Source organism: Schistocerca nitens, chromosome 1 (assembly GCF_023898315.1).
Source record: "Schistocerca nitens isolate TAMUIC-IGC-003100 chromosome 1, iqSchNite1.1, whole genome shotgun sequence".
NCBI lineage: Eukaryota > Metazoa > Arthropoda > Insecta > Orthoptera > Acrididae > Schistocerca > Schistocerca nitens.
The window spans coordinates 1,082,535,956-1,082,808,802 of record NC_064614.1 but is presented as its reverse complement, the minus strand read 5'-3'; the positions used below and the strand labels follow the sequence as shown (position 1 = coordinate 1,082,808,802).

At 41.0% G+C, this 272,847-nt stretch overlaps 1 protein-coding gene across 1 annotated transcript; it reads right to left on the bottom strand.

The window, feature by feature from the left end:
- Window positions 1–41,312: 41,312 nt before the first annotated feature.
- On the bottom strand, window positions 41,313–154,474 carry LOC126198461 (exocyst complex component 5). The gene is made up of 17 exons (XM_049934809.1): window positions 154,273–154,474; window positions 153,992–154,116; window positions 153,635–153,752; window positions 144,916–145,113; window positions 144,583–144,647; window positions 124,682–124,865; window positions 114,376–114,516; window positions 101,297–101,373; window positions 98,872–98,982; window positions 85,116–85,211; window positions 83,118–83,277; window positions 77,673–77,905; window positions 66,424–66,510; window positions 66,223–66,328; window positions 50,672–50,828; window positions 41,749–41,909; window positions 41,313–41,666 (listed from the first exon to the last, which is right to left on the bottom strand). The coding sequence occupies exons 1-17, from the start codon at window positions 154,303–154,305 to the stop codon at window positions 41,568–41,570; spliced, it is 2,151 nt and encodes a 716-aa protein (XP_049790766.1). The 5' UTR covers window positions 154,306–154,474; the 3' UTR covers window positions 41,313–41,567.
- Window positions 154,475–272,847: the final 118,373 nt, after the last annotated feature.

Sequence of the window (272,847 nt, the reverse complement as noted above, 5' to 3'; positions counted from 1 at the left end):
ATTGAACATCTGTTGATGTGATGCAGGTTTTTTCCTGTGCTGCATATCATGTACAGACTTGAAGTTTCTGTGTGCTATATGCCATTAATAATTGTGTTTAGGACCCTAGAACAAAGTCTTATCACTAAATTGTATCTCTAGTTTCCATTTCTGAAGAAAAAACATACATGTACCATTTAAATGAAAACAATGTACTGGGTGAAGATGTTAACCTAAGTCTCTGGCTTACACAGAAAGTATTCTCCAGTTAACTATTAGAACAATAATTCAAAAGTTTATCCAGTATACTTGACACTTTTCTACATGTTTGGACTTGACGATATCACTGTTTTGCAGCAGATGTAACGTGGATCACAGCAGCTAAGAGTCAAATTTTACGTGATTTGGTCTATGTTCTGTTCTGTTGATCTTATGTGGACCACAGAACATTCTGCCAGCTAAAATTAAAATTTAGAACAGTCTTGATCGCATTTTGTAATTGGAGTGAGTGACCGGTTTCGACTCTACACGAGGGTCGACAAAACTCGTCTGGCCAGTGTCCATCCACCACTTTGGAGTCTGAAGATGACTCTATGAAAGAGTCGAAACCGGTCACTCACTCCAATAAATAAAATAAAAATTGCAATCAAGACTGTTTTAAATTTTAATTTTAACAAATTTTAGATCACTGAGTATGTTTTCAAAAATTCTGCCAGCTTTCATAAATGAATTACAGGCAAATGCAATTATTAGTATTATAAAAAGAATAGTTTGTTACAGTTACAGATAGGCAAAGCAAAAAGACCATTACACTGTAAGCTTTCTGCCAGAGTCTTATTCAGTAAAGAAAATACATATATTCACACAATTGGGCACATCTCATGCACACGGCTGCTGTCTCTAGCTGCTGAAGCCAGAATGCAACTCTTGAATGAAAGCAGCAGTCCAGAGTGGGGCTGGGAAGGGCGAGGATAGAACAATACTGTCTGGCGGAGTGTGCGAGGACTAGATGGCAGCAGGATTTTAATGTATTGGTAATATTGTTGATATTCCAATCTGGACTTACCATTGTTCAAGTAATACATTTAAGGCAGTGTTTGCTATGATCTCTAGTATGAAAAAAGAGTCACTGAAAATTTCAGCACCAAGTTCTTTGTCATACCCTCTCTTACCGTTAGAAATTGTCAGTTGTCACCAAAGGCTTGAAACAACAGAAATATGTTCACTAAAGACGTAGACTGAACTAACATTTCTATGTTAACACACATTTACACTCTTGCAAGTGCTTAATCATTAAATTAAGATGAACAGTTCCTGGATTCCCTCTTAATAAAAGATTTCTTATTTGCCTTGCAACTGGTTTGTTATGGCTAGTTTCCTTCCTCGTCTCTTGGAAATCTTTTTTCTCTCTGCAAATGGTAGTCATCATAATATGTTCTCGAATATTTCTTTCGCTACAGTTTTTTCCTGTGTTCTTTCTTATGTTACTGAAGTTGTAAGACGTGGGTGTCTTCTCTCCTCAGCAAAACAGATGTAAGTATGATTAAAGAGAAATATTAAACCCTCACAGGATTTCAGCACATCTTACTCAATAATTTTAATAATTAGGTGACATTATATTATTAAATCTCATTGAGCACTTTAATTCCTTCGACCAGTGGGACACTCATATCTATCAAAGGGCATTTAGATTGCACAGTTGTCTAGCCAGAATTAATGATTTTGTAGTGAAAGTTTCCTAACTGAATCTGTATGATACAGCCCTCTAATGAACAGCTGTCATCTTGTTGTGAAAAGCATGACCACTTGCCTAGCCAAAATGCTCTGCCTTCTAAGTAACATTGATCAAGGAATTTGACACAAAAGATGTCGAAGTATTCACTGTTCCTGGTGTGGATGTTTGTTACCTGCAAGTGAATTTCAGTTCATAGCTTACAAATTTATGCAAAGAAATTTGCTAGTTTTATTCTTTTATGACTATATGTTGTGCCTCTTTAAATTATTCAAAATGAAAGTTAATCTGAAAATATAGTCTGTTTACTACATGATATTGGTGTGGATGGATACTGATATAGCGTAAAATTGCAATGAGAGGAAAAGGCCATTCTGTTCACCCAGGCTGGGGTCTAATAAATAGGGTATTGTGACAGAATTTCTGGCCATTAATTACCTTCAGGAGTGATACATCTGTACTGTTGAGAGGCGTATATCAGGGTATCCAACACTATTCTAGGTTTTGGAACTAGTAGTTACTTTCCCGGGTGGTGGAAAGGCGTAATTTGTGAAAGATTAAAAAGGAATGGTGGGTCACTCAGACCATCTTTTACTGTGGAGACAGTTATGATGGGGAACATGAAATGGTTGTAAACATTGTATTGCTATTGACTTTTCTTCACTGTTTCTTTTCATGTCACCAAAGGTGACTGAATGGCTTACCAGAATATGGACTAGATGATTTATTGGAAGGATAGAAATGGATAAGTTATAAAAAAAAAAATCAGATTTTTGGAAATCCTGATGTTAATAATTATACCCTCATGCTATACATATGAGTAACAGTTCAATATTTATACTTTAGGAGTAAATAAGACTACTCACTGAATAGCTGAAGTTTGATATGAGTGCTTTTTTGTGTGTGTTTGTACTCTAGTTTGTCAAAGGATTGCTTCTACAAGCTAGCTGTTTCCATCCTTTCTGTGTGATGACAACTCAATGCTTCTGCTATTTTGTAAGTGGTCCCCTTCCTCCTTTACTATTTATGTTCTACGTGAACTTTACTCTCAGATCAATATTTTGAAGAAGCCAGTAGAGCAAGGCATCACAGTGGAAAGATTAGCCTGAGTGCTATGAGAAAATTGGCTGCTTTAGCTTAGCTCTGTCATATCAGTTTCTGTTTCTCTTTTGTCTAAGTGTTAGGCTTTGTTTTTCATATTTTCTGTTGTCGGACTAGAGTTTATTATAAGTGACTGTATTTCCTACCTCATTACAATAATTTTTATTTAGTTGACATTCCAAGTAAATGTTTTAGAAAGTCAAAGATATTTCTGTGTTACCACCAAAATGTGGTTTTCACGTGGCCAGAAGACTAACCAGCCATTTGTTCTTTAGCTTGTTACCTCCACTGATTATCGTTGGTTACATCTATTTCAGACATATATGCTTCTCTCTTCAAACCATATGTAACATGTTTTCTCAGGATTGAAAACACTTTTTTCTCATTTTTACTTCCTTTTCCACAAAAAAAAGATATTCGCAAACTATTTTTACCTTTTCTTTTGACACTACTTTTAATGATAAGCAGAAGATGGCTTTTGTTCTTTTCTAGTGTCCCCCACCTAATGTTCCCCCACCTAATGTTTTCCTTTCAAGGAACTGTTCTGAGTGATGAACTGTTCTCCGGTCACCAACACAGTTGTTCACAACTTCAAGCATAGCTTTTCTGCCGGAGCCTTAGACACAGTATTCATGCAACCCATATATGCTGCCATGTGTAGAGTTGTCCAGTAGTATTGCAGAGTTTGTGAATCTTAATCTTGTGACTCTCACCCAGCATTACTTACAGAACAACAATAAAACTGTAGAGGCATATGTCAGGGAGGATCAGCTTGTGTTCTGTAGAAATGTAATATGTGAGGCAATACTACTGACTCAGCAGTTTATTTTAGAAGGCAGGCAAATCTAGGTTAATTGCATTTGTATATTTAGATAAATCTTTCAGAAGTGTTGCCTGAAGTACAGTCTCTGAAATTTTAAAAGTAGCTGTGATATAATACATGCAGTGAAAGGTTATTCATAACTTGAACAGAAACTAGGTGCAGGAGAGGACATGAAAGGGAAGCTTTAGTTAAGAATGAAGTGTGACAGTGTTGTAGCATAAGGCTGATGTTTTCCCATCTGTACATTGAGCAAGTCGTGAAGGAAAACAAGGAGAAATGTTTGAAGGGAGTTGGTGTTCAAAGAGAATAATTTAAAACAGATGTGTCAGTGAGATTTTAATTCTATCAAATGGTAAATGACTGGAAGAGCAATTGAACATAATGGATAGTGTCTCGGAAATATACGATGAATATTAACAAAAGTAAACATGGGTAATGAAATGTAGTTGAATTAAATCGTGTGATAAATTGAAAGTAGTAGATAAGCTTTATTTTTTGAGTAACAAAGTAATTAAGACCAAAGTAGAGAGAATGCAAACTGGCAATAGCAAGAAAAGTGTTTCTGAAAAATAGAACTTTGTTAACATGGGAAGATCTGACAGATCAAATAACTGATGAGAAAGTACATAATTGAACTGAGAAGAAAAAAATTATGGTGTAGCTTGGCTAAAAGAAGGAATCAGTTGATGGGACATATTCTCAGACATCACGGAATCATCAGTTTGGTAGTGGAGTTAAGTGTATGGGGTAAAAATTGTAAGAGGGAGACCAGGACTTGAATAAAGTAAGCTGGTTTAAATGGGTAGTTGCACAGAGATGAAGAGATGCACAGTATGGACCGATGTGGATAGTGGCATCAAACCAGCCTTTGAACTGAAGATCACAACCAGGTACTACTTCAGAAGAGTGATGCATATCCCTGTATCTTATTATTGAATAGTGATACAACTAAACGTAATAAATGTTTATAGATGTACAGGCATTGTGCTGGGCATTAAATTTATTTTATGTAAAGGGGCAATGCGCGTCTTCAACATGGGAGGACAACAGCAGCAGCTTTCTGAGAAAAAGATACCTACTTGGATGTGGAAATACATACTCCAGCGATCATTAGCCTTCCTTGGAAATGTGCGGAATTTCAAATATAGATGTGTGAACAATGGAAGTTGCTCATCAAAAATGTAAAAGGAACTTTGGTATTGATTCAGATTCTGGGTATTAAACCAAGAAAGTGTTAATGTAATTCTAATGTGTGTACTGGTGGACATAACCTGTTAACGGACCTCCAGCATGCTGCAGGTGCAACTTGTTCACTCAGCATGAGGCCAGCAAGTTATTACATAGAAATTATTCTGAATTTTTAAGCAATTAAAGTAGTAGTATGAGAGAAATTAAAGGGCACAATGGTCACACATCTAGGTAAAAATAAAAAATAAAACTCTTTATTACATTTGAAAGGTGAAATTATTTATGGCAATCCAGTGCAGGACACAGTTGAAGTGGCAACTGTTATTTCTGGAGCATTATAGAAAATTGAAAAGTAACAGTACTGGAAGAAAGTAAGAAAGAAAATCCTATTTTTCAATGAATTATATTAATTAGTACAGTACCAGTGTTGCCCAGTACGTATTTATGCCAGTTCTATTAATCCATCTCCTCCTTCCCCCATGTGTGTGCATCTACTCCTTCCTTTTTGTCTGTCCATCCATCCCCCTCCTGCCTGCTCTATCCATGTTGTGACCCCCAGTTCAATAGGAGGTTGCTATATGTGTACCAAGTTTGGTTGAAATAGATCCACGGGTGTAGAAGCAGCTTTTTACTCATGGCTTTGCCCACATAAATGAGTGACACATATTTAAAATATTTGTATACATATTTCTCTTATATGTAGGGTGAATTTTTCCTGCAGTTTCATTTTTCGTAGCTTAATGTTGGACAATAAATCTCCTTACATGTCGGGCAATGTTATAATTTTGCAGGTTCATCTAGTGGTATATGTGGACACTATCTGTGATGTGTTGTGAATAGGGTTAGTAGTAAAGAAGTAATATTTCTAAAAGCTCGGTGTGATGCAGCAGTTAGCAGTTCAACAGCGAAAATCTAGTAAGTGGTAAACTCTTTTCTTTTCATCATTTTTCGTGGTGGGGATACCAAAAAGTCTCTTAATGGTTCGAAATTTTGTGGTGAAGTTTGCTGAGCTATGCTTCTGTTTCACCCATACCCCTTTGGGAAGTAAGCGATTCTTACCCGCACAGTGGTTCCTTGCTGACATTAAGTGTTACATATACCAACTTTGGTTGAAATCCATCCAATGTTTAGATGATGTGGAACGTGTGTATATCCACTTTTATAATGTGTATGAATGTTATGATGCTGATGCAACTAAATAAAAAAGAGCAAAAATGGAAATTGCTCAGGTAAACCTAAGTGCTAGAGACAGTTATTGTGATGAAATTAGATGCCGACAATTTACAATTAAAGATCACAACATTGTGTCCAACAAACGTGTTCTTTGAAAATGCTATGGCCTGGAAGAAAGACCTCACATTGTTTTGGTGGAGGGCAACTGGTTGCAGTGAATGACCAGTGTTTCCAACTCGAGAGAAAGCTGCGCAACCATTTCACAGCTTCAACAAGAGTTACAGCAAGGCATTGCTATCTACATTAGATATGGGTAGAAAAAAGAACTTACAGAAATTCTGAGATATTCTAATTTTCATTAAGCCCCACCTTCACATTGGAATGAATGTTAGTGAACAAACATCAGCAGACAATTCATAATTGTTCACAGCCACTCAGGAGAGAATTGGTGAAGTGTGTCAATCCTACTAACACTGTTGATTTATGTTGCTAGTACTTCCAAAAATAGATTTTACTTGATACAACACTAATTTTAACTAACGTAGGATTAGTTTGCATGGGGAGCAAGTTGATTTTGATGAAGCAAGTAAAACTGTACAGTAAAAGAAGAATGTTAGCCTAGGTGGCTGAATTTGTACACAAGTATGAAGTGCTTAACTTGCACTTAACACTGAACTGCAGCTCCAGCCTTCCTTAGCATTATTCTAAAGCTTTGCACGTATCTCAGTTGACGCTTGAAGCTGGCTTCTCATTACAAATTTGAAAGCAGAACACTAATAACCAATGAGTAACATAATCTGAGGAAAGGCTAGCATTTACATTCAGATTATTAGCAGCTGAAGACATTTAGGTTAAAATTGTTTTGCATTTGAACAGCTGTTATATTGTGGAGAATTGACATGTGCAAGCACTACTAGCATTTTATTGAAGTACATATTATTAATACAGCATGATAAATGGAAAGGTGAATATATGTACAACCTGATGGGTAAGCTACATAATATCTGCTATAAAATTTGTTAGAGGCCAGATAGTGTGACCATGATACGATTTTTATTGCTCAAAAGAATTATGGAAACATGACTTTGGATGTGTGCCATATTCCATTGGGCAGTAATTGATGACTGTGTAAGTTACCAAATTAAACCATTATCTATCACTAATTTAGTATACAACGAAACATTATATTATGAATCATTTACATAACAAGAACTGAAATGTCTGACTTGTCAGAAACAAAGTAGAAACAACCATTCACCCCTCACCGTGGGTATTTCCCATTGGACTTTGAGAATTTAAGTAATGTGTGTGCCCTCCGTGAAAGTTTATCATCATGTAATGCCTGCATGGAATACTCTGAGTCTAAAAATGTCAGAGCAGTGTAACAGGATGGCTATGAACACGTCTGTCAAGAATGTCCCACAATTGCTCACTGGGTTTTAGGTAGGGCCTCACCATCGGCCTCACGGGCTTCCAACAGAGCAAGTCATGGGACCAATATTAAACTTCACCAAAGCAGCACGGAACATCAGGACACGACATATGACAGGGATAGCAGGCAGAAGGCAACTGACCAAGCACATTATGGAGTTGGCAAGACCCGAACTCTTGGAAGCACTCAATTGTTTCTTTCATTAACTTCTCAGTACAAAAAATACAGACTAAGTCTCTCTGTTACATACGGCGTGCTCATTTCGGAGCTGTCTGGAAGTCCTATCTAGTAGAGTGCTCAGTGTAGGTGTAGGGCACCAGGCACAACAGTCACACTGCAAAGACATCATTACGTAGCACAGGGAAGTGCAACTGAAGTGCTGCTTTCAGATGAATGATCATTATTAGATTTAGCATAGCCTTAGACATAAATATATACTGATTAGTGAGAACATTATGACCTCCAACCTACTACTGATATAAATTCGTCCAGACAATAACAGCATTGCCTGGTGAGGAATGACGGCTAGTCACTCATAGCCACAGTGCATGCTGTATCAGTGAGGGTGATGTCTGTGTGTAGAATGGGAAAGGCACGCAATCTATCTCATTTTGACAGAGAGCGGATTATGATGGCCTGGAGCTCAGAACAAGCATTTTGGAAACTGCACGACTTGTCAGATGTTTGAGGAGTGCTGTTGAAAGGCTAGGCAGATTGCTGAAACAGGACAGGCAGTGGACTGTGGTGGAACGTCTGACCTTAATGCTGGGCAGAGTACAAGTGTGTGTCAATACACAGTGCACCAAACGCTTCTAACGATGCAGCCAACGATCCATGCATGTGCCAGTGTCAACACCATGACATTGACAACTATGACTGAAATGGGCATGTGGCCATTGTCATTAGACATTGGCACAGTGGCGGAGAGTTGCATGGTCTGATGAGTCCTGATACCTTCATCATCATGCCGATGGGAGGGTGTGAATCTGTCAACTTCCAGAGGAACAGCTCCTTGACACCTGTACTGCGGGATGGAGACAAGCTGGTAGTGCCTCCATTATGCCCTAGGGAACACTATGTGGGCATCCATGGTTCCAGTGGGGCTCATGCAAAGCACCAAGATGGCCAATAAGTAGCATACACTGATTGCAGACCATGTACACTCCTTCGTGATGATCAAATTTCCCAATGGCTGGGGCATTTTTTCAACAAGATATTGTGCAAGGTTACAAGGCCAGAAATGGTTCAAGGAACACAGTGGCGAGTTCCAATTGATGTGCTGGGCCTCAACTCATCAGATCTGAACCTAATCGAACACATTTGGGGTGCGATTGAACGTAGTGTCAGAACTATCACCCTCTTTCCTGGAATTTATGGGAATTGAGTGACTTTTGTGTGCAGATGTGGTACTAAGTCCCTCCAGCGACCTACCGAGGTCTCATTGCTTCCATCCCATGCCAAAGGTGGCCATACCAGTTATTAGATAGGTGGCCATAATCTTCTGGCTGATCAATGTATATGCTTACGGTGCAGTGTATAAAGCGGAGAGTAGATCTTTTTAAATAAATATAAAGTAGTATTACAGCTATATTAGGAACTTCACAGTGAAGGTCACACACACCAACTTCAGTTTACAACACAACAGTACATCACCTGCATGTGTGTATTGTATGCCATGGTGTCTTGATTTGATAGGTGTGCTTCAGAATTGAAGACAATGGGAAAAAAATCAGTTGACAATGACATTACAATACCTCACATTCAAAGGATTATGGGTGCGTGGAAGGTGAAGAGCGAGAAGTGGAGGTGCAAAAATTAATGAAGCAATGTGACCAAATAAATAATTTATCATATGGAGCAGATAAATAAATGCTGAACAATTTTCTCAAACATTTTCACTATGAAAATATATTTTTGTTTTCAGGAGGAACACTCGACACATGAGTCTACAGTTAGAGCAAGGTACAATACAGCTTTTCAATTTGCAGAGCTTTGTACAGTTCACTGATTTTCAATTGGGGCTGATAGTGTGGAAACTGATCTACAGTTAGAAGTTCGACCTACAGTGTGACAGGCAGCCTGCAGTTAAGATTATGTCGATGTTTTCACCTACACATTTGGGCAAGCAACTTTTTTCTGCAATGAAGACAACAAAATCCACCCACAGTAGGTCACAGGGAGACTGCAAGCATACATTGTAATTAGCAGTTTTCATAAAACTGTACCAAAGACTGGTGGTTCAGTGAGAAGCAAAATACCTAATATTCATTGCCATTCTGTTTTTCCATGGTTAATATTCAAATAAAATGGTAAAGAAACATAAGTTTGTCAATTTAAATTTCGTCCTAATACGGCATTTGTCATACAGCTGCTTCCGTCGTAATCGTAAAAAATATGTTTTGTAATTAGCTCCCTCATGTTATTAACATCATCAAAATATATAAAAAGAGATGTTCCATTTCATTGTCATTTCGCATTAACACAATAGTCTTAGAAAATAAATTTGCCACGAAACACATTAACGTGTCACTGTGAAGTGATACATCTTCATATAACATGACATTATCGACTGTAGAATTAAAACACATTGGTAAGCTGTCTTGCTCAGATTCCTCGTTCACTTCCCTACCTTCCCTTCACACCTCCTATCCCTTACACATGTCCTCGTGACCTTGCTGGTTGCTCACTGCTGTGGCCTGACCACAGACCAGTTCACATGAGCAGACAGGTGAACTGGCCTCCTCCTAATATGCTATTTCAGTTTTCTGATGGAGATAAAATGTCAAGGGACATTTGGGGTGCAGTTATAGTGGTGCGGCACGGCACTGGCGAAACAAACCAGCGCTGCTCAGTGCACCGATTATAGTGGTGCTGCAAGCAAATCGGCACTGAGTGAATCAAACATGTTTGTAAGAGTGGCGAACAGAAGGGTCGAGTGACTCCAGCTGCGTTCGGGCAATGTCGGCAGCATTCGGCTGTTGCTGGCGCTCGTTTCTTTTGTTGTACTGCTGAGAAATGGCATCATCAGAGCCTTGATAGCAGTTGCTTTTACTCATCACAACTGATGAGATGGCAGCAATATTATTACATGTGCAGAATACACTTCCTTAATCTCATTTCTTTCATTGTCTTAAAGTGATAGGTGATAGTAAATTCGTAGTAGTATGGCTGACAAACACATGAAAGTTGTGATTTATTATGTGAGAAAAAGCTTTCAAAAATGTCTCATTTGGACAGCTTTAATTGAAGCTCTGTTAAAGTTTCGTCCTGACTGATAAGTGTCTTGTACAGAATGCTCGATTTATACTGTATGTTGCTCATCGACACTCAGGGATCCTTCTAGGCCAGTGGTTCCCTACCTGGTGGTTACTACCCCCTGAGGGGTAAAATGAAAATTTCTAAGAGGTGAAAAGAGGGTTCAGCAGCGTTTGGGTCTCTAAACTGAACTATTTTCAAAAGATCATCATTATTATCATCACTATTTCATAATACTGATTATATACATAACCAATAATTACATTTTTACTTCAAATGTTAGCATTAACACATGAGATAATGTGGTGAGGTTACAGCTTGTAAAATGAATGTATGAACTGCATCTTCCTTGTTCTGTATATAGTCCACCTACTGCACATATATTCTGTATCATCCATCTGTGACTTACATTGGCACAGCCGGCCAGTGTGACCGTGCGGTTCTAGGCGCTTCAGTCTGGAACCGCGTGACCACTACGGTCGCAGGTTTGATCCTGCCTCGGGTATGGATGTGTGTGATGTCCTTAGGTTAGTTAGGTTTAAGTAGTTCTAAGTTCTAGGGGACTGATGACCACAGATGTTAAGCCCCATAGTGCTCAGAGCCATTTGAACCATTTTTGAACATTGACACATATATACTGAGTTTGTATCTCGCAGCAAGCGAGGTGACGTTGGCCATTCGCCTGGAGGCTCTTGTCTTGGCGGCATCGTGCGTTGATTGGACATGTCACAAAGTCGTTGGTCATGGCGCAACATGCAGCAAACGATCAAGCAACGTTACGCCATCACGTTTTGTGTGAAACTAGGAAAATCGGGTACTGAATCGTTGGATATGTATTGGCAAGCCTACAGCAATCATTGCCTCTCAAAAACCCAGGTTTTCAGGTGCGTGAAGAGCTTTAAAGAGGGCTGGGATAGCGTTGAGAGCGAGAACCGCTCCGGACGCCCATCAACCAGCAAAACTGACGAAAACATCGACGTGTTCGTGTTTTATTAAACAATGACTGTGGGATGAGTGTCAGGTTGATAGCAGACGACCTTGTACTTGATAAAACTACAGTGCACATCATCACCATCAAAGAACTGTCGATAAGGAAGATCTGCGCCAAGATGCTCCTGAAGATTTTGTCAGACGTTCAAAAGCAAGCACTTGTGGATGCCTACCAAGACAATCTCCAGCCTTGAAGCTGATCCAGAATTGTTAGTTAACATTGTCACCAGAGACGGAACCTGGGTGTTTCAGTAAGACCCGGAGACAAAGCTCACAAGTGCCGAATGGCACACTGCAGTATCCCCATGTCCAAAATGGCTCGAATGAGCAAATCAAAGGTGAAAGCCATGCTGATTGTGTTTTTCAATGTCAGGGGCGTGGTTCTTCATGAGTTTGTGCCCCAAGGTCAAACTGTCAATGGTGCTTTTTATTGCGAAGTGCTCAAGAGACTGAAAGCCAGGGTCCCTCATGTGAGGCCAGGCATCGCCTATGATTGGAAGCTGCATTGTGACAATGCGCCAACTCACACCTGCTTCTTGGTGGCCAGCTTCCTGGCCAAGAAAGGGATTCCAACAACTCCACAGCCCCCCAACAGTTCCGATGTGGTTCCGCCAGACCCCTGAAAGGACACCGTCATGGGACTGTGGAGGAGGTCCAAGCTGCCCCGACGAGGGCGTTGAAGGCTATCACAGACTCAGCATTTGTGGCAGAGTTTGAAGTGTGGAAATCTCACATGCAGTTGGTTGTTGATTCTAAAGGGTCATACATTGAAGAGTACTAAGTGGTTTTAGCGATATCTGCAATACATTTTGATTCACAACCTCAGTCTTATTACTTTTTTTTACAAACCATGTATCTCATGAAAATTTCTTCTCTGAGTTGTATGTTGTTCCCACAATGCACCAGAAACTGCTTCATTATTCACTTCGCTACAATAAACAATCTAATGGAGAACATAGTTGTAATTATGTTACGGCTACTACACTACTGTGCAACAGTGGTCACACACAAAGCATTGGCAAACTGAAGTCTTCCAATTTCTATCATTTCAGGGTTAAGGATTCCAGGAATCTAGTGGTACACAAGCAGTAGGTATAGTGTACACCCTTTGACTTGCTTGATTTTAAAATGTGGATGCAGGGTGTGAATAAAGCAATGTCGCTAGGGAGAGGAGTGGTGCAGACGAAGCATGTTTTGTAATAAGTATCTACCATCAATGTGGATAATCAGCTTTCTTTTCTGAGGAAGAGTTGTAGGCAGCACTCGCAATGCACTGAGAATTACTTCATCTTTCCATAAAAATAAATAGAATGCACCAGTATCAATTGTCTCATTGGCTCATATTTCGTGATTTACAAAGACATCTACAAAAACTAAAAATCATTTATCTTGCGCAATTTAAAAAATAAGAGTTCAAAGAAAATTCTTTTTCATTCTAATGTTTAGTTAGGTGCTAATGTTATTGATGATGGGGGGAGGGGGTAGGCACTAGTCAATATTGATTGCATTCAGGGGTAATAGTCTCAGAAAGGTTGGCAACCTCTGTTCTAGGTCAATGACAGTGTTGTGGAGAACATGTATGTTTCACAATATCGTCAGAAAACCCTGGTGATATTTGTACTGACTTCCAAAATATGCTCCAACTAACGCTCATTATTCTAAAAGCACATTCAATTTAACACTGTGGTCTGGAAAAGCGTTTGTTGAAATATTCTTTCCCTGGATCTGAAACCTATCAACTGTAAGAGTTAGTCAAATGTCTCAGCAAAAGGCAATATACCTCATGTCTTTGAGAGTCTGATGGTATATCAAGTTCCCCTTCTTGCATCAAGCGAAAACACTAGAAGAATGAAATCTACCCCGTTCCCTTTCCTTCCCATGTCACCCAACATTGATTATGACGAATTTGTTGTGAGGATCTGCAACTGCTTGTAGGATAATTGAATGAAAATGGCTGTCAGCATCATCGACTGCATTTCGAAAGTTCTATATGTCGTATAAATCATTTACAGTATTTAGAAAATCATCTTCAAAAGGCACTTCTCTTGTGACTGGAGACAATCCCTCAACACTTTGGTAGCTGACTCCACAGCTGTTACAACGGTTATCAATCCTATGGAGAATGTCAGAACCATGTCTCCAAAACTTCTTGTGGTTTCTAAGAACCTGTAACAATTCTCGTTTCACCGTCTGTCAATGAGCCTCAGAAATTATATTATTCCATTGAAGTAGTGGAATATCACAGCATCAGTAGTGTCCTGCTTGACACGGTCACCCCATTTAAATATCTGTGCTTGACACTGCAAAGCGATACGAAATGAAAAGAGCATGTGACGATTGTGGTATGAAAGCCGAATGGTCAGCTTTGGCTCATTGGGAGACTTTTAGGAAAGTGTGGTTCATCCGTAAATGAGACCGCATATGGGACGCTAGTGCGACCTATTCTTGAGTATTTGGGATCCATGAAGTCAGATTAAAGGAAGACACTGATGCAATTCAGAGGCGAGCTGCTAGATCTGTTGAGCAACATGAAAGTGTTACAGGGATGCTTCAGGGACCTAATGGGGAATCCCTGGAGAGAAGGTGATGTTTTTTTCAAAGAACACTTGAAATAATTTAAAGAACCGGCATTTGATTCTGACTGCAAAATGATTCCGTTGCCTCCAACATTGATTGCGTGTAAGGACCTCGAAGATAAGATACGAGAAGTTAGGGCTTACACGGAGGCATATAGATAGGTCTTTTTCCCTCATTCTATTTGTGAGTGGAATGGGAAACGAAATGGCTGTACAGCGGATTGCGGAGTACCGACGTAGAACCAGACGTAGAAAAAAATCTGTAGTAACTTGTATATTGTGGTAGATAAGGAAGTAATGTACAGTAACCATATGGCAACACAGTCTCCCCTTTGTATGCTACCATTTGCCATCATCTTGTTTTAAGATCTCAAACCATTCTTGAGATACAAGGGCGTTATGAATATTTCATTCTCACTTCATCGTCAGGGCATGGTAGCGGAACGGTGTGCGCTATATAGGATCCATTTTCTCGAGAACGGAGTGACTTATAGACCCCATCTCAAATTTAAATAATATTTGAATATACACTACTGGCCATTAAAATTGCTACACCACGAAGATGACGTGCTACAGACGCGAAATTTAACCGACGGGAAGAAGATGCTGTGATGTGCAAACGATTAGCTTTTCAGAGCATTCACACAAGGTTGGCGCCGGTGGCGACACCTACAATGTGCTGACATGAGGAAAGTTTCCAACCGATTTCTCATACACAAACAGCTGTTGACCGGCGTTGCCTGGTGTAACGTTGTCGTGATGCCTCATGTAAGGAGGAGAAATGCGTACCATCACGTTTCCGACTTTGATAAAGGTCAGATTGTAGCCTATTGCGATTGCGGTTTATCGTACGCGACATTGCTGCTCGTGTTGGTCGAGATCCAATGACTGTTAGCAGAATATGGAATCGGTAGGTTCAGGAGGGTAATACGGAACGCCGTACTGGATCCCAACGGCCTCGTATCACTAGCAGTCGAGATGACAGGCATCTTATCTGCATGGCTGTAACGGATCGTGCAGCCACGTCTCGATCCCTGAGTCAACAGACGGGGACGTTTGCAAGACAACAACCATCAACACGAATAGTTCGACAGGATGGACTATCAGCTCGGAGACCATGGCTGCAGTTACCCTTGACGCTGCATCACAGACAGGAGCGCCTGCGATGGTGTACTCAATGACGAACCTGGGTGCACGAAAGGCAAAACGTCATTTTTTCGGATGAATCCAGGTTCAGTTTACAGCATCATGATAGTAGCATCCGTGTTTGGCGACATCGCGCTGAACGCACATTGGAAGCGTGTATTCGTGATCGCCATACTGGCATATCACCCGGCCTGATGGTATGGGGTGCCATTGGTTACACGTCTCAGTCACCTCTTGCTCGCATTGACGGCACTTTGAACAATAGGCATTACATTTCAGATGTGTTACGACCCGTGGCTCTACCCTTCATTCGATCCCTGCGGTCCGCTACATTTCAGCAGGATAATGTAAGACCGCATGTTGCAGATCCTGTACGGGCCTTTCTGGATACAGAAAATGTTCGACTGCTGCCCTGGCCAGCACATTCTCCAGATCTCTCACAAATTGAAAACGCCTGGTCAATGGTGGCCGAGCAACTGGCTCGTCACAATACGCCAGTCATTACTCTTGATGAACTGCGGTATCGTGTTGAAGCTGCGTGGGCAGCTGTACCTGTACACGCCATCCAAGCTCTGTTTGACTCAATGCCCAGGCGTATCAAGGCCGTTATTACGGCGAGAGGTGGTTGTTCTGGGTACTGATTTCTCAGGATCTATGCAACCAAAATGCGTGAAAATGTAATCACATGTCAGTTCTAGTGTAATATACAGGGCTATTACAAATGATTGAAGCGATTTCATAAATTCACTGTAGCTCCATTCATTGACATATGGTCACGACACACTACAGATACGTAGAAAAACTCATAAAGTTTTATTCGGCTGAAGCCGCACTTCAGGTTTCTGCCGCCAGAGCGCAGTGAGACAAAATGGCGACAGGAGCCGAGAAAGCGTATGTCGTGCTTGAAATGCACTCACATCAGTCAGTCATAACAGTGCAACGACACTTCAGGACGAAGTTCAACAAAGATCCACCAACTGCTAACTCCATTCGGCGATGGTATGCGCAGTTTAAAGCTTCTGGATGCCTCTGTAAGGGGAAATCAACGGGTTGGCCTACAGTGAGCGAAGAAATGGTTGAACGCGTGCGGGCAAGTTTCACGCGTAGCCCGCGGAAGTCGACGAATAAAGCAAGCAGGGAGCTAAACGTACCACAGCCGACGGTTTGGAAAATCTTACGGAAAAGGCTAAAGCAGAAGCCTTACCGTTTAGAATTGCTACAAGCCCTGACACCCGACGACAAAGTCAAACGCTTTGAATTTTCGGCGCGGTTGCAACAGCTCATGGAAGAGGATGCGTTCAGTGCGAAACTTGTTTTCAGTGATGAAGCAACATTCTTTCTCAATGGTGAAGTGAACAGACACAATGTGCGAATCTGGGCAGTAGAGAATCCTCACGCGTTCGTGCAGCAATTTCGCAATTCACCAAAAGTTAACGTGTTTTGTGCAATCTCACGGTTTAAAGTTTACGGCCCCTTTTTCTTCTGCGAAAAAAACGTTACAGGACACGTGTATCTGGACATGCTGGATAATTAGCTCATGCCACAACTGGAGACCGACAGCGCCGACTTCATCTTTCAACAGGATGGTGCTCCACTGCACTTCCATCATGATGTTCGGCATTTCTTAAACAGGAGATCGCAAAACCGATGGATCGGTCGTGGTGGAGATCATGATCAGCAATTGATGTCATGGTCTCCACGCTCTCCCGACTTAACCCCGTGCGATTTCTTTCTGTGGGGTTATGTGAAAGATTCAGTGTTTAAACCTCCTCTACCAAGAAACGTGCCAGAACTGCGAGCTGGCATCAACGATGCTTTGGAACTCATTGATGGGGACATGCTGCGCCGAGTGTGGGAGGAACTTGATTATCGGCTTGATGTCTGCCGAATCACTAAAGGGGCACATATCGAACATTTGTGAATGCCTAAAAAAACTTTTTGAGTTTTTGTATGTGTGTGCAAAGCATTGTGAAAATATCTCAAATAATAAAGTTATTGTAGAGATGCGAAATCGCTTCAATCATTTGTAATAACCCTGTATTTGTCCAATGAATACCCGTATATCATCTGCATTTCTTCTTGGTGTAGCAATTTTAATGGCCAGTAGTGTAATTACATTTGATACGCGTCAACATATGACCTAATGTGCTTTAAACGCAAATTCATAGCTACCTCTATTTTCCATTGCAGACTATTCGATTTTCTTTCAGTAACTTTCTTAATTTGAGCATGTCTGCTGCTGCGCCGCAGAGCTGCGGCAGCCGCCTGACGAGCAGCTCCGCTTTGTTCCGTAGCGCCTCTCCCCTATAATGCGGAACCTACAGAGGAGAAGGCATAATCCACACTCGCTCCCAATAGAAGTGTGTCGAGAGCAACTTTCGAGACCTGTGGGGATGAAGGTGGCAGTGTTCATTCTGTAGGATTGACGAACACCTCTATCCTGTGGTCACCAGCGAAGTGTTCTCCACGGAGGCATCCTGGGATGACCACCTCATCCGGTGGCCGAGAACAGAGAAAGATAACAGGCATTCAAGGCTAGTGTTAAGACAAGAGTGAGCCGTACATCAATTTTTGAAACAGCTGATTCACAAAATTCGCGCAGATAGTATTTCATGCCCTGGTTATATACTCTCTGTAGAATGATTACTTCTTTGGCTTTGAATTATGTTGTAATGATTTCCTGTAGATCAAACTATTTCAAAAATTCTAAAAGGCCCAAAATATCACTGACTAAGCCACTGTCACCTGTGATGAAAAGTATCCGGACACTCCCAAAAGCAATAGTTTTTCATATTAGGTTCATTGTACTGCCATCTGCTGCCAGGTATTCCATATCCGCGATCTCAGTAGTCATTAGACATAGTGAGAGAGCAGAATAGGGCGCTCGGCGGAACTCACGGACTTCGAACTTGGTCAGGTGATTAGGTGTCACTGTCATAAGTTTGTATGCGAGATTTCCACACTCCTAAACATCCCTAGGTCCACTGTTTCCGATGTGATAGTGAAGTGGAAACGTGAAGGGACACTTGCGGCACAAAAGTATACAGGCCGACCCCGTCTGTTGACTGATAGAGACCGCCGACAGTTGAAGAGCGTTGTAATGTTCAATAGGAAGACAACTATCAAGACCATCACACATGAATTCCAAACTGCATTGAAAGTACTATGACAGTTAGGCGCGAGGTGGGAAAACTCGGTATTTTATGCTCATAAGCCACACATCACCCCAGTAAATGCCAAACGATGCCTCGCTTGGTGTAAGGAACGTAAACACTGGACGATATAATAACTGAAAAACGTTGTGTGGCGTGAAGAATCACGATACACAATGTGGCGATCCGATGGCAGGATGTGAGTACGGTGAATGCCCGGTGAACGCCATCTGCCAACGTGTGTAGTGCCAACAGTAAAATTCGGAGGCAATGGTGTTATGGTGTGGTGTGGTGTGTTTTTCATGGAGGGGGCTTGCACCCCTTGTTGTTTTGCGTGGCACTATCACAGCACGGGCCTACATCGATGATTTAAGCACCTTCTTTCTTCCCACTGTTAAAGAGCAGTTTGGGGATGGCGATTGCATCTTTCAACACGATCGAGCACCTGTTCATAATGCACGGCCTGTGACGGAGTGGTTACACGACAATAACATCCCTGTAATGGACTGGCCTGCACAGGGTCCTGACCTGAATCCTATAGAACACCTTTGGGATGTTTTGGAACGCTGACTTCATGCCAGGTTTCACTGACCGACATCGATACCTCTACTCAGTGCAGTGCTCCGTGAAGAATGGGCTGCCATTCCGCAAGAAACATTCCAGCACCTGATTGAACGTATGCTAGCGAGAGTGGAAGCGGTCATCAAGGCTAATAGTGGGCCAACATCATACTGAATTCCAGCTTTACCGATGGAGGGCACCACGAACTTCTAAGTCATTTCAGCCTGGTGTCCGGATACTTTTGATCACATAGTGTATAAATCTCTTTCGCCAATAAAAAAATCAGTCTATTGTGTGGTGCATACCCTGGTCCAATACTGCTCTTTTCTTTGAGTGTTTCGGTCTGTTTAGCGCATTTTCTAATTTGCACCTTTCACAGCATGACGTTATGTGATTGGTGCTACTTTCATGTTTACTCAAATGTTGATTTTAGCTTTTCCCAGCCTCTTGATAATACCCAGCCGTTGTTCTTAGAGGCAAATCAGACTTACAAGGACACCACCCGGCAATCGCATTTTTTTACATTTATGGTACGTGAATTTCAGTACTCAAATATCGATTTCCCAAGACAGTTCAACGCAACTCTTAAAAAATTCTCGAGGAAATCGACTTTGACGTTTACTGAGGAACTTAATTGTACTAAAGTTGAGGAGCTTCGCAACAGCCCACTTGGCTCACTCTGTGGCATTGGATTTTTGCAATTGGGTAATCAGTGGAAATCTGGTTTGAATATAGTTATGGTGTTCATTTTTTCGTTCAGTTCGAATACCTACATCATAAAAATCACCACGTATGTTCTCATTAATATCTAATCATCGTTTCTATGAAAAATGTATGGCTTCTTGTTTCCAATTACACATCACAGGCAAAATTCCTGTTTTCACTGCAAATATAAATTCTTAATTACAGATATTTATAGAAGTTTGTTTAAATTAAACAGAAAACATTGCAATTTATTAACAATTCTTAAAAATATCAATAATTAAGAATTTATACTTGCAATGAAAACTGTAATTGTGTGTGTGATATGTAATTAGAAATGGGACGTATATTTTTTTATGAAAATTGATGATTAGATGTGCTAAATAGCATATAGTTGATGAATTTTATATTTAAATGTTGTAGGTATTTGAAATGAACAAAAAAAACCACTAGCGCGATTCAAACCAGCTTTACATCGATTACCCTTTTACCATCGTCCGATAGTACCAAATAATTCCTGTGGCCCATCATGCAAATCGTCTCAATTTTATTGGATGAAATTCCTTGGACTAACTTACTTCAAAGTCGATTTTCTCGAGAATTGTTGAGAGTTGCATTGAAGTACTTTGGGAAATTGATACCTGAGTTCTGAACTTTATGGACCATAAATACAAGAAATTTAAAAAAATCCGGTTGCTGGTTGGTCTCCTTTAGAGAGACAATCTTTTACATACAACCGTGCGTTGCAAAAGCAGTTAGCAAGCAAATCGGTACTATGCTCATTTTTCTCCGCTGCAAACAAAACAGTCTCTTTTGAAATTTCTCCTTTCTGTAAGATGCGCTCAAATACAATTGAAAGTAAAGGTTGAATACTTTTTTGGTCTTGTAGCAGTCTTTTCGGTGTTTGCTCAGGTCCACTCCTAACAACATTTTTTACCTCTAAACTGCAGAAACATTTTTTTTCGCTCCACAGACAAATATCGAAATTTAGAAGCATCTCGTTCCTTGTCGATCTAGCTGTTAAAACATGTTCAGTATCTGGAACGATTTCGTAGCTGTCAGTGTTACTTGCTCTGATACTATCACCTTTTTGTGTGTAGTCAGATGCCACCCTTATTGCCGTCTCTCTTGACCGACCTGATCCCATCTCTGCGCCGCTTATGCTACGCCTGCTTCTAAATAACGTCTTTCTAGCATATCAATATCTGAAAAATTTTCAAAACTGGCACTTATTTTTGTACGTTAGGATTGTTCTTAAATGCCTACACGACAACCACCTTAATCAGTTACAAGTAGAACTGTCTAACTAACAATGTACTTTATCTCTGAGAATCCTGATCCTGCTCACTACCGTTATTACCTTCTGACTCCCCCAACACAAAGGAAACAGTGTCTGTCCTCCTTTCGCAATACTGTAGTTTTCAGCTTTATGCTTTTGTTTTTGACGAATTGACGAAGCACTGCAGCATTTCTTCCATTAATGTAATTCGTTTCCATTATAACAAAACTTACTGTTGGTGCAGTGAAACAAAAACGTAACTTGCTACGCAACCACAAAATAACAAGAGAGCGTGCAACAGACCTTTCAGCTCGGCTGACTTCTGAACAGTACTTGCAAGTAATGACAATACACAATACAAAACAAAACAAACTTTTGTATGTTACACTCGTACGAATTTAGTGCTATAATTTCACTTGTGTCTAGGGACAGCAAATCTTAGTACCGATCGGGTGCTCTCGACTGGCCTCGGCTCTGCAGCTTGTACTGATTTCTGGTGATAGTCAGCGAAAGCTTACGGTACCCAACCTTGAGCAGTCTTATGGGTACTATTCATATGTTTTGGTTATAATGCGTTTGTTTACATTAAAACAGCTCTCATTTGAAAAATGTAAAAATATAACTGCAATTTGTGCTCCGCAACATGTGGCACTAATAAAAGCTTGCACCGCTAACTTTTGTTCAGGATACAGCCACCACAATCAAAATTTCCGTTAAAACTAACCTTTCAAGCAGAATGCGGTGCCGGATCTGACACGTCTTGTTTGTTTTCGTTTTCAGAAGAAACAGCACTAATGTGTGTTACATAAAGTATGTATTTCCGATTTATAAGGTGGAAGCACTTTTTTAGCTGAGCGTCGTATACAACACAGCCTTGTGACATGTTTCCTGATATTTCACCTTGTGGCAAGAAAACTACTTACAAATGGGCATTACTTTTTTCTTTACTACAGGAGAGTGAAAATCAGCTGAGGAGCAAAGAAAGACAGCTTGCTATTTAACCCGCAAATCCTAACTAAGATTACATTTCAACATCATTCTCCCTGACTTTTAATCTCGAACGCCTCAGACCTGCCTATCCCAGAAATTTATGGGAAGAACGATGTTGTAACAACGTTCTTCTTCTGTCATAGCATATATTAGGCTTCTCCTAAGTGGAATTTACACCAGCTCCGTACATACGATACGTCCAAACCGAGAACCGAGGCAAAAACTTGATAGTGGCGTTTGATACATAAAACATATATATTCGAGGAAATGTAAGACATATTTGGTTCAAATGGTTGAAATGGCTCTGAGCACTATGGGACTTAACTTCTAAGGTCATCAGTCCCCTAGAACTTCGAACTACTTAAACCTAACTAACCTAAGGACATCACACACCCCCATGCCCGAGGCAGGATTCGAACCTGCGACCGTAGCGGTCACGCGGTTCCAGACTGTAGCGCCTAGAACCGCACGGCTACCCCGGCCGACAGTTATTTGGTGTAAAGTGTGTCAAAGTGCAGTGCAACGAATCTTCCTTCACACAGAATTCTTCTGTCGCGTCACTGTACTTCGCACTGTGGAATTCGATTTTGTAATGAAAGCCATCAAACCTACATTCAGTGCAGTGGAAATTAAAATGTTCTGTGGTGCGTCTCCTGCCCCCAGTCGGCTGGTTTGACATCCTAGCCCCCCTTAAAAAAACTCAGTAGGTGGGATTATTTGTGACAACTCTTCAAAAAATTTACAATCTATGTTGCCTATTACGTAATAACGTTCTCCTTTGTGTGACATAAAATGAAATGTAGGAAACATAAAAGCAGTAAAGACAAGAGACAAACAAGACAGTACACATTTCTTCAATCCTTAGCTCCCAGCATTTTTTTCCTCTCTAATCTTGCTGCAGCTTTACACGGAGTGCTTTCCTTTCTGCGAAAGAAACTATCATCTCATCAAAGTTCTTCAAAGTTTTCGCTACATGAAAACTGAATATGTCCTTGTCTAATACTGAAAAACCTATTAATACGGAAGTACCCAAAAGTGGTGTGGTATCTCGATTTGACTACGTCTATTTTGTCATTGTCCGATAGATAAAACGAAATAGGCCTTTCTAATATTGCAGCAATTGTAACACACGCCAAACAAGCGAGACTGTTTCGGCACAAATGGTCATTTTTGTCTACCTCGTTTACATAAATAACACCACAGAATATAATTCACTAACTACCAATATTAAATGCCTATTGGGCTTACTACAAGCAAAAACTTTTATGTTAGGAAATAGTTCCACTTTTCATTCATACGCTCCAGTTTCTCAAGCATGAGATCGAAAAGTAGTCGTACTAAATTTTTATATGATGTCCCCGTTTCTTCTCCTTCCTCGTTCCAACAAACAATGTTGTCGTCACTAAACCTTAATTGCTTCTGCTGGTGTCAAAGTTTGTTCTCTGGTTAACTTCACTAATCTGCCAGAGTCACCAGTTTAGTTAACCCGCGTTTATTCTCCAGGTAGGCGTTATTACTCGTTCGTACAATGCGTTTTCCGCGCTATTCCGATAATTGAACTTAAGCGGCTGCTAACAGGGGACTTTACACCTGGTCGTTAATAGTGTAGTAATCTAGCAAAAATTTTCTGTTAAAATTTCATTTTCTGGGATACACCGAGAAGATAATATGTAATCTACCTTGCCAGTTAGTCGTTTATTTCCATTCTGGTAGTCTGAACCTATGGATTCCGCTAATAATTATAACAACGCTGATCATTCACCCCCCCCCCCCTCCCCCAACCCTCACACATAGATCCGGGCCTGATGTACGCCCAATTTTTATCAAAATCGAAACTGACGAAATAATAAATTTATTTATTTCAACAACCTGATGTAAAATGTGTCATTTGATGTCTGTGCAATTTACATATCTCATTTCTGAGACATAGTCTACATAAGTTAACAAATCGTATCAAAGAAACATAATGTCATTTACTTTATTATGGTTCTCACCATAAAAAAATGTGCTTTGAAAATATGCTTTATTTTTTAACTAATTTTGATTAGCAGTGACAATTTTCGTTTACTTTTTATTTGTCAGCAAAAGAACTAATGGCAACCAGACGGCACAGGGAGCTTTTATTCTAAACTCTTACTGTTGTGCGGTGCTAAAGTAGTCTTAAAATCAGTAATTTTGAATTCGTCAGCACATTTCGCACTTTAATAACAATTTCTTCATTCGACACACATTTAGCAAGAACATTTTCTAGGTCAATACTACCGAAACTTTGCACTATAAAACAGTTTGCCCAGTTTTCAAAATATTTCATTCACAAACAAAAACTACATAAACTCTGGTATAGCATAGATGCTTTTAATCTAACTAGCTTGTATCACAAAGCGAGTCAGCTGTTTCTGATTCTCCACTCAAGTGCAGTACATCAATAAATACTTCTGCACCTCCAGGATTGTAAGATATAGTTATAAGAATCTTTGCATTATTGGCAGATTTAATCCGCTGAAAGGAACTTTACGCAAAAATAGGAGGGACATTTCATAAATAATGCACAGGTTGGTATTACTGTGGACTATTTCATGCAACAACAATGAAAACTACGTCAGATGTATTTGCCAGCTTGAGGAAGCAACACGTGTTCTCCTTTTTTCGCTGTGTAATTTAACATAAAATAGGCGAGAAACAGAAACGGACCTTGCAGGGGTCTAGGGTACTGTGAGTGTTGAAGACTAGAGGTTGTACATCAAGATCGAAACTTTACGAAGCAAAAACCTGACAGAAGTCCACAGTGCATTAAGTGATGCTTGTGGTGAGTTTACAGTGGACCGTAGTACAGCACAGTTTCACGTTGGGTTAATTGTTTTTATGGTGGTCATATGAGCATAGATGATAAGCCAAGAGCCAGAAGGCCAAAAACATCAACAGATGAAGAAACTGTGAAACTCGTGGCAGATGCTTCTGGAGAAGATCGCAGCGTGGCTGGTGAAGAACTCTCTGAAGCCATATTCCACGTAAGACTCTCTCATGATGAATCCTTGGTGGTCATAAGCAAAACTCATTTGATTGAGCTTTGATTGAGAGCTTCAAAAATTTTTTGGACATGGAGAATCTGAAGCTCTGTAATTTCAACTCCGGTTCAAAGTCTCTAATCCACGTTTTATCAGTAGCGACAATTCGATACAAGAATCCTTGACCTTCACGTCGATTCGTTGTTTCAGCAAGGTTGGAAATGTCCAGGCGTTTATGGTTCTCTTCAGCAGTCAAAAAACAGTGAGGGACCCATCTTGCAGAAATTTTCCTCTTCCTCAAATCATTTGTCAGAACACAGAATACTGATGGTGGTGGAATTTCGTGTATTTTAGAAAACTCATAAATGCAATAAATAAACAAAATAATCTTAAAAATATATTTTATGCAACAGGATGATAAGATAAAAAGCAACAAACATGAAGGGGTTCACTACATTTTAGGCACATAGTCGTAGTCTTTATATGGGAATTTCGACATGTCAGCTGCTGCTTCTTTTTTTCTCGCCTGTTGGAAATTCAACAACGTAATGTTCTCTTCTATCAAATCGAGACTCTTGTTTTGCCCTCTCATTAGGATGCCCTCAGTTGGTAACCACTATTTTGTTACTATCAAGTATGGCCCAAGCTCCAAGCGTGTCACAAGCTTGCTGCAGGCAAAGTCTTACTATATGTACACCTAACAATTCTCTAGGTTTTCGGAGTGTTGGCAGTGTATAGAGTGTATAGCAGGGGTCGGAGTACAGACTCCTGTGGTACCCTCACTATCATTTTTCATACTGTCGATATGCCTCCATTGGTTCTGACATGTAGTGTTCTGTTACTTGGGTACGATTTGAGTAGGGACACTTGTGACACTGTCCGCCGCGGTAGCTGAGTGGTCAGCGTGACAGACTGTCAATCCTAAGGGCCCGGGTTCGATTCCCGGCTGGGTCGGAAATTTTCTCCGCTCAGGGACTGGGTGTTGTGTTGTCCTAATCATCATCATTTCATTCCCATCGACGCGCAGGTCGCCGAAGTGGCGTCAAATCGAAAGACCTGCACCAGGCGAACGGTCTACCCGACGGGAGGCCCTAGCCACACGACTTGTGACACTGGCACCCCTGGTCGAGAAGCTTGAACAAGAGGCTGTTATGCCACACGCCATTGAAGGCCTTCGACACTTCTTATAGTACTCCTCCAAGGTACTCACAATGGTCTAGTGTCCCCATGCCCTGCTCACCTAGCCTGAGTAATTATTGTCTCATGGAGTGTCCCCTCCAGAAACCAAACAACTCATCTGGTAAGAGGCACTCATTCACAATTTGTCTTCACAGCCGTTTGGCATATAAACTTTTGAACATTTTTGAAAGTGATGGCAGAAGTCTTATTAGCCTATAATTGCTCGATCTGGGATCTTTACCAGGTCTTGAGATGGCTACCACCTCCGCATGTTTCCACATGGAGGGGAATGTACCAGTCCTCAAGATGATGTTAAAAACTGCAGTTAAGGTGTGGACTGCTTCTGGTGACAATTGTTTGACGTTCTCATTTTATGTCTTATCTACTCCCCCCCCCCCCCCCCCCCATCATATGAGAGTTGAGATGTGATAGATGATTCACGGCCTCATCTTGTGATATTCCCGGCTGTGTCCGCCAGTATTTTATTTTGCTAGAAGCACGCCCTGATGCAGCTTGATACACATGAAGTAGCATATGGTACAAAAGTGGAGTCAGGTACAACTGGCAGATGGTACAGTGTGTACCAGTCCCATTGGAGCGTCTGCCAATTGTACTGAACTTGTTTCTGATTGGCTAAGCGCCAACTGTGTGCGCGGTCCACTGCTACGAAAAGCAACACTTCAGGGAGCAGTTAGCAGAGCAGCTTACAGCAGGTGAGGTGGATGACATGGAAGATTCAGTGGTAGATGAGGAAAGTGTACAAAATCAAATGGATGATAGCTATTTACCAGAATCATGTGATGTATAAACTGAAGTTTTCCAAGAAAACATAATTTCAGATAGTAGCAACAGTGAAATTGGAGTGAATGTTAATGATAAGATAAATAAGGTGAATGGTGACATCAGAGGTGATGACTCTGACGCCGCCATTGCTAATGAATCAACAAGCAGAACAAGTAGATTAAGCCACAGAACAACATCAGCTGATACAGTGCCTACACAAGGTAATAATAAAAGTATGCTGGAAATATTAATGGAGTTAGTATCTGGACAAAACAAATTTAAAAAATGCTAGACGAAAAGATAGAATAGGGCAAAAAGAATTGACAATAGAATAGGGCAAAAAGAATTGACAAAGGAATCAAATTAATTTTAAAAAAATGTTCAAATGTGTGTGAAATCTTATGGGACTTAACTACTGAGGTCATCAGTCCCTAAGCTTACACACTACTTAATCTAAATTATCCTAAGAACAAACACACACACCCATGCCTGAGGGAGGACTCGAACCTCCGCCGGGACCAGCCGCACAGTCCATGACTGCAGAGCCTTAGATCGCAAATTAATTAAAGAACGGGCAAAAATTACTTGCTAATAAAATAGAAGTAACAAATGATCGTAAGTTTAAACATTTAGAGATCATGGTTGATTCTCATGAAACTAGAATAGGGGCTTGTCAGAAAAGAATTGAACATGACAGAGTAAAAAATGGGGTCAAAAATTAGGTAAGTGCAAGCAAGAGGTTAACCGTAAGGTGGTGATGAAGTAGTGAAAATAAATCATCTCTTGCAAACTCAAGATACTTTTGTATTGCCAGTTACAGATGAAGTCATTAAAATAAGTAATGATCAGAGTAAAATAAACAAAACTTGCAGACACCCATGAAAAGCAAAATGAACAAGTCGTAGACTTAAATGACGAAAATGCAGTGCTTAGCCGTAAAGTATCACGAATAGAAGCTGTTTGTAATGGTAATACAAATAAAATTCAGGGTCGTTTGAGGAAAATAGAACAGAAGGTAGAGAACATACCTCAACTTAGTGATGTGAGTAAAAATATAGATATGGATATAGATAATATGGAAGTTGCGTTAAAACAGGAACTCGAAATGTGAGTTTAACATGGGAGTTATATTTACAACACAGTCTCTGTTCTCAAAATTATTCCAGTGTCAGTCTACAGCAACCAACTGTCCCCACACCCTTCACGTAACAAGTTCTACTCCCACTGTCTTATCACTTCCTTCATATTCTTGTCTCCCAGCCTCCCTGTTTTCTGCCACAATGCACCCTCTTATCTTTCCCCTTGCCCAGTCCTTTCCTTTATCCATGCAGACATATGACAAAACCATTCAGTACTAGAGGCAGGTAACAAAATATAGAAGAATAACTAAAAGAACTAAACAAGGATAAGAAGAGCATACCGGTTAATATATGGATAACACAGACCGTGTAAAAATAGGGATGCATTAGTAGTACATGGCCTGCTAGTCATGTGGAACTGAGGTACAACCACATTAGTACACAGAATAGCACACAATGGAGAAAAGGCATCTGCTGTGTGACTGGTGTCATTTAACAAAGGCAAGATGTCCACAATGGGTATGTTATTGTCCATAGGAGCAATCCAGTGGGGGAGCAGCTCTGTCCAGGCTGTAGTAATATCAAACTTACATGCTTAAAAACCTATAACGCACAGAGACAATGTCACAAGAATGGCACAAATGGAATACTTAAGCAGACTATTCTAGCTAATCAAGGCCTGATCGAGGCAAAAATACACAACAGGATCATCAGTATGGCTAAAAAGTAGAGTGACACAGACAATACAGACTGACTTCCCATGTACTACTTCATACAAAATTTGTTCTTAATCCCTAGATCATAAACTGTATGGAGGGGAGGAACATAAATTATAGCACTGGAAAAATGCTGTGTAAAAATGCACATTCACTTTTGTGTGAATGCTTCTTTCTGAGTTTTGCGGATCCACTACAAGAGGTGGTATACATCACTGCCTTAATATTTGGTTAAGTGATCAAAATGAACAACAATCTTACAATCTCAGAGCTTTTAATTTGGGGTCCACAGGTGATGTGATACACAGTATCCGAAATGGTCCATTCCAGGCATGTAAATTTCTTAGTTCTACCTGGTTTTCTTAGTTCTATCTGGTTTCACAGCAGTTTGTCATAACACTACATAATCTTCTACTTTGTATAGCGGCACCCCAGTGCTCTTTCGACTACAGAGCTGTTGCTTCCATGTTGTGGTTGCACTGTTCTGCTCAACTCTCTTCCAAACAGAATTTAACCTTTTATCTACTGGAATTTATTCCTGGCAGTAACTTCTAACTATTGAATGGGGAGTGCTGTGGTTCATCACTAACAGCCTCAAAGGGACTCAACCGTGTTGTCTCATGTATCCTGGCATTTTTTGGTGAAATTAAACTTATCAGCCAGAACATTATGACAACCAATCTACTATCGATGTAAAACCATCCAGGCCATAGAAACGTCACCTGGTGAGGAATTAATGCTAGTCAGACACATGCACAGTGCCCATAGTGTCACTGAGCGTGCTGTCGGTGTGTAGAATGGGGAAGGTGCACAATCTGTTTTTGGCCAAAGGCAGATTGTGATGGCCCGGAGGCTTGGCACAAGCATTTTGGAAAATGCACGTCAGGTGTTCAAGAAACGCAGTGGTGATTCAACACATAGCGAAACCAAGGTGAAACTATGTCCAGATGTTGTGGGGTTGAGCGGCCACCCCTCATTACAGATGACAGATGTCATAGGTTGGGCAGACTGGTAAAAAAGGACAGGGGGCGAACTATGGCAGAGCTTATATCAGACGTTAATGCTGGGCAGGGTACAAGTGTGTGTCAACAAGCAGTACACTGAACACTCCTATTGATGGGTCAATCAATGTTAACACCACAATGTAGGCAACTACGACTGATATGTGCACGTGACCATTGGCACTGGCCACTGGCATAGTGTTGCATAGTCTGATGTATCCCAATACCTTTTTCATCATGCTGATGGAAGGGTGTAAATCCATCGACTTTCAGGGGAGCTGTTCCTTCACACCTGTATTGCGGGACAGAGACAAGATGGTGGTGGCTTCATTATGCTCTGGGAAACATTCACATCAGTACCTGTGGGTCCAGTGGAGTTCATACGAGGCACCATGATGACCAATGAGTATCATACACTGGTTGCAGACCACATACACCCCTTCATGATGATCACATTTCCTGCTGCCAGTGACATTTTTCATCAAGACAATGTGCAACATCACAAGGTGAGGAGTGTGATGGGGTGGTTCAAGGAACCGAGAGGTGAGTTCCAACTGATGTGCTGGTCCAACAACTTGCCAGTTCTGAACCCAATCGAACACATCTGGGATGTGATTGAACGTGGCGTCAGAGCTCAGAGCTCATTGCCCCCCCCCCCCCTTCCCGGAATTTATGAGAATTGGGTGAAGTGACTGTGTGTAAATGTGGAGCCAACTCCCTCCAGCGACCTACCAAGGCCTCAATGCTTCCCTGCTATGACGTGCCACCGGTGTTATCTGTGCCAAAGGTGGACATATTGGCTACCAGGTAGGTGGTCATAACATTCTGGCTGATCAGTGTATAAGTGGCAACAGTCGATACCGGTCTGAGTGTGAGCTGTTCATATAATTAGACAATGTTTCAGCTGTTATGCGAACATGATCAACTATCTCGTTACTCTTAGGGTGAAATGAAGTAGTTCTCCAATCTTTTATTTCATGTAGCCAACATACCTATACCATAAGAATGGATATAAAAGACTTTTCTTTGATCTGTTGTTATAGCCTCCGGACATCCAAATGGTTTACTAAATGAGTGACGAATGTGTTCATAACTGAGTGGTCATGTCTTCAATAGGCGAGAGAAATAGTCAATGATAGATAAAACATATCTGTTATTGTGGACCAAAAATATAGAGTGCTACAATTTCAAAAGGACCTGCCTCAAACAAATTTTGAAGTGGTATATTTAGTCTCTGTCTTTGCATTCTCTTAGCAGATGGTAGGTAATTTTGAATGTATTCTTTGACATCTGGGTTTCATTTTGACCATCAGTAACGGCCGGTGATACACGCTTGTGAAGCTAATCTCCCATTATGACGTACCTTACAGTACCACAAAATTGTTGCAGTATGTGCTTACGGAGAGCCTTTGCACTACTATCTGTTAACAAAGAGGCGTTTTCTCAAATAAAATGTTGTCTCTTGCAATAAAATCTGCTAAGGTAACTCATTTCTTGCACTCAGCATGGATTCTTGTACCTTTTTTTAATTACTCAATAAGCACATTGTCTATTTGCAGGAACTTAATTTTCCTGTTCAATACATCTGCATTCCAGTTTAACTTCACAGGCTTGTGTTTGACTATGTAGTCATATTCACTAATTTTAAGGCCTGTTTAATAAAATTGCTGCTGGAATCTTTTAAACTCAAAAGCCATTGTAAAGCCACATGATCTGTAATTACTGCAAACCATCATCTGTATATGTAGCATTGAAAGTAATGAGTGCCAAAAACAAATGCCAGAAGTATCCTTTTATATGAGGGCGGTTCAGAAAGTAACCTCCGATTGGTCACAGTGCGGGTTGTGGGGGGAGTAGCGACGCCATCTGTGCGTTCACGCACTCAACAGGTCAGTCGGCATCAAGCCGTGGTCGAGTGAACGTCGTACCTGCGCTAGTTTAGTTTTGTGGCAGTTTGAAATGTGTGCTGCAATAGAAAACCCCGCCAAATGTGAAGTGCGTGCTGTCATAAGGTTTTTTACAGCCAAAGGATATTCTGCAGCAGCTATACATCGTGAGCTTTGTGCCGTGTACGGACCAAGAGTTATGAGTGAAGGAGTTGTCCGTGAATGGGTACGTTTATTTAAAAGTGGACGAGAAAACGTTCATGATGAAGAGAGGAGTGGTAGACCATCATTGGTGACTGACGAACTCGTTCAGACAGTTGATGCAAAAGTTCGTGAAAATCGACGTTTCTCAATGTCGGAGTTGTCTACTGGTTTTCCACAGATTTCTAAGACTCTCTTGTACGAGATAGTGACAGCAAGATTGGGTTACCGTAAGTTCTGTGCACGATGAGTGCCCAAAATTCTTACCGACCACCACAAAACTCAAAGAATGGCCTCTGCATTAGACTTTCTGTCACGTTATGAGGACGAAGGAGAACCATTGTTAAACAGAATCGTGACCGGTGACGAAACCTGGATTAAATACGTGAACCCTGAGACAAAAGAACAATCAAAGATGTGGGCACATTCAAATTCGCCTACCAAACCAAGAAAAGCCTCGCAAGATTTTTCTGCCAGAAAACTGATGGCAACGGTGTTTTGGGATGCCAAAGGGGTGTTGTTGGTTGAATTCATGGAACGTGGTACGACCATTAATCAAGACGTGTACTGTGAAACAATAAAAAAGTTACGACGGGCTATACAGAACAAACGCCGTGGTATGCTGACTTCCGGTATCGTTTTTTTGCACGATAACGCCCGTCCTCACTCTGCTCGCAGAACAACGGCCCTTCTTGAGTCCTTCAAGTGGGACGTTATCAACCACCTTACAGCCCAGACCTGGCGCCAAGTGATTATCACCTCTTCATGCATTTGAAGAAATGGCTCGGGTCACAGCGGTTTGATGACGATGAAGAGCTCAAAGATGCGGTCACAGGCTGGCTCCAGGCACAAGCGGGTGATTTTTATGCAGAAGGAATTTCAAAGCTTGTGAAGAGATACGATAAGTGCCTCAATCGCTATGGAGACTATGTAGAAAAATAGTGCAAAGATGTAGTTGTAAGATGTATATATTAAAATATTTTTATTTAACTTGGTGTATTTTTTTAAATCAACCGGAGGTTACTTTCTGAACGGCCCTCGTATGATGCTTTAGTTTTGCTCAGCTTGATTCAGCTGATATGATGTGTACCATATTTTACGAATCATAAGACATTACAGAGTATATGACACACATCAATTTTTAAGTGATTTAAGAAAAAACATTATCACCATTTTTATTATTACATTGCAAAGGCAGATGAAAAAACGTTCTTAGTTTATAAAAGTGGACTGGCTTTTAAAATCCCTGAAAATTGTCATCTGAACGTTCTTCTACTTCCTCTTCATCGTCATCATTGTCCTTTTCATATATAAGATGGACTTCACTTCCACCGGGAGCATTACTTATGCCGCACTTCTTGAAAGGTTTTTGAATGTCTTCTCTCACTCTAGATCACGACTGTTTCATCCACTGACACAAATTTGATAGTGGATCATTTTAAAGCTCTCTTCTGTGTAAATTTATGTTGGGTTTCACCCATCATCCATTTGTTCCATTCCTGTCTGATATACACTTTAAGTAATTTATTTATTGAGACATCAAAAGGTTGCAATTGTGAAGGAAGTCCTCCCAGAATAACAGCAAACTCTTTATTTCCCTGTCTCAGTTTCTGTTTCACAGAATTTTTCAAATGACTACTAAACTAATCTAGCACAACAAGAGAACTCTTCTTCAGTAAAGCACCTTTCCTTTTCTCCCACACTCTGTTAATCCATAATTTCGCATGAACCTCATCCATCCAACACTTGTCATATACATGAAAAATGACAGTTGGTGGTATTTCAAGTTTTGGCACCGTTTTTCACTTGAAAATGATCATTGGATTAAGTTTAGTACCTTCAGCATAACATGGAAGTTCAACAGTGTAGTGCATTTTTTCATGTCCACTTATTTTTATAGTTACAGTTTTAGCACCTTTCATGGCAACATTTCTGTTACTAGACACATCAAATGTCAGAGGAGTTTTGTCCATATTCTCTGTTTGGCTTAGTTCCATACTGGTTTTCTTTCAATGTTGCATAAGAAAGTGAGGGAAATGTAATATTTTCTCTTCATACTCTTGCAGCATTTTCTGAGTATTTTGGTTTTGGTTTGCATGCTAAGTCCATGATGCTTCATAAACCTGTAGCACCAACTCCACCCTTAAAATCTGTTAAGTTCTACTGTAGAGCTAGCTTATGAGTGTGTATTTGAATCATTTTTGTATTAATTCCAATGCCATTTTGATAGTGTCCTTCAATCCACTTCAATACATCATCATCTAGTTTTGGCCTTTTGCACATTCAGTCTTCTTCGCTTTTTTTTTCCAGTTCTCCTTTACTAGACCACCAATCACGAATGTTTTTTTTTCTGTTTCCATGTTCTTATGTATATGCTATTATTTTCAATTTGTAGCCCGTATCAAATGAATACCTTGTATTTTTTCCATTACAAAACTAGCTACTAACAAAAATATTGTACTGTTACTGTTAACACAGATTTTTCAGTTTAAGATCACTGGCACTGTAGACTGCACCAACTCATCATAGGCTAGAAGTGTTCTGAGTTTGTGATGGTGCATTAGGAGAGAGACAATGTGAGCAAAATTATGAATCCCCGCAGCTCATGTTTGTTGCATCGATGCACTGCTGCTGCCAGCTACAACCAATGTTGTCAGATAGAGAGAAGTTTTCCACTGCATCAAATATATGGTCATTTTTAACATGACATTTTTATATTAATTTCGAGTATCAGAGGCACATGAATTTTGGAGGCAATTTTTTCAAGAAAAAAGGGTGTCTTATAGCCTGTAGAATACAGTAGTCAGTTGGTCTTCCTTCACAGTCTTGTATTTGACCAAAAGTGCAGTAAATAGCTACATACCTAGCATCACATGAGAAGATAAAAGATGCACAAAATCTGGTTAAGCCAAGACAAGCAGACTTGCAAGAATTTCTTTTAGTTTTAACATGGCATTCTAGTCCACTGTCCGGACAAAAGAGTTGTTCTCTTTAGTAATATTTTGAGCAGCTTTTTGGTGGCTGCACGGTTCTCCACGAGATGATGACAGTAAGTTGTTAATCTTAGAAATTATTGCAAATCTTTAATGTTCCTCAGCACTAGAAAATCATTCACTGCATCTCAGGGGTGATTCTAGGATTCGGTCAAGGGGGGGTGGGGGTGGTTTGGGGGAATGGAATATCGTTTAACAAAAGGAAAGTTGGGGTCCTCCATAGACAAATTAGTAAAATTTGATGTTGCTTAAAGCAGTTTTTGGTAACTGTTTTGGAGTTAAGCATAAAAACGTGTCTACAGAATGCGTGTGCCCAGGAAAATAATACGATTTGACCCAGGTGTCCAGCGATTTCGAAGTATTTGTCTGGAGTCAGCAATTTAAGTGTTGGTAGGCATACCCGGCATATTTAACTTTCTTGATTATTGTAAGTGGTACTCCGACATTAATATACATACAATGTATATTAATTTTAAGTTAAATAATATTTATTGGTTTAGACAGTAAGCTATTTGCCACTCTTATTCTTTTGTTAAAATGTGTTTGAAATACATTGCAATCTATATTGCTGCATAATTATTAAGAAAATGAATGAAACTGTTGAAGTAATATATCCGCTGATTTCTGAAGTTATTTTATCCACTGTAATATGACACACCATTGGGTGGTGGTGGTGGGGGGGGGGGAGGGGAGGGGGGCTATAGTAGCCCCATAGCCCTCCCCCTTTTCACCGCCCCTGCTGCATCTGTTAGCTGCAGATCTTACACCATCTGCCATAACTACGTGGCCTAGATAGAGCACTTGCGATTGCACTAAACTGCACTTTTCTAATTTCAAATCTGGATTAGAATCATTAACATGAGATAGCATGTTTCTTAGCCATTCTGCATGTTCTTTCATCATACTTGAAAAGATAATTATGCAATCTAGACACAGGATCAGCTTTAAACCTCATAAAAGTAAATTAGGAAAATCTTAAAATATAGTAGGGACATTTTGGAGACCAAAAGGCATCCTTAGGTGTACATAGTGCCGAGAAGGTATTAAAAAAAAACTGTCTTTTCCTGAACTATTGTAGCTATAACAGTTTTGTAGTATCTAGAGTAAAATCTCCAGATGATATATATTTACTCTGAAGAGGTTTGAATTTCACAAATGCTACCACAAAATATGTGGTACCATGCAGTGTTTCATTTGCACACGCAATATGTTTATCACTCAGTGGATTATTTGGTAGTCCAGTAGTTACATTTTGCTCCCTCCGAAATTTATCCATGCCTCCACATTCTATATTTTCACATCCCTCTATCTAATATCAACTGAATCTTTCACTTTAAAATGTGTGCCAAAACTCTTATACCAGTACAGTAACTTTTGGTATTTTATGGTACACTGTTTCAGTGCTAATAAAAAAGCGTGAACATTGGTGCTTACACTTAAGAGGGACCAGTAACGCACTATTTTTACTTCACATTTTATAAGTGAAATCTCTCTTGAGAATAACTACAACAGTTGCACAAATCTTGCTCTTGTGATACTGATTGTGAGCATATTTCTACTTTGAAGTTCTTGTGACTGTCTGTTTACTGCTATTGTCCCCTTTATCACAGGCTTTTGCCTTTGTCTGCCATGTTTGAATCTACTGTGAAAGAAAAGAAAACAACTGTAAAATATGAAAATGCTTCTACTCATGTGAACTGAGAACCACACTAGTTTTGTTGAAGGAGACAACATACTTTAATGATTAAAAATTGATACCATGAGGAAATTTATGTTGATGTGATCTTTCTGTACACTGAAATGGATTAATTCCTTTGAAGAGCTGAGCTGCTGTAAAAAAATTATGCAACGAGTACAGCAATGATTTAAAGTCAGAAAAACAGAACAAGAATTTAAAAAAATAAAATGTCTACAGGCATAGGTGAAGTACCAGTTTGTGTACCGAAGGAATGCAGAGAGGACATACATGCTTCCTTAACCGATATAATAAATGAGTTCTTCAGATCTGGCAACTTTTCAAAGTGTCTAAAAAGTCGCCCTCTAATAAATAGTAATATAGAAAGCCTGTCTCTCTACTGTCATCAATCTCAAAAATTTTAATACCAGTTGTGAAAAACAGACTAATTTATTTATTTATTGAACACACACAACATGTGTGAAGCACAGTTGTTTCAAAAGTAGCAGAAATACAGAATCAGCTATAGTGTTTAAAAAAATTACATGTCATGCACTGAACAACAAAGATTGCAAATTTTTAAAGCTTGAACATAAAATTAAGTGGCTGGAGTAATTAAGAATAAGCGGAGTAGCAAATGAATAGTTTCAGTAACAAGTGGAAAAAATGAAGCAAAATTTCTAATAAAATATAAATCAGATCCAGAATACATTAATACAGAAGTTGTTCCCACTAGTGTCTTAGGACTGTTATTGTTCTTGATGGCAATGACCTACCAAACAGTATTAGGCACATGGAAAAATTCTTTTTACATATGACAACAATATTTTAACTTCAATAAAACACCAGAACTTATGGTACATTGCAAATAAAAAGTTTGGAGATATGTACAACTGATCTACAAGCTATAATGCTATAAAGAAAATGAACAGTACAAATTTCACTATCAGGAGGGAAAATAATTTTGTTACATCGAATGTGGGTGATAATTTCACACACTATGTAATAAACTAAATTTTTAAGGGTAGTTATTGTCTGCCAGTTGAATGAGGGTGAGCACACAAAGGTATGAGAAAATCTTGGGCCTGAGATTGTTTTGTGGATGTTCTAGAAAATAAAGTGCATTGTCATATTTGTTGCTGGTATATTAACAACAGGATTTTACTTATTTTCTGGGGGTGATTTTTTTTCATTTAGGCTAGGTTAAAAATCTTTTGATTATGTTATCTCAATTTTCTTTGTAGTAGCTTTATGTAATTACTCTCTTTCTTAGCTACCAGGCTCTATCTTCAGAAAAGATAAGTGTAAAATATATACAGATATTTCAGATTTCACGCTTGTTCTGGAGACAAATTATTGAGTTAACAAGAAAGTGTTCTTCAGACTGTACATGCCGTAATATTCATTTTACTAGCAAACTTTGGAAAATAATGAAAAATAGAATATTGTGTCAAATAAACTAAATCTTTAAAAAGGTGGCTATTTTAGATGCACAACAAGTATTTAGACATGGAGGATTTCCTTGTAATATAGTTCCTATGGTTAATTTCTTATGTTAACATAGAATGAATATATCTGGAAAGGAAAGCAATTTGATATTTAAGGACATATAGGGATAAATTACTACAGAGAAAATTAAAAATTCAAAATTGTGACATAAACTGAAAAATATAGCACACATTGTATAAAACTACACATCATAGCAAACAGGTGTCCTGTTCCTTCTGTGAAAGTACTCTTTGAAAGGATTTATTAATTGATTTTAATAATTATGATATTTCGGTCTGGACTTAAGAAATTAGCTTCATCAGATTGATTTGCATTGCAGTATGGTTTCTTTCACTGCAGGATTCTAGAATATTCTACAAATTTTCAACATGTGCAACTCAGAAGACTGGAATGGCTTCAGTTGTTTTGGAATTTTGTTCACTTATAAGGAAAAAACTGTTTTAATCTACACTTATACACTACAAGTCACTGTATGGTGTGTAATGGTGGTTACTTTATGTACCATTGTTTGCAACCAAAAACCTAATTTTTACTTCTTGTGTTCTCTGCATGTGTTAAGTGTAAAGCTAAAAATGAAACGGAGATCAGAAAATTAATTAATATCTTTGATATAGGAAACACTATATCATCTTCATTAAGAGCTGAAAAAAATATGTCCTTACATTATGTGTTTCATTTTATATTGTTCACTTCACCTCTGTTTTTATTATTGTTTATAATGTTGAATACAAAGTTTAGAATATAGGCAATTCATAAGTGAATTCAGTGAAAGAGTAAATATAACTTTATTCCGTTAAAAACAATCAAATTTGTTTGTTTCCAACTACAATCCAAGATGGGTTAAGTTCTGCCAACTGAACATGCGATCATTTAAAGCTGCTTATCAATACAAGTGACTGCTGAGTGTGAGTGTTCAATTTCAAAACCAAGTTTGAAACTGCAACAGCCATGGACAGTGTAACCCAATACACATTCTCCTAGGGAGCAGTTGTTGATTTGCACAGCTAGCAGAGAGAGGGCAACACAGTACATAATAAGATGTTAAAGAATATGGCTGGCTATTTTTAATGGAAATTTCAAGCAAGACAAATTCCTATCTCTAACAGTGAATGTGTCCCCATTACATACTATTCCTATGCACACTGAGTCACCTTTAGGTGTACAAGTGTACAAAATATCTTCACAGTTTTAAAAAAATGGCAATAAGAATAATAACTTAAGACAAAAATCAGGCTGATTGTAAAAATTGTTTTGAAAAGCTGGGGATTCTACGTGCCCCATCTTAGTACATCTGTCACACTATTACAGAGATTGAGAAAAGCTGTAGTAACTACTACAGTAAAAGCTCTATTTATGATCACAGAACAAGAGCTAGACTTAATTTACTCACCTGAGAAAACTGAAACAAATATTAAAATTAATATTTCCTACTACATAAATCAAACTGTATAACAAATTAATAGAGATAACTGAAGACTGTGAGTCAAGAATGAATTTTCATTCTGCTCTGGAGTGTGCACTAATCTGAAACTGTGTACCATCCAGTAGTCGAACATGGGACCTTGTCTTTTGTTCCACCAATTAAGGTTTTCAAGCATGACTCATGACTCACCAACCTAGCTTTTTTAAGGGGTACTGACAGAAGTAAAGCTGTGATGGCGAGTTGTGAGTTAGGTTCAGTAAAGCACTTTGGACACAAAGGACATTGGCCCCAACTTCAACTCCCCATCCAGCACACAGTTTTAACTTGCCAAGAAATTTGAAATTAGTGCACACTTTGCTGGAGTGTGAAAATTCAATCTGGAGACAATCCCCTAAGCCATTTGTCAGTAATATATTTTCTTCCACGAATGCTAGCCTTGCAAGGCATGCAGGAGAACTTGCTTGAAGTCTGAACAGCAGGAGAAGAGGTAATGCAGTAAGTAAAGCTGTGAGGGCAAGTCAAGAGTTGTGCTTGCATAGTTAAGCCAGGAAATCTACCAGGTTCGAGTTCTGGATCTGCACACAGTCTTACTCTGCTAGGGAGTTTAAAAACTGAGATGTTTAAAAAGGTAATTAAAGCATACCCCGAAAATCATGCACAATGTGAGGTAACAGAATTACTTAAAAAGGGTTTGGTAAAAATTAAAAAGTGAAGACTCTATTATTCTACAATTTAACTTCAAAGTAGTATGCATGTTACCAAAAAATTGTGTGCCCAATATCTGTAAGGACAAATGCTAAATTCATTCATCTTCTTGAGCTCAGCATCTCCTTCAGTATGGGGGAATACTGATAGTTTTTCAGACAGACAAATGGGAACACACAGAGAACTGATTGGAGATCAAAATGGTTCAAATGGCTCTGAGCACTATGGGACTTAACATGTGTGGTCATCAGTCACCTAGAACTTAGAACTACTTAAACCTAACTAACCTAAGGACATCACGCACATCCACGCCCGAGGCAGGATTCGAACCTGCGACCGTAGCGGTCACGCGGTTCCAGACTGAAGCACCTAGAACCGCACGGGCACACCGGCCGGCAACTGATTGGAGAATCATTATCATCAGTTCAGTTCTGGTGTCAGCCAAAAGGATGAGTGTGCAAAACATAAAATGTTTGCAGTGATTTGAAACTTGAATAAATAGGGTAACATTAAAGGTAAGCACAGGCCACTCTGTCACTGTCAGTAAAATTCTCCAGGGTATGTGACCACATTGTCAATTTATAAAATTCTCCGATATTTCAGCCAATGTTGCAAATGGTCTTCCTCGGCAAAACACCCCCAGGAAGGTCATTTGCTATAGAACTTTATATATGGCAATGTGGTCACATACCCTGAAGATTTTTATTGACAGTATAACATTAGTTTTGAGTTAACCAGATTTCTAAATATTTATATGTATACATGTTTTTTAACATTTAATAATGTTTTATTGTTGTATCAAGATGACATGTCTAACATTATTTTATATTTACCTGTGGAATAATAAAGAATTAACTAACTACATTCCCCCCCCCCCCCAATGCTATTTGCAGGTAACAAACTTATTGACATTCAAATGTGCAATTAAGCATAAGGTGCATAGAACTCCTGTGGCCTTATTAAATAGGTTGACAAGTTTGTCGTGAAGAAATTCTTCCTGGATGACTGTCAGAAATTTAGTATTTCATATCTTTAATTTTCTATACTTCTCAGTGATGAAAGGAACACCACAACATAGTCCCATTATGACATGTTTTATTATTGTAAATGATACAATATAAATGAAAGCATATTAATTCTTTGGGTTCATAGTTCTGGTAATAAAATACACACACACACACACACACACACACACACTCTCTCTCTCTCTCTCTCTCTCTCTCTCTCTCTCTCTCTCTCTCTCTCTCCCCATTAGAATACAAATTTTGTACTAATATTTTACAGCCTATGGGTACACAATAATTTAGTAAAGCACAAAATACATTCCATTCCACTATGCTGCCAGGCCCCTCAGGTTGTTTGCCAACTTTTGTGTCTTATAATCACTGCGCAGTTGTATAAAATTTAGAAGTACTGAACGGTCCAGTCCAGCCTGAAAAGGGAAATCAGAACCATAAATTTGAGTCTGATATCATCTGTGATACACAAAAAAATTCCGGACGTTATGTACTCACCAACTGATCACCATTACACACTTGCTTCAGATTCTCAGGTTTGACGAGCAACAGATTACAAAGTGCATGTAATGTGTCAAAGAGTGTATTTACCAAAGGTATTTTAAATTCTTTCACACATTTACGATACTCATTTACATCGCAAATTGCACACATAGCACCTACAACAAAGTAAAATTAGTCATAATTTTTGTATCCTTGGCTTTTAATATTTTGTTTCTTCACACACCTACAACTGACAAATTAAGCACGTACATATCTGACATCATCAATATAAACAAAATACGCAAAAACAGTATAGAATGTGTCAGTATTATGAAAAGGATAGTTGCTACTCATCATATAGTTGAGATGCTGAGTCACAGATAGGCACAACAACAGATCCTTCGGGAAAGCATGAAAAGTCACAGCAAAAAGATTGTCAGGAAAAGAGCTTTCAGCCAATAAGGCCTTCGTCGGAGATAGAAAACACACACACACACACACACACACACACACACACACACACACACACACACACACAGGGCCGCAGTCTTTGGCAGTTGAGGCCACACTTTAGGCAGTGTGTATGTTCTATCTCCAATGAAGGCGTTGTTGGCCGAAAGCTCATTTTCTGACAGTCTTTTTGTCGTGCCTATCCATGACTTAGCATCTCTGCTATATGGTGAGTAGTGATTATCCTTTTCATAAATTGTTACAGTCCATCCTCGATTTTTCATTGTTGAGCATAGTATATGTAGCAAACACTAACAAACAAAAACATTTATCGTATCTGCAACCACAATAACATGAATATGGAATGGCTGTGTGTAAAACATTATTAAATGTAAGTTAGAATTTAACAAAACAAAAAGTTCTAGCATATGCACATCAATTATTATAAGTAATGAAACAAAAAAGTATTATATCTTTCAATGTTTTAATGGGCTAAACTGAGACAAAAGTTAATTTGATAATAATTGTTCTGTTCTTATGAAGGGTGGGTTTGTCAGGTGGGGATAAATTGCAGGAAATGATTCCTCAGAAAATAAGGAGCAAAAAGGTCCCCTATGTACATATGCCAACTGCATGGTGCATATACTACATGGTGCTTATTAATTCATCACACCTGTAGAGTGCATGACACGCTGATATGAGACCACCATTATAGACAAGGTGTTAGAGGGACTCATCATGAGCCCCTAATCATGTGTGAACATGTTGCAGCAGTGACTGACCCTCACATACAAATGTGTCCTCCTGCAACCAAATGGCATCATACCAGCATGAATGAATGTTCCAGTGTCTGCAGTCCAGAATGGGCTCAGCATATACAACTTCTTTCACATGCCCCAATAGATTGAGGTCCAGTGACCGGGTGGGCCTTGTGAGCGGATCAGCTAGGACTGTTGCATCAGATGGTTGGACTACAGGATGTCGAGATGCCTCCACATTACCCTTTGTACCACCAAAGGCACATTCTCCAGCATGCGAGGCAGGGTCAAGTGCAGATATGCCTCCTCTGTTAGGCGCTGTGTAAGGATGACTGAGGCAGTTTCCTATAAGCCCCGCCCACACAATGAGGCTGAACCAGTGCTGAAGGTTTACTGCAGCCATACCACAGGGGTTCCCCATAGAACACAGGTGAGTGTTGTGAAGGTTGACAATGCTGCTCCTCGTAAAGGTAGTCTCTTCTGTGGGCAGAATCGATGACAGAACTCGCAGCGCCATGCTGCCTGTGTAGGGTTTCCATTCATCCCGTTTTTCCCGGGACAGTCCTGTTTTTTACCAAAATGTCCCGCTGGCCCGAAAGTTTTTTTGGGGACGCTCAAATGTCCCATTTTTTTACGATTCTGCTTGGCTAGAGTATTTTACGCTACTGGTTGTTTGACTTGCTATTAACTGCGCAATTATTTACGCTAGGAAGCGTGTGATACCCCAAACATGTACCAAACTGTCAAAAATCGCAAGTAATTTTAAACACACTATAGGTTACGAATAACAACGAAGATTCTTCTGAAACTTCCTGGCAGATTAAAACTGTGTGCCCGAACTCGGGACCTTTGCATTTCGGGCAAGTGCTCTACCACCTGAGCTACCGAAGCACGACTCACGCCCGGTCCTCACAGCTTTACTTCTGCCAGTACCTCGTCTCCTACCTTCCAAACTTTACAGAAGCTCCAGCGTGAGTTGTGCTTCGGTAGCTCAGATGGTAGAGCACTTGCCCGCGAAAGACAAAGGTCCCGAGTTCGAGTCTCGGTCGGGCACACAGTTTTAATCTGCCAGGAAGTTTCATATCAGCACACACTCTGCTGCAGAGTGAAAATCTCATTCTGGAAACATCCCCCAGGCTGTGGCTAAGCCAAGTCTCCGCAGTATCCTTTCTTTCAGAAGTGCTAGTTCTGCAAGGTTCGCAGGAGAGCTTCTGTAAAGTTTGGAAGGTAGGAGACGAGATACTGGCAGAAGTAAAGCTGTGAGGACCGGGCGTGAGTCGTGCTTCGGTAGCTCAGATGGTAAAGCACTTGCCCGCGAAAGGCAAAGGTCCCGAGTTCGAGTCTCGGTCGGGCACACAGTTTTAATCTGCCAGGAAGTTTCATATCAGCACACACTCCGCTGCAGAGTGAAAATCTCATTCTGAAGATTCTTCTCTTCTAAATCGATCCATTGAATCCGTCCTTTCGGTCCAGAGATACTCTACACCAATGATACTTGCTCTCTGGCTTTCCTCACCACACTGTTAATGTTTTGCACTGTGCAATCACTGTTTCATTATGCCAAAACGAAAGTGTAATTTTACAGCAATATAAAAAGCGAGTTTCCTTTTATCACTGGTAGTGGAGAAACTGCAGAATGTACATTGTGCAGATCAAAATTTGCTATTGGTCATGGTGGAAGGTCTGACATTGTGAATCACATTAAGACGAAGAAACATCGCATGAATGATTAAACGAAAAGAGCAAATAAATGCGTGAGTGACTACAATGTAAACTTAAAATCAGTAACAGAAATGGATAGGCAGTTGGCAGCACAAGAAGCTACGTTTGCATACCACAGTGCAATGCATAACCATAGCTTTTAGTCAATGGATTGTACTACAGCAGTTGTTAAAAAACTTTTCAATCCTAAATTCATATGTGGACACAAAATGTAATGCAATCATTTCAAATGTTATTGCACTGTATGCGGCTCAGCAGGTTTTAAATGAAAAGTGCTCGATTCATTTCTGTAATGACTGATACATCGAATCATCATGATTTGGTTCCTCTCTTCATCAGGTATTTTCACTCTGAAAATGGCATCACGGTGAAAGTGCTCGAATTGCTTAATTTAGCTGGAGAAACTTCAGATTTACTTCAGAATTATGTGCTGGAGGTTTTAAAGAAATATGATCTTGAGGGAAAGGTGATTGCAGAGGAAAGGAAAAAACAATTTGATCTATAAACTGCAACAGAACACAGTGAATAATAGAGTAGGTGTTGGCTGTCCAGCACATGTGGTGCACAATTTCTTACAAACTGGCTCAGATTGCCTACCTACATCGAAAGAAGAAGAAGAAGAAGTAATTGGAAATGTAGAAGTAAACAAAATGAAACTTTATGGGTTGAGACGAATGTTTTGTTACTACAGTGATTACAAAACTACGTCAAATTTACAGAGAACTTGGGTAGTATGAGCCCATATCAGTATAATCTTGCTCCTCCTCTGGCCTGGATTCATAAACTAATTTGGTTGGGAAGAGAGTCATAAAGCCACTGTATCTCTGATGTCCGAGCTGGTCCCACACGTGCTCTATTGGAGACAGATCTGGGGATCTTGCATCTTGCTGGCCACTGGAGTACCTAATCATTATCATTATCATCATCATTATCATCATCATCATCATCATCATGAATCCATAGTAACACATACCGTGTGTGGTTGAGCATTGTCCTGTAGAAAAATGGTACAATGATACAGTAGCATACGAGGTAACATATGAGTACACTGGATGTCTATGACATTCTGCTGTGACATCAGAGTTTCCCCAATCACTGCCAGCCATGGCTTTGAAGTCATACCCAATGGCTCCCACAACCTTGATGCGGAGAATGGAACCCCACCCCAGGTCAATGTCATACTTGCTGACAGTGGTTATTGAGGGTAGTGCTGAATCACATTTAATCACTGAATACAATGTAATGCTATTCATCAGCAGTCCATGCTTCCTAGTCTGTGTAGTGTTAAGAGCAGCCTATGCATATGGATGGTAATTCCCTCACCTGGCTGCTGCTATTCTCCTAGCAATGGTGTGGAATGACAAAGAATGTTGTAGATAGGCCATTACTTTTTCTTGGATGGCAGGTGTAGACGTGAAGGTGTTACACTGTGCTTGGTGCACAATACAGTGACCTCTTTTGTTGTCATCAGTCGTGGTTGACTGGAACTTTGACAAGTATGCTGGTCCTCATGTTCTCCTGCAGTCCAACATTAGACCACTCACACCTGAATGCCCCACAAATATAAGTACTGCATGATTCAACCAGCCAGCCAAATGCACACACATAATGAGGCTTTTTTCAAACTCTGTCAGCTGCTGGTAACGCTGCCTCACATGAGTATGAGGCGTCTTGAATAGTGGTGGGGGGACTAGAAATGTGATTAATAAAAATTTGCTACTTAAATAATTAAAAGGAAATTTTTGAAAGAATGATTGAAAAGGGACTGAAAAATACTCATATTCTGGGTGAACTTTAACTGGCACTAATATAAACAGACCTTCAATATTGAATACATATATTCAATAGCTAACATTTGTAAATTTACGCACACCAATTTTTGTTACTGCTACTGTACATGGAGATTGGTATGACAATACTGGTTACAGATTGCCACTCCTCAGCTCATGGGGAATTCTTCTTTATTATCTTCGATCCTCTTGATGCAGGATTCTCGGTGCATTGTGGAATAATGAATAGGTAATAACTTTGTGAATAAACTTTGCTATCTTGATAACACTTTTACTGTACAATTGGAATATACATGTTTTACAATATTAAAACGACGGAACTCGCAATACGTCTGCTTGCTATCATGTATAGACACAGATAGATGAATCTCAAGAAATTAAAAAATGAAGAGCATCTTTCACCTTGCTTTGTTTCTGACCCTATAGTATTGCTGGTATATATGTATAAAAAGAAAAGAATGAGATGAAAAGAAAACAATAATAATAATAATAATAATAATAATAATAATATGGTACTTCACAGTTTCTGGGTTCTTCACAGTGGTCAATCAACATCTGACACTGTTCAGGCTCCTTACTAGAGTCCTGCATGACCGAGTAAGCGAGCACAAAATACGAGATGGCGCAAGCACAGCCTAACTGGATAGGCTGCCCGCACTACTTCTTGTGTCCGAGCATAGAAGCCGTGACCGAGTACGTAGCACGTAACTTCAAACACATTACAGGTGTCATTAGCCATGTGAGACTGCAGCCAGTACAGGCTTCTCATTTGTGGTGTCTCTCTCTTTGTAATCATGTAGCGCGAGGAAGCCAGTGCAGTTAAGACATAAGATTGAAACCAATGTTTACACATTGAAGAAATGGGAAGGTCTAAAAAGCCAAGTATGGAGTACATTTCTGTTGGTTGTAGACGAAAACAGTGGGTCTACTGGCTACATATCGTGCATAAACTGCTCCACAATATTGTGTTTCCAGTCGGGAACCACTCATTTAAAGAAACACAGTTGCAAGAAACCTCACAAAGATACAGCTCCTTCAGGGAGCAAAGTGTGTTGCAATGTGTGCTAAAGATATGAGACCTTTTAATGCTATTTCCGGTGAAGGTTTCAGAGAACTAGGCCAAGAATTAATACATCTAGGTGCGCATTACGGAGAAGTTAACGTGGCAGACGTCACGCCACATTCCTCTACTATAAGCAGACACGTCAAAGACCAAGCTGATGCAATATGAAACAGCATAATGCCTTCTGTTATTGTGGAAGTTATTAATAAAACATGTCCGGCGACAGTTGATATGTGGACTGATTCGCATAGTCAGGTGCACTATTTGACACTTACAACACATTACACTAACACAGATTGGTCTCTTGTAAACAATGTTTTATTTACAACAAAGTTCCCGGATGTTAAGAAGATAGGAGTAAATATTATGAAGGAAATTGAAGAGAGGATGGCTGATTGGGACATTTTACTTGACATGTTGCACACTTTTGTTTTTGTCTCCGACCAGGGTGTCAGTGTAATAAAGACTTTGGAAAATCACGAAAGGGTTCCTTGTGCTGCTCGTTGTATAAACACAGCACTTAGCCATACTTTCGATGAAGATAACTTCTTGTTAAATCATGCCCCGAACATCACATCAACAATAAATACTGCAAAATGCATTGTAAGGTACATTAAGAAAATAGGCCTCTGCTCTTATTTGAAATCATCGTTGAAACAAGAGGTCTGCACACACTGGAACAGCTTGTACATTATGCTGGAATCCTTACACACTCAGTATAACGAAGTTTCTGTTTCTACTTTGCTGACGGAAAAGGACTCTGCTTACAGATTGCAAGGATATGATAATGAGCTTGCAGGAAAAATTGCGCGTTTTCTGAGACCATTTAAAGAGGCCACGGATGAATTAGAAGGCGAAAAAGAACCGACAGTCCAGTTAGTTGTTCTTTGGTTTCACAAACTGCAACAAATTTGCAGTGTCAATGACACTGACCATCAGGTGAGTAATTACTGCAGTTCAAAGCACTGTTTCATTATGATACGCGATAGATTTATAATTAACTAGCGTAAATAATGTGTACTAACAGATATGTATTTTTTAACAGGAGGTACAAAGGATTAAAAATCGAGCTTTGACTTTCGTTTATGAGAAGATTGTGATCACTTCCAGACATAAAATTGCTGCGTTTCTTTGGCCGTCTTTCCGTGATCTTAATATGCTTGAAATAAATGAAAAGCACGAAATTCTTAGCAATGTGCAACAAATGTGTGCTGCTTACGCAGGTACAACATGCAATCATTAACATAATCGCTTTTGCATAGTTAGTGGATAGTGTATTATAGAGGAACGGGAATGTTATAATTCGTATAATATTTCATTAACATAAAACACCTCATTTTTATGGGAACATTTCGATGATTTCCACATCAGTTCTGCATTACTTGTCTCTTTTGTTTATTATCATAGATCCTTCAAGTACTGTGTCATCACCACCCAGAAAGAGAGATCATGTCAAGGAATGGAGGAACAACAGATCATCCGCAGCAGATGAAGTAGATCTCTACATTTTAATGCACCCCGGAGATGATGATGACATCTTAAAGTGGTGGAGCAGACATGAAACAGATCTGCCAGGCCTGGCTGCAGTTGTAAGACGTATTTTATGTATCCTAGCAACAAGCGCACCTAGTGAAAGATGCTTTAGTAAAGCCGGCATGTTACTAACAAATCGCCGCAGCCAATTAAATCCGGAAAGCGTTAGTGATTTACTGCTGATGAACAATAACTATAATTTTGTTTCTTTTGCAAACAAGTGAAAAGTATGACAAGTTACGTCTGTAAATGTTTAATGTTCTTTGTGTGCTTTTTTTATGAAAATGGTTGTCTTCTAGACTACAGGGACAGCACTTATTTAATGTTTCCTATTAATGAAAGGAAAAATATATCTTGCACTGTCCTGTGTAAATCCAATGCCTCTCTCTCTCTCTCTCTCTCTCTCTCTATCTCTCTCTCTCACACACACACACACACACACACACACACACACACACACACACAATGTATCTGTCTCTGTCTCTCTCTCTTTTAATACAAAAGTAACGTTCCCAAAAACGGGTACATGACACAGCTAAATTCAAAAAGCACTTGGAAACTAAAATGATATTTCAATACAATCGCGGATAGAAGACGAGTCTCATTTGCATACAGGACATCGAATGATTTATGAAAAGATGGAAGTTTTATCCCCGGCATCATCTTTCTGGGATTGCGTCATTAAGGAAGCAATACATACCCATACAACCGATAATCTCACCAATAAGGATACGGGATTTCAACTGAGCACAGCCTGGAACCCTGCATTGGCTGCTATTAAATCACGATGTGAAAATCAAGATCCTCTGATAACAGGTCCATCATAACTTTGGTCTAGTGTGGCCGTTGGTGAGTAATGTCTGGCTGCACTGTTGGTAAACGCAACGTACAGTGCATGCACATCAGAGTCGCTCTGCGATTTTTGGCAGTTTGAGTTTGAATATGGCACCATCCAGCTGCAAATCATTGCACATGCGCGATTTGCGTGCCTGCACATTCTTCACGTGCGTGTTCTAGAAATGGGCGGTCAATGTGTTCTAGAAATGGGGGGGTCAACGTGCAGATACCATCAGTTATACCTAGCCACCAGCAGGGTAGAACCACCTGAAAATGTCACACAGTTTCTCCGAGGAAATATGTGGAATTTGCACAACGTGACCCGGCGGCAAACCCTTGAAGACTATTTACAACACTAAACATGTTCAAGGCTAATGTACTCTGGTGGCCATTCTATATATTACAGAGAACTGCATTTCTTATCATTTATGTACCACTGATATATCCGATCATGTCTTCGGGGTGCCTTAATTTTTACTTTTCTTTTACATTTTTTTGTCATTATCATCAATGTACTGCTATGCATTACATAATTATAGCCATATGTATTGCTATAATCATTTTAATTGACTAGTATTTGCTCAAAATTCTGGCTCTCTCTTTAACGGTTGCCTAGTTCCATTTAATATCCATTTTTTCATGCCTACAACATCTTTTACGATTTGTTTGAGTATCAATGTTACATTAACAGACCCTTTCATCTATGTAGGTATAATCTTTGTTTTCTAAGATTCAGAACTTTTGGAATACCAGCTGTGAAATGAAGATGACCCTGAGACACTTACCTGCAGTGTTGAACTGAAACTGTTGTAAATGTTCATATATAACCCGATGGAAACGCGTACCCAGTTCAAACATCAATGATTCAACATTTTTTCCATCTAGGCTGTCACGAATGCGCTCTACCATTGCACCCATGTATTGCACAACGGCTAAACAGGCCTGCCAATGAAACCATATGAAATCATTAACAGTGAGGTGTATTAGAAAAAGTTAATTCTACACAAGCAGATGAATGAGTACAGATAACCAGTCACCATATAGTAGAAACACTGGGCAATAAATAAGCAAGAACTGGAGCAGAGTAGCATAGCTTATGACTTGCAATGATGTTTCCAGAATCCCCCTCCCAACACCCCCCCCCCCCTTCCACAACGTATTATCAGTTATATCATAAATAGAGGGTAAGTGAACTGGTGGTTTCAGGGAAGGGAGGGAAAAGGACTACCAGATGGAGACAGGGATAACAAGTGAAAGAGATAAGATATATATAGTACCAAAGAGTGTTCACTTCCATAGTGGCAGAGATGATGGTGTATGCCATGATGCATCAGGATGGTGTGAGGTATGTAAGGGAGGGACAGAGCATAATAAGAGTGGAGAAAGATAGTTAAAGTACTGTGATAAGGACAAAGTGAGGTTGTGTGGACTAAGAAGCCGAAATATGGGAAAAGGATTGAAACAGAAGATAAATGTGCAGGACAGAATTAGAATAAGCTGGGTGAGTGCATGGGCTAGGTATTGACAAGGAGATTTGGTAGGTTCAATGGGAGGCAGAAAATTGCCTTGTGAGTGATGGAAATGATTTTGGGGAGGATATGCCTAATTTCAGAGAATAATAAAAATATAGTTTCAGCTCTGACAGATGGTGTGGTTCAGACGCAAGAGGTCCAACATACTGGGTGACAAGCTGCTGCCATCTGCAGATACTGCCAACCTTTGTGTAGCTACATTTTACAATAGAGACATTTTGGTAAGGAAAGAAAGATTTGCTGGTGGTTTAGGGTTCGATATAAACCTAATTTTTATGAAGCCATCATACCTGAAGAGGGTCAGGTGAAATACTATGATAGAAGGTTTTAAGACAGTGGAGAAATGGGGACAGTGTCTTAATTTTGGGTCCAGACTATGAAGATGATGACACTGAAACTCAACCAGATAAGGTGTTTAGCATTTTGAATTGCTAGGAAGGATAAGTCAAACAAGTTGGCAAATGAGGTTGACATGATGCTGCTGCTGCTGCTGTTGTTGTTGTTGTTGTTGTTGTTGCTGCTGCTGCTTTAGAGCACAAAACAGCTGTCATAAGTGGCCTTTTTTAAATTTAAAATGGTCAATTACCAGATGAAGTTGAAGTCAATAATACTCAGAGCCTGGAGTAGAGGGGTAGCTAAAAACAATCAGTTCCCATTTGAGGTGGATGTTCAAATGGTTGAAAATTAAATTTCCTTTGCCATATTATTACAATGAATAAAAAGCAAAATGCGATCTGCAACTGTATTTGCTAAAATATCTGATAATTCAGATGGCAAACATACATTAAAACATAAAAAGTTATAAAATCGACATTGTGTGAGAAAATGTCACACTATCAGTGGTTGGTTGCAGTAAACACAGAGGTGTGTGAGGCCTCCTCTTAACAAATGATGGTGACTAAAATGAAGCTGCCCAGTACACAGCTGAGCTAAAAGTATCTTCCTGAAACAAGAGGGGCAAGAGGAAGTTGTCCAAGCTGTTGGAGTTGTTTAATTTCCCAGGGACACACTGTGCCGCAACAAAGAGATTATCTGAAGGGACCAAAGAGCTAAAAGGCCTAGGTAGTTGGACTGCAGCCTTGGTAGTTTCCTTCCCCGACACTCCGACATGACCAGAGACCCACATGAACATCACATTGGCTCCATCATCTGTGAGTGAGGAGGCATTCGTGCATTTGTTGCACTAAGGGGTGGTATGTGTTTAGTACACAGAGGCTCTGGAGATCACTAAGTGAATCGGAACATAATACACAATTGAGAAGCCTGTGTCCTCAGACGCACTGGTGGCATGATAGAGGGCAGAAAACTCTGCAGTAAAAATCAAGCACTGGTATAGAGGCTGGTATATAAAATGTTTGTTGCCAATGACAAAGGTGCATCCAACACCACGGGTGGTCTTAGAGCTATCAATGTAGATGACGGTGCTGCCTCGAAGTTGTGTGCAAAGTTCGAGAAACTTACAGCTATAGGTCAAACATAGACAATGTCCATGAGAAGTAAACTAAGTCTAAGATTAACACAGACCTCTGCATGAAGCCAAGGTGGGGAACAGCTCTCACCCATCAGGAATGTAGCAGGCAACATGGGGTTCAGCTTCTGAAGCAGTATATGACAGCGAACTCCAGGAGGCAACAAAGAAGTTGCACTTACCCCGTATTAGCAGTCAAGGGAGTTTTCAAAAAGGGCTCACAGAACGGATGGTTGGGCACTGAGGGCAGACAACGTGTATCTGCTGAGGAGAACATCGTGCCAGTATGACAGTGGTAGTTCGGCAGTTTTTGATAGAGCCTCATTACTAGGCTAGTGCAAAAAGCTCCAGTGGCCAAACATATGCCTTGATGATCAATTGTGTTGAGATGGCATCAAACAGACAGTGTGAAGATGACTAAACGAGACACACATAGTCCATTTTTGATAGGACAAGGGATTGGTATAAGTGGACGAAGATTTCCCGATCTGCTCCATATGAAGTACAATTTACAACATGTATGATATTTATAGATTGGGTACAGAGTGCTGACAGATAAGATATGTAGGAGGATCAACAGAATTTCCTATCTAGTGTGAGCCCCAAGAACTGACAAATGGAAGAGCAACAGGACCGAGATGTGAGGACGACTGAAGAAACACTTTATGCCCCCAGATGTTCAGACAGACAGTGGAAAAGTGGAAGCCATTGTCGATGCTCCATGAGTAAAGATGGTTGAGACACTGCTGTGCTCAAGTAAACAGGTCTGTTGAGAGCTGCAGTATATTACAAAGTCATCGACGAAAAGAGAGCCTGAGATGCCTTGTTAGAGACAGTCTATGACAGGGTTAACTGCTGTGGCAGATAGAGCTATGCCTAGCACAGAGCCCTGTGCCACCCTGTTCTCCTGAATAAAAATGCTCGACAAAGCTGAACCCACATGTGCCTTGAAAACATGGTCTTTTAAAAACTCCCGAATGAGACGGGGCATGTGGCCTCGGCAGCCACATATGTAAATTGTATGGAGTATGTCCATCCTCCAGCAGGTGTCATAAGCCTTCTCCAGATCAAAAAACACAGCTACAGTTTGCAATTTCCACAGAAAATTGTTCATAGTGTGGGTTGACAGTGACTAGACCAACTGCAGAGTGGTGCTTACAAAATAAACATCATGCATTTGTTAGCAAATTCCGAGACTCAAGCTACCATACCAGCTGACCATTGATCATGTCTTCCATTACCTCGCAGACACTGCTGGTGAGGGAAATTGGGCAGTAGTTGGATGGAAGATGTTTGTCCTTACCATGCTTGGGTATGAGGTTTACAGTGGCTTCACATCAATGACTGGGAAACGCGCTGTCTGTGCAGATGCGATTGTACGTACGAATAAGAAATTGCTTGCCGGCAAGAGAGAGGTGCTGCAATATCTGAATGTGAATATTGTCCAGTCCTGGAGCAGAAGATTGTGAAGAAGTGAGAGTATGTTTGAGTTCCATCATGATAAAAAGGGTATTGTAGCATTTGTGATTCTGTGAGGGCAAAGATATCTCCTGTGCCTCCTCCGCTTGCTTCTTGCAGAGCTCAAGATCTCTTCAAAGTATTATGTTGGGCCACAATGACATCGTTCTCTACAGTCAGGCCAGGAATCAGGAGATATACCTCGTTTCCAAAACTCTGATGAAGGTTACCCCCAAACAACAGAAGAGGGAATAAAACGGTTAAAATAATTAGTAAAAGAGATCCAACTAGTTTTTTTGCTATTTCTGATAATGCGAAGACTCACTGTGTGTAACTGTTTATAGTGAATACAGCTGTCCTTTGTGGGATGGTGTTCAAAGACACATGTCTCTTCATATGAACCATGTTGCAGCATTCGTCAGTATACCAGGGGACTGGGACACAACGGGGTAGGGAAGAGGTTCAGGGGACAAAACATTATTTGGCGGTAAGAATAACATTCGTAAGTTACTGTGACTGATCATCATTGCTGTGGAAGTGTTGTTTGTCGAACGTTACCAGTGAAGAGTACAGTTGTCAGTCAGTTTTAGAAAGCTGCCAGTTGGTCTTGTGCACAATGGGACATGAGTTTGCAGATGAAATATGCTTGGGAAATGGTTGCACGAGTATGTGTCTGAGAGGTGGTGGGCAAGCTGTGCAGTGCAGAGTGAGAGATCCAGGTAAGAGAAAATGTGTGTAGAATCGGAAAGGAATGTGGGTTGACCAGTGTTGAGAGAAGTGAGAGTAAGCTGGTTAAGAATATCTGCCAGGAGAGAGCCTCTTGGGCAGGTTCTCAAAGAGCCCCAAATGGGACGGTGGGCACTGTATCAGAATGGGTTGAGGGAGCTGAGCAGTAAGCTGCAGTATATCTGCACTGATGAGATCAAAGGATGGGGATAAGTAGATATTACAAAAGAGGAAACGTATAACTGGAGAGAGAAAGACAGACACCAACAGCTTGTAGCTGGGTGTTCAATGAAATGGTTTGGCTATGGATGTCGTCCCAAACGAGTGTCACAACTCCCCCATGAGCTGGAGTTACTATCTTGGAAGGAGGGCCGAAACACAGAGTGTGAAGGGTAAGAGATCAAAATAGTCTTGAGGGTGTAATTTTTTTTTTTTTTTTGAGGCATAAACCAGCTGGGAATTGTGATAGAATTAGCAACAATAAGTCTGCCTTGTGTGAACTGATGATGGAAACATTCTATTGAAGATAGCCATATCAGATGATAAGAGATACACTGATGAGCCAGAATGTTATGACCACCGACCTACTATCGATATAAAAATGCCCATGTGGTGGCAGCGTCACCTGGTGAGGAATTAATGCTAGTCAGACACACGCACAGTGCATGTAGTATCAGTGAGCATGTTGTCCGTTTGTAGCATGGGGAAGGCATGCAATATATCTGAGTTTGACCAGGGCCAGATTGCAATGGCGCAGAGGCTCAGAACGAGCATTTGGAAACTGCATGACTTGTCGGGTGTTCGAGGAGTGGCGAAAACCAAAGTGAAACAACGTTCAGATGTCGTGGGGTTTGGCAGCCATCCCTCAATACATGGCGGACATCACAGGCTGGGCAGACTAGTAAAATAGGACACGCAGTGAACTGAGGTGCAATAACATCGGACTTTAATGCTGGGCAGAGTACAAATGTGTCTGAACACTCCTTAACAATGGGCTTCTGCAGCCGACAACTCATGCATGTGCCATTGTTAACACAATCACACTGGCAATTATGACTGAAATGGTCACATGAGCATTGGCACTGGATGTTGGCACAGTGGCAGAGCATTATACGGTTGGCGATGGGAGGGCACGAATCCATCATGTTTATCGATAGCAGTGGCATTTTTCCACAAGATAATGCATCATGTCCCAAGGCCATAAGTGTGATGGAGTGGTTCAAGGAACACAGCGATGAGTTCCAATTCGTGTGCTAGCCTCCAGCTCCCAGATCTGAGCCCGATCGAACACATCTGGGATATGACTGAACATAGAGCTCATCACCCCCCCCCCTCGGAATTTATGGAAATTAGGTGACTTGTGTATGCAGATGTGGTGCCAACTCCCTCCAGCAACATACCAAGGCCTCATAGCTTCAATGCCTTGACATGTTGCACTGTTATCTGCCCCAAAGGTGGGCACAGAGGCTATAAGGTAGGTGGTCGTAATGGTCTTACTGATCAGTGTTTTTCTCTTATAAGAGGCAATTACTTTGTCTGCCGCCAGTGCCAGATTTCGGCTGTGAACTATTTAAGGTTCTGAAGCTGGAGGATCCCATTCCAATATTTCTTCAGAAGTACCAAGAACCTCACTGGGTCAGTCAGCTGACTTCAGGGTGCAGAAACGGTTGGTGATTTGCACTGGTGAAATGGAGGACAACCAAACAAAGGTGCTGCGCAGTGTCGCTGTTGTAGAGTTGGAGAAGGGGTAGAATGTTTGTCTTTGTTTGACTTTTTAGTGCCTTTGCATTTGTCAAACATGGACCCAGATGTTTGATGACTTAAGAGGTATTCCTTTTTAAATTTCTGTTCTTCTGGCTGTGTCACAAGTGACTTCACTAGTATGAGTGAAGGTTTTTTGGTGGGATGAGAACTGTAGTGGGCAGAGGTGAGGACATCAACTTAGCACTAGGTGATTTCACAACTGTAGCACTGAACTGGAGATTGCAGGTCTGCATGGCCATAGTTTTTGTGGGTCATGCGGTAGCAAGAACAGTACTATAACTGCTGGACAAAGATATGCAAGGCTTTCGGCTAGCTAAAATTTTGCAACCAACATTGATGGGTATGATTTCCATCACCAGGATCTCTTGGATGGCTCACTCACTGAGGTGCACATGGCATTCACAGGATGAAGTGGCATAGTTGCCATTGCAATTGATGCAGTGTGGAGGAGGTGAGGAATCTCCCTCATGAACGTTCTTGCCATACGTTACACATCTGACTGCGTTTTTACACTGATGATGATGATTTCATAGCCTGCCACAATCTTTAATGAGAGTTCCACTTGATCAAATATTAAGAAAAGGATGTGGGTATGCATGAATTCTGCATCAATACTCTTCATAACCCGATGGACTGTGGTTACACCCTGATTAGAGAGATAATTTTGTATATCTCTCTGTCATTCAATCAAGGAGCTGAGTGTATAAAATGCCACATGAAGAAGTCAGTGTTCAACGAGCCTCTACACGAACAGGTTATCTGTGGAGGAGTGTAGCTTTAAGCAGTTTTGTGCTTGAAAGGCAGTGTGTGTTCTAGAAGCAAAGTTCCACTGTGAAGGCGAGTGCAGGAGTTTAGTGGGCCGTCACTGTGTCACAACTTTCTGAATAATGAACAGGTACCTGTAGAAAAATTCTGACCTCCTCCTGTGATGACACTGTGAGGTAGCAAGTTCAGCTGGACGGTTTGTCGTGTCCATGGGCCTCATTCCATTTCCGTTTCTTAGACAGAGGCTATATTGATGGAGTTGATATACTCATCGCAAGTGAATCCCCCATGATTGCCAACATCTGTGATTGTGTGTTCCTTCCTTCTGAGGGCCCCACAGAAAGGAGCAAAAGTGCCTTAGGTGATTGTTCGCACCTCAGGTCACACCTCCCAAACTCCAGACAGAAGGGTACCAATTGGCAATGGGGGGGCATTGGCTCAGGCAATCACCCCTCCCTGAGCCTAGCCTTTTCCAGGGGGAACGCATGAGCCCCAATTGTTGACCTGGGTGCTGGGAATTATGCATTATGCAGTCACCCTTTATGCATAAAATTTGTGAGCTGGCCTTCAAGCATAGGAAGGAAGAAAGACGAAAATGGAGACCTTAAACATTGAAGTGGAGGAAGGGCAGGAGAAGTGAGATCAAGAAAGGAGAGAAAGATGAAAGTGATACATTCGTAAGTTTTGGTTACCCAATTTTACACAAGACTCTTCTCTTCAAAGAAGAAACAGATGTGGACAAAGATATAGTTGTTCATCTGTATTAAGAGTGAAGTGATAAATCTGAAGTCTGAAGGATATTGCGAGAATTAGTGTTGCGTAGTAAAAAGGCAAGGGAGATTGTGTCAACAGTAATAAATAGGAAGTTGTGTGGTAAAAGGGTAGAAATTATGTTGAGACAGTGTAGGAATGGCTTGGTATCCTTGATGTAGGACCAATAAGTTCGAGGTGTTTGTTGGCTAGAATGGCAATCCTTTCCAAAGGAGCACAATAACCTGTTACAATTGAGGATCAAGTGTGCCTCTGCTTGTGGATTTCAGGAAATATACAGTGAGTGAGCTGCTGGGTGTGCTGGGTATGAGAACAGAGATGACTTTTGGTAAGAAGATCTGGGATGGTCCCTAGGATTTGCGTGAGCTTTGGAAGTGATGCTGGACTTATCAAATTGGATCTCTTCAGCAGGGCACGTTTGGGGATGTGACAGATGGTTGAGACTTTTTGCCAAGTAATCTCTGCAGTTCATCATAACAGTGTGGCGCCTCTTTGTCGGTAGGAGGGGGGGGGGGGGCAGAGAGGAGGGGATTGGATCTTGGGGTTTTTCGCAGATTGCGGATCACCATTCTTACTCTGTCTTGAGATAAAGTATGTGTTATTGGTAATAAACATTAGGAAGGAAGTTGATGTGAGACTGCAAATGCCTGAAAGCTAACCAGGAGCGGAATAAGTCAGAGTGGTGGTGGACCACATTTGGATAGAGATGTGAACTGCGGAAGGAAAAGTTTGATGTGGAGTTGTGTCAGCTTTGGTCAGAAGGATAAGGTGGAGGAGACTAGGTCTGTAGTCAGTCCAGAATGGTTTAACTTTTGTGTGCAAGGGGATATTTTATATTCTACTGACATTTCTAAGGGATTAAGTTTTTTGGAGAATGGATTTCAATGGCATTCTGGGTGTCATGCTGAGGGGGTCGTTGTGGGGATACCTTATCATATATCTCAGCAAGCCATGGACTGTACACTATCATGGACTCATGGTGGGGTTCTCTGGGGGCATATTAGTTTTGAAAAGTAGCGTTATTCCAAAGTGAGAGTAGAAGAACAGTTGACTGCTTGTAACTACAGAATATAAAGCAGCAAGCATGTATTTCTGTTTAGCATTTCCTACCAAATCCCTGGATTGACTTCAACCAAATTTAGCAGACAGGCAGCAGTTTTCACGAGTATTAGCACTATGAGAGTTAGAACCTCCTGGCCCCCACAGGAGTGAAGATACAGGTGAAAAACTGTTTTCCACCCTCACTTAAGTAGGCATCCCTGCACAACAGGCATGTTGTAGTGTAGCAGTATTGGCCTGCTTTGCCAATCTGTTTTGCAGGGTCTACATGTGTGAATGTGCATGGTTGGGGAAGGTTGACAGGTATAGAGGGGAGGGTGGGCATAGAGAGATGGGGTGAAGTGGATGGACAGAGGATGGAGAAGGAGATGGACAGAGAGAAAGGGTGGAGAATGTGATGGCAGAGACAGAGCAGGAGCATGTGGACAGAGACAGAGCAGGAGGTGGATAGATCTGGGAGGAGGAGGATAAGAACAGAGAGAGAGAGGGGGGGAGGGGGAAAAGATGTGCTGTGCAGGGAGTATCGGCATGCCTTCCAAGCAGACTGGTATGGCTTAATGGGGGGATGGAGCGCAGAGGGAGGAGGTGGACAGATAGGTGGAAAGAAGGTGATGGACAGGGAGAGTGGGTAGTTTGAAAGTGAAGAGGGGAGACGGGAAGATGGATAAAGAGAGGGGCAGGAGGATATGGGCAGAGGGAAGGGGGGAGGAAGGAATGGGCAGAGAGAGGAGGCGGAGAGGATAGACAAAGAAGAGGGAGTGGGAGGAGGTAGAGAGAGGAGGAGATAGAGAAACAGAGAGATAGATAGAGAGAGAGAGAGAGAGAGAGAGAGAGAGAGAAAGGAGGAGATGCACACAACATATGTGTTGAATGCATGTGGGATTTGGGAGCGTAGCTCCTGGGAAATTCACAGAAGCTCACGTGTGTGTGTGTGTGTGTGTGTGTGTGTGTGTGTGTGGGCACGTGCGTGCACACACGCATGTGAGCGCGCGCACACACACACACACACACACACACACACACACACACACACACACACACACACACACACTTTTAAGCTTCTTTGAATGGAACTGTCAAATTGGTTGAGTTGATTTACATAGAAGTAAACATGTTCATAGCAAATTATCATTAATAAACATTACAATTAATTGTAATGGAAAAATTCTGTATTCTGTGTATCATAAAGTAATTAAACTACGTCAAGTGATTTAAACCTGCAACAAAATTAGATATGACTCGTATATATCAGTTGCTACGTTTATTAAGTACTCTTGAAAATGACTGATTCAAATTGGCTAACAGCGGTGTCGTATTCAAATAATATACAAGGTGAACAGAAATTGTCTTTTATATCAATATTTGGTGGTTGTACCTGAAACTCTAGGTCAAAATTTAAAAATTTCCTGAATTCTTTTTTGTGGCATGTTAAAATAAGTTTTGCTTTATTGGTGCTCTAAAATTGTTTTAAGCTGTCACATCACTTATCACTGACAATCTGAAATTCAGTTAGAACTAAAAACAAGATAAATTTGAAAGGGAAGGTATCTTTATTCTTGAAGAAATAAATTTTAGTTTCAAGAGTTTGTATTACTCTGTGATCCTGGAGACTGTTTCTTTACCGAGACTCATATTTTGTATTATTTAATGTGTCTTTTAATTCCTACAGAAGATATTTCTGGTCTCTATAAGTCTTTATGCTCGATCAATTTTTCTTTAGAACAGGTTTCTGCTACCTACTCTTCTGCTCTTGTGGAAAAATATCTCATCCCACAGCATCAGCTATTTAATAGCTATTATTTCCTTGTAACTTCCATGAACATGAAAATCTGTACTCTTCATGTGATAGGAAATTTGTGGCAAAATGTAACTAATTTGGGAGTAAGGGAGACTACTCGCCAAATAACAGATGCTGAAAATATAATGCCAGGACTGGAAATTATGCTGGACTTCTAGGTTGATATCACAATGGTAGAGCTTGTAAGTGGAGGAGTAAGAGTGTTGCCCAATTCACCCACCCAGTACATCCTACTCTAGGCCTTCAAAAGCTGATCCTATTCCATCAGAGGCAGGGCAAATATGAAAGCAATTGTGCCATATACCAGATCCACTGAAATTTCTCCATAACATTTTATATGGGCATGACAACCAACTGTCCACCAGAATGAACAGCCACCACCAAATTGTGGCTAAGGGCAGAGCTGACTATCCATTGATGGAACATGCTGCTGCTGAGTACAACATGGTAGAGTTAAATAGCTGCTTCACAGCCTGTGCCATCTAGATCCTTCCCTTGAATACCAGCTATTCTGAACTACACACATGGCACTTCTCCTCCACTCTCAGCTATCCTTCCTCAACCCCTCCACCTACTTCCCACCTCTTCCTCCCTCTACCCATCCCACACATCACAACCTCTCGTCCCAGCCCACCTGCTCAGCTGCAGTCTGTGTTCATCAGCCCCAATGTAGCTGCACAGAAGTGTGTGTGTGTGTGTGTGTGTGTGTGTGTGTGTGTGTGTGTGTGTGTGCGTGCGTGCGTGGGAGGGGCGGGGGGGGGGGGGAAGCATATACATGTACATGTACTCTAGCTCATTAAAGAATTTGTCTGAACATTAGCAAAGCTTTCATTCTTTTTTGTATGCCTACTGAGAACTCAAAGAATCTGCCCTCTGGCTATAGCCTCTTTACACTACATTTGGTTGTTAGACAAAGGGAGTAGTGTTCAGACCCAATCTAGTTACCGTGACTTAACTTTTCAGTGATTTCTGTAAATAACATGGTGTGTGAGAGACGGTTCTCTCAAAAAAGTGACAGTTAATTTCCTTCAGCATATTTTTTCCAATATGAGCTAATATTTTGTCTCTAATGAAACAAACAGGTGTCATGCTAACATACCCTACAGTCAGTTGCACTGTGTTCCGATTTCCGTTGTCAGATATCTTTATTTGAGTTTATTAATTTTTCATGATTTTTCTCATTACTACTTCATTGTGTCTTCTTTCCTTAATGAGACATAAGAGAATTGCCACTTCTCAAGGGTATTCATACATATATATGGAACCATATATAGCAGGCCTGGCAAAGTGTGGCTTATAAGCCATCCCCCCCCCCCCCCCCCCCCTCCATGGAGTGCAGCTCCCTCCAATTCAATATCAGAGCAATGTCCGCACTGCTCCTGGATTTCTGTAACTGTCTCTGCTGAGATCTTATTGTTCACTTGTTTGCATACACTATATGAAGATTTACTTGCTTTAATTCCTTTGTTCAGAACAAGAAATTTGGATATATTTAATGCTGTTAAAAAGTGTGTTGACAAAACTGATGGTTTTCAAAAAAGGTCAGCAATTTATACTGAATCTGCACCTGCTATGTTTGGTAGGGAAAATGACTGTTTGCCAATTAAGAAAAATGGAATAAATGGCTTTATCTCTTATGAAACATTGTGTAGGAAAGTGTCAGAATTCTGTCTGCTATGACAGATGTAAGGAAAATTATGAATATAGTACGTGGAACTCTATCACTGTCTCAATGAAAATTTAACAATTTTTGAAAAATGTTGATATGGAGTATGGAGATACACTTCTTCATTCTGAAATTCATTGCCTGACAGCACAAAAACATTTAGCTACTTTGTTTTTAATTTATTTTGTTAAAGGAACTAAAAATGGATTTTACAGAAGTTGAAAATAAACTTAGGGCTCTTTTTTCAGAATTAGCATTTCTCACAGAATTTAAGGAGATGGGACTTGGATACACTGAAAGAACCAGAGGCTGTAGAGAGTTTCAGAGAGAGAGAGAAATAGGGAACAACAGACATGAACAGGGGAAGTGATGCATTAGAAGAAGGATGGGTAGCTTTGAGAGGTAAAAAGAGAGAGAGAAATAGGGAACAACAGACATGAACAAGGGAAAGTGATGCAGTAGAAGAAGGATGGGTAGCTTTGAGGGGTAAAATAGTGAAGGCAGCAAAGGTTCAAGTAAGTAAACAGGTGAGGGCTAGTAGAAATTCTTAGGAAACAGAAGATATATTGAAATTAATTGATGAAAGTAGAAAATATAAAAATGAAGCAAGTGGAAAGGAACACAAATGTCTCAAAAACGAGATCGACAGGAAGTGCAAAATGGCTAAGCAGGGATGGCTAGAAGACAGACGGAAGTATGTAGAGGCATAAATCAGTATGAGTAAGATAGATACTGCCTATAGGAAAATTAGACACCTTTTGGAGAAAATAGAACCACTTGTACGAATATCAAGAGCTCAGATGGAAAACCAGTTCTAAGCAAAGAAGGAAAAGCGGAAAGGTGGAAGGAATATATAGAGGGTCTATACAAGGGCCATGTACTTGACGGCAATATTATGGAAATGCAAGAGGACAGAGATGGGAGATATGATACTGCGTGAAGAATTTGACAGAGCACTGAAAGACCTAAGTTGAGACAAGGCCCTGGGAGTAGACAACATTACATTAGAGCTACTGACAGCCCTAGGAGAGCCAGCCTGATAAAACTCTACCATCTGGCGAGCAAGATGTGCGAGAGAGGTGAAACACCCTCAGACTTCAAGAAGAATATAATAATTCCAATCCCAAAGAAAGCAGGTGTTGACAGGTGTGAAAATTACCGGGAACTATGAGTTTAATAAGTCATGGTTGCAAAATACTAAAACAAATTCTTTAAAGGTGTATGGAAAAGACTGATAGAAGTCAACCACAGGGAAGATCAGTTTGGATTCTGTAGAAATGTTGGAACACGCAAGGCAAAACTGACCCTACGACTTATCTTAGAAGATAGGTTCAGGAAAGGCAAACCTACTTTTCTAGCATTCGTAGCCTTAGAGAAAGCTTTTGACAATGTTGACTGGAATACTCTCTTTCAATTTCTGAAGGTGGCAGGGGTAAAATACAGGGAGTGAAAGAGTGAAAGGCTATTTACAATTTGTACAGAAACCAGATGGCTGTCATAAGAGTCGAGGAGCTCAAAAGGGAAGCAGTGGTTGAGAAGGGAGTGAGACAGGGTTGTAGCCTATCTCCAATGTTATTCAATCTGTATATTGAGCAAGCAGTAAAGGAAACAAAAAGAAAAATGTGGAGTAAGAATTAAAATCCATGGAAAAGAAATAAAAACTTTGAGGTTTGCCGAAGACATTGTAATTCTGTCAGAGACAGCAAAGGACCTGGAGGAGCAGCTGAACAGAATGGACAGTGCTTCAAAGAGGGATATAAGATGAATATCAACGAAAGCAAAATGAGGATAATGGAATGTAGTCAGATTGAATGAGGTGATGCTGAGGGAATTAGATTAGGAAATGAAACACTTAAAGTAGTAAAGGAGTTTTGCTATTTGGGGAGCAAAATAACTGATGATGGTCGAAGTAGAGAGGATATAAAATGTAGACTGGCAATGGCAAGGAAAGCGTTTCTGAAGAAGAGAAACTTGTTAACATCGAATATTGATTTAAGTGTCAGGAAGTCGTTTCTAAAAGTATTTGTATGGAGTGTAGCCATGTATGGAAGTGAAACATGGACGATAAATAGTTTAGACAAGAAGACAATAGAAGCTTTCGAAATGTGGTGCTACAGAAGAATGCTGAAGATTAGATGGGTAGATCACATAACTAATGAGGAGGTATTGAATAGAATTGGGGAGAAGAGGAGTTTGTGGCACAACTTGACTAGAAGAAGGGATCGGTTGGTAGGACACATTCTGAGGCATCAAGGGATCACTAATTTAGTACTGGAGGAGGAAGCGTGGAGCGTAAAAATACTAGAGGGAGACCAAGAGATGAATACACTAAGAAGGTTCAGAAGTATTGCAGTAGTTATTCGGGGATGAAGAGGCTTGCACAGGATAGAGTAGCATGGAGAGCTGCATCAAACCAGTCTGTGGACTGAAGACCACAACAACAACACAGATTTTACAGATCACTTGACCAATTTGAATTTATGTTTGCAAGGACAGGAATGCTCCATTTCTGATACGTTAATGGATGTTAATAGATTCCAGTATAAACTTAATAGTGTTTAAATTGCAACAAAATGATGAAAATGTTTCTCATTTACCACATTACTATGAACTGAAACAAGAATGCAAGAAATTAGACTTTCCAAGACTCGCTTCCATTATTGATGAAGTCTCCAATAGGTTCACAGCCATTTTAAAGATTTGAAATCTCTAAAACCAGATGCCAGTTTCTTTAATAATGCAATGAAAATTAGTCTTGGAAGTGTCAAAAGTGATCTTCAAGAAAAAGCATGCAATTTACAAAATGATCCATTCATGCTATCTAGAACTGAAAGAGATGCTACAAGATCATTACTCAAAAAATGCTAACTTCACTGTTAAAATAAAGCCATTTTTTTAGAGCAACATGCATTCGTGAAATTATATTAAATTTCCTCAGCTTAGTGCTGTGAGCAATGAGCCATTGGAACATTAACTTTGCTTTGCTACAATGTGAACTTATACTGATACTGAAGGACTTGTCACGACCAAATTACTGCTATGTATTTAAATATTTCATTAATATACACAATAGTTTGACACACACAATTAAATGAAAATAAAAGTTTAATAGTTTAAGTCTTGAGATGTTCACATATAGGAAGTATACAATGCATGACAACTGACAATCATCCCTGAAATTGGTCAGAGGGGCAGTGGCAGGGCTGTGTCATCATTGCACAAGTCTAGCTGGAGGGAAAAGGTTTGCAAGCCACACCTTGCCAGGTGTAATATATAGATATAGCATCCATTTATCATACATTTATGTAAAAGTAATAATTAATACTCACAGGAGACGCCAGTGTATCTAAGTCATCTGTTTCTGGTTTGAAATCTGTTTTCTTCTGTTCATTCTGGAGGTACAATTTTACTCCACCAACAATTGCATTAATTGATCTTTCAAAGATAAAAAGGAAATATGAATAAACAACTGATGATTACTTAAAACACTGCAGCATGTAAATAATCCTGTGCATAAAGCATTTACAAACCTGTCTAAACCCGTATCCAGTTTCAGTTCTGTCTGTTCCAAAATATACTTCTTTTTCTGCAAACATTCACCATGTTTAGGGGTAGACCTAGAGGAAATAAAACTCAATAGTTCTGTTAATTCAGTACATTTTACAAGAGATTATGTGAGAAAACTGACATACATAGAGCTAGCAGATTCCTATTCCACATTTAAAATGCAAAACTCCGGGGAATGAGGAAATCTATGTAAACTTTGGAACTGAAACAAATGAGAAATTTCCATCCAGATGAAGAGCTAGATGCTTTAGATTTTATCCAGAAACTGTGAATACAAAGAAAAAGAAAAAAACAATTATATTCATTTAAAATTAGTATGATTATATTACGTGTAGTTCAGGTTTTCACATCGCATATTTCTTTTGTGAACAACACTGGTTCTTAGAAATCTTAGACAGTTTAAAATCTCCAAAACGTGGAGATTTTTGCTACAAGAGGTTTACAGTGCGCATGACAAATTACCAGCAATGAAGATGTGAAATCTATTCATGAGATGAAAACCACACAACTAACTAGACTATTTACAAATCTGTAAGAACATACTGCATTATATGTTCAACACAACCACTTCACAAGAATCTCATAAAACATGCTGTTAAACACCACGTAGCTGTCAAGAAATTTTCAGTAGTAGAGGGAAAGGGAGAGGAACACTCTTAAGGATACAAATAAAAGCTGAGCTGCAATGCTTCAGTTCCTATGAGTATGTTCATGTATTGCTTAGGATCTCCGTTACAAGTAATTTAATTAATTCAGTTGTCTGCATTTGACTCTGTATGTTTCTCTTTTGTATTAATGAACCTGCAGCAGAAACATTCAGACTCTAAGGAGGAGACAGTGCTTCACTAAAAGTCATACTGTACCAGCCAGCAGACTATGGGCCAACCAACTGACATGAAGACACACATGATTCCCTACATATCAAGTTCACACTAAACATTATTCTCCAAAGATTAATTTCCTAGCTGTTCATCTTTCTTCAATAATGATTTTCATTACTGATACTAATTACCCTATAAACATTTAGTGCTTCAGTTCCATAGTAGAGAATCACACCTGCTGGTGTAGCGGTAAATCACATGCCTGGAAACCAAGGGGTTGTGGGATTGAAAACCAGTCAGACCACAGAAATTTTAAGTCTGCCTTTACTCTCATCCTTCGGCCATGGTGGGAGTCACCAGGAAGGCTGTGTGGTTCAGATTCCACATTCAACTGTAGCTTCTGCTTCCCAGGTTCGATAACTGGGTTTGGTTAGAGACACACAAGACTCTGAAGTGAAATCGAACAGAAAGTCTTTCACTCCACCATGGAATCACACAAAATGAAATTAAAATCAGGAAGAATACACAGATGGGCAACAACCATCACCTTGAGAGAGAGAGAGAGAGAGAGAGAGAGAGAGAGAGAGAGAGACAAGGAAATTATCCGAATGGGACGGAAATCTATAGATGTGATGTACATGGGTGGTTGGTTGGTTTGGGGTATAAATGGACCAAACTACAGGGTCATCAGTTCCTTTTTTATGACTTAAACAAGGCTCAAGGTAAGACAACACCCAAAGTATGTTTGGGAAGGTAAAAGGGGGGAAAAGCAATGCGGAACCACACCTAAAAAGAAAACGAATGGCACAAAAAAAAAAAAAAAAAAAAAAAAAAAAAAACCAGGGAAAACGTACACCACAATCAAAAGTAGAAGAAGGTATTAAAACCATAGAGCAGAAGGTCTGGGCTGGCTGATCACAAGAATAAAAGAGAATGAGCCAGCCACTCCACAGCACATTAAAATGTCCACCCCAAAAGATAAGGTGAGATGAAGACATGAAGGAACAAGAGGAACACCAAGCCAAACAAATGTAAAAAGAGGATGACAGAGTTAAAATGAAGGGAGGGTGGAGGCCCCGGAGAGAAGGCCAAACGCCCACCCTTAGATGGTAGGATAAAAACCCCCTTCACAAATAAAATGTAAAACTAAATCTGCTCTTGAGCTATTGTCGCCCATACTGTTATGCCATTCCATCTCCCAAAGCTGAAAAACCTTGCGGCGTAATACAGAACACAGATCAGGTTCAGAGATGCCCATCTCTAGAAGCGGTTTCCACATAGCCTGTTTCGCCAACCTGTCAGCAAATTCGTTGCCTGGGATTCCGACGTATCCCGGGTTTCAGACAAACACCACGGAATACCTGGACCGTTCCAGGGCATAGATGGACTCCTGGATGGTCGCTACCAAGAGACAGCGAGGGTAGCACTGGTCGATAGCTTGGAGACTGTTCAAGGAATCAGTACAGAGAAGAAACGATTCGCCAGGGCATGAGCGGATGTTCTCAAGAGTATGAAATAGGGCCACCAGCTCTGCAGTTAAAACACTGCAGCCATCTGTTAAGAAGTGCCGTTCAACATGCCCTCTGTGAACATAGGTGAAGCCAACATGACTATCATCCAGCGAGTCATTGGTGTAAACCACTTCAGACCCCTGGGACACTGCAAGAATCAAGAGGAAGTGACAGCGGAGAGCAGCGGGAGGAACTGAGTCGTTAGGGCCATGTGGAAGGTCCATACGAAGCTGCGGCCTAGGTGTATGCCATGGAGGTGCACGCAGATGGACCTGGAGGGGAGGTGGTGAAGGAAAGGACTCCAGTTTCACGCAGGAGGGATCGGGTACGAACTGTGATCGTAAGCCCTGAACTGTGCCGCCGATGAGGGAGATGAACCGCCATGGGTGGGAAAAGGAGACAGTAATTCGGATGCTCAGGAGAGAACTATGAATGTATGCAACATAACTGGCAAGCAGTTGCGCATGCCCAACCTTCAACGGAGGGACTCCGGCCTCCACCAGGACGCTGCTCATCGGACTTGTCCTAAAAGCACCCGTCGCTAGTCAAATGGCACAGTGGTGCACTGGGTAGAGTAAACAAAATGCTGAGGGCGCCGCCGAACCATAAACCACACTCCCATAGTCAAGGTGGGATTGAACAAGTGCTCTGTAGAGCTGCAGCAGTGCAGAGTGACCTGCATCCCAGTTGGTGTTGCTCAGGCAGCAGAGGGCATTCAGGTGCTGCCAGCACTTCCGCTTAAGCTGACAAAGGTGAGGAAGCCAAGTCAAATGGGCATTGAAAACCAGTTCTAAGAATTGATTTGTCTCCACTACAGTGAGTGGCTCATCATTAAAGTAAAGTTCTGGTTTCGGATGAACAGTACGATTCCGACAGAAGTGCATGACACACAACTTTGCGGCTGACAACTGGAAGCCTTGGGCCAGAGCCCATGACTGCACCGTGTGGATGGCTCTCTGTAGGTGCTGCTCAGCAACACCAGTATTGGAGGAGCAGTAAGAAATGCAGAAGTCGTCTGCATACAGAGAAGGTGAGACAGACGGCCCCACAGCTGCTGCTAGACAGTTAATGGCCATTAAAAATAGAGATACACTCAATACAGAGCCCTGCGGGACCCCATTCTCCTGGGTATGGGGGGAACATGGGAAGCACTAACTTGGACACAGAAAGTACGGAGCGACAGGAAATTTTGGATAAAAATTGGAAGCAGACCCTGGTGACCCCATTCATAAATGTGGCAAGGATATTATGTCGCCAGGTCATGTTGTAGGATTTTTGAAAATCAAAGAAGACGGCAACCAGGTGTTGGCATCTGGAAAAGGCTGTTCGGATGGCAGACTTGAGGGACACAAGATTATCAGTCGTAGAGCGACCCTGGCAGAAACTGCCCTGGCACAGACCCGGTACGCCATGTGACTCCAGGACCCAACCGAACTGCTGACACACCATACGTTCCAGCAGCTTACGAAGAATGGTGGCGAGGCTGATGGGCCGATAGCTGTTCACATCAAGCAGCTTTTTACCAGGTTTGAACACTGGAATGATGGTGCTCTCCCGCCACTGCGATGGAAAGATGGCATCGCACCAGATCCGGTTGAAGATGGCAAGGAGATATCGCTTGTAGTTGGTGAGAGATGTTAGATCATTTTACTGTGAATCCGATCCAGCCCAGGAGCTGTGTTGAGGAAATGTGCAAGGGTGCTGAGTAGCTCCCACTCTGTAAGTGGGGTGTTACAGGGTTCACTGTGGCGTGTAGTGAACTTTCCTTTTCATCCACCATTTGAGGGTGCAAAGACTGGGGATTAATTCTCTGATGCAGAGGCTCGAGCATAGTGCTCAGCAGAGTGCTCGGCAATGGTGTTTGCATCAATAGATAACAAGCCACTGATGTTAATGCCAGGGACACCTGTTGGGGTCTGGTACCCAAAAACACACCTGATCTTCTTTCAGACTTGGGAAGGTGATGTATGGCACCCAATGGTTGAGACATACCTCACCCAACACTCCTGTTTCTGTCCTTTTATAAGCTGGCAAACATGGGCACGGAGCCATTTAGAAGCTATTACATGCTCCAGGGAAGGGTGCCCCTTATGTTGTTGTAGAGCCCGCTACACACTTTAATGGCCTCAGCAATTTCTGGCGACCACCAAGGTACTGTCTTTTAACGGGAGGGGCACCATAAGGAACAAGGGATCGCGTTTTATGCTGCAGAAATGATCATTGTAGCGACCTGCTCAACCACCACATCAATTGACACCACGTGGGTGAGATTCAATCTGACAGCAGATGTGAAGGCTTCCCAGCCTGCCTTGTTTAAAGCCCATCAGGGTAGGCAGCCATAGGCATGACGCCGGGGCGGGAGTGACAGGAAGATGGGGAAGTGGTCACTACCACACAAGTCCTCATGGGCTCTCCAGTGGACAGATTGGAGAAGTCCTGAGCTGCAAAGTGATAAATCAATGGCCGAGTCCATGAGCCACACTGAAATGTGTGGGGGCCGCAGTATTTACGAGGCAGAAGTCGAGCTGAGACGGTAACTTTTCAACATCTATACCTCGGCCAGTAAGCACGGTGCCACCCCATTGGGTTATGGGTGCTAAAATCTTCCAAAAGTAGGAAAGATTTAGACAGTTGGTAAATCAGTGCAGCCAGTATGTTCAGAAGTACTGCAGCATGTGGAGGGAGATATACATTGCAGACAGTTATTTTCTGCATCGTCTGTATCCTGACAAACGCAGCTTCAAGAGGAGGACATAGATGCAAACTCCTCCTGACACTCTTTTATAGTCGCTACAGTTCTTGTAATATCCTCTATAGCCATGGAGGTCAGGGGTCCGCATTGCCGGGAGCCAAGTTTCCTGGCGGGGAATGTAGAAAACATGTAAAGCTTAACAATTGCTATAGCTCAGCCAGGTGGTGGAAAAAACCATAGCAATTCCACTGGAGGATAACGTTATCATGAGGCTACGAAGGAATGAAGCACTTGGGGAGGCAGTTTACCCTGCGGAGTCACCTGCTGCCACTGATTGAGTAGCTATTTGATCAACATCCATTGTGTCTGAGGGTCCAGCGAGATCTAGGTCCTCAGGGGATGCCAGAATCTCCACCTCATCCTCAGATGCAGAGCTTGTAGGTAGTGATGGTACTGGTGCCACCGCAATGTCTGGGTTCTTGGGGGTTGTCTTCTTTTTGGGTTTCTCTCACCGCTCCTTTGGTTGCTCTGGCTGGGAGGACTCAGGGACTGAGGAGGACCATGAAGCCCTATGACCAGCAACCTGTGGCTGCTTCAGCCACTGGTGGGTATCCTCTTTGCCACTGGCAGGAACCTGGGTAGGGAGTGACTCAAAGGACCCCTTCCTAGTGAGAGGAGCCAAAGGAGACTTAGGTTTCTTTGGCTGTGAAGTGGGGACTGATGTCCCGGTGATTGGGAGTTAGTACTCCCAAGGTAGGTGGTGTGGGAGCAACAGGTAGGAAAGTGCCCCCCACCATCAACATGACACGTGTAGTCTTATGGCTCTGAGAGTCGACTGATGGGGCTAGAACTGTTGTCGTAGCAGCGTAAGAGGATGTCATACGCACAGGATGTAAACATTCAGATTTCCTCTTAGCCTCAGTGTAGGTCAGTTGGTCCAGGGTCTTGTACTCCATTATTTTCCTTTCTTTCTGTAAAATCCTTCAGTCTGGCGAGCAAGGGGAATGATGCTCTCTGCAGATCACACAGATGGGAGGCGGTCCACGTAGAGTATTACGATGCGAAAGACATCCACAATCTTGAAGGGTGACACTGGAAGTACAGCAGGAAGACATATGGCCAAACTTCCAGCACTTAAAGCACTGCATCAGGGGAGGGATACATGGCTTGACATCACAGCGGTAGACCATCACGTTGACCTTCTTGGGTAATTTGTCACCCTTGATGGCCAAGATGAAGGCATCGGTGGCAACCTGATTATCCCTCGGACCCCGGTGAATGCGCTCGATGAAGTGAACACATCGCCACTCTAAATTGGCAGCTCGTAGTCCGATTGCAAAAGAAAGTCCCTGGGGAGCATAATACTCTGGACCATATTTAATCTGTTATGGGGTGTGATGGTAACAGAAACATCCCCACAGCTTGTCACAAGTGAGTAATGCCCGTGACTGGGCAGAGGATGTGTTTTTATCAAGACTGACCCTGACTGCATTTTGCACAATCCCTCCACCTCACCAAACATGTCCTCTAAATGCTCTACAAAAAAACTGAGCCTTCATCAGCATGAAGGATTCCCCATCAGCTCTTTTACATACTAGGTATCGGGGCGAGTAAGATTCGCTACCATCCATAGCCTGGCACTTCTCCCATGGTATGACCAGGGAGGGGAATGATTTACGGTCATACTTCCTTGCATTGAACTGAGATCTGGAATGCTTAGAGACTGCTGGTGTTTGACCACCAGCAAATGATGACGTGGTACACTTCATGGCGTGTCATCTACACCGATGCCATCCACTCCAACCAGGGGCCCTCCCCATGGGCATCACCCAGCCACAGCAAACGCCACCTGGCAGGATGGCCATTGCCGGGAGTCCCGATGCCCCAGGGTGACGGGCATCTATTCCCTGGCATACACGAGGAGTTAACAGCGCAGGCACCAGCAGAGTGATCCCTGTGTAGTCAGGGGGCTACAACCAACAGGGTACATGGCAGTCCCACCACAATGGACTGGTACCATGCTGGATATGAGGGCCAAAGAAGTCCATGATTATCGTCAGCACAGAAAACAACGCTACACAGTGGATGGAGGAACACACATCCAGGAAGATGTCCTTACCCAAGAGATGGAGAAGGAGCGGAACTGCAAAACCACGACATTAAAGTGGGCCAAAGATCTCGGTGCATGATGGACATGATGCACCATGTAAGGCGCCCTAGCCCAACTGCTTCTTTCTTCAGAAAAATTTGGAAGAATGGAGGTCAAACCCTACAGGGGACTATCATGTAAAGGCCAAAACATGAGAGACTCCTTTTAGTCGCCTCTTACGACAGGCAGGAATACCTCGTGCCTATTCTAACCCCCGGACCCGCCGGGGGGGTGAAGTACATGAACAGACAAACAAATGATCACAGTTTCAGCAGAACTGGATGATCTGTTCAACAGGAAGAGCTACTGAAACTGAGTAAGGCCGTAACGCATTGGTCCACCTCTGGCTCTTACACAAGCAGTTAGTCAGCTTGGCATTGACAGTCGTGAGGGACATTGTGGCAAATTCTGACCAACTGGTGCAATAGGCTGTAAAAATCCCTAGCTGGTTGGAGGGTCCTGCCCATAATGCTCCAAATCTTCTCAACTGGGGAGAGATCCAGCAACCTTGTTGGTAAAGATAGAGTTTGGAAAGCATGAAGACAGGCGGTAGAAACTCCCTCCACCTGCAAGAAGGCATTATCTTGCTGAAATGTAATCCCAGGATGGGAAACAAAACAGATGTACTGCTGTGTTGCAAGGATGCCATGGATGACAACCAAAGGTAGGATACACTTTGCATCCTTTCCCAAAAGGACTGAACTCTGGAAAGAATGACACTCTTAGAACTTTTTGTAGGTAATTATTTATGGCTGTCAAGTATTTGATGAAACGCATTTTGAGCCATCAGCTATACACCTTTATTCTCAACCAGTTTCAGTTTTAGCAACCATCATCTGATAGGGAAAGCTGTACATTGTGGCCCAAAAACACATTAAATTCAAACAGGACACAGCTGGATGTGCAACACAAACTTGTGGCATGATAATCTTCAAAACACTATGATCCATAAAGATATGATAGCGTATACTACATGACTCTTAGCTGTTAACAGCTACCAAACTGATACTCCAGTATTTCCATGCCTTTGTCAGGTGTGTCTAACATTACTGCAACTTTGCAGGTGGAGATTGCAACACAGCATGTCCAAAGGACGTGTTCATCTAGCTCATTGCCATCTTTTGGACTATGAGAAAGACCAAATCATTAACATGAGGGATGTGGGAGCATCGTGCCAACAGAGATAAGTGGCAGTATTGAAACAACTGCAGAATGAATGGGGAGGTGAGGGACTCTCAACATAAGAGTGGCAAGGAGAATGGGGACAGGTCTTCCTAGAAGAACCACACCACAAAAAAATCATGAAATTGTTTGACTGGCTCTGATGAACAGACACATGGCAATAGCTGAAATCCACAATAGCTGAAATCCAGTAAGAGGTTACAGGCAATGTTGCTAATAACTGTTGGGAACAGATTAATGGAAGTGGGGATGAATCCCTGTATCACTTACCACTAACACCATATCACACACAGTAGAATTGTGTGGTGTAGAGATAGAGTCAACTGGGACACGGAATGGCATTCTGTGGTATTCAGCAACGAATTTCTCATCTATTATTGATGTTCAGATCAACACCTACTATGGTAGACAACCTGGTGAAAGGTCACAGGAAGCAGCCATTCTCAAGATGCATTCCTCTCCAACTCCAGGAATTGTGAGATGGGGAGCCATTAGATATGTCAACCAGAATGATTTGGTAACTACTGAAGAAGGGCTGTACTGTTGTCATACTGTCACAACTAGGTTACCACAGTGCGTGTTCGAGCAGGATAACGCAAGACCCTACGCTGCAACTTGCACCCAAAATATCTTGAAGCATTATAAAAATTTAAATTACAGTACTAAATTAGAAATCTACCCACTACAATCTAGAGTCTCATAGCTGCAACAAATAGAGATGACTGAGGAATGCATATATATACATTTTATAAATTAACAGTATTCGGAAAAGGGTAGATTGCTATTCACTATAAACAAGACACACTGAGTTGCAGAGAGGCGAAAAGAGGCACACATCCGCAGTCTTTTCACTGTTCCTGTCTGCAACTCAATGTGTCATCTTTACAGTGAACAGCAGTCTATCCTTTTCCTAATACTGTTGATATTCAAAACCTGTAGTTTCCATTGTTTGACTTCATACATTTAAATATCCATCGATATAGTACACACAGTGACACCGTAAGTATATCAACAGAGGTGATCCTTCAGGCTTCCTCATTATAACTGATAATTCACAAACTTTTAGGTCTCCAGCAAAGTTGTCATTTCCTCTTTCACAATAGTTAAACAATTTCCCTAGTTATTTTTATCAGATGCCTAGTGCATTGTTCGCTGTTTGGATACCCAACAAACTCATGCACAGTATAACATTTCTGTTGGATGTGAACTGCTGTTATACTGTGCAATTGCTTATTACTACCAAGAAACAGTAACTAGGACAGCATACAGCACGTACCATTTACAATCTGATTGGAAGCCAAACAGCAAGCAATAAAAGTGCTTGACAACTGACAAAGACAGCTACTGAAGTTGTTGAAATAGTGTGAAATAGAAAATGATAGCTCAGCTGTAAAAACAAACAAAAAAATTGTAAACCATGTCAACAGATATTCTTCAAATGTTATTATCCAATTAATTTATTTGAGTATTCAAGAAGTCTGTTCTAAAAGTTAACTTATATGTGGATACTACCTTTCCGACACTAGGAAGTGTTTGTGAGGATCAAATGTAAGCATGTCTTTCATTACAAACATGAATACCACAGTTTTTTAGCCTTATCCATTACATCTATTTTAAATAGCACAATAGTATCCATCATGTTGACCAACTTCTTCATAGTAGGACTTTTGGACACTTTGTCAGTCAAATTTCAAACTTGATATGAATGCTGGAACAGACCTCATATAATGAATCCTTGACTTCTAGAAATAAAGGTCTTTTTCAGCAGTCATGAAAGGCTCCCGTGTTGCCCACAGGACAAAATGGTAGCAAGGGACAACTTTGGACTCCACAGGACTTGGAGCAATGTTGCCATTTGTTCTTCACAAGATCCTTGATGGCTCGTAGGCAGGTGTGGCTAAGCATATGAATGGATCCAGCTAATCATTTCTTTCAGTCTATTAAGTTTTTTCCACGCAAGAAGCTCTGCTGAAGGTCACATACAGTCTCATAATACGCCATCCCTTGCTGCTAGAGAACTTAAATGAGCAGAGCTGTTGCTTTTGTGTCAGACATGCTCCACCACCTCCTAACATTACCTCAACATCTTGTAGCATCCCAGGACACAATTTTGAGAAGCATTCATGCCTGAAGGCAGCCAATATTGTGGATGTCTCAGTTGTTTCTCTGCTGAATTATATACGAAATTAGATGGCACATCATTGTTCAATGGAATGCTACTTCTTGACCAAATGAGCTCAGAGGCAGCTGGTCATGGAATCATTTTGAAACTGAGATACATGCCACCAATAACACTTGTGAGTGGGTGCACTGCAGTGAATGGGGGTGCCATAAAAATTGTGTCCTTTTCCTTCTTGACAGACTTTACATAAAATCTCAGATTTTTGTAAGTAAATATATTCCTTAGAAGTTACAGACAATAGATAAAATCTCAGATTTTTGTACGTAAATATATTCCTTAGAAGTTACAGACAACAGTTAAGCTGCAGAGGTTGTGTTGTAAGGCATATAAAAGACTTTTTGTTCTATATCTGAACTATAACCTACCCATAACATTTAATTTTTGGGCACTTTATCTGATTTGATACAAGCTCTGGGGTAAAATAATGAAAAATCAATGCCAATACTTGATACTGCCACAAGAATAATTACACTATAACTTTTGGTGGATAGAAGCTTTCAGTACTGATTACATTCTGAATCAGTTATATCACTTGTTTGTTAAAAATAGAAAGTACAAACTACTCCAGTTTTTTTAGGATTACACCGACACTAATTGTTACACAACTAATACACTCAATTTTACCAAAGGATGACTTGGTCAAGTCTTTACAAAGAATACCTTGTGATAACTTACACAACAAGCGGTACCACACTGTCAACAAACTGCTTCTCCAGTAAGTGAACGATGGCATTACACTGCCTTACCACATCAAAGAAATATATCTGTGGTTGTGTTTTAGTCTCAGCCACAGGTATTCCTTGAAGTCCAAGTTCCAGAGCATAGTCCAGGTATTCTTCCATCAGGTAATGAAGCAGAATTTCCAATACATGGACTGTGTTGCCAGGCAGATCAGACTGTCTTGAGAGCTTTAACAAGAAAACTCTGATAAGTTATTACCAATATTTATCACAAAAAACAATCAGCAAAACATCTAGCCTGGTGGTCTAGTGGTGAAGTTTGTGCCAGGAATGTGAGAGGCCATGGTACCAGTTCCTGACAAGACCACAGTAAGTTTCAGTCATCTTTTAACCTAACCTTCACCTCTCAATGAAGAGAAGTTTCACCAGGAACAACACATGGTTTGGATTCCATGTTAAACTGGAGGTCCCCTTTTCATGATGTGATTACCAGGGTAGTTAGTGATATGCGAGTTGCCGAAATGGCATCCAATTGAAAGACTTACACCAGGTTGTTGAGCCACTTGGAATAATAATAATAATAATAATAATAATAATAATAATAATAATAGTAACCATTATCAAACACAATAAAAATTATTATATTGTTGTTGTTGTGGTCTTCAGTCCTGAGACTGGTTTGATGCAGCTCTCCATGCTATTCTATCCTGTGCAAGCTTTTTCATCTCCCAGTACCTACCGCAACCTACATCCTTCTGAATCTGCTTAGTGTATTGATCTCTTGGTCTCCCTCTACGATTTTTACCCTCCACGCTGCCCTCCAATGCTAAATTTGTGATCCCTTGATGCCTCAAAACATGTCCTAGCAACCGATCCCTTCTTCTAGTCAAGTTGTGCCACAAACTTCTCTTCTCCTCAATCCTATTCAATACCTCCTCATTAGTTACGTGATCTACCCACCTTATCTTCAGCATTCTTCTGTAGCACCACATTTCGAAAGCTTCTATTCTCTTCTTGTCCAAACTGGTTATCGTCCATGTTTCACTTCCATACATGGCTACACTCCATACAAATACTTTCAGAAACGACTTCCTGACGCTTAAATCTATACTCGATGTTAACAAATTTCTCTTCTTCAGAAAACGATTTCCTTGCCATTGCCAGTCTACATTTTATATCCTCTCTACTTCGACCATCATCAGTTATTTTACTCCCTAAATAGCTAAACTCCTTTACTACTTTAAGTGTCTCATTTCCTAATCTAATCCCCTCAGCATCACCCGATTTAATTTCACTACATTCCATTATCCTCGTTTTGCTTTTGTTGATGTTCATCTTATATCCTCCTTTCAAGACACTGTCCATTCCGTTCAACTGCTCTTCCAAGTCCTTTGCTGTCTCTGACAGAATTACAATGTCATCGGCGAACCTCAAAGTTTTTACTTCTTCTCCATGAATTTTAATACCTACTCCGAATTTTTCTTTTGTTTCCTTTACTGCTTGCTCAATATACAGATTGAATAACATCGGGGAGAGGCTACAACCCTGTCTCACTCCTTTCCCAACCACTGCTTCCCTTTCATGCCCCTCGACTCTTATAACTGCCATCTGGTTTCTGTACAAATTGTAAATAGCCTTTCGCTCCCTGTATTTTACCCCTGCCACCTTCAGAATTTGAAAGAGAGTATTCCAGTTAACATTGTCAAAAGCTTTCTCTAAGTCTACAAATGCTAGAAACGTAGGTTTGCCTTTTCTTAATCTTTCTTCTAAGATAAGTCGTAAGGTTAGTATTGCCTCACGTGTTCCAACATTTCTACGGAATCCAAACTGATCTTCCCCGAGGTCCGCTTCTACCAGTTTTTCCATTCGTCTGTAAAGAATTCGCGTTAGTATTTTGCAGCTGTGACTTATTAAACTGATAGTTCGGTAATTTTCACATCTGTCAACACCTGCTTTCTTTGGTATTGGAATTATTATATTCTTCTTGAAGTCTGTGGGTATTTCGCCTGTCTCATACATCTTGCTAACCAGATGGTAGAGTTTTGTCATGACTGGCTTTCCCAAGGCCATCAGTAGTTCTAATGGAATGTTGTCTACTCCCGGGGCCTTGTTTCGACTCAGGTCTTTCAGTGCTCTGTCAAACTCTTCACGCAGTATCTTATCTCCCATTTCATCTTCATCTACATCCTCTTCCATTTCCATAATATTGTCCTCAAGTACATCGCCCTTGTATAAACCCTCTATATACTCCTTCCACCTTTCTGCCTTCCCTTCTTTGCTTAGAACTGGGTTGCCATCTGAGCTCTTGATATTCATACAAGTGGTTCTCTTCTCTCCAAAGGTCTCTTTAATTTTCCTGTAGGCAGTATCTATCTTACCCCTAGTGAGATAAGCCTCTACATCCTTACATTTGTCCTCTACCCATCCCTGCTTAGCCATTTTTCACTTCCTGTCGATCTCATTTTTGATACGTTTGTATTCCTTTTTGCCTGCTTCATTTACTGCATTTTTATATTTTCTCCTTTCATCAATTAAATTCAATATTTCTTCTGTTACCCAAGGATTTCTATTAGACCTCGTCTTTTTACCTACTTGATCCTCTGCTGCCTTCACTACTTCATCCCTCAGAGCTACCCATTCTTCTTCTACTGTATTTCTTTCCCCCATTCCTGTCAATTGTTCCCTTATCCTCTCCCTGAAACACTCTACAACCTCTGGTTCTTTCAGTTTATCCAGGTCCCATCTCCTTAAATTCCCACCTTTTTGCAGTTTCTTCAGTTTCAATCTGCAGTTCATAACCAATAGATTGTGGTCAGAATCCACATCTGCCCCTGGAAATGTCTTATAATTTAAAACCTGGTTCCTAAATCTCTGTCTTACCATTATATAATCTATCTGATACCTATTAGTATCTCCAGGATTCTTCCAGGTATACAACCTTCTTTTATGATTCTTGAACCAAGTGTTAGCTATGATTAAGTTATGCTCTGTGCAAAATTCTACAAGGCGGCTTCCTCTTTCATTTCTCCCCCCCCCCCCCCCCAATCCATATTCACCCACTATGTTTCCTTCTCTCCCTTTTCCTACTGACGAATTCCAGTCACCCATGACTATTAAATTTTCGTCTCCCTTCACTACCTGAATAATTTCTTTTATCTCGTCATACATTTCATCAATTTCTTCATCATCTGCAGAGCTAGTTGGCATATAAACTTGTACTACTGTAGTAGGCATGGGCTTTGTGTCTATCTTGGCCACAATAATGCGTTCACTATGCTGTTTGTAGTAGCTAACCCGCACTCCTATTTTTTATTCATTATTAAACCTACTCCTGCATTACCCCTATTTGATTTTGTATTTATAACCCTGTAATCACCTGACCAAAAGTCTTGTTCCTCCTGCCACCGAACTTCACTAATTCCCACTATATCTAACTTTAACCTATCCATTTCCCTTTTTAAATTTTCTAACCTACCTGCCCGATTAAGGGATCTGACATTACCCCTATTTGATTTTGTATTTATAACCCTGTAATCACCTGACCAAAAGTCTTGTTCCTCCTGCCACCGAACTTCACTAATTCCCACTATATCTAACTTTAACCTATCCATTTCCCTTTTTAAACTTTCTAACCTACCTGCCCGATTAAGGGATCTGACATTCCACACTCCGATCCGTAGAATGCCAGTTTTCTTTCTCCTGATAACGACGTCCTCTTGAGTAGTCCCCGCCCGGAGATCCGAATGGGGGACTATTTTACCTCCGGAATATTTTACCCAAGAGGACGCCATCATCATTTAATGATACAGTAAAGCTGCATGTCCTCGGGAAAAATTACGGCTGTAGTTTCCCCTTGCTTTCAGCCGTTCGCAATACCAGCACAGCAAGGCCGTTTTGGTTAATGTTACAAGGTCCGATCAGTCAATCATCCAGACTGTTGCCCCTGCAACTACTGAAAAGGCTGCTGCCCCTCTTCAGGAACCACATGTTTGTCTGGCCTCTCAACAGATACCCCTCCGTTGTGGTTGCACCTACGGTACAGCCATCTGTATCGCTGAGGCACGCAAGCCTCCCCACCAACGGCAAGGTCCATGGTTCATGGGGGAAGATTATTATATTATGAATGAGTTTTATATCTTAAATGCTGGCTTAGGAATTTGATCAAAACTGGCTTTCAAGTAAATTTAAATGTTTAAAATGCAAACCACAGTACCGCACTGTGTACAACACAGGTACATAGTGCACCATAACAATTTTATCATCTTATTATTTCATTTATAAATAATAGTTCTATTATAATATTGTCATGTTCCTTACATAAGACAGAGGCTATTGGAAGTAATATTTTACTTAATTAGTTCGAATGTAGGCTCCTACAAAATAAAGCACTCTATGATGCACTATCCTTTCCTTTAACGTCTCCAGTTAATTTTATTGAATTTGTGTTACACTCTCACACTGACGAAAAACTTCAAGACGAATCACATGGCTCTTCTTTGTATCTTATTTCATTAATTCAACAATGTGAAGGTTACAATAATCAACAATTGGCTAAATGATTGGTTTGTAAGCATGTAAGAAGTACGAGGCCTTAGGATTAATCTGCTAAATTTCAGTCTGGTATTCGCCTTTCCCATACATAGATTTATGTGGTTGCTCCACTTTAAATCACCCTAGACTGGTATTGTTTCATATTTGACAGTTATCACTCGTGTAAGGTACAGTCGTTTGGACAAATTACATCAGATTTAGTCACCAATTTATGTACATTATATTATATTTATTAAAATTCGAAGTCAACTGCCAGTATTTAAGACAAGGACATATCACGTCAAGTAAAAGCTCCAACAAAAAGTGAGTAGCTTTACTTTTTTCATAGCTTTCTTTTTACTTTTACTGGTAGTAATGATTTTGGATAACAGGAATTGTTAAACATGTCATTTATACGTTTCTTGAAGTTTTACCTTGGATAGACTATTCTCAACTTTTGGGAGTGCATCTGTGATATATGCTGAGATACATCAGAATGTGATTACCCACAACCAGACATAATTTGCTCTTGTCATTCACTTGTTCCTGATTTCTACTAATTTCTCCTCCCTTTGTTTTACTATTGTCTTACACCGTTTCCCCCCCTCTAGTTTTCTTTTTACAATCTACATTTCTCTCTGCCTTTCTATTTGTATGTATGAATGTGGTGTTTTTACTGACAGGAATGTGGAGCAGCTTTTTTTTTCCTTTTTTTGAAGGGGTTGGGGTGGGGAGGGGGAGTAAGGAAACAAAGATAATGTTGGAGCTCTGTTATTTAATAATAACCTTAGCACTAGAAAATATTTTAATGACTATAAAGATAACATGTTTTAGTTATTGTTGAAACAAACAACTGTTGGTCTCTCTTCAAGAGAATTTCAGTTCCATAATTATTTTTTCACAGACTTACCATTTCACAGCGCTGAAAAGCTCTTTTACTCTCTTGTAATAAAGCTATAGCAACTTCCTCAGAAAGAAATGTTTCCCCACCATAATTCTCTACTTGTGCAATATTTAAATTGGCACGGGTGCCAATAACAGCTTGCAAATCACGTCGTAGATCCTGGAAACTGAAAAAAAAAAGGCGTAAAATTTTATTGTACTGGGAGGATTATTTTCTCGCTAGTATGCATAGATCAGTGAGTGCCTGATAATTATGATATGTGAAAAAGCAATTTACATTGCTGGTTGGAGGGTCATAAAAAATGTTTGAAAGAAAGTGTCACCTTAGACTGTTGGAATTAATTATTTATAAAATCTGTTATTGCAGTTTTGGTCTTTTAAGCATTTTTAAGTGTAACGTGAAAATTTTATGCTTTAGCATATGCCAAAATAGCAATAACAAATTTTATAAATAAATAATTTATGGCATGCTGAAACATATTATTATTGTTGGTTCGACTAGTAAATGGCTAAATGGCCAAAACTGTACAAGTGGATTTTATGAATAAATAATTTCAACTCTCCAAAGTAATGATGATGTATCTCAATGAAAGTCTTATTGTGCTACAGCCTCTTCAATTGTAGCATCACTTATGCAGACTATAAAAATAAATATGGTTACTGTCAGACATAAAAAGCGCAGAGCAGATTACGGCACGTTCATGAAATGAATGATTTCAAAATGCAGTGGATTCAAAGTATGCAATTTTGGAATACAAGACCTTGAAGCAGAAAAATATGAAATTTCCTAGAAAAACTGTGATTGGTTTGTGCAGATTCTAGTAGCAGATGTGAAATGTTTTACATGTCTAACTTTAAAACACGAAACAGTTAAAATACTGTAATGATCACTGAATTGAAAAAGAAACATATGTTTAACTTAAAGGAAAGGTACTTGGGTGAACAGCTGGATCATTCCATCAGATGAGCACAATATGACCACAACAGTATGAGTTGCTCAAATAACATGCACATCTGACATGACAACCTGTTCATTTTCTTTCATAATAAACACTGGGAAAGACATGAAGACATGTATATGCTTTACTTGACTGAACATATACCTTTTCAATCATTTTGACAGATTTGGAGAATACGTAGTATCTGATTCTTGGATATATATATAGTTTACAGGTTGTTGGTTGTTTACAGTTGAGTACAGTATCCTGTGGTGTCTACATATAATGTTGAGCAATCACATATAAATAAATAAGTGTTCATAGGGAATGTTGAAAGCTTTTGTCTGTCTCACCCTCAACCTCACCCCCTCCCTACCTCCCACCCTCCAACAAATTAAACAAGAGAGATATTGCAATTAAAAATATTGAAAAAGAAGCTAATACAAAGTGGTTTCCTGGGAAAGTTAAGAAGTGAAAGTGTGTTTTTACCAGAGAAGGTTATAAGGTATTTTATATTTGTACCAATGTAAAAGTCATTTGATAATTTGCCACTTTTTTAATTTGAGCAACTACTTTACAAGATCCTCCCCAAAATTCTGTGGAATACTTTAAAACATTTGCTGCTACATGAGATTACAGGTAAAATGGAAAATAGATGTAGATTATTTCTTTTCTCCCACTGTTTTGGTTTTGAGGGAGCACGATACATCTATCTTCCTTCACCAAGTCCTCCATGTCCTCACACCAAGGATGAAGGAATTATACCAATTAACTGCAGAGACATAATTAGTTTTTGGTTACTAAAGTGCACAAATATTTTTCAATATACACATCATGGCACTATTATTTTACTACTTTACTTTTCTTTCCTCTGCAAGAGAAGAGAAGTACCTGCACCGGAACATATTAAATGATATTTATTTTCACCTTTCATATTTAGGTATCTACATTATTTTCAAATCTGGCAAACATCCTCACTGGAATGAGGCTGAAATTTCTGTGTAACTTTGTAATTAGATGTGACTGCACTTTAACAACCATTGTGTTATGTTTACTGTATTACTTACCCGCCAGTCTGGATCTGTTTCTTCTGGTGATTCTTGCTTTCATAATATTTTTGCAGTATCAGGGCACACTTCTCCTTTAGAAACTTTACCTCAACACTGCAGATAGATAAACACAAGTAAATCACTAAGAAGTGTTTAAAAATCAATGTTCCTTTCTTGTTACATTCTAATTAAAATATTAAAGACAACATTTTCGAATATTTTAGTCCCTTGGTGCAAATTGTAGTCACATTCTGCATACATAATTATTCTGAAAACAACAAATACACTTTAGTCACACTGTCTCTCTATAAACCCTCCTCAGGGGACACTGTCTTAGCGTAGCACTGTCCGTGCGGGCGAGGAGGTTTGCACGCTCTGGATCTGGAGGGCTTTCCTGGTGGTCGCGTAGGTACCAGCAGGGCCACCCATGCCAGACAGGCCAATGGGGAGGAGCCAGATGAAGTGTGTCTCACAATGACCTATCTCCTGTCCCCTGTCCAATCCTATCCTAAGCCTATCCCTTTCCCTTATTATTCTTAACTTCCTACAACATAGGGCAAGGAGGACTCTAGAGGCATGGTGAAGCCAGTCTTCCTAAGGGAATAAACCCGATACAAATCACCTGCTGCCTTGCAGTATGTAGAGGGATCTACAAAGGCTAAGGATGCTACCCTGAACATGGAGCCAGCTAACCTGCGAGCTGTAAGGGGCAACCCCCCAAATGGTTGGCCAGAAGATTAACAATCTCCACCTGTAAAACATCAATTGTTGCGAATGCTAGCAAAGGAATAAGCCAGACAGATATTTCCATGACGATCCCAGCAAACAAAAAAAGGATAAGAGATATGCACATAGGAACATGGCATGTGCGAAGCCTATACCAAACTGGAGCCCTACGTCAGCTGCTAATGCAAGTAAACAATTACAGTATAAAAATATTGGCTCTCCAGGAAATTAGGTGGAAGGGGAGTGACATAATGGATGCAGGAAATTTCATTATCTTCTATAGTGGCGGGAAGATGAATAACTTTGGAACAGGCTTTGTGGTCGCTAAAGAACTAAAACATGCGGTGATGTGCTTCCAAACAATCAATGAACAGATGTCCATATTAAGATTAAGGGGAAAATTTTTCAACATTACAATAATAAATATACATGCACCCACAGAGGAGTCAGATGAACAACAGAAGGACGAGTTTTATAGCAAGGTAGAATAACTGTATGATCAGGCCCCCAAACATGATTTCAAGATATTAATAAGAGACCTGAATGCAAAAATAGGAAAAGAAGAGGCCTTTCAGCCAACCACAGGAGGACATAGCCTCCATGAAATAGAAAATGACAATGGACTTAGGGCTGTAGATTTTGCTATAAGCAAAAACATGACTGTCAGCAGTACATGTTTCCCATGCAAAAAAATACACAAAGAAACATGGATTTTACCAGATGGACAAACCAGAAATCAGATAGACCATATATTGATTGATCGGAGACACGGATCGGACATAGTGGATGTTAGGAGCCAATGTGGAGCTGACTGCAATTCAGACCACCATCTAGTGAGAATTAAATATAGACAAAGGATCTCACTATTGAGTAAACAAAAAAGCCACAAACAAAAGAGGTTCCACATTAAGAAACTGAAGTTAGAAGAAATACGGAGAGCATATCAGAAGAAAATAGAAGAGGATCAAGAACGATACCGACACATCAAATGAACATATAGAAGTAATGTGGAAATGATGTAAGACTGCAATCCTAAAGGCAGCTGGAGAGGTTTTAGGACACGAACGGGCTCAAAGGAAGGAAGATTGGTTTGACGAAGAATGTATGAGAAGAACTGAGGAACGTAATATAGCACGAATGAAATTACTGTAGAGAAGAACTTGAGCAAATCTGAATGAATATAATGAAAAGCGCCGTATAGCAAAGAGGGTCCGCAGACAGAACAAAAGAGAACTAGAAAAGAAAAAACTGGAAGAAATTGAACAGCTAGGAGAAGGGAAGCATAGTCATGAAATGTACCAAAAGATTAAAGAAGGAAAGACCAGGTTCCAAGCCAGAACAAATATGTGTAGGAACAAAGAAGGGGATTTGGTAGGGGAGAGTAATAAAATACTTGACAGGTGGGCAGAATACTTCCAAGAGTTCTTCCAGACCCTTGCCCCCTGGCGTACTTCTATTACCTTTCCATTGCCGTCCTTCACATTTAGTAATTTATCAAAGTACTCTTTCCATCTTTTCCTTATCTCCTCTGGTTGCCTTAATAGCTCTCTGCTTTCCCCTTTCGCTAGCTTTGTGTATGTTTTTTCCTTCCTCATACTCTTTGTAATTCCAAATATCACCCTCTTTCCACTAGTAACATCTTTTTCCAACTCTCGGGTGAATTTCTCCCAAGCTTTTCCTCTTTTCTTCTGCTACCATTTTCTTACACTTATTTTTACTATCCTGCTATTTTCGTTTTACTTTCAGCTGTTTGGTCTCTGTTCCATTCATACCAGCCTTTCTTCTTTTCTTTTACTGCCTCCTTGACCCTCTCATTCCACCATGGTGACCAGGAACCCACATAAACATCACAGTGGCACCATCAAGAGCGAACAAGCGAAAGCTTTCATGGACCTGTTGCATTAAGGGATGGAGAGTATACAGCATATTGAGGCTCTGAGGGGCACTAAGAGAGTGGCAGCAGATGATGCAGTTGAAAAGCCTGTGTCACTGTATATACCGTGTGGCCTGATATAGGGCGAAGAGCTCTGCTGTGAATACTGAGCAGTATTCCGGAAGCTGATACCAAAAAACATCAGTGCCAATGACGATGCCACACTCAAAGGGAATAGGTGTGAGTGGAGTCCGAAAGGAATGAGGGTGCTCCCATGTTAAGGCAGATGAGGTTAACGTGACTGAGAGGGTCAGCCAAGAGTGCACCTCTCTGACAGGTTCTGGGAGAACTCCAAAGGGGATGGTGCAGAATTAAAGTCAATGAGCACCAGAAAGGGGTGAGGGAGTCGCCCAGTAAGCTGGAGGAAGTCAACCCTGGTGAGACCAAATGATGAAGGAATATAAATGGTACAAAGGGAAAAGGTCAAGTGAGAAAGAAAATGCAAACTGCAACTTGAAGCCAGGGAAATGGGTCAACTATGGACATTATCCCAAATGAGCAGCCTAACATCCCCATGAGATGGAATGCTGTTATCGGGGGGAAGGGGGGGGGGGGGAGGTCAAAGCAGACCGGCAAGAAATGTGAGAGCTCAAAGCAGTCATCTACAGAGGCGGAGGTACACATTTGGCCGAGTGTTGACAGGACATTTGAGTATGGTTGTAACAATGACAATGGTAGCAGTACATCAGGTTCGGAATGTACGGTCAGACTGTGATAATTTTATAACCTGCTTCAATCTTTGATGGAAGCACCACTCTACGAAAGCAGAAAAGAGTGTGTGTGGACACTAAGGATGTAGCTACCTTTTTCATCACCCCGTGGACTGCAATAACCCCTGATCAGAGAGGTATGTCTGGATTTCTGCCTCGGTCAGATCATCTAGAAGCCTAGTGTAAATAACACCATCGGAAGAATTCAGTGTTCGATGGGCCTTGACATGAACAGGCTAGCCATGAAGGAGCGAAGCCACAAGTAGTAGTTGTGCTTGAGAATCAGAATTAGTTTCCAAAAGCAAAGTGCCATTTTGTAAACGAGAGCTGGATTTCACATGGCCAGCAATGGCATCACCACCTTTCTGAATAATAAACAGATTTACCATAGCAAGGAACTTCAGTGCACGAAACCATGAGGAATCATGGTGCAGCTGGGAGGGTCTTCGAATCATTAGCCTCGTTCTGTTTACATTTTGTAGACGTTGAATGAGATGATGATGACTGGCTCATTGCGAGAAAATCCCCCATGATTGCCAGCAGCTCCGATGGCATGCCCCTTCCAACTGGGAAACTCCCCTCAGAAAAGGACACATCTTCCTTATGTGATTGTTCACACCTCCTGAACACCTGACAGAGGGACCAATCGGCAATTTGGGAAGGTAGCAGTTCAGGTAGTCACCCATCCCTGGGCCTGGCCTGTACTAGGGGGTACATGCAAATCCTACCTGTCAAACTGGGATTGGCAATTATGCGTTACCCAGTCACCTGTTACGTGCCACACACATGGGCTGGCCTTCAGGAGTGCACAGGGAGGAAGAAGAAAAAGAGGAACCTCAAATGCCAAAGCTGAGAAAGGATAGGGGAAGGGGAACAAGGAAAGAGAAAAGGAATGAAAAACAGTGGAGAGAGTGTTCTGATATTGGCTACTGAATATGCAGAACACATTTCCAAGAACATCCCAGACATGTTTCCCAAGGGAGGGGAAAAAGAATAGCAAGAGGATACACATGCAGCATGGAAGGGAAAATATGCTGCAAAGGCTGTGGTCCCATGGTAGCCAAGCACGAACCCACCAAAAGTGGCGAGCCCCCTGTGGGTCAGTTGGGAAAGTGATGTTAACAATCTGACTGCCACGGACAGCTACTGCTGGATTTCATGCCACTAAGTGCAACCATCAATGCCAACAGTTACTGTTCCACACTGTTACATCTGCAGGCTGCTATCAGGGAGACGCACTGAGGAATTCTTGTTGTGGACAATGTGGTTATCCTTCACAACAATGCGAGGTCACATGTGACAAACTGTCAACAAGCTCCAGTCATTTCACTGGGAGAGCCTGGACCACCCACTTTACAGTCCATTCGCACTGTGCAACTGAAATTTAGGGTGGTGCACTTGCAGTCTATATGGATAAGATATTCAGGCTTTAGAGGAGACCATTTAGAGTAATTGCTAATACAAGGAACTGCCAGTCTTCTAGGGATTACTTCATCAAGTATAATTTACTGAGTGTGTACTCTTTTAATGTCCTTAAGACAATTAGTTCTGTAAATGCGAATGACGACATCGGCAAAACGGATGAAGACATTCATAATTGTAAAACATGAACCTGGTGTGATCATAGCAGGATACCCAGTAATAAAAATGTTGCAGACCACAGCCCACTTGTTCCTGAAAGAAAATTCTATAACAGGTTGCCAAATAATATAAAAAAAACTCTGCTGAGAACTTTTTAAGGACAAGTCAAAACAGTTGTTAGTTAAAAAAATGTTTATAAAGCTCAAAAAGTTCTGGGCTCCATTACCCTTAGTACTGTTTTTGTATATTGCAATTTATTAGTGGTGGTTAATATTTATACAATAGTATATTGTCCTATTTTTGTATATGTTCATTATATTTATGGTATGATATTATTGATGCGAATGTTTAAAAAACAAGGATGTCCAAGACTGTAAAGTTATTTTGGAGAAATAAAGATTACTATTATTAGGTTCTGAGCCATTTTATTCCAAACCGATCTCTAACGTCAGTTTTAGAGTAGAAAACAGTTTAGTTTCCCATTCTAGTATTAATATCAGCTTTGATGTATTATGTATATGAGGACAGATCACTATTCACCAAATAAAAAGAGCACTGCTTAGAAAGGAGACATGCAGAAAGAATAATTAATTACCTACATCTCCCTCATACTGTTTAACCTTTACATCAATCAGTTATGCATTTAAGTCACTATTGTTCAAAACAGAAGGTGGCATTTGAAATACCAGCACCACTGTCATACCAATATAGCCATTTCTTATGTAGTGAGGCAACTTTACTATGTTGAAGATGGATATTGTAACATCAGTCTTATGTGCTCACTACTTAGTCCTTCCACACTGTTTCTTTATTCACTGTAATGCGAATAACACGATCCCTTTTATAATTCTTATGCTCAAGACCCACCTCATGCAATGATGATGATGTGTGGTAGTGTTAATGGATGAACAAGTCTGTCACCTACCGAGAATAATTTGAGATAAGAAAGTGTGCCCATTCAGGAGGATGTCATCATCAGAAGAAACAAGGCTGGAATTCTATGGATCGCACTGCAGAATGTTAGTTCCATTAATTGGGCATGTGGGTTAGAAAATTTAAAAAAGAAATGGATTGGTTGAAGTTACATACAGATGGAATTAGTGAAGTTAGGTGGCAGGAGGAACAGGATGTCTCGTCAGGTAAATAAACAGTTATAAATACAAAATCAAATAGGCGTAATGCAGGAGTAGGTTTAATAATGAATAAGAAAATAGGAATGCGAGTAAGCTACTATGAACAGGATACCAAACACATTATCATAGCCAAGATAGGCATGAAGCCCACATCCATCACACCAGCTAGCTCTGCAGATGATGAAGACATTGAAGAAATGCACAGTAAGATAAAAGAAGTTATTTAGATATTTAAGAGAAATGAAAAGTTTATTGTGATGGGGATGAATTTGGTAGCAGGAAAAGGAAGAGAAAGAAAAATAGTAGGTGAATGTGGAATGAGGGAAAGGAATGAACGAGGAAGCCACCTAGTAGAATTTTGCACAGAGCATAATTTAATCATTGCTAACACTTGGTTTAAGCATCGCGAATATGTATATTGTACATGTGAAAGAGACATGGAGACATGGGAAGGTTTCAAACTGATTATATAGTAGTAAGACAGAGATTTCAGAACCAGATTTTAAATTTTAAGACATTTCCAGGAGCAGTTGTGGGCTCTGACCACAATTTATTGGATATGAAGTGTAGATTAAAACTGAAGAAATTTCAAAAAGGTGGGCAATTAAGGAGATGGAGTCTGGATAAGTTGAAAGAGCAAGAGGTTGTTAAGAGTTTCAGATAGAGGATTAGAAAACTGTTGACTACAGCAGGTGAATGGAGAAAACGGATGGGTAGCTTTGAGAAATGAAACAGTGAGAGTAGTAGAGGATCAAATAGGTAAAAAGAAAAGACCTAGCAGAAATCCTTGGATATCACAAGATGTGATTGAGGAAAGGAGAAAACATAAAAATGCAACAAATGAAGCAGGTGAAAGGGAGTACAAAACACTTAGAAAAAATGAGACAAGCAGGAATAGTTAGAGGACAAATGTATGGATTTTGAAGCACGCATAACTAGGGGAAAGATAGACACCACCTACAGGAACCTTAAAGAGGTCTTTGGAGAAAGAGAAGCATCTGCATGAATACCAAGAGCTCAGCTGAAAAACTACTCCTAAGCAAAGAAGGAAAGCTGAAAGGTGGAAGGAGTATACAGTGGGTCTATACAAGGGAGATGAACTTGATGACATTATAGAAATAGAGGAGAACAATGACGACGATGAGATAGGAGATACTATACTGCAAAAAGAATTTGACAGAACACTGAAAGGCCTAAGTTGAAACAAGGCCCTGGGAGTAGATACCATTCTGTCAGAACTACTGATAACACTGGGAGAGTCAGCCATGACAAAAACTCTTCCATCTGGTGTGCAAGATGTATGAGACAGGCAAAGTACCCTCAGACTTAAAAAAGAACATAGTAATTCCAATTCCAACAGAGGTGCTGACAGGAGTGAATACTACTTAATTATCAGTTTAATAAGTCATGGCCACAAAATACTAACCACAAACTCTTTACAGAAGAATAGAAAAACTGGTAGAAGCCAACCACAGGGAAGATCAGTCTGGATTCAGGAGAAATATAGGAACGCGAGAGGCAACACTGATGCTACGACTTAGGTTAGAAGAGAAGTAAGCAAGGGCAAACCTACATTTACCCACTTGTAGACTTGGAGAAACCTTCTGACATTGTTGACTGGAGTACTCTCTTTGAAATTCTGGAGATAGCAGGAGTAAACTACAGGGTGCAAAATGCTAATTACAACTTGTACTACAACTGCATATCAGGTATTAGAGGCAAGTGGCATGAAGGAGAAGCAGTGGCTGAGAAGGGGAGACAGGGTTGTAGACTATCCCCAACGTTATTCAATCTGTACACTGAGCATGCACTTTGAGGTTTGCCGATGACATTGTAATTCAGTCAAAGACAGCAAAGGACTTGGAAGAGCAGTTGAACAGAATTGACAGCATCTTGAAAGGAGGATATACGATGAACATCAACAGAAGTAAAACAAGGATAAGGGAACTTATCCACACTAAATCAGGTGATGCTGAGGGAATTAGTTTAGGAAACGAGACACTAAAAGTAGCAGATAAATTCCAGGAAAATAACTGACAATAGCCAAAGTAGAGAGGACAGAAAATGTAGACCAGCAATAGCAAGAAAAAGAGTTTCCGAGGAAAAGAAATATGTTAACATCAAATATAGATTTAAGTTTTAGGAAGTCTTTTCAGAAAGTATTTGTATGGATTGTAGCTATGTACGGAACTGAACTATGGATTATAAGCAGTTTAGATGAGAAGAGAACTGAAGCTTCTGAAACTGAAATTTTGATACTGAAATATGTTTATGAAGTTAAATGGGCAGAATGTTACATATTTACAGCCAATATCAATGACGAAACAATGTACATCTGGTAACTGTTACCAGAGTTATACAAATGCACGGCTGAGATGGTTTTTGGACACAATGATGGTCTAGTCCTAGACCAAAATTGATCATCTCTAATAAGATATACCATTACAGCTGTGTATTGCATAATGCACTTCTTAACATTCATTAAAGTTGTAATACACCATCTCCATAAAATATCACCAATTTAGTATTTGAGGAAAGTGTAGGGGGTAAAAATCGTAGACAGAGACCAAGAGATGAATGCAGTAAGCAGATTCAGAAGGATGTAGATTACAGTAGTTATTCGGAGGTGAACAGATTTGCACAGGGTAGAGTAGCACAGAGAGCTACATCAAACCAGTCTTTGGACTGAAGACCATAATGACGATGAGGAATGTAAGACAAAGGGTGATTTATAGTGAACACCTCGGTGATAGGATTATTCTCATCTGAGTCAAAAGCACACCAACACCAGCCATAGTAGTTCAGGTATAATTCCAAAATCACAAGCAGAAGAGGTAGTGTACATAAGGCCACTGAAGTGATAACTCAGTATGTAAAGTGAGATGACTATCATGTAACATGGGGCATTGAAATGCAAAGAAAGAGAAGGAATAGAGGACAGAATTACAGGAGAATAGGGGCTCAGAACTAGGAATAAGAGGAAGATTTCTTGAGTTAAACATAAATTTCAGCTAATAGTATTCAATACACACTCAATACACTGCTCACGGCCCACAAGAGAGGGAGGTATACTTGGAAAATATCTGGATACATGGGAAAATACCAGAAGGATTGCATCATGTTGAGACAGAGATTCCAAAAGAAATCAGATTTGAATTGTAAGGCATACCCCGGAGCAGATACAGACTTAGGTTTCAGTATAGTAATGAAAAAGAATAGGCTGAAGATTAAGAGAAGCAACGTGTAAAGAAATGTGATGTTGGTAGAAATAATGTACTGAGGAATGATTACTTGTGTTGTGTTTGAAATTATCTGGCACTGTAGATACTGTTATGCTGGACAACACAACAGCTATTTCAGTAGAAGAGAAATGGACATACCTAAAAATGGGCAATCACAGAAATTGGGCTGATAAATGCAGGGTGTTTGAAAAAGAACTCCCCAGTTTTAAGTATAAATTTAATGGGGAAATAAATGAAAAATTACATCAATGAGTACATATCATGAAAGAGAATTCCTTCAAGTTTTGTTTAAAGTTAGTAGACATCAATGTGGGATCCATTTGTTGCCCTGCACACGTCGAGACAATATTCCACTTCTCACCACGTATTCACTAACATTTCAGGTGTAACTGTCCCATTCGCTGCAGCAATTCTTTTCTGTAAATGATTGATGTCTCTGATCTTTTCACTGTACACAATATTTTTTATGTGGTTCCAAAAGAATAAGTCCGGTGGGGTTAAGCTGGGCTTCGTAGTGGCCAAGGTATTGGGCCAGCCCTCATGTAACAGTTGCAATTTTTAGGCGTGCAACTTAAGTCTTAAGCACATCATCACACACAGTACCTTTAGGCACTTCTAATTGTAGACTATGTCTGGCCAATGACTTCTTTGGGCTCCGAACACACGAAACACGCATCTGTTCAACATCATCTTCAGAAGTTCTCGGTCTACCTGGTGATTTTGCCTTTAAAACACTACTGGTTTCCTTGAAAGACTTTAGTCAATGATGGATAGTTTTTGCTGTAGGTGGTTCACCACCATACTGACATCTAAAATTATGTTGCACTGTTATAACTGACTCATTTTTCACAAGTCAAATGACACACTGCACTTTCTGTAGCGAAGTACATATTGTTGCTGAGTTGCTCTGCTCTGCACTGCACTGCACACATGCCTGGACTGAACTGAGGGAACAGAGGAAACAAACAGTACTTGTGCCGTCTCAAGGTCAAGCAGATCTACCAACTGCAGGGGAGCCTAGCTTGGAGAGTTGATGTATCAAACACCACAAACTGGAATAGAGTATGTCACTTTGTGCAGATTCCAGGACACATTTAAACTAGGGAGGTTTTTTTTCCCACACACACTGTATAGGTACAAGGAAGGTAACTATGAAGGAACCATGCATAACAGAAGAAATAACTGACTTGATTGATGAAAGGATTCACAAGAATATTCAAGAAATAAAGGTATACAACTATTTAGTCACTAATGACTTAATTCAATATGAAGAGCAGGGAATAAATCAAAATGGCTGCAGAAAGAATGTGAAGAAATCAAAAATGAAATGTTCATCAGAAGGATGGATTCAGTATATAGGAAGGTCACTGTATCTTTTGCTGAAATTAAAAACAATCCATCAAAATTAAGAGTATGGAAGGAATTCCACAGTTACATGCAGAAGATAGAGGGCCTCTACAAGGAAAAGAACCTGCCTACTGATGCAATAGAAGAAGGAATGAATGTATATTTGGAAGACACCGGGCATCTAGCATTAGAATCAGAGTTTGACAGCACTTCGGAAGCTTTGCAACCTAATAAGGCCAGAGGGATCGAAAACATGCCTTCAGACTATCTTACAGCATTGGAGGAGTGGTGATGGAATGATTACTCACGTTAGTTGTGTAGAATATGAGAGACTGGAGACAGACAGTGACTGTCAGACATTTGGTAGGAAAACATCCATACAATGCCAAAGATTACAAAGGCGGATAAAAATGAGAAGTAACAAATTATCAGCTTAACAGCACATATTCCCAGTTGGTGACAAGAATAATACACAGAAGATTGGAAAAGAGAATCAAGAAACTATTAAGTGACAATCAGTCTGGCTTTAGGACTAGTAAATGTAACCAGAGAGGCAGTTCTGAGGGTGCACTTGTTAATGGAGGCGAAACAAAGACAAATCAATTTCTCTTCATAGAATTTGTCAACTTAGAAAAAGCATTCAACTACATAAAATGGTCACCAAAAATAGGTAGGATTGAGTAAACAGAAGTGATTTCTGGCATTCCCCAATGTAGTGTTATAGACCCTCTGTTGTTACTTATGTATACAAACAATTTAGGGGATAATCTGAGCAGCCGTCTTAGGTTGTTTGCAAATGATGCTGTCGTTTATTGTCTAGTACAGTCATCAGAAGATCAAAAGTGATTGCAAAATGATTTAGATACAATATCTGTATGGTGCACAAATTGGCAATTGACCTTAAAAAATGAAGAGCATGAGGTCATTTATCTGAGTGCTGAAAGGAATCCAATAAAAATTCGGTTATATGATAACTAAATCAAATCTAAAGGCCATAAATTCAACTAAATACCTAGGAATTACAATTACAAACAATTTAAATTGGAAATAACACACAGAAAATGTTGTGGGGAAGGCAAATGAACCAAAGACTGCATTTTACTGTCAGAACACTAAAGACACTGCCTGTATTATGCTTGTCCATCCTCTTTTGGCCTACTGCTGCTTGGTGTGGGATGTTTACCAGACAGGATTAATGGAGTACATAGTGAAAGTTCAAAGAAGAGCAGCATATTTTGTATTATCATGAAATAGGGGAGAGAGTGTCACAGATATGATGTAGGAGTTGGGATGGACATCATTAAAACAAAAGTGTTTCTCGTTCTGGTGGGATCTCCTCAAAAAATTTCAATCTTCAACTTTCTTCTCTGTTTGCAAAAATCTTTTGCCGATGCCAACCTACATAAGGAGAAACGATCATCATAGTAAAATAAGCGAAATCAGAGATCACACAGAAAGTTGTGTGTTCATTTTCTCTGCGCACTGCTCAAGAATAGGATAACAGAGAATTACTGTGAACGGGGTTCCATGAACTGTCTGCCAGGCACCTAAGTTTGATTTGCAGAGTAGCCATGTAGATATAGATGTGGAAGTTATAGGGAGAGATATGTGATATACAATATGTACAAGAACCAAGAGGGAACAATAAGAATGATATACCAAGAGAAAAGTGCTGGTTAAAAGGAGTGCAAGACAGGGATACAGTCATTTTCTTCCCACTAATGATCACAATCTAGTTATGACTAAGTCTAGAACCATATTCATGAAAATGAGGGAAAAGAAGAAAAACATTGAGAATGGAGAAATCAAGCAAAACTGCAACTATTTAAAATACATAATTATAAAGGCATAGGGAGATAACAGAAACAAAAAACTGTCAAAGGGTATCTCTACTTCATGCAATTCATCTAGTGATATCAAATACTTGTATTTGTTCATCAACCCATCAATGTGTTCATCTATCCATATTCCTTCATCTGTAAATCATATTTTGTAAGTCTCTAAGAATCAAGGAATAAGTCAAGGTATACATTAATAAAGATGAGCAACTGTCAAAGTAGTTACATATGCTATATTATGGGTAACTTTTTACCACAGTCTATTAAACAGTGAAGATTATTGACAGATGAAGTGGTCTCTGCATGGCTACTTTGTATGCCTGTCATCAGCAATCATATAATGATAATTTGGCAATGTTTCCATGGAAACTCCTCAGTTTTGTTCCAGTTCTATGTGCCCAAATATGTTAGTCACAACTTCCGGCAGCCTTTTGCACTTTGCTACTGTAAGGTGTCAACTACACCACCAGCTGTCACAAATTCCTCTAGAATATAGTACAAATATTTTTCATGGAGTAAGGGCTTGTGACATTATGTCAAGTCACTTAGAAAGGTTTGCATTACACTGTGACCTACACAAGTGAATTAAAATACATTTACACTGGTTAAAGTTAACAAAATAAAAATTAAAGGAAAGCTTCTACTTTGGGAAGCAATAATATTGAAGAGGGTGTTTAAAATTAGAAAAGTAAAGTATGGCACTGCATTCTCAAAAACACTGTTTAAAAAAAATGTTCAGCACTAGTGTGTAAGAACAAAATCCTGGCTACAGTGAACATTACTACTCAAGCTATTAACAGGTCTTACAGATCTTTTTGATATTTGAATGTAGATAATCGTATATTCCTGACAGACATCCACAATTCCATCCAGTGAGTCATGCTGTGAGTGCACTGACTAACTCAGATTCAGAATGTCAGTTCACAAAATACAGATTTAGCTCACAGAATTTGAGCTCCCAGAACTATGTATCACCAACCACCAAACAGAAGGCATGTGTAACTTCAAAATCATAGATATAGGAGTATTATTTTCAATTAATGGATTTCTGTAATATTAAAACAATATCCAAATAAGGGAAGCAAAATGAGTATGAATAAAATATGTACTTACTGCGACAGTGTAGGTACATAAAAAAACCTTACAATGAATTATCATACAACTTTATAGTAAAATAGTCACAGGTCTAGTGACACACTAAAGATGAGGATTAGGACTCTAAGCCTAATCTGATTTAAAGATTAAATAAAATATTTGTTATTACCTTATATAAGATTCCAAATATTCTTGAAATATATTCCGAGTTAATTTACTCAGGTAAGTACTGTCACTGCCCATGTCGAAACGAGACAAGCTGTTTGAAAGCTTCACAGTCCTATTTAAAATAGAAGTCAAAATTAGTAGAGTGGCATAAACCAGAATACCATTATAATTCTACCTGCTTCAAGAATGAGCAGTGCCAATTAAACTTATGTCTGTAGGCACAGGAACTTGAATAATGCATAACTGAGAAACAATACTCCACCAGAATCTTACTATGATAATGAAGTAACTGGACAGAGGCCAGCGTGGGAGAAATGGGGGCATCACTGAAGACACGGAAGAGCTGTGTGGTGTGTGGGAGGGGGCAGAGGAGGGCCAGTGGGAGGGGGCAGAGGAGGGCCAGTGGGAGGGGACAGTGGGGGTAGGTGGGTGAGGGTTCTGAGGTGGCAGGAGGGAGGGGGCCATAGGTGAATGGAGGGTGGGGAGGGGGGGTGAGGGGACACATTGGTGGCAAGAGAGTGTGGAGGGGGACTTTGATGGCAGGATGGCGGGAGGGTGGCATTGGTGGCAGGAGGGTGAGGAGCAGCAGGAGAGCAGGGGCAGCAAACTAAGTCAAATATAACAGAAAATATTTAGACATGCGACTAAATGTAGAAATCATTACAGAACAGAGCCCAGCACTCTAAAAAGGAAGAAAGGTTATGATGTAACAATGAAAGAACCATCCTGGTAATTGTCTAACTCACACCACCGCACCAAAAGATTTATAAGGCATGTCTGAATCATTCAAATGAATATCACTCAATTTTAATGCATTAGTCCTTTATCTACACAGAACAACCACAGCAGCCTAAGGTGGTTGATTGAGATCTCAGATTGGAACTTAATTAATTTTCTTGGCCTTCATTTTATTTACAGTTGTTTCCGTAATCACAAAACAAGTCATAGTCCAAATAATAATTAATATAGAGATATTGAAGCAACTATTACTGAAATTGAGTGTACTGCTATGTCTTCATGGATGAGTTAGTTGCTGCAAAGTGACAGCAGATTATGAGTTTGCAGTTCAACAGAGATGGCACCTTTTTGTTTAAGTATGATTTTATGCTAGCGGTGCAAATAATTATTCCATCCTCGAACATAACAACCCTCAATCATGTAAAGATGCACCAAGCTGATAATATGTCTGGCGTGCCTTCTCTCAGTTTCACCTTTGATGCTGCCAACCCACAACACATTTATACTTAGTGGGTTATCATCAGTTCAACCCCGCATTCAAGCTGATTTCTGCACTATCCAGCTGTTCTCAGAGGGCCTCCCACTAGCCAACCAGAGGGCACAGAAGATAGCAACAGGCATCACTCTAGACATGCACCTCTTGCTGCATACATTGCAAATCCAACAGCCAATAGGAAACTGTAACTCTCTGTCACAGGAGTACTTCTGCCCACACCAGTTCTGTCTTTGACAGTCAGAGACTGATGTAGTATCACTGTTTGTACACCGCCTCATATTGTATGTTGCCTTTGCCGCCTAGAAGCCTGTGCTTCCACAACCTGTGCTGCGGGCCTTGGTGTCCTGTGCCGTGGACAAGTTGTGCCACTCATGAGATGGAACTCTGAATACATCCTTTGTTTTGAAGATAGACTTTTCATTGGTGAAGAGAATGTAATCTATGCTCTCAATACTCTATTTTCATTTCATTGAAGAAGAATTGTTTGTGATTAACTTTTCCTTCACATTACTGCAGTTAATTTCTCAAGAATGTTTATTTTCTTTTGTTGTACTGCATCTGAAACAGCAAACTGTTTGTGTTTGAAGTTTAGTTGTTCAAATAAACAAAGTTTAATTATATCTACTTGTGATCTTGTGTGACATGTGTGTGAGGAATACTTCATTGTCCTCTGTTACTACTGGCACACTTTTGGCTAGATCCTCATAAGAAGCCTTTCCTGAACACTGGCTAAGAACTCTGTGAAATAGGGTTGTTTCCGTACAATGCCATACTATTCACAATGTGATAATTTCCCCTCCATGAACTGTATTGCATTCAAGGTACTCCTGTTCAATAAACATCTTCATACTACAAACAGGCCGTGTCAACTCAATTTTCTAACTTGAATTACTAACCAGTCTCCACTCTTTTGTTAACTGCATGTAATATAGGGTTCAATTACCATTCTATTACCTATATTCTTATTGAATGGAAACAAAACTTTGTGGCTATGAGTACTAAATGTAGAAAGCTATCCAACAGAATGAGGTCATGGACATTTTCTCCTTAAGGGAATGCCTCTATGACATTCATATCTTTTGATTACTGTTTTTATTAAAGACATCCACACAAAAACTCAAGGCTATCCTCTGGAAATAAAAATATTGGGGAAAAAATTCTATTTTGCTTATGAAAATATTTAACCACTTGCCTTGCATACAGATCATATAAATTTCTGAGGTACTTTTCTGGATCACTCCTATCTGACAAGCTGGTCTCTATGTAGTCCTGTAACAAAAACACATGGTGAAATCAAGAGGCACATGTAGCTATTTAGAATCACATATTCAGGCAGAATAAAATTTTAACAACACTAGTTGACAGATTCCACACTTTATATGTAGGAGACATTGCACATCTGATGTTCGTTCGTTCATTCATTCATTCACACATGTTCCATAAATCCCATCATGAAGGAGAGCACACAGATGGGCCACTGGAATTCGGTAGGATGAGGAAGAAAAGGAAAAATAGCACAAGAGCATGACCGGAGTAAAGGATTGAAAAAACAGAAGCCACCTGGTAGAATTTTACACAGAGCATAATTGAATCATAATTAACACTTGTTTTCAGAACCATGACAGAAAGTTGTATACATGGAAGAGACCTGGAGATACTGGAAGGTTTCAGATTGATTATATAGTGGTAAGACAGATCTCAGAACCAGATTTTAAACTGTTAGACATTTCCAAGGGCAGATGTGGACTTTGAATTTAATTTACCCATTATGAACTGTAGATTAAAACTGAAGAATTTGCAAAAAAGGTGGGAAATTACAGACATGGGACCCATATAAGTTGAAAGAACAAAGGTTGTTGAGAATTTCAGAGGGAGCATTAGGTAAAAATTGACTAGAACAGGGAAAAGGCTTTGAGAGGTGAAATAGTGAAGACAGCAGAGGATCAAATAGGTAGAGAGACAAGACTAGTAGAAATCTTTGGATATCACAGGAGATACTGAATTTAACTGATGAAAGGAGAAAATATAAAAATACATCAATGCAGCAGGTGGAAGGGATACAAACATCTAAAAAATGAGATTGGTAGGAACTGCAAAATGTCTAAGCAGGAATGGCTACAGGACATACAAGGGTATTCTACAAGGGGAAAGATAGATATCATTTGCATAGAAATTAAAGGGGTCTTTGGAGATTAAATCCCACATCCTTCCGTCTTTCCCTTTCCTTCCCTCTTTCCTGATGAGGCAACAGTTTGTTGCGAAAGCTTGAATTTTGTGTGTATGTTTGTGTTTGTTTTTGTGTCTATCGACCTGCCAGCGCTTTCGTTTGGTAAGTCACATCATCTTTGTTTTTAGATAATATCAAGACTCAGATAGAAAACTAGTACTAAGCAAAATATGGAAAGCTGAAAGGTGGAACTAGTGTATAGAGCGTATATACAAAGGAGATGAAGATGAGCTGGGAGATATAATACTGTGAGGAGAATTTGACAGAGCACTGAACAACTTAAGCTGAAGCAAATACATTGGAATAGATGATATTTCATCAGAATTATTGAGATGATTGTGGCAGCCAGTCTGGTGAGCACAAAATACGAAACAGGGGAAGTACCTCAGACTGAAAGAAGACTGCAAAAATTCCAGTGAGCGGTGGTTGAGGAAGAGGCGAGACAAACTTGTAGCCTATCACCCATGTTATTCAATCTACACATTGAGCATGCAGTAAAGGACGCCAAAGAAAAATTTGAAGAAGGAATTAAAGTTCAGGAAGGAGAAAGAAAAATTTTGAGATTTGCTAATGAGTGATAACATAGTTATTCTGTCAGAGACTCCAAAGGACTTAGAAGTGCAGCTGAAAGGAAGTGATGGTGTCTTGAAAGAAGGATATAAGATGAACATTATCAAAAGCAAAACATGGGTAATGGAATGTAGCCAAATTAAATCTGGCAAGGCTGAATGAATTAAATTAGGAAATTAGGCAATAAAAGTAGTAGATGAGTTTTGCTATTTGGCCAGTAAAATAACTGATGATGACCAAAACAAAGATGATGTAAAATGGAGACAGGTAATGACAAGAGAAACATTTATGAAGAAGAGAACTTTATTAACAATGAGTATAAATTTAAGTGTTACGAGCAAATCGTTTATGAAGATTTTTGTGTGGATTGTACGTGAAACATCACAAGCTGGAAGCTCCTCCATCTATTATGTTTTCTATGCCATGAATAACTAAATGTTGTTTTGCCTTTTCAGTCTATAATTAATGCAGCTGTGCAAGTAATATGTATAACAAACATGAATGCATCAAACTGTTATTTATGCAACATTCCATTTAAATTTATGGTTCAGTTGGTTATATTTGTCTTTCTGATTCCAATGATACAATTAGATTCACTAGAAGCTCAGTTAATTAAATGGAAATTTCAACTCTAATAAGTAGGGAAATACTTTGAACTAACTGACAGAATGCAAAGTGCTATTATCATTTCATTTGAAGGTTTGGGACATCTATGGATTCACTGCAGCTGGTATGGACAGATGGTCTTGTGAAGTATTTTTAAACACGTTTACCAAAAACTGCCTTGAACAACTAGTTATACAACCCACACACAATGGAAATATTTTAGTCCTTGTAGTTACAAACAGGCCTCACCTTATCAACAATGTCACTATAGACACAGGGATTAGTGACCATAATATTATAGTGACATTAGTTACGAAAGCTAATAAACCCATCAAGAAGACTAAGAGAGTATTTACACCAGCAAAAACAGATAGGCAGTTGTTAGCTTTCTACTTAGCCAATGAATTGTCATTATTCAGCTCCAATATGATATATGTACAGGTATCATAGGCGAAGTTTAAACTGAATATAAATTGCACTCTGGAGGTGTGAGTGTCAAGTACGCGGTTTAAGAATGTGATGGACCATCCCCTGCATAATAATCAAATTCAGAAAATTATGAGGAAACAGAGATTACTGCACTTTCGATTCAAAAAAGAAGACCTGAATGTTGACAGGCAAAAGTTTGTAGACATTTGTGTGTGCATAGGAAGATTAATGTGCAAAGCATACAACTTCCATCATTCTATCTCAGCCAAAGGCCCTGCTGAAAACCCGACAAAATTGTAGTCATAAATAAAATCACTAAAGGTGTCAAAGGTTTCTATCCAGTCACTTGTTGACCAGCCTGAGGTACCAATAGAATACAGCAAAAGGAAATTTGAAGCTTTAAATTTCATTTTTTAAAAATCATTCACACAGAAGGATCATACAAATATATAATCATTTGAATATTGCACAGACTTCTGCGTGGAGCACACAGAAATAGGCACCTGTGAAGAAGAGAAGCAACTGCAAGAGCGGAACACAAATAAATCGCCAGGTCCAGATGGAAGCCCAATTTGGTTTTATAGGGAGTACTCTGCGGCACTGACCTCTTTACTTAGCTTGCATTTATGGTGAATCTCTTGCCCAGCACAAAGACTCAAGCGAGTGGAAAAACCACAGGTGACTTCTATATATAAGAAAGGTGAAAGAACATGTCCTTAACATTGGTTTGCTGCAGAATTCTAGAAGACAATCTGAGTTCGAATATAATAAATTTATTTGAAACAGAAAAGCTTCTGTCCACAGATCACCATGGATTTAGAAAGCATTGCTTGTGCAAAACTCAGCTTGGCCTTTCTCACATGATATCCACTGACCCACAGATGGAGAGCAACAGGCAGATTCCAATTCCTAGATGCAGAACGATTCTACTGCTGGCAACCTACATTTTGCATAAAACTCATGAAAATAAAAAGTGAGAAATTAGGGCTCATATGGAGGCTTTTAGTCAGTTGTGATTTTCTCATTCTATTTCATGTGGAACAGGAAAGGAAATGACTGGTGGTAATATGCGGTACCCTCTGCTATGCGCCGTATGGTGGCTTGAAGAGTATGTATATAGATGTGTGTGCAGATATTTCGCTCTTTCTGGGAAAAACTTTAAATTACTTGAAAATAATTAAATTCCAACATAACTGACATTGGGAGTTTTGGAACCTCATAATTTTGATTGCCTATTTTGCCCTAATGGTTACAAAATACTGAACTTCAACACTGAACTTCTGTTGCTATATTTTTTCTGAACAAGGTGACATCTCTCACTAATTAAGATTTTCAATAATTTATAGATATAAAAAATTATTTTAAAGATTGATGCCATACTTGTATGTAGAGGATTTCTATATAAGAAGCATAACAATGTCATGTATACTTTTATAATTTACCAACCTTCAATAACAGTGAAGTCTTCTTCTGTCCATACAAAATCTAACCTAAACAATTTTTGAAACTTTAAGTAGTTCAGAAATCACATCATATTCTTACACCTGTCTTTAAATACCACACCTGACCCCAAACAACACCTACTACATACCTAAACATCTAAAAGTCTGTGACCAGCACGCAATCATGTAATATCATAATATAGGTTCATGTTAGAGTCTGACTTTAGATACTAAATGAGTGAAACCTATGTTGAAAGAGGTCGTGGCCAGAAATTACAGGTGCAACAACTACATCAATCTGTATTGGAAGGTTTACTGTAGTCGGGCTGGTAGAGACTGTTAATTAGCACAAACACTTTTTCACTATGCAATCGTATTTAATTTTGTCATTTCTCATCCAACCTAGAAAACTGTGTTACTCTGATGAAATTATTATGCCACTCAACACTGTACTGTGCTTGAGATAATTAGATTGATTATCCTTTGCCACACCGAACTATTGTTAATGATTTAATCAAGAATATGTTTCGGCAAACAAATACTTGATAGCAAGAGCTGTAACAAAGTACGGTACATAGTTTTCCCTTACTTGCATACAAAAGAGAATTGTGAAACCTAACTGGCCATTGTTCATGAATGCGTCAAATGTGTCACTAGTGGCAGTAAAAGTGATGATTTCCAAAATTAAATACTGTGTGGATATGGTGAATTAAGACCTCTATAATATAGAATTTCAACTGAGATTTCATGCAAACCAGCAGATTTATTGGTTTTACATGTGAATGGCGTGCAGTGATATCACTTTTTTACCATCAACTTTTGCATTTTTGGCTAATTTTCAATGTCTTAAGCATAAAGTGTGTTGGGCTGGTTTAATGGTTCTTTGAAATACTCAATCCACTGGGCAGATTGTTCATCTTTTGTGATTGGAAGTTTGCAATTTTTATCCCTTAAGAAGCCGTTCGAAAAACTATTTGCTCCAATAAGTTCTCGAACGATATGGTATAATGTCCTGGTGTCATTTTGAGAGGCAGTATTTTGTGCCTCACTATCTTTCTGTTCAAGCCACTCTTTTTTTTTTACTCTGTTCTACAACTGCTTTTGAGTCATTGATCGAATGTGGCATATTTGTGTCTAGTTATTGAAAGCTCTTCTTGATCTTTAGCTTGTTCATTCTGTTGCTTTATCATCTTTCTTTCTTCTATTAGATGCTAAGTGTTCAGGTTTGAACCCATTGCTATTTCTGTGTTCCTTCCAGTCATCCTATTGTCTCTGCAGCACATATAATCACAGAATTTCTTACCTGAAAATGAATTAGCAGTGCCATAGTCAAAACTGTTATAGCATAAAACTTTGTATGCATGGTACGTATACAATATTCAGCAATGCCAGACTTTGTGGAATGCAAAAGGCAATTGCAGCATTGATGTTCTATGCAACATTGTTCCAGGGTGCACGTGGCCTGATCTGCATAAACCATACCATGTTGGCAACATATTTTATACACTACAACCTTCTGAAATAATAATACGTCATCCTTCACCAATTCAAGAAGGTCTCCAATCTTAAATGGTGGATGGAAAACTACTTTAACTTGAAATTTTGAAATTTCCAGATTATCCTGCCTATCTTTAACATGTTGTTACCACCATATGGAACGACAGCTCTAGATTTTGTCGTCATACTATACTCCTTGCCCGACTGCTGATTATTTGCTCTATCTAACAATGACTTGCTTATCTGCCACATGGAGCATCTATCTTCCACAAAGTCTGTTTTTTGATGAGAGAGCTTCTTAGGCAAACTCTCAGAATCACAAACTGTTTGTGCCCTGTGTGTCTCAAACACTATCACAATTTGTGACAGAGTAAGAACATACATCTGTGTGAATGGGCTACTCATCCTCCACTACATAGCTGCTGATTTTATCTAACTCTTCAAACATTCCATCCTGGATTTTCCATTGTTTGACTTCAAACAAATCATTAAAGGAACTTTAGACAAGCCACTATCAACACACCATGTTCTGGGAAAGTCAAGATCTATTTAATACAATCATTACATTTATGTGGAGTTAAGATCCCCAAGCCTGTATATAATGATAAATAGTTATTCTGTAATATCTGGGGCTTTTCAATTTTCTGCCTGAAATCTGCCAATAATCTGTAATAGATTTTGGAACCATAGTATAATACTTCATCTTGAACCCTAGACAAAGATATATACTCTAGTATTGCAGTAGTGAACTACACAAGTTAACCAAATTCACACTTAAATTCTCAAATACCTTTCATCACAGACTACAGAAGAAGCATGCTGCAAAATATGCTAGCAATCCCATCCACAAGTCACATCAACACCATGAATTTTTAAGTGCAAAGTAGGCAAAACTGAGCTAGTGGATTAACTTATCCATATGCTGGCGCCACTTGCTCAAATAGCTTCATTTTAACTATCTGTAGTAGCTTTAATGCTTGGAGACTGAGGACAAAAGCATTCACAAACCCAAGAAGTTCACAAATAGACTGCACGAGTCATAAAATGTTCGCCAAGTCCACAGCTACTCAACAGTATTCATCAGAAGGGAATGTTAAAAATGGCACAGAACTCTTCGGGGAGTGATTACCATATAACTAGTCCTTCTAAGTCAAGTGCAGGGCTCAGTCATGTCACCTATAATTTAGGTTCTTTAGGTCAGGATCTTGGAAAAGAAGATCATACATTAATAGTAGTGGCTGCATATAACAGTTTGGAACCTAACCATAATTATATAAATGATGATGACATCAAGCACATGCTGAGGATGTTCCCCATATTATTATGATGACTGTGTAACTCTGAGCAGTACAAGCCCTAAATGAAACTTTCTGTGGAACATGTTGGTGCAGAGCCTAAAAAATCACTTGTTGGGGAAGGATGGTCATGCAGCGATGTGATTTATGCATTGCCTGTCACTCAGTTGGATCATACATGGCATTGGTTTACATCAGAATTCTTCTGATAAGAGATTACTTGCATGGTTAATTGCCAGAAGTATACAGTCTGACCAAAGCAGTATCCACCTTATCACAGTGATTTACAATGTTTTCCCCTGGACTTTTTACAGTAAATTCAACTGAAAGATAGAGCTGCAGAAAACATACACTGGTAGTTGTGTTATTACAAGAAATTTCATCAAGTTTTTTTATTAGTACAACTGAATAGCATATTACTAATGAAAATATTCCAAACACACAGTTACTGTTGAAAGTGCCACTAACAACACATTATACAGCAGCTTGGATGAAGCCTCGTGTATTAAAGAGAACACACAGATACACTAATCAAGAACTCATTTCACATAGACTCTGCCTCTTTCTCAAGCATTCAGTGTGGAGTTATATACTCTGTTGCAAAGAGCCTATTTCACATAAGGCAAAAAATTTGGAATTTCAGCCAGTAAAAATAAATAAACAAACAAAAACATATTTCAGTGGTCATTCTTTCTACAAATTATCTAAATAAATAGCTCCAACAATTGAAAATTTTGTTAGCTACTTGGCAATTAACAGTGTTCAATGTAAAGCTGCATGACAAGTATTAGAATGTACAGTAACAGGACTCAACATTTACAGATGTACATAACTAACAGATGCGGCACTGAAACAGGTGATTCTGAAACCTTCACCAGAAATACAAATTTATTCCCAGCAATATAAAAGAAACTCAACATGAATTTACAATGCTTGCAGTTTAAAATGCCTATCACTTGAAAATGATGTCAGATAGGTGGCCACCATTTTCCTTCATACACATTTCAAATCTTTTATGGAAGTTAGACATAACATCTTAGAGGACTAGCACTGTAATTCGATTAACTTCCTCTTGAATTTGATCTTTTAATTTCTGGAGTGTGTATGGTGGGTCACACCAGAAGATCTGAGATTTCAAATGACCCCAAAGGAAGAAATTGCACCCTGCTCTGAAAGGTCATGAGATCTTGGAGCCCAGAAAATTTTCCCATTCTTGGATGTGAGATGACAAGGAAAGATGTTATGTGGTGTGTTAACAGAATGCCATCCGGTATGGCACGTGGTACCATGTTGTTGGAACGACGATGATCAGCAAGCTGTCATACTAGGAAATGGTTCAATATGTGAACATAATGATCTATATTCATAGTTACAGCGATGCTGTTATCATCTCCAAGAAAATACAGTATTACAATTCCAAACAATGGCATGCTGCACCACACTATCATTTTCTGACTGTGAAGTGGTGTTTCAGGAAGTATTTAAGGATTTTCATGAGATTAGTATCTAAAGTTTTGCTTGTTAACAAAGCCTGACACACATCAATTTGCCTAATTGCTCATAATCAGATTGTTCTAGAGGTCTGGATTGTTGTTCATGAGTTAGAACAATTCCTGACAAAAGTGTAGTCTCTTTGGGAGCTCGCCTGCATTCAGTTTTTACTCCATCTGAATTTTGTATGGGTGGTATTGCAGTTCCTTGTGCAATTTTCACCATACACTGTGATTCGATATGTCAAGCTGCAGCATACGCTTGCAAGTAGAACGCCTTGAACTCCCACTGAAGCCCTGTTCCACTTTTGCAATGTTCTCTGGTGTACACAAGCATTTTGCACTTCTACCCCTCTTTAATGCCAAACCACCTGTTTCCTCAAAGTTCTGTAAAGCAGCATAGGTGGCAATCTGTGGCATCTCTGCTGAAAGAGCACAATTCTGGAGCACACCATTCATCGTACATCGTCGAACATGGGGCTCCGCAGCAGATGACCCCTACATGTTCACAAGTTGGGCCAATGACATCATCAATTATGATTGCAGTTGCCATGTGATAATTGAAATTGGACCATGGATCAATGGAAATGTGTCAACTTATTGGAGGAATCATGTTTCCATTACACCAGGTCAATGGGCGTCTCCACAAACGCTGGCATCCACACGAACTGCAGTTCGAAATGTGCACTGCGCTAAGGACGATGGCTGGTGGGAACATTATTTGCTGTGGGAGACATTCTGCTCCACTCATATGAGAACTGTGATAGTAATTGAAGACATGCTGACAGCTGTGGACCACCTGCACCTCTTCATGCTCGATTCTTCCCCACCAGCGATGTCATCTTCCAGCAGGATAACTAACTGTGTGTCATAGCCAGAACTGTGCTACAGTTTAAGAGGACCATGATAGTATACTCTTGTTGATGTCTTCGCCATGAAATTCGCTTGATGTGAAACCAATGGAACCCATTTGGGTCGCTATCGGGCGCCATCATCGCATACACAAATCAAGCAGCCAGGTGTTTAAAGAAATTATATGACTTCTGCATAGACATCAGGTGTGACATACCTCCACAAACCTAGCAACAAACTGTCAAATCTACGATATGCAGAACTGGTGATATATTTTGTTCCAAAGATGGACCAACAAGTTATTAAGCAGGTGGTCATAATATTTTGCCTCGCCAGTCTATGTGGTATGAACAGCTATTGCAGAACTAACCAAAAGACAACTAGAGTGTCCAGTTGCAGAGCCTGATTCTCCAGATAAAGCAGTTGACGTTGATGGCTGCTTCACAATTCATGCTATCTGAGCTGCTGCACCCCCCTCCCCCCCCCTGCCCCCCACCCCCCAAGGAATAACAACAAATTTTTGAATTTCACACCTAAGCTCAACAACTTATCTTTCGTGCTTGCCACGCTTTCATTATTTCTAGTTTATTGATGGGCGATTATGAGTAAAAGTTGATTAATTGGTCTTTTTCATCATTTAAATGAGTCAATTAATCATACTGATTAATTGTATTCTAATAATTGATTGTTTAATTACTAGTCATGTTAAATCTTCAATTTTGTCTATAAATTTCTCCTAGACTGTCAATAATATTGTGCAGTATTACTGACCTATGGACAAGGCTGAAAGTTGTGCAATATGTTGCACAATATATTGATGGATCTACTGAAATCTGATTATAGTCCCCGGCTAATACTGTATATCTGTCAGTTAAATCCTGTACATGCCAGACTGCTTATTTTGCACTCTTTGTTGCATTATGAAAATCAAATTGTGGAAATGACTACTAACCTTTAGAATGCACATTTATTTTAGAAGTACTGGAAGACCAGCATTATGGTGTATAAACTCAAACAACTAAAATAACTGTCAGCAGAAAATACAGGGATGTGTCTGGACAAAGGTAAGCTACAATTGGTAAAAAATTAAACATTCATTTCAGACCAATTATGGAAAGCGCAATGGAGCTGATGGGCTAAAGGACCCTACAATTTGTTACTTTTGATGTCATTAACTTTTGTAAGAGCAAGAAATTCCTTCTAATTCAAATGTAACCACAAATTCAAGCATTAAATATACTATAGATAATGTTTTGGTCTTTCTATAATTCCTCTGCACATTTCCGCCATAATTAGGCTCATTGACTATGGTGATACTGCACTTGTGCATTTTAGGTCTTCAATTCAAACAATGGGGTTTGGAAGTAGGTCTTCAGTTGAGTTTCCTGCAACCAAATAACATGTAATAATGGACAGGTGCTGAGTTTCAGGAATAGCATCTCGCAATTGACTGGTCTTTTTCTGACAAGTGCAGCCAGTTGCAAGACTACATCAACTGAGCAAGTGTTCACCCTCAGAAAGTTCTGATAATCATTTGGTTAGCTTATTCTCAAGTTACTTCATATATTTTCATCTGTAAGTCTTCATCTCTTCCTCTGTCACACCTACATCCATCTACCTTATTGTTTGCTTTTTGAAGTGCAAGGCTAGCTCCAGGGCCAAATAACAGCTGGAGTCAACATCCACCATGTTTCCACCTTTGAGAGTTGACATGACGTCTGTGCAATATCACTTTGCTGTACGGAGCCAACCATCAATGTCATGCAATATTATCATATTATTGAGTCTAGAACCCACTTAAAGCATCCCCCTACTATCATTTTTTTATGACGAAAAGGCTTGTTCTACAAAAACTACAGCAATACTATCACATTTACATTTCTCTTTGTAACTAACGACAATTGATCAGTTTTACAAAATAACAGTCTTTCAGGAAAAAAAGGAAGCCATTAATCCCAGGTGTTTAGGAGACATGCTATGTAAAAAAGGATACACTGTCTTATTGTCTTTCTAGAACTGCAGAGGAGGTAGTTTTCAGTTGATTACAGGTTGATGTAAATAGAGTCGAAATTAAGAGACTGAATCGTGATTATCTGCTGTTACTGTGGTACAGCACTGCTGCTCCTGTACTGAAACTAATATATCATGAATGCTACACAAATCATCTTCTGCAGTAGCCAATAACTATATTTGTGGTTCTTCAACCTCAGTTACTTTCTATGTGTGCTTGTTCTGAACAATGGTATTTAAGTTATCAATGGCAGTAGTTACTCCCAAGGAATCTTGAAAATGGAGCTGCTTCAACTGAGAACTTGGAATTGTGCACAATGCCAACGTGCTGGACTTTTTAATGTTCTGAAAGTGTCTTTGATAGTGTTCTTGCAATTTCTCTCTGAGATATGAAGCTATGAACAGCAAGTCAACACTCAAGATCCATTACAACAAAAATGGAAAAACTGAAATAATTAATCATAAGAATAATCGAGTACATAAAATTAACTGATGTGAAAGAACTACCAGTATATCTATAATCAGTTACCAGAATAATTATGATTAACTGCAATTAATTGCTCATTCCTATTCTAGTTCCCTTTCCTTCACCTACCTGTCTCCCTTACTGTCGCCATGCCATATTGACATCCTTACCTCACTGTCACCTTGTTACTTTTCCACACCACTCTTTTCTTTTTCTCTCTCACTTTATCTTTGAAGTTGCATATCTGCCACTCAACAGCTCTAACATTAGTTGGCCAAGCAAGGTGACACAATGCAAAGACACTGGATTTGCATTTGAGAAGATGGCAGTTCAGATCCCATCTGGCTATGTAAGTTTACATTTACTGTGGATTCCCTAAATCACTTAAGGCAATTGCTATGACGCTTCCTTTGAAATGGACAGGGTCAATTTCTGTCCATACACTTTATCTATAAGAACTGGTTCCCTGGGACCTACAACCCTCACTGCCAATGGGACATTAAACCGTAATCTTCCTTCCTTCCATCTTGTATTACGCGAGAGCGATCTGGCCTCATAACAATAATGTTGTTTATTCTATTTATATAGATAAGCAACTGCTAAGTCAATGATACTTAAATTCAGTGTATTTTTATGTTTACTACAGACTACTGGTTCATTTATGATACAGTGAATGTAGCAAATTTACAAGTTATTGAGCAGATGCCATTAAGCACAGAAAAATCAATAGCAATCACTTCATATGTTTCTCTTGTTACTGAATTATTCTACACAGTACAATGAAGAGGAAGTTTTTTCAGTTTTTTGGACATTTGTTTTTACATCTTTTTCTGCGATTCAGAAACTTTTATTACTTTGAGTACATCTAATATACAACTGACTTGCAGTGTCTGGCAACATTTTGTTAATGTACAGTAAAATAAATTTACAAAATACATTTGCAATATAAAAATATGTCATTTGAATAGTTTTTTGGCTTGTCTTTCATGGAAACTTAAATACTTCAGTGAAAATTAAAGTGAAAGATTTCATCAGGACATACAAACAATGGAATAGAGAGATCAAGAATAACCAGTTACCCATATGATGGTAATGTTACTGGAAGTTTGAGCTTGCGTTTTATTTAATTTTGAATGTGTTTTCTATATACAGCTAGTTATTAATTTAAACATTGTATTACAATAACTGTTTTCATGAATGGACTGAAGGAACATGACATATGTACTATATTTTAAAAACTAACACTGATGAGTACAACTAGTGAAAATTTTTAAAGTAGCAGGAAGAATATACATATGAAGTAGTCTAACATTTGAGGTATCAAAATGTGAGCTGGCCAGTGAATACAAAGATGTACATAAAAAAAGTAAAACAATTACAAACTTACCTTCAACTTTGGACGATAAATGTTGAGAACAAATTTGGCCATAACTTGTTCAGGATTGCTGAAAACTTCTTTCATGATTGTAAAGTTTTTTTCACATAAAGGGATGACATCTCTAAAAACATCTTTGCCAAGAAATGCACCCTGCAACAATAATTATAAACTAACCAACTGGGACAGCAATTTTGTGATAATTGGTAACTACTCATTTATAGTACTCAAAGAAAAAATTACAATATTCAGTCATGTGAAGTGATCTAAGCACTTTCTTCATAACATTTCTGTAATTACAAGATATACTAAGGACACATTACTCATTGAAAATGGAAAATATAATTGGATGAAAGCTTGCACAAACTAGTCTGATTTTTTATTTTTAGTGCTGGTATGCGTACTTCTATTCAACTTTTTTCCCTCCATTTGTTGTTTTCCCAAGCACCAATTCTTAGTTCTTGGAATTATTTCCTTGAAAATACACACCATTCAGTAACTTCTGTTCCTTCCTTTCTCCGCTTTGCAATTTTATATACTACTCCTTTACACCCCTTTTAAAATCTTTCCATATTCCTCGCTTTGGCAGTTTATTTGTGTCAACTTGGAACACAAAGCTGCTAACAACATTAAGCGCACAATAGAGTACCCAATGGACACGAATTTGTACACACTTGTTTGCTGTTTCAATAGCTCTAGTAATCATAATTGTACACTCTCTTCCCCCCCCTCACTCCCCCCCCCCCCCTCTCTCTCTCTCATGTATCAAGTACTGTCATTTAGTAAGATGTAATGGACTGACACGCAAGTCAAGACACTGAATTGAAATTCAGTCCAATGCTTAATTCGTGTTCAAGAAATCATGAGATAATATAAAGTAAGAAGTAATCAATATTTGAAGAACCAGAAATTATTCAGAGGTGTTGATTCCACACACAGGGTGTCTATGAGCTAATTTTCGATCTCAGAGTGGAAGACATTATGAACCTGCAACGAAGAAACATGTAACTGTAAACAAACTAGAGGTAAAGTGCTTCAGAGGACATAACTGGTTTATGGATAAAAGCAGGAAACAGATAAAAATTAGTTTTTAATGAATGATTAAATGGAAGAGTTTCTTCAAGATAAAAATAATTTGTGCACAGTTGTTATACATATATTAGTGACTTACATCTAAACATATGGAGCATATACTGTGGATGATAAACTGTTTGTCAACACTTTGATTTGTGTCGTTTGTTTATGAAAGTAACATGGACTCAAGAGTTTTTAGCTAAAAAATGGAAGGTCCAGGTTGAAATTTCAACAATTATGAAAAGGACAGACTGCTACTCACTGTAAAGATGACATGTTGAATTGCAGACAGGAACAATGCAAAGACTGTTACACATTTCGTTTTTGGCCAAATCCTTCATCAGAAAAGATAAACACACACCTCACACACACAACTGCTATCTCTAGCAACTCAAGCTAGACAGCAATCTGGTCTAAGCAGCCAGGGACAGTAGCCGTGTGTGTGTGTGTGTGTGTGTGTGTGTGTGTGTGTGTGAGAGAGAGAGAGAGAGAGAGAGAGAGAGAGAGAGAGAGAAATATTGCAGTGGCATTTCCAAGTAATGACAACTTTTTACGCTTTCATTTATTAAAGTAAAAGTTATTTGTTTCCTGTGTTTGACTGGTAGAAGTATTTTGCTGAAATTTCATATTTTTAACAACTTTCATGAATGTAGTGCATGCTTTCGGCAATTTTTTTTTCTTTTTTTTGTTGTTGTAGTCCTCAATGATATATTGCAGGGGCAAGATACAATCACTTAGAAGCCGATAACCAAAATATAACACGCCAATGGTTACATTAGTCCTGAACTGAGAGAAAAACCTTTTCCAAGAATTTTATGCATCAGCTGTTCAGAGTTCTGAGATTGTATGTTTTCCTATCTATTTTTATCGTACTGTTTACATATGTGTTCTTAATTAGTCTTATGCTCTGGAGACTCAAGAGTCACACTCTTTATTACAACATTAGTATTAATGAAAAATAAAACATTATGTTTTCCACATTTGCGGAATCATTTGAAAAATATGGCAGATTTTTTTTTTTTTCAGCACAAGCCTTGTTTAACGCTAACTTAAAGATGATTTAAAATTTTCTTGTTACAAAGGAGACAATAATTTAATCTTGTAGTTAACGAAGGTGATATATATATATAAAAACAAAGATGATGTGACTTACCAAACGAAAGCGCTGGCAGGTCGATAGACACACAAACATACACACACAATTCAAGCTTTCGCAACAAACTGTTGCCTCATCAGGAAAGAGGGAAGGAGAGGGAAAGACGAAAGGATGTGGGTTTTAAGGGAGAGGGTAAGGAGTCATTCCAGTCCCGGGAGCGGAAAGACTTACCTTAGGGGGAAAAAAGGACGGGTATACACTCACACACACACATATCCATCCACACATATACAGACACAAGCAGACATATTTAAAGACAAAGAGTTTGGGCAGAGATGTCAGTCGAGGTGGTAGTGCAGAGGCAAAGATGTTGTTGAATGACAGGTGAGGTATGAGTGGCGGCAACTTGAAATTAGCGGAGATTGAGGCCTGGTGGGTAATGGGAAGAGAGGATATACTGAAGAGCAAGTTTCCATCTCCGGAGTTCGGATAGGTTGGTGTTGGTGGGAAGTATCCAGATAACCCGGACGGTGTAACACTGTGCCAAGATGTGCTGGCCGTGCACCAAGGCATGTTTAGCCACAGCGTGATCCTCATTACCAACAAACACTGCCTGCCTGTGTCCATTCATGCGAATGGACAGTTTGTTGCTGGTCATTCCCACATAGAATGCATCACAGTGTAGGCAGGTCAGTTGGTAAATCACGTGGGTGCTTTCACACGTGTGTCTGCCTTTGATCGTGTACACCTTCCGGGTTACAGGACTGGAGTATGTGGTGGTGGGAGGGTGCATGGGACAGGTTTTACACCGGGGGCGGTTACAAGGGTAGCAGCCAGAGGGTAGGGAAGGTGGTTTGGGGATTTCATAGGGATGAACTAACAGGTTACGAAGGTTAGGTGGACAGCGGAAAGACACTCTTGGTGGAGTGGGGAGGATTTCATGAAGGATGGATCTGATTTCAGGGCAGGATTTGAGGAAGTCGTATCCCTGCTGGAGAGCCACATTCAGAGTCTGGTCCAGTCCCGGAAAGTATCCTGTCACAAGTGGGGCACGTTTGTGGTTCTTTTGTGGAAGGTTCTGGGTTTGAGGGGATGAGGAAGTGGCTCTGGTTATTTGCTTCTGTACCAGGTCGGGAGGGTAGTTGCGGGATGCGAAAGCTATTGTCAGGTTGTTGGTGTAATGGTTCAAGGATTCCGGACTCGAGCAGATTCTTGTTCAAACAAATTTCGGGCTTGCAGCCGGTCGTCGTTCAATACTTCGCACGATATTTCAACTGGGCACCTGCCAGTCATCTTCAGGTGAGCCGTCGCAGACTGGCGATAAAGTTCTCCGCTCCGCAATATATAGCGTACTGTAACTATTCTGCGCATGCATCGAAAACTTGATAGTTGAACCAACACTGCCCGCCGGCAGCGCCCTCACTGGTGGAATAGCGGAACTCAGTCGCCCTCTGCGTTGCTGTTTGCCACGGCCGTCGACGCACTCTGTCGTCTTCGATTTGAGCAAATCGTGGAGATGATGGGATTCCATGCACTATCCAGCTGGTAGCCGCTGTCACGGTTTAACAGATTTTCCGCCAGTCGTATTTCTACGGATTCTTTAATAATGGAGTCCCAGAAAGACGTTGCTGTAGCCAAAATCATTATTTTCTCATACTCCATTGAATGTCCAGTAGAAATACAATGTTCAGCAATAGCGGACTTGCTTGGCTGCAAAAGGCGGGTGTAACGTTGATGTTCAGTGCAGCGTTCTTTCATGGTGCGTGTGGTTTGACCTATGTAAGCCATACCACATTGGCACAGTATCTTGTAAATTCCGGCCTTTCGTAGTAACAGATTGTCCTTAACTGATCCCACAAGGTCCGCAATCTTCGATGGTGGGCGGAAAACCACTTTTACCTGAAATTTTCGGAGGATTCTCGCTATTTTAAACGAAGTGTTGCCAACGAAAGGAAGAAGAGCTAAAGATTGTTCCGGCATGTTCTCCTCTTTATTCACTTCCTGCTTCTCAGTTTTAACTGTTAGTGCCCTGTTAATCTGCTGGATGTAATACCCATTTTCGCTGAATACTGTCTTTAGATGGGGGCGAGTTCTTGAGATAAGCTATCTAGATCTGAGACAGTATGAGCTCTATGAACAAGCGTTTTAAGCAAACTCATGGTTTGCGATGGGTGGTGGCAACTCGATGCTTGCAGGTACAAATCAGTATGAGTGGGTTTCCGGTAAACTGAATGCCCTAGAGAACCATCATTCTTCCTTCGAACCAGGACATCCAAGAAAGGCAAACAACCATCTTTCTCTATTTCCATGGTGAACAGGATGTTGCTATGAATGGAGTTGAGGTGATGTAGAAACTCCATTAATTTATCTTCTCCATGAGGCCACACTATGAAAGTGTCATCCACATACCGCCAAAAAACTGTTGGTTTCAGGGCAGCTGATTCAAGCGCTCTCTCTTCAAAGTCCTCCATAAAAAGGTTGGCGACCAAAGGAGAGAGGGGGCTACCCATGGTGACACCGTCAGTCTGTTCAAAATATTCTTGATTAAACATAAAATAAGTTGAGGAAAGTGCGTGCCTGAACAAAGCAGTGATATCAACAGGAAACATGTTACCAATCAGTGTCAAAGAATCTGCAAGAGGAACTTTTGTAAAAAGTGAGACCACATCAAAACTTACTAGAAGGTCTACACTGCTAAGATGAAGAGCCCCCAGTCTATTGATAAAAATCAGCTGAGTTTCGTATGTGATGTGAGCACTTGCCTACGAAAGGTCTCAGTAAGGAAGCGAGATGTTTAGCTAAATCATATGTAGGAGCTCCAATGTTGCTCACTATTGGACGCAGAGGAAGACCCTCTTTATGAATCTTTGGAAGGCCATACAGTCTTGGAGGTACACAACCATGTGGTTTTAACCTCTTGATGGTCTCTTGCGGTAAGGAGGAGGAATTTAATAGTGCTGAAGTTTTTCGTTGCACACGTCCTGTAGGATCGTAATCAATCCTCCTATAGGTAGAGTCACTTAGCAGACCATACATCTTATCTTTATACACGCCACGAGGTAACAAAACAGTTGCATTACCTTTGTCAGCTTTCAATACCACTACGTCAGGGTCCTCTCTCAGATTTCGTAATGCAGCCCTTTCTGCAGAGGTTAAATTACTGCGTTGAGTAGGAGCCTTCAACAGAGCACGGCAAGTTTCCCTTCTTATTTCATCTGCGGCATCCAAAGGAAGACGTCGTACAGCTTCTTCAACACCACTCAAAATACTTATTAATGGCGGTGCTGTAGGTGTACGTGCAAAATTGAGTCCCTTGCTTAATACAGACAGCGTAGCGTCGTCCAAATTTGTTTGAACAGTCAATTCGCCGGGAAAATTTTAAAATTCACATCAGACGCCTTTACGGGGAGGAGATGGCCTCACATATCCAAAGTTTCGAGAAGCTACATGGTAAAAGAGCAAAGCTTTTAAGTTCATTAACCTTTTTATTGAGATGTCGGGACCATGGCATAATACCAAAATTTGCTAGAGTGACTCATTTCATTAAGACCGCTACTGCACGGAAGATTACTGAGAAGGCTAGTCATGCTATTGTCAAGGAGAGGATTTGCTATACAAGACGAAGGTTAGATGCTATTTCAGCAGAACTTTACCAGTTACATCTGAAGGTTGCAAGGTATCTTTGTCCTGTATCATGGGACTGGGTTGATGGAGTGACTTCGGCCAAGTTCGAGTGGATCCACAATGATGCTAATTGTCGGCAGATATCAAAATTTGATCGACTGTTGCCACAGAAGCCGTAGCCAGAAGGGATCACGGAGAAGAACTTGGATGACGCTACGCTGTCTGCATTAAGCAAGGGACTCAATTTTGCACGTACACCTACAGCACCGCCATTAATAAGTATTTTGAGTGGTGTTGAAGAAGCTGTACGACGTCTTCCTTTGGATGCCGCAGATGAAATAAGAAGGGAAACTTGCCGTGCTCTGTTGAAGGCTCCTACTCAACGCAGTAATTTAACCTCTGCAGAAAGGGCTGCATTACGAAATCTGAGAGAGGACCCTGACGTAGTGGTATTGAAAGCTGACAAAGGTAATGCAACTGTTTTGTTACCTCGTGGCGTGTATAAAGATAAGATGTATGGTCTGCTAAGTGACTCTACCTATAGGAGGATTGATTACGATCCTACAGGACGTGTGCAACGAAAAACTTCAGCACTATTAAATTCCTCCTCCTTACCGCAAGAGACCATCAAGAGGTTAAAACCACATGGTTGTGTACCTCCAAGACTGTATGGCCTTCCAAAGATTCATAAAGAGGGTCTTCCTCTGCGTCCAATAGTGAGCAACATTGGAGCTCCTACATATGATTTAGCTAAACATCTCGCTTCCTTACTGAGACCTTTCGTAGGCAAGTGCTCACATCACATACGAAACTCAGCTGATTTTTATCAATAGACTGGGGGCTCTTCATCTTAGCAGTGTAGACCTTCTAGTAAGTTTTGATGTGGTCTCACTTTTTACAAAAGTTCCTCTTGCAGATTCTTTGACACTGATTGGTAACATGTTTCCTGTTGATATCACTGCTTTGTTCAGGCACGCACTTTCCTCAACTTATTTTATGTTTAATCAAGAATATTTTGAACAGACTGACGGTGTCACCATGGGTAGCCCCCTCTCTCCTTTGGTCGCCAACCTTTTTATGGAGGACTTTGAAGAGAGAGCGCTTGAATCAGCTGCCCTGAAACCAACAGTTTTTTGGCGGTATGTGGATGACACTTTCATAGTGTGGCCTCATGGAGAAGATAAATTAATGGAGTTTCTACATCACCTCAACTCCATTCATAGCAACATCCTGTTCACCATGGAAATAGAGAAAGATGGTTGTTTGCCTTTCTTGGATGTCCTGGTTCGAAGGAAGAATGATGGTTCTCTAGGGCATTCAGTTTACCGGAAACCCACTCATACTGATTTGTACCTGCAAGCATCGAGTTGCCATCACCCATCGCAAACCATGAGTTTGCTTAAAACGCTTGTTCATAGAGCTCATACTGTCTCAGATCTAGATAGCTTATCTCAAGAACTCGCCCCCATCTAAAGACAGTATTCAGCGAAAATGGGTATTACATCCAGCAGATTAACAGGGCACTAACAGTTAAAACTGAGAAGCAGGAAGTGAATAAAGAGGAGAACATGCCGGAACAATCTTTAGCTTTTCTTCCTTTCGTTGGCAACACTTCATTTAAAATAGCGAGAATCCTCCGAAAATTTCAGGTAAAAGTGGTTTTCCGCCCACCATCGAAGATTGCGGACCTTGTGGGATCAGTTAAGGACAATCTGTTACTACGAAAGGCCGGAATTTACAAGATACCATGCCAATGTGGTATGGCTTATATAGGTCAAACCACACGCACCATGAAAGAACACTGCACTGAACATCAACGTTACACCCGCCTTTTGCAGCCAAGCAAGTCCGCTATTGCTGAACATTGTATTTCTACTGGACATTCAATGGAGTATGAGAAAACAATGATTTTGTCTACAGCAACGTCTTTCTGGGACTCCATTATTAAAGAATCCGTAGAAATACGACTGGCAGAAAATCTGTTAAACCGTGACAGCGGCTACCAGCTGGATAGTGCATGGAATCCCATCATCTCCACGATTTGCTCAAATCGAAGACGACAGAGTGCGTCGACGGCCGTGGAAAACAGCAACGCAGAGGGCGACTGAGTTCCGCTATTCCACCAGCGAGGGCGCTGCCGGCGGGCAGTGTTGGTTCAACTATCAAGTTTTCGACGCATGCGCAGAATAGTTACAGTACGCTATATATTGCGGAGCGGAGAACTTTATCGCCAGTCTGCGACGGCTCACCTGAAGATGACTGGCAGGTGCCCAGTTGAAATATCGTGCGAAGTATTGAACGACGACCAGCTGCAAGCCCGAAATTTGTTTGAACAGTCAATTCGCCGGGAAAATTTTAAAATTCACATGGAGCAGATTCGTTTGCCACGAAGACCTAGGCTGTAGGGAAGGGACCGTTTGATGTGGAATGGGTGGCAGCTGTCATAATGGAGGTACTGTTGCTTGTTGGTGGGTTTGATGTGGACAGATGTGTGAAGCTGGCCATTGGACAGATGGAGGTCAACGTCAAGGAAAGTGGCGTGGGATTTGGAGTAGGACCAGGTGAATCTGATGGAACCAAAGGAGTTGAGGTTGGAGAGGAAATTCTGGAGTTCTTCTTCACTGTGAGTCCAGATCATGAAGATGTCATCAATAAATCTGTACCAAACTTTGGGTTGGCAGGCCTGGGTAACCAAGAAGGCTTCCTCTAAGCGACCCATCAATAGGTTGGCGTACGAGGGGGCCATCCTGGTACCCATGGCTGTTCCCTTTAATTGTTGGTATGTCTGGCCTTCAAAAGTGAAGAAGTTGTGGGTCAGGATGAAGCTGGCTAAGGTAATGAGGAAAGAGGTTTTAGGTAGGGTGGCAGGTGATCGGCGTGAAAGGAAGTGCTCCATCGCAGCGAGGCCCTGGATGTGCAGAATATTTGTGTATAAGGAAGTGGCATCAGTGGTTACAAGGATGGTTTCCGGGGGTAACAGATTGGGTAAGGATTCCAGGCGTTCGAGAAAGTGGTTGGTGTCTTTGATGAAGGATGGGAGACTGCATGTAATGGGTTGAAGGTGTTGATCTACGTAGGCAGAGATACGTTCTGTGGAGGCTTGGTAACCAGCTACAATGGGGCGGCTGGGATGATTGGGTTTGTGAATTTTAGGAAGAAGGTAGAAGGTAGGGGTGCGGGGTGTCGGTGAGGTCAGGAGGTTGATGGAGTCAGGTGAAAGGTTTTGCAGGGGGCCTAAGGTTCTGAGGATTCCTTGAAGCTCCGCCTGGACATCGGGAATGGGATTACCTTGGCAAACTTTGTATGTGGTGTTGTCTGAAAGCTGACGCAGTCCCTCAGCCACATACTCCCGACGATCAAGTACCACGGTCGTGGAACCCTTGTCCGCCGGAAGAATGACGTGGCAAAGCGATATTTCCAGCAGAGAGTACGAGTGTAGGACAGTAAATCTTTGACGAGGGCTGTTTGGTTGAATCTGGGAGTGGGGCTGAAGGTGAGGCCTTTGGATAGGACAGAGGTTTCGGATTGGGAGAGAGGTTTGGAGGAAAGGTTAACTACTGAATTAGGGTGTTGTGGTTCCAGATTGTGTTGATTGGAATTTTGAGGTTTTGGAGGGAGTGCAGCTGGAAGTGGGAGATTGAGTAGATGGGAGAGACTGGGTTTGTGTGCAATGAGAGGAGGTTGAGGTTTGCTGGAAAGGTTGTGAAGGGTGAGTGAGTTGCCTTTCCGGAGGTGGGAAACCAGGAGATTGGATAGTTTTTTGAGGTGGAGGGTGGCATGCTGTTCTGATTTGCAGTTGGCCTGTAGGAGGATGCTCTGAACAGCCGGTGTTGATGTGGGAGAGGAAAGATTGAGAACTTTTATTAAGGATAGGAGTTGACGGGTGTGTTCATTGGCTGGGTTGATGTGTAGGTGAAGGATTAGGTGGGTGAGGGCAATGGATTGTTCAGTTTGGAACTGGTATAGGGACTGATGGAAAGAAGGGTTGCAGCCAGAGATGGGAACTTTAAGTGTGAGGCCTTTGGGGGTAATGCCAAATGTCAGACAAGCCTGAGAAAATAGAATATGGGAGCGTAATCTGGCTAGGGCGAAGGCATGTTTGCAGAGGGAACATGGTCTGTGTATGTGCGGATGGATATGTGTGTGTGTGCGAGTGTATACCTGTCCTTTTTCCCCCCAAGGCAAGTCTTTCCGCTCCCGGGATTGGAATGACTCCTTACCCTCTCCCTTAAAACCCACATCCTTTCATCTTTCCCTCTCCTTCCCTCTTTCCTGACGAAGCAACCGTTGGTTGTGAAAGCTTGAATTTTCGTTTGGTAAGTCACATCATCTTTGTTTTTAGATATATAAAATTGTTCTGCAGTTCCAAATTTGTGTCGTATATTTGATGTTTATTGTCAGATATGTCTTGAGCTTTACAATTAATTTAAGATATACTGTGAGCTCTGAAAGAATAACAAACAGCATTTTCTGTTGTTTTGCAGATCGCTCATACATCACCTAAATATAGAACTAAATACACACCATCTGGCTCTGTTCTATGAAGGCATCTACACACTGTGAGTATCCCTTAAAGTGGGAAAGAGTTGACGCAATTTCTTTCATGCGAACTCTGTTATCAGAGCGATGTGCCCGGACAAATTCTTCTATTAAACTGCGCTCTATTTCATCATATTTGCTGGCAATCTTCTTCTTTGCCTTCTCAAATCTGTCAATAAGAACAAACAAGGATTTACAGTTTTACAGTAAATTGTCAACGTGGTAAGCATTAATTACAGATGCTATGAAGTTTTTTATGGTTGCAGCCAAACACTTAGCATGGCCATCACAATTAAAAACCCTGGTAATGAAAATAGGTGTAGAAAGGGTCTTTATAATTTGACCTTAAATAATGAATTATGTGACTTGTGCACACAAATTTTTGTGACAAATCATGTGTAGAAGCTAAAACCACTTTGAATTATTTATCTTCACAATGTATGAATTTTAAATGTTGACAGTTAAAAATTATAGAAAATAAGAGCACAGTACATGCATTAACTAGCACAAAAACAGATATTAATGGTTGCTAAAAGTTGCTACATCGAAGTCGGCAATGAAGTATTAAAAAAATACTTATGCATATAAACAAGAAATAAGCGCATATCATGTAAGAAATCGAGAGAAACATTACTAGGGCTTACGAATTCATACATTCACAGTAAACACTGGATTTTAAGGCAGGATACTACATCTTGGTGAGCATTTGTTAATTCATTCATTCATTCACATATTGTACTTGCAATTCTCACCTTGAAAGAGAACCTTCAAGGATATAGAATGAACAGATTTTCACATTGTTGTCAATAAATGACATCAAGTGGTTACAATCAGTCCATAATCATAATTGCACTAATTAATTACCTATGAAATGTAACTGACAGATTTTGATAACAGCTTAAGTTGAAGCACATTAAATTATATAACATATGAAATTTAAAAAAATGAAAATTATTTTAACAAGTATTATATTAACAGGACAGAAGTTGCCACTGCTGGGTTCTGTAAAGTATAATAACAACAAATGACAATTAGTGCTAATCTAGTCACAATGATAATTAAGGAAATTATTTCTTGATTACTTTCCACTGTATTTGTACATTATGAGAACAAGAACTACTTTGGAAAACAAAAGCTGCTTCTTATTTTATATGTCTCAACTGTTGTTTTATACAATACCTCATGAAGCACATGTTTATTACTAGATTCAGGTAGTATTTACATCAATGAATCCAGATATTTTAATAAATTGGAGAAGAACTGGCTAATGAGGTATTCTTTTTATTTATTCTAAATGTCTCTGGGTATTTTCAGTTTCCTACCTAATGTCTACAAGCAACCTATTAGACACCTTGTTCAGAGTGTAGAACTTAATCTTGAACCCTACATAATGATTCAGAGTCTGTGTGGAAATTAGTATACCAGTATTATAGTAGTGAATTATATAGGTCATCCTAAATCCACTCTTTTTATCAAATACAAATATCATTAGGGTGTATATGTATTACCATGTCAGTAAAGAACTGTTAGATCCCTGAAGAAGCTTCTCCATGTTCAGTTATCAATTCTACATAGCGCCTGACAAAAACAAGTGAATCACTCAGAATACATGATTGGATGTGAATGTAACTTTGTACACAAATGTAACATTGGCAGATATATAAATGATAAGAGTTGCATTTCTCAGTGACAGGCGTAATGGTCACCAGAGTGCATTACTGCTATTCATGTTTAGGCCTGGTACAGTTTATAATGGGCATGAACAGCATCAAATATTGAGTGGTCACTGTGAAGGACATGGAGGTGCTGCATACTCTTGTGGGGCAGCACTATCAGTACCTGGCAGAGCTTGGGAGGGGCTCATTGTGGATATCCATTTGGCTGACTGGTTGAATTACACAATCTACAGATTTGTGGGGATTTGGATGTGACAGTGGCTGTATGTTGGGCTTCATGGGAATGTGAAGGCGTACTCATGGTCAAGATTCCAGTCAACCATTTCCGATTACAGAAAGGGATGATCATTGTATTGTGCACCAAGCACAATGTAACCTCTTTACATCTGTGCCTGCATTTAGAGAACAAGCAACGGGTCACCCACAACACTGTGTCATTCGCACCATTGGCTGGAGATGAGCAGCAGCTGGACTACGGAATTAGAATCCCATATGTAGGCTGCTGTTAACATCACATCACAAACTGCTGCATCTGGAGTGATGCCATGACCAGGAAGCATGGACCACTGATGAATGGTGTTGCACTGAGCTCGGCAATTGTTCAGAGTACAGAACTTCGTCTTGAACCCTACATAATGATTCAGAGTCTGTGTGGAAATTAGTATACTATACTAGTATTATAGTAGTGAATTATATAGTTCATCCTAAATCTACCCTTGTTATTAAACTAACCTGAATGACCACTGTCAGTGAGTAGAGTGGTGAACTGGGGATAGTTTTGGAGAGGCAAAGTGATGTTAGTTCTGGTGTCCCAACACGGGGAGCCATTGGGTATGACTTATGGATGGTAGCAGCTGAGGAAATTGTAGTGGCACAACAGTACGTCACAGACATCCTGCATCCTCACGTATTGCCTCTTATGTATCATGTTGCCGTTTTTCAACAACACAATGCTAATCCACACTTGGCAAATGTCTGTATGAACTGTCTGCCTGATGTTGAGGCACTACCATGGCCAGCACAATCCCCAGATCTGTGCCCAATAGAACATGTGTGAGACCAGCTCACGTAAAATCCGTCCCAGAGCTAATATCCAGAATATCAATGACCAATTACAACAGTTGTGGGCCAGCTTCACTCAGTAGAGGGTTGTAAGCCGCTGTACGGCTTTATGACACCCTTCCCAACTGAATTAGTGCATGCATCATGGGCTGAAGGGGTGAATGTGATATTGATAAGTGGCTCAGCCAACTTCTCTGTAAATTTGACTTGATTTGGTGATCACTGAAACTGCACCATATATCCTCTCAACCAGTTAAGTTTCATTTTGTTACCTCCTCTCCTTCTGGGTGCTTCACTTTTTGTCAGGCAGTGTTACACATTTCGGAAGATTGTGTCATAGGACAGTATTGAGTCAAAGTAAACTAACAGTCCTGTCTGCATGGCAAGACAATGGGAAAGATTTCTAAGCACAGAGCATGCAGAACTTAGCATTTTGGTTAATTGATCTACAATCTGGTGATACCAAATAATTTATTTTTGTTTATTTATCTGTGAGATTCTTTGGGACTAAGCAAGCCAGAGCTACTTGGTGATGGATCAAGTCGGTCCAACAGTTTACAGAATGATGACTAAAAAGTTATAAGCAAAAGAATTAAAGAATTAATAAAACACAAAAAAATGTAAGAGTGTATGCATAAACAACACATTAAAAAAAAAAAAGTTCTCAACTACTGTGAGGAATTCCTGTACAGAACAGAAGGAGTGTACCATTAGGAAACCTTTCAACTTTGATTTTTTTTTCCAGTTCTGCTGGATGCATACTGAAAATGAAACCTTTTAAATAGTGTACTCCTCTCTGTACAATGCTTACAGAAGTGTTATCTAAATGCATTTTCTTTTCATTTCTAGTGTTCGCAGAATGAATGTTGCAGTTTCTTCTGAATGAGTCTGAAGTCTACACAAAGCTTGCCAACTGACACAACAGATCAGTTCAACTGGCTTTTTCTGAACTAAGAATATAATATTCTTGGCAAGTGCACAGAATTACCCCAAAATGTAACACGATGTGAGATAATAGGGTGAAAGTAAGCCTTTGTGTTTCAATCTCGGAGACCGTGGCGATCATTCTTGTAGGTAAGATAGCATCATTCAGTTTTTGTGCAGGATCTTGAACAGATATTACCAAGGAAAATACTATAGTATCTTCCAAGAAAGAGTTCTATCTATTCTAAGTCCTATGAATTTAAAATGGCCAACTTCATTAACTTTTTGACCCCATTGGATGAAAAAAAATTTCAGTTCCGTGTCTGAAACTGTAAGCACTGTGTTTTATAACAGTTAGGCATTAATCTGTTCTCTGAAAGCCTCGTGTTGATGCGCCTGACTACCATATGAGCTACATCTTTTATATTACATTACACGTCTTTCACACCAACACCGGCAAAGTGAAAAATTTTTTGGGTCATTTATCATGTTTGTAGTCTGCCTCATGCAGGGAAGCTGCCTAATTTTCAGTTGTTCTGTACATCCTATTCCATTAACCCTGGCAGTCACTAAAATTCTCTCTCTTTCTGAGTGGCTAGCCACAAGTTATAAGAATCTCTCCCCTACAGGCTGTGCTGTTGTCTTACTTCGTGATAATGCAATTTTAGCAACCGGTGACCAAATTGTTCACTCAGTTGTCAATATTATTTTTATGTGGCAGTATAGCTCTGAATATGGATCTGTAAATGTGTTAATGCAATACTCAAAAAATTAGGACAGCTTCACAAGGTGCTGAAGGGGATTATTTACCACATTTCTAGCTTTTTCTAACTTTAATCTGAAAGCGGAACTCCTACTGTTGACATTTTGATACAAGGACGGACTACAGAAGCATGAGGTGTCAGCAAGGGAAATGTACAATGAATTGTAAATGAATGTGTCAGAGCTGTAGAAATGTCAGGAAAAGTTGGTTTTCTGTTACCTGGAAAGCATTGAAATCATATGAAACCTACAACACAAAGGATGATTTTGACAAAGATGTTTTAAGGTACTCTGTCTTTAAAATGGTGAAAGCCTGACTTTACAAAAAAGTGTAACAATCATGTGTGATAAAATAGATTCAAAGGTAGTGTTTTGTCAGTGCAACAAAATTTAGAAGACATTAGTTTGAAATATGTTAAAGTAACAATGGTAGAAAGCTTTTAATGGAAAGAAGTGACATAGCTGCAGCATGAGCCACATTACTGAGAACGATGCGTGAAATAAGAAAAGAAGGTAGTCAAAGTTTTATTATATTGATGAAATATGGGTGAATCAAAGTCATTCCAGGAAAAGCTGCAGGAAAATAAGTGCTGGCACTGGCAATTTTGAAGTTCTGATAGAAAAAGGGTCTCAAATAATTATTGTGTATGCTGGCTCTTCTTCTGGTTTTCTTCCTGAGAGCACACTTACATTTAGATAAGAAAAACAGCAATAGCTACCACATTGAAATGAATTTTGTCACTTTCAACAAGTGGTTCACTGAACAATTTTTGGAATACCTTGCTCTGAAATCATTCATCGTAACAGACAATGCTGATTATCATTCAACTGCGAGAGAGGAAATACTGAGTTCAGACACCAGGAAAGCAGATATTGTGCTCTGGCTTAAAAATAAAAATATTCCACACAATTTATGCTGCACTCATGAATATTCCTGCCATTCGCTATGTCAAACAAATCAAGTGAGGAAACTTTCAAACTTTATTTACTTGTACGGTGAACATGATCACACGGTTTCGCGTTTAACACCATAGTACTGCCAGTATAATTTGATTCGATTAATCTGGGCACAACTCAAAGGGTATGTGGCAGAAAAGAACAAAACATACAAGGTTGTAGACACTGAACTGCTTTAATATGAAGCAATACATTATCCCCTTTAGTGTGGGAAGACTGTAAGTGGCATGCTGAAAGACTTTAGGCAGTGGTCTTTAATAGGGAGGTGAACATGGGTACAGGTCTCGAACCTGTCATCATAAATTTACAGTTAGATGATTTGGACACAGACTCAGACAGCAGTGATGATGGTATTACAATGAAGACTCTACAATATGTGTGGGCAACAGGTGGCCTGCACGCTGGATCTGGCCTGCAACTGGTTTTAATCCAGTCTGTGGAAGAAATTCGTGGGAAAGTAAGGTGCTCACATTTACTCTGACCGCGATGCATTTTTGGATATTCGCCATTCTATCACTCACATTTTTTCAGTTTGGCTTTTGTATAATGCAGCCAACATATGTTAAGTTCAAGCAATTTAAATTTCAAACTTTTTAAAATGAAAAAAGAAATTATGGTCTAATTTATTAGTGTTACAAAAACAGCACGTTATGAGATCACTCATCAAAAGTATTTTTCAACAAATACTTAAAAATGCTTGCTAATTGTGTTTGTGGATGTTTCAAAACACTGTGGCCGCAAATCACAAAGTTACTCCTAATTGTTTGTCAACAGGGACTGCCTGTCTCATTGCCTTATTTTATTCTTCTATTCTTCCTCTCATTAACAGTAAATAATTTTTGTCCATTGTGAAAGTATCAGAACATTGCAACTTGTAAAACTGAAGGTCATTTATAAGGAATTAGCTCCAATCAGCTCCTTTTATAGCTGTTCACTTTTTCATGACGACATTTCAAGATGATTGGCGCAGCATCTTCAGATGTTTACATTTATTTACATGTTGCGAACTTTGTTTCTTTACTAACAGCAATGGAAATTTTTAAGATAACTGCTGTAAAACATCATAAGTAATGTAAATAATGTTCACAACATGTAAATAAATGTAAACACCTGAAGATGGGGTGAACATGAATGTACTCTCAATAACATATTTTTGAGGCATAATTTGTTGGTGTAGTGTGTCATGAAAGAGATGCCATTCATATTGGTATGTTACCGCGAAAACATTAGCCATAAATACTAATGTCACGGGCCCTATAATTTTAACTTGATGCACTAGGAGTGATGCTGTTGTGCCATGTGACAAGCCAGCCCACAAGCTTAATTAAGTACTGTATGTGAATCAGGCCCATGGGGCACCAAAGGCTGCTCTATAACAAAATAAGGTGTTAACGTGCCTTTAAAATCAAGAACTGTAATTAAAAAAAAAAGTTTTCTTTGTCAAATTATCACAAATCCTTGTCTTTACTGATTAGGAATTTGCATTCTATTCTATGAAGTATACAGACAGTTGCTTTTAATGACTGACATAGCTATATATTTCTGATATACTGCACAAGGAGAAGCAGCTAGCTAGTTTGTTAGTTGTGAACTTTAAGCTTTTCCCAGTGTTTACTGTCCTCTTAAAACTCACTAGAGTGCAGCTGGATAAATTCATTAAAAAAAATCTAATACTTTGACAGGTAGCCCCATGTCATCTTCAAGGCACAAATTGGAAACTCTTAAAATAACAGGGAGGGTGACTTGTCGAGATATCAGCAGTTTTCTACGTACTTATCAAGCAGTATTTCCCCGAGTTCTTTGAAGAGGGTGGAAGTTGTTTGCTTGTTCCACAGACAATAAATGTGATCTCCCACTATAATGTGGAATGAGCTAGTTTGCACTCGCAACACTCTTTATCAGTGAAAGAAAGGACAACATACTGACCTTTTACACTGTAGTCTTTCATGTTTTCTTTGCTACCAGCAATTCTTTTTTTACACTGTGCTTTACATTTAAATACATTCAAACACACTGTCACACACACATTATAAAATCACATATTTGTAAAATATTATATGTAGTAGGAGCTGTCAAGCAAATGTAATGATTTCAGTTTGCGTTTGAAGTTAATTTTGATATCTATTAGATTCTTCACTTCAACAATTAAGTTGTCAAAGTTTTTTGTGGCTGAGTATTTCACTCATCTGTGCCCCATGATGGATGACTGATGATTGGTGTGGAGAATTCCGCTTTCTGTTATTGTAATGATGTATATTACAGTAATTTTTGAATTTCAATTAATTATCATCATTATCATCATCATCATCATCTAAGACTGATTATGCCTTTCAGTGTTCAGTCTGGAGCATTGTCCCCCTTATAAAATTCCTCCATGATCCCCTATTCAGTGCTAATATTGATGCCTCTTCTGTGGTTAAGCCTATTACTTCAAAATCATTCTTAACTGAATCCAGGTACCTTCTCCTTGGTCTACCCCGACTCCTCCTACCCTCTACTACTGAACCCATGAGTCTCTTGGGTAACCTTGCTTCTCCCATGCATGTAAAATGCCCCCACCATTTAAGCCTGTTCGCCCTGCCTGCTACATCTATAGTGTTCATTCTCAATTTTTCTTTGATTTCCTCATTGTGGACACCCTCCTGCCATTGTTCCCATCTACTAGTACCTGCAATCATCCTAGCTATTTTCATATCCGTAACCTCAACCTTATTGATAAGGTAACCTGAATCCACCCAGCTTTCGCTCCCATACAACAAAGTTGGTCGAAAGATTGAACGGTGCACAGATAACTTAGTCTTGGTACTGACTTCCTTCTTGCAGAAGATAGTAGATCGTAGCTGAGCGCTCACTGCTTTAGCTTTGCTACACCTTGCTTCCAGTTCTTTCACTATGTTGCCATCCTGTGAGAATATGCATCCTAAGTACTTGAAACCGTCCACCTGTTCTAACTTTGTTCCTCCTATTTGGCACTCAATCTGTTTAGATCTCTTTCCCACTGACATTACTTTCGTTTTGGAGATGCTTATCTTCATACCATAGTCCTTACATTTCTGATCTAACTCTGAAATATTACTTTGCAAACTTTCAATCAAATCTGCCATCACAACTAAGTCATCCGCATATGCGAAACTGCTTATTTTGTGTTCACATATCTTAATCTCACCCAGCCAATTTATTGTTTTCAACATATGATCCATAAATAATATGAACAACAGTGGAGACAGGTTGCAGCCTTGTCTTACCCCTGAAACTACTCTGAACCATGAACTCAATTTACCGTCAACTCTAACTGCTGCCTGACTATCTATGTAAAGACCTTTACTTGCTTGCAAAAGTTTGCCTCCTATTCCATAATCTCGTAGAACAGACAATAACTTCCTCCTAGGAACCTGGTCATATGCCTTTTCTAGATCTATAAAGCATAGATACAATTCCCTGTTCCACTCGTAACACTTCTCCATTATTTGCCGTAAGCTAAAGATCTGGTCCTGACAACCTCTAAGAGGCCTAAACCCACACTGATTTTCATCCAATTTGTCCTCAACTAATACTCGCACTTTCCTTTCAACAATACCTGAGAAGATTTTACCCACAACGCTGATTAAAGAGATACCTCTGTAGTTGTTACAATCTTTTGTTTCCATGTTTAAAGATTGGTGTGATTACTGCTTTCGTCCAGTCTGATGGAACCTGTCCCGACTCCCACGCCATTTCAATTATCCTGTGTAGCCATTTAAGACCTGACATTCCACTGTATTTGATGAGTTACGCCTTAATTTCATCCACCCCAGCCGCTTTATTGCACTGCAATATATTGACCATTTTCTCCACTTCCTCAAATGTGATCCGATTTCCATCATCATTCCTATCCCATTGTACATCGAAATCTGAAACATTACTCATCGTATTTTCACCTACATTGAGCAACTCTTCAAAATATTCCCTCCATCTGCCCAAGGCATCAACAGCATTCACCAGCAGTTTTCCTGACCCGTCCACAATACTTGTCATTTCCTTCTTACCTCCCTTTCGAAAACTGCTGATTACACTCCAGAATGGTTTTCCAGCAGCTTGACCCAAAGTCTCCAACCTGTTTCCAAAGTCTTCCCAAGATTTCTTCTTGGATGCTGCAATTATCTGTTTGGCTTTGTTTCTTTCTTCAACATAACTTTCTCTGTCTACCTGAGTTCTAGTATGTAGCCACTTTTGATACGCCATCTTTTTCCTTTTACAGGCTGCCTTGACTGTGTAATTCCACCAAGCTGTTTGCTTCATCCTACCTTTACACACTACTGTTCCAAGACATTCTTTAGCCACTTCTAGTACTGTGTCTCTGTACCTTGTCCATTCCTTTTCCAATGACTGTAATTGACTACTTTCAACTAACTGGTACCTTTCTGAGATTGCTGTTATGTACTTGTGCCTGATTTCCTTATCCTGAAGTTTCTCCACTCTTATCCTCCTACATATGGACCTGACCTCCTGCACTTTCGGCCTCACAATACCGATTTCACTGCAGATTAAATAGTGATCAGTGTCATCAAAGAATCCCTGAATACACGTGTGTCCCTCACAGCCTTCCTGAATTCCTGATCTGTTGTTATATAGTCAATGACAGATCTGGTTCCCCTGCCTTCCCAAGATATACCAGTGAATGTTCTTATGTTTAAAAAAGGAGTTTGTGATTACTAAGCCCATACTGGCACAGAAATCCAAGAGTTGTTTCCCATTCCTGTTGGCCTCCATATCCTCTCCAAATTTACCCATAACCTTTTCATACCCTTCTGTTTGATTTCCAATCCTGGCATTAAAATCACCCATGAGCAGAACACTGTCTTTGTCCTTTACTCTAACAACTAAGTCACTGAGTGCGTCATAAAAACTATCCATCTTCTCTTGATCTGTCCCTTCACAATGCGAATATACTGACACAATCCTAATTTTCTTGCTAGACACTGTCAAATCTATCCACATCAGTCATTCGTTTATGTACCTTATTGCAACTACGCTGGGTTCCATTTCTTTCCTGATGTAAAGCCCTACACCCCATTGAGCTATTCCTGCTTTGACTCCTGACAGGTAAACCTTGTATTCTCCCACTTCCTCTTCTTTCTCACTCCTTACCCGAATGTCACTAACCACTAACAGCTAAAATGTCCAACCCCATCTTACTTACAGCCTCTGCCAACTCTACCTTCTTCCCAGAGTAGCCCCCATCGATATTAATAGCTCCCCATCTCATTACCATTCATTTGCCGAGTCGTATCTTAGGAGTCCCTGGTTTGTCAATTAGAGGTGGGACTCCGTCACCTCGAAAGGTCCAAGGCATTTTGCTCTGATTGTTGCCAGCATCATATTTAAAGTACCAGGGAAGCAGGTTGCTAGCCTTACTTGCCCCTGGTCCCATTGGGATTTACCCCTAACGGTTGAGGGGCTAACCCGTGGATTTGATAGTCTTCGCCGTCTGAGCACAAAGGTGACCACGACTCGGAATATGTCCGAAATGCCCAGCCTTATTCCAAAGTAACTGGTATCCTGACTGTCAGGACCACTTACTTGGCCACTCATATGTTGCCCATGGTTCATGAACTAGGACATGACAACAGGAACCCACACCATGAACCATTTCAATTAATTATTGAAAACAAAATTCATACAGTAGTAAAAGTGCTGTGAGGCTGTTCTCATTACACCAAACTGTTTAATGATTTGCCTTCAAGCGGCTCTATAGTGGATGTCGCATATTATCCTTATTATATGCTATCATGTGACAAACACCTTTTCTTGGAAGGGTTATCAAAGAATATGATGCTGTAACATATTAGTGAATGAGAGTAGAAAATGTCAGTCAGTTTTTTTGACATTTTCATCTACAAAGTCAGCTATTATCTGTAACGGACAAGATGCAGAGCTTGGTCTCTTAAGATCTGGAACATATGAATTCCAATACAGGTTCTTATCAATTGGCAATTGTGTATTATATTTTTACTAATAATACAATCAAACAGTTTCAAAATGACAAATATTGTAACTGTTTTTGATGCCTTGTTGTTAGACAATCATCATCTTGAGAAAATTGTACCTGATATCTTCACAACGCTCTGTTCTTGAATTCCGACATGACATGGACTAAAGCTGTGGAGCAGCTGGCACAGTGTCATCAACAAATGAAGAAAGATTTCTCTAATACGGATGACTGATCGAAATTGGTTACAGTATGAAGTACCATTGGTAAATGAACTTTATAGTTGTCCACAACAGCACGATCTGGCAATGTGGACTTTATTTGGATTATCCAAACCTCATCCACTCCAACCTGCCCTATCACGCCCCCTCTATACGTGGAGCCACCTTACTGCATGACACAGACTGTTAGTGCCAGATCATTGATTTATGTCAAGAAAAGCAAGAAACACAGAACAGAACCAGGTAGCATCACCACTTTACATGACCCCATCCACATTCAAACACCTTCCCTGTTTGTTGTCAATGGAAGTCTGTCTTCTGCTCCTTACTTTCTACATATATAGTGAACCATTGTGCAGCTTTTTCCATAGTTCCTAATCCCATCAAACCTATTGTTACAGAACAAATTGTGTTTCCTGTGGATACTCCTTTCCTTAAACCAAACTGCAAATCTGGTAGCAAATTGTGTGTACTGAGATGTGCCACTGCTTCCTCAAAAACTTTTTAAAACACTGTCAGCAAAGAAATTTGCCAGTAATGGTCTAGATGATCTCCCTCACTTTAAAATGGTTTCACTAATGATAATCTGCCAGGAAACTGACCACACCTGAAAGACAAAGTGCACTGATGACTGAGTGTCTAGAACTAACATATAGTGCACTGATGTTCACTATCCTACTTGGAATCTCATCATGCCGATGGAAGTCTTAACTCTTCAATAATGTAATAATTGATTCAGATTCATCTTTGCTTGTTTCCTGCAGCTGGGTGTGATGGAGTTGTCTGAATATTAGCTTTCAAGAGTTCTGCATATTTACCTATGCCTATAAAATTTTGATTTATGTCCAACTTCTGACAAAAAGTGATTCTTTAACATTTTACACACCTACAGTGAATAACTAGCAGTTCCATATTCACACAAGAGGTGTAATATGCTGAGCACCAACTGACCATATAGTTTTAATTTTGTTCTGGGAACTTTCTAATCTCTCTCTGTATGCACTGTTTCATCCTGTCTGATGACAGCCAATGTCTATCTCAGGATTACCAGTAGTGGATATGAATGTACATAGTAAAAGTCAAAAAGAGACAGAGTGATGTAATATTCCTACCCCCACGTGCTTGTAACATTTCCCTACCAGCTGTTAGCCAGCCTTGTCACCAACCCCTCCTCCATTCTCTCCTCACAAGCTCCACACAGCACAATCTCTCAAACCAGTGAACCTGTAGTGTTGGCACAATTTAGTCAGCCAAGACAATGCAGCCATGCAGGAGTGTGTATGCATGTTCTCTGTTAACTCTGAAGGAATGCCTCAACCTATACTGTGGGTTGTTCCTTTACTCCTATTATTTATATTCCAGAAAGGAATTCCAGTACCAATACTAAAATGTGCTTTATATTCATATGTTGATATCTCATTCTGGTATCTGTTCATACCTCTGCATGTCATATTTGCCTCTTATTGGATCTGTCCACTATTACTGAACTCTAATTTTTGTGTTAGTGTTTAAACATTGGAACTCTTATTCTATTTACTACCATCATTCCTTCTTGATAAAATGTTAATGAACTTTCCAAATGCAGTAATAAATCTTTAAGTTATGAGATGTAAAAATATAATCAGGTTGGGAAGGAAGGAAGGAAGGAAGATTAGCGTGGAACAGCCCATCGACAATGAGGGCAATAGTCAGGGTTCAAAAACATGGGCTGAGGAAGAATGGGGAATGAGTTTGGCTATGTACTTTTCAAAGAATCCATTCTAGCATCAGCAATGACTGATTTAGTGGCACCCACAGGAAACCTACATTTGGATAGCAAGATGAAGATTTGAATCATCATCCTACCAAATGTGGGAACAGTGTCATATCACTGCATCAGCTCACTCAATATAATAAGGGTGGCAGAGAGGACAATAAAGAAATAAAGACTACACTGATTACAATGAAATGTAATGCAAATGCACACAGGTATTGCAGCTACAATAAAATATAAAGATCCTTACTAGCCTTTATACTCATCAAAATTTTTATCATCTAATGATATATTACACATATTCAGCACAAGAGTGCATCAGCAGCTACTATTACCAGTTTTGTTTCTCTTTCCGTATTTCACTTTTTTTTGTAATCCTATATTTGATCTTCATCCACAGCTGAGTGGTCAGCGGGGCTGACTGCGGGACCTGGGTTCGATTCCCAGTGCTGTCAGGGATTTTTCCTTGATGGGAGGCCTAGTACAGATTACACTCAGTCTCTTGAGGCCAACAGAGGAGTTACTCAACTGATTAGCAGTGGTCCCAATGTCAAGAAACCCGACAACGACCAGGACAATGGTGTGCCGACCAGATGCCCCTCCATACAGCATCCAATGATGCCACTGGTAGAGGATCTCATGGCAGTCGCTCAGGCCCAACTGTCCTGTCTAGGGCCAGAATGCAAAACTTTATTCTCTCAAACAATGGAAACTCCAGGCAGGAATATCAACAATGTAGGAAAAGACACATTGCTACTTATTGTAAAGAAGACACATCAATTTGCAGACAGGCACACTTAAAGGACACTCACATATAACTTTCAGCCACAGTCTTCGTCAGTCACACCTCACACGCACGACTGCCAACACCAGCATCTCGGGCATGTGTGTGTTTCTTTTACTGATGAAGGCTGTGGCCAAAAGGTATATGTGAGTGTCTTAATTATGCCTGTCTGCAACTTGACGTGTCTTCTTCACAGTAAGTAGTAATCTGTCTTTCCCTCCATTGTTAAACTTCACTCTCTCTTACTTTTATATTGGACATGAGAGCATGGATGGCTTTACACTGTTTCACTCTAACTGATTACTTGCATATATTTTTGTTGCATTCAGTTTTGATCAATGTGTACTGCATTTATCATGAGGCCTCTCCTTTTGGTCTTAACCTGACTTTAATGTTACAGCTCATATGTGATACTGAAATATTCATTACAATTTATCAGACTGAGACAAAGGTAGAAATGGGAATAATGTTCCAGTCCCTGTCAACTATGCACAGTCTTAAAGTGATGAAGAATGCATAAACAGTTCACTGATGGATGCAATGAGTAGCAAAAATTGAAATACAAAAGGATAAAAACACAAGAACCAGTCTGCAGTTTCAGTATTTCATATATTATAGCAATAATACCAAAAAAGTGTATTACTAGAATTACAAACAACTGGCAGACTGGCTGCTTAAAATACTTTCAAAATACATTAAAAATTTTTAGTGGGTTATTGCAATTTAGAAGAAAGTGCAAAGAGAGAAAGATAAATGGTAAATCACAACATTTGAAGATCATGAAAATCAGTTTCAATTGAAAAACAAAGCTTGTACATACCCAAGATAAATATAACAGCACTGTGTACCATCTACACAAGTAAAAACAGGTGCAAGAGCCATCCTAAATTTGATCATAATATTTATCACAGATATATCATGCATGAAATCTCTGACATGGAGCCTTTTTTATGTGAATTAGGATATTACTTCATTGTTAAACTCAAATTACAATTCTGACCATTTTCTGGTATCTTTCTCCCAAACAACTATAGTGTGCAGCAGAACCGACTAAGCAGTTTTACACAGCAATAAAAAGTAAATCTGGATGTATAGAGAAAAATGTTTTTATTTTCTAAATTAGTACAATGTACCATTTTACATTCATTTAGTTTTGAAAATAATGCCCTCAAGATGGCATCTATTGGCCTCAATACATTGTTGTAGACGATCCCTGAAATTTCAAACAGCTCTTGCACATATCGCGGGATATGGCAGCAAGAGAGGGGAAGAAAACCAATGTGCACTCCGTGTGCATACCGGGGGGAGTCATTCCAGATGTGGAAAGGGTCCTTCTGAATGCCATGAAGGGTACAGGGTGCACCCATCTGCAGGTGGTCACTCATGTCGGCACCAATTATGTGTGTTGCTATGGATCGGAGGAAATCCTCTCTGGCTTCCAGCAGCTATCTGATTTGGTGAAGACTGCCAGTCTCGCTAGCGGGATGAAAGCAGAGCTCATATCTGCAGCATCGTCGACAGGACTGACTGCGGACCTTTGGCACAGAGCCGAGTGGAGGGTCTGAATCAGAGGCTGAGACGGTTCTGCGACCGTGTGGGCTGCAGATTCCTCAACTTGCGCCATAGGGTGGTCGGGTTTCAGGTTCCGCCGGAGAGGTCAGGAGTCCACTACACGCAGCAAGCGGCTACACGGGTAGCAGGGGTTGTGTGTCGTGGACTGGGCGGATTTTAGATTAGATGGCCTCTGGCAAGTACAGAAAGGGCAACAGCCTCAAAGGGTGCGGAGCAAAGTCAGGACATGCGGGGACCAAGCAGCAATCGGTATTGTAATTGTAAACTGTCGAAGCTGCATTGGTAAAGTACCGGAACTTCAAGTGCTGATAGAAAGCACCGAAGCTGAAATCGTTATAGGTACAGAAAGCTGTCTGAAGCCAGAGATAAATTCAGCCGAAATTTTTACAAAGGCACAGACGGTGTTTAGAAAGGATAGATTGCATGTAACCGGTGGTGGCGTGTTTGTCGCTGTTAGTAGTAGTTTATCCTGTAGTGTAGTAGAAGTGGATAGTTCCTGTGAAATATTATGGGTGGAGGTTACACTCAACAACCAAGCTAGGTTAATAATTGGCTCCTTTTACCGACCTCCCGACTCAGCAGCATTAGTTGCAGAACAACTGAGAGAAAATTTGGAATACATTACACATAAATTTTCTCAGCATATTATAGTCTTAGGTGGAGATTTCAATTTACCAGATATAGACTGGGACACTCAGATGTTAGAATGGGTGGTAGGGACAGAGCATCGAGTGACATTATACTGAGTGCACTATCCGAAAATTACCTCTAGCAATTAAACAGAGAACCGACTCGTGGAGATAACATCTTGGACCTACTGTTAACAAACAGACCCGAACTTTTTGACTCTGTAAGTGCAGAACAGGGAATCAGTGATCATAAGGCCGTTGCAGCATCCCTGAATATGGAAGTTAATAGGAATATAAAAAAAGGGAGGAAGGTTTATCTGTTTAGCAAGAGTAATAGAAGGTAGATTTCAGACTACCTAACAGATCAAAACGAAAATTTCTGTTCCGACACTGACAATGTTGAGTGTTTATGGAAAACGTTCAAGGCAATTGTAAAATGCGTTTTAGACAGGTACGTGCCGAGTAAAACTGTGAGGGACGGGAAAAACCCACCGTGGTTCAACAACAAAGTTAGGAAGCTACTGCGAAAGCAAAGAGAGCTTCACTCCAAGTTTAAACGCAGCCAAAACCTCTCAGACAAACAGAACCTAAACGATGTCAAAGTTAGCGTAAGGAGGGCTATGCGTGAAGCGTTCAGTGAATTCGAAAGTAAAATTCTATGTACCGACTTAACAAAAAATCCTAGGAAGTTCTGGTCTTACGTTAAATCAGTAAGTGGCTCGAAACAGCATATCCAGGCACTCCGGGATTATGATGGCATTGAAACAGAGGATGACACGCGTAATGATGATGGCATTGAAACAGAGGATGACACGCGTAAAGCTGAAATACTAAACACCTTTTTCCAAAGCTGTTTCACAGAGGAAGACCGCACTGCAGTTCCTTCTCTAAATCCTCGCACAAACGAAAAAATGGCTGACATCGAAATAAGTGTCCAAGGAATAGAAAAGCAACTGGAATCGGAGGAAAGTCCACTGGACCTGACGGGATACCAATTCGTTTCTACACAGAGTACGCGAAAGAACTTGCCCCCCTTCTGACAGCCGTGTACCGCAAGTCTCTAGAGGAACGAAAGGTTCCAAATGATTGGAAAAGAGCACAGGTAGTCCCAGTCTTCAAGAAGGGTCGTCGAGCAGATGCGCAAAACAATAGACCTATATCTCTGACGTCGATCTGTTGTAGAATTTTAGAACATGTTTTTTGCTCGAGTATCATGTCGTTTTTGGAAACCCAGAATCTACTCTGTAGGAATCAACATGGATTCCGGAAACAGCGATCGTGTGAGACCCAACTTGCTTTATTTGTTCATGAGACCCAGAAAATATTAGATACAGGCTCCCAGGTAGATGCTATTTTCCTTGACTTCCGGAAGGCGTTCGATACAGTTCCGCACTGTCGCCTGATAAACAAAGTAAGAGCCTACGGAATATCAGACCAGCTGTGTGGCTGGATTGAAGAGTTTTTAGCAAACAGAACACAGCATGCTGTTATCAATGGAGAGACGTCTACAGACGTTAAAGTAACCTCTGGCGTGCCACGGGGGAGTGTTATGGGACAATTGCTTTTCACAATATATATAAATGACCTAGTAGATAGTGTCGGAAGTTCCATGCGGCTTTTCGCGGATGATGTTGTAGTATACAGAGAAGTTGCAGAATTAGAAAATTGTAGCGAAATACAGGAAGATCTGCAGCGGATAGGCGCTTGGTGCAGGGAGTGGCAACTGACCCTCAACATAGACAAATGTAATGTATTGTGAATACATAGAAAGATGGATCCTTTATTGTATGATTATATGATAGCGGAACAAACACTGGTAGCAGTTACTGCTGTAAAATATATCTGGGAGTATGCGTGTGGAACGATTTGAAGTGGAATGATCATATAAAATTAATTGTTGGTAAGGCGGGTACCAGGTTGAGATTCATTGGGAGAGTCCTTAGAAAATGTAGTCCATCAACAAAGGAGGTGGCTTACAAAACACTCGTTTGACCTATACTTGAGTATTGCTCAACAGTGTGGGATCCGTACCAGATCGGGTTGACGGAGGAGATAGAGAAGATCCAAAGAAGAGCGGCGCGTTTCGTCACAGGGTTATTTGGTAATGTGATAGCGTTACGGAGATGTTTAGCAAACTCAAGTGGCAGACTCTGCATCACAGTGTAGCTTGCTCGCCAGGTTTCGAGAGGGTGTGTTTCTGGATGAGGTATCGAATATATTGCTTCCCCTACTTATACCTTCCGAGGAGATCACGAATGTAAAATTAGAGAGATTCGAGCGCGCATGGAGGCTTTCAGACAGTCGTTCTTCCCGCGAACCATATGCGACTGGAACAGAAAAGGGAGGTAATGAGAGTGGCACGTAAAGTGCCCTCCACCACACACCGTTGGGTGGCTTGCGGAGTATAAATGTAGATGTAGATATAGCGTTAACTTTGTCAATAATCTGCTGTTGTAACTCTGGTAGGTTGTGAGGGCAGCTTTTGAAAACCTTTTCCTTCAGACATCCCAAAAAAAAAGTAGTCACAAATGCTGGAATCTGGTGTCCAAACAGGCCACCCAACAACACCCCTCAAAGAGACAAGGTGTCCCAGAAATATTTCTCTCAAAACATCAAGTGAAATCGAACTGTGTGAGCAGTAGCTCCATCCTGTTGGAACCAAAAGTCCCTCAGTCCTCCTTCAACAATATCATCCATTCTGGGTTGCAGAAAATTTTGCAACACTGAAACATAACGTGTGGAATTCACTGTTATGATCACTCCTCCTCCTCAAAAAAGTAGGGGCCTACCACACCAAATTGTGATATGGCACACCACACTGTCACTTTAGGAGAATGTTGCGACCTTTCATGAATAATTCGGGAGTTATTTTCAGCCCAGTAACGAAAGTTTTGCTTATTCTCTCACCCACTAAGATGAAAATGTGCCTCTTTATTACTGAAGAAAGTTGCATTCAGAGGGATCTGAGCAAGCATTTACTCACACAGGTTTTGTCAGTTGGCATAGTCTGCTGGGCATAGTTCTTGACCAATCATTGTTTTGAAAGTATGGAACTTCAAATCACATTGCAGAATCCTCCTCAAACTGTGGTCTGAAATCCCCAATGCAAAAGCATCTCGTCAAGCAGAATGTTGCGGCAATTGTTGAACTGCTGTTCTACCCTGCTGCACATTTTCTGGCATTCTGATGGATCTGTGTCAGCCATGTGAATCTATTCTTAGTGTGCTACCAGTTTCCTCCAACTGCAGAACCAAGGACCGAATTGTGTCTGCATTAGGAATGGCATTGTTGCGTGGAATCACAGATCTGTTGTTTTCATAATAAGCATGAACAGCAAAACCACAATTTGCACCGGTCCAGACCATGTTGGCTACTGAAATAGGGTCAACGACTGAACAAAGGCAGACCACGTACAATACCCTATTCCCACCACAGCCCCAGTGGTAATAGATAGAAACTGTTTCGTTGGTTCTGCCGCATCCTGTAGTTCTACAGTAATGAAAAAACTAAATTAATTTATTTACAGTTGTGTGAATAAGAGTTTAGAAACATTGCAACAGATAAAGCCTTCAACCTACTTTCCAGATGGTAGCTCCTGAGCAATCAGATGAAGTTTTTGTATGATGTCTGCTGCTTCATCAATCTAAAACAGAACAAAAATTACATCATAGCTCTCCTTCTCCCTCCCCTCCCCCCCCCCCCCCCCCACACACACACACCAAGCAATTCATAATCCACAAGAAATTACTGTATGTGCATTATCATTCAAGTTATTTGAATGCAAAATATTGGTATACAATTTTAGAGGTCCTCTACTCTAATGAAACTGGAAAAGTAAGAGTCGCTGAAACTACCAAACATTCAAACAAAATGTAATGCAAATCATAAAAGGTATGCGTTACCAGACTTACATTATCCTTATCAGAAAAGAAATCTGACAGCAGAGGACCAGGACTCAGAAATTCGGCAAAATAATTCATGAGTTTCTGTGCCTCAACAGCTCGTGCTCTTGGGGTATTTACACTCTCCAGTTGATCACCCAGATGTAAGACTTTTGCTGCTACAAAATTGATGCGTTCATCAAGTTCTTGAAATAATGAAATTGATGCCTGCAACCCAAACATTTGAATTTAGATTTACATTTGCTTGGAAATCTCTCCAAAAAATGCATTATAATCAGCAAATGTTCTAATAGTACAAAGAAAAATTGGTAACCGCATTCTTAGACACATAAATACCAAGCAAAAACAATACTGGAACAATATCTAAAGACTATCTATACACTTACCATTTATTGCATTGGTTGACAACAAATAAGTGTTATTACCCTGCAATAAACTTAAAAACTAACAGATGACCTGGGTAAAAAATTAGGTAAGGAACAGTCATTTTATGACAGGGAATGATAAATGTTTGTGATTTACATTTACATTCAATAAGAAATGTTACGTCTCTATGTCCTGTCGACGAGAAAATCATTAGATACTGTCTTGCTCATGAAAATATGATCGAGTTGCCAGTTTCCACTCACAGTGTTATAATTTTATGTAAATGGAAGGTGGAGAGGGGAAGAAAAGAAAGGAAAGTGGAGAGGGACCACTGTTGTCAGCTGCATTGGGACATTACACAGAATCGGCAGCAAAGAGTGAAAATGTGTACCGAACCGGGATCTCTTGCTGACTAGGAAGGTGCGGTAACCATTGCACCACCTGGGACACAGTGTTATCGCAACTGCATGGTCTACCTCAGCTCACCTCATGGCCGATCCACACACCCATTGAGCACCACATATCTGCAGCCCCTGTACATTTCCTCCATATTCGCTCTTCCAAGATTCCACAGGAGGTCAGACATATTTGTGCATCTGCATTGAAGAAGGTGGATTCACTACCCAGCTAGGCATATCAAATTATATGAATGTGTGGTGTGTTCTTTCAGACATGCCATATAATAATTTTTCCACAATTTTTGACTACATATTACATGGAATAAATGCTCCAGTTACCAATAAAGGTATAAGTTTATTCACATGACCTAGTTTAATTCAGTATCAAGCCATTCCCAAATAAGTTTTTTTCTTCATCCTAAATGATGAATGTTGCAGGTCATACCCATTTTCAAGAAATGGTTTAAGACAAATGCACATAATTATAGGTCTATATCACTGATGTCATCTGTTACAGAATTATCGAACTTGTTTTATACTCATATTTCATGTTGTTTTTTGAGAAAGAAAATCTCATCTATAAAAACAACATAGATTTTGCAAACAGAAATCTTGCAAAACTCAGCTTGCTGTGTTTGCCCATGTGATGCAGAATGTCACAGACAACAGTACCCAGTTTTGTGCTGTGCCCCGTGACTTACAGTAGGTATTTAATACAGTTCCACAAGGGCATTTAGTGAACAAAGTATGAGGTTACTATACAATGGACCAGATTCGTGATTGGATTCAGGACTTCCTTGCAGACAGAGCTCAATATATTGCTCTTAATGAAACAAAATTGATATATGTAGAGGTAAGTTTAGGAGTACCCCAAGGAAGTGTTAATGTTTGCAGTCTATATAAATGATCAAATAGATATATCTAAAAACAAAGATGATGTGACTTACCAAATGAAAGTGCTGGCAGGTCGACAGACACAAAACAAACACAAACATACACACAAAATTCAAGCTTTCGCAACAAACTGTTGCCTCATCAGGAAAGAGGGGAAGGAGAGGGAAAGACGAAAGGATGCGAGTTTTAAGGGAGAGGGTAAGGAGTCATTCCAATCCCGGGAGCGGAAAGACTTACATTAGGGGGAAAAAAGGACGGGTATACACTCGCACACACACACACATATCCATCCACACATATACAGACACAAGCAGACATATTTGGTCTTTAAATATGTCTGTGTGTGTGTGTGTCTATATATATATATATATATATATATATATATATATATATATATATATATATATATATATATATATATATATATATATACACCTGTCCTTTTTTCCCCCTAAGGTAAGTCTTTCCGCTCCCGGGATTGGAATGACTCCTTACCCTCTCCCTTAAAACCTGCATCCTTTCGTCTTTCCCTCTCCTTCCCCTCTTTCCTGATGAGGCAACAGTTTGTTGCGAAAGCTTGAATTTTGTGTGTATGTTTGTGTTTGTTTGTGTGTCTGTCGACCTGCCAGCACTTTCATTTGGTAAGTCACATCATCTTTGTTTTTAGATATATTTTTCCTACGTGGAATGTTTCCCTCTATTATAACCTCATCAAATAGATAGTATCAGAAGCTCATAAAGGTTATTTGCAGATGATGTAGTTGTCTATAAGAAGGTAGCAATACCAGAAGAATGTACTGAATTGCAGAAAGACCTGCAAAAGTGTGATGGTTGATTCAGGGTCTGGCAGTTGACACTGAATATAAATAAATAAAACACATTGCACATAAATGGCCAAAGAAATCCACTATGTTCAATTAAACTATTGGTGACAAATCTGCTGGAAAGAGAGACTACTGTAAAATCCCTCAGCACAATAAACCACAGCAACTTAAAGTGTAATGACCACATAAAACAAATAGTAGGAACAGCAGATGCTCCATCCACAAAAGAAATGGTTTACAAAACACTTTTATGACTGATTCTTGAGTATTACCCATCAGTCTGTCATTTCTAGTTGGATTAATAGAAGAAACATGAAAGATCCAATGAATAAGGGTGTGTTTCATCAAAGGATCATTTTATTGGTGCGAGAGCATCATGGAAATGCTCACCAAGACAGCTGTTGTCCACCAAGGAGAGGTTTATAATTTATCCTCTTTGAGACTATGTTCGGGAAAGAGTCAAGTAACACATTACACACTTCAACATATGTCTCACAAAATGACCACAACAAGAAAATCAGATAAATTAGAGCTGATATGGAGGTCTACCAAAACTCATTCCTCCCATTCATCATTCAGAATGGAACAGGGGATGGGGAAAGATACTAGTACAAGAAGTACCATCCATAAGGTGGCTTGTGTTATGGGTAAAAATACACATTTATTACAAGGCTGTGCTTCCTCAGCACACTGCAAATCTTTGAGAATTATTCACAATTATATCAAAGTGATTGCATGAATAAAATCACACTTTAGTTGGAAACTGGTGTATCGTAGTCCGAAAAACAAGAAATCATTAGGAATAGGAAACAATATCAGATTGGACAAGAATATGGAAGGAAATGGGCTATATCTGACAACTGCCTTGATTGATTTAGGGAAACCATGGAAACCCTAAATCTGGACTTCAAAGATGGATTTGCGCCTGAATTATCCGGAAAGAGAGTCTGATGTACAACATGATTCCACCTTGTTCAGTGATTCTGGAGAGATAGCAAAAAATTATATTTTAATTAGCATAAATTTATGCACACTTTGCTTCACTACTTAAGGATAATGTAATATTTTCATTGCCTGCAGTAAATAACTACTAGAAATTCTATCTTTATCCCCCTCCCTCTAGAGATGATGTTATGCTCTAAGTTCCATAACTGCTAGTGATGGGAATACAATACATATAAATTTATTCATTTTTTATACAAAAAATATTCACCACAATGGGATAACATGCAAATATGACAGAAAAAAATAATACATACTAAGTAACTAAAACACAAAATTGTATAAAATTTGCCAATTTCAGAAGTGTATTCTGAATTCAAAATGTTCACACTAACCACATTGGTTTGTTCAGTCAGTTTGCTTCTGATTGAAATACTAAATATAAAGACAAATTGTGATGTATGACAGCTGGACTATGAACTCTAAAGCTTTTTTATCAGCATAAGCTGGGAGGTAACCAGTTGGAATATTGGCTACTTGAATTTAATCTACTTGACCACACTTCTGTAAAGTGTAAACTATTTGTTTTGCTGGACTGATTGATATCAGTATTCCAATCGCGCAACTAAAAACTATTGCTGGATGGGAAGTCACGGCTATGCAGTTTCAACATTACGAATCAATAAATGCTTGTCTGATTCTGAAAACATTTACAGACCATCTAATTCTAGCTTAAAATACCAAATCTCTGAGTGTTTTCATAAGACAGATTTACGGAGCAATACATCACAATAGGGACAAACCAACAGAGGAATGAACAGAGGACCCACAAAATAGAAATACAGAAGCGTCCGAACCCGCCCGTCTGCTTTGACCCATGACGTCAAAAATATGGCGGAAACGACCATCAACCACGATTCCAATATGGTGCATATAAATTCGTTACGTACACATTATGAGGACGAAAATACATCGAAAAACAAACACACACACTTTCCACAAAAAGCCTAATGACACTAACAGGACAAGAGCGGGAAATGGGGTGTTTTTTGGTGGGGGCAAACTAAATATAAACAAATTTAGACACCCAGACCTATACAAAACCACACAAAACGACGAAAAAAACCAACATCACCAAACTCCCCAAATACCGCTAAACACAATATCATCTGGAATCGGACACTTCCCTTGACCTATATAGCTCTACAGCAGCTCCCGATCCCATAAATTAGGATCAAACACTTCCCTTGGCCTATATAGCTCAAAAACATCTCCCGACACTAATACCAACATACACAGCCACACATTGAGATCAAGCACTTCCCTTGACCTGCGCACTGTTAATTTTATCCGTCATATCCATTCCTGAACAAAAACAACAACCAATTAATTTTACTAAAATTACCACACGACATCAGCGAACAACACTAAATTAACCTTCACACAAAATTGTTAACTCACTGAAACGAATTCCACTACAAACACAGCCGACACTCGAACAATTCTGGATAACGAGCAAAAGCAAACTGAGCCCATTACACCACACAAATGAAAACCCTGAACATACCACCAGAGAGCACAACAAACCACAACACGACGACATCTTCAAACAATCCACACTCACAAACCAAACTCGGCGCCGTCATGACGTCACACACGACAACACCCTTATGTCACGGGTCAAAGCCGACGCGTGGGATTGGACGCTTCTGTCAACCCCACAGAATTGTAATAATCAGGACTTTTCACAGTCCTCATCCCTCTACAGAGGAATTTGAGGGTATGCCACTGCAAAGACTTTATTTTTGTGGAATGTAATAGACAGAAAATTTTGGCGAGGTAATTGTTAAGGTTTAGTTGGGGGGTCATACAGATCCCAAGCTGAGAGAGACCACCCCGTTCTGTGAAGAAATAAAGATCATTGCCTCTTCTGCTTCACACCATGTGGGCCCCTCAGAAGAAGGGGACTGAGTGACCTGCCCCCCCCCCCCCCTTCTTAACATCTTCCCTCAGGCTCTCACTCATTTTATCAATTCTGGCAAACCACTAAGCCTCTCATGAAATATGAGCCCAAGTAACCTCACTGAAGATAGAAGCAGCAAAAGGAAGGTCTCATTGACAACCAGCCAATAGTTATTCAGCTGTACCTGTCCAGAGAGTACACAATGAGGAGTGTGTAGGGCATTTTGCATTAATTTTTATTTTCATTTGAGTGTAGTGACACTATTTAGGCATTGTAATGTTCATTACGAGTGGCACAAAGCATACTCAATATTACATTAACAAGCAACAGCTTTGATTTATTGAGTGCACATAATTTTTGAGTGAAAGTCAGCAGTGTCCTCACGTTGAGCATACCACAACATTGTCATTTGCTAGGGGACTGAATAGTTGGAGATGTGGTGTGGGACAGAGACAAAGAGAAGATCAGTGATGTCATATAGTATTATCTGTATCTATCTCCCCAGAACACATCATACAGTAAAACACCATGGCAAACCTAAATGTGGATGACTGAATGAAATAAACAGTGACTTTTTGCTGTCTACAAGTATGTTATTCAATTTTTATAAGTACGAAAGTAACAGATAAAATAAGAAAATATATTCCCACAAATATTGTTATAAGTTGCTCTTGTGATCATTGTGGATTTAAGGCATGAAATATAGTCAGCAAAAGCCATCTGTGCTGCCTAGACAACACCAATATAAATGGATCATTGGAGTGACTCATGCACAGATGTTCAATTGAATAATACCACTCAGAGAAGCAACATATCTTGTGAGAACTCATTCTATCTCTTACAAGCGATTGATGCGTACATTTGACGTATAGCTCTTTATTGTGTCACCCAAACAATGATGTAATGAAAAATAAATCTTCTTTAACAAAGCATAATGTCACACACTAATCTTTGAATGAATTTATATTGTCAATTGCACTCTGCTGAAATCAACATGAAATCAGTGTGCCAAAAACGGCCTCCGAAAACTCTTCTTTACCAACAGCATGTTTTCAACAGCATTGTTTGACTTCTCATATTTTATAATCTGGACAGAATAATAATCAATTTGAAATGATATTTGAATACAGGATTGGTGTCATTCCTAAACATCTAGTATACATCTTGTAGAATAGGATGTACTGGCAGAGGTCCACGTCTTCCCAACATGATGTTTTGACATCGTAACTTGGTGTCTTCGTCAGGTGTTTCCTGAGACTGGTGGGTTTACTCACCAGGTACTCGGGCAGTGCCTGGTGTTCACTACGCCATCTGCACCCACTGTGGCTGTTACTTATGATGATATCCATCTCCAGGAGTGCCCTCTTCCATCCGACCCTATTACAGCTGTCTTCAGTGACTCTCCCAAGCCATTCTATATTAGGTTGGTGCCCTCCAGGTATGTTCCTAGTACTATAGTGACACTGCAGGTGTTCCCTTATGCTGTTCGCGATCCTTGCGGCTTTCTGTCACGGGCATCTCCTCCTCCTGGTGTTTTGAACTCAGTACGCGCCTGTGAGGTGCACCAGCATCAGGCTGCTGCTGGAGCTGCATTGAAATCAAGATGGAGGAGAACCTGGTCAACTGGGAAGCAGAGTCCAGTTCAGTACTGCATGGAATCTGACTTTGGAACTAGTACAGAAATATCAGAAAAAAGTTTGGGAGCCGGCATAATACAGAACACCAGATGGGGGACACTGCCACAAGAGATCGCTGTAGTGTGTGCAGACATATGCAACTCCAACAGCAGCCTGATGTGGCAGGAAGTGCACCTCACAGGCACCTACTGAATTCAGAATGCCAAGAGAAATCCACAACAGTTGTGAACAGCTTAAGGAAAGTCTACAGCGTCACGATGGAGCTTGGAATGCACTTGGTGGGCATAGACCTAATACAGAATGCCATGGGACAGCCACAACTGGGGAAGATGATCACAATGGGTGCAGATGCAAGAGGGACTGCCTGGAGATGGATACCACTGCAAGGAACAGCCACAGCAGGTGCAGAGGGCATAGTGACCACTAGGCACCACCCATGCGTAAATACGGAACCTGGTCAGCAAAACAACCACTCTCAGGAAATATCTGACGAATACGATGAGCTAAGATGTCGAAATATCATGTTGGGAAGACATGCACCAGCAGCAGTACACCTGATTCTATAAGGTGACAACAAATTGCACGGAAAGCCTAAGAAATTATCTACTACACAGTTTAAAATTGATTATCATGAGGTTTCTTCACAAACTGAGGATAGATGGTGAGAGGCACATGAATATTGTGAATATTTTCTGGACGTCAATTCATCATTGATATCCCCTCATTCTTTCTGGCTTGGTTCATGTGGCCCTTAGTCTCTTCATCTAAGAGTACCACTTTCCCCCAACTTCTTCAATAATTTGTTGGATCTATTCCAAACCATCATTTTTGTCCTCTACAACTTTCTTGTGTACCATAAGAGTTATTTCTTGATGTCTTAACATTTGTTCAATCATCCTGTCTGTTCTTTTAGTCAATGTTTTCCACATATTCCTTTCCTTAATGGTTCTGCAGAAAACACCCTTATTTCTTATCAGCCAACTTAATTTTCAGTATACTTCTGTAACATGACATGTCAATGCTTACTCTTCTTTTTGTTTTCTCGTAGTCCATGCTTACCTTCTACACAATACTGTGTTCCAGTTGTTGTATGGCCGAATATCAGCAAACTAACAATGTATTAAGAGTGAAGACGTTTAAGATATGTTTTCAAATCCAGTCTTATTTGAGGTCTCGACAAAGTTTAGTGCACCAGAAAGAATGCTGGAAGAAGTGTGGTAAATTGTAAAATAATCCACAAGGGACAGTGCAGTGAACTTTTTAAAGTCACTGTTAATGTAATTTATTTCTGTTAAAACTACTTTATCATTCTGAAATTCTCAAACCATAAAACAACTATGACATCATACATGCCGAAACACTAATCAAAGGCTATTAAATACTATCATTTTGGCTGTCTGTGCATAATGAATAAGGACTAGTGTCACAAATCATTCCCTGCCTGCAGCTGCAAAGAGGAAATCAGTGCCAGTAACACCAACACTTGTGAAGCATATTTGTCAATGTGCATTTCAAAGTATATGGTAGGTTATGAATGCAAGTGCTAAATAATATCAAAATGTCGGCCTGTTGCTCACGACCATTACACCGAAAGACACGTCAATGCCTTTCAGTTTTTTTTTTTCTTTTGCAATGTAAAAGATTTTTAACAAGACAATAGGCTGAACACCTAAATCTATTACTGATACTCTCAATATTAATTACCTTGTTCTGCATTTGAAGTCGTGACACTTCCTGCCAATGGCTAGCCTCCTCTTCTCTGCATATCATTTCGAGCCGTTCACATCTTTTCCTCTGCCGTTCCTGCAGTACCTGCAAATCTCTGACATACTTTTTCCATCAGTACCTTTCTTCCACTTAAAAACAGCGACTATTATTACTGTCTTGTAGCAAAAGAACAATGTCGGTATCTTATTTATGTTGCCAAATAACATTACAGTTTAGCTCTTCCACTAATGAGACAATCAATACAACAAAACCAGTTAGTATTTTAGCTATTAACTGTTTACTGTAACTATGCAACAAGGGTATTACTGAATATATGTTTTTCCTGATACTTACTTTATGGCCTGAAGAAAAGTTTCATGAAGCAATATTGGATCAAAGTTTCCTGAGGTTTCTTCAGTACTCCCTCCAACAGTCCTCCATGCCATACGTTCCACAAATTCTTCTGGATCAAATGGTTCCTTAGAAAATATGTAATTAGAATCTCTGAGACACTGAAGTACTTAACACATTATGTAAGAACAAGTTACATGATTATGTGTAATTTTGATTAATCGTAACTACTAGTGGTAGACATAAAATAAACAGATCTACTTTACATTTAAACTGGAAATTACCTGTTCTAGTTCTTTCATGTACTGTAACATCATTTTGGCGAGTTTTATGTTTACCCTCGACTTGTATACGAGAGACAACAATAATAAATAACTACGTTCAGGTATTGCAGACTTCCTTAACCTCGATACTGTAGATCGAACAGCAGTACACTGACATTTCAAAACGTAAACAAAATCACACGTTACGAACAACTCCCCTCAAAGAGCTTCACTGTTCTGTTCAAAGACCTTGTACAAAATAACTAGACTCACTGATGGCGCTGCAGTGGCGGGATAATTTGAACCTTCGGCTGGACGCCATTATAGTGATTGCAGTCTGATGTGTTGTGTAGTATTGTTGTTTATGAAGACCCTGATTCAACGTTGTATATTTGTTGGGGCGTACATACAGTATTTGTTACTCGTAATTCTACTGTCTGTACGTTCCAATCAAAAGAAGTACAATGGTGAAGAGTCGTGCAGCGATTAATTGTACAAATAAATTCGAGAAAGGAACGAATATTACATTTCACAAGTATGTGGATATTTTAAGTTGTTTTGTATGTCAGTGCACTTGCTTAATAAATGTTTTTGTAACACGGTATTAGCTTAATGTCTGTACATCTATTTGCAGGTTTCCTTTCTCAAAACTACAGCTGTTACAAAAATGGTTACACGCTGTCAGGAGGCAAGATTTCCGACCGACAGAATACCATTTTATATGTTCTGATTATTTTGAAGAAAGTTGGATGATCGATAGTGTTTTCATGGTCTAGGTTAGGTTGAAACTTGATAAATTCGTCGTGAGTTGCCAAAGCACTATGCCATATATAACGCACTTCTCGTCATAAAAGCTAAAGCAAGGTACAAAGTAGAGTCAGAAAATATCTATTAATATAGTGGGCACATCTTCGAGTATTTTGACGCATTTTGCGTACATCTATCGTAAATGAACTACGAAAAATACTAGGGGTCCAGTACATAACTTTTAGCTACCGCAGATTCCATGTAGTACGTAAGACAAATTCATAAACAGTGACTAGTTGCTGTTTGTTCATAAATTAAAAAGTGTATTGTAGTAACGTATTTAAATGAGGCATTATGTTTGTGATCTAGCTCAAGGGAAGGCATTTTATAACCAAGAGCGATGTATAAACATTCGAACTCCGCGCGTCAGTTTACCACTATAATGGCCGCCGGCCAGCTATTCAATTTGTCCGCTCTTCACAGTCGACCACTCGTGCGGTTGTGGGGGCCTGGTTCTGTTACAGTAGAGACACATATCAAGAGTGGGGTCAACAGAAAGGTCCGATCTTACTCGTCGGCTTTGACCCGTGACGTAAGCGTGTTGTGGTGTGTGACGTCATTACGGCGCGGAAAACCTAATACATGGTTTGATGTACTCTTGTTTAAAGAACATGTATACGTAATATGAAGCAATTTGATGAACATATTGATCTGTAGCGTAGCCCACTTGAGGTTAGGTTGGGAGTTTTTTTTTTGGAATGCGGCCGCGGCAGCGGCCGCCTATGATTCGAAAATATTGATTTGACACTAATGAAGCCTGTGGGGGGATGGGGGGGCACTGCAGACTCCCCCCACCGCATAACGACATATTTAGTTTCTCCCCACCCAAAAACCCCCAATTTCCCACGCTTGTCCCGTTACAGTCATTAGGCTTTTTGTGAAACTTGTGTATTTCAGTGTTAACAATACGTATTCGATGTTTTTATATCCGCCATATTGGAATTGTTGTTTATGGTCGTTTCCGCGGTATTTGTGACGTCATGGGTCAAAGCCGACGGGTAAGATCGGACGCTTCTGTATTTCCCAAGAGTGTACTAAGATCTTCGAAACCGGGTAAACTATCTTTCGGCGATTCAATCGTGTGTGCATCTCAATACGGCGAAACCTGTGTACACGAAAAACTCCCTTGTGCCACAAACTTCACTGAATGTAGTCCAGGAGAAACTATGAAGAAACACTTCTGAGAACACAAGTTCACAACTCAACGTTAAACCGCAAGGAACACTACATACAAGTTATCCCATAACTTTGCACTAATAACTGAGCACGGAAGTTACAGAAACGTAAATCAAAGAAAAAATAAATAAAATACAATGTCTCTGGTGTCTAGCGCGAAATGTCTGACAGCACAGAGATTGTAAACCCACGGACAAGGCGCGTGTGTCAACACTAAGTAACGGAAGCGGGCCGGAAAATGAACACGTGCGCCGGATCTTGTGCACTGGTAAGGGTGGTGCTGCTGAAGGGACAGCTGTTGGAAGAGGCTGGAACCTTGGAACTTCTCATGGGAGTTTATCCCGGGTTGACACTGTCGATAGCAACCGTGATCAATTTCCCGTTGATCAAAATGTCAGGTTCGAATCCTGCCTCGAACATGGATGTGTATGATGTCCTTAGGTTAGTTAGGTTTAAGTAGTTCTATATCTATGGCTTGATGACCTCAGATGTTAAGTCCCATAGTGCTTAGAGCCATTTGAACCATTCAAAATGTCAAGCGTTTTCCTCCTCTTGCGAGTATGCGATGTGGGCCTGTGTACGGAGGCTGTACAGATGGTTTAGTGACCTTCGTGCATAGCACGACTTGGGATCAGGTATCATTGAGGTCCTGATGCGCAGAGGTAGAGGCTGTTCTGTATCTGGAAGACTGCCGGGGTCGGATCCATGTTACATAGTCTCTGAGTCGACAGACAAAGTTGGTCTGATCTTGATACGGTGGTTGCAGTGCGTTTCAGTTCACAAATTCACCTCGTAGATGCAACGTCTTGCCATACACTAGCTCAGCCAATGAAGCATCTAAGTCCATTTTATACATGTTTCTAAAGGCCAGAACCACCATGGGAAGGGCTTAGGTTCACTCAGTATCATGATACATCAGTGCTAGAAGTGAATGGTGCCACCTCCCAATCATCCTGTAGCTGGCTGGGTGGTAGCTCGTTGTTTTGTGGTAGATTTTGCCGCAAAATTTAGCGAGTTGGCCAACAGAATAGAATCAAATTTGGAACCACAGTCCAATGTGATGTGTAGCAGAAAGCTGATTTGCAATACCTACTGCAACACAAAACAGAAGGCTAACGTTTTCACTGAAATATTGTCTACCAGTGCAGCTTCTGGCTAGTGAATGAAACTGTTGTGGATTGGCCGCAGACCAACCCACTAAATTGAGAGGAAGCCGAAAGGCACGCTTTTTAGCTCACGCAGGCTGGCGTGAGGTCTGGAACAGGACAAGGAAGTTAGACTAGAAAAAAAGGATGTAGCTGGTGGAATACTTAACTTTAATCCAGTAATATTGAACGTAGCTCTTGTCTGTACATTCTTTACAATATCAATAGCAACTGATAATGGCGCCTTGCTAGGTCGTAGCAAATGACGTAGCTGAAGGCTATGCTAACTATCGTCTCGGCAAATGAGAGTGTATTTTGTCAGTGAACCATCGCTAGCAAAGTCGGTTGTACAACTGGGGCGAGTGCTAGGAAGTCTCTCTAGACCTGCCGTGTGGCGGCGCTCGGTCTGCAATCACTGATAGTGGCGACACGCAGGTCCGACGTATACTAACGGACCGCGGCCGATTTAAAGGCTACCACCTAGCAAGTGTGGTGTCTGGCGGTGACACCACAGAAACGGTCTATGATCGTGAGTAGACAGTTTTAGCCACTGGATGGTGGTAATGGTGTGACAACGTCGATGTGGATATGGACCAAGTGGTTGGTCACATTCAGAAAGTTCCCTACAGGTGTGTGCATGCGTCAGTGAATCTTGTTGAGATTTAATGCAACTCCAAGCCCATTCGAGGCACACCTTTGCATTTGTCACCAGATGGGTTGTTGATCATATACTAAGGTGATACAATTCGTGTAAAGTTACGAATGCATCTCTTCCGAATTGGCCGGTAGGAAAGGCCGAGGTTTTATGGTGAACATGTCCCAATACAGTGTAACTTTGGTTCCGGGAATCTGAATTAGCTGAGGTCTAATGCTGTGATGGTGCTGCTAGAAGTTCCTATAATTTCTTCTGTATGTTGTGCTTTGGAAAGCTTAGTGTTATTGATCGTTCTGGAGATGTTGACAACCCAAGAGAGACAATCGGCCACCACATTGTTAATACCAGAGATGTGTCGAACTAGTTGTGCTACCTTGGCGAACTGTTTATATCGTTCTGGTGAAAGGCATGCACTAATGGCTTTTGTTGAGTATAGATGATAAAGTCTCCAGCTTCAAGCTGAGGACAGAAGTACTAAATGGTCTCACACTGGGCTAGAAATTCCTGGATGTACACAGAATTCCTGTTGTGAGAGGGAGAGCTTGCTTGAGAAGAATGTTAGTGGTTGTCACACATCAAGTACCATTGCTGTAGCATTGTGCCATTCACTGACTGACTAGCGTCAACTGCCAGTGCCAAAGGCGCATTAGGCTCAGGATGTGCGAGCAATGCAGTATCTGTGATATCTTACAGGCTGTTTCAAATGCCAAGATCAAACCATCTGTCCACTTTACTCTTCAGGCCAGAGAGCACTGTAGTTAATGGCTGTTGTAGCGCAGTTGAGTGTAGCAGGTGGCAGTGCTAAAATTCAACATGCCCAGAAATCTGTGCAATTCCTTAGCAGTGCTCGGCCATGCAAGCTGCAAGGCAGCTTCCACCTTCTTAAGTAATGGCAAGGATACCACTGATGATATTCTGTGTCTCAGGAAACCCAGATGTGCCTGGCCCAAAATACATTTAGCTGTGTTGAAGACCACACTGTGTTGTTCCAGCCATTTGAACATTTCCAAAATTTGACGATGCTGCTCTGATAAGGCTGAAAAAACCAGAATGTCATCAAGACAGGTGAAGCAAAAAGACAGAACTTGTAGCACCGAGTCAATAAACCTTTCCCAGGTTTGTGTGGTATTCCAGAGACCAAATATCATAAACATGCTCTTGAATAGTCCAAAAGGAGTAATTTTAGCTGTCTTTGGGATATACTGTTCCACCATGGGTATCTGGAGGTATGCTTCAGCACAGTCTAGTACACTGAAGATATTGGTACCACTCACTGCGTGATTGTAATCATGCAGCAACGGTATAGGGTACTTGTCTGGCATCATTATGGTGTTAAGAGCTTTATAGCCACCATAAGGACACCATGCACCAAACTTCTTTAGAACTAGGTATAACGGCGAGGACCAGGGCTGTTAGATGGACACATGACTCCCCCACAGATCACGCCATCAAACTCTGTCTTTGTGATCACTAGCTGCTCTGGATCCAAATGTCGTAATCTGCAAGACATGAAGGCCCATTGGTTGTCTCTATATAATGAACAATGTCATGCATTACCTCCTTAGGCGTGCTAGATGATAGTGTCAGGGCTGGAAATCCTTTTTACAGTTTGGAATGCTCTCTGTCAGTGACTTGAACCAGTTTGGTAGTGTGTAAGCTGCATCTCGTAGAAATCCAGACCCTGTCAGGTCAGTGGTGCAGTAGTGTTATCAACCAGGTACATGTTTTCATGTACAGCAGGAGGTTACGATAGATGAGAAAGTCTGCTCCGATAATGGGTTCGGTGATTTTTTTGATGATGAGATCCCATGTGAAAGTTTGACAAAAACTCAGATCTAATTCTAGCCACAGGGCGCTGTACATCGTTATGACCAAGTTGTTCACAGTGTCAAACAGAATGATGCAGGTTGTCGCCTCCTGTGTAGCATGATCCTTGGATAAACATACAAATTGCATCTGATGTCTACTAAAAATTTTCTGCCGAACCGCCGATCACTAACAAACATGTGCAGAATACTGACTGGCAATGGAAGAGGCACCCACTTCCACTGATACTGACGTTTAGGTAAGCACAGAGGGCTGTGCATCTGTGTGCTTTCACCCCAAATTTTTGGTAATTCAACAGATACCTTACTGCTCAGGCCCAGTTGCAGAAAAGTTTGTTGGTGATACTCTGTACAAGAATCGATTGTATCAACCCCAGCCTCTGTCATTGATTGTGTTGCAATGAGATAATATTTTGCCGATCTACTGCGTACTCTGGCTGTCAATCTCTGTGTGAAACAGCTGGCGTTGTGCTAGTGCATGTGAGGTGATTCTGCTGACAGGAACTGGTGTCATCATATCCTGGGTTTTGTCTTTCAATTCTGGTGCCACATCACAGTGACACAACTAGCTGTCACAAATCGGTTACTTTCACCACAGCTTCGAGCCAGACGCCCTGCAGCATATATTCCACTGAGCCCAGAACACAGTAATTTGCAACTTCAGTGGTATCAAGCGAGAGCTCATTGTAGCGCAGGGTGGAGGTTTGTTGTGTTTTCTGACGAAAGCTGGTTCTGTCTCAGCGCCGGTGATGGTCACATGTTGTTTGGACGAAGGCTAGTTGAGGCCTGCAATCAGCCTGTCTTCATGCTAGACACAGTAGTGTTATTGTCTGGGTGTGATTTCATATGACAGTAGGAGCACTCTCTTGGTTATTCCAGGCACAGTGGCTGCAAATCTGTACGTTAATACGGTGATTCGACCGATTGTGCTGCTGTTGATGAACAACATCCTAGGGAGTGTTTTCTGACAGGATAACGCTCGCCCACATACTGCTGTTCTAATTCAACATGCTATACAGAGTGTCGACATGTTGCCCTTGATCCCCAGATTTATCTCTAATCGAGCTCATATGGGATATCATCAGATGACAACTCCATTGTCATCCACAAACGTCCCTGTATTGACCGACCAAGAGTGACAGGCGTGGAACTCTGACCCACAAACTGACTCCCAGCACGTGTAAAACACAATGCATACACGGATGCATTGTGTAAAACACAATGCATACACGGATGCATGCTTGCATTCAACTTTCTGGTGGTTATACTGGTTATTAATGTACCAGTATTTCATATTTTCAGTGACTTATCTCTCACGTGACCTGTGATCTTGCAAAGTTAGTCACTTAAATATGTTACCTAGACAAATGTATTCCCAAAATTTCATTACTATACAGTAATTGTTCTTTATTCTTCTTTTTTTCCCATCAGTGTTTATTCACCTATTATGAGCAAAACTTAATATTGTCTCAGTCCAGGCTCAATAGTCAATCCCTGCACCAAGCATTGATTTCTTAGGTTTATTGGCATTTTCAATACATAATATGCAGCCAACACCATATCATGTTAAATGGTGTAGCTGCTAATAAAGAAACATTGTGTAAGAACATACAGAGCACTGGTATGGAAGATCTTTGTGGATATAGACTCAGCTATAGATACTGATGGTTCTGTAGGTTGTTATACTTTCCGACGTGAAGGTAGTGGCGAGGCCAGCGTATGGCGCCATCGGCCTAAGACAGGGCCCATGGTCTGTATCGCTCATGCCGATCGGTGCGGTAGGTTAGCCTCTGTAGCGACGTCATTTTAGGTTCGTTAGCCTAATTTGCTATTGTGTAAGCTTCTGAGGCCTGTTACCGACCAGTCTGCCTGCCAATTTTCCGATAGCTGTACCCATAGGTGGTTAGCTTTTGCTTATGGCCACTCGTTCGGGTCGGTGTGATTTGTTTACAGCTAGAATTTGTTATTTTAGAAACATTGAGTGGTTTTAGTTTCAGATTTAGTGATTGTTTTTATGAAGAATCGCCAAGACGCATCCGAGAGGTTAGTAAGATCGTAACAGACTGGATTCCTTGGTTATAAATATGGTTTGAGTTGTTATTATTGTGGATGGTTATAACGTCAAAAAACATATCGGTCAATAGTCTCACAAAATGCCTGTTATTTTTACGTAATTAAGAATTTAAAAACCATTAAAGTCAAGACGTATGTCTTATGTATATTACGTAAGTGTTAGCCGAAATTACCTGCTGACTTTGCATACTTTTTCCCGCAAATAATTTATGTATTAATAATCGAAATGCGTTTATAACATTTAAGTAACAATGGAAAGGAATTTTGTGAAACGTGCTAGTGGAAAACTTCAAAACTTCATGCCTTTACGGCTTATGCCCACAACGTTCGGCAACGAAGTCAGCCGGCGTCTCTGTTCATTTAAATTATCAGGAATAGAGCGCTTGCTGTGTACTGATAGTGGTAGCTCAATGTGTTCGGTCAGACGCATAGCTGCCCTCTGTAATAAAATAACTGAGTGAATCGATCAATGATGAACTCGAATGGGCGTCATGCGAAGTCCACCCAAAACAAATACAACGAACAAAATAAGATAAAACAAGTGGCTAAGACAATAGGCTACAATGGTAAAAATCGTTGGTTTGCATCCCACTGGGTACAAAAGCATTTTTTTCTTCTTCATGTTTGTGACACATTCTGAGACTTTGTTATTCGTGAAAGTTAAATATTTTTGTACAACATTCATTGTTATTTACATGTAAGAGCTCGCTTTCTCAGTAATGAGTATTTTCGATTTCGTGACTTACGTATGTTTAAAAAATGAAAGACGAAATTGCTACAGACGAACTGCTGTGTGTGAAATAACCTACAGTGATATTTATGTCTTTTCCTGTGACAAATAATTCATAATTTTCTTCCGAATACGTAGCGATTTCTGAGTGTGTGGTTAGACAGGAATCTAAGAGCACAACTTAAATTACTGCAAAAGAAACTATCAGCAGTCATCTTTATACTCTTGTTTGTCACGCGTATTTATCTACGATCGAGTCCTTAACAACAGTAGACAGAGATGAAAGATCCCGGCCATAATATCTTTAGACTATACCACCATATACAAAACATTTTGATTCATCAGATACATGTTATAAACTATGACGAACTTCAGAAGCTGCACTCGCCACATGCTCAATAAAAGGCGTTTTTTAAATTTTGTTTTTAAGACCCAAATCGTTCATCTATCGCACAGGGAAGTAGTCTACTTCATCTGGATCTCTAGGAGTGAGTTACAACCATATTCTATGCATCTTCTTATTTTTTAACATCCCCTTAAACAATCTTTTGGGTGTTTTTATACATGTATTTGCACAATGCGGTACTACACACCATTCCTAATTCATACTCCGAAATGTACAATCCAAAACAAGATGTCAATGTAATTGAGAATGACATAATATAGCATTTATAACAATTTCCAGAACACAGTCAAATACCCTACCGTTATTATGCATGCATGGAAACGTGCGGTTAGTGAAATTTGAGCAGTACCACATACTTTAAATACATTTTTCGATGTTGTACGCGTGTGTTGGCTGCCAGCCACTTCGGTTTCATGGCGCTGTGCATGCTGCAGTGGACATGCACGGATCTGCGGCAGCTTGCTTTTGATTGGTTGGTGCAAGGAGAACTGACAACAGCGCCTCGGTTTGTTAAAATCGCGCGGCATCGCTTCCGAAATGCTTACAGAATAACGTGCGGGCTGTCCTTCGAAAAGGAGGTCATTTGGTGCGCTCGCTTTCAACCCGATCAGCAGAGTGGCCGAAAGTTTCAGAATAGGGATCCAGGCCAGACACGTACGTAATTCTGCAGCTCGGCGCTGAAATAACGCTGGCGTAGTGTTCTGCAGTGCAGTGGTCTACCGTAGCAGTAGGCTAGACTGCTGCATGCTGTAGCACAAGGCCATGCCTCCACAGCTGGCTAATTGATGGGAAGTGAGCTCATGTCACAACACATATGACCAGAGCAAGTAAAAATGCTCTTCACCCAAGGACAAGTTATTTCATGTTGACCTGCCAGCAAGAGAGACCTTTGCTTTAGAATTTCTTGCTCGCATGGAGGTGGACAATGATTGGCCGTGGAAGATTTTGTGGACAGACGAAGCCCACTTCCATCTGGCAGGATATGTCAATACACACAATTGTCGAATATGGGCAATGGAAAATCCACACGCAAATCTATCAGTACCACTTCATCCTGAAAAGGTCACTGTGTAGTATGGGTTTATAGCATTATTTATCATAGGGCCACATTTGTTAGAAGAGACAGGTGCTCCCAGTCCTGTTACATGTACCATGTTACATGTGCTCCCGGTCCTGTTACATGTACCATGTTACATGTAAGCCCTATGAGTGTCTTTTGTGCAATATGTCATTTCAGCTCTCCAACAGCGTGGATATGTGGATGGGATCATTTTTATGCAAGATGGCGCACGTCCGCACATGGCAAATCCAGTTACGCAGCTGCTGAATCGCCATTTCGGAAATGCTAGAATTATCAGCTGCCATTTCCCTACAGCCTGGCCATCCCGAGGAGGAAACAAATTGATTCATCAGCGGAAGCAGTGGCCACAGCAACGCAGGAGGAGACAAGTGGTGATGTGCAAATGTGTAGTGCACGGAGAATTGCCCGAACATACCCGTGAGCACGGTCCCGATCACCTGATCTTAATCCGTGTGACTTCTGGCAGATGGGCTATCTGAAAGATGATGTGTTCAGTGTTCCGATTGCAAACTTGGCTGCACTGAAGGCATGCATTGCGCAACTCATTCTGAATGTGACCCCAGAAACACTTCGATCAGTTGTGGAACTGTTTATCGACTTCAACTTGATGCAGGAAACGGTGGACAGCATATTGAACATGTTTTGCGCCGGTCACACGGAAATTAATAATATCCGATTTGATTCTGATTGATGCTTTTTATCCGGTTTTTGGACTCATGACAATTAAAAACCGATGTGATTGATGCTTTTTGTGCGGTTTTTGGCCTCAGGACAATTAAAAACCGATTTTTGCCATCCGATGTGATATGACCTTGCTGTGGTGGATGGGCTTACGTAACTTGTTAGTATTACACCTGTACACCCATGCACATTGATTAGAAGTTTGTTTAACGTCAAACACACACCTTAGGCATTGTTGTATGATTCATTTGTCATTTGCAGTCGATCACTATTAAATTATGATGCTTACAGTGCCATTTATTGCTACATTTTGTAAGTACTTATTTTTATTCTGCCATACGTTTTCCCCATTCACCGAAATATTCTGTTACAATTTGACATCATTCTGACCAGTGGTGTTATTTCTACAGCGCTTTGAAAGTTTAACTTTAATTATAATCACTCTGTATATCAGCATAAAAAATTAAACACAATATTTTGTAGAGCACATAATTATCGAATTACATCAAACGTGTTGCCAACAAATTTTATTTTTCATGCAAAATTTTCACCGAAAGAAACGCCAGGACTTATGGGTCAACGCAGTAGAGTACCTGTGACTAGAATACCGAAATGAGTCCAGTTTGCATTGTGACATTCTGTAGTGCAGAATGGTATGTACATATGTGTGACAAAAGTCATGGGATACCTCCTAATATCGTGTCAGACCTCCTTTTGCCCAGTGAAAGTGCAGCAACTCGACGTAGGATGGATTCTACAAGTCGTTGGAGTCCCCTCCAGAAATACTAAGGCATGCTGCCTATATAACTTCACATAACTGTGAAAGTGTTGCCGGTGCAGGATTTTATACACGAACTGACCTCTCGATTACGTCCCATAAATGTTCGATCGATTCATATCAGGCAATCTTGGCGCTCAAATCGTCCGGAATGTTCTTCAAACCGATGGCGGACAATTGTGGCCCAGTGAAATGGCACACTGTCATCCATAAAACTTCCGTCGTTGTTTGGGCTATGAATGGCTCCGGATGGTCTCCAAGTAGCCAAACGTAACCAGAGGACCCAGTCGACTCTATGTAAAAACAGCCCACTCCATTATGGAGGCACAACCATCTTTCACATTTCCTTGTTGACAACTTGGGTCCATGGCTTCGCGGTGTCTGGACCACACTCGAATCCTACCGTCACCTCTTCACAACTGAAATCGGGACTCATTTGAACAGGCCACAGTTTCCCAGTCGTCTAGGGTCCAACCGATATGTTCACGAGCCCAGGAGAAATAAATATTGCAGGTGACGTCGTGCTGTTAACAGAGGCACTCGCGTGGGTCGTCTGCTGCCGTAGCCCATTAACGCCACATTTCGCTGCACTGCTCTAAAGGATACGTTTGTCGTACATGCCTTGTTGATTTCTGCGTTTATTTCACTAAGTTCTGCTTGTCTGTTAGCACTGACAACTGTATACGGACGCCGCTGCTCTCGGTCTTAAGTGAAGGCCGTCGGCCACTGCGTTTTCCGTGGTCTGAGGTAATGCTGAAATTTGGTACTCTCGACAAACTCTTGACACTGTGGATCACGGAATACTGAATTCCCTAACGATTTCCAAAATGGAATATTCCATGCATCTAGCTCCAACTCCATTCCAAAGTCTGTTACTTTTTACTGTATGTCCATAATCACGTCGTAAACCTTTTCATATGAATCACCTAAGTACAAATGTCAGACCCGCCAATGCAGAGCCATTTGTAACTTGTGTACGCGATACTACCCCATTTGTGTATGTGCATATCGCTATCCCACGACTTTTGTCACCTAAGTGTAATGTGACGATTGCAATTGCATCAACACTGTACCTAGTGCTGTTTTTCTGGGGGATCGCTAGGGGACGCGAACCCCTAAACGCTTTCGTCGACAAAGTAACTTTTTTACGATATTGGTTGGTCCTCCACTAATGTTGCTTCAGCCCATGGACTATGTACGCTATTGGTTCATGAAAGGCAGACATATTGCTACTGATAGCAAGAGTAAAGTAAGAAGGCGTGAAGACTACAGCAGCCACGAACTAAAGTCAGTTTGGAATCTGTTGTAAGGCTATTAATGTAAGTTACTCTGTAGTTTTATAGTTAAATAAATTTTCAGATGTATTAAAAACTGGGTCAGTTGAAGCACGGGATACCACCCATCATCTATGCCATCTCGGGAGCCAAACAAGCTTACAAAAGATTTTTGTAGTGTAGTTTCTATTGTTGTTGATGATATGTGTGGATGGTTGTTGTTGCATTGTGTCTTTTAGTGATGTTTTAAGGGTTAAAATATGTGTTCGGTAATATTTCCTTGTATTGTTTTGTATGTCGGAGGGTTGACTGGACTCACCTGTTTCATTTGAGGTGTATTAGGGTTCAACTGAAGTGTACAATACCATTATATTTTATTGTTCAGGGGTTGATGGGAGTCACATGCTTCATTTGAGGTGATATAAACTGAAGTGTTCGGCACCACATTCTCTTGTATGTTTGGGTGTTTATCATTATCACCTTCTTCATCTGAGGTGTAAAGTCAACTGAAGAGTCCGATACAATTTCTTTTGTAGTTCGACATGTTAATGACGTCATGGCTAAATGGAGACAGGTGGTATCCCATGCTTCAGTTATAAGTAATTTTCGCTGCATTATATCCAGTGTCTGAGTACCCTCAAACTTTTTTGTAGAAAAAAAGCATTGACTGTACCAGTAATTGACTCGATAAGATTTAAGTGATGTATATACCGGGTGATCAAAAAGCCAGATTAAATTTGAAAACTTAATAAACCACGGAATAATCTAGATAGAGAGGTAAAAATTGACACACATGCTTGGAATGACATGGGGTTTCATTAGAACAAAAAAAAGTTCGCAAAATGTCCGACAGATGGCGCTGGACAGCAAAACGTCAGTGACTGCGCATGGCAATCGTGTATAAAAGGAGCTGTAATGAGAGAGAAAATCAGATGCGCCAGCAGTCGCAGAATGTTGACGTTACCTGAAAAGGCGCTTTCAGTGAAGCTGTATTATCAGAATGGGCAATGTGCTTGTTCAGCGTTACGATCCTATCGCCATAGGAAGGGGATTCGAACGGGTAAAGGTCCGTTGACAACTGCAGCTGTAGCGAGAATGATTTCGAAGTTCGAAGCCACAGGTTGTTTAGACGATAGACCCCGTAGTGGCCGACCGAGAACAAGGCGTAATGCTGCTGAGACAGTTCAGGAAGAAATGGAGACTGTAGCGGGTTCGTCTATGCACGGGGAAGTCAGCACTCGTGCAGTCGCACGTCGCACCGGCATTCCATACACTACTGTTTGGTTGGCACTGAGGCGTACCCTTCGATGCTATCCGTACAAAATCCATCGGCATCATGAACTGTTGCCTGGCGATTTAGTGAAGCGGAGGGCATTTGCGGTGTGGGCGTTTCAAAAGATGGCGGAAGATGACGATTGGTTGAGTAACGTGTTGTGAACCGACGAAGCTCATTTCACGCTCCGAGGGTCTGTAAACGCCCACAACTGCAGAATTTGGGCTACCGAAAATCCTAGAACTGTCGTGGAAACTCCATTGCACGACGAGAAAGTCACGGTATGGGTTGAATTTACGACATCTACCGTTATCGGGCCTTTTTTCTTCGAGGAAATGCGTGATTTTGGTTTTGTAACTGCTACCGTAACGGGTGAGAGGTACGCCGATATGTTACAGAATCGCATCATCCCCAGCTTGGTTGATAAACACCTGCTGGAACGTACGATGTTTATGCAGAATGGCGCTCCACCCCATGTTGCTAGACACGTGAAAGATCTCTTGCACGCGACGTTTGGTGATGATTGTGTGCTCAGCCGCCACTTTCGACATGCTTGGCCTCCCAGGTCCCCAGACCTCAGTCCGTGCGATTATTGGGTTTGGGGTTACCTGAAGTCGCAAGTGTATCGTGATCGACCGACATCTCTAGGGATGCTGAAAGACAACATCCGACGCCAATGCCTCACCATAACTCCGGACATGCTTTACAGTGCTGTTCACAACATTATTCCTCGACTGCAGCTATTGTTGAGGAATGATGGTGGACATATTGAGCATTTCCTGTAAAGAACATCATCTTTACTTTGTCTTACTTTGTTATACTAATTATTGCTATTCTGATCAGATGAAGCGCCATCTGTCGGACATTTTTTGAACTTTTGTATTTTTTTGGTTCTGATAAAACCCTATGTCATTCCAAGCATGTGTGTCAATTTATACCTCTCTATCTACATTATTCCGTGATTTATTCAGTTTTCAAATTTATACTGACATTGTAATTCTGTCAGAGACAGCAAAGGACTTGGAAGAGCAGTTGAACGGAATGGATAGTGTCTTGAAAGGAGGACATAAGACGAACATCAACAAAAGCAAAACGAGGATAATGGAATGTAGTCGAATTAAGTCGGGTGATGCTGAGGGAATTAGATTAGGAAATGAGACACTTAGTGTAGTAAAGGAGTTTTGCTATTTGGGAAGCAAAATAACTGATGATGGTCGAAGTAGAGAGGATATAAAATGTAGACTGGCAATGGCAAGGAAAGCGTTTCTGAAGAAGAGAAATTTGTTAACATCGAGTATAGATTTAAGTGTCAGGAAGTCGTTTCTGAAAGTATTTGTATGGAGTGTAGCCATGTATGGAAGTGAAACATGGACGATAAATAGTTTGGACAGGAAGCTTTCGAAATGTGGTGCTACAGAAGAATGCTGAAGATTAAATGGGTAGATCACATAACTAATGAGGAGGTATTGAATAGGTTTGGGGAGAAGTTTGTGGCACAGCTTGACTAGAAGAAGGGATCGGTTGGTGGGACATGTTCTAAGGCATCAAGGGATCACCAATTTAGTATTGGAGGGCAGCGTGGAGGGTAAAAATCGTAGAGGGAGACCAAGAGATGAATACACTAAGCAGATTAAAAAGGATGTAGGATGCAGTAGGTACTGGGTGATGAAGAAGCTTGCACCGGATAGAGTAGCATGGAGAGCTGCATCAAACCAGTCTCGGGACTGGAGACCACAACAACAACAACAACAACTGACTTTTTGATCACCCGGTGTATTTTGAGGCAGGAACAAAAGCGGGGATAGTGTTAGTGTTTGAGATTTCAGATACGGCGAGTTGGTGTAGTTGAAAAAAGGAATTTCGAAATTGACCGTATGTGGGTGCCTGGAAGTTTGAACAAACCCATTAGAGCAATCGTGCTTAGCAACAACGTCATTTTCATAATTTCTCGACATTATACAAGAGTGTTTCAGTTTAATCGGTTTAGATGGAGACGGTAACAAGATTCGTCCAAATGAAACCAGTAGTCGGGTGTAGACGGCTTTATTGGGACGGACGGGGACGGGGACAGAGAGGTCAGTAGCAACACGGCCACCAGCAGCAGTAGCCGCAGGGGTCGTATCCGCAGACGTAGGGCGCGCACGGCACGCACCAGCAGCGGCCCCACGTCTCCGACATGCGCTTCGGGATGTAGGGCGGCGGCGCCACGCCCTGCGCCCGCTTCTTCTTGTGCCGGTCGCCGTCGCCACGCCCGCGCCCTTGCCCCCAGCGTCCTGCGGGAGAAGAGGGCAGTCACCCACGAGCGGCTTTGATTCATAATCAAAAACGTCTTCGGTTCCGGGTTCGATCCCCTCCACTGCCTAAGTTTTTGATAAATAATCAGCATTGGCGGCCGAAGACTTCCGGCATAAGAAGTCAGCCTCATTCTGCCAACGGCCTTGTCAAAGAGGGCGGAGGAGCGGATAGAGGTTCAGGGCACTCTCTTGTCCTAGGGGTGGGAAATTGCCCCTAAAGGCAATGATCAACGACATGAGGATGCAGAAGGCAATGGAAACCACTGCATTAAAGACACGTAACGTGTATCCACAGGACATGTGGCCTGTAATTGAAGAAGTGTCATGATTATCTCTCCATTGGCAAAAGATTCCGGAATAGTCCCCCATTCGGATCTCCGGGAGGGGACTGCCAAGGGGGAGGTTACCATGAGAAAAAGATTGAACAATCAACGAAAGGATAACGTTCTACGAGTCGGGGCGTGGAATGTCAGAAGCTTGAAAGTGGTAGGGAAACTAGAAAATCTGACAAGGGAAATGCAAGGCTAAATCTAGATATAGTAGGGGTCAGTGAAGTGAAGTGGAAAGAAGACAAGCATTTCTGGTCAGATGAGTATCGGGTAATATCAACAGCAGCAGAAAATGGTATAACATGTGTAGGATTCGTTATGAATAGGAAGGTAGGGCAGAGTGTGTGTTACTGTGAACAGTTCAGTGACCAGGTTGTTCTAATCAGAATCGACAGCAGACCAACACCGACAACGATAGTTCAGGTATACATGCCGACGTCGCAAGCTGAAGATGAACAGATAGAGAAAGTCTATGAGGATATTGAAAGGGTAATGCAGTATGTAAAGGGGACGAAAATCTAATAGTCATGGGCGACTGGAATGCAGTTGTAGGGGAAGGAATAGAATAAAAGGTTACAGGAGAATATGGGCTTGGGACAAGGAATGAAAGAGGAGAAAGACTAATTGAGTTCTGTAACAAGTTTCAGCTAGTAATAGCGAATACCCTGTTCAAGAATCACAAGAGAAGGAGGTATACTTGGAAAAAGGCCGGGAGATACGGGAAGATTTCAATTAGATTACGTCATGGTCAGACAGAGATTCCGAAATCAGATACTGGATTGTAAGGCGTACCCAGGAGCAGATATAGACTCAGATCACAATATAGTAGTGATGAAGAGTAGGCTGAAGTTCAAGACATTAGTCAGAAAGAATCAATACGCAAAGAAGTGGGATACGGAAGTACTAAGGAATGACGAGATACGTTTGAAGTTCTCTAACGCTATAGATACCGCAATAAGGAATAGCGCAGTAGGCAGTACAGTTGAAGAGGAATGGACATCTCTAAAAAGGACCATCACAGAAGTTAGGATGGAAAACATAGGTACAAAGAAGGTAACTGCGAAGAAACCATGGGTAACAGAAGAAATACTTCAGTTGATTGATGAAAGGAGGAAGTACAAACATGTTCCGGGAAAATCAGGAATACAGAAATACAAGTCGCTGAGGAATGAAATAAATAGGAAGTGCAGGGAAGCTAAGACGAAATGGCTGCAGGAAAAATGTGAAGACATCGAAAATGATATGATTGTCGGAAGGACAGACTCAGCATACAGGAAAGTCAAAACAACCTTTGGTGACATTAAAAGCAATGGTGGTAACATTAAGAGTGCAACGGGAATTCCACTGTTAAATGCAGAGGAGAGAGCAGATAGGTGGAAAGAATACATTGAAAGCCTCTATGAGGGTGAAGATTTGTCTGATGTGATAGAAGAAGAAACAGGAGTCGATTTAGAAGAGGTAGGGGATCCAGTATTAGAATCGGAATTTAAAAGAGCTTTGGAGGACTTACGGTCAAATAAGGCAGAAGGGATAGATAACATTCCATCAGAATTTCTAAAATCATTGGGGGAAGTGGCAACAAAACGACTATTCACGTTGATGTGTAGAATATATGAGTCTGGCGATATACCATCTGACTTTCGGAAAAGCATCATCCACACAATTCCGAAGACGGCAAGAGCTGACAAGTGCGAGAATTATCGCACAATCAGCTTAACAGCTCATGCATCGAAGCTGCTTACAAGAATAATATACAGAAGAATGGAAAAGAAAATTGAGAATGCGCTAGGTGACGATCAGTTTGGCTTTAGGAAAAGTAAAGGGACGAGAGAGGCAATTCTGATGTTACGGCTAATAATGGAAGCAAGGCTAAAGAAAAATCAAGACATTTGCATAGGATTTGTCGACCTGGAAAAAGCGTTCGACAGTATAAAATGGTGCAAGCTGTTCGAGATTCTGAAAAAAGTAGGGGTAAGCTATAGGGAGAGACGGGTCATATACAATATGTACAACAACCAAGAGGGAATAATAAGAGTGGACGATCAAGAACGATGTGCTCGTATTAAGAAGGGTAAGACAAGGCTGTAGCCTTTCGCCCCTACTCTTCAATCTGTACATCGAGGAGGCAATGATGGAAATAAAAGAAAGGTTCAGGAGTGGAATTAAAATAAAAGGTGAAAGGATATCAATGATACGATTCGCTGATGACATTGCTATCCTGAGTGAAAGTGAAGAAGAATTAAATGATCTGATGAACAGAATGAACAGTCTAATGAGTACACAGTATGGTTTGAGAGTAAATCGGAGAAAGACGAAGGTAATGAGAAGTAGTAGAAATGAGAACAGCGAGAAACTTAACATCAGGATTGATGGTCACGAAGTCAATGAAGTTAAGGAATTCTGCTACCTAGGCAGTAAAATAACCAATGACGGACGGAGCAAGGACGACATCAAAAGCAGACTCGCTATGGCAAAAAAGGCATTTCTGGCCAAGAGAAGTCTACTAATATCAAATACCGGCCTTAATTTGAGGAAGAAATTTCTGAGGATGTACGTCTGGAGTGCAGCATTGTATGGTAGTGAAACATGGACAGTGGGAAAACCGGAACAGAAGAGAATCGAAGCATTTGAGATGTGGTGCTATAGACGAATGTTGAAAATTAGGTGGACTGATAAGGTAGGGAATGAGGAGGTTCTACGCAGAATCGGAGAGGAAAGGAATATGTGGGAAACACTGATAAGGAGAAGGGACAGGATGATAGGACATCTGCTAAGACATGAGGGAATGACTTCCATGGTACTAGAGGGAGCTGTAGAGGGCAAAAACTGTAGAGGAAGACAGAGATTGGAATACGTCAAGCAAATAATTGAGAACGTAGGTTGCAAGTGCTACTCTAAGATGAAGAGGTTAGCACAGGAAAGGAATTCGTGGCGGGCCGCATCAAACCAGTCAGCAGACTGATGACCAAAAAAAAATGCTCTCACCTACTGAGTACAGCCATGTAAGCAGGAGATCCGGGTTCGAGTCCCGGTCGGGGCACACATTTTCAACATGTCCCCAATGAATTATATTAACGCCTGGTTGCAGCTAGGGTGTCCATTTAATTATGATTTCATTCTAGCAAAGTTGCATGGTAATCAACGATAATTGTTCTTTCGGAAACAGATACTACCGTCATATATATGTGTATTTGTTTATTGATTAACTCGAAACAGATGGTCAGAAAGTGAGGAAATAAAAGAAAGAAGGATCTGAAAATTTGACTGGCTGGGTTGTATTTCATAACTTAACATTAGTAACTAAAAATGTGTGTATAGGCACACTTTCGTCGGTTTGTTATATGACAGATCTTGTTCACACGACACATTTCCTGGAGTCAATCATATGATGGGTTTCGGTGTTAAATGGTTATAAATGGTAATAAATATAATGATTACTGTTTTTATTTCACAAAATAATCCGAAAATGGAGAAAATAAAAATAGACTCACTTCCGAGGCCAAATGGGCCACGCATAGCAGCCCTCATCTCCATCTCCAGATCATAGGAGACACAGTCGTGCTCCACAGGTATAAACACGTGGTCGTGCTTGTGCTTTTTCTGGGCCACGCTCATGCGGAGTGTCTGCCTGGGATCGTAAGCACCGCCACCGGCAGCGGCGGCACCACCCACACCAGGCGGGAACATACCACGCCCGGCACCGAAAGCGCCTCGTCCGAAGCCGCGCCCGACACCTCCGGGGCCTGCGGCAAAGCCACCGGGGCCAGCAGCGAAGCCTCCGCGGCCGGCAGCGAACCCTCCGCGGCCAGCAGCAAAGCCTCCACGGCCGGCAGCGAAGCCGCCAGGGACGACTCCCCCGCGGCCCACCCCAAAAGCACCTGGGAAGCCGCGACCCCGCATTCCACCAGGGCCACCCATCATAGCCATCATTGCCGCCATCTCCTCGGGACTACCAGCCTTCATCTTCTTTGGGGGTGTGGCCGGAGGCTCGGGAGGCGCCACATCAGCCGCACTGTACTGCACCTCCGTGTGCATCCTCTGGATCCGGCTGTAGAGACGAGACAACATAAGGGGTGGCGCACGAAATGTGTTACCAATTGTTTCTTTCACAATTTACGACGCACATTAGATATCCTGCTGGGATATCTACAGCAGTACCAGCAGAGCTTGGAAAAACAAATGAGTTACGAAATGACGTGTAATTCACGATACTGCCGCTAGGAGACTAGTAAGCAGCAATGGCTGACAATGGAAGACTGACGACACAGCAACGATCGGCAATTGTGTTACTTTTTCATGAAACGAAAAGCCTTGTTGTGATTCAGAGTCGTTTTCGACAACAGTTTAACACACGATGGGTGTCTTGCAAGAAGACCATTCACAGGTTGTACGATAAATTTGTACAGGAAGGAACAGTATTGGAAGCGAAGTGACCTCGGCCTAAGCCTGTTTGTTCGCCGGAGAATATTGAAGCGGTACGAGTTGCTGTACAGAGAAGTCTCGGGGAATCGTGTAGAAAGGCAGCAGTGCAACTGGGAATATCCAGACGCTCCGTTCAAAGCATTCTTAAAAGTGACCTCCATATGTACCCATACAGGATGACCTGTGCACAGAAGCTCACTGAAGAGCACAAGCAGCGGAGACTACTGTTTGCTCAGTGGGCGGAGGATAGGGAAGAAACTCTCAACAACGTTTGGTTTTCAGACGAGGCGCATTTTCATTTAGACGGTGTGGTTAACAAACAAAATGTACGCTTTTGGGCCACTGAAAACCCACAAGTGTTTCATGAACGACAACATTATGCTCCGAGGATTACAGCGTGGGCAGCAATTTCCAGTCACGGACTTATTGGACCCTTTTTCTTTGAAGAAACTGTGAACAGCGAGCGTTATTTGAGCATGCTTCGCAATAGCTCCATTCCATAGCTTCTTGCTACTGCCTTGCCCTTCAACACGCAGTGGTTCATGCAAGATGGAGCAAGGCCACATACTGCAATCACTGTGTTGGAGTTTTTACACGAGCATTTCGACATGCGGATCATTTCACTCAGGTTTCCAGGTCGCTTCAATGACGGACAAAATTGGCCCCCCAGTAGTCCAGACCTCAATCCATGCGACTTTTTTTTAGGGTGTACCTAGAGGAAAAAATTTTCCCGAAACGTTCACGTGATTTAATGGAGCTCAGAAGACTTATTCTTCAAGGTTGCAGTTAAATTACGGAAGACATGGGCCGCAGGGTAATCAGTAACTTCAGTGCTCGTTTGAAGGAAGTTAGGAAACGAAATGGTGGACATATTGAGCATGTGCTGAGTTAGAACAAATCTCCATGGACGGCTCTTCATTGTAGTATATGTTCCTTTCAGATTGTATTGACAATGAAGTTTATATTCAAAAACAAAATGGTAACACATTTCGTGCGCCACCCTGTACTTCTAGAAAAAGAATAATACATAACTGGTCATTAAAACTGCCACACCATGAAGGTGGCATGTAACGCTTGCATATGCAAACGAGAAGCATTTCAGTGCAATTGCTCAAAGGAGGTAGGAAGAATGTCACCCACAGTCAGTACATAAAGGCAGGTTCTGCAGCGAGTTTTTCATTCAGAAATCGCAATTGAATGTTGGTTGGTTGTGAGTAGAACATATTAGCCTTGTGTAAGGAGGAGAATTATCTACTAGCATGCTTCGATATTAGACAGTAGCACTATCGTGGCCTATCCAGACTATGATTTATCTTTATACATTTGTTGGGATCACTCAACTCATGGAATATGGAATCTATGGGTTCAGGTGGGCCACACTCAGTGCCTTGCAGGGTCTCAGTAACCCCTTGCATCTAGCACCGGAGAGGACAGACATCTTCTTCAAAGGTTGTGCTGGATTCTACAGCCACATAACATATTGTGAGTCAGAGGAGGGGCAGAGATCCCTGTAACAGTTGCAAAGGTGAGGATAAGATGGTTGATAGTGCTGAAGGTACGTGTGATAACTGAAGTGTTAGTTTCCACTATCAGCCAGTTACTATCTTTATTCTTTTGTGGGCTTTTTTGCTTAGCTTTTGATCGAGAGTTAATTCAAAGTATTTTACACTGAAGAGCGAAAGATGCTGGTACACCTGCCTAGTATCGTGTACTATATCATACTACTGACCACTTGTCTCAAGTAATCCATTTGTGTAATAAATCACTCATACTTACAGTATTTCCGTAGTAACTTTGACGATTGATATCTCTTGTTCTAATTGTCCATGGAAGCTACAATTTTTATAGTGTATGTATATTTTGTTGCTCTATTAACTACGCTATGTATGAGCATAATTTCCGCGACAACGTGTCGTGGCCGTCCCTTGTAAGTATGGAGCAACTATATCAGCATATTCTGAAAGGAACCTTATTGGTATGCTATCTCGACCAGAAGACTTGCTTTAAAAGTGCTTTCAGCTTCTTCGCCACATCGAGGATATCTATTTCTAAGTTGCTCATATTGGCAGTTGTTCTCGATTCGAATTTCGGAATATTTACTTCCCGTTCTTTGCTGAAGGAATTTCGGAAAACTGTGTTTAATAACTCTACTTTGGTGGCGGCGTCATCAGTAATATTACCATTGGCATCGCATAGTGACGATATTGATTGTGTCTTGACACTGGCGTACTTTACAAACGACCACATTTCGAGACAGAGTTTCATTGTGGAAGCTATTAAAAGCTTCTCGCTTTAAAGTTCAAAAATGGTTCAAATGTCTCTGAGCACTATGGGACTTAACATCTATGGTCATCAGTCCCCTAGAACTTAGAACTACTTAAACCTAACTAACCTAAGGACATCACACAACACCCAGTCATCACGAGGCAGAGAAAATCCCTGACCCCGCCGGGAATCGCTTTAAAGTCCTTGCAAAGTTTTGAGCTTCAGTAAAACATCACTACGACCACATTTCGAGACAGAGTTTCATTGTGGAAGCTATTAAAAGCTTCTCGCTTTAAAGTCCTTGCAAAGTTTTGAGCTTCAGTAAAACATCACTAATCTTGGAGATTTTGTGTTATTTTAAAATTGATATGCTTTTTTCGTTGTTTTTGCAATAGTGTCCTGACCTCTTCTGTGAACCATTGGGGATCAGTGTCATATTTCAGTAATTTATTTGATATAAAAATCTCAGTTGCCTAGATACTAGTTCTTTTAATTTAAGTCACGTCTCGTCTACATGGTTAGTTGAGAAGGAGTGGACGCTACCTCTTAAGAAGGTGTCAATCGAATTTTAATTTGCTTTTTTAAAATAGATATATGTTGTTGTGATTTCTTTTGGTGGGTTTGGATGTTCCATTGGTCAGTGTCGCTACGTCAATCTTGTGGTCACTGACACCTGTCTACGTCATGCTGCTCCACATCCGTTCAGTATTATTTATTACTAGGAGTTCATGTATGTTTTCCTGAACTAACTGCTCAAAATAATTTTCGGAGAAAGCATTTAGTACAATTTCTGACTATGTTTCATACCTACCACAGGCTCTGAAAAGGTTTTGTCGCCATCAAATTGCGGGTAGACTAAAGCCATCGCCAACCATAATTATATGGGTAAGATACCTATTTGTGATGATACTCAAGTTTTCTTTGACTGTATCATCTGAGTCGGGGGGTCGGTAAAAGAAATCAATTATTAATTTACTCCGGTTGTCAAGTATAACTTCTACCCATAGTAAGTCACAGAAACTATCTACTTGAACTTCACTACAATATAAAATAATTTTCAAAGCAACACAGACGGCATCCTAACAGTATTTAATCTATCCATTCTAAACACTGTTAGGTCTTTTGTAAAAACTTAACCTGCAGTTTTCTCCAGCTTTAGCCAGCTTACGGTATCTATAATAATTGGAGCTTCAGCGCTTTCTATAACACTCTGATTCTTTCCCACCACAGCCACAACAGTTTACAACTACAATATTGATTGTTGCTGTGTCTCCCTCTTCCTGTGTTCGTCCTGCACTCTTTGAAAATGGAGCTTTTTCTACGCTTACCCGAGACCCTCTAACCGAAAAAAACTGCCCAGTCCATTCCACGCAGTCGCAGCTACCTATGTAGCTGCCTCCCGTGTGTAGTGGATACAGGACCAATTACGTAGACCCGGAATCTCTCCGTCCTATGGGACACGTCGAGAAATCTGCACCCTACATGGTCGCAGAACCGTCGGAGCCTCTGATTCAGACACTTCACTCGGCTCTGTACGAAAGTCCACAATTGATCCTGTCGACGGTGCTACAAATGGTAAGCTCTACCATTATCTCGCAAACAAGACTGACAGTCTTTACCACTTCAGCTAGTCGCCCAAAACCATAGAGAATCTCTTTCGATCCAAAGTGACAAACATTGTCAGTACCAATATGAGCAACCACCTACAGCTGATTGCACCCTATGCTCTTCATCGCATGTGAAAGCCCTCGTTTCACAACTGGAATGTCTCCTCTCGATATGCACAAGAGTGCTACAGGATTTCTTCCCCTCCTCGACAGCCATGTCCCTAAGGGGTCCCATTATGCACCTAACATTGGAGTTCGCAACTACCAGTAAACCCACCCACTGTGAATGCCCAGTTCTTGCAGGGTGAGAGGCTACCTCTGGAACAGGGCGAGCGAATGCACCTGGCTCAGTGTCTTTGTCAGCCATAGATAGCTTCGGAAATTTGATCGTCAGACAAACTGGAGAGGTTCTTCGATCAACCTCCTCCCTGCCCCAGAAAGTCTTTTGGCGTTTGCCATACCTTGAAACAACGTCTCACTTGATCACCCTGGGGGGTCGTCCTCCTTGCCTGCAGTACCCTTGGCGGTCACAGTAGTGGACCAATGGGAGGCAAGGGGGACGTGCTGAATGTACCTTGCATCTCCACGTCCAGCCGCCCCCCCCCCTTCCCACCCCCACAAAAATGCTCACGGGCAAGTCTCGAGCTCTGTGACCGAAGCCAGCGCCCCGTGGAACATTCGCGTATGAACACAGTAGTCATAGTCCCTACCCGTACTAAAGTCAGAATAACTATAGAATGAACTGTGGTTAAAATACAGAACCCACAAACGAAAAGCTGTCCTCTGAACTGTTGCTGCCTGGGCGTGAGCTGTTGACCGACTGACCAAACTCAGCTGATCTCAGTGTCTAGCCGGGTTAGAGCCAGAGGTGACAGCTCTATGTACTACATTTTGCATCCTGTATATCCCGAAACTAGCTACAAATGTTATCATATATTCTTCCTTCGACATCGTGTATGCACCATAAGCAAACTTTCGTTATTTGCTGGCCTTCCTGGTGTTGTAGTTTTGATGTTTAGTAGCGTGCATTAGATTTTTATGAAGAAAATGGAGCGTCTAGCGGTTTATTCAGGCGAATCTTGGATTCAAACACATCATACACTGTGAGTAAATGTCAAAATGTTAGTGTGCGAGTACTGTCAATGGAGAAACAAAACACGTTCAATTATCTTGCTTTGAAGGGAGTATAGACGTGTAGCACATGTTTATTTCACACTTACGGATACTGGAGTGCACACTATTACTTTCTATACACTGCCCCCCCCCCCCCCCCATCCACACACACACACACACACACACACACACACACTTTTCCTTGTATGTAAACACGACGGTATTGCCACCCTGGCCAATCGTGTACAGTTCACGCAAACAGATGTAAATACCGTAACTAAGACGAGCAGTAGGCCCCCCTCAGTCAGTCACCAGCGTCGGACGTGTTACCTTTGCGTCAGGAGAAGCGCTCAGGTAATGCATACTTTAGGATAGCACATTCAAAGCTGAAGATGCCACTAGTACAAAGCATGTTAAAGGTCAAAGTTCTTCACAGCCAAACCTGCGGAGTGGTTTCAAACGTCTACCAGTTTATGAAGATAGAGGCTGTGGTATTTGCTCCATTTAAACTAAAACCCAATAGAAAAGAGTTGTCGAAGCAAGTGGAGTAGCGTTTACTTCCGTCTATCGGATCAAGAGAGAACTGGAAAGAGTCCAGGCAACTGAATCGTCCATATTTTCAGCATCTAATAAGGTATCACCCAAAAGATCTTGGAAGGCCACGTTAGACATTTGTAATGAGCGAGTCGTTAGCCATGTGGTGAATAATTTCTACATTACACGTGAACGAAGATCCTAGTTTACAGACAACTGATAAAAATTGCAGAGTTTAATAAATTTTGAAGAAAGTATAAACAGAAATCATAAAATTATTTATATTCTAGGATTCAAGTGGAAGAGCACGGCGAATAACCGAAAAGTACTTCGGGAACGAAGTACGAGTAGTATCAGGGTACAACGAACTGCTTACTTAAAAAGTAACCTAGAGTACAGATGTGAATGTCGTCCAGTTGCACATACGGATGAAATAAATGTTCACACTTGTTACACCACTTAGTATGGATGGATTAAAAATTCACTAAGCGGTCTGTTGAAACCTGCTTCGAAAAGCAGAAGAATTACCAAAAGCAGCAGAATTACCATAATTCATGCCGGTAGAGTTTTTTACTGAATGCTTGCACCAGGTTGAAGTCTGACCGAAATACTGGGAATTTCATGACATGAATGTATCATACACTTAGAAGTAGCTCAGGGAGAGAGTAATACCTGATTTACTATCACATACAGTTCTCGTTATAGATAACCCTTGTTAACATAATAAGCAGCTCACTCGTGCTCCAATAACAAATTCCAAGAGGGCAGAAACGAAATCACGATTACGAGTAAAGGCCATTCCTTTCCACAAGGGCATGCTGAGACCTTAGTTTTATTCACTGGACAAAATGAACAAGCCGGGCAAGTGCACTTATGAAATAGACTTTATTTTCACCAGAAATGATCGTATTGTATTAACCCTTAACCAGCGTGTTCAGATATTTTAACACTAATTGCGTTGCGTAGTCCTCGGGACTCCAAGAAAATTGTATTGAGTCTGGTAAGGACTTCTTTGTTGTAGTTTTGGGACGTATACGTAATAAAAGACTTGCGAGGAAACAAACTTTTTTATTTACAAGCAATCTAGAAAGAAACAAAAGCGAAAAAATCTGAAACTAAAGATATTACAAAAATAAACAAAGTCTCTCAGGTACATCTATTTTCGAAGAAATAATGGACAAACAAATTTTTTTTTCGAATACACATTTGATAAGGTCTAAACTACAAGAAAAGAGTATACATTTACTTATGTAGAAAAACGATAAAATATTGAAAAATGTCTAAACACGCATATAAAACGTAGTAATGGGGTAGTGGGGGTACAGGGACAAAAAAATTTATTAAAAATGGCGGCTGTTTCCCCCCACCCACCCATGGCTTCACACCTCCTTCAACACCTGGAAATGCGGGAAACTTTAGTGGGAAATAGGGCAATTGGGGTACCTCCACTAATCTAACTCCCCAACCCCTCTTCCACACCTATGACGTCACCCACCCCCACCCCTCCGATTACATCACCACTGGAAATGGTCTGTCCAGCTGCCAGAAAGGAAGGTTAGGATAGTATACTTTATTTATTTCTGGTGGTAAACGGTAATTCTAAGCTGGAGAGGAAGGCAGTTTTTTTTATTTATTTGTTTATTTATAGTTCAATTGCGCTACCACCAGTAACATAACTGAGAGACGGGTGTTTTCACCTTGATGTGTAGGGACTGACAGAGCTAGGTCGCACTACATCCACCAGAGGGCGCTGTTGACCTTCCGCTTCCTCTCTCACCCCTCCCCCCCTCCACTCCCTCTCACTAGTCATATGACTTCACCCCCCCTCCTCCCCCCCACCACCACCGCCACACCAGCCCTGTAAATGGCGGGAAATGGTCAATCTCTGTCGGGCTGCTGGAGAGGAAGGTAAGGTTAGTGTACTTTATTTATTTTTGGTTTAAAACTGAAGTAAAGACAGCTCCTAATTATACACCTATATGCATAATGGTAGACAAGGAGTTCCTAAGCCGGCCGAAGTGGCTGAGCGGTTCTACACGCTTCAGTCTGGAACCACGCGATCGCTACGGTCGCAGGTTCGAATCCTGCCTCAGGCATGGATGTGTTTGATGTCCTTAGGTTAGTTAGGTTTAAATAGTTTTAAGTTCTAGGGGACTGATGACCTCAGCTGTTAAGTCCCATAGTGCTCAGAGTCATTTGAACCAGTTCCTAAAATCGAAATACGGCTCAAAATTGACGGTGTTATGCAACTAGTGTAATGGTACTGGAAAAAGTTCACAATACCACTGGAACCAAGTAACAGCTAGACTCAAAATTAACAGTAACTCTACATTGCTCCCTCCTTCTACACGTCGAAATAAATCTCTCTGCTCCACTTGTGAATTGGCAGGAAAAAGACTCAGTATGAAATGATAACTGAGATAACTCCCTAAACTGGTACACGCATACAAATTATGGAGTGTTAAAAAACGAGAACTGCAGTGATTTAAAAATTTGGGCTACGCACATACCTGCTACTGTAGTTTTCATCACTTTTCTGAAACACTGAGTGGGCTGAGTTTATATTTGCTGCTGGTGTCATGGATGTTACAGCTCTTATTTTTTATTTTCCTCACTTTTAGATGCACAGCTCTACAATGGGAAACCCACCATGGAGTCTAAGCATAGATGGTAAAATCGGAATAATTACATATATAGGCATATTTCGAAACCTATAACAGATCTTAAGTGGAAAAAAAGAAAGAAAGAAAGACAGCCACAAAGCAGATCGGATGTCTAAAAGATACTCCTAGAATTCGAAACTCTGCCCTTAAGACGAGAAAGATGGCTGGACTTTTCGGATCGTAACACATCTGAAATGTAACGTCCACTGTTCAAAGTGCTGTCAATGCGAACAAGAGGTGACCGAGACGTGTGACCAATGGTACCCCTTCCCTTCACGCCGGGTGATACGCCAGTATGGCGATGACGAATACACGCTTCCAATGTGCATTCACCATGATGTCGCCAAACACGGATGTAACCGTCATGATGCTGTAAACAGAACCTGCATTCATCCGAAAAAATGACGTTTTGCCATTCGTTCACCCAGGTTCGTTGTTGAGTACACCATCGCAGGCGCTCCTGTCTGTGATGCAGCGTCAGGGGTAACTGCAGCCATGGTCTCTGAGCTGATAGTCCATGCTGCTGCAAACATCGTCGAACTGTTCGTACAGATGGTTGTTGTCTTGCAAACGTCCCCATCTGTTGACTCAGGGATCGAGACGTGGCTGCACGATCCGTTACAGCCATGCGGACAAGATGCCTGTCATCTCGACAGCTAAAGTGCGCGTCATTTATGTTGGCGGCCGAGTTTAGGTTCGTTCTGTGCGCAAATCACAGTCAGCCAATGAACAGAGAACGACGTTGCCAGATCTCGACTGCAGTGCAGAGCATGGGCGAGTGTCTTCAGTTTTAGAAACGTTCAGTCATAAATAAAGTAATAGAACAAAAGCAATGTCTTGATAGCAGACTTTCTTTTATAGAAAGTTTGGAAAAAGCATTCTTTATACCAACTGCTTCATATTCTAGTAAGTAATTAAACCAAACAAGCAATAAGACTCCTAATTCAGGCGATAACAAGGAAAGGTGTTTGTATCAATCTCACGAACCGCTTTTTCGCAATAAAGAACAGCGGTAATTGTTTATTTCCTATTGTACGTCGACGAAGCGTGAGTAATTCATAGTCATACCAACAGTATTTGTCAGTATTTTGCGTGACGTATTAGAAGCCTCATGGCATTCTATAGCCACACGAGTTGTGATAGTGTAACAGTTAAGGTGTTGGGCTTCTCCGCGAAAGGTTATAAGTTCAAACCTTGTGCGGTGCTTAATATTTTCATTATTTAAAAACAATATCGAAGTGCCTTTCTTTACGAATTATATTCATTTGAATGCAATTTTTTGAAATTTCTAGTGCTTTGTCTCTTCATTAACCCTTTCGCTGCTGCAAACACGTGCTCTCCGCATTCCGCGCTGTGCGCGATTTTGTCATCACTGCACTGCTCGCCTGTGCAGACACATGGTGTTCCCACTGCTTTGACACACTTATCATTCGATATCACAAAAACTATTTGGCCCAAAAATTTGATTTTTACACGTCTTCTTTACTGATACCTTCCCCCCATAAATGACTTAATTTTGTTTCGATGTTCAACGCAGTTATTATGGAGCATTAAATGTAGTAAACCATTGCACGAAATTTTGAAGAGTTTGCAGAGGTATAAGTCCATAGCGTATACTTTCCATATGGTCGATTTTAGTCGCCACAATGTTGAGAATGAAATGTGGACAAGATACCTAAATTTCATATAAAATTTACTGAATAACAATATCTCATTTAATTTAAATACCACATAGGTGTCGTATGTAATATTGAGAAATATTCCGTCTTTCGCGACTGTAATAAAAGTTTTATTTACACCAGACGCGTTTGGCTTTATTTTAAAGCACTTCAATCAATGAAAGGTATGGCACATACACAATGGTACTCATGTTCTCTTTCTTGTTTTTGTTCCACAGTCGCAGTTTTACCAGTGGTACTGAAATATATTCCTCTTCTGCAACTGTAATAAGCGACTTATTTAGACCAGACGCGTTTCTCTCTTTTGAAGCATCTTCAGTGGACAGTATTTTGTCTACTCCATTGCCAAGTCACCTTTCGTAGTTTTGAGCTGTGGTAACACAATATTCAACGTTTGTGTTGGCTGATCAGTGTTTTAGCAAATAAATGATGTTTGTGTGTGCCACACACAAAAATTATATTTGACATAGCTCAGAGCACTTCACTGATAGACGGGATATTCAAGTCCTAATGTTTTTGTAAGTCCACAGTTTTGTTTAATGTATTTTGTCTACTTCCTTTTGATTGATTGAAGTGTTTTAAAATAAAGCCCAGGCCGGCCGAAGTGGCCGTGCGGTTAAAGGCGCTGCAGTCTGGAACCGCAGGACCGCTACGGTCGCAGGTTCGAATCCTGCCTCGGGCATGGATGTTTGTGTTGTCCTTAGGTTAGTTAGGTTTAACTAGTTCTAAGTTCTAGGGGACTAATGACCTCAGCAGTTGAGTCCCATAGTGCTCAGAGCCATTTGAACCAATAAAGCCAAACGTGCTCAGTGTAAATAAAACTTTTGTTACAGTCGCGAAAGACGGAATATTTCTCAATATTACATACGACACCTATGTGGTACTTAAATGAGATATTGTAATACAGTAAATTTATGAAATTTAGGTATCTTGTCCACATTTCATTCTCAACATTGTGGCAACTAAAATCGATCAGACGGAAAGTATACTCTATGGACTTTTACCTCTGCAAACTCTTCAAAATTTCGTGCAATGGCTTACTATATTTAATGCTGCATAATAACTGCGTTGAACATCGAAACAAAATTAAGTCATTAATGGGGGGAAGGTATCAGTAATAAAGACGTGTAAAAATCAAACTTTTGGGCCAAATAGTTTTTGTGAAATCGAATGATAAGTGTGTCAAAGCAGTGGGAACACCATGTGTCTGCACAGGCGAGCAGTGCAGTGACAAAATCGCGCACAGCGCGGAATGCAGGGAGCACGTCTTTGTAGCAGCGAAAGGGTTAATGCGGCCGTGGTGGCTTTACTTCATGAACTGCGCGCTCCCCCCTAAACGTAAGCATGCGAACTATGCTATAATATGGCGCTGCTTCTATTGGCGCGTGCGTCGTGTGCAACTGGCAACGCAGCAATCTCCCGCGTCTGGGCGGGCATGCGCGAGCCGCCAAGATAAAAGAATTGAACTTTAGTGATACGAGGCCGTTGGGATCCAGCACGGCGTTCCGTCATTGGATCTCGACCAACGCGAGCAGCAATGTCGCTGTACGATAAACCTCAATCGCGATAGGCTACAATCCGACCTTTATCAAAGTCGGAAACGTGATGGTACGCATTTCTCCTCCTTACGCGAGGCATCACAACAACGTTTCACCAGGCAACGCCGGTCAACTGCTGTTTGTGTATGAGAAATCGGTTGGAAACTTTCCTCATGTCAGCACGTTGTAGGTATTGCCACCGGCGCCAACCTTGTGTGAATGCTCTGAAAAGCTAATCATTTGCATATCACAGCATCTTCTTCCTGTCGGTTAAATTTCGCGTCTGTAGCACGTCATCTTGGTGGTGTAGCAATTTTAATGGCCAGTAGTGTATTTCACTTTAGTGCATACAGCTTTAAGTGGCGCTTGTTGGCATGTCTTGCTATTCACCAATAAGTCAACCGCCCGACGCTTTTAATTGGTGTTTAATCGCTGCCTGAATAAAACACCCGAAGCTGCAACATGTCAGTGATCACAAGCAAGTCTGACGACAATGCTGCCTTATGACACCATGTCCTGTCATGCTGATACAAACAAACTCTTTCTCTATTACATGCAGTACACAATGGAATAAAAAGTGTTCATATCCTTCGGCATTTAATGTTTTCTTTAGCACAATAACAGAACCACACATTAACCACGAGAAACACTCCCATACAGTACCGCCATCTCTTCCTTACTTCACTGTAGGCACTACCCATCGTGGCAGGTAACATACCCCGAGCATTTGCCAAACACAAGCCCTTCCATTGGGTTGCCACTGGGCACAACGTGTTCATCATTGCAAACCAGTCATTTCCAGTAATCCACTGTCCAATGGCGTCGCTCTTTATACAGTGCATCAAGCATCGCTTGGCACTGTCTGCAAAATTGTGTGGCTTATGAGAAGCAGCTGCTTGACCATTGTGCCCAATTATTTTAACTCCCTACGCATAGTCACTGTGCTAGCTGGATTGCTGGTCACGAGTGATTCCTTCCACTGGTCGGAAGCTATTTTTCACAACTATTCACCGCAATTCTCGACCGTCTCTGTCCGTTAGTAGACGATGTCTGCAGGCTGTGGTTTAGTTGTGGTTGTTCCTTCATGTTTCCACTTCACAGTCACAGCACCAACTTTCCACTTGAACAGCTTTAGAAGGGCCTGATGATCCTGATGAATTTGTTACTCAGGTGACAGCCAATAACTAGTCCATATTCGAAGCCACTGAGCCATCCTGACCAACGCACTCTGCAGTTAATGCTTCTTTACTAAGAACTCAATTCTCCCCACTTCTTTTTATCATGGCGGGCCAGCCTCTTGTGACATCTAGTGGTCAGTTCCTTATTACACAGGAGTTTTAGGATACTTTGATCACATAGTGTACGCCCCGTCAAGAACGTACATAGGACATCCACTGGAGTGTGGCAATTCATGTTAGTTTTGCAATGAATGACGAAATATTTTTTTAAGATTTCTCAACACTGTATACACTTTCTAGTACTGGCAATGGATACCCATTACATATTCTATCTTTGTTCAAACTAATACTGATGTCTATGAAATTTGACATTGTCAAAAAGAACAACGTGATGTATTTGAAGTACATTTCTTTTATTCACAAATGTTCTTCGTTGCATTTATTGGATTATGACACTTACCAGTTTCGACTGTTCAAAAAAATGCCTCTGAGCACTGTGGGACTTAATTTCTTTGGTCATCAATCCCCTAGAACTTAGAACTACTTAAACCTAACTAACCTAAGGACATCACACACATCCATGCCCGAGGCAGGAATCGAACCTGCGACCGTAGCGGTGGCGCGGTTCCAGACTGTAGCGCCTAGAACCGCTTGGTCACCCCGGCCGGCTGTGGTAGAGAGCTGGAGAAGAGAACATGAAAATCTCACGGAACGCGCATGGGCTATAGCTCATGTAGTCTTGTAAACCTGTTGGTGACTGTTTCCCAACTTAATAGACCACAAGTGTCTTGTATAAAATTCTTCGTTTCCACTTCCACTACATAGCTATGCTACGTTGTAAACAATAATCGTTTACATCCTATATATACTTCACATTGTGTCTGAGTTCGTAGGCGAAGTAGAGACTTTATGGAAGCATAAAATAAAATGTGTTTTCTCATACTTGCGTCACACACTTAGTAAAAATTAGGTTTTTATGTTGCATTATTGAAGTTAATGCAGCGATAATAATAATAATAATAAAGTTCGCAGTAATAAAGTTTTTGGTTTGAAAGCTCCTTTTGAACAAATGTTTTTGAGATACTAAGTAAATACGATTTTATGGCATTCTATGTCTTTTCAAATGGAGAGGCACCGATTTTCCTACAGAGCCAAAATGACCCACAACCCACTTTCTTTTTTTTCAAAGAAACCAAACTAGCAGGTAATGCAAATTGGAAACAACCAAACTTAATAATAATTAGAGCCTTCCTAAAGGTAATGTTTTTTATATGAAAGATACACGAAATTCGTTTTATATGAATTTTCTTACACTAAAAATTAAGCAAATTATTGAAAGTTAGATGCTAAATAAAGTCGATGAAACCAAAAAATATATGAATAACAAAAAGAAACTTGCCTTGTTATAAGTATGTCTTCTGCTGTTCATCGATGTAAAGAAATGAGCTGATATGCCCTTTTGTTACCTGAAAATACGTACCTATTACATACAACGTAATTTTTATGTAATTTACGTAACTATAAAATACTTTTTGATTACCGGTCGTGGACGCTAAGTAGCCAGACCCAAGAGCAAGAACAGTTTGGAACACATGTAAAATAGGCGAGCGCAGTGAACGAAACGAACAACTGGATACTGAACTAACTAGGAGCAGTCGGCAGTGGAACTGAGACTGGTGGTCATGCGAAGAACGACGAGTGCGGGCGATGGAGACCGAGACTGAGATGAGCACGCGACTGAGGCTGGAACGAGAACTGCCGAAGTGACCGCCGCAACCGAATTGAACTAGTGAACTATCAACCGATTGTTCCTCGTTCCCGGGAACTGTAAGTAGACCGCCGCGACCGAAGTGAACTATGAACCGATCGTTCCTCGTTCCCGGGAACTATAAGTAGACCGCCGCGACAGAATTGAACTATGAACATATCGTTCCTCGTTCCCGGGAACTATAAGTAGACCGCCGCGATCGAAGTGAACTATGAACCGATCGTTCCTCGTTCCCGGGAACTATAAGTAGACTGCCACGACCGAAGTGAACTATGAACCGATCGTTCCTCGTTCCCGGGAACTATAAGTAGACCGCCGCGACCGAAGTGAACTATGAACCGATCGCTCCTTGGAATTCGTTCCTTTGGACCCGTTCGTTCGCGAACTACCCATCTCTAGTGTGTACACACGATTTCCAATCCACTCGGATAATTCCTTCGTGGCGTGCCTTTTCTTTTGTCTTACATAGAGGAGCAGACGTACCTGATAGGAGGGAAGGAAGAGGGGGGGAAGAGCTGCAAGTCGAGCTCAGAGCTGCTGGTGTCCAGGTCGTCCTCGGGATTGTCCTCCTCGTCCTCGACGGACTCGCCAGCTCCGGACTTGGCCTTGCCTGGGATGCGCAGCGTGAGCGGCGTCACGTCGGCGTCGAACTCGCCCACGCAGGACGGGTGCACTTGGATGAGGATGTCGCCGCCCATGGAGCGCGGCTGGCGGCGCACGTGCAGCACGGGCGGCGGCGGCGGCGGCTCGGGCAGCGGCTCGGCCGGCACGCTGATGCACTCGGGCGCCTGCTCCGCCTCGGGCGGCTGCTGCCCCTTGGGGAAGCGCTTGCTGCGCGGGACCACCACGGAGGTCGCCGTGACCGGCAGCAGCGCCGGCGGCGTCGCGCGCTCCTGGCCGCGCACCCAGTCCCTCAGCGAGCGCCCGATGGCGCCGGGCCACCACCCGCGCCGGAACTGCGCACCATCGCCATATGAATAGATAAAATCAGAAACTTCTCCAGGAGAAGCAAAACAGTGATTATCAGAAGGACCAAGAATTGATAGCTATTGAGAAAATTCCCACATTTTCTAATAAACGGTCTCTTATTCTAGACCACAAAGGTTGCACGTACCTATTATAGCTGTAGTTCCCAACCTGGAGGTATTGTATGTTAACCAGGAAGCCGGACGGAGTGGCCGAGCGGTTCTAGGCGCTACAGTCTGGAACCGCGCGACCGCTACAGTCGCATGTTCGAATCCTGCCTCGGGCATGGATGTGTTTGTAAGTAGGCTGTTTAGGTTTTTATGTTGGTAACATCACCTAGCGCCCTGTATGAAAATCGCTGGCTGTGTTGTGTGCAGTCGGTGGCTGTTTAGCATTGTTGGAATATTCGCCATTGTAGTGTTGGGCAGTTGGATGTGAACAGCGCGTACGCGTAGCGTTGCGCAGTTGGAGGTGAGCCACCAGCAGTGGTGGATGTGGGGAGAGAGATGGCGGAGTTTTGAGAACGGATGATCTGTACGTGTGTCTGCCAGAAAGAGTAAATTTGTAATACTGGATATCATGAACTGATATATATATATATATATATATATATATATATATATATATATATTTTATGACTTTTGAACACTATTAAGGTAAATACATTGTTTGTTCTCTATCAAAATCTTTCATTTGCTAACTATGTCTATCAGTAGTTAGTGCCTTCAGTAGTTAGAATCTTTTATTCAGCTGGCAGTATTGGCGCACGCTGTATTGCAGTAGTTTGAGTAACGAAGATTTTTGTGAGGTAAGTGATTCATGAAAGGTATAGGTTACCAGGAGTACAGTGGGTCTGCTCTGTGATGACCTACCTACCAATATTCTTCAACTTCGACTGACTCTGCTGTGGGTTTGCTCTGTTGTGGCCCATTACCTGTCTGCATGTCAAGAGTCAGCACTGTCTTTCGGGTTGGAAGGACAACACTACTTCTTCAAGACTGCATGGAAATCAACTACTTCCGTGTGCATTTTCTTTTACTGCTCAGACTTTGAAAAAAAAAAACTGCAATTTTACTGTGATGAACGATCAGGACTGTCATTATGGACTGTGAGAAAATCTTTGCTTTTGACCAACAGTATATCAATAAGTGTGTGCATTTGATTTCTTTGTTATTGTAATTATGAAAAATTTTTTCAAATGTGTATTGACCACTGCCCAAAACAATGTGTAAAATTTTTTGTGGAGAGCGTGAGGGCTATGTAAGTAGGCTGTTTAAGTTTTTATGTTGGTAACGTCACCTAGCGCTCTGTATGAAAATCACTGGCTGTGCTGTGGGCAGTCTGTGGCTGGTTGGCATTGTTGGAATATTCGCCATTGTAGTGTTGGGCAGTTGGATGTGAACAGCGCGTACGCGTAGCGTTGCGCAGTTGGAGGTGAGCCGCCAGCAGTGGTGGATGTGGGGAAAGAGATGGTGGAGTTTTGAGAACGGATGATCTGGACGTGTGTCCGCCAGAAAGAGTAAATTTGTAATACTGGATATCATGAACTGATATATATATTACGAATTTTGAACACTATTAAGGTAAATACATTGTTTGTTCTCTATCAAAATCTTTCATTTGCTAACTATGCCTATAAGTAGTTAGTGCCTTCAGTAGTTAGAATCTTTTATTCAGCTGGCAGTATTGACGCACGCTGTATTGCAGTAGTTTGAGTAATTAAGATTTTTGTGAGGTAAGTGATTCATGAAAGGTATAGGTTATTGTTAGTCAGGGCCATTTTGTTCTAGGGATTTTTGAAAGTCAGATTGCGTTGCGCTAAAAATATTGTGTGTCAGTTTAAGCACAGTCATTTATAATTTTTCTAAGGGGACGTGTAATGTGTGCTGTCCTTAGGTTAGTTAGTTTTAAGTAATTCTAAGTTCTAGGGGACTAATGGCTTCAGAAGTTAAGTCCCATAGTGCTCAGAGCCACTTGAACCACTTAACCGGGGATCTAGAAGCGATGGAGAGGCTCCGTCCCCGCCGCAGCCACAGTGGTCCACAACCCCACGACGACTACCCCAGTCCACTTCACCACTCTGCTGCCCCACACCGAACCCAGTGTTATTGTGCGGTTCGGCCCCCGGTGGGCCCCCCAGGGAGCGTCTCACTCCAGACGAGCGTAACCCCTATGTTTGCGTGTTAAAGTAATGGTGGTGTACGCGTACATGGAGAACTTGTTTGCGCAGCAATCGCCGACATAGTGTAACTCAGGCGGAATAAGGGGAACCAGCTCGCATTCGCCGAGGCAGCGCCTAAAAACCGCCAACAGACTGGCCGGTTCACCGGACCTCGACACAAATCTGCCGGGCGGATGGGTGCCGGGGACCAGGCGCTCCTTCCCGCGCGGAAAGGCGTGCGTTAGACCGCACGGCCAACCGGGCGGGCTCACCTGGGGGTAATTACCCCCTGACGTGTGAAATCAAATTTTCTGGGGGCTATAAACTAAACGATTCGATTCGGTTTCAGTCACGAAACTAAATTATTATCGAAAGATCATTACCATTATCACAATGTTGTAAGACAATAATATTGAGTATATAAGTTATCAGTAATTACTTTTTCTCGATTAGTAGGATTAATGCAGTGGGGGTTACAGATTCCACACATAGTCCACCCGTTGCACACATATGTTGCGCTTTGTTCTGTACATCGGTGATGGTAAAAATGAGGCATATATGTAACAATGCTAAAAATGCCAAGAAAATGTCTTCTCCAAGTTGTAGACAGTACCTGCAGTAGTCCAGAAGTCGCTTTATTGCTCGCTGCGAAACAGATAAATGAATTAATTGAGACCACGACACAGCAGTTAACTACATAAGGGCTGCTATAGAGCTGTACACAGTGTTATTATTATTATTATTAGACACAAAACATTAACAGCCTGAAGTCTTCCAATTTCTACTAGTTCAGAAGTAACGAGTCCAGCAATCAAGTGATTTACGAACAGTACTCATAGTGCACACATCTGAACTTGTTTGATTTTAAATGGGGTTGCAGTGTGCAGATGAAGCGAGTGTCGCAACGGAGAGGAGTTATGCAGGGAAGTATGTTTTGTAACAAGTGTTTACCCTCACTGTGGATAGTTAGCTTTCTTGTCTCAGAAGGAGTAGTGGGTAGCACTTGCGATGCACCACGAATTCCTTCCTAATTCTTTCTAACACCCCTCATTCCCACTCCCACCATCTCCCCCCCCCCCCCCTCCACCAGACACACGAACTAAATATCATTTTAAAAATAAAGGTTTTCCAAGAAAAGACTTTCATTCTACAGTTCAGTTACGTGCTAAAGTCGGCGATAATCTGAGAGAGAGGAGGGGGGGGGGGGGGTGGTGTGGGTACTAGCTACTGTCTGCCTGGACTCTGGGGTAATGGAGGAAGATTGGGAATCACTGTACGTAGGATCTGAAACATTAACTATTGGACGTGAGGGGTATCTGCTCAAAAGTGTGATCGCCCCTTAGTGCGATTTATTAATGTATCAATAACAAAATAGTGTGCAATACGTGCTACTTTGTATGCATAAAATGTTATACAACATGCACGTATTCACAATCATCACCACATTACGCGTTTCTATGAGTGGGAGTCCAAAAATGTGTGCTTAAAACTCTCTCACTTGAGTTTCTTCAGGCAGGTAAGGGCGAACCTTCCTGATATCTTCCATTGTCTCTTGACTTATTGTGGTATGTCCACTGTAGACTCTCAGTGTATGATAAACAGGAGAAACTCCTTTTCATAGGTTGAACTGCCGACCCATTAATTATACCTCTCACGTTTTTCGTCAGTAGATGTTGGTTGTATTGCGATACCATAAATTTAACTTTCTTATCAGAAGGAACGTTAGCTTCCTTGGTTTCTTGAGAAACAACAACCTTTTTATAGCACTGGGACCACCAGCCATGTATATTATTGATGTCAGTTGTTTCAACCATTTTCACTTCAAATTTATTTGAACACTTGACTGAAGAATAAGTCCTGTATGTTACTTAAGAATGTACATACGATCAGTCATTTTCTTTGATTATGCATAAGTCTCTATCACAAGGTATGTATGAGTGGCCCCTGATTGAGATACAATGTGTAATTGTTTCAAATCTCCCTGCATCCATGAATACCTAATGTCCACGTTATTCGCAAAATGAGGTAACGACAGATTATGAATCTGTAAAGGTAGCGACACTGGTTGTGATAGACATACCTCATGTCCAACAAATAGTTTCCACGTTATGAGATGGTAAGACTGTGGTTTTTGTTCTGTCTGCAACATCCGTGTGAGAAGACGCACAACTGTTTCACTTTGTGTCTGACTTTCTCTTCAATATAATCAAGAAGAAACAAGCTATTTTCTTATGTTGAAAAAAAACTTCTTCCGATTGTTGTTATTCTGAGTGGATACAACATTGAAATAGCGTTTTTGGTCAACATATTCACGAAATATTTTTATATGTAATGAAACCTTAAAAATAATTAAATTTCAAGATGATCGAAAACGCTGTCTTATTGGCTGAAGCTCTGGTGACGTCACAGACAAGGAGGAAGACGAAGCTATACGTGTGTTATCCGAGTGTTAGCCGAAATTACTACGTTTTTTCCTATTTTTTCAGCAACGGTGTAGTTATTTAGTGATGGTAACGCATTTACAACTTCTAAGTAAAAATGGAGAGGGAAATGGTGAACGCTGATAGTGGAAATCTTCCGAAAGTTTATGTGTTTAGACCTATGCTCCACCTATTTAGAGCGGTGATATGTGGAAGGGCGGGTACTCTCCTCCGTGTTTCTAGCAACATCATTAAACTCGCTCAAAACTAAGGAATTAAAGAATGTTTTGCAAGTGGGTCCGTATCTTATATCTAGATTGTCGACTATGATATATATATATATATATATATATATATATATATATATATATATATATATATATATATATATACCCCAACAACCATGGACCTTGCCGTTGGTGGGGAGGCTTGCGCGCCTCAGCGATACAGGTAGCCGTACCGTAGGTGCAACCACAATGGAGGGGTATCTGTTGAGAGGCCAGACAAACGTGTGGCTCCTGAAGAGAGGCAGCAACCTTTTCAGTAGTTGTGAGACCTGAGTTTCTCCTGGCGTATACAACTTTCAAATAACTTCCGGGAATTCAGCCAGGTAACACTTTCAGCAACCGCCGATATTTGAAAGTTGTATACGCCAGGAGAAACTCAGGTCTCACATTGTTTACCTCTACGGGGAGGAAATGTATCGGTGTTTACGTAAGTTGGATAAACTTCGTAGCTGTCGAGTTAGACTGCAATGTGCTTTGTCGTTTTTATTGAGGTGTCGTGGTGAAAATCATGTCCCAACATTTGCTAAGGTTGTGCACCATATTAATTCTCCTGCCGCCAATCGTATCAAGCAACGTGCTGGCTTGGCTCTTGTTCGCGAAAGGATTCGTTTTACTCGTCGACGTTTGGATTCTGTTTCCAAAGCATTGTATCGTTTTCATTTAATAGTTGCATCTGAAGTGTCTGATTTCACTTGGGATTGGTTGGACGGTGCCTCATGGACCCAGGCCGACTGGGAGTACAACTTCGTTACTGCCCGGCATTTGGCAAAGTTTGAACGTTTTCATCGCGCGGAGTCGGATGTTATATCTCGACGTTCTGTGATAAATCTCACAGAGAAATCTTTTGACGACGCAACCTTTTCCGTGTTAGGGAAGGGTTTAAATTTCGCACCCACTCCCAAAAATTTGCCGGTAGTTGATTTTATTAGTTCCATTGAACAGGTAGTTTGCAAACTACCTCCTGACGCTGCAGAGGAAGTTAGGAGGGAGGCATGCCGTGTTTTGACTAGGGCTCGTCCACCCAAGAGTAATGTAACAGCAGCAGAGAGGGCTGCTTTACGCTCTCTCAAAGTTGATCCCAGTATTGTTATTTTACCTGCTGACAAGGGCAATGCCACCGTTGTTTTAAATAAACATGATTATGTACAAAAGATGCAACGTTTACTATCTGATTCAGCGTATCGCAGAATCGATGCTGACCCCACGAAAAGTGTTGAGAGAAAGACCAACAGCCTCCTGAAGAAAAGTGGTTTGTCGCAGGACACAATCAAGAGGCTTAACACCTATGGTGCCGTTCCCCCTAGGTTATATGGCCTTCCAAAGGTTCATAAGGAAGGGGTTCCTTTCCGTCCTATAGTGAGTAACATCGGCGCTCCGACATATCGTGTATCCAAGCATCTTGCTTCTCTGTTGAGTCCACAAGTAGGACGGTGTGAACATCATATCAGGAACTCAGCCGATTTTTTTACGTCGTTTGGAGGGACTGAGGCTGAATGACTCTGATATTTTAGTGAGTTTCGATGTGGTCTCTCTCTTCACTCGTGTTCCTCTGTCTGATTCGTTGCTGTTAATTGAAGCCAGGTTTGCTGCTGATTTAACTAATCTCTTTAAGCATGTGTTGACATCCACTTACTTTTTATTTAATGACCAGTATTACGAGCAGACAGATGGAGTTGCGATGGGTAGTCCGTTGTCTCCTGTGATCGCAAATTTATTTATGGAAGACTTCGAGGAACGTGCATTGGAGTCGGCGCCTTTAAAACCCGCCTGTTTCTTTAGATACGTTGACGATACCTTCGTTGTTTGGCCTCACGGTATGGAGAATTTGAATGTCTTTCTAGAACATCTGAACTCGATCCACCCGAACATTCGTTTTACGATGGAGGTGGAAGAGGATGGTTGCCTTCCCTTTCTCGACGTGTTGGTTAGGAGGAAGGATGATGGATCATTGGGACATTCAGTCTACAGGAAACGTACTGACACCGACTTGTACTTACAAGCTAATAGTTGTCACCATTCGGCTCAGCGTGAAGGGGTACTTCGTACCTTGGTACACAGGGCACATGTCGTTTCTGACGCTGAGACTTTGCCAGCTGAGCTGTCCCATCTTGAAGTTACATTTCGTCAAAATGGTTATAGTGATAGACAGATTGAACGTGCGTTGCGCTATCGACCAACTGTACATCGGGTGATTGATGATAATTCTGAGTCAACACCTAAGTCTACTGCCTTTTTGCCTTACGTAGGAAACACGTCCAATAAGATCGGTCGTATTTTACGGAAATACGATGTGAAATGTGTTTTCCGACCTCCATCTAAAATTAGAGCACTTTTGAGTTCCGTTAAGGATGATCTTGGACTGCGTAAGGCGGGTGTATATCGTATTCCTTGTAGCTGCGGCATGGCATATATTGGTCAAACTATCAGGACCGTGGAGGAGAGATGTACTGAGCATAAACGGCACACACGATTACAGCAGCCAAATAGATCTGCTATTGCCGAACATTTCTTGGATACTGGTCACCCCATGTTATATAATAACACCGAGATATTGGCATGCACTTCCAGCTATTGGGACAGTGTCATTAGGGAGGCAGTTGAGATTAAATTAGCGAGCAACCTCGTTAACAGGGATGGAGGTTTCTGTTTAAACTCTGTTTGGAATCCGGCTCTCTCCCTTGTCAAAAAACAGAGGAACAGAGTCAATGCTGCCTCACCTGCGAATTCATAGTCTCACTATCGATAGCTCTGACTTTGGTCATCTTTGGTGGCACTAGTGTTCAGTGTGTGTGTGTGTGTTATCTTTCCTGCTTCTGTCGGAGAACCGAGGTATTAAATTTGCATGTACGCCGCCTGTCCGTTGCAGTTTGCCTTGAAAATGGCGGGGTGTTCTCCCGCCGAAATATCGGCGGTTGCTGAAAGTGTTACCTGGCTGAATTCCCGGAAGTTATTTGAAATTTTCAGTAGTTGCAGGGGCAACAGTCTAGATGATTGACTGATCTGGCCTTGTAACACTAACCAAAACGGCCTTGCTGTGCTGGTACTGCGAACGGCTGAAAGCAAGGGGAAACTAAAGCCGTAATTTTTCCTGAGGGCATGCAGCTTTACTGTATGGTTAAATGATGATGGCGTACTCTTGGATAAAATATTCTGGAGGAAAAATAGTCCCCCATTCGGATCTCCGGGCGGGGACTACTCAGGAGGACGTCATTATCAGGAGAAAGAAAACTGGCGTTCTACGGATCGGAGCGTGGAATGTCAGATCCCTTAATCGAGCAGGTAGGTTAGAAAATTTAAAAAGGGAAATGGATAGGTTAAAGTTAGACATAGTAGGAATTAGTGAAGTTCGGTGGCAGGAGGAACAAGACTTTTGGTCAGGTGAATACAGGGTTATAAATACAAAATCAAATAGGGGTAATGCACGAGTCGGTTTAATAATGAATAAAAAAATAGGAGTGCGGGTAAGCTACTACAAACAGCATAGTGAACTCATTATTGTGGCCAAGATAGACACAAAGCCCACACCTACTACAGTAGTACAAGTTTATATGCCAACTAGCTCTGCAGATGACGAAGAAACTGAAGAAATGTATGATGAAATAAAAGAAATTATTTAGATAGTGAAGGGAGACGAAAATTTAATAGTCATGGGTGACTGGAATTCGGTAGTAGGAAAAGGGAGAGAAGGAAACGTAGTAGGTGAATATGGATTGGGGCTAAGAAATGAAAGAGGAAGCCGCCTGATAGAATTTTTGCACAGAGCACAGCTTAATCATAGCTAACACTTGGTTCAAGAATCATAAAAGAAGGTTGTATACATGGAAGAAGCCTGGAGATACTGACAGGTTTCAGGTAGATTATATAATGGTAAGACAGAGATTTAGGAACCAGGTTTTAAATTGTAAGACATTTCCAGGGGCAGATGTGGACACTGACCACAAGCTATTGGTTATGACCTGTAGATTAAAACTGAAGAAACTGCAAAAAGGTGGGAATTTAAGGAGGTGGGACCTGGATAAACTGACTAAAGCAGAAGTTGTACAGAGTTTCAGGCAGAGCATAAGGGAACAATTGACAGGAATGGGGAAAAGAAATACAGTAGAAGGAGAATGGGTAGCATAGAGAGATGAAGTAGTGAAGGCGGCAGAGGAACTAGTAGGTAAAAAGACGAGGGCTAGTAGAAATCCTTGGGTAACAGAAGAAATATTGAATGTAATTGATGAAAGGAGAAAATATAAAAATGCAGTAAATGAAGCAGGCAAAAAGGAATACAAACGTCTCAAAAATGGGATCGACAGGAAGTGCAAAATGGCTAAGCAGGGATGGCTAGAGGACAAATGTAAGGACGTAGCGGCTTTTCTTACTAGGGGTAAGATAGATACTGCATACAGGAAAATTAGAGAGACCTTTGAAGAAAAGAGAACCACTTGTATGAATATCAAGAGCACAGATGGAAACCCAGTTCTAAGCAAAGAAGGGAAAGCAGAAAGGTGGAAGGAGTATATTAAGGGTTTATACAAGGGCAATGTCCTTGAGGACAATATTATGGAAATGGAAGAGGATGTAGATGAAGATGAAATGGGAGATACGATACTGCGTGAAGAGTTTGACAGAGCACTGAAAGACCTAAGTCGAAACAAGGCCCCGGGAGTAGACAACATTCCATTAGAACTACTGACGGCCTTGGGAGAGCCAGTCCTGACAAAACTCTACCATCTGGTGAGAAAGATGTATGAAACAGGCGAAATACCCTCAGACTTCAAGAAGAATATAATAATTCCAATCCCAAAGAAAGCAGGTGTTGACAGATGTGAAAATTACCGAACAATCAGTTTAATAAGTCACGGATGCAAAATACTAATGCGAATTCTTTACAGACGAATGGAAAAACTGGTAGAAGCCGACCTCAGGGAAGATCAGTTTGGATTCCGCAGAAATATTGGAACACGTGAGGCAATACTGACCCTACGACTTATCTTAGAAGCTAGATTAAGGAAAGGCAAACCTACGTTTCTAGCATTTGTAGACTTAGAGAAAGCTTTTGACAATGTTGACTGGAATACTCTCTTGCAAATTCTGAAGGTGGCAGGGGTAAAATACAGGGAGCGAATGGCTATTTACAATTTGTCCAGAAACCAGATGGCAGTTATAAGAGTCGAGGGACATGAAAGGGAAGCAGTGGTTGGGAAGGGAGTGAGACAGGGTTGTAGCCTATCCCCGATGTTATTCAATCTGTATTTTGAGCAAGAAGTGAAGGAAACAAAAGAAAAATTCTGAGTAGGTATTAAAATCCATGGAGAAGAAATAAAAACTTTGAGGTTCGCCGATGACATTGTAATTCTGTCAGAGATAGCAAAGGACTTGGAAGAGCATTTGAACGGAATGGACAGTGTCATGAAAGGAGGGTATAAGATGAACCTCAACAAAAGCAAAAATAGGATAATGGAATGTAGTCGAATTAAGTCGGGTGATGCTGAGGGAATTAGATTAGGAAATGAGACACTTAGTGTAGTAAAGGAGTTTTGCTATTTGGGAAGCCGTGCGGTTCTAGGCGCTACAGTCTGGAACCGAGCGACCGCTCCGGTCGCAGGTTCGAATCCTGCCTCGGGCATGGATGTGTGTGATGTCCCTAGGTTAGTTAGGTTTAATTCGTTCTAAGTTCTAGGCTACTGATGACCTCAGAAGTTAAGTCGCATAGTGCTCAGAGCAATTTGAACCATTTTTTTTTAACTGATGATGGTCGAAGTAGAGAGGATATAAAATGTGCGAGGTGCCGGGGCTAGCAGTGTATTTATCACTAAATTCTACTAGAATCCACATATGTAAATCATGCTCTAAGCCCCCCCTATTCTAACTCCGACTTTTGCTGTTGCACAAGGATAAAAAAAATACGCGAACTGACTCTAATCAACCCTGCCAGTGGAGTAGAAGAGAGTTTGGCACCTGCAATAATTTAATTTTATAAATAAGTTAAATAAACAAAGGTTTCATTAGCATAGTGAGGAATGATAGGGTTGCTCTATCGATTAACAGAATGAAAGTTCTGTCCAAAATAACAATATGATTTATTAAGACTAAACACTGAATAGTAAAAGAAACACAGGAAATATAATACATCAAATTGGCTCAAATTTGGAGATTCATACAAACACTGTAAAGGTGAAGTTGTCCCTAAACTAGATCGTGAGGTTTAAGACGAGGTGGTATGTGGAGCCAATTCCTTTCCACTCAAATCTCAAGAGAGACACACAGCTAACCCAACAGTAATTGCTGCTACTCGAAACAGAACAAAGTTAGAAAAGGATGAACAGGCGCGCTCTGCTGAGCTCTGATTGTCACCTAGGAAAATCCCTATCTGCCGGTGCTGCGGACGTACATTACCAAACGGTCTTCTTATCTCCCAGAACACGATCTGGCGTACCGCAGGCGAGGGCTGGTTGCTTCGACGTCCTCGACCGAAAGGCGACTGCCTACTCCCCACAAGAGCACCCGTACAGGCCGAACACAGAACATTTCCGCCCCCACGACAGTGGCCGAGGTTAAACGTTCCAATCAGCAACTCGAAAACCGGCGGAAATTCCACTCCATTGCCGGAGCACTACCATTCCACCAATGGAGATTCTTGGCGCCAATTTCTGTGCTGATTTTGCTACGTCACGGCGCTATGCCCTGAGCAAACCAATCACCGTTACTATTTTGCAGAAAGTGCGGGAATTTTCCCGCCACAACTGCCAGGGTACACAAGTCATTCCCACGCCTCGCTGGTAGCCCGCCAGAAAGTGTTTTCGCTAAGTTTCTCCGAAGTAACGGAACCTCTAGCCCAGCCACTACTTCACACCCCAGCGGGCGTGTCTCTTGACAATGTCGGCGTCTGCAAAGCATTCACTCGACTGCCTCACACACGTCGGCTTAACCCGCCTGTCACCGGACCACCCGGGTGACGAGAGACGCTGCGTGGGAAGTCCGCGTGTGAAGGAATAGCAGCCCTCCACCGCATGCAAATAGAGAGGAGAGTCGTAAGATAGAAATATGAGAGGGGGCTCATGCCACCTCTCAAATGTAGACTGGCAATGGCAAGGAAAGCGTTTCAGAAGAAGAGAAATTTGTTAACCTCGAGTATAGATTTAAGTGTCTGGAAGTCGTTTCTGAAAGTATTTGTATGGAGCGTAGCCATGTATGGAAGTGAAACATGGACGATAACTAGTTTGGACAAGAAGAGAATAGAAGCTTTCGAAATGTGGTGCTACAGACGAATGCTGAAGATTAGATGGGTAGATCATATAACTAATGAGGAGGTATTGAATAGGATTGGGGAGAAGAGAAGTTTGTGGCACAACTTGACTAGAAGAAGGGATCGGTCGGTAGGACATGTTCTGAGGCATCAAGGGATCACCAATTTGGTATTGGAGGGCAGCGTGGAGGGTAGAAATGGTAGAGGGAAACCAAGAGATGAATACACTAAACAGATTCAGAAGGATGTAGGTTGCAGTAGGTACTGGGTGATGAAGCAGCTTGCACAGGACAGAGTAGCATATGTAGTATATATGCAAAACATATATAATGTGAAATACACTCAGAAACTAAAATGAGCTTGACCTGTAGAAAGTACCATCGTTCATTGTCCCTGCAGTCATGAACTACGACACAAAGCATAATAAAATAATCTCGGCAAATCTTAGTGCAGATTTCCTGGTGTAAAAGACAATTAACAGGGGAAATGCAGTCATTGGAAGATACATATGGGGGGGGGGGGGCGTGGAACGTGTGCCCCCATCCCCCTGAGGGGCCGCCAACATTGCCACCCGTACCGCCCCCGCCAGTCAGCCCGCACGCTATTCGTTCGTTTCTTTCGTCAGCCGACTCGAATAAATCTAGTTATCGAGTAGTTGTACTGTCCTGTGTAGCACGCGCCTCCGCGTTATCATATTTTATACGTTTCTGTCTGGCACATAGATAGCTTCCAAGATGTGACTCCAGGCGGGTGTAAAATGAATGTGCGCAACGGAAAATACTGAACGCGAAAATGAAGATTTGGCCCTGTCTGACTACCCCCTGAAGCAGATCTTAGGATCTCTTAATGGTGATGTTATTCTCCTCCTTCTTGCTCTTTAACATATAAATTACACCATAAACATAAATGAATGATTAAGAGAACTAGTAACTACAAAATGATAAATGCTGTTTCTGCTTATACATTTACTGTAGATTAAAGCCCCTTTATATATTATAACTGTTGAAAGGTGGCTACACTGAGCTACAGCGCCAGAGATCGCTAGAGAGCATTGTTCCGCCGCCTCCACTGGCAGTGATTATTGAGATGTCGTAGTGGGAAGTGCTTGTCGAGGACTCGTGGTAGTCAGTTCGTGTTGAGATGTGCTAGTAGGGAGTGCTTGCTGAGATGTGATACTGAAAAGTTCTTGTTGAGATGTGGTAATAGCGAGTCGGTGTGGAGATATATTGTAATGATTAGAGTGATTTTGGTCAATATATGAAGGTAACGAAACTTGATTTATTTTTCATTATTTCCATGTTTTAAATAATGCGTCATTACAGGTTCAGTCAACAAAGCATCTGGCTTGTGTTCTTGGATTAGAGTGTAATTGTGGTTCTCTTGAGTAATTATGGTATTTTTATTTTCTTTAATTAATTCAGTATAAATGATATTTAAAATTTCTTGTGTTATTGAAGAAGAACCGTGCCAGATGCGTACGTTGAGTCATACTTCCACACACAGAACAGTTACACTTGTGCTTGGTTTCGTAGGTTTTTATAGTTGCTGGGGACTTAATTAATTAATTGTGTTAATGAAAATTTCCATTTCATTCTTTGTTATTGTTCTAAGCAGTCAGATTGCGTAATAATAACAGTCAGGGCCAACCGTTTACGAGACTCGTAATCGGACAAAGAGCTACAAAAAATTTAAAAATTATTTTCATTATATTTTAATTAAGCCCCCATGCACGTGGCGACCACTGCTTCGGATCGTCCCTTGGAATCTTCTGATTGTAAAAATAGTAGACAGTAGCATTGTTGTAGTAATTTGTAGTTTAGTAATTAGAGTCTATTTTGCATGTGTAGATTTGGTAATTGTCATTCTTATAATGGTATTTTTTCTCTGAAATTGATTTGTTGTCTTGTATACGCGTTTGACGATTTAGTGCAATTATTTCAATTGTTCGTTAATCGTGTTTGAGGGAAACATTTCGAGTGAATGGTATTGTTGATGTGTAATTGTGTGTAATTTGATGTGCAATTGTGTGTAATTTCCGTACAGTGACGAGTTTTGTATGTTTTGTAAATGATTACGCGATCAATGAAAAAGACAAAAATGATGAATAGTGAGAAAGACGAAATTGTTAACATGGCGAACTCGCCAACAGAGGAAAACAGTGTGATGAATAATGAAGTGGAAAACAATGTAATAAGTCGGGAAAATAGTCCGGAACCATTTCAAAATTTTTCTCAATCAGAAAATTCACAGAATACGAGATTAACGATAGAAGATTCTGAAATAGTATCGAACACAGATAGCTTTACAGCTATGACGAAGGAAACTGGTTTTGCGGGAAATGTTAGGGGCGAAAGGAGTTTCGAATCAGTTACTATGGGGCAGTTGATGAGTGCTATATTAAAAATGGAAACACGGTTTGGATCTGAATTAAAAACACAGATGGGAACAATGGAAACACGGATGGGAACAATGGAATCACGGTTAGACTCAGTGGGATCACAGTTACGATCTGAATTAAAAACAGATAGGGGAACAATGGAAACACGGTTAGACTCACTGGGATCACAGTTAGGATCTGAATTAAAAACAGTGGGATCACAGTTACGATCTGAAATTAAAACAGAGATGGAAACAATGGAAACACGGTTAGATTCACGAATAGGCACGTGTTTCAAAAATATGAAAGATGAATTAAAGAAAGAAATCAGAGAAGAAGTACAACCGATTTTGAATGCTCACAATAATAGATTAATTGCAGTAGAGATTAGACAAAGGGAACAGGATAGAGAACAGGAGGAGAGAGATCGCGTGATAGTACAGAAATTTTCAGAGTTTAATTTACAACGTGCACACGATAAGGAAGAAATATTTGAGAGAATCGAGGAATCCGTACCAAATGACAGAATAAATAATCTAACACAACAATATGAACAGTTAACTACCAAATGTGTTAATACTGAAACCCGAGTCGCGACACTTACGGAAGACGTAAATAGACAGAAAGAACAAATAGGTGATTTATCGGAAAGAGTTGAGGAGATTTCAGATAAATTGACAAGTCTTAGTTTAAATGGGGATAGAGATTCAGATGATACAGCTCCTTTACCATTTGCAGAAACCGAAGAGTACCAGAACATAAATAAGCATGTTGAAAATCAGGGAAAGTTTAATGAACGCGTTAAAAGGGAAGTAGAGGCATTACGAAAGCAAGTCAAACAAATCGAAGGTGAAATTGTAGGAAAAGACAGCAAAAGAAATTTAGAATCACAGGTAGCAGAGGGGTTTGAAGAAAGTAATTTGTTTCATTTACGGGACGCAACAAGAGAGCGCCAGGCGCGCGAACTTGACAATAATCGACATTCAAACTGGGACAGACGCGGTAGGTCTTTGTCGCCACGAGGCGAAAACTTTGACTATAAACACTTTTTGACTGTTCGGAAATTTAAGATCTTCCGCAATTCTAAGAATGACATACATCCATGTGCATGGTTAGATCAATTTATGTACGCACTCCCACCAAATTGGCCACTAAGTCACAAACTGGAATTTATGTGTGGATATTTAGAAAACGAACCGGCGACGCGGATGCGCGCACTCATTAGAGAGTGTAATAATCTGAATGATTTTTATCATGCATTTCTATCGGCATATTGGTCCGAAAACACACAAGACAGAGTCAAACATAGTCTGATTATGCAGCGTAATTTTAAACAGTCTGAGTTCCGCACACCGGCAGAATACTTTGAAGACATGATTCGAAAGAATCAGTTCCTGTCCAACCCCTATAGCCCGACTGAATTAATTCGCAATTGTTTAACTAAGCTGCCACAATCCATAAGACAAATTGCTTTAGCTGGAAGATGTAAAGACGACATTGAGACTTTTAAGACTTTGTTACAAGAACTTGAGTATGACAACGACGACGGGACTTCTTGTAACTTTTTCAGTAACAGTAATTACAATACATTTTCAGAGAAAAGGGATAGTGATCGGAACGGGCGTTATATGGGTAATTTTGAGAATGACAGACGTAACAGACAGGACAATAGATACCAGCCTTATGACAATAACAGACGTTCTAACAGAAATTACACAGACAATTATAATAACGGTAATTCGTACCGGAATGATCAATCATACGGAAACAGTAATCGGTATCATCAAGACAGAAATTATTCATACAATAATAGAAACTCTTACTACAGAAATAACCAGGGTAGTAGGTCTAACAATAATTTCAGAAGTGACAGTCGAAATTATACAAGAAGTAGTTATGCAGACAGACAGGAAAACAGAAATTTTAATAACAGACACAACCAAGAATTTGCCTCTAACAGACAGGAAGGACCTAATTGGCATCCTCCACGTGACAGAACTTCAGAGAGACAAGTGCAATTAGTAGAAATTGATCCGCGAAATGACGCGAATAATCAAAGACGTGACGCAAACAATCGACAATGACTAGCAGCTTCGGCTTCTGGCAGCAATATAGACGGTTCAGAAAGTAATGACACTTCGACTTTACACTACGTACGCCTGGAAGACATGAGAGACATTTTGTTAGACGAAAAGGAAACTAATGTAGACGCATTTTTACATCCTGTTATTGAAGTATGTGTGGGTAAGAATAAGTTCACTGCAGTTTTAGATTCTGGGAGCCCATTGAACGTCATTAGTGAATCAGTTTTTCATATATGTGAAAGAACTATTGCCTGTCCTGTGTTACCTATTTCTAAAACTACAATTCGAGGCGCTATTTCTGGAAAAGGTGTGGAAGTTAAACAACAGACCAACCTAAATTTCATTTGTCAAGGATACGAATTTTCTGCTAATTTTATTATTGTTCCATTACTCAGTACACAGATTATATTAGGTATGGAGTTTCTTAACGCACATAAGGCAATTTTGAACTTTAAAGAAGGAAGTGTGAATTTGACTGTTGCCGGAATGCCGAAATGTTTGAAATTTTTCGAGTGTTTAGCAAGATCTGAATCAGATACAAAATGTTTAAGGTTTCTTACTTCTGATGTTTTCGTTGAGCATTCTGACGACAGTGTGCTTATTCACGACAATGACAATAGATACAGAGACGCGATGGAGGATATAATTTGTAGCGAAGAATTAATTAATGAAAAGGTTAAAAAAGCTGAAGTGCCAGATGACGTTGCAAGAGAAGAGCTGCACCATATTTTGACTTCACATGCTACAGTGTTTAGTCATCACACAGGAACTATACAAGGCTTACAATATTTATTTAAAGTAAAAGAACACACACCATTTCGCGGGAAAACGTACGCTATTCCTTTGGCTTACAGAGACAAGGTTAAGAATGAACTTCAATACATGTTAGATCAGGGCATTGTTGAGCCAGCAGTCAGTCCTTATACCAGCCCATTACAAGTCGTTCTTAAAAAGGATGGGTCAATTCGTTTGGTTCTGGACTCCAGACAGATAAATAATATTATTATTCCTGAAACTGACCGTCCACAAAATTTAGATGAACTTCTTCAACATTTCCATGGAATTAAAGTTTTATCAACGATTGATATGCGCGCAAGTTTTTGGCAAATAGAACTCCACCCTGATTGTAGAAAATATACTGCTTTTTTAGCCTTTGGTAACTGTTACCAGTTTCGGAAATTACCGTTTGGACTTACTGTATCTTCAGCAGCATTCATTCGTAGCTTAAATGAAATTTTACCTGTTTATCTTCGTGACAATATTACTTCTTATGTTGACGACATTCTTATTGCTAAACGCTCTTGGAGTGAGCACAACAAAATTTTGGATTCATTATTACGTATTTTTGCACGAGTTGGCATGACAGTGAACTTGGAAAAATCTGAATTTGGTCGTTCTCAGGTGAAATTTCTCGGTCACATTATTTCTACAGAAGGTATTCTCCCTGATCCAGAGAAACTAGACGCTATTCGTAATTATGCTGTTCCTACCACAAAACGTGATGTTCGTAGTTTCCTTGGTGTCTGTAATTTTCTTAGACGCTTTGTTAGATTGGACAATTTGGCCACACCTCGTTTATGTGAACTATCTGGAAAGAAATCTAACTGGTGTTGGGATGAGGAAGCTCAGTCAGAATTTGAACAACTTCGTGATGCTTTAGTTGCTGCTCCACTTCTTTCACATCCGGATTTGTCTAAAGATTTTTGTTTGGCGACAGACTCATCATACAAAGGCCTAGGTGCACATTTATTTCAAGAGATAGAAGAAAACGGCGTTGTAGTACAGAAGACTATTGCATTTGGAAGTCGTGTTCTCTCTAAATCCGAAAAGAATTATTCGATTACGGAACTTGAAGCTTTGGCTGTTGTTTGGGCTTTCACAAAATTTCGCACATTTTTGTTCGGTAGACATACTAAGGTTTACACTGATCATCGAGCTCTGGAATTTCTTATGTCGACAAAATTAACTCATGGAAGATTGTCACGATGGGCGCTGTACCTACAGGAATTTGATTTTAGTATTGTTTACATACAGGGATCTTCAAATATTGTTGCTGATGCTTTATCACGTGCACCTATGGGTTTGAAACAAAGTGCTGAAGAGGACTGCAAAGAAAACCATTATTGTTTGATGTACATTCAAGGTGTTGCGTTTGAGAACTTTATTTCGTCTTCGCTCCAGGACATCGCTAAGGAGCAAAATAAGGATCCAGTCTGGAAGGACATTAAGGAGAAGTGGAGGAGAAAGGAAAGGGTAGCGATTAGACAGCATTATTTAGTTCGCAATGACATTCTTTATAAACGAAAATCGGTCGACAACTCTGTTTGGTTAGTTTGTATTCCTGATGAGTGGGTTAATAAGCTGATTTGGTATACGCATTTCAGTTATGCACACTTTGGTCCCAGAAAATGCTTTCATAAATTACGGGAAAATTGCTACTTCAATAATATGGAAAAACGCATTCGATCTGTTCTTGCCAAATGCAAATTATGTCAACAGGCAACGTTAAAATTTTTGTGGAATGACATACTTTAGAGAAACCAACAGTTATACGTAAACATGCGGAGAGTACAAGGATACCGCGCTATGTTTTGGCGGCGGCAGATACTCAAAGTAACAGTCAGTCTGCGCGCCGCACAAGGCAGTCGTTGACCGCAAACAATTACTTCCTACGTCACGCGCCTACAGCTGATCGAGCGCTCAGTGTGAATGCACTGACAGCCGTAAACAAATACACAGTCTAATTTCTCCGATTAAATTCAGTATAAAGCGATAGTGACTTTATAAATTATGTTATTAACGTTCAGTATTTTTCAGGATATGGTTGTACAAAATATTTAAGACCTTCAGGTAAATTCTGTGCGTGTCCGACGTTAAGACGACTTGCTATGGAGAAAAATTCAGGAAGAATGTAATTTCGAAGATGAAACTAATAAACTAAAAAGGTAACGATTAATTGAGTTTACTTTTTCAGGTAACATATTTCCACTTAGGTACGTACTTTAGACGTAATGTGCTGCTCACGATTACGTGACTCATACTTTGTGCTAAATTTCATGTTCTATGAATTTACCAGTGAAGCGACGTGCTTGCGCACATTAACTGATTTTGACAATGAGTGATTAATGAATAGGGTTGTTACTTGTGTATATTATGCATCGCTTGGCTGCTATGCTTTTTCACTGATGTCATATTTTTTTATTATGTGCCTGCTGTGCTTATTTTTTTAAATTATAATTGTCACCTGATTAATTGTGCTGATATGGTTATGTATGTAAGTTATACTTTGTGATTTATCTGCTTGCGCCTTCATGTTTACTTATTAAGATTACATACGAACATTTATTTGCTTATGCTGATATGATGCTAATGACTTGTTTATTACGTAAGATATATGTTTGCTGCTTTTTGTATGGATTGCATATTTACACATTTCTGTTTTGTTGTCATAACTACTCTTCAATTTAGTATATAGAAATGCTGATATACTGTGTACAAATATAGAGTTTAGGTTACACTGTGGTATTAATTATAGATTGTTCGCTTGGCAGAGCCTCGTTGTAGGAATTGTGGTGCATCCTTTTGTTGAGAATTCTGTTCTCTACTGGTATATTTACTCGCTATTGCATGTTTTGCTTATGCTCAGTGCCTTATATTTTTAAGATAAGAAAATGAACTGCTATAATTCGACGAACGACATGAGTACAAGAAACTTCATAGAAGTCACATGAGCTGAGGTTTTATGGAAGCTGTATAAATGTATGCTAATAGGATGGAAGCTAACGACATGATATACCAAAACTAGGTTTAGACCATTGACAGTTATTACACTGCATTTTTCATGAGCAATTGAAATAGGAAGTGACACTTAACACAAGAAATACTCCACATATTTGCTTCTGTTTGCCATAAGTCTTGAAGTGGTGTACACACTGTGAAATACACTCCTGGAAATTGAAATAAGAACACCGTGAATTCATTGTCCCAGGAAGGGGAAACTTTATTGACACATTCCTGGGGTCAGATACACCACATGATCACACTGACAGAACCACAGGCACATAGACACAGGCAACAGAGCATGCACAATGTCGGCACTAGTACAGTGTATATCCACCTTTCGCAGCAATGCAGGCTGCTATTCTCCCATGGAGACGATCGTAGAGATGCTGGATGTAGTCCTGTGGAACGGCTTGCCATGCCATTTCCACCTGGCGCCTCAGTTGGACCAGCGTTCGTGCTGGACGTGCAGACCGCGTGAGATGACGCTTCATCCAGTCCCAAACATGCTCAATGGGGGACAGATCCGGAGATCTTGCTGGCCAGGGTAGTTGACTTACACCTTCTAGAGCACGTTGGGTGGCACGGGATACATGCGGACGTGCATTGTCCTGTTGGAACAGCAAGTTCCCTTGCCGGTCTAGGAATGGTAGAGCGATGGGTTCGGTGACGGTTTGGATGTACCGTGCACTATTCAGTGTCCCCTCGACGATCACCAGTGGTGTACGGCCAGTGTAGGAGATCGCTCCCCACACCATGATGCCGGGTGTTGGCCCTGTGTGCCTCGGTCGTATGCAGTCCTGATTGTGGCGCTCACCTGCACGGCGCCAAACACTCATACGACCATCATTGGCACCAAGGCAGAAGCGACTCTCATCGCTGAAGACGACACGTCTCCATTCGTCCCTCCATTCACGCCTGTCGCGACACCACTGGAGGCGGGCTGCACGATGTTGGGGCGTGAGCGGAAGACGGCCTAACGGTGTGCGGGACCGTAGCCCAGCTTCATGGAGACGGTTGCGAATGGTCCTCGCCGATACCCCAGGAGCAACAGTGTCCCTAATTTGCTGGGAAGTGGCGGTGCGGTCCCCTACGGCACTGCGTAGGATCCTACGGTCTTGGCGTGCATCCGTGCGTCGCTGCGGTCCGGTCCCAGGTCGACGGGCACGTGCACCTTCCGCCGACCACTGGCGACAACATCGATGTACTGTGGAGACCTCACGCCCCACGTGTTGAGCAATTCGGCGGTACGTCCACCCGGCCTCCCGCATGCCCACTATACGCCCTCGCTCAAAGTCCGTCAACTGCACATACGGTTCACGTCCACGCTGTCGCGGCATGCTACCAGTGTTAAAGACTGCGATGGAGCTCCGTATGCCACGGCAAACTGGCTGACACTGACGGCGGCGGTGCACAAATGCTGCGCAGCTAGCGCCATTCGACGGCCAACACCGCGGTTCCTGGTGTGTCCGCTGTGCCGTGCGTGTGATCATTGCTTGTACAGCCCTCTCGCAGTGTCCGGAGCAAGTATGGTGGGTCTGACACACCGGTGTCAATGTGTTCTTTTTTCCATTTCCAGGAGTGTATTATGATCATTCACACTCCGTAATCGTACTTAATTACTGAGAGTTATTCGAACTAAGTCTGTTAGAGGTCATGTATGCATTTCTTTTATTTAATGATGGACAAGGAACCAAAATGTATCTTACAATTTATAATGAGTAGAAAATTTGGGTCAGATGGATTACACAGAGGTTGTGTGTAGACACTGTGTCTTCGGATTGTATGGGATGATGAATTGAAGTTGCACTAGGATTTTGTCTGTACTTGTTCGAGGAGACTGACTAGAGGAAAGAGTTGTTATGGAAGTGAAATGATATTGGTGCTGAGGTTTATATATATCGACGTAGTGAAGAGGTATTATTGAAGTATTAAGATTAAGTGATGATTATTGGAGTTTTCGTGGACAAGAGGTAAGGTAAATGATATTGATGATAAGGTTTATATGTATCGACGTATTGAAGAGGTATTAGTGAAGTATTGAGATTATGCAGATGATTATTGGAGTTTTGATGGATAAGAGGTAAAGTAAGTGAGGAGCATATTTTTTTTGTTGGTCCATATGGAACAAGGAGGATGAAGATGGCAGACTAGAACACTCAAGTAGAAGGAAGATTGTCTACACACACACTTTGTCAAATCACTAAGCAGTATATACTTTTTTTTGAGAGAGGAAGCATTTGCATATCTTGGTACACTGACAGTTGTTCAGCAACCGTACATTTTGATCTGGCTTGGCAAACATTGGTCTTGACATGATGACTATGACGTTGACTTAACTATTATTGACTGTTATATATTGCTGCCACTACTACTTGGTACACATGATGAACATCAAATCTTGGACAGAGTTACATTTACACAGTTAACACTATTCAGTTACACAGTAGTACTTAATGTGGATGAAAGATGAGTGAGTGTGTTTTGTGTGTTTTCCTTTCCTAATCCTACCCACCTATCTCCTAAATATTATTTTATTTGTTGGTAGTGGCTTGCACTGACACCCATAAATGTTATAGGTTTACTGGTATTTGTGTATTGTAATAGTTAATAGGACAATTATCTGATATCATTTGTGTGTTTGTTATGATTTGTATGTTTAGTGTAAAAGCATTGTATGTGTATTCAAACTATTGTTCATGCCTGAACTGTCTGATTAGTGATGGTGCTGCACTTTTCAACATGATGTGTGACATTTAGTCACATTTAATTTCTGCTGATGAACTGTGTGATCAGTGATTGTAAAAATTATGGACTGTTACTTGTACCTTTTCTACATGATTGGTGCCACTAGGACATGTTTAATTTCTGCTTATAAAGTCTGATGAACAGTGTGATCAGTGATAGTGAATTTTATGGAACTGCTTCTGCTGAGAAATGTGACTTGTTGCTGTGTGTACCTGCTCAACATTGCTGGGTGCCACTGATGGACTGCTTCTACTGAAAAGATGTCACCTGTTGATATCTGCACCTGTTCAACATTGCTGGTGCCACTGATGGACTGCTTCTACTGAAAAGATGTCCCCTGTTGCTGTGTGCACCTGCTCAACATTGCTGGTGCCAATAATGGAACTGCTTATACTGAAATGGTGTTACTTGTTGGTGTCTGCACCTGGTCAACATTACTGGGTGCCACTGATGGACTGCTTCTACTGAAATGGTGTTACTTGTTGATGTCTGCACCTGCTCAACATTGCTGGGTGCCACTGATGGATTGCTTCTACTGAAAAGATGTCACCTGTTGATGTCTGCACCTGCTCAACATTGCTGGTGCCACTAATGGAACTGCTTATACTGAAATGGTGTTCCCTGTTGATGTCTGCACCTGCTCAACATTGCTGGGTGCCACTGATGGACTGCTTCTACTGAAAATATGTCACCTGTTGCTGTGTGCATCTGCTCAACATTGCTGGTGCCACTAATGGAACTGCTTATACTGAAATGGTGTTACTTGTTGGTGTCTGCACCTATTCAACATTACTGGGTGCCACTGATGGACTGCTTCTACTGAAAAGATGTCACCTGTTGCTGTGTGCACCTGCTCAACATTGCTGGTGCCACTAATGGAACTGCTTATACTGAAATGGTGTTACTTGTTGGTGTCTGCACCTATTCAACATTACTGGGTGCCACTGATGGACTGTTTCTACTGAAAAAATTCCATTTGTTGGTTTTTGCACCTGTTGACCATTGCTGGGTGCTACTGCTGGAACTGTCAACTACTTGTTTCTTGGGCTATGGAAAGCGTTTATGTGAATATTTGTATAAACTGATTCTTTGTGTATTACTGTTTGTGAAAAGTTATGAGACTCTTACCTGCACATATTCGTCATTGCTGACGCTATTGATTGAACTGTTTAACCACATAATACTTGTGTAAACTTATGTAAAGTCACATGTATGAAAGAATTTGTATTGCTTACTGTATTTTATATATTAGGTTATTGAAAGGTCAGTGCAAAGCCAAAATTTTATCTAGTTATATGATATTTACGTATTAATATTATCTTTTATTTTTGTCTGTATTTTTTTTGACGAATTTGGTGGTATTTTCACCACCAATGCTGGCAAAAATACCATCAAATTCTAGCCGTGGAGGAAGGGCATATGAAAGGTGGCTACACTGAGCTACAGCGCCAGAGATCGCTAGAGAGCATTGTTCCGCCGCCTCCACTGGCAGTGATTATTGAGATGTCGTAGTGGGCTGTGCTTGTCGAGGACTCGTGGTAGTCAGTTCGTGTTGAGATGTGCTAGTAGGGAGTGCTTGCTGAGATGTGATACTGAAAAGTTCTTGTTGAGATGTGGTAATAGCGAGTCGGTGTGGAGATATATTGTAATGATTAGAGTGATTTTGGTCAATATATGAAGGTAACGAAACTTGATTTATTTTTCATTATTTCCATGTCGTAAATAAATCGGTCGACAACTCTGTTTGGTTAGTTTGTATTCCTGATGAGTGGGTTAATAAGCTGATTTGGTATATGCATTTCAGTTATGCACACTTTGGTCCCAGAAAATGCTTTCATAAATTACGGGAAAATTGCTACTTCAATAATATGGAAAAACGCATTCGATCTGTTCTTGCCAAATGCAAATTATGTCAACAGGCAACGTTAAAATTTTTGTGGAATGACATACTTTAGAGAAACCAACAGTTATACGTAAACATGCGGAGAGTACAAGGATACCGCGCTATGTTTTGGCGGCGGCAGATACTCAAAGCAACACTCAGTCTGCGCGCCGCACAAGGCAGTCGTTGACCGCAAACAATTACTTCCTACGTCACGCGCCTACAGCTGATCGAGCGCTCAGTGTGAATGCACTGACAGCCGTAAACAAATACACAGTCTAATTTCTCCGATTAAATTCAGTATAAAGCGATAGTGACTTTATAAATTATGTTATTAACGTTCAGTATTTTTAGGATATGGTTGTACAAAATATTTAAGACCTTCAGGTAAATTCTGTGCGTGTCCGACGTTAAGACGACTTGCTATGGAGAAAAGTTCAGGAAGAATGTAATTTCGAAGATGAAACTAATAAACTAAAAAGGTAACGATTAATTGAGTTTACTTTTTCAGGTAACGTATTTCCACTTAGGTACGTACTTTAGACGTAATGTGCTGCTCGCGATTACGTGACTCATACTTTGTGCTAAATTTCATGTTCTATGAATTTACCTGTGAAGCGACGTGCTTGCGCACATTAACTGATTTTGACAATGAGTGATTAATGAATAGGGTTGTTACTTGTGTATATTATGCATCGCTTGGCTGCTATGCTTTTTCACTGATGTCATATTTTTTTATTATGTGCCTGCTGTACTTATTTTTTTAAATTATAATTGTCACCTGATTAATTGTGCTGATATGGTTATGTATGTAAGTTATACTTTGTGATTTATCTGCTTGCGCCTTCATGTTTACTTATTAAGATTACATACGAACATTTATTTGCTTATGCTGATATGATGCTAATGACTTGTTTATTACGTAAGATATATGTTTGCTGCTTTTTGTATGGATTGCATATTTACACATTTCTGTTTTGTTGTCATAACTACTCTTCAATTTAGAATATAGCAATGCTGATGTACAGTGTACGAACATAGAGTTTAGGTTACACTGTGGTATTAATTATAGATTGTTCGCTTGGCAGAGCCTCGTTGTAGGAATTGTGGTGCATCCTTTTGTTGAGAATTCTGTTCTCTACTGGTATATTTACTCGCTATTGCATGTTTTGCTTACGCTCAGTGCCTTATATTTTTAAGATAAGAAAATGAACTGCAGTAATTCGACATAAACGACATGAGTACAAGAAACTTAATAGAAGTCACATGAGCTGGAGGTTTTATGAAAGCTGTATAAATGTATGCTAATAGGAAGCAAGCTAACGACATGACATACCAAAACTAGGTTTAGACCATTGACAGTTATTACACTGCGTTTTTCGTGAGCAATTCAAATAGGAAGTGACATTTAACACAAGAAATACTCCACATGTTTGCTTCTGTTTGCCATAAGTCTTGAAGTGGTGTACACACTGTGAAATATTATGATCATTCACACTCCGTAATCGTACTTAATTACTGAGAGTTATTCGAACTAAGTCTGTTAGAGGTCATGTATGCATTTCTTTTATTTAATGATGGACAAGGAACCAAAATGTATCTTACAATTTATTATGAGTAGAAAATTTGGGTCAGATGGATTACACAGAGGTTGTGTGTAGACACTGTGTCTTCGGATTGTATGGGATGATGAATTGAAGTTGCACTAGGATTTTGTCTGTACTTGTTCGAGGAGACTGACTAGAGGAAAGAGTTGTTATGGAAGTGAAATGATATTGGTGCTGAGGTTTATATATATCGACGTAGTGAAGAGGTATTATTGAAGTATTAAGATTAAGTGATGATTATTGGAGTTTTCGTGGACAAGAGGTAAGGTAAATGATATTGATGATAAGGTTTATATGTATCGACGTATTGAAGAGGTATTAGTGAAGTATTGAGATTATGCAGATGATTATTGGAGTTTTGATGGATAAGAGGTAAAGTAAGTGAGGAGCATATTTTTTTTGTTGGTCCATATGGAACAAGGAGGATGAAAATGGCAGACTAGAACACTCAAGTAGAAGGAAGATTGTCTACACACACACTTTGTCAAATCACTAAGCAGTATATACTTTTTTTTGAGAGAGGAAGCATTTGCATATCTTGGTACACTGACAGTTGTTCAGCAACCGTACATTTTGATCTGGCTTGGCAAACATTGGTCTTGACATGATGACTATGACGTTGACTTAACTATTATTGACTGTTATACATTGCTGCCACTACTACTTGGTACACATGATGAACATCAAATCTTGGACAGAGCTACATTTACACAGTTAACACTATTCAATTACACAGTAGTACTTAATGTGGATGAAAGATGAGTGAGTGTGTTTTGTGTGTTTTCCTTTCCTAATCCTACCCACCTATCTCCTAAATATTATTTTATTTGTTGGTAGTGGCTTGCACTGACACCCATAAATGTTATAGGTTTACTGGTATTTGTGTATTGTAATAGTTAATAGGAAAATTATCTGATATCGTTTGTGTGTTTCTTATGATTTGTATGTTTAGTGTAAAAGCATTGTATGTGTATTCAAACTATTGTTCATGCCTGAACTGTCTGATTAGTGATGGTGCTGCACTTTTCAACATGATGTGTGACATTTAGTCATGTTTAATTTCTGCTGATGAACTGTGTGATCAGTGACTGTAAAAATTATGGACTGTTACTTGTACCTTTTCTACATGATTGGTGCCACTAGGACATGTTTAATTTCTGCTTATAAAGTCTGATGAACAGTGTGATCAGTGATAGTGAATTTTATGGAACTGCTTCTGCTGAGAAATGTGACTTGTTGCTGTGTGTACCTGCTCAACATTGCTGGGTACCACTGATGGACTGCTTCTACTGAAATGATGTTGCCTCTTGCTGTCTGCACCTGGTCAACATTACTGGGTGCCACTGATGGACTGCTTCTACTGAAATGGTGTTACTTGTTGGTGTCTGCACCTGCTCAACATTGCTGGGTGCCACTGATGGACTGCTTCTACTGAAATGGTGTTACTTGTTGGTGTCTGCACCTGGTCAACATTGCTGGGTGCCACTGATGGACTGCTTCTACTGAAAATATGTCACCTGTTGCTGTGTGCATCTGCTCAACATTGCTGGTGCCACTAATGGAACTGCTTATACTGAAATGGTGTTACTTGTTGGTGTCTGCACCTATTCAACATTACTGGGTGCCACTGATGGACTGCTTCTACTGAAAAGATGTCACCTGTTGCTTTGTGCACCTGCTCAACATTGCTGGTGCCACTAATGGAACTGCTTATACTGAAATGGTGTTACTTGTTGGTGTCTGCACCTATTCAACATTACTGGGTGCCACTGATGGACTGTTTCTACTGAAAAAATGCCATTTGTTGGTTTTTGCACCTGTTGACCATTGCTGGGTGCTACTGCTGGAACTGTCAACTACTTGTTTCTTGGGCTATGGAAAGCGTTTATGTGAATATTTGTATAAACTGATTCTTTGTGTATTACTGTTTGTGAAAAGTTATGAGACTCTTACCTGCACATATTTGTCATTGCTGACGCTATTGATTGAACTGTTTAACCACATAATACTTGTGTAAACTGTTATGTAAAGTCACATGTATGAAAGAATTTGTATTGCTTACTGTATTTTATATATTAGGTTATTGAAAGGTCAGTGCAAAGCCAAAATTTTATCTAGTTATATGATATTTACGTATTAATATTATCTTTTATTTTTGGTCTGTATTTTTTTGACGAATTTGGTGGTATTTTCACCACCAATGCTGGCAAAAATACCATCAAATTCTAGCCGTGGAGGAAGGGCATATGAAAGGTGGCTACACTGAGCTACAGCGCCAGAGATCGCTAGAGAGCATTGTTCCGCCGCCTCCACTGGCAGTGATTATTGAGATGTCGTAGTGGGCTGTGCTTGTCGAGGACTCGTGGTAGTCAGTTCGTGTTGAGATGTGCTAGTAGGGAGTGCTTGCTGAGATGTGATACTGAAAAGTTCTTGTTGAGATGTGGTAATAGCGAGTCGGTGTGGAGATATATTGTAATGATTAGAGTGATTTTGGTCAATATATGAAGGTAACGAAACTTGATTTATTTTTCATTATTTCCATGTTTTAAATAATGCGTCATTACAGGTTCAGTCAACAAAGCATCTGGCTTGTGTTCTTGGATTAGAGTGTAATTGTGGTTCTCTTGAGTAATTATGGTATTTTTATTTTCTTTAATTAATTCAGTATAAATGATATTTAAAATTTCTTGTGTTATTGAAGAAGAACCGTGCCAGATGCGTACGTTGAGTCATACTTCCACACACAGAACAGTTACACTTGTGCTTGGTTTCGTAGGTTTTTATAGTTGCTGGGGACTTAATTAATTAATTGTGTTAATGAAAATTTCCATTTCATTCTTTGTTATTGTTCTAAGCAGTCAGATTGCGTAATAATAACAGTCAGGGCCAACCGTTTACGAGACTCGTAATCGGACAAACAGCTACAAAAAATTTAAAAATTATTTTCATTATATTTTAATTAAGCCCCCATGCACTGTTTATATATCAATGTGCAATGGACATAAAGAGGTCAAATGCATTTCCTAAGTAATATGATTGATCAATTGCCCAAATCTGCCCTTTTTATGGCTACGCGATCTAATATACACTCCTGGAAATGGGAAAAAGAACACATTGACACCGGTGTGTCAGACCCACCATACTTGCTCCGGACACTGCGAGAGGGCTGTACAAGAAATGATCACACGCACGGCACAGCGGACACACCAGGAACCGCGGTGTTGGCCGTCGAATGGCGCTAGCTGCGCAGCATTTGTGCACCGCCGCCGTCAGTGTCAGCCAGTGTACCGTGGCATACGGAGCTCCATCGCAGTCTTTAACACTGGTAGCATGCCGCGACAGCGTGGACGTGAACCGTATGTGCAGTTGACGGACTTTGAGCGAGGGCGTATAGTGGGCATGCGGGAGGCCGGGTGGACGTACCGCCGAATTGCTCAACACGTGGGGCGTGAGGTCTCCACAGTACATCGATGTTGTCGCCAGTGGTCGGCGGAAGGTGCACGTGCCCGTCGACCTGGGACCGGACCGCAGCGACGCACGGATGCACGCCAAGACCGTAGGATCCTACGCAGTGCCGTAGGGGACCGCACCGCCACTTCCCAGCAAATTAGGGACACTGTTGCTCCTGGGGTATCGGCGAGGACCATTCGCAACCGTCTCCATGAAGCTGGGCTACGGTCCCGCACACCGTTAGGCCGTCTTCCGCTCACGCCCCAACATCGTGCAGCCCGCCTCCAGTGGTGTCGCGACAGGCGTGAATGGAGGGACGAATGGAGACGTGTCGTCTTCAGCGATGAGAGTCGCTTCTGCCTTGGTGCCAATGATGGTCGTATGAGTGTTTGGCGCCGTGCAGGTGAGCGCCACAATCAGGACTGCATACGACCGAGGCACACAGGGCCAACACCCGGCATCATGGTGTGGGGAGCGATCTCCTACACTGGCCGTACACCGCTGGTGATCGTCGAGGGGACACTGAATAGTGCACGGTACATCCAAACCGTCATCGAACCCATCGTTCTACCATTCCTAGACCGGCAAGGGAACTTGCTGTTCCAACAGGACAATGCACGTCCGCATGTATCCCGTGCCACCCAACATGCTCTAGAAGGTGTAAGTCAACTACCCTGGCCAGCAAGATCTCCGGATCTGTCCCCCATTGAGCATGTTTGGGACTGGATGAAGCGTCGTCTCACGCGGTCTGCACGTCCAGCACGAACGCTGGTCCAACTGAGGCGCCAGGTGGAAATGGCATGGCAAGCCGTTCCACAGGACTACATCCAGCATCTCTACGATCGTCTCCATGGGAGAATAGCAGCCTGCATTGCTGCGAAAGGTGGATATACACTGTACTAGTGCCGACATTGTGCATGCTCTGTTGCCTGTGTCTATGTGCCTGTGGTTCTGTCAGTGTGATCATGTGATGTATCTGACCCCAGGAATGTGTCAATAAAGTTTCCCCTTCCTGGGACAATGAATTCACGGTGTTCTTATTTCAATTTCCAGGAGTGTAAATAACGCAAAATGACTGACATCATCTAGGTACCAAAAACTAGAAGACACTACTTTCACAGATGATCTACAGTGGTGTGCAACCTCAGTCGAAATAAAACTTATGCGGTCACAGTGATGGTTTTCGTACACGTCTGCGACGATGGAAAAACTCCAGCCACAAATAAAAACCCTTTCAAGCACTGGGATGGCAGAAGGCGGTCCTCTGACTAGTATAATCTAATACTGTATTCTCCTCTCTGTGTTCTGCAGACAAGAAAGGCGAACTTCCAGCCACAAGGACGGAATTCAGATAACGTCTCTACGTGAGTATAAGTAGAAGAAGTGCTCTCAATCACTGAACGCTGCGTACTCAACGACGACTCCCTACCCAGAGACCAAAGAAACTGGAGGTGGCGTAGGCCATCGAGTTGAATGGAGTTTACATTGAAAAATAATGTTTTGTAGCCAAAAGAGTGGGGAATAGTATGTTTTATTGGAATCCTGAATGAAACTAACGTGAAGCGCATCCACCAACCGGAACTTCATGAAGCTATAGGGGCTGAAGCAGGAATATTCCACGCCGTCCCACAGCAAATTTCGCATTTATTCAACCGAAATTGTCCGAGAAAAAAAAGTGTTGCATTACTTGTTGAATGCTGCTCGTATTTGTGTGGAGCATAATCTTGTACGGCAGTGAAACGAGTGCGATTAGCAGTGCAGACAGTAAGGGAACAGATGGTTGTGAAACGTGTTGCAGTTACTAACGCCACATCCGTAGGTGCAGACGCCGGTGTTCCAGAGCCAGCCGACGCGACCGGGCACGGTGCGTCGCCGCGGCCTGCAGCCGCGGTGCCCGACGCGGATGCCGGGGTAGGCCTCGCCCCACGTGTACGCGTAGCGGCCGCTGCGCCGGAAGTTGAACTTGGCCGGCGGTTTGCGCATCGCCGCCTGTGTCACGGCCTCCAGCTGCTTCAGCAGCGCTCGGATGCGCTTCCCGTAGTCGGCACCAGCCTGCAAGCACACACAATCCGCCAAATAATCGCGGACACCACTTACAACTTTCAAGTAGGCACGGTGTCTACGCAAACTGGATGCAAGCATTCGGGGACGAAGCAGGAGGGAAACTGTATAAATCTGGGACACGAAATCCTGATCCGGAAACGACGCAGTTGAATCTTAAAAGCAAAAATGAAAGCTTCTCAAATTAATCGTTGCCTTTTTGTGAAACTGCCATTTCATAGGTATATGTGTTTCTGAAGAAGGTTCAAATGGTTCAAATGGCTCTGAGCACTATGGGACTTAACATCTGTGGTCATCAGTCCCCTAGAACTTAGAACTACTTAAACCTAACTAACCTAAGGACATCACACACATCCATGCCCGAAGCAGGATTCGAACCTGCGACCGTAGCAGTCACGCGGTGCCGGACTGAGCGCCTAGAACCGCTAGACCACCGCGGCCGGCTCTGAAGAAGGGAAATTTGTTAACATCAAAAATGGTTCAAATGGCTCTGAGCACTATGGGACTTAACAGCTGTGGTCATCAGTCCCCTAGAACTTAGAACTACTTAAACCTAACTAACCTAAGGACATCACACACATCCATGCCCGAGGCAGGATTCGAACCTGCGACCGTAGCAGTCGCGCGGTTCCGGACTGCGCGCCTAGAACCGCGAGACCACCGCGGCCGGCTTTGTTAACATCGAGTATAGATTTATGTGTCAGGAAATCTTATCTGACAGCATTGTTATTGAGTGTAGCCATATATGGAAGTGAAACATGGACGATAAACAGTGCAGACAAGAAGAGAATAGAAGCTTTTGAAATGTGGTGCTACAGAAGAATGCTAAGATTAGATGGGTGGATCACGTAACTAATGAGGAGGTGCTGAGTGGAATTGGAGAGAAGGGAAATTTGTTGCACAACTTGAGTAGAAGAAGGGATCGGTTGGTAGGACTCTGTTCTGAGGCATCAAGGGATCACCAGTTTAGTACTGGAGAGAAGCATGGAGGGTAAAAATCGTAAAGGGTGACCAAGTGATGAATACACTAAGCAGAGTTAGAAGGATGTAGGCTGCAGTAGTTACTCGGAGAAGAAGAGGCTTGCACAGGATAGAGTAGCATGGAGAGATGCATCAAACCAGTCTCTGGACTGAAAACCACAACAACAATATATAGAACATCGTGTATGGATGGTAAACAGCGGTTGAAAGGAGAGACTGAGGAATGATGTGGAACAGGTCACCCATTCTAAGACTTTCATTACTTATAAATTGATAAACTAAACGATGATGATGAGGTCTCATACTCCGAGGAGCATACGGGACGGTGCGGGAGACCCGCACCGCCGACTAGACAAGGTCCTAGTGGAGGTGGTATGCCATTGCCTTTCTCCGACAGTAATGGGGATGAATGATGATGATGAAGATGACACAACAACACCCAGTCATCTCGAGGCACGAAAAATCCCTGACCGTGTCGGGAATCGAATCCGGCACCTCGTGCGCGGGAAGCGAGAACGCTACCGCAAGACCATGAGCTGCGGACGATAAACTTCACTGCCATTTTTTTTTTAAAAAAAAGAAAGAAAAAAAAGCGCACTCTGAAGATATGGTGGGATGTCAATGTAACATCATACACGTGCACAGCATCAGTGGCTACGTAAATTATAAAGAGTTGAAATTCTGTATGACACGTAGAACGGACACTAGAGTGCAATAACGTTGTTTGTATTCAGTGATGTTACCAGACCTAGTATAGTTTGAAGTGATGAGTGTGAAGGACATGGAGATGGTACACACTCATGTAAGACAGCGTTTTCATCACCTAACGGAGTGAAGAGGGCCTCATTGTGGGTCTCCATTTGACCGACTGGTCGAATCGTGCAATATCCAGATTTTTGGGCATTCAGACATGACAGCAGCCTGATACTAGACTGCATGGGAATGTGGAGTCAGTCAAACTCGTCGACAATGTTCCAGTCGACCATATCAAACCATTACAAGGGAGAATGACCATATTGTACTCAACATTGGTTAAAGACTAGCAGCAGTAAGACTAGGGAATTACTGTCCCTTGTGTAGGCTGCCATTAACATCATAACACAAACAGACGCTTTTGGAGTGGTGCCCTAGCTCAGAAGCATGGACTGCTGGTGACTGGCGTAGCACTATGTTCAGCGGTAAATGATGGTTCCGCACTACCCAGATTATCCCACATTACCATTGTCGGTGACTATGGGGCGACCTGGAGAGAGGTCCCACTTTTCCAGTATTTTGGATGGCACAGCTGTGTTACTCTTGGGGTTATGGTGTGGGGAGCTATCGAATACGACTTCAGTCATGGCTGATATTGAGGACACAACAGTGTACCACAGACATCTTGCACATTCATGTTTTGTCTCTTGTCACAGTGTGGTACTGCTGTGTTTCTACAGGACAATGCTCCTCCACACACGGCAGGTGTCTCTAAGAACTATTTACGTTATGTTGGGATTATTCCCGTGGCTAGCATCAACCCCAGATCTGTACGCAATAGACTGTATGGCAGCAGCTCGGTTGTCAACTCTGTTGCAGTGCCAGTACCCAGCATAACGAGGGCAACATACAACAGTTGTGGGCCGACATGCCTCAGTAGAGGATACAACAGCTTTATGAAACCCTTAAAACCGACTGAGTGCCTGCATACAGGCCAGAGGGGGTGCAATATCTTATAAGAGGGCTCATACTACCTAGCTAGTTGTTTGTAAATTTGATTCGAGTTTGTAATGACAGAAACAACATAACGAACCCTTTCAGCCCGTGAAGTTTCATTCCTATTCCTCCTCCTTGTGAGTGCTTCAATTTCTGTTCAGGTAGTGTAATTTCTCTGTCAGTTGAAAGAATTATGAGCCAATTAACTATATCATCGTGATCCTGAAGAACTGGTAAACTATCTTCTCGGATTTTGGACTGTTTTTAGTCCACATTCAGTTATTTAAGAAGTCACCTAGGATGTCAGGCAACTGATTTCGGAACATTTGTGCTTCACACAGAAAGATCGTCGCCTGGAAGGATTTTCAAGTGGTATCTGTTACAGTATATCCTCGTCCCCATAACGCCCATTTTTTAATTTTTTGTGTCCACCAAGCTCGGAAAGCCGACCCGCCTCCGCTGTCCCTACAGAAACAAATAGAAGTGCCATTTCTTACGACTCTAAAGTTCTGTTGGCATCGTGACGCTGTGGAGGGGATGACTTCTTCCGTCACTCCTATACGACACAACTTATAAAAGGAAGAATTTGATATGATGCTAAGTCTGTTGTGGCACAGATTACCTTGAGCACATCAGTCATGTTGGGCAGATGTGATTTCACACTGAAGGTACACTTATACACAGAAGGTTTTGTTTGTAAAATGAGTAGTTGGTACAGTGTTGGACACCCTGTAACGTGCATTCCACTGACCCGAAACCACCGTCATTTGCGATTTCAGTGGTGTCAAGTGAGAGCTCATTTGAGAGCAGGGTGGGGGTATGTTGTGTCTTCCGATGAAAGCTGGTTCTGCTTCGATGCCAGTGATGGCCGAGCGTTATTTAGAAAGTGGCCAGCTGAGGGTCTGTAACTAGCCTGTCTGCGTGCCAGACAAACTGGACCTGCACCTTGAGTTATCGTCTGGTGTGCGATTTCGTATGACTGGAGGAGCACTTTCAGGGTTATCCCATGCACCATGTCTGCAAATTTGTACGTCAGTCTGGTGATTCGACCTGTTATGCTGTCATTCGAGAAAAGCATTCCAGGGTGTGCTTTCCAACAGGATAACGCTCGTCCACATATCGCTACATTAGCCCAACGTGCTCTGTGGAGTGTTGACATGTTGCCTTAGTCTGCTCGATCACCAGATCTGTCTCCGATCGAGCACAAATGGGACACCATTGGACAACTTCAGTGTCATCCACAAACAGCACTGACTGACCAAGTGCAGCAGGCATGGAACTCTATCCCACAAACTGACATCCGCTACCTGTCCAACACCATTCAACATTCTGGTAATTACAGTGATTATTAATGTATCAGCATTTCATAGTTGCAATGGCTAATCACGCACTTACATTAACCTATGATCTTGTAATGTTAAACGCTTCAATATGTTACCTGTAGAAATGTATCCATTAATCCACATTAATTATTTTTTGATGTTGCGATTTTTTTCCTTCAGTGTAGAATATAGGTGGCGTTTACTCTTACCTGCTTCATGTGGTGACGTTGAGATGCTAACAGTCTATGTGTCCAAACATGTAACACTCTTCATGCTAGTTTGACGCTTGTCGCTTGCCATCTTCTCGGTATTGCAGTTTTAATGGCCAGCAGTACTTTCCACATAGTATGATGCACAGTGCCAGTTTCACCTGCAACTGATCAAGTGCTGACAGTACGAGAATAACCGATGCAGGAAAGCACTTCTTCTTCCAAGTTGGAAGTGAATGCATTTTGTTGTCCTTCTCTATCGTTGTATCGTGGTACAACTTGCTCTGTTTTTTTTTAACCACTGGAACAATCTTGGACATATGGTGTGCAACAGACGTCTCGTATGTGGGTACTTGGCATGAGGTAATCTCAGCTTCTTTACACTTACCATTAACTTGCCTGTACAGAGAAATTATGGCTGTCAATTAAGTCACCATATAGCTAAGGCTGATCGACTGTTCTCTCAGATTTCTGAACGGAGACTACAGTCTTACAAACCCTTACATCAGGTATGACTATGTAAGCGTGCACATCATACCATTTGCAGGGCAGTAGCGGAGTTTCCTGTTCCCACTCCCCGTGATGATTACCTGCTGTTGCTCAGGGTTGCCTACACTGCAATGTTAGCAATGATATGCACAACAAAATAATTTATTACATCGTGCAAACACCGATTCATAGGGTCTCATACCTCACAACACGCTTGAGTTGGTAATTTTTTCATTCTGTCGTTTCTGGATCAGTGATGCATTTTCCCACCTCCTTGAACCCTAAAAGTTATGTTCACTATCAAGGGAACACCCTACACAGAAATATCCACATGCAGTGCCTTAATATGAAACGTTCACAGAACCCTATTAACAGAGACGACAGATTCCAGATTGAGATTTATTGAAAGAACCTATTCCATCCACGAATGCGTCACACACTAAACGCATAGGTCGATTCGTGTATATTAATCGTCAAACTAGGACTCCCGTCAAACTGAATTCAAAAAACAAATATGCGATTTCTCACTCATATGTTAGGCTGTCACCAGGAATTATCAGCAATCTCCAGCAGCAGACACTACAAGGAAAATACTATCACAGAAACGTGTGCTCTAAAATTTTTAGAATGCATACTGGAAGACGAGGGAAGATGGTAACACCTGTAAAAAGAGATAAATCAAAATCTATACTTAGGTCTACCAGTAGTAATTAGTAGCCGAGTTGTAAGAATATGAGCCCAGCCTGCCTGTTTGCAGATTTCCAACGATATCATCTACGACGTCGGCATGCACCATTGTCAAATTTCTCCCCCTATTCCTCCTCCCACGCATCTGAAATTATGTTCCAATTGCCCTGTGTACAAAATGGAGAGAAATTCAAAATAGTTGAGTTGTCCTAAATGTAAAACGGCTGCAAATTCAAAAATTTTGGGTGTTCCCCACCCTTCTGATGTTACAGATCACATGTGCTAAGTATAGAATCCAAGATGGCAGACATAGTCCAATTGTTAATGGTGGGCAAGGCAAGATGACTGGCAAGGGATCCAAGACGACTGATCTGGGCCCGGGTTGCATGACTGCCAGATCACTTATTATACTGAGATTTTCCCAATCTATGATGTCAGAGTTCAAGATGGTGGACCCACGGATACGTGCCTAGGCTGTATGGTTGCCAGGTTTTTTGTGTTATGCATAGAATCCAGGGTAACAGACTTTGGGCTATGGACCCAGGCTGCATTGTTGTCAGGTCTCCTAAATCTCAGATGGCGACCCAAAATGATGTACACAAGGATAATGAAGTAGCCTGCATGGTTCTAAGTTTGGAATCCAATATAGCGATCCAAGTCAGGTATACCAGCTCACTGGTACAGCCTGCATGTTTGCCAGGTCACTTGTGCTAAGTTTCGTATTCTGCCCTAAGTTTAAAATGGTGGGAAATTCAGGACCTCACTGGATTTCCCAAAGCCACACTGTTCTAAATTTAAAAACATGTAGCTCACGTACACTGGGCGCGGGTAGTTGGATAAGATGGGAACAACTGCATCTGTATTTATACGTGCAAATGTCGTACTAGGGAGTGCCTCCAAGCCACCTCAGCTGCCCGCATACTGCTGTATGTAAATCAGTTGCCCCTGTAGCTGCAGACCATAGGAACTGAATCCAAGTTTAGGATACAAAAGCCCACATGACCTATGTTTAAAATGGCGGGAAATTAAAAACCTCCAATACACTTCAGTTGTGTACAATGACGCACACATACATTCTGCAGAACAGCATTATTTCAGCTGTCCTTGTTGGTAATTTAAAAATCACAGATATATGCTCATTCTCTGTTGAGAACTTTCACTGAGTCAGGAGAAGAAAATTATATGTGGGATGAGTGACAGCTATTAAACATCCACTTGTTGACCTTGTCAAAAACCAGACCTTCACAAATCCGTCAAAACATGCGAACTCTACAGCTGAAACCGAAACATGTTTACACTAATGTACAAGCTGAAAAGACGAGCAAAGGAACAAAATGTTGTGATGGTAGCCTACTCATGAAATTCATTTTGAGAAGAAAAACCTGTCAACAGTGACAAATGGTGGGTCACAATGCCACCTAGTGGCCAGGTCCAAGAGGTTGCTGCCTGGGGAGTCATTGCTGGGATAACAGTAACTTTAAGCAGCCTGATACAATGAGTCTCCACGACCTGTACCAGCGATGCTACCTGGGCCCTTCCATTCGTGTCATGAGAGGACATAGTCAGTGACATTGGGACTCGCTAGCTGGTAATCTCTCTGATCATGCATGCCCATTAAGATGCCAAAACACACTATGTACTTGAAAGTTTACCGAAGAGTGTATAATACCTATCACCCCATTAAAACTTGCAAGTGGTACATTAATATAACAGCTTGTTAATATCTTAAAAACGAAAGCTCTCCAAAGAAAGACAGACGAATGGCAAAATGTAATGAGCCATACAGTAGTTTTTACGTTTATTGCCACGTAACTATAACGTGACAGATGCCATACGTGCTAAGAGACTGTCTGATAGCGGCACTTAAAACATCAGATCTCACAATGTGAACGAGTGGATTTTTCCAGGTTTCCAGAGATATATGGCATCACATGTTTCCACAATTCACGTAAATTTCAGGTTTTCAGGCACAAAGCTTAAGTCTAAGGTATGCCTGATTTGTGAAAGGTTTTCATGGTTGTAATTGGTCAGTTGGGAGTGGGACTTCCATTTGTTAGCAAGGTGTGGTTTTGAGAACCTTACATATTTCCACATGATTTCTAAATCAATTCTGATGAATGGCAGTGTGAAATGGAAAGACAGAGTTATTGGTTAGGAACCCTCATTGTTACTCCTCCACATAACACCATACTTGCCTTGTCGCCTCATTATTTCATTACATATCATCCATTCATCTCTACCTCAGTTTTATTATTTCCTATTGTTGCATCATTATTACAGCATTACATAGTCACTAACTATGAAAACGCTTCCTTTGTCCTCTTTATAAAAATGATTTTACAGAAATACACTCCCTAGCAACACGACAACAGCATCACTAACTAAACTTTTCTTATCATTAAAAAAAATCTTCTTTACCACAAACAATAGTTTGATTAAAATCGCAAAACTTTTCTTCACTTCAACCTGAACACCTGAACACCATTAGGTTCCTTTAGTTATTTTTTTAACCTAAAGGGCATTAACATGACATACTTTTACTAAACTAACACTTTACCATAGAAACCTGGTTTTAGTTTTACTTCTGATGAAGCAAATAACTTTAAATTTATCTTCAAACGTTTACACAAGTGATATTAGCTACCTTGTTTCTCAATACCATTCCTCTACTGCTGTTATGTTAATTACTCATTGCATCCTCAGTTTTACAAATCATGAGATGAAAATTTTTTTTAATTACTTACACTGATTTCATTGTTACTAAACACAAACAGATATATATTTAAGGTTTTTTCATAGTATTTAGCTGACATAATATTTACTTCCATTATCTCATATGCTATTATTATACATTAACACACAAAATTTTAATAACTGAAATAACACCTTTCCACATACATGAGAATTAAAAATAGTTCTCATATAACCTATGGATAGTTTAGTTGAAGAAGGGAATGACCCAAAAAAAAAAAAAAGAATGGAATCACCCAGCTGAGAAGGGTCAATTAACCCAGTAATATGTCCACTAAAGTTCAGTTATGTTGTAGCTTTTCACAATTACACCGACCCCTGCTCTTCCATCTAGTTTTATAGCATTGCATGAATTTCTGCTTTTACAATTCAGATTAATTGCAAATGCAGGATTATAACCAACAAAATTTTTGGACATTTCAACTAAAATTCCATTGAACACTTTATTCACACTCAAAGCTACCTTCAACAAATTTACACTGAAAACTAAATTTTATTTATTATTTATTCCATTACATTGTAGCCTGTTATCTACAATTTAAACACATGCTGTATTGTTTCTCATGGAAATTGTGCATTATACATTAATACTTAATTTTATCCTGCATGGTACAACCTCCCATCACCATAACCATTCCTACTGACTTCAAATAAACTCTACTTGCAGCTGATGCCATTAGCTCCTTCCCTTTTCTTTCCTTTCTGCCCCCCCCCCCTCCCTCCACCTTTAATTTACATAATAATAAGAATAATAATAATCATGAAAATTGGCACTGACAGATAAGGAGAACTGCAAGGTACTGGCATAGTACTTATCAGAACGTCTCAATTGCCCAGAACCCACAGAGAGATTCCCAGACGAAGAACCTACAGACAGTCACACAGTCTTACTACCCCCGACACAAGAGGAAGTCCACAGACACATCTTCAGCCTCAAAAACAACAGGACATCTGGTGAAGACGGCATAGTGGGCGAACTACTGACAGACCTCGGACCAAATTCACTCAGAGAACTCACACAGCTCATCACAGACATATGGACGTCAGAAAAGTTGCAAGACAGACTGGAAATGTGCTCTGATCCACCATCTGCACAAAAAGGGTGACCCCACAGACGTGAACAATTACAGGGGCATCTCACTAATACAAGTCACATACAAGGTATTCTCAGCACGCCTACTCCAAAGAACATAGAATCAACTGGAACATAAGATCGGTGAGTACCAGGCGGGCTTCCGCCCTGGCCGCTCCTGTGCAGAACAAATCTTCAATCTGAAGACTACCCTGAAAATCAAAGCCCTCAGGAACAGTCCAGTCATATGCACCTTCGTTGACTTCAAGAAGGCATATGACTCCAGCGACCGCCAGTCATTATTCAACATTCTACATGAACAAGGTTTGGACAGCAAGACACTGCGACTAATCAAACAGACACTGACAGACACGACATCTAAGGTGAAGTTCAAGGCAGAAGTCTCCAAACCCTTTGAGATCAAGACAGGTGTTCGCCTAGGTGACAGACTCTCACCGATCCTCTTCAGCCTAGTGCTGGATAAGGTCATCAAGAAATGGGAGAAAGAGCTGCACATACAAGGCCACTGGAACTCAGTGCGACTTGGAAGCTGGAGGTCGGCTGTCTTGCTTTCGCAGACGATCTGGCACTACTCACAGATGACGAAACCACATCAATCAGACAGATAGAAGTACTCAAAGAGTGCGCAGAAAAAGTAGGGCTACAGATCTCCTTTCAGAAAACTGAGTTCTTCTGTACGAAATTAAACATACCAAATTTGAACACAGAGTATGGCAAGATCAACAGGGTCACGCACTTCAAGTACATAGATGAAGTGCTCGAACAGTCAGGAAAGGAGAAAATTGAGCAGAACACTAGGTTATTTACAACAAGAAACGTCTGTCCACTTGCACCAAAATTCGTCACTACAACACTGTAATCAAATCTGAGGTGCTATACGCAAGTGAGATACTGATGTTACACGCAAAGCTCGACCTTGAGAGCATTCTCACACAGGAATCATTAGGAAAATTATTCGACCAAAACTCACGGACAAAGGATATAGGCTTCACTCCAGGGACACCACAGAGAAGTTCTCCAACATCGCAGCGAACATTAGAAAGAGGCGACTAAAATTTTATGGACACATCAGCAGACTCCCACAGACCAGACTCACCAACAGAATCCTCAGGTACATCCAGGGACTCAAGACCACTACACCTTGGATGACACGAGTCAAAATTGATCTGGAGAGAGCTCAGATAGATTCAGCGGACGTCATGGACAAAGGCGTCTATAGACACAAAGTGTAGAAGAGGGAAGTGATGTCAGAGAAAACAACACCTAAAGCCCAAAGGCCAAAGTGGAATGAAGAAAGGAAGTGAGTCTTTAGTGAACGAATAAAGCAGTACTGGAAGAACAGGAAGATTAAGTAGTCATGAATGTTTCGTGTGGTCTGATAAAATGCCTGTAACGTGTGTAACAATAATAATAATAATGAAAACTGCTTCTACTATGTAAAAAAACCTCACGTACTACCAAAGCTATGTCTACTACTTAATGATAACTTCCGTTTTTGTCCGTCACATTTCACAATTCACTATATCATTTCCCAGTTCACAAGCATGCCTTGCCAGTTCCCTGAGCGCTTGGAGAGCGTTGTGGTTGCATCTACCTCTTCCATTATACGCTGGCTGCCTGGATACAGGGAAGAATTTCCCTGTTACAAGGGAGCATCATTGTTGCCAGTGATAAGAGCAGCCACAAGCTCACGCACATCACTCCAGTTCTGGTTTGTTGAGTAGTGAAACACGCCCATGGTTGCTTTTCTCTCTGGTGCTTTTACGATGGCTGTGCGTAAGGAGTTGGCAGTTCTTGTGCCACAACTGTACACCTCGGCTGCTTTCGCTGCATTGCTTCTCGATCTTCTGTGGCAAACTATCTTAATACAGTATATAGGTGTTGGTTGATAAGTTAACCTGCTGCCCAAGCCGTTCTTGAAATAGTGTCAGCGATGTTATCCAGGATCTGCTATTCTCTTTTGCAGTTTAGTATCTGCTTGACATCAAGTCTTCTGTTCCGATTCAGTTGCTGCTTATCAGTGTCAGCTACATTGGAATTCAGAGGACATCCCAAGTTAGTCTGCTCTGACATACCTTCTTCACCACAGGCACACTCAGAGGTTTGTCATTTACCAGTTCGATACCAGTAGGTGGCATAGGGCCCATGACCAGCCAAGAAGTGTGTCAGGCGTCTTGAGGGATTTAAGTGCTTCATTCCCGGTCTCTCTTTCATACACATATCAAAAAATGTTTTGCATCACCTCGGTTCCGAGAGCTCCGGAACTTGTACAGAAAATTAGAATAGATATCAACACAAACATCATTCCCGCCCTTTTTATTGCTCATGAAAACAACACATTGCATGTTGTACCACCATATACCGAGACCTTCAGAGGTGGTGGTCCAGACTGCTGTACACACCGGTACATCTAATACCTATTAGTACGTCCTCTTGCATTGATGCAGGCCTGTATTCGTCGGGGCATATTATCCACAAGTTCATCAAGGCACTGTTGGTCCAGATTGTCCCACTTCTCAACGGCGATTCAGAGTAGATACCTCAGAGTGGTTGGTGGGTCACGTCGTTCATAATCAGCCCTTTTGAGTTTATCCCAGGCATGTTCGGTAGAGTTCATGTCTGGAGAATATGCTGGCCACTCTAGTCGAGCAATGTCGTTATCCTGAAGGAAGTCATTCACAAGATGTGTACGATGGGGGCGCGAACTGTCGTCCTTGAAGACGAATGTCTCTCCAATATACTGCCAATATGGATGCACTATCGGTCGGAGGATGGCATTCACGTATCGTACAGTCGTTATGGCGCCTTCCATGACTACCAGTGGCGTACGTCGGCCCCACATAATGCCACCCCAAAACAGCAAAAACCTCCACCTTGCTGCACTCGCTGGACAGTGTGCCTAAGGTGTTCAGCCTGACCAGGTTACTTCCAAACAGGTCTCCGACGATTGTCTGGTTGAAGGTACATGCGACAGTCATCGGTGAAGAGAATGTGATGCCAATCCTGAGCGGTCCATTCGGCATGTTTTTGGGCCCATCTGTACCATTCTGTATGGTGTCGTGGTTGCAAAGATGGACCTCGCCATGGACGTTGGGAGTGAAATTGCGCATTATGCAGCGCGTTGCGCACAGTTTGAGTCATAACACGACGTCCTGTGGCTGCACGAAAAGCATTATTCAACATGGCGGCGTTGCTGTCAGGGTTCCTCCGAGCCATAATCCATAGGTAGCGGCTATCCACTGCAATAGTAGCCCTTGAGCGGCCTGAGCGAGGCATGTCATCGACAGTTCCTGCCTCTCTGCACCTCCTCCATGTCCGAACAACATCGCTTTGGTTCACTCCGAGACGCCTGGACACTTCCCTTGTTGACATTCCTTTCTGGCACAAAGTAACAATGCGGATGCGATCGAACTGTGGAACCGACCGTCTAGGCATAGCTGAACTACAGACAACACGAGCCGTGTACCTCCTTCCTGGTGGAATGACTGGAACTGATCGGCTGGCTGTCGGACCCCTTCCATCTAACAGGCGCTGCTCATGCATGGTTGTTTACATCTTTGGGCGGGTTTAGTGACATCTCTGAACAGTCAAAGGGACTGTGTTTGTGATACACTATCCGTCTATCCTCAGGAGTTCTGGGAACCGGGGTGATGTAAAACTTTTTTTGATGTGTGTATCTGGCAAAAAACAAGGGGTGCACCTCGCAGTTATGGCATTATCCCATCGTTTCTGACATAGATGAAAGGATCTGATTTTGAATTTGCTGCTTGCTTGTGCTTCATATTCTTATTAAGTTCAGCACTTCTTGGTACTGGTTCTTTCTTTAGCCAATACAAGAACACTTTTGTCCACATCCGGAGATCGAGGGGACACATTCCAAGTATTACCTGCAACGATTCAAGCGACACAGTGCCAAAGCTCCCGTCGACTGAACAATAATTCCACATTGCATCCTGTTAAGTGTCCGTTCTGGCGGTATGAGTGAAAGTCTGTGGGCCCAAGCACTTGCATTGTATCCCATGATTGCAGTAAAGATAGCATTACCATACATTCTCATTGTTTGCATTGGCAATTGTAATCGTAACTGGCGGGACTAATAATTTTGTTCATCGTGTATAGCAACTAGATTCAGAACACTGGTCAGTTTGCTGTCAACTTCTAATATTTTGAACAGAGCTACTACTGGTAATTTGACAACAGGTTTGTTGAGTTTAGCAAGTTCACGTTCCCAACAGTGAGACACTACCTCACTTTACTTACATAACGTTAAATAACTGCATTTCGTTAACATTGATGTTAATAAATCATTTAACACTCTCGACTTCGTCAACATTTTCTGTAACCTCATATACACACTTTGTCTTGCCTTTATAAAAATGGCAAGAACTTACATTGATATTTTTTAGACAACCTGTCAAAATATCGATCACTTTGATTTCAATTTCATTAAATATTTTCACATAATCTGTTTGAGCATTTCAGAGTTATCTCGATGTGTATTAACACTTTCCTGAACCACTCATAGATTCTGAACATTACAGTATCCTTTTCCTTTGTATCAGAAATCAGTTCATTATTATTACCAGAAGAACAGGTTTAAAACTACTCCTGTTAATTGAGGCTGACAAGAATCTACAACATAAAGTTACATCTCCTTTTACAGCTCCTTACCAGAGTCACCTTGAATTTCATTTCTTTTGTACATCATACCAAAACCATCTAACTATAAAATTTTCAGTTTTCTCCTCTAAGTCAATTTGCATTGAATCTAGATTACTGCTTGCATCCTGCATACCTGACTTTACATTACAGATCTTACTGTTAGTTTCTTCCAGTTTACTACCAATTTTGTCAAGAGCACTTTCAATATCAAACTGAAATCAATCATTCATAAATTTTTGTATCACTCTCAGATGACTTTCAAAAGTTCGTTCTTGCCTAAATAGACCCAATGGATATCATTTATATTTCTCGTCACTCATCATATCACTCTGAACCTTTTTGTTCCCATTTTATCAATAGCTATTGAAAGCTTGGTTACATTACCTAACCTTTCTGCAGTCTTAGTTACGGCTACCATCAGTAACTGTCATCTGCTTGTCAATCTTTCTGCATTCCCACATCATTAGCAATGTTCATGTATAGACTCGGAATCCATTCCTGATTGGCTCTTCCCCTGCTCGAGATGGTGCCATCCTTCTTGTCCTTCTATTGGCTGAAGTGTTTTGAGAAATGGCAGCCACTTCCTATTTTAACATTTGAAGATATTCAATTTAGCACTTTCCTGTGTCATCTGCACCACATCAAAATCCACAGTTTCTCTTCTATTAATATCTAGTCCATTGTTTCTTCTTATTTAAAGCAAATACTTTCTAACTCAGTCTTTTATATGAAATGTAACTATGTTTTCAATGTACCCTACACCAGTTAATCATAAACTGCTCTCTAACACAGATTTATAATTTTACAGTTTCTATATCTTGAGTCTTCATCAACCTTAATGTCAATGTTGACAAATATTATTTGTTATGTCACATTTTATCAAGTTGTTTAGTTCTTTCAGTGGTACAAAAATAGAAAACATGGCATCACTGTATGTAATGATACTAGTCTGGTTGTAGGCTCTTCTTCTAATTAGTACCACCAGTTCATCACCTTAAAACTGAAAACCTTTTGGGTACCGAAAGGGATTAAACAATAATGGGTGAACAGCACTTTAATTTCACTTGATCACATGATTATTAAATTTATATTGACTTTCTGACGAGCTAATTGACTCTTCCATTCACACCAGGCTAGCTCCTACAATCAATGACAGTTAAGTGACAACACATATTGTCATATGTCTATTCCTTCCACTTACATTTCATAAAAGCATGGTCAGATAAGCACAATTCCCTACTAAAATCATTACAAACATTTAGTCTGGCACAGGTCAATAACATATCTATAATGAGGTAACTAATGAACACAGTTCCTTTTCATGTCAATGAAAGTAGTTCACAAGGATACTGAATGACACATAGATGTTAATTGAAACAGTTCTGAAGGCAGACTGATTTTCATACGTTTCACTAGATAAGAGATCTGACTGGCTGCAAAGCCTTATGGAGAGATTAACTTGATAATTGTTAACCTTGAACTTTGACACACTTTTCATTACATGAACCCTGAATTTCCACCAAGATGTTATTGGGTGGCTACTATCAGAAATTCACACAAAGACATTAAGAAATTACAATGCAAGGTACTACACAATGTTACCATTAAGATTTCTGAGTCTGGACTGACTTTCACCAAAGAAGTTCATTAAGATAAATGTGTACACATTGTTCAATAAACGAGTGTTGCGAAGATGTTAGCGTAAATAATTCCAAGCACAGACTGAAAATTTTTTGGGAGGGGGATATTTATACACAGGTGAAAGAATATTTCATGAAGTCAGTAAATGTGATGGGAGTTCAAAAGAAAAGCTATGAGACAACATTCTGAGTATAATCGAAATCTTTATTCAAAACTAATCACCAAAGGCTTGAGCACAACTGCCCCACTGGTTCATGGGTCAAAGGATTCCCTGTTTCCAGAATTCCTGTGGCTGTGACAGGAACCAGGCCGCCACTGTGTCCTTCAGTTCATCATTGGAGTTGAACCACTTCCCTTTGAAGTGTTATTTTAGTGGAGCAACACATGAAAATTCCAGGGTGACATATCCAGCCACTGTATGGCAGATGTTCACGCTGCTCCCATTTGACATGGCCATTACACTTTGTGTAACCTTGGAGACGTGTGGACACACGTTATCAGAGAGCAGTCTCACTCCTTCTGCAAACAGCCCAGGCCGTTTGCTCTTGATGGACTTGTGCAGGCTAAAGAGTGTCTCACAGTACACGTCACTGTTAGTGGTCTTTTCATGCTTGAAGAATTCAATGAGCATCAGATCTTGGATGTCGAAAAAGATAGTGACCATCACCTTGCTTGCTGAGGGCGCTGCTTTGAATGTTTCATACCCTTTTATTTGAAAACTCTGTCTGGCTGTTTGGTTGGTTAATAAATTTAAAAAATTACATAATTTTTTAGTATGCCTCCATTGTGAATTACCTGGTTACAAGCACAGTTGCTATGTTTGAAATTATGTTAGTTTACATTTAATCTTTATTAATGATGTAACTGAATACTGGGAGTTGCTGTTTGGTTCGTCAAAATTAAGGCAACAAAGTATAAAGTTTACTATGAGAATTAAGCAATAGAATAGGTCGAATTGCAAAAGTAAGTTTGGATGTGTCTGTACTTTAATTACAATTACCTGTTAAAATCATTCAGCTTTTGGAAACTGGAAAACATGAACTGGAAGGAATGGAGTCAGAACTTTCTATTGAGTGATGCTAACACTAATGAATAGCTCATATGAAAATCTCTGGTTGACACTGTTATAGTAATTTCAGTTATGCATTACTCTGAATGAGAGCAGTTTTCGACAAAATTAACTATATCTTTATATGCAGATTCAGAATTACCTCTTGAATAGTAAATGCTGAGAAATATTTTATGTACAATATTGTGGCCATTCTGAGTATATGTAATATATCCATGGCATGTTTAGTAAGGTGTACTTGAAATTTCAATGAACAAAAAATAGTAATTGATAGGAATACAACAATAGCAGATGCAGAGGTTCTAGCTCGCCATGTTTCAGTAGAGATATTATTTCATTCATGGTTGTAGGATTTCTTATTACTTAAATATTCTGTGATATGGTTGCTGTCATGTGTCGTTTTTAGAATATTATACTTAGAGAGTAACTTCACTTGGTTCTTCAATGTCCAGGTTCAAGAGTAATGGAGCAAGTTTGGTAAAAAATTCGCTGATTAGTCATTGATTTTGGCACAATATTCACTGATTTCGGCACAAAATAAACTGATTTGGACACCAAATTTAGTGATTTCACCATAAAATTCGATGATTTCGAGACAAATTAAAATCTCGGGCTGCACATCCTCCTGATGTTAGAGTCTGTCAAATGAAGAAGTGAATGGAGGCTGTGAACTACACCTTTTCACACTGACATTCATCAGAATTCACTTAGAAATCACATAGAAACGTACAAACTTGGCAAAAACACACCTTGCTGACAAATATAAATCCAACTCCTAACCAGTTGATTACGACCATGAAAACGTTTCACAAATCAGTCATATCTTTAGATTCCTCAGCCGTATCAAATTACATATCGTATGGCTATAAGCTCTGTACAACGTAAAACACACTATTGGTGTGAGGAATCACTTCAAAATGCGCTGCTAACATGAATACTATAGCGCCTTCTGCTTATAAGGAGGACGATTGTGCTATAATGTACTGTCTGCATCGAGATCATTAGAGACAAGATGCTAGCTTACAGTACAAGCCTTTCAGTGGCTCTCCAGTCAGCGACCTTCAGGTCTCGGCTGGTAGGATGCATTGTGGTCCATCATCTGTCAATACTGACAGTTGTTTCTTCTAAAATGTATCACACAAGTTGGCAATCCCTCAAACCATGTAACATGTTCTTTTCTTCATGTGTATTTGCAACATTTTGGATGGTCACGTTTCACTTGTAAATTAATATAAACGTGTTTTGTTCTCAGCAGTGGAGGGAACATACCCAGTACATATACGTTTGCATCTTTTGACAGATCTTTGGGGTTAGTTTCTGATGAGGCTGCCAAGTGCTTATTTAATACAGTATCACTCATCCTTCGCACATATCAATTATTTATGGTGATTTTTAAAAACGTAGAATGAATCTTCCAGCTCCTGAGTCATAGCATAAGTTCTCACCAGAGAATGAGTGTGCAACTGTAATTTTTTGAATTTCCTACCAGGACAATTGTAATCATGCCAGACTGCAGAACATATGTGTGGTCCATTGTACATCTGACATCATTTTAAACTTATGGCATCTGAAATGGGGGAAGTCTGGTTGGGTTTTTCAATTTGCCGTCTTAAACTTAGCACAAGTGGGCTCTTGGGTTCTAAACTTGGAACTGTGTGTCTATGATCTGTACAGGTGGTGGAGGTAGTGATGAAGGTGGCACGTATGAGGAGGACAAATGTGCTAGTTCCTTTCTCTTGGATTTTGAATGTCCCACAATTTTTAACTTAGGACGTTTGGGCTCTTGGATTCTTGAACTTGGTATATTGCTACTAGGGGCAGCTGAAGCACCTGCAGCGGTGCAGCGGTAGCAGTGGTGGTGTAGGGCCCTCCTTGGAGTGGTTCTTGTTTAAATAAAGACACAATAGTTCCCATCCTATCCTACTACATATACACAGCACAAGTGAACTATATAGTTTTCAATTTAGGGCAGCCTTGCTTGGGGAAATTCAGTGCTGTTTTTGAATTCCCAACATCTTATTCTGCACCAGTATCTGCAGACCCCTCTCCCCTACTCCCCCATCTTGTTTCGCTGTCTTGGCTTCTGAACTTAGAGCAACACAGGCTGGACCAGTATGCTCAGGTTCGCTATCTGGGATTACTGTCTTGGATCACTGGCAAGTTATGCTAGTATCCTCAGGTATGCCATCTTGGATTGCCATCTTGGACTTTGATGTCATAAGGCTTGGGAAAACCCAGGAAGCCTGACAACCATGCAAGCTGTACCAGTATCTCCAGATCCACAAATATGAACAGTCACCTCCATTCTAAGCATAGAACCATGCAGGTTGTGCCAGTATTCTCAGATCTGGCAGTCTGGATCACAATCTTGAATTTAAGTGACATGGTAACCATGCAGCCTGGGTCCATATCCCAATGTTTGCCATCCAGGGTGCTACACACAGCCTAAGTGGCCAGGTATCATGCAGCTTGGGCCCAGATGCCTAGGTCTGCCATCTTGGATTCTAATGTTTTAGGTTTGGGGAAAACCCATAAGGACAAGTGACCGTCTCGGATCACTATCTTGGTTTGTGATATCGTAGGCTGGAGAAAACTTAGTAGGACAAGTGACCTGGTAATCACGCAGCCTGGGTCCAGGTCAGCCATCTTATATTCTATAACCATCATTTTAGATTGCCCATCAAGTACTATACTGGGCTAGGCCTGGAATATTGGATTCCATTCTTATCACAAGTGGTCTGTAATGTCAGAAGAGTGGGGAAACTTAAGATTTTTTAAATTCCACTCATTTAACATTTAGGACAATTGGCTAGTTTATATTTCTTGCCATTTTAGAAATTCCCACCATTTTATACATAGGGCAATTGACCTGTGATTAAGACTGTTGGAGGGAGGGAGGGGGGGAGAGGAGTGATGGGAGCAATCTGGCAATGTTACATGGTGATGTATTCAGAAATCTGGCAACAATGCAGCCTTTGCTAGTATTGGTGCAGCCTCACTACTGTCGTTTTCCCACACATCTTCTGTGACGAGCATATAAAGAAGGAAAATGGTTCTGTTATATGCGTATACACTGCCGACTACTATGCAGTTTCTGGTAGTAGAGCTCTGGTGTTATACAGGGCATTCCAAGGATATCCACTACGTTTTGAGCAGTGTTGGCGTTTTAGCTTGTCAGCAACAGAGACCAAGCCCATGTCCAATCCATTTACTGATGATGAATAAAGACACCCCAACAAAACATCATCTCCTCAAAGAAACGTTTCTGTCCATCCACAGAAGACAGCATTTGATATCTGGTTAAATTCGCAATATTTATAGCCAAGTGTTCTAATTGATCAACCCAGTACAAAATTTATTCAGCTATATGAAATATGGTCTCGATTTTTGTGGAAATGTGTTATTGTTCAGTGTATTCTGACTAGTGCATTGAAGCCAGTGGAAATCTGCAGGACATCAGACGTTTCTTCCTCTTATGATTATTCAAAACACATGAGTCATCCAATGGTATAATAGCACCAGAAGGACAGACAAACTAAAGAGGAAATGCAGTTTTTGAGAGTTGGTTCTAGTGGGCGTGACAACATCATAATAGTGGGCAATTCGAGGGACAAAGGAGATTGAGATTATTGACACGTGAAGCGATGAGCCTGAGTGGACTGAATTACAGTGATGTGGACATATTTGGAGATGAAAGCAGTCTCTGTGCTAGCTGTAGCAACAGGCGCCCGCAAGGAGGGGCAGCATAAAGCTTTTATTCATGTGGGATGTAACAAGTTTCTTTGTCTCCTTTAAAATTAATTTTTGGTGGTAGGATATATCTAGATACTAAAATGAGCAATTCATTAGTATAAAAAAAGGCAATTTTGAAGTCTTGCCCTCAGCTCATGGATAAATTTTTGCGGACGACCTTGATTTTGTCATCTATATGAACTCGTTTCACAGGTAAATAAGAAGAGTAATCATATACCATTAAGTGATTAATACTGAGCTCATTTCGAGGTACATGTGTAGAGCGCTGATACCCATGGCAGCCCTCATGCCACAGTATCTTAGTAGTCTGCTACAGGAACCAAAACATAATTGTGCAGGCCATTTATAAAGTGGATTTTCGTGCTGTAATTCGTTTTTTTTTTCATCTGAAGGAGTACAACGCTATAACAATACATGCTAAATTGATTGAGGTGTAGGACAACTGTGAATCATCATATGATACAATGGTTAGGTACCACAGACTCCTCCAGTGTCGTCAAACAGGTCTGACTGGCAGATAACGAAGTGGCAGATCATCTGACTAAAGAACTGAGAATCGCGAGACAAGTGATGCCTCTGGTGTCCGAAGTTCGGAGTATCACGATCGAGGTATTAGTAGAAAAAATGAAAATAGTCATGGACTTGTTTTCAACAAATTGCACAACATTTTTAACACGACAAAGGTCGCCCTCAGTGGGGTTCCGAAACGTCTCACACTCATTCCGCGACCGCTCACATCCGCACTGCTTCTTTGGGCTATCAAAGATTGCCTACTGAGATGCCAACTAGGGACCTTGAATGGAAAGATCACTGCGTGGCAGGCAATTCTAGAATGAGGACGAGGTGATTTACAAGGTAAAGACAAAATACTACAACCAAGGACTCTGTCATGTCATTCGTCGTTGAGAAAAAAAGTGTCGCGTTCAAGGGTGAATACTTAGAGAGTAACGGACATTATCACCATGTTTCATGGCTGCAGCTTGATTTTTTCGAGGTGATAATGAAAAATGTATGACTGTCCCTGGGTTTAATTCGAAAACAGGATAACATACACCAACTGAAACAGGCTCAAGTATGCGCTGTCACCGAGGTCGGTGCTAAAGCTGAGCGTTAGGTGTATCAGGGTCTCTATATAGTTCATAGTTCCTTTCGCACAAAAGACATTGGTCCTCCAAAACACACAATAATTATTGTAAAAAAAGGCAATACGGACCCAAGACAAACGCTATTGATTAACTTCGGAACAGTGAACTGACGCAGTCGCAGGCTGTAACTTAAAAGCAACAAAACTGTTAAGCAGTTGTCTACTAACACTGTAACAAACACACATCCAAACGCCATTCGAACTCCAAATGGATACTGGAGATGCTTGAAATTTGTGATGTAAAAGGAATAGCACCTGCGACAGCTCTCGGCGTCTGTTCCAGCGTATAAATGAGTAAGAGAGAAATGTGGGTACTTACGGGCCGCTTCTTCTTGGGGGCGGGGGGCGGGGCAGCCTCCCCCGTCTTGTCCGCCGGGCCCTGGGCGCCCTGTGACGACTGCGGCCGCGTCGCCCTTCCGCGCCGCTCCTGTAATTCAACACAACACACACTTCATCGTCAACAATCAGATCTTACGTCTTCACTACAGAACTGATTTCTGTAAAACATAATGAAAACTACGAGACGATACCCAAAATTTCCGAGAATTTGAATATTCTGCCCAAACGATCAACAGTACAAACTTCGGCCGCTAGATGCCTCTAGTTGTGCCTTCCAACCGCCAGTTTGCTACGTGGCGTCATTATAACTGTACTGCTGTGAACGTAGCTGCAGAGTAATTTACTCTTTGTTCTTATTGTAATTTGAAAAGACAAAATACACTCCTGGAAATGGAAAAAAGAACACATTGACACCGGTGCGTCAGACCCACCATACTTGCTCCGGACACTGCGAGAGGGCTGTACAAGCAATGATCACACACACGGCACAGCGGACACACCAGGAACCGCGGTGTTGGCCGTCGAATGGCGCTAGCTGCGCAGCATTTGTGCACCGCCGCCGTCAGTGTCAGCCAGTTTGCCGTGGCATACGGAGCTCCATCGCAGTCTTTAACACTGGTAGCATGCCGCGACAGCGTGGACGTGAACCGTATGTGCAGTTGACGGACTTTGAGCGAGGGCGTATAGTGGGCATGCGGGAGGCCGGGTGGACGTACCGCCGAATTGCTCAACACGTGGGGCGTGAGGTCTCCACAGTACATCGATGTTGTCGCCAGTGGTCGGCGGAAGGTGCACGTGCCCGTCGACCTGGAACCGGACCGCAGCGACGCACGGATGCACGCCAAGACCGTAGGATCCTACGCAGTGCCGTAGGGGACCGCACCGCCACTTCCCAGCAAATTAGGGACACTGTTGCTCCTGGGGTATCGGCGAGGACCATTCGCAACCGTCTCCATGAAGCTGGGCTACGGTCCCGCACACCGTTAGGCCGTCTTCCGCTCACGCCCCAACATCGTGCAGCCCGCCTCCAGTGGTGTCGCGACAGGCGTGAATGGAGGGACGAATGGAGACGTGTCGTCTTCAGCGATGAGAGTCGCTTCTGCCTTGGTGCCAATGATGGTCGTATGCGTGTTTGGCGCCGTGCAGGTGAGCGCCACAATCAGGACTGCATACGACCGAGGCACACAGGGCCAACACCCGGCATCATGGTGTGGGGAGCGATCTCCTACACTGGCCGTACACCACTGGTGATCGTCGAGGGGACACTGAATAGTGCACGTTACATCCAAACCGTCATCGAACCCATCGTTCTACCATTCCTAGACCGGCAAGGGAACTTGCTGTTCCAACAGGACAATGCACGTCCGCGTGTATCCCGTGCCACCCAACGTGCTCTAGAAGGTGTATGTCAACTACCCTGGCCAGCAAGATCTCCAGATCTGTCCCCCATTGAGCATGTTTGGGACTGGATGAAGCGTCGTCTCACGCGGTCTGCACGTCCAGCACGAACGCTGGTCCAACTGAGGCGCCAGGTGGAAATGGCATGGCAAGCCGTTCCACAGGACTACATCCAGCATCTCTACGATCGTCTCCATGGGAGAATAGCAGCCTGCATTGCTGCGAAAGGTGGATATACACTGTACTAGTGCCGACATTGTGCATGCTCTGTTGCCTGTGTCTATGTGCCTGTGGTTCTGTCAGTGTGATCATGTGATGTATCTGACCCCAGGAATGTGTCAATAAAGTTTCCCCTTCCTGGGACAATGAATTCACGGTGTTCTTATTTCAATTTCCAGGAGTGTATTTGTATTAAGATTTGTTTTAAGCTCCACATAACTGCAGCTATAATCCGCCACGTGGTAATGCTCGGTTTACACTAGCAAGTTATTGCAGCAATTTACTTGCGCGGAGGAACTTGCTGCGCGATTTGTGAGTGTCAACATATCGCCAAGTCGATCTGCGACCGCAGCAATTTATTGCGGGAGTGACTTGCTGCACGTATTCCGCTTCCAGTGTGAACATCACGCAAGATGTATCTGCAAGTAACTTGCAGCTTTTAGGATTTATTTCTATTTCCTGCAAGTAGGAAGCGCAAGTTATAGTAAGTATGTCGTCTGCATAACACTCATATTTAACATTTTACTTAATGTGGTGACTTAATTTTATGCAACCATATATGCATACAAATTTCAGAAATGGAGGAGAAACGGGAATGGATGAAGCAGGATACAGAACATTTTATTGAAGGTGGCGAGCTACCCCAAAATATGGAACGTGCATAACCGAGACTTTAAGGATAGAGTGAAGAAGATGAGCGCATTAAATGAAATCTCGTCGATATTCGACACATCTGTGAAAGAAGTACAGAGACAGTAACGTAACTTGAAGACACAACCCCTTTGCCACCTGCATCCACTCGCTTGTTGTTTTAGGAGTCCAGAAAAAGACGATGTGTAATCATTACATGTCCTATTTAATTAGCTTGTCACTTTCCATTTTATGAGCATTAGGGAAAAAACATTTTTATAAGCATATCAATCTGTAAAATGCAGTTTATTTCAATAAAAATTTAATTATCTATGTCGTGTTTTCACACACCTTCAAATAATTTTCCCTTTTCAAGACGTCAAAAATGGCTCTACATACATCGGGTAGGGACTTGTGTGAGTCTCCTACGAAGAAAAGATTTCAAAATTCAAACTTTTCTTAATGGAGTCTTTTGGTGAGCAAGATTTGAGCCGAGAAAGAAGAATTGAGTAGTTTACCTGATTTAAATATGGCTGATAGTCCGTCCAGGATGACAAACCCTCGAACCAATGGTCATCATTCTCCAGAAACGATCACGAAAGTATGTGAGGTGATCCACAAAGACAAATGAACTTCTTTTTTTGGCATTCATGAGTAATTTCTACTACATGGTCACACAGTCTCTGGGAAATTGTATGGTAATGTTTTGAGCAGACTGAGGGAAGATGATAGATGAAAGCGGCCTGTGAGATGGCAAACAAAGACAGCTTGTTGCATCATGGCAATGCACCTGCACGCATGTCAATCATTGAGAGGGAATTCCTGGCAAACAACAACATGATAACTGTGTCCCACCCACCTTGGCTCCTTGCAATTTCTTCCTCTTCCCGAAACTGAAACTGAAAGAGCGGCGTTTCCATTCCATAAAAGAGATTCATGCGGAACTAAAGCTAATACTGAACACGATTCATCGAGTAGACTTCCATCCACGACAACGGGAAAATCGCTGAAGTGTTGCGTACAAGCATGAGGTAACCATTTTAATTTTTATGGAGATATTCTTGGAAATTTTGGGTAGCACCCCATGCATATAATCTGCTCTAGACATACACTGCGGCACTATTCAGATATGACAATGCTCGCTTCTTATTGTCAAGTAACTCATTCAGGCAACTCGATATTGAGTGATCTTACACTCTGAAAGCTACCGTACAGTGTGTGGTGGAGGGTAATTTTTGTACCACTGTCATTTATCCATTTTCGTGTTCCAGTCACAAATGCTTTGCAGGAAGACCGACTGCTGTTAACCCTGTGCAAGACGAATGATCGCCCAAGAAATGCTAGAAGAGTTTTCAGAATACTCACTAAGATAAGATCACTGTACCGTCATTGGGTTCAGATACCCTCAGAAAAAAATACTTCATAGAAAGATCAGAGGACGCAATCTGCACACCAAGAATAGCATCACAACTAACTCCAGTTGGGTCCATGGCACCATGTGGTCGACATATTGTTCAAACCGAACACAAGCTCGAAATAATTATTGCCCACCATTGACTTTATGAATCCTGACTAGACTTGCTCTTCTTCGTAGCATTCCTATCAGAGCCACATATCTCGATGTTCTTCTTTCAGTATGATCCTAGGCCTCCGCAAGGAGAGGAGTTAGGCAAGTGGACTTTCCCCACTTGGAATCTAGTGTACAAACTTTTTATACATTTTAGAATTCTCACACATTTAACAAGTGATTGCCAACAGTTTTACTAAAGCACTGATTTAACACTTTGACTGTCAATCCCGTCAATTGACAGGACAAAATATTTAGGTAGATTACCGAAACCGTCATTTGACAGGGTACGATTTCTTCCTCTTTCAAATACGAAATCACGTATACTGCCGCGCTCGATCGGCCATCATTATGTTGCGACGAACAAGCCGTTTCTACTTTTTTTTAAATGAAATGAAGGTGCTGGAGGGCGGAACGTACAGGAACGAAAAACGTGGTTTCGTCTTTTTACGAACGAAAACATTTTTCGTGAATTGAAGCAAGATTTGGTTGGCGACGGCAGTGAGGATGACGATATTCACGATTCAGATAATGACTCTGACGATATGAAAGAAGTATTGCGTCAAATTTCAAGCAAGCATTTCTTTTTTTTATTTCGTAAAACATTAGTTGAAACTTTAGCGTTCTTTTCTTGAGTTTCTTCAATTTATGAACAATGAAACACATTTTTCTACGTTATACGCAAAAAGGAAATGCTGCAAGGAAAGACACAATATACCAATGCAGCTAGTGCAAAATAGTCATGTGCAAATAGCCTTGTTTCAAAGTGTATCACATGAAAAAAATTATGCTTTTGAAAAAAGTATGATAGCTTATGGTTTTAGATTGTAAGTCCTCAATTACTGAAAGTATAATAGTGTACTACAATGGTAAATTAAATCTATTTCGACTTTATAAACTTTCAAATTGTTAAAAACCTAATATTCGTTATAAATATAAGAAAAAATGATCAACTGGAGGTATGTACTCCAGCTGAAGAAGTTTGAGGTTTTCGTAAAGGGTTATTGTCTCAGTTAAATTTTGCGTAGCGTTCTTAATAAAAAAAATTGATAAGTCATAAAAATGCCCAGTATTCTAAGAAACGGCAAGGTTTTATGTGGGCAGCAGTCAAACTACTATTGTTCCTGAGATCAATTGGAAACCCCGTGACTTTGGCAGTCCCGATATAACATGGGTTTTGTTGTTGTTTAGTGTACAGGATATTACGTCATTTCTTTGTTGCAGAATAATTTTTGGCACTGTGTAGCAGTCAAGAGGGACATGAAATTTTACAGAAGAGTGCCGAATTAATCACCATTCTTTTCACTGATTTTTCCTCAGGCAGCCCTTATTGAATTCTAGGAAACGACAAGTGCTACATCCTGATGAACCAAGTCTGTAGCCAGTTTCCGTAATATTCATCTTTGGCCTCGTCAGGACATCGTAAGCGAGGCTTTAAGATACCTAGCGGACGTTCGTCCTCAATTCCTACAGCGACAATCACCCAGCTTCACAACCTAACACAGTAGTAGTTTACTTCACATCCATGAGCAGAAAAACATATTGGTTCCTTGGACTACATCCAGTTTTACGCGGAACAGCGATTTCAGTCGACTCTGAAGAACATAGCCGTGTTAAAACTATGTATGTGTAATCATCTAACGACCCAGATGCATAGCAGGCAAGAGAAAATACCAGTTCCTGCACTGTTAAATAGAAAAAAGTATGAAAATTCGAAGTTGGTATGTTGTTCTCTCCAAGATTTCCCACATATTTACTCTCTATAGTGTGTGATCGGCAGTCATAGAGTTGCATATACAGCAACACTGTTGCTATGACTGGACATTAATGTATCAAACTGCGAGAATGAGGACCATGTTTACTCAGTCCTTATCTGCCATGCGTTGTTTCTACCACACAATTTTACGGTAGTTCTGAGAAGTTTCTCTCTGGTTAGTCGAATGCTGGGCTTGAGATGAACTTCACACAAACCATTCAAAACATCAAGCTTTCCAAATACACTTAAGTAACTTTAATAATGCCTGTCAGCACTAAAAATTGTGGTGATAAATAGTACTCCAGAGCAGTGATGTGTATCCCGCCGGCTTCTTACCGGCGAATGATACACGCTTATGAAAACTATAAAATAAGGTAGCATACGTAACAGCACATACATTGTGAGGGATTCTTGTTTTATTTTCATGTGGCGAGTCGTCCTGAGATACCCAACATGCGTGTTCAAGATGGGGTGGGAATCGCAGCAAATATGAAAGAGCTAATATCTGCTCGAACATATATGTGTAAGTTCCTGGGGTCGCAAACCTACTTTGAATAGGCACAGAAGTCCTTAAGAGATGTGTATGTAAATAAATTGGACAAAGGTTCGTCAGTGATGTAAAGAGACAAATGAACAGTCCTTTTAGAGGTCATTCCAAGTTGGGATTCTGTGCTGGCATGTCGTAACTGACAGAAATTATTGAACTAAGTCATAGAGTGGTATACGTGTTTATTGGCAGTATATGGTTTATTAATACAAAAGGATGTCAGATGTTCTTTAAAAGAACACTGCAGTAGGATAAAAAATCTGGCACAAATTTTCGAGAGGCCACAGATAAGAAACATAAAAAGGGAGCAAAGAAACTGCATTATATCATACATTGCTCAGTGGAACACCTCAAAATACAGTAGCCAGAAAATTATATAATAAATCTGTTAACATAATCATTTGCGAAGTTTTTTAAGTTCTTAGTGCCATAAATGGCGTCAAAGTTGAATAACCTATTTTCAGATTTATTTCTGGCTTTTCCATTTAAGAGTTAGTGTTCAATGTCATTTCTTGCTGGTTAGTTTTGTTGACGTCCAATATGATTTTCTCCGTTACGTTGATTTTTTTCAATTTCTCTTCAGCTCTGGTGCTAATGCTCGCTGGTTGGAAGCTGCCACTGAAGCTGATGATATTGACAGAGGTGCTAGTAGAGATTGGCACGACCTCCATCTGTGAGTCCTCCAGCTTGGGAATGAGCACTGCAACAATCCTGGGTTGTGCTGTGCTGACTTGTGGGTGAAGTTAAATACTTCATCTATGTAGATGGTGGTCTCTACTTTCTCTGCCCAGGGACTGGGTGTTTGTGTTGTCCTCATCATTTCATCATCATCATCATCATCATTCATCATAGTGGCTAGATTGGACAGTGTAAACATTGGGACTTTGTACCAGCACTGATGACCCTGCAACTGAGTGGCCGACAAATCATACAACATAATCATCATGGTCTCTATTTCTCTGTTTAAACCTACGTTTCCTCTATTTTTAGGGAAGGCATATGCATATACTCTCTCAACTAATATTGTTACTGATTCATAATACATTTACGTTGATATATATACTCTTGTTTTTGTCATTATTTAATCCTTATTATTATTATTATTACTATTATTGTGGTGGGACCACAACGTTATAATCAGTCAAAACATGTAAAAAGTTCAAAAAATATTGTTCAAATGACCTATTACATAAATAATGAGCAGGTGTAGAGGAAGGAATTGAAAAAAATGTTTGTATTGTCTATGATCCAGCTGCAATGGTAGAAAGGTTGTTGAGATGTCATCTGGATGTCATAGCCTCATCTGGTTAGATGAGTGTACATCCAAATGTGTGGGCCAACATTTCAACCCCTGCCATACTGATGACAATGTATGTAGTGGGTCAGGAGGTCAAGCAGAGAGCTATGATGCCCATGAAGATCTCGACTGGGCTGCATCCTATCATTGGTCTCGACTTGTATGTGGGCAGGGAACTTGTTAGGACATTATGCCGCAATGTGGCACGGAATGCTTTCTGCAGCTGCGTCTTGAAGATCTTCATCAATCATTCAGCTTCAGCGTTTGAAACTGGATGGAAATGAATGGCCGTAAGGCGTCCTATGCTATTCCTGTGTTAAAATGGTTTAAATTCGAGAGAAGTGAACTACAGTTCATTATTGCAAATAATTGTTCTTTTTGCCCTCCCTACTACAAAAATAAGGCAAGTGCCTCGACGGTGGTTGCTGTTGTTCGCCGACCAGTCTGGATGTTTGATCAGGCATTTATTACTAGAAGCAAAGTCGGATCCAGTAAAGCCCTGCATAATGTATGTGAACTCTTTCCTACAGCTACTATGGTGTTGGCCATGGAGAAACTGCTGCAGTGGTGATGATCACTGTTTCGAGCAGAAACTACATGATGGATGTACTTTCTACGAGGGCAGTTCAATAAGTAATGCAACACATTTTTTTCTGAAACAGGGGTTGTTTTATTCAGCATTGAAATACACCAGGTTATTCCCCAATCTTTTAGCTACACAACACTATTTTTCAACGTAATCTCCATTCAATGCTACGGCCTTACGCCACCTTGAAATGAGGGTCTGTATGCCTGCACGGTACCATTCCACTGGTCGATGTCGGAGCCAACGTCGTACTGCATCAATAACTTCTTCATCATCCGCGTAGTGCGTCCCACGGATTGCGTCCTTCATTGGGCCAAACATATGGAAATCCGACGGTGCGAGATCGGGGCTGTAGGGTGCATGAGGAAGAACAGTCCACTGTAGTTTTGTGAGCTCCTCTCGGGTGCGAAGACTTGTGTGAGGTCTTGCGTTGTCATGAAGAAGGAGAAGTTCGTTCTGATTTTTGTGCCTACGAACACGCTGAAGTCGTTTCTTCAATTTCTGAAGAGTAGCACAATACACTTCAGAGTTGATCGTTTGACCATGGGGAAGGACATCGAACAGAATAACCCCTTCAGCGTCCCAGAAGACTGTAACCGTGACTTTACCGGCTGAGGGTATGGCTTTAAACTTTTTCTTGGTAGGGGAGTGGGTGTGGCGCCACTCCATTGCCGTTTTGTTTCAGGTTAGAAGTGATGAACCCATGTTTCATCGCCTGTAACAATCTTTGACAAGAAATTGTCACCCTCAGCCACATGACGAGCAAGCAATTCCGCACAGATGGTTCTCCTTTGCTCTTTATGGTGTTCGGTTAGACAACGAGGGACCCAGCGGGAACAAACCTTTGAATATCCCAACTGGTGAACAATTGTGACAGCACTACGAACAGAGATGTCAAGTTGAGCACTGAGTTGTTTGATGGTGATCCGTCGATCATCTCGAACGAGTGTGTTCGCACGCTCCGCCATTGCAGGAGTCACAGCTGTGCACGGCCGGCCCGCACGCGGGAGATCAGACAGTCTTGCTTGACCTTACGGCGATGATGACACACGCTTTGCCCAACGACTCACCGTGCTTTTGTCCACTGCCAGATCACCGTAGACATTCTGCAAGCGCCTATGAATATCTGAGATGCCCTGGTTTTCCGCCAAAAGAAACTCGATCACTGCCCGTTGTTTGCAACGCACATCCGTTACAGACGCCATTTTAACAGCTCCGTACAGCGCTGCCACCTGTCGGAAGTCAATGAAACTATACGAGACGAAGCGGGAATGTTTGAAAATATTCCTCAAGAAATTTCCGGTTTTTCAACCAAAATTGGCCGAGAAAAAAAATGTGTTGCATTACTTATTGAACTGCCCTCGTATTTCTGCACTGATGGGCCAGTAATCTTGCTGCTGAGTTACATTTTTTCATTCATAATGTCCCAGTGTCTTTGACGTAACAATATGATTATTGGCTGAAAAATTGCTTCCATAGTTACGACACTACAGTCTGCAACTATATAGTCTAGTTGTTAGTGATGCTGGCTCTAGATTGTGGGGTACCAGGTTCGATTCCCAGCCGGGTCGAAGATTTTATTCACTGAGAATAGAGTGTTTGTGGTTTTATAATCATTTCATCTCACCTTCATTGATGCACAAGTCACCAAAGTGGTTTCAAATAGAAAGACTTGCACCATGCAATCAAATATCCCCAGGTGGCGTGCCTGGCCAATAATGCCACATGATCACTTGATTTTTTTATGACCCTGGAGTCCGATGAATGAGCGGTCAGCAACAGGAAGCCTTACAGATTACTAAGGCACTGGTGTATTGAATGAAAAGTGCACAATGCCAAGGACATCAGCAGGCAGGCAGTCCAACCACTTGCATAGTACATTATGTATTTCCCTGGTGGTGGTAAGAGTAAGTTCTTTCACCAGAAATGGAAAATTGTCCAGTGTGTTCTGCAAACTCTGATCTAATTAAAACCAAATGTTTCTTAAGAGTAAAACTCCACATCTGTCTTCATGGGAAAACACAGAAAAGCTTCAGTATTCGAATGCTACCTAGACTGGTGATAATCTATGGAGCTTTGAAAATTTCTTAACTATAGTATCCATCTCTGCAGCTGCTGCGCCTTTCAGCCTGGTGAATAGGTACAGAGACCAAAGAGTGAGATAAGGGGTAATGTTCAGCAAATAAATGCATTTTTTTCAACATAAGGAGGCTCTAAATTTTTGCTTCTATGCTGTGTTGGGATGCATCCATACTCAAAACTAAAAGTTTAGTTGAGTTGAATGAGCCAGGCTGGGGGAAGATTGTAGACTGGCTTCAAAAGCTAAAAATGTTTCCTGACAGTCCTGTTACCATTTTAACTGGTTTAGTGGATGGTAAATTTGAGCTACTTACAGAATAAATTTTCTTTAACAGTTCACTTAGGCAGGGAATTACTGATGCTCTTTGGGGTGTTGTGCAGCAGAGAGTTCAATTATTGCTTCGCCAAACTTTTTGGTTGGCTTAAGCCCTTTTTTAGTATTCATCTATTGGTTGAAAACGTGCACCTTTTTGGATTGCATTTAGGATGGTTCTGTTGTAGTGTGCTGAATAATGTTCTTAGGTTAAATATGTAACTTTCATGAGTTGTTCCTGTTACAATAATATTGTCCACAGAGTTCATGTTCAAAATATCGTTGTAATATTGCAGGAGAACTTGCAGCTCCGAAAAATAACCAGTTATAATGGTACAGCCAAAGAGGAATGTTGATCATTATTCCTCTCGATCTTTTAACAAGGGAAACTCCAAATACACATCTCAAATGACTCTGGAAAGGTACTGACCAACTCTCCAAATGACAGGTGTTCCATTACTTATTCAGGTATTGGAATAGGATGTTAACTTCTGCCTGCCTATTTAAAAACCCTATGTACTCTTAACGACTCATTTGGGTTACTAATTAGAGCTAATAGAGTAGTGCACCGCATATGACTGGAATTATGCTAGCACTTAAATTCTGCTATTTCAGTTTCAACAACAAAGAACTATAACAGATGAGTTCTATGAAAACTGTTTATTTAAATTCTACCGTTTCTACCTCTCTCTGCAGTCTGTCACTGTCGTGTGCGATTAGCTGTGAAATAGTGTACAGCTGCCCAAATTTAAATTTACTTCAGAATTAATGAATCGGCGTTGAGTACTAAGAGGATGGTGACGGTTAGAAGATTCCGTCCATGAGCTCACTAAATAGTTAGTAAGGAGTTAGAAATTAAAGAACTGAGGGCCGACAGTGAACTTTTAAAAAACTAAATGTTCATAAAGAAGCAACACTAAAAAGATGTGATGTAGCCTAGAGGAATAAAACAAGTGTTCTCCGCCGTGTTCTATCGTTCAAGCAGCAAAAAGATAACCTGATGCGAAAGAAAAAACTAAATGACACAAAAGCGTAAGCAATGGTTTGTCAAAATATTTTACACCAGTGCGAATACAATGTGTGTTGACCGAAAACAAAAGGATGAAGTTGAATTCGGAGAACATTACCCATGCATTGCCTATACGAGCTCTATCCCCAGAAGCATCTGCTTATCTGCAAAAGCAAAAAATGCCTTTGCAATGCATGACAACACTTCATAAATGATGAAGGAATTGAAATGAAGACCCACTGTGGAAGGCTAAGTCAAACGCTTTCACTACACAAGAGAGACTAGGAATTTTGACATTTGACGAAATGAATATTGATGGTCGCATATGTTATACGATTCGTCAGAGGACATAGTAGTCAGTCCACATTCCAGTGCACAACTTTGCTTGACCCATGGTGTGTGTAAGCAGTGGAAGTAACAAGTATATTACGATTTTGACACAATTTTGACTATTAATTTGCTTCAGAATGTTATTAAGGCAGTTGATGGACTACGAGTATATGTTGTAGCTGTGACTTGTGATGTGGGCACTTAAATTTAACTGGACGAAGATGACAGAATGTAATGCGGTGTTGTCCCAAGAGCAAGGTGAAAGAACAACGTTGGTTCCTCGCAACACAACCACAAGAAGCGTTAGTCGCTGCAAGCTGCATTCACAAATGAGCGACAATGGCGTAGCCACGCCCAGAAACGTTTCACTACGGCGCGGCGCCGCATTGGCTGTTTTATTACGACCGAACATAGTACTGCTCGGCTCAGTCTGCGATCATCGAGTAAGATGACAGCATCGTCTTCTAGTAGGCCAGCTTTGTGATCAATATACTGGACAAAATTCAACGTGAAAGTTAATGTTACATGCTCTCTGAGTGAGAGACTGGTACTTCGTCCGTATCAAGTGATACGTTAATGTTCAGAGACTGTTGTAAATGCTCTTGACGTTCTTGTGGAAATGGATTGTACAAAGTTAAGTAATTCTTACAATCTATATTTCGATAAAGTCAATTAATATTTTATGTTATAGTATACACTCGGCACCCTCCTGGAGTAAACCAAAGAACCCACTGTTGTACCAACAAATGTACTTTCGTCTGGTCCAACAGTAAGGATGGCAAAACGCCTATTTTCGCCACAAACAACTCAGGTCTTGAAGTATATGCTTCGCAAAGACATTGAATTTGGAATGAATTTCACATTTCAATGGAATATTCTAAAGAGATTCCTGGACATCCGTTCAGCAATGCGACTTGGTGATAGAGACAGATTGTTGCCTTCCCAAAAATGTTTCATTGTATCAGTAAAATCTCTCTTTGGTCCTTTCGAAAGCCCAAAAGTATGTAAATCAGCTACAAATTATCTTTTAGTCTTAATCAAGATTGCACCAGTTTTTTTCTAAGGTACAAAGATTACATATATTTTATAATAACTCTACGCTCTTTGAAGTAAGCAACAGGGTGCGTTTCCTTTTAATGATGGGTAACACAAGTAGAAGCTTTAAAAGTCGAACAAAATTTATTAACAGATGTGGTAACAGCGTGTGACCAATACAGTCTCAGTTGTTTCTCCAGATGCAGTGAAAGAATTATAGGCTATACTGCATTTAAATGTTGAAATATAAATCATTAGGTTTTCCAGTAGCAAAACGTGAAGTAGGGGGTCTAATGCAGAATGCATATCAATTTTATCTCGTGTCGATCTTTACTCTCCAACGTCAGAACGGACAAACAAAGTGTTGCAGTTTGAAGAATATGCTGCTTTTCTTAGAAATGGAGTGTGCAAACAAACAAATGTCGTAAGGCATCTGTGATCTACTTTGAAACAAAAGTTTCCTGGAGTTCATAAACACAGTTACTGCCCTGTATGTAAGAACATACACTTCTTCACTTAACGAGTGAATTATTTTTCATCGTAATTATGATTTATTTAGCCATAGTGCGTAATACTTCTGTCATGCCTCTTGCTTTGATTTGTCCAACTGCATGTTAAACCAAACCGAAAGTAAAATGAACTACTAACACGCCACACTATCTGTGGTGTGGCGCATTTGCCGACAATCACACTGCTGTGCTGTGCAACTCAATATCGCCATGATGTCAGGGGGTTCCAGCCAACAGCAAGAGTTTTTGCCAGAAAACTGCCCCCGTGCTGCCCACTATACCCATCGCTAACATTGCTGGCGGCAGCTGCTGGAGTAAGACAAAGACGTTGACATTTAATTTTGTAATTATTTAAATCTTTTTCAACATTATAGTTAAAAAAATATTTCAAATTTTTAGTATCTATAAAGCCAAAAGGCAGTAACATGGCTGCCACTAGCCAGTTCTCCCTCCCCCTCTTCCCCTCCTTTAGCAGGGAACGTAATTGACAATAAATAACACGGGAGGCATACTCACCTCACGTCCACGTCCATGTGATGCGGTAGGTGCCACATCTCCCTCGTCCTTGGATGAGATGCCAAGCTTCTTTCCTGCATCTTCATAGCAGCGCCAGCTCCCCTTACTACAAAAATGTTAACACTAAGCTCAGAAAATTCCCGTCAATTAATTTTTTATTTTTTATTTATTAGATGTTTGCATTTTCGGTATTATGGGCGAGTTTGCCCATTCTTTAGCCATTGAAAATATTGATTTACATAGAAACATTTATACGGTAAAATAGTGATGATGGGATGCTTCTCGTTGTGATGATGAAGCTATGGCTAGTTCAGTAAGTGATGAGAATAATAATGATGACGGCTCACTACAGTTGTAACTTAGGGGTTTGGGCTGGGATATAACTTAAAGGAATATTATATACAGACGTTATGTGTCTAAAGAACAGCCTAATATGTGGAACGTAGGTGTCTCACAGTGTGAAGGGTCTAGTTGAGCAGTAGGATGTGAGTTGTTGATATACATGGAAAGGAGCAGGTAGGGTGGGTTGCAGGTGATATAACAGATAGATTTCACGGTCTGGGAAAGGAAGGTGACAAACGTTATTCTGGGACAGTATGTGGAACGGTTGGAAATGGAGAAAAGATTCGATGTACCGGTGTAGGGGCAGAACAAAACCAAGGTTTTCAGAGATGGGAGTTACGATGAGGTGTTAGGATTCAAAGTTATGGGAGATTTGTGACACGGGAAAGTGTTCCAGATTTCTTTTGTGTGTGTGTGTGGGGGGGGGGGGGATATGTAAACTTCAATAAATGGTACAGGAAGAGAGTGGGAAACAGTAGTCGTATACAGAAAACAATGTGGAGTGTAAGTCGCTCAAGGACTTGAAGGGGGACTAAAACTTTAAATGAGCAGAGTCCGTGCAACATATGAATAGTTAAGGATAGGACTGGGGAGGGTCTTTTGTATGTTGACAATGGTCATGAGGTTATGAGATGTTAGTGGGCCTTTTTTATATGGTTAATAGATGTGCATTCTAAGTTAGTGTTTCATTTTCTTTAAGAAGCTACTCAGTTTTTTGAAGCTAACCAACTCCAAATATAATGGAAGATACATGTTCTAATTTACAGTAGATCGACTTGTTAATAAAACATAATAAGCAAGAACTCCTGCCAGCCTACATAGCACAAAATAATTTCTTCAAATATCATAGCACGATTAACAGGTTTGATACTGCCCTTGAGTGAACGTGAAAATCAATGCAAATTAGACATCATCAAGCAAGCTGCAGCAACAAATGTTCTTAAAGTGGGTGATATAACCAAAAGCAAGAAAGAATCAAAAGTAAAATGCAACAAATTCCTAGAGACGATCTCACACGTAAAAAAAAGTAATGTGGATGGTGTGTGCGTATTTGAAACTGACTGGTTGCTCTGTAACTACTATTATTATGAAGATGTTCTGTGCTGTACGAAACTAGTAATCAGTGTGAAAATAAGTGTGACATTAGACTGCAATAATGGGTACTGTAATAAGTAGCAAAGGAAAAATATTCCGAATAAACAAATACAGGCCGTGACATAAATCACGCACATACCATTACTGTAAGCAAAACTAATTTCATAGTGAACGGTCATGTGTGCTTGAACAATTCTTTCTCTACCAGACTGTCGAAAATATTGAGGCATAATGTCGATAAAAAAATAAATAACTTCGAAATATCAGGATTTTATAAAATTCAATGCGCTTCCTGTTATGCAAAGTGAGTTGGACAGACAGGAAGAACATTTTCCATGAGATACAAGGAACATAAAGATGAATTCAGACTGGATAAATGTAGTACATCAGCTGTTTCGAATCATTTATATGAGACAGGCTATCCCCTTAAGGGAATAAAAGGTGACTTGTAAATCTCGCACATAGAAAAGAAAAGGAGGAAAATTGATATGCTAGAGGAACTGATCACCATTCTTGAACAGAAATTCACACTATTCTGAGCGCGGAAGTTAAAGATAACGAAACGAGATTTCATAATGGTTTTGTAGAGTTATTTTCAGGCAGATATATAATTAAAAAATCACAATACGTTTCTGACGAAATAGTTAGAGGCTGATGATCGTAGACTCAGGAAATGAGGAAAAGTAAATGACCAACAGTATTTGTTGAGCCAATAGCTTATGCAGTAATACCGCGGACATATCAGCGTACAGCCGCTGAACCTCCACAGAAGCAACTTGACACTCATGGAGACCACAACAGACCAGCAGGACGCTGGCCTGTTGGAAGAGTGGTGTGTGAGATGAGACCACTACTGACAGAAGTTTTTCAGTGTAAGACGAGGACTAACAGTCCAATGTGTTCTTATTCTATTTTATTTTAGTATTGCAGCAATAAAATGTAGACTAGCAATGGCAAGGAAATCGTTTCTGAAGAAGAGAAATTTGTTAACATCTAGTATTGATTTAAGTGTCAGGAAGTCGTTTCTAAAAATATTTGTATGGAGTGTAGCCATGTATGGAAGTGAAACATGGACGATAACCAGTTTGGACAAGAAGAGAATAGAAGCTTTCGAAATGTGGTGCTACAGAAGAATGCTGAAGATAAGGTGGGTAGATCACGTAACTAATGAGGAGGTATTGAATAGGATTGGGGAGAAGAGAAGTTTGTGGCACAACTTGACTAGAAGAAGGGATCGGTTGGTAGGACATGTTTTAAGGCATCAAGGGATCACAAATTTAGCATTGGAGGGCAGCGTGGAGGGTGAAAATCGCAGAGGGAGACCAAGAGATCAATACACTAAGCAGATTCAGAAGGATGTAGGTTGCAGTAGGTACTGGGAGATGAAGAAGCTTGCACAGGATAGAGTAACATGGAGAGCTGCATCAAACCAGTCTCAGGACTGAAGACCACAACAACAACAACATTGCAGCAATTGCGTTGGTCCAGTTTGCAGCAATTTAACTTAGTAAGCTCAGTTTTTATAACCTGATGATAAGAGCATTGTCTCTCGTATGGCATTGTTAAGCTGTTTGTAGAACAGAAATATGGTTGAATGCCAGCATAACTCCAAAATTATGTATATAGTAAATCTAATATTTCATCGTATTTAACGGATGTGGGATGCAAGATTGTAAATATTACGAGAGCTCTCCAGAAAGAAATGCACCGCATTTGTTTTTTCTTAGCCGAAAACAATACTAAGAATGGGAAACGTTACATATGTATTATTGGAAGTCTCCTGAGTGAGCGCGGCAAGTTTACGTCACTTCCGTAGATAGTGTAGCTACAGAACAGTTTCAAAATGGTGTCTGTAGGCGATGTACGTTACAAGCAATGTGCCATCATTGAATTTCTCATTGCAGAGAAAGAAACTGTGGAAAATATTCACAAACGCTTGTGCACAGTCCGTGGAGCTGTCGACAGAAGTACAGTTAGTCGCTGGGCACGGACGGTGAGGACATCAGAAGGCGGTTCGACGGAGCTCCACGATTTGTAGCGATCGGGGAGACCTTCCACGGCTTTGTCGCACCTGACATGTTGCAGCGAGCTGATGTCATTCGCGAGGACAGACGCATTACGATTCGGCAGTTGGTGCTGCATCTTTCAATCAGCAAAAGAAGTGTGGAAGCAATTATCCGCAATGCAAGGCAGCGATTGGTACCGACAGGGCATACATTTTCTTCTTTCGCGCTGGAAGAAGGCCATAGAACAGGATGGAGATTACCTGAAAAATAGGTCAAGTAGATAAAACACCATTCTTTCATGTGTGTAATTCTCATATTCAATAAAAAATTGTTGAAGGAAAAAATTTCGGTGCATTACTTTCTAGGCAACCCTCATAGCTTTCGAATGGGTTTCCTGGGCATCGTTAAAGGCATCCAGATGTTCACACAGGAACACTGAAATTGTAGTTTTGAGGGTGTGGTATAAATATGGGAGAGATGTCAGGCAATTTTCAGATGCCAAGCATCAAATTGTGATTTGTTACTTCACTCAAACACCTCCAAGTGAATACCATTTTCTTAATAGAGATTACTATGTAGCTCAACAAATACTCGAAATTTACTTTTGTTATCGAAAGTGGTACAAGAACGTATTTTCCTTTACGCGCGTTCCTTAACTTATAGGTGCTTCTTCTGATACAAAACTCGATAAGACTTTTACCGAATCTCTCTCCTCCCATATATCGAAAACGAATACCGTCTGCATTCCGGCATCGAACATATGTGATGATCCTGTTAAATATACATCTATTGATCCATTGCACGGACGAGTGTAAAGTTGCTTCAAATGGCTCTGAACACTATGCGACTTAACATCTGACGTCATCAGTCCCCTAGAACTTAGAACTACTTAAATCTAACAAACCTAAGGACATCACACACATCCATGCCCGAGGCAGGATTCGAACCTGCGACCGTAGCGGTCGCGCGTTCCAGACTGCAGCGCCTAGAACCGACCGGCCACACCGGCCGGCAGTGTAAAGTTGAATCGCCTGTACTGTGGTTTTTTCCGTCATGACTTTGAGGTCTGTATCAAGTTCTAAACTGACATTAACACGTTCTGATGCAATGCTTCTCATGGAAAGCTAGACGTTGCACAGTATAAGTCATGTTACTGCTGCTGCCATAACACACCACATACACACTGGATGATTTTAAATAAAAAACAGTTACAATATAAGGAAACTGGAAGAGTCTGGGGGCGTTGTGGAGAGTTTCCAAACTGCTGTCTGAAGGTGACTGACGACCTCTTCATTTAAACTCATATGTCACGCTGACGGAATAGCTGATGGCTCTGCGTTCCGTTTCGACTGATTCCTCATATTACAGTCTTGTACGCGATCACTGTTTCAGTGCTAGTCATTCCTAGAAGGTGTTGCCCCTCCACCAAAACTGTTTCTCCAACTCAAACAAGCGATATCAGTCAATCATTATGCGGTAAACAACAGCGTACCAGTGGACGGATGGGATGGAAAAGACACCGTCGATATACTGTAATAATTAGCATCACAGTTGAAAGTGCGAACGAATTTCGCAATTTTACAGCTACTTCAACACCGACCAGTGATGCGACAGCATGTTTCCCAATTTCAGTATCATAGCTAAACCGCCCCGTCTCTACTTTGCAAGTATCATGCATAGATGACTGTGCAGTACGTACATTGTTATTTCTCGAACACATAAATCATCAAGTATACCAGACATCGCTCTGAATATTTCTAGCACCTCGGGCATTGTGCATCTCTATGCGGATGGGAGTCACAGAGCATTCTCACAGTCTTAGGATAAAATTAAAGACTGAAAGACCCCCTCGCACTGACTTTGACAGCCCGCCCTGCAGCAGCGTTACCAATTTAATCTGCAGCTGACCAGAAGTAGACCGCTGTATTCCACGTCTCGTGAATGAATGGAGCGATTCGAGTCCTCGCCCATCCAAGTACACAAGATTTCACCAGATGCGCCCATGTCGAGGGGGTTAGCATCCCCTATCAGTTTATAGTAACATATTTTAAAGTGTTGTTATGTAATAGCAGACTGTTAAGAAGAACGAGACAAGGCTGGTTTTTTTGTGCATGTTGAAGCTCCAAATGGATTAAGTTCGAAGCATTTTTAGGTAAATCAATCACACTATCAACTCTAAAGTATTGTTCTAGAGTCTGGGATCAGTACAGAATTAGTAAGAGGGAACGTAAACACACGCACTCCTAAGGCTACAAGGTTCCGCACTTAAGATGATGATGAAGTCCCATACCCGCATCGCTGCACTAGGCAAGGTCCTACTGGAGGTGGTTTGCCATTACCTTCCTCCAACCGTAAAGGGGATGAATGATGATGATGAAGACGACACAACAACACCCAGTCATCTCGAGGCAGGAAAAATCCATGACCGTACTGGGAATCAAACCCGGGACCCCGTGAACGGGAAGCGACAACACTATCGCAAGACCACAAGCTGCAGACTCTGCACTTAAAACAGGCTATAATATTAGATCGCTCCAGTTTCCGACCAATTAGTCGTATGGAATGTAACGCTGTTAATATTCCAATGTAAGAAATATATCACATACGTCCTTCTTACCGGTTTCTCTAGGATAAACTATGGTAACAAACCGTAAAATGAAAAACAACTTCCTTAAAATACCGATTCTGTGTGATATGTGCAAAATATAGCTTTCCAGTGATGTATAGCGTCCACTGTTCACATACGATCACTATTCAGAAATTATACTATGCTCACATCAGTCCTATATAAAATGATCGTTAGTAATGGAGAATACCTCTTGGAGAAACAGATAAACGCATAGCAACGGCGTTTGATATGTGAAATTACACGTCATGCCGCCACTGACTCTGTAAACAGTACATCTGTGAAACAAATGTATACATGGGGATTGCAGTACCTTACAAACACCTATCGCTAACTTAGAACCATCTTAGTTATGAAACGAAGTCATGATTTTATACCTAAGATGCGACAGGGAGTGGAGTACATTGCATAAATCTTCGTCCACTTAGAGGAATATTTCTCGTTTCATCGCACATGAGATGGAAGTCCTCTGATGACCGAGAGGTTTACTGTTAACGATCACAACTATACATTGCTCTAAGACCCACACAGAACACACGGTCATATACAAGTCGAAAACTGATGCATCCTGACAGAACATCAGGAAAAAATGATCAAATGAACTGCAGCAACTTCTCCCTCTCTCTCTAGAATGCATCATCAGTCTACCATTAAATCGTACCTCGTTACAACTCCATCGCAACCGACCACTCCATTCACTCTATGTCATCCTTTAACAGAGATGCAAGTAATTTTAGTGGCAGATGGTTCTTTGTTTTTCCAGGAAAGCATCAAAGACAGCAGCCAACTCATGTGTATCACTATTACCTCAATAGACATACAGTAGAATGCTGCCTAGACGAAAAAAATGACGGTTTCCCTGCTTCCCCATCCTTCCATGTCATATACTCTCAATTTATATGTATTTTCTGCAATTCTATCGATTCCTTTACATAACTTCTACCAATGCGATCATGACATGACGTCTCTTCCCGCGTTCGAAAATTACTTGTAAATGTAATACACCTGCCAACACATAGTGCAAATGGACTGGGAGGCGTAGTATAGCACGATACTCGATTGCATCCAGTCGCCTACCTCCCCCCCCCCCCCCCACACACACACATATTCCACGTTTGCAGTGCGTTTGCTCTGTTTTCTGTACGTCTCTGTATATACATGTGTCACTGATGGCCCCCAGGACCCACCATAGACCCAAGTGAGCGTTCTAGTGTGGATCCACCTTTGATCATCAGTCTGGATATATGGTGCGTGGCAGATCTACGCTCAAACGTTAACTAGCATGTGGTATATTGTGGATCTGCTTTCTAACATCTCTCCGGAGATTATGTGTGGTAGCTCCACTTTCAAGCCCTATCCCGGACATGACATATTGTATATCTGCATCCAAACATCACCCCAGGCATAACATGCAGCGTATCCACATGAGTATGTGACAGCAAGAGGAATACCAGAAAACGTTGACATGGAAGGATGGGGAACCAGGGAAACCGTCATTTTTTTCGTCTAGGCAGCATTCTACCGTATGTCTATTGAGATAATAGTGATACATATGAGTTGGCTGCTGTCTTTGATGCTCTCCTGAAAAAACAGAGAACCATCTGTCTCTAAAATAACTCGCGTCTGCGTTAAAGGATGACATAGAGTGGATGGAGTGGTTGGTTGAGATGGAGTTGTAACGAGGCATGATTTAAAGGTAGACTGATGATGCATTCTAGAGAGAGAGGGAGAAGTTGCTGCAGGTCATTTGATCATTTTTTCCTGATGTTCTGCCAGGATGCATCAGTTTTCGACTTGTATATGACCGTGTGTTGTGTGTGGGTCTTAGAGCAATGTCTACTTGCGATCGTTAACAGTAAACCTCTCGGTCATCAGAGGATTTCCATCTCATGTGCGATGAAACGAGAAATATTCCTCTAAGTGGACGAAGATTTATGCAATGCACTCCATTCCCCTAGCGCTTCTTGGGTATAAAATAATGACTTCGTTTCATAACTAAGACGACTTTAAGTTAGCGATACGTGTTTTTGAGGCACTGCATTCCCTATGTATACATTTGCTTCACAGATGTACTGTTTACAGAGTTAGTGGCGGCGTAACGTGTAATTTCACATATTAAACGCTGCTGCTATGCGTTTGTCTGTTTCCCTCTAAGAGGTTTTCTCCATTACTAACAATCATTTCATATAGGACTGATGCAGGCATAGTATAATTTCTGAACCGTGATCGGATGGGAACAATGGATGCTATACATCTCTGTAAAGCTATATTTTACACGTATCACACAGAATCGGTATTTTAAGGAAGTTGTTTTTCATTTTACGGTTTGTTACCATAGTTTATCGTAGAGAAACAGGCAAGAAGGATGTATGTGATATATTTCTTACATTGGAATATTAACGGCGTTACATTGCATATGACTAATTGGTCAGAAACTGGAGCAATCTAACATTATAGCCTATTTTAAGTGCTGAACTTCGTAGCCTTAGGAGTGTGTGTGTGTTTATGTTCCCTCTTACCAATTACCTTCCTGGTACTGACAGACTCTACAACAATACTTAAGAATTGATAGCGTGACTGATTTACGTAAAAATGCTTCGAACTCCATCAGTTTGGAGCTCCAACATGCACAAAAACTAGTTGTTTCTTGATTCTTCTTAGCCGTCTGCTATTACATCACAACACTTTGAAATATGTTACTATACACCGATAAGGGGTGCTAACCTTCTCAACATGGGCGCATCTGGTGAAATCTTCCATGCCCAAGGTCCTAGAAATATGTTGAGTGCTGTCTGGTATACTTTGATATTTAGCTATGATACTGAAATTGGGAAACATGCTGTTGCATCATTGGTCGGTGTTGAAGTTACTGTAAAATTGCTAAAATTGTTCACACTATCAACTGCGATGCTAATTATTACAGTACATTGGCGGTGTCTTTTCCATCCCATCCATCCACTGATATGATGTTGGTTACCACATAATGATTGACTGATATCGCTTGTTTGAGTTAGAGGAAGAGTTCTGGTGGAGAGGCAACACCTTCTGGCAATGGTTAGCACTGAAACAATGACTGCAATATGAGGAATCAGTCGAAACAGAACGCAGAGCCATTAGCTATTCCGTCACTGTGAGAGATGAGTTTAAATGAAGAGGTCGTCAGTCACCTTCAGACAGCAGTTTGTAAACTCTCCACAACGCCGCCAAATTCTTCCAGTTTCCTTGTGCTGTCACTGTCTACTATTTAAAATCATCCAGTGTGAATGTGGTGTGTTATGGTAGCAGCAGTTACATGACTTGTACTGTGCGACGTCTAGTTCTCCATGAGAAGCAATAGATCAGAACATGTTAATGTCAGTTTAGAACCTGACACAGACCTTGAAGTCGTTGCGGAAAAAACAAAATGTATGGAAGTGTACAAAGCATGTTACAGCAGAAAAAAAACAATGTTTCAAACAACAACACAGGGTCACAGGAAGGGTCTCTTCGACTTATAGTATAGTTTGTAGGATACGGTCATCCTCCTACAGTACAGGTGATGCAACTTTACATGGTCCGTGCAATGGATCAATAGATGTACATTCAATAGGATCATCACACGTGTTCGATGCCAGCACGCAGACGGTATTTGTTTTCGATATATAGGAGGAGAGAGAGGCGGTAAAAATCTTATCGAGTTTTCTATCAGATTAAGTTAGTGGAGCTTTTACGGTTTGTAATTTTTCTCTGTTGGATGGTACAGAATAACGTAGATAGCATGTTGGGCTGATGGACGTGAATAGGCGCTGAGGGACGCGGATCTGCTTTGGACAGAAGTACTTGTATGTAGTTTGGGGATGCACCACAATGCAGTAGCAAACTCCTTGTCCTTCCCCCAGTTCTTGTACTGTCTTGTATACTACCTTGTGTTGCAGGAGTAAGCTTCGTTGGGCCCTGACCTTACACATCGTACACTGTTGGCGGAGCTATGACAACATGTTCCCGTTTCCACCGAATTTTCAAAACACGGTCCTGTTGCACTAATTCAGGTCACTCTGTTTATACATGGGCTACAGAAGGTGGTGGAAATAGCTCTCTCTGACTTCTGCTCAGTTCCGACTTAAATTCGAACGCTCACATGCGCAAAGCTGCAGAAATGGGGACTATCTAAAATTTTACTGTAGCAGTTAGGTTCGAAAAAGGTGACTCATTTCAGGATATGAGAACGCCAGAAATATGATTCACTAGAGGTTGTAATCATTAAAGGACTCCTCCATAGAATCCAATGCAGCTATGTTGTTGTATATAAGACTTGATTTCAAATCGCAGACAGCATTTCTACCAGAGAGTGTAACACTAGAGATCTGAAAAGCTAGTGTACATTTCTTACGACCTCAAACAGCACACTAACTACTGTTTGTGATCCTTCTGAATCAACCTTCGCCTATAACTCAGTGGATATATTGCAGAACCTCTGACATGGCATCGAGACTGAATGCGTTAAAAATACTGGAGAAATATCTAGTGGCAGCATGAGGGAGCTACAAATACGTTTCATACCACGTTCCTTAGCCGAATCACTTTCTAAATTCGGTAATATTATTATGAGGTTGCACCACCGTCTACGTGTAACAGCACTGTTGGTCTGATAATATACACTCAGACGATCACCGTCTATATTCAGTGTCGCGGTAGTTGTCTGGAAAAACCACTTCATTCGGCGTAATGCCATACCTCGATTTATAAAGCCGGTATAGCTTTTGACATGGATACTTCTGTGCACCTGTAGAAGCAACACCGCTTGTGATAGTAACATGGTTATGTTTTTTAACATCTGGTGCTTTGTAAGACGATTACAAATGGTTCAAATGGCTCTGAGCACTATGGGACTTAAATCTGAGGTCATCAGTCCCCTGGAACTTAGAACTACTTAAACGTAACTAACCTAAGGACATCACACAGATCCATGCCCGAGGCAGGATTCGAACCTGCGACCGTAGCGGTCATGCGGTTCCAGACTGCAGCGCCTAGAACCGCTCGGCCACCCCGGCCGGCTAAGACGATTACATCTCTCTTTCTAAGACACAGTGGTACCACTAACAAGAAAAATTTATGAGACATGTCCACCCATCACTGATTTTCGGTCAGTATTATTTAGTATCGCCAGCAATCAGTTATTGGCCAAGCACACACGTAGTAGTAGGGGATGCGTGGTAGGTTCGCCTTGAGCATCAGGCTTATAAAGTATGTGTATGTGTGGTCTGACATGTGCAAAGAAAATGACATTGTCCAGTTGTAAGGAAGGTCTGGATTTGAAGTGAAATACTGTGACAGCAAAGGGAAGAGTACGTCAAGTCATAAGAATGGTACACATACTTCTATTTCCAGTGCCACAGCCGTCAGCAGCGTGTATTTCCGATACTTCGCTCGTTGTCGAATGTCGTCCAATTGAGACCATGCTCGTAATTTTTAACTGTAAGTGCAGTGATAGTATTTATGTTTGGCCTGTTTCCTAGGATGATTCTGCCTATGTGTGCTTGGCGTGCAGCGCCAATGACCTGTGGCGGGAATGATTCACATTTCCGGCTAGCGGTAGGAGCTGTCTGAATGGAGAGGCCAGTTGGGGTGCAGGAACGTAGCTGACTTAACCACGTCGTCCTCTAGACGGCTGAATAGCGAACTAATACATAGTATTTGTTGGACAGCTTTCGTGATCGCATGGAAATTTGAGAAGATTCAATATGGACGGTGTTTCTGCTGGACCATTGTTCCCTTCCATGTAAATTGCCCGGTTGACTGCTTCTAGACACTTCGCGCCTTTATGTAGTTGAGAGGGCATCGATTGTGGCGTGTGCAACTAGCAGGTGAAAGACGGATGAAAGACACGTTTGCTGGTTCTCTAGACATGAGAAACAGCTTAGTTGACTCTGTAAGTCATAGGAATGATTTGAAATCTTTTCCATCACTGACATCGGTATTCGCGAGTGGAAATATCAGTTTCGTCTTTTTTTTTTTTTTTTCAAGTTTTCACGTAAAGGTCTTCACAAACGGGATAAATTTCTAATTAATCAGTGGTTTACAGCATGCTACACCTAGCTAAAGTTTCTTATTTCTGGAGAAATAATTTCCAGTCTATATCTTCGGAACTACAGTGAGCGAGCGATACTACTGCTATGCAAGCGATATTGCTGTGTGCTTGATATCGAGAAGTATCACGTAAATGGTGTGATATTCTGGCAGACCATGTAAAATTACATATGTTCTTGTAATCCCAGATTCTGGAGATGGATGTAGAAAGAAGCAAGAATGCAGCTCGGAGCCAGGAACAGTAATGCCTTTGTACCGAGGGGAAACGAGTCGGTCTTTGTACAACAGTTCGGAGGCACTCTGGTTACTCATCAGGAGCAGATGACTTGTGATGGTTAACCGTGATGGATGACTACATGACCTATCGGAAAAATATCTACTGCTACGAGGAGTATACCTACAGTGCATATACTTATGCAGTCTGTCTTTGCGGTATATGTACGAGTGTCTGGTGGTTGATATCTATGTGAATGATGCAAAAGGAGCGATTTTGTAAGAGCCAATCATAACACTCCATTCAGTCACAAGACACCCTTTGTGCTTGGACGTAGGAGCCTCTACATAGCGGTGAGTGCGTTTTTCCAGGAAGGATAACACGTAATGGATGAGGTGCCACGTTAGGACCATCAGGCGGAATGCATTCAGCGTTATTCTGGTCTATTTTCGTAAACAGGGTGTGTTAGGGCAAGAATTTCCATGCGGCAAATTGAGACATCATGTAAGCTCCTACAAAAGTGACCGTTAACTATTTCTGCAACATTTTACAGTTTCCAAGAGGTTGACTTGGCTCTTATTTACATAGCCATGTGACATCCGCTTAACATTGAGAACCTTTCAGATGCGCCTGCGATGGAAAGTTGCTACACGAACATTTCATGGCAATGTGTCAGCCACTATTGGCAGGTAAACATGTGCACAGCTAGATGCTGCTCGCTTGTCCCATTAGGATCGCTAGGAACAATGCACCCTGAGCTATTCTGGGAAGCAGTGGAACAGATTTCTATAGTGTGACCTGTGACGTCAGTATAACATTGAGAAACTTTTCGCTGTATTTGTGAGGGTGAGTTGCTATGCAAACATCTGTCTTGGCGCTGGACTCACAGCTATACATCATCATGCCAGCCATGGTGGTTAGGCGACCATGTGTGCATCCAGAGACATACACACGTGACGTCAGTATAACACTCAAAGAATTCTAACTGTATACCCGAAAATGGACGTGACTTTTACCTGCTTGCTGTAGGCGGCAGCGGCGTGAGAGCGATGGCTCATACTCTGCTGCTGGCTTGCATCCGGCTGGCCCTACAGAGCGCCTGTATGGTGTTGGTACATGTGCATTGGCACAGTTTACTGATACATTGTGGTTGACGATAGTTGAAAAGTGTTTTTTACATGCACTAAGTGGTTGTGCACAGCATTATTTTCGGCTGTTTAAGCAATGCAAATGTGTTTACAGAGCCTTTTACAAGCTCTATTTTTTGACAATTTACAAGTTGTTTGTGTGTCTGTACATCAGTGTACTGCATTATTTCGACAGTTTACAATTAGTGAGCCAGTTTGCAGAGCCATGTACATGCATCATTTTGATAATTTATGAGTTGTTTTCGTGTCTGCACATCTGCTGCTGCATTATTTCGGTGATTTACAGTTTGGTAATTTATGAGTTGTTTGCATGTCTGTGCACGAGAGTACTGCATTATTTCGATAATTTACCAGTAGTTTGCAGGGCTGTAGGCTATGTAGCGTGACTCCAAGCACGTATGGACGAGTGTTTTGTATCAGTGTAATAAATGAACTATGAGAAATCCATACCTAAATAAATTGTTCCAAAACAAATAAAGTACACTCTGTCCTTTCTCCAGCAGCCCAGCACAGGCTGAGTCCTTTTCCCCCCATTTCCCCCCAGACCACCATCTTGAATTATGTCATGGAAGGGATGACAGTGCCCTCTGGTGGCGGTACTGTGTACTAGGTCAGTTGGACTCCAGACCTCATGATAAGCACACTGGATGGAGCTACTGCCTCAAATTGTTTAAATAAACGCTGCATGCAAAATAAAGACTTACCTCCATCCTATCCAGCAGCCCAGCACAGGCTGGGTCCTTCTTCCACCAATTCCAAGGAAGAGGTGGCAGTCGGATTACTTAGGTTAGTGTAGGTAGCCCAAGTGGCCTTTTTTCTGCCAAAATTTGAACTTTCCGCCATTTTTGTGGAAGTGGATGGAAGGGGGGACGGGAGGTGGTTAGGTTAGTGGAGGTAGCCCAATTCAGCTATTTTCCCACCAGAGTTCGAACTTCCCACCATGACATCATTGCGACATTGCCATATCTATCGCCGCCATCTTGGATCCGCCATTGTGAATAAATTTGGCAAGAATGCAGTGTGGGGTGGGATGAAGGTTGTCCCACTACTGCGTCGTTGCCATATCTATTGCCGCCATCTTGGATCCACCATCGTGAATAAATTGGACAAGAATGCAGTGTGGGGCAGGA

Bases quoted from the DNA above. Each gene is read 5' to 3' on its own strand.
- LOC126198461 (XM_049934809.1), bottom strand. From the start codon at position 154,305: ATGATGTTACAGTACATGAAAGAACTAGAACAG. The intron at 144,648-144,915 runs GTAAGTCTGGTA...GTTCTGTTTTAG, and splicing joins TCTTTTCTGATAAGGATAAT to ATTGATGAAGCAGCAGACAT. The intron at 114,517-124,681 runs GTGTGTATTTAG...TTATTGTTGCAG, and splicing joins TCATAGAACAGAGCCAGATG to GGTGCATTTCTTGGCAAAGA.